Consider the following 288,358-nt stretch of genomic DNA (forward strand, 5'->3'; position numbering starts at 1 on the left):
CACGAGCATACTTGTTGCATCTAATTGAATGCATTATTTTCACAAATAAGGACACCACCTTGATCTATGTATCCTACTTGGTGCTCTTCAGAGACTTGTACATGTGTCACGACTATGTCTAGGGAGTTGCTACACTGGCCTACTTGTATGAGCAACTTGGAGATGCAAGCTTTGCTGAGACAAAACAAATGGTCGGAAATCTGACTCTTTTATCGGTACACACATATCTTGCACTTTGATTTTCTTTAGTTTTTTCATATTGACCAACCTTTAATTAATTTTTTTGTATACTTGGATTTATGATCACTTTCCTTGAATGGGAATGAGGCATGTGTTGTTGACTTATGACAAAGATAGACCTCGTGTCGCCCGTTGGGTGATAGGGAAGTAGGTTTCCAAACCTACTAGAGGCCAGAGCATATTTGGATGGAATGACGTATGATAGGGGTGATATGTGCCCATATCAGTCACATCAGGCTAGTTGTCCACTTCTGACCATCACCATGTTTTTTGGATCAACGTTGGTAGATTGTTCACTAACACCTGCTTGCACACGTGTTAAAGAAATTTGGGTTTGAATAGTCGATCTCATGGTCGCAAAACGTTGTTCCAAAGGCCAACATAACTAGTGTTGATGATTCTTGGTTGTGCTTTATGGATCACGTGTTGGTGAATTTGACACTGACCTTATCTCCATCTGCTTTGTGTTTAAGGATATTTGTAATGGTTTACAAGTGTATCTCATCCCTATGTAATTCTTTTTGTCGATGACGACTGACCTAGTGTTGCACCTCAACTTTGACGGCATCTCCCAGATGACATTCTAGTTATCGTAGATCGTCGTCAAAATTTGGTTTGTTGGTATGTAATTGTATATTGTTTATATGTTAAAGGATAACTAAGAATGTTGATTAATTTCTTTTGTCGTCGTGAATGCAAGGATCTATCAGGCGTGCCATGAAAATCTTATAGACGATGATTGCTTGTCATGATGATAGTAAGGGCACTGTAGCCTTAGATCGTGCTAATGAGGCCTTAGAGATAGCTTGTACAGTGGTTGAAGAACATTTATCCAGTAGTAGAGGAGGTCGACATGTACGTGGCAAACATTCATCATCATTTGCGTAACAACCTCTTGTACTATGTATTTAGTTGTTTTAGACTTTTTATGAAATATTTGGAATGTCCTAATTTTTTTATATAATTAAACATATTTGTTCAGTTTTACATAGTTACTATATTAATGAAGAGGATGTGAGTTTTTATATGGATGAGAGTGGAATGCTTTGCAATGAATTAATAAGAATCATAAATGTTCATTTATACATTTTTTCACATTACACAAATATCAAGGCTCAAGAAAGTCTCCATAAAAAGATGATCATGGTCGTACCTCGGGGTAATAATAGGTTGACAATATGATATTTACCATTGGTAAAGGACAACCTTCTTGTAGATGAATTTGTAAAGTTAAAATTAGTAAATGGAACTTATTTTACAATGAAACTAACGAATAATAACTTTATCTACAAAAGATGAGATCCATGAACGTGTCCGATACATATTAACCAATGTTGTTTTATATCAAAAGAAAGTGTACTACATAGTGGGAAGATCGTACATTTTTTACTATATGACACACAAACTAAGATGACATTATATCGATTAGCAATAGGATAACCAATGTCTAATATGGTCATCCACTTGTCTATATTATCCTGGAACTAATGAGAAAAATTGGTATGAAAGAAAAAAGTAAGACATAATAAGTAAAGTGTCAACACGTACGGTTGATTATGACTCGACTAGCAAAAACTTCTTTAGTTCTTCTAGTCGCTCATAGCTTTCCACTAGTCTCGCGTATTCATCACACCACTGACTAAGTTATTTAAATATGTCAAGTCAGATAAGGGGCCATGACTCTTCATCCAGCCTCAATGAAGCAATAATGCATCTATAACCATAATGACCATCAACAACGATATGAACAACATCAAGAATGTGAGGGTGAAAAATAGGATAGAACTGATCTAACATGGGTACTCTCATTCGTTGCATAAATTTAGCCTTATATTACATTTGTTTTTATCGTGATGAAGTTTCATTGATGGAATGCAAGGCGCCTACGTGCTCAAAATATGAGGATTCACGCTTGATAGACCTTTTAGTTTGATGAACTTTACTCTTTTGTGCACCCTTCATTTTAACTTTTTTTCAATGGATGGACCATAAATATCATAACAGGACAAACAATTTCGAGTAACTTATGTTTTCACTTTTCTCCAACGTCAACCTCTTTGAAACATTTTTGCACCATATCAAGTTCACATTGAATGCATAACTCTATCTATGATTTATTTATACAATATTTGGAAAGCTTAATCTAGTCCACATGATATGAATTTCAGCTAGAGGAATTATCCCAGGGTCATATCGTGGTAATTCCCAAGCATAGGGTAGACCATTCATTCATCTCAAAACACATCCATAACTTTCACTATCCAATTCTATATGCTTCACTCGATTGAACTCCTTAGTAATGAATCCCAAAGCATATTTCGATACATATCCAACCAGTCTTTTAGATCTGCTTCCTGTAAAAGCTTCACTCCTAATATTAATATTTTTTTCAATGGAAATCATTTTTTGATTATGTTACATGATGATGACTTTATAAATAGCATCCCAATAATGAACAAAGGTCTCTCTTACTGCTCCCTAATACTTTCTTCACACTCCATTGAGTAGACTCAATCCTGATACAAATGAACAATATCATAAAACATATAATAAAACCAACTAAATAAAAAATAATATTAAAACATACTTATTTGATGTTGTGTTTCTTAAATGCATAACTCGGTTTCTACTTGCTTCATGCAGAATATCTCATACTCTTTGATTAGAGTATTCTTTCTAGCCCTTATAACATCATTTGTTCCTTCAAGGGCGACCCTTAGCATCTCCCACATCTCTTGAGCATTCTTATAGGTAGAGACCTTATAAAACTCATCAATAGTTAGTGCAGATGATATTAGAATTCTGGCTCTTACATTCTGTTGAGTTTTCCTCCTATTAGCCGACATTTCATTGATCACGTGGTTTCAGTTCATGCAAATTGTTAATAAACACAGTAGGAACAAAATGATCATTTGTGACAATTTCCCAAAACACACTATCAACATATTTCATAAAAATTTGCATTCTAACTTTCTAGAACGCATAATTTTCACCAGTAAATAAAGGAGGTTTGTTGATAGAGGCACCCTCAGCAAAGGTTTGATGTTGCCTCGTCATTGAATTACTATCAAAGCAAGCTCTGATACCAATTGTCAGAACAGTGCAATGGAATGGTTAGTGTGAATAATAAACCTAGAGGGAGTGAATTGGTTTCTAATAGCAAATCATGCCTTTACATATTTTCCCTTTTAATTCAAATTCTCTAACGATAAATTAAAACAAATAAGAGAGTAAGCAAGAGAGAAAATTACACAGGTGATTTAATACTGGTTCAGATCACAAAGATCATACATCCAATTGTTAATCTCAAATGAGAGTTGTTGATAGGGGGAGCTATATCTAGCAAAACCATCTCACACATATGTGTTTTTGATGACGAACAAAAGAAATGTTTTATGGCTTCTTGCACAACAAATGACATAACAATTGCTTGATCATTAATATGTTTGTGCTTGAAATGCTTGGTATATGTTTTCATTGATTGTAAATGAATCATAAGTTGAAACATATTTCACATTGTATATTTGGAAGAAATAATCGATTAAACTGTGTATATAATCTTTTAAATTTATTCAGATTTCAGTACATGCTTAGGGGCAAAATAGCTGTGTAATAATCGATTACATTAGTTGTATAATCGATTAAAATACGTTGTTATGTCAACATGTGTTTGTTGAGTGCATTGATATGTTTGGAATGAAAAATGATTTGATAATTTGCTTAAGTATGGAACTTAACTGATTACATAAGTTTCATAATCGGTTAAATTGTTTATCTTGTGAAAATAATTTTCATTTAAAGCCATAATTGCTTATAATGGTCATATTTGTTGTTTTTGGCTTGTATGATTTGTTTAATCGATTGCATGCGCTGTTTATTTGTTAAATCCGAATCAAATGTAAAACCGTTAAAGGAGAAGGAAAAGCTTAACATATTACATTAATTGCATAATCGATTAAATGACATTAGGATTTGAAAATCCTATAAATAGATGACTTGCACGCTGTCTCAATACAATTACATGAACATTTTGTCGCAACCGGAATCGCGACGGGACGACGATCCAAAATAGGAACGAGTTTTGAAAAAGAGATTTGGAGTCGCCATCATAGTTTATTCTGGAAAACTACGGAAAAACCATAAAATGATAAGGCATGGTCTGCGAAAATCAGATTCTGGGTTCGGGAGTCGGTTACGTGTAGGGAAGGTATTAACACCCTACAACGTCTGCCCGAAGGCAATACCCTTAATTAAATACGCGAATGTGATGTGGTTTTCAAAATGTTTAACTATCCCCAAAAATAAAACTCTAAATAAACAAAATATATTTTTTAGTTTTTTGGGCTCGACAAAGATTGACCTTGCTCCTACGTATTCTCATTCAGAATGAGAAATCAGGGTTACGTAGTTCTTTATAAAGGGTTGTTTATTGATTGAAAGTATTTATATTTTTGTATTTTTTATATAAGAAAAGGAGAAGGTGTTTAGCACAAGGACGATGTGAGTGATCACACATGTGCTTAACCTTTAAAATATCTTTTTTGGTATTTTTTTTAAAAGAAAGAGAAAAGGTTTTTAGCACAAGGACGATGCGAACGATCACACATGTGCTTAACCTTTCAAATATATTTTTTTTTGGTATTTTTTTATGAAAGAAAGAAAAAAGGTTTTTAGCACAAGGACGATCCGAGCGATCACACATGTGCTTAACCTTTAAAATATCTTTTTTGGTTATAGTCTCCCTGACTCTCTTAGACCGAATCTTCTTTGGATTACCAAAATGTTTTTGCAGGCACAAAAAAGTTAGGTTGAATGGGCATTACTGTTCACAATGAAGGTGAAGGCAATTGTTTTCTCTTTTTCTCTCTGATCCGAGGTCTCTCGCTCTCTAAGTGGTGATGATAGGTGATGGTGGTGAGTCTCCAATGTGATTGTGTGGTCTTGGATGTCCCCCCTCCCTCTTTTAATGACCGTGATGAAAACATTTTCAAAAGCCGACCCAAACTCCTCTCTGCCCTGCTTCCTGGGAGCTTTGGGATATCCTCTGACCTAGGATCTTCCTTTGTCTTTTTTTCTTCTTCATGTTTTCACTCCATTAGTTGGCAGAAGCTCGTTCGAAAAAACTTTCCCCTTTGATGTATGCTTGTAGTCCTACGTAAGAATTTTCAGCAAGAGGAGCAAAGACTTTTTCACGCTGCCACTGCATATGTACATTTTAAGCATAACTGTGTAACGTAGGATGGTAAGCATTGCCTAATGCTTTGTGTTGCAGGAGGGGCAGCTTAGTTGACCTTGTTTTTTTTGTTGTTTTTTTTTCTTCTTTCTTTTTGTAAAGAACGTCAGTGCATATATTAAGAGATATCCCTTTCTTGAATTTGAAATATAAGAAACAAAAAATAAAAAGGAAACAAAATATAAAAATAAACAGAAAAAGAGATAAAATAAAACAAGATAAAATAAAATAAAATAAAAATAAAATAAAAATAAAATAAAAATAAAATAAAAATAAAATAAAATAAAAATAAAATAAAATAAAATAAAATAAAATAAAAGTAAAAATAAAAATAAAAATAAACATGAGAGAAAATAAATAAATAGGTAAATAAACGAAAAAAAGGTAAAGACAGAGGATAAAAATAATTGAGAAAGTAAAGAAAACGAAAACAAAAATCTTATTATTATTTTTTTTAAAAGAAAAATAAATTTATCTTTGCTTTTTATTTTTTTATTTTTTTATTTTATTTTGTTACTTCTTCTTAACTCAAATATTTTATTTAATTACCGGAACGAAATTGGGTATTGACACATTCACTTTCATAACTAACTTATTTGTTGAGTATTGATAAGTGTGTAAGAACTTCTTGGAGAGTCAAGATCATTCATTTGGAAAAATCATCAAGATTCTTGGAAGAAAGCTGTGCTGAAACATTGTTGATCATATTTACACTTTTGGTGTATTCTTTGAATATCAGTGTCTACATTGCAATTAAGAGGATTGTGTTCATGTTGTTGTTGGCCAGGAGGAGAACTGTAGTGTTCTGCATTGAGGGTTGGAATTACTCTGAAGGTGTACAAAAAGTTGGGATTATTTTCTGGGTTTGTGAGATTGTGAGGTGTTCACATCTTGTACTGTAAATGATATTGAGTGGAAAAGGAGAGTGGATTAAGATGAGATATCTTTGTATTCTTGCTTGTATAATCTATCATTATAGTGGTTCCCTTCAACTAAGGTTGTTGAAGGAAGACTTGATGTAGGCTTGGCCGAACCAGTATAAATCTTTGTGTTGATCTTTCTCTCATTCTCTTTTATTGTTAATTCATATACTTGTGATATTGATTTCAAGAAAACTCAAAGATTTTGCAAAGCTTTTTGAAAGAACAATTTTTAAAGCAAAATCTAATTCACTCCCTTCTTGGCTTAAGATATTGGCATCACATTTTTTACAAGAATTAACTATCCACTATCATAAGGATCCTACGTCTAGTTGTTAATCTCAGAACAAAAAAATCACTTCAAATAAAAGCAAGTAATTAAAAGAATATAAGGAAGAGAAGCTTGCACAAGTGATTTTTATACTAGTTCAAATCAATATATCCTAGGTTTAGTTGTTCATCTATCTGAAAGAGGGATTAGCTAATAACTAAAATAAACCAACAACTTAGAATAATGAAATAAAGTATAGGTTTAGAATACACCTCTCTTGAGAGGTAAGAGATGAACAACACTTCCTTTCGACCCACAAAAGAATGAACCAGCTTGAGTTTGCTCAATACATATGTTTCACCCCTTAGACACACTAAGATAAATATTTCCTTCTACAAGCACCAAGTTCACAAGCTCACTTAAACATACAAACATTTCAAACAAAGCTCTTTGTTATCAAAACTATATTAGGCAACTTTGAAGAGCTCAGAAACGAAGTATTTATAGGCAAGGTTCTAGGTTAGAAGGTCAAAGGTCTTCTCCCAACTACCACAGATAATTGGTTATCCCAAGTGATAATCGATTATTTGCGAACCATTTTGAAAAGTATTTTTCCTAAGATAACCGATTATCCCTAGTAATAATCGATTATCTATGAACCTTCGAAAATCATGTTTTTCGAGTATAATCGATTATTCCTAGAGATAATTGATTATTTGCGAATCAAAACGTTTCTAATTTTTCTTGGGATAATCGATTATTCCAAGTGATAATAAATTATTCCAATGAGTTTTCTGAAATAATATATTTCTAGATCTTTATGTGTATCTAGTTATTCTAATAACTTAACTATTACAAATTGAGTATTACATTAATCTAAAGAGTATTAGTTGCTTCCAGTCTTTGAGTACTTCAGCATCAAAGTCCTTTAAGCTTTACATCAAGCTATTGCTAACATAACCTTGGTAAGCCTCGCTGGAGGTTTGAAGACGCGGTGGTGGTTGTGGGATGAAAGCTCTATGGTACAGCAACAAGGGTGAGAACATTAGAAGTTGAGCTATCTGTAACGAGCTCGACAAGGGGCAGATCAATGCAGAGGAGGCATGAGCGGTGGAGGCGATACATGATACACGATTTTGACATTGTGTGGTTGAAGGATACAAATGCGAGGAGAATGAAGAATGAGCACTGAGGAGTGTGACGGTTTTTTCTCTATCAGAAGAGTGAAGAACGAAGAATAAAAGGTTTGTTCTCCATGTGTGAGTGAGTTGTAAGGATTTCTTCTTTTGGAGTGAGAGAGTGTGAACAACAAAAATTTCGAGTTAGTGAGCGTGAGAGACCTTGGTTTTTGTTTTTAATAATTAATTATTTTTAAATTCATATGTAAAATTAGTAGGTAAATCCTTTTTACTTACATATAGATCTTGTACCATTACCTACGGATATTATCCTTTACAAATATTCTTGTTCTAACACGCTAAATATACATACAAAATTTACATATGAAAAATCAATAAAAAATATTTATTATGTTATTTACAAAAAAATCTATATGTAACTCAATTTTACATTGTAAGTAAAATGTGTATGTAATACCTGTTTATTCAAATCCGTATGTAAATATTTGTAGATAAGTCACATATTTTTTTTACTGGAGTGTTGAAAATTGAAATATATGTTTTATGAACCTGATATGTAACAACATCAATAATAAAATTGAAACCAATAATCTCATTGGAATCACCTCTTTTTTCTGTGTCTGGTCCTGTGTATATGTTAGTGCTTATGATATAGACACAAATGAGAGAGAAAGAAAAAAGGACACAGGTTTCATTCCAAGCAGCATGCTTGTGTTCTAACTCAAGTAAGCAGCAAAAACAGTAGGGAGCACTACCTCTGCAACTTTTTCACTCAATGTGTAACTTCTTGTTGCTTTTTCAGCGTGTAAAAATCATCTTCATCTGTTGAAACAACTCCTTCATTTTCATGGCAACTATAATAATAGTGCTATATCAGTTTCCTTTTGGATCAGTGGGTTTCACATGCTTTCAGAGTCCAACTCCACTCAAGCTATGTTGTAGGCTTTTCAATTTTCGCTGCTTCTTCAATGCTAAGTTATGTTCTCGACTGAATGTAAACATGTGTCAAGAGACTGATAGAAGTTATCTTGTTACAACATTTGATTTTGTTTTGTCCATAGATTTTCAAACTTAATAATTCACTATGATCTTCTGTCATGTGGTTCTTTTCTTTTATTCCCCCACTTATTTGGTAAACCAATCATTTTTCAGAAATGACAGATATTAATGGAACTATTGGACATCATAGTATTTTTAATCATTAGAGCATAAACATATGAATGTAGTCCACTGAGTTTTGATCATACCCACCACTTTATAAAACAATTGGATTTTTTAAATTATGCCTAGTTGTGTATACTACGAAAAATAAAATATTGCAAATGATCATTCATATCCAATTAGTTGCTCGATTTTCCTTTTGTTGTCATGCTTTTTTACCCCAAAATGTTACAGGGTTTAAGGAATTATATTAATATGTTTGTGTTAGATGACTATGGCAAGATACAATTCAACCCACCCAATGCAAAAAAAGGTTCATGATTATGAAGAGTTAAAAGTTATAAGCATAGGATGCTCCAATTTATGGGATATGAGAATATTGCAAGATTTTATTTTATTTTCGCAAGGGAATACTTTGTTTCACTAGCAATATGAAATGATGGAAGACCATAAAAATGAGATCAAATTTGATTTTGAATATCTTGTAAGATTCTTGGTCATTGTCATACACATACTTCATGTATCAACAGATGAAATTAGATAGAGGGAGATTTAGCCCAAATGTCCAATATGGAAATTTGTAGAATAAAATCAAATTGGCAAAAAAAAAAAAAAGAGAGTAAAAGTTGTCTGCATGAAATTATTGTTGTTGACAAAGATGAAGAAATACACGATTAAGACGAAGAAGTGAAGAGATTATCCTAAATAATTTCTGGTTATAAGGGTATAAAGACAATAACAAAGGCGACACATCTAAAATGACGGCACGCCCAAAGTAAAGAAACACCGTCAAAGCTTAAACATCAAGTTCCGCAAACACTTTCTGTGCTGGCATGCAATGATCATGTCTCATGATGTTTTTTTTTTTTTTTCTAATTTCCGCTTTTCTTAGATTGAATCTTCCAAATGAAGAACGGATTTGTGTTTCCCCAAAATTAAAGGTAAAAATGTTGATAGGATACATTTTTTAATTAAATATTAAAAGTCTATTAAATAGATAATCTTTATAAATAAAATATAAATGAATCATAATATTATTAAAGTCAAGCATCTGAGATATTATTCAGAACCTGAAACTCTTACTATAATTTTATTCTAAAACAAATTGCTTCAGATGGTGACAAAAGAAAAGTTTTTAAATTACTTTTAATTCTACTCTTAAACTATGTAATATTATCGAAAGCCAAATGATTTTACTAAATTTAGATGTAATTTTTTTGTCAATAAGGCAACAACTCAGATTTTGAAAGCTTTATACTCTATCTCGGATTAAAACACTCCGTCCAAATTCGATTAAAACAAATAAAATGGTTGAAAACCGATAGGTTTTACTTACAAAAGATGCCACAAAGTTGTTTAACACACTTCTAGAATAAGCAAATCACACCCATTATATGAAAAGCACGTTTTAAGAAATTTCTTTCTTCGTTTTATTGATACAAATAAGATCTATACGATTAACAAAATGCAACTTGAAAAAAGCATTATCCCAAAAGAGGTTAAGATTGAGTAGCCTTAGTGATCTATGAGACATTGGTTGGTAGCACCAGAGTGGATGGAGTAGCGTAGAAGGAGTGATCTTAGGATACAAAATGATAAATTAGTCAGTGTTAAGTGAAATTCTAAAACAGTAATCAGTAGCTTCTAGCTGGCTCTTGCATTACATTTTAATTTTGTCCATTAGCCACTTTTGAACAGAGTCAATCCAGCATAAAGGCACTGAATTGAGAAATCTTGGGAGACCTAAACTGAATTGATTGATGGGTACCTTTTTCTTGTTTTCAAAAAGAAAAATGTCCATGATGTGTTATTATTCAACAAAACAGGCTGTCCAAGGGAAAAATAATGGCATGAGTCGGTGGATGCATAAATGAAATGTAAAATAGAAGCACCAAAGATTGGAGTGAGATGGCAAAGTCATGGCAACGACCAGTGGCCATGTTCAAGTTGACAAAATCAACATTCAAGTGCTGGTTGGTTGAATAAATATCATATACTTAGCCACTTCACAGAGAGAAAAACTATTAGAAAATTCATGGATTGCACCCCCTAAGTGCTTACTGTCTTGCACTACAAAAACCACAAGAGATTCACACGTATTTTGTCAACCTCCAGGGAGGCCTTAAAATTTGGCCACACTAACTTTTCAGAGGTATAAAAAATGTAAAAGAACCTAAACTATCTATTACAAGGAATGTTTATCATAGCTAAACCTTTTTATGGCATGTGAAAGTGGTTATGTCCAAAACTGAGATTTCTTATTGAACAAAATGGACACTTGTTATCTGCTTGCACCAAGCTCACACTGGTGTCATGTCATATAATGGCAACACCGCTTGAAGAGTGGTGCAGAAAAATCCAACTGCATTCAGCAGGGTGAGTTCAGAGCTGCTCATACTCGTGTGTACATATAGTGAGGTCACAAACACAAGTTGGCATGAGTTGTGCACCTTCTGGTGTCTTTTAGTGATTTTTATATTGGGAACTCAACATCCACTTGCATTCAATGCCAAAAAGATGAGCTCACTGAAACTACCAGGCTACATGGTTACAAAAGCTATATTCAGATTTTGGCACTTTGCCAGTAGTTTCATGAGCTTCACTATTCTTAAAAACCAAATTGCTTTTGGAGCAAAGCTATCACCTTCCCCAAGATAATTCATCCATTATGTATGAATCAGATCAACAATCATATCATATCATTAACTACATAGTCATAATTGCTAAGATACAATGTTTCAACTTCAACAGGGTTACACATGGTTGAAAAATATACCTTCTTATTACAGTTTTACCTTGGGGAACACTACATTATTTTGGGCTTCAATCAGTTAGTGGAGAGGTCAAAACTTACACAAGAGAATAGACTGAGACGCTAAAGTTGATGGAAGTCAAAAGGTGCAGAGTTTGGCAAACATAGTATAAGGGTCTTTCTTTCTCCATGCTTCAAGGCGAGAAATGAGAAGAGATACTATTCTATGATCAATTATCTTAGACTCTTAACCGCAAACTTCATAGCTTAATTGGCATTCGTCTGTCTTTAGATTTAAGTTTGATGTTGATTTGATTTGAGACATTTAATCATTCTAATTGCTTCACCTCCTAATATGTGGATAAAAAATTAGACTCTAAACCTCCACAGAGAGAAAATAATGGCAAAAGAATTTAGCTGATGCTGGAAGGAGGCTTAAAGTTGAATTTGGTTATATTAAAGACAATTAATGCGACTTTTTCCAGCTAAGTGAGTTCTCTAAGTTTAAATACAGCTAAATAAAGGAAATTTTAGTGCTTTTCAGAATGAAGCAGAGCTGCAGATGTTAATACTTAAAACGAACAAATTTAACTTTCTTTACAATTGCGTACCATTTTCAGAGTTGAAAAAGAATATTTTTTAATTGGAAAGATCCTCCTCACAAGTGGTGAATTTTGAAGGAAGACAACACAGTTGCACGCTAAGAGAAAGAAAATCACTCGAATGGTAACATGAAAGCAAACTTAAGAAACAGAAAAGGCGTTGCTAGTTGACGGATTCACAGATGTAATTTGCAAGTGCTGTTCCTCACAAAGATTAAAATTTCCCAGATGACAAAGTACTTATACCAGATCCAATATAAAATTTGACAAATATGATTATGAAACTATATAATCAAATTCACAAACAAACCGATCAGCACTCCATCCTGACATAGAGAAGAACAAAATAATCAACACACCTCTGAATTAAACAATAGTTTAAGACCAGATCAAAGAAGCCAATCCATCTGGTCATGCAATTCCATTCCACCTGCAAGTTAACACCATCAACAACACACAACAACTATAACCCAAGAAAAAGAAAAGGAAACTGCATATCAAAAGTAACAAAAACAGTAAAAAAATTACTTATCGAAGCACCTGTATCTGGAGACTCGAGTACTGGGGAGAAGGAACAATAACGGGGGTAAACCAAATCCAGTTTCTATTGAATTCTCTGAGACACCTAATTTTTCCTCACAGTCTCCCAACTATACAATACAAAGCCATTGTAGAAACCCCAGCTTGTGGACGATGCTATTTTCTTTTTGTTTCTTTCATCAAAATCCATAAAACTCTACTGTCCTGAGCCTTGAGAATCATCCTTTGCAGGAGTTTGCTGATGTTGTTGTTGATGCTGCTGCTGCTGCACTCTAGCCTGACCCATCTGCTGATAAATCTGGCTCAAGGCCTGTGGATTCAAGACTCCAATATGGCCATCCTGGGACAGGCCCAGCTCCAAACCAGGCATCTGCGGGGTACCCGCAGCACCCAATATTGAGGTGAAACTCATGTGACCCATGTTGGTGGCGGCAGCAGGCAAGTCAAAGCCAGGGAAGGCAATCTTTTGCAGGTAATTTGAACTCTCAGTGCCTAGGGCGGCATTAGATGGACCAGAGGATGTCTGAAATCCAAATCCACTGACATGGGGGGGCCATAGTCCCGTGGCCACATGGGGTCTCCCCAAATTCCCCCCAACCATTTGCCAACTGGTCCTACTGCTACCTGACCCCATATTGGACCCTCCCAATTCATCAATCTTATGGTGCAACCCTGATGAAAGAGATGCCCCTTGTGGTGAAACTGAGTTCCCAGCAGCAGCCAAAGCAGATGCTGGGATTGTACCTGTCCCAGTAGCAGCTATTATCGATGGCTCAGCCTGCTGAAGAAGCCACTGGATCGTTTCCCCATCAGATTTGTGACCCAATTCTCTGGTCAACTGAAAGATTCTAGCTGCACACAGAGCAGGCATCCTTATCCTCCGTCCCCTTCCTTCAACCTTCGTGTGTCTGTCCTTGTTCGAACTCCTCTTCGGAGCCAACTGCTTCTTGCTCTCATCCTTCTCACTGACCACTATCTGAAAATCCTTCATCTCCCCTGGCTTGTTCTCTCCCATGTTGCTATTGCTACCTTGTTGTTGTTGCTGTTGTGGTGGTGGCGATTGTTGTTGGGGAAGGCTAAGAAAGTTTGGTACCACCTCCTGTGCCAGTGGCTGCTTTGAGCTCTTGGGATCCATCAACAGCACACAAAAGAGAAAGGATAAAAATAATAATAATAATAATAATAATAAAGGAAAAGAAATGATGGGTCCTCTTTGATTGAAGAAGGTGGCCTGAAAAGTCCTAAACTTTCGTGAGTTTTCACTGTTTCTGGCAAGAATTGAGGGACAAAACCATAAAATATTATAATCCCTATGTGCCCATGTCAATTTTTTTCACTCCATGGTTTGGTTTTGTTCTCTCTCTCTCCTTCCTCTCTTGTCCTTTCCCACCTCTTTCTCGGTGTGTAGTAGAAGTGGGTTTTGACCAGCCAGATATGAATTTTGAAAGCAACTTTAACTGCCAGTTTCACCACCTTGGGGACAATAACTATAACCCTATCTCTCTCTCTGTAAACACAAACCCTTCCTACATTCCCTTTCATCCCCTTCATATTATATCTTTCCTGCATTCCATAATTGCAACATTGTTACATACCTATTCAGCTTCCATAAAAAAAAAAACACACTTAATTTCAAAATTCCTTTTTTCAATCCCTAATCTGAACTCTGTTCATGCTATTATGGGTGTATAATTTTGGTTCATTCAGTGTATTCAATATTTAATGAAAAATAGTAACATCCATTCTCGTGCACTGTTGTGTCAATACTTTCATCCTAACGAGTCCTTAAATTTATACTTATCTGACACTCTCATCCAGTATTTCTGTGAAATATTCAAGGACGAGTTAATAAATAATTAAAATTTATTCAATTAGGTGAGAGTTTGTTTGATCCTTCCAAAAGGGTCAAACATCAAAGTAGAATTCGTAGGATTCGGAACTTAAAAGCACTCGACACGTGTCAATAAACTTCTCGAATAACTCATTAATATAAAACTCCATTCAATTTCAAAATTTATTTTATAATTTTAATATATAATTTGATATTATAAAGTTATTAGATAATATATATATATATATATATATATATATATATATATATAATTAAGTTATAAAAAATTAATATATTGCTATAATCAAATAAGAATTTAAATCTGCTGTGAAATGTGAATATAAAAGTTAAGTATTATATAAAAATATTCATAAATTCATTATTTTATGATTTTAATTTTAAAATAATGATATATATATATATATATATATATATATATATATATATATATATATATTATGTCATAAAATTACTTAAATACTATTTATATTAAGATAATTACAATTTTTTTCATAAAACAATTGAATTAATAAAACATATAAACTTATTTGTTTTACATTTATGATGAAATTTAATTTCTGCTTATTTTTATAGCCATGCTTTACTTTAGAAACAGATTTACTTTTATCTAAATTTATGTTATTAGAATTAGATTAAATAAAGTAATTTATATTTACACGTATATTGTTGACTCATGCTCTATTATATAGAGAGAGATAAGGGAATAGATAACAAGTAAAAAAACAGTATATCTTCATTTTAGCTTATTTAAACTATTTTCGTAATAACTCTTTCATATAAACAGTTTTATTTATTTTTCCATTTTAGAATAATTTAAAAAACTGTGTAACAATTTCATAGAAAAATTAATAGAGATTAGTTAGTAATTAAGTAAGAACCAAATTGGATTAAGATACATGATGTGTCTATATAATAATATTAAATACTAACAATATATAATAGTAATTAATTATAAACAAAACATAAAAATATAATACCACTCTCAACTTAATATTAAAAGATTTGGTAGTTGAAAGTCTTTTATTTATTAATTTTTTATTTTCTCATTTTTATCAAACATATTAAAAGTCTTTTATTTATATTTTTTTAGTTTTACTTTTATTCAATTTGAAAGCTTCAATTCAAACATTCTTTTATCTAACTAAATAAGTCTGTAATTAAAAAATTATTTTAATGTATGATATGTAAGAAAAGGGAAAAGAAGGAAGAACAGATGAGAAACAGTGAGTAATGGACTCATTAAAGAGAGGAATGTGATGTTGTTAGGAAAATATATACACAAAGGTGAGAGTGGCATAACTTCTATTGTGTTCAGTGACATAGATCCGATCGGACGGTGGGTCCTCCCTTCTTTAAATACCACTCCTTCTTCCTTAGAGGAGTTATAGGATGGGTTCATATAAAAACACTCTGAAAGTTAAATCAATAATTTTTCTCAATTTTTCAAATACAGTGAATTAATAATAAATATGTAAAGATTAATTTGTTAATTATGGTAAATGTAACCATAAAGGTGTGATCATTCCTTATTTCTTAAGCAGTATATCTTTTATAGCTGTAGGTCTTTTCCTGAATGGGTGTACGCCAGGTAGACCAGGTCTAATGGTGTGTTTGGAAGTAATAAAGCAGCATATTTTTAGGTTCAATAGCTTTGTGGCACTGTTTTTACTGTTTTGAAGACAAGTGAGGTGGTATTTGTAACCTGGAATTTGCACTTTTGGCCAAAGCTGTATTTACTTAGTTGAGAATACGGTTATGTGGCCAAATCCAAGAGTTCTGACTCCCAAACGAAAAATAAATATATTGAAATATCATATTTAGTCCATACTTACAACTGTTTTACGTTAGAAAAATTTTATAATTCTCATCTTAATGCAAGAGTCCGAAACAACCTAGGAATCCTTGGTCAACCAGTTGAGCTCGGCTCTCTTGATAAGTCTCTCTTCAATTTAAATTCGCATTTGTCTTCTTAGTTTCATAAAATTTGTGTTTTCTTGTGTGTTTTTTTTTTTAATTTTGGAAGGAAAAAATAAAATAGAAAGTAAGAGCTTTTAAATTTATTAGGGAAAAGTTAAAATTAATTTTTATGTGTAAAATTATATCTATATTTGTGAGAAGAAGAAAAAACAAATATATTAAATAAGACTGATTTAACCTTTTTAATATAAATAAATATTTTTTTCACCTTTTTTTTTTAATTTTTGAAGATTAAAGTAACTATACTTACATATTAGAACAAGTTTATAATTGTTTATACGATTAACTTTAAATAATATAATGACAAAATTATCCTTCATTTCTATTTACTTTTCTTAATAAAGGATGAATTGTTGGTGCACAGTGTCAAAATCTATTTTCTGGAAACAAAATATTTGTATAAGTCTATTATGATTATTTTTCTTGAAGAAAGACTTCGATTTTCATATTTTTTTATTATTGTTGGAAGTTTCACATTGACTAGAGATAAAGGCCAATTTATAGTATATAAATGGGTGCAAATCTTACTTTACAAGCCAATTTTTGTGGGGTTGAGTTAAACTTAAAGTTCACTTCTTAACATGGTATTAGACCTATCTTAGCGATATTTGTTGTTTGTTGGACATATTGTTCTACCCGTTATCGGGTCGCTATCAGATGTATATACCAGGACGTGAGGGATGTGTTAGAAGTCCCACATCGACTAGAAATAAGACCAATTTAGAGTATATAAGTGGGTGCAAACCTCACCATATAAGTTGGTTTTGTGGGGCTAAGTTAGGTTTAAAGTTCACTTCTTAACAATCATTCCATTGTAACTCCTACATCTTCAAAGTTTTGAACTTAAAACTCTATTTTCTCATATACTAATTACAATCGCAACATATTCTAAATAACAAGATAAAGTATTAAAGACAAGCAAATCTAGATGAACTCCAAACGTGTAAGTATTATGTGCACCTAACCCAGAAGAATCGACCTTGGGGACTAGGTAAATCTAGATGAACTCCAAACACATGGTCATGATATTTTGTCTAATGTTGAAAATAATCACAATTTTTTTCTTATGGGATGAGCCAATACCTGCGTGAACTAATAAGGCAGTTTTGCAAGTATGTGCAAAAAAAGAATGATAACTTGGCATCAAATGTGATTGGAAAAGAAGTAATCATCAACATTGAGACCATAGCTGCAGTTGCAACAATTAATTGTCACAAGCTTGATAATGTTAATGCATATATATTACATATGCTTGATGTTTGTGATATTACACCTTTTGCATAGAAAAGAGACAATGAGGCAAAACCTAAAAATTTGAGGGAAAATCTTTCTCAAAAGAGAAGGGATGAAGAAGTCTGAACCACAGACCCATCACTAAGCCATAGCTAGAATAATTCATGATGATTATGCCTATACTAAAGATAAAAGGATTAAGATACGCCACCACTTAGTGAAATTAAACATTAGGTCACTCCATTGTTTATAATAGGAATAAGTTGTGCTTGTAGTTGAGTTAAGTAATATAGGTGGACTTGTGTTTGATAATGTGTGTAAATTAGGCCTAAATCCACATGTAACTTGAATGTGTCTTAAAATTCCTAATTAGTATACTCTTTTATCCATGTGTTGCACACATAGAAAAGCTTCTCTCTAATTAGCCATTTAAAACACATTTTGCAAATGCTAAATATGCTAGATCCAATAGCACATTAGCTAGAACATTATCTAGAGAAGTTGATGCACGTTTAGTACATGCGAGAGAAGAATTGGTTCTTGAATTTGAATTTCAAGTTTGAATTTTGATACCTTCATTAGGTTAATCTCTTCATGTAAATAACCATGTAATGTTCATATTTTTGTACTTTTAAATCCTATATGAGATTGATGTTATATGTTTTCACACTCTCATGTTCATCTTAGTATTCTTCTTTAAACTCTTTCATAAGAACCTTTCTTTTGAGGTCGGGTGCTCTCACTTCTCCTTGAAGTTAGACTAGTCATTTTCTTCCACTCCTAACTTTAAATACTTCTTATTATGCTAGTCTCTATTTCAATTCAATTCAAATCACTTATGTGCAAGCAGAAATACATAAAAATATATACAAGTATATAATGCTATTAATAATTTAGTAAAAGAAATAATATTTAATTGTTAAAATTGGTGATATAATATATTGAATCTTGATCATAAATGCTTATTCCAATAACGGATAGGTAAGTTGAATGTACTATTGAATTATAAGAGAAATAAGACCTAATCAAAATGCAGTGGATTTTGTGAGTTTAATTATACTATCCTTATAAGACTAGTTTGATATTACATCCGATATGATTTCTAATTACATTTCAAGATTGTATTAAGGTATGGTTTTGTTTTAAATCATCCATATGTTTCTAGTGAATTAGGTTGGATGGGACAAGTCAAATTTTCTGCTTCTTCATAGCATATCACAATAATGAGATTAGATTGAAGCATTGCTAAATGGAATTGCGAAATTGCTTTAATTGATTGGAGGAAATGGTGAGACTGATCAAGAATGACCCTTTTGGCCATGCATAGTGAAGTTTTAAAAATGGATATTTTGGTCATATGCAATTCTTGGAGAGCACAATAATTACTCACGAAATAGAGGATTGCGTTACTAGCAAGTAAGGACAAAGATGGATTGCTCAGGTTTGGTTTCACAAATTAATTTTTTAAGCATATGATTGGTATGAAATATTTTTAATAGCTACTTTGATTGCACATATAGTGAATATTCCATTTCATATATAATTTCTTCAATATATATATATATATATATATATATATATATATATATATATATATATATATAATGGTATTAATATTATATGATTTTGATTAAGGACTTACTTTAGAAAGTATAAGATCAATATTACGTTTGTAATAATCTATTTATGTATTAACAGGAGAAGACATAGAAAGGTAAAACGAATTAAATATTTTGTACAAACTAGAGTTATCTTCTGTAATTTTACGTAAGTTCTCTTCGTTTAAATTGTATAAAATTAAATAGTACAATAATTTTAATTTTTTAGAAAGAATTAATGTGTTTTATTTTTTATTATATATCTAATTTATATAATTAGTATAAGATTTTATTATTTTATCTATTTATTTTAAATAGATTTATTTTAATATTTAGTTAAAATATTTACTCTTTTAGTAATTAACGTTTTCGAATTTACAAATTTATTTTCGAATGAGTTCAAAAGTTCAATTCCGTTTTTATGCTATCGTATTTATTTTTTATTACAAGGTAAAATTTTAGGTTAATTTGAGTAGTCGGTACTCGGTCATCAACTTCTGACTTGTCAACCATGATATTGGTACTCGGTAGTTGTCATGCAGAGTGTTGCAAAGAAAATGTGTATCTTTAGTCATAATTTACAAGTGTGGTGGCACATAACCTCGAGAAACGTAGCGATAAAGAGGTTGTAATGATTAGGTGCCAAATATGATGTGGTGAGGGAGGTGCAATTGATATGTTGCACACGAAACAATGCATTACTTAGATTACTTAGATTACTTAGAAGGGACAAAGTCACGACCCTTAGCCCTTAGATTTGAAGGGATCCAACAATTAAGGGGGAGAGGTGGGGAGGTAAACCATTAAGAAATTTCTTATAAACAGCGGATTTCTTTGACCTATATTGAGCACCAAAGTTTTGGAGAGATCACTCTAGTACTGACACCTGTTAGAAAAAATCATCCTTTCAAAAGCTAATTACTTGAAAAGCCAATTACTTCAAAGTTCAAAGCTATGTCATATATTGAACTAAACATGAGTTTTAGAGAGAAATCAGATAGCAACAATAATGTTGGTAGTCGAGTTTCAATGTCATCAGATGCTTCAACATCCCTTGACATAGGGGTGGAGATGGATGTAATTATAGAGAATAAGGAGGAACCCACTAAGGAGTATGTTGAGTTCCAATTACTTAAGAAGGAAGGGTACGAGTGGGTAAACCCCTACTTATATCGAATTCTTCTTGTTTCATGATCGAGAAGTCTTGACATAATTTTCCATTAGTAGCACCAAAGATAATGTCATCAACATATATCTGAATGATGATAAAGTTTTGATTGACATTTTTTTTTGAAGAGTGTGATGTCTACTGGACCTCTCGTGAAATCATTCTTTATAAGGAAGAGACTTAACCAATCATACCAAGCTCTAGAAGCTTGCTTTAAACCATATAATGCTTTGTTAATTCTGAAGATATATGTGGGATTCGTTTGACATTCAAATCTTGGAGGTTGTTCCAAATATACTTCTTCCTTAATGTCACCATTTAGGAATGCACTCTTAACGTCCAATTGATATAACTTGATTTTTTTGAATGACGCAAATGATAGGAGAATGCGAATGACTTCTAACCTTGCTACATGAGCATAGGTTTCTGTGTAGGCGATTCCTTCTTCTTGAGAATAGCTCTTCGCAACAAGTCTTGCTTTGTTTCTGATCACATTTCCTTTCTCATAGCTTGTTGTGACAAACCCATTTAGCTCCGACTACATGCTTTTCATGGGGTAACTCAACAAGTTCCTATACTTCATTTTTCTTGAATTGATCAAGTTCTTCTTTCATAACTTCAACCCAAGAGTTGTCTTCAAGAGTCTGATTGACATTTAGTGACTCAATTTAAAAGATGAGAGAATTGGTAAGGGGTTTGTGATACGATCTTCTTCTCAGATGCTCATTCAGATTTCCAATGATTTTCTCTTAAGGATGGTCCTTGGTGATCAAACGATGTAGGCTGCTTGGTTCTCTTCTTTCTTCACTAGTATCGTTGAGTGGCTCTTCATGTTGACTCTCGATTTCTTCGTTGGGGTTTTCTGATGCATTTACCTCGGACAAATTATCGTTTACCTTCATTTTAGTTCAGGAGTTGTCTAGCTCTGAGTTATTTTGGTTAGGCTCATGGTTAAATTTCACATGAATGGCTTATTCAACTCTCAAGGTTCTAAAGTTGTAGACTCTAAATGCCCTTGATGTTTCTGAGTAGTCCGGCATGATCCCTTCATCACTACTAAAATCAAACTTTCCTGGGTTATCCTTGGTGTTTAGAATAGAACATTAACAACCAAAAGGATGAAAATACGAAACATTTAGCCTTTTGTCCTTCCATAATTCATAAGGTGTTTTGTTGAGGATTAATCTGATATAAACTCTGTTTTGAACATAGCAGACAATGTTCACTGCTTTTTCCCAAAAGTGTTTAGGAGAGTTGAAACCATTCAACATAGTTATTGCCATTTCTTGTAAAGATCTGTTTTTCCTCTCAACCACTCCATTATGTTGTGGAGTTCATAGAGTTGAAAAATTGTGTTTAATGCAAGAGTTTTCGCAAAAGTTTTTAAAAGCTCATTTTCAAATTCTCCTCCATGATCACTTTAGATAAACATGATTTTTAAATTCTTTTCTGTCTTTATCCTCTTACAGGGTTCGCAAAAAGCATTAAAAGTCTCATCCTTATTAGTTATGAGTCAGATCACGCCAGAGTCGAAGTTTTGCTAAATTACGCCACGACCGAAATTTGGTCAAATTCGAGAAGTTAAGCCACAACAAAAATTTGGTCGAATTTCACTAGGTCGGCCCCAACCCAAATTCATTTGAGTTAGTTTGGGGAGAGATTTGGCTGAAGTTAGTCGAGTCAACCCGTCCAAAATTTGGACGAATTTGGCCAAGTCAGCCATAATCGAAATTTGGACAAATTGATCGAGTAGGCAATATCTAAAATTTGTTCGAATTTGATCAAGTTGGCCCCAATTGGAATTCAATTGAGACGACCCCAGTTGAAATTTGGTTGAGTTTGACCGAATAAGCCACGACTGAAATTTGGTCGAATTCAACTGAGTCGACCCCAACAAAAATTTGTTTGAATTCAACCGAGTCGACTTTGTCCAAAATTTGGCTGAATACTAACTAAGTTAGCCTTATCCAAATTTGACACAACTGTCCTTGACTACAATTCTGCAAAGCTACCCTAGCCAAAATTCTTCCAAATTCGTCCAAATTGTCCAAAATCAAAATTCAATTGAATATTACTAGGTCAACCCTGGCTGAAATTTGGTCGAATTTAACCGAGTCGGCCACAACAAAAATTTGGTCAAATTCAACTGAATTGACCTCGAATGAAATTTGGTCAAGTTGACCTTGACTAAAATTTGGCAAATTTTGATCGAGTCGGCCACGACCAAAATTTTGTCGAATTTGGATGAGTCACCCTAACCAAAACTCGATCGAATTTGACTGAGGGCCACAACTGAAATTCTGGCAAGTCGATCCCAACTAAAATGTTTCAAAATTTAGTTGAGCAGACCCAACTAAAATTTGATCAAGTCAACCTTGATTGAAATTTGACCAAATTCAACTAAGTCAGACCGACCAAAATATGATCAAATTTCACTCGACTTAGATCAGAGATTGAGGTGGTCATCTTAAGTTGATGATCAACTTCAACCGATTTAACTAAAGATTGGAACAAGTCTATTCAAACCCAAAGGTAAGACAAATCAACCTAAACTAAAAATCAATAATATATTTTTAAAAATAATATTTTTGTTTTTCATGTTTATAGAAAAAACCTATAGGTTGACCCATAGGGCTTTTAGACATTTTTGGAAAACTTGAATTTAAGAAATTACACTGAAAATAAACAAACTCCTTTAATATTAAAGGGGGATTTATCGCATAACCTGTTTACTAGTGTTTAAGGCAATAAGAAATAGTAGAGAAGGTTGCAGTGGTAAAATAGTTAACTGTGATAAAATTACCTACATATCAAACAGTCCCAACCAAAAACATCTTGATTTAAGTGTTATTCCATATTTTCATTGATAATAATTAATTATATAAATATTAATTATATTTTTTAAAAATACTTATAACAGTATTTTTTTAAAATACTTATAACAGTTTAATAGTGATATGATACATTAATGTGGATTTTTCAAATTTTGTAGTTTAGTAAAAAATAAAAATTAAAAAAATACTTGACATGTGACAATTTTTTTATGTTTTTTAAAAATTAAAAAATTAAAAAATATAATTAAAAATATTTAAAATTTTTGAAAAAAATCAATATATATATATATATATATATAATTATTTCAATTTCTCAAAAATAAAAATTCAGACAAAAGAAAGGTGAATGATCTATCTGAAAAAAAAAAGTTAAAAAAAATAATGACCAATTGTATCATTATACCTTTATTTTATTGATTTTTTCAAATAATTGCTAAAATATTTCTGTTATATTTAAATATTTTCTTTCATAATACCAATATGTTTTTTTCTTATCTTACAGTGACATATGTCTATACAATACGAAATTATAAAAGAAAATATAGATAAACTAAATGTGAGAAAATATGTATTAAAGTCAAATACAAAATTTGGAAATTTTGTTAGAATGAAAATATATTCAAGTCTCGAAAGAGTTCTACATTATAAATTCTTTTAAACAAGTTTATAAAATGAAAATATTCCTTTGGTAAAGCACAAATAAATGGGTTCGTATCCAAATTCTACAAAAAAACGTTTCTGACATTGTATCAACATTAACCAAGGATCAAAACCATCATCAAAGATTTCTATTAGAAAAGAAAACACCATGATGCGTAGAAAAAAGAATAAACTACATAGATATATAGTCACATAGTGGAAAAGTTATGCTTCTGGAACGTTGTGTCATTTTTGAAAAAGAAACAGGACAGAAGAGGGAAACTATGACAGAAAAAAATAAAATAGGATATGTTGGATAAAGTGATAGATTGATAGAGAAGGTAATGCAAGGAAGCTACGAGGGATGCACATTTGTCTGTTGTTTCACGAAATTACATCACCATTTTGAGTGGAGAGGGCATGGCAACAACAGCTTCAAACAGTGACAGGAACAGCTCAAATTTCTCCTCCATAAAAGTTGTACTGTTTTTTTTATTGAGCGTGGAAAACGATATCCATATCATAAGGTGTTATTATATAGTAGTGATAAGTATAATTGATTAATAATGATGATGACAAATGAAACTTGAGAAACTTAACAAGGAAGGTGTACGTACGTACGTGTGACAGGTTCGTGTCGTGCATGATTTGTACATTTATAATTAAATAATTGATCTGTCTAATTTATGTGTTTGTCGTCATGGACTTGAGGCTCAGCCAGTTTTAGTTTTTAGAGTAACATGTTTCGTTTGATCCTATAAAGAGGTCAGGGTTACCTTGCATGGAATTCTTTGAGATAAGAAAAAGCTTTATTTGATTAATATAGCTTCATTTGTAGTTGTTCTTCTCCTATTTGGTCCATATGTCTTCAAGGTAAACTATGAGATTCTCAAAGTTGAGTTAATGTTTTTATCATATTTGATTTAGATATCTCTTGAGGTGAATTATGAGACTCTAAAATGTTAGGTCATTGATTTTGATGAAAAAGTTCTCAGTTTCAAGAAGATTTACATAAAGAAAATGAAAAATTATAAAAAATATATATTAACTTTTAGTCATTGTCCTGTCACAAAAATATTTTAATATTTTTTTTAATTTTTTTAATTTTTTTCTTTTAAGTTTTTTAATGTGTTTTTTAGTTTTAAACTCTCACTTTTATAATATAATATAATAGTATACAATAGAAAAAAAGATTTAATTATATAAAGATAAAATATATGTATAATTTATAGGACTCTAATTGTTACAATTAATTGTTGTAAATATAAAACTTTTTAACCACACAACATGAAAGGTAACATCAAAATAAGAGACGAACTCAACCTTCATAGTGGAAGTAGTGGTCAAAGTTTATTTTTCCAAGTATAGTTTCACTGAGATATAACCAGATATTGATTTTTTAATATCAATGCAACCAACAAAGTTTGAATCGAAGTACTTCATCACTTTCAAAGTATCAATTTTTCTGGATATGAGCATGAAATCATTTATTCCTTGAAGATATCTCATTAGCTTTCTAGTGGTCAACACTTGGATTACTCTTATATCTTCCCAAAACTCAAACTATAAATGCAATGTCAGGTCTAGTGCAAACATGAGCATACACTAGACTTCCAATAGTTGAAGTATATGAATCACTCTACATCTATTCCCATTCAATATCATTTTGAAACTTTAATCCAACTCAAGCTTATCATCCTTCATACTAGGAGCTACATTTGGTGAACAATTTTTCATATTAAACCACTCTAAAACTTTGTTGATATATGGCTCTTGTGATAAACCAAAAATACTTCAAGATTTTTCTCTATGGATCTTAATGTCTACGACGTAAAGATGTCTCACCCATATCTTTCATATCAAAGTTCTTTGAGAGAATCTATTTCACCTCATATAACATTCCTTTGTTATTAGTTTCAAGCAAAATGTCATCCACGTATAAAACAAGAAAACAAATCTTACTCTCACTAGCCTTCTAATATATACATCGATGCATCATGTTTCATTCAAAATCAAATGAATAAATAACTTCATGAAATTTTAAATATCATTTATGTGAAGTTTGTTTCAAACCATAGATGGATTTGTTAAGCTTAAAAAATAAGTGTTCACCATCATTAGAGAGGAATCTTTCATGTTTCATTGTGATTATTTTGAATTAAATAACTCCCACTAATCAAGTCATTTACAAGAAACTTTACACTCCTTGATTCTGGAATTCTAGTGTTATGAGATGGATAGTAAAAATTACAACATTTGTATTTTTTTTAGCATATCCAATATATAAACTGATAGTCTTAGGGTCTAGTTTCTTCTCTTATCGGTTATAAAATGTCACTTTAAATGGGCATCCCCAAATGTTATGTTTCATAAGCTGGGTTTCCAACCTTTGAATAACTCAAAAGTTGTTCTTAAAACAACCTTGGTTGGAATTCGGTTCACTATATACAAAATCGTCTTAAGTGCTTCAATTCACAAGAATTTAGGAAGCTTTGCATTACTCCTCATGCTTCTTACCATTTTCATTAAAGTTTGATTTCTTCTTTTTTGTCATACAATTATTATCTAGAAAACTAGGCATAATGTATCCCACGTTCTTGAAGAAATTTTGTAAGCAGACCAAGTGTTTGTCCACTCATAATGTATCTACCATAATACTCTCTAGCAAGAACTTAAGAAGCTTTGCATTATTCCTTATGCTTCTTACTATATCCATTAAAGTTTGATTTCTTCTGCCACATAATTATGATCCAGAGAACCAGGCATAGTGTATTTGGTAACAATCCCATGTTCATCAAGAAATTTTGTAAATGTACCAAGTGTTTGTCCACTCATAGTGTATCTACCATAATACTCTCTACCTCTATCCTGTCTCACAATCTTAAGTTGTTCTCCTCACTATAACTCTACTTCAACCTTAAAAAATTTTAAAGGCATTTGAAGCTTCATACTTAGAACAAAGTAAGTAATGATTCGTATATTGTGAGTAATCATCTATAAAGGTGATGAAGTATCTCAGATTACTTACATTCACAAATATCTGTATGAATTATTTCTAGTAGTTTTGAAGTCCTTTTAACATTCTTTTTCAACTTGTTACTTTTCTTACGCTTAATGCAATCCTTACAAGTCTCAAAATTAGCAAATCTAAAGTATTAAGTACTCCATCATTTATTAATTGCTTGATTTTCTTAATGGATATATGTCTTAATCTTCAATGTTATAATATAGAGGAATTCTCATTCACAACACATTGTTTTAGCCTAGTAGAAACATGCATTGAACTATAAGCAATGTGATTTTGTAATTTATTGGAGTAAAGACCATCATAAAATTCACCAAAAAACTATAATCCATAAAATTAAAGAAAAACCCAAAGGTGCAAGTTGCGAAATGGAAATTAAGTTCTAAATAAAACTAGAACATAAAAGACCTTTTCCAAACACAAAAATAAAACCACAACTTAAAACTAGACTACATGTCCCAATAACCTGCACATGTAAACTTATTTTGCTTCTTGAGTTGATGCAATGTTCACTTTCCATTGGTCTCATTAGGTTTTGCACACCTTGTATGGTATTACAAACATGGATTGCATATTCAAAATCAATCCACCATGTGTTATGATTAATACTAGTCATATTAGATTCATAACAAACAGGGAAAAAATAATTACCTTTATTCTCTAGTCAATTCTTAAACTTTGGACAATCCTTCTTCACATGTCCCTTCTCTTATAGAAGAAACACTTGGGCTCATTCCTTATAACTATCTTAGCAAACATTTTTCCCTTTTGATTAAGCTAATTCTTATTATCCTTAAGAGAAGTAGTCAAGTTCTCCATTTCACCTTCCTCAATTATCAATCTTTCTTCTTCTTGAACATACATAGTCAACAATGCATTAATAGACCACTTACCCTCATGTGTACTCTAAGAAATTTTAAAAGGAGCATATTTATAAGGCATAGTAAGAAAATATGATGTAATCAAGTAACAAGTTCAAAACTTTAATTTTTTTACCAAAAAAAATGTGTCCAACCATATGCTTTTGTACTGAATTGTTGGTTTGGTACAAAATCAAATAGTTATATTTACTTCAATTATATTGGAAGGAGTTCTTTTATGAAATAAATCCAAAATAGAAACATCATATGTCAATCCTTATTAAACCCATATTGTATTTCAAACAACTATACTACTTGATCACCACAACAAAAAATATTTCACATTAAAATATTTATATTTCACAAATATAAAACAAAATTATACATTTCTTATTATTTTTAACAAAAATAAAAGGTGTAATTTGATTCATTTTCAAGCTTAAAACAACATCACACCCATTATCTAAAAAATTATGTCATTTCCAATAAGAAAAGACAATGTTCAGAAGTACACAAGTATACAAAACATATCTCGGACTCTTTAAAGCAATTTTGGCGAAGTCTCAAAGGGTCGTAGTGTCGATGTTGTGAGACCTTTATACCTATACGAGCAACATACAACCGTGGGTTAATGCCACCTCGGCAATGACGAAATATCTCCCAATGTTGATAGTGTGAGGCTTGACATCAAACGCAAAAGAAAACACACAAACAAAAATCCAAAAATGATATTCGTGATAGATTCAAAATAAGACAAAGGTATTTAACCTAGCTTTGATACCAAGATAAAATATAAAGAAAAAAGGAAATAAGGACTAACCTTTAGTCATTGTCATTGTTTTGGAAATCCTTTAATGTGTTTTTGAGTTTCAAACCCCACTCTCCTAAACTCTGATGATATAACATATTGTAGAATAAAGTATTTTGATGATAGAAAACACAAAACACTTGTGGAATTTATAGAAAACACAAAACACTTGATGATAGAAAACACAAAACACTTGTGAAACACTTGTAGATCTACTCATCACAAAGTAATTACTATAATAAATTGTTGCAAATTTGGTGGGATTATAATATCAAAATTCATATGCAAAAATTCTAAAATTTTATTGAAAAATGGACTATTTTTGTGGAAATAATTGATTTAACATGAATATCTTGTATTATCTCACATATTTGAACAATTTAAGGGATGTGTATAAATAATAGAGTAAGAGAGTTAAGTATGATAGTTGATTTTGTAATTTATGTGGTGTGATGTTGCATTTATAGACTTTCTAGGCCATTAGTAAACAAATGTATTAAAAAGATTATTTTGCTTAAAGATAATTAAGTATATCTTTGGAGATATTAGATAATAAATTATTATATAAGATATTATACTATAATATCTTTAAAATATAATAGAGTTTGATAAGTATTATTTATTATCTAATCTTATGGATATATACATAATTATATATCCTTATCAGATTTGGACAGAGTCATTTTGAAGTGAATCTCCTAGTACAAAAGCTTTGAGTTTCAAGAAGAAACATATTGGAAATCCACTTCTCCTTACAACAATAATCCCACATGATTTACAAGTCGGGATTAAAGATAACTTAAATATGCATTTCTTCTTTGATATTTTAAAATCTCTTTTAAGAGCAAAACTGTATCAAATGTTTCAGCCTTCAAACCAAATAACCAAAAATATTGCTAGTTTAATGGCTTGAATATTGTGTTAATATAAACCATAAAGTTAGAATAGGGTGTTAATGTTATCTTTTAAATTATTCAATCCTATGTTAGAATGAGGTAGCCAAGGAAATAAGGTATTTTGAAGACTCAAGCTTGTTTCAATTATAAGAATAAAAATGATATCAAACAGATGTTAGACTCGTTTGATCCAATACTCAAAATCTAAGTTTAATACCAAAACTTTTATGAATATATTTCGATGTTAATAAATATAACTAAATTTGAAGAATTATAGTTAGCAATTCAAATTTATCAATTTAAAATCTCAAATATAACGAGGTAAAAGATATTTCAAGAATGGATCATACATTGTAATACAATCATTCACTCTGTATCTGTTACTGAAACTAGGTTACTATGAATAAATAAAACACATTTATAAATGTTTGACAATCCAAGTGTATAGAAAGGGATCATAATGAATTGGGACTAGGTGGAACTTATTCGTTATCTATTCCATCTAAAACATATGTTTCAATTCTTATACTGAATGTTTATAAGAAAGGTACTCACATATGTTTTATCTTTGATGTTTACAAATATCTTATTTTTTTAAAATTTAAATAAAATTGCTTAAAAATATAAATATAAGCTACTTGTAAGATCTTTAATATATTTTGTGATATTTTATATATGCTTTTGATTGAATAATCTCCTTCATGTTTTCTTGAAGATGATTATGTACACCATATAATCCTTAAATTGAAAATTTGGGATTAGAAAGGACATAATACCTTTCCGCAAAGTATCCACAAATAAAATCGCGATGGATAATTGTTATTTATAAATATTTATTATTCGCGTAAATAGCAAATATTTTAATACTCATTTGTAAACGGATCGGATACAGATATTATATTATCTGTATATGTAAGTATCTACTATCCATAAAAAATAAAAATAAAAATTTAATTTATATTTTATTAAGTTAAATTTAATTAAAATTAATTTATATTTTTCAAACTAAATTTTTTTTAATTAAAATTAAATTTATATTTATATTTAATTTAATTTATATTATATTTTATTTTATTTTTTGTAATTTTATTTAAATTTTATTTATAAAATATAATTTTGTAAATATTCACCGTGAGTATCACAGAGTTTTAAAATACATGTGAATATTTTTATATAGGTATTTGTGCGGGTAATAAATAGATAGTGGTATATATTTTCTTTTGCAAATAGAGGAATAAATTATCTGTGTTTGATCTAATTGATTGTCATTCCTATTTGAGATATAACAATTTAACAATTTATGTTAAACAACAAATATCATAAAAGTCCAAAAACTAACTTTGTAAAAGAGTTTACTACATATTTATAAAATGACACATTCCATCTCATGCAATGCAAAGACTATTGATCCAATAAGAAAATATGGACTTTACACGCAAAAGGGAATGTGCATAAAATCTTGAGATAAAATATTGAATACTATATGGTCTACCTAAATCTTCTAGTTTAAGAGAGAACTTTTTTTGGTAATAATCCTTCCTAACTAAGTTTTTTAAGAAGTGATTTTTGTTTTCTTATTGAGTTGACAAATTCTTTTTTAAACTCCTATTTGTAAATTATTAGAAGTTACTTGAAAAAAATCATCAATAACTTTGTGATTAAAAAATACATATTTTAATATAAGAAAAACAAATAAAGAGAATTTGCTGGGATGGCATTGTGTATTTATATAAATAGAATTAAAAGTAAAACAGTATTTGTTGGAATATATACTATAATGGAACCTTTTTGCGCTTTTTGAGTGTTGCTTGAAATAAAATTAGATATGGATATTTGAGGATAAAACTTAATTATTTATGCTTATCTACAAAGGAAAATATGTAAGTAACATATGTAATAATTATCTACAAATTTGAAAAGCCGTAGTAAAACAATTTACAAATTAAAAATTTAGAGGTATTTAAGTTACTCGCCAATTTATCTATACATAAAAAACTTGAAATTTAAAATAGCTTATTCATGTCCATACAGTCAACGGGAATATATTTCCTGTTTTTTATTGATAACAATAAAAAATATTATTATATTTTAATAAAACCAATAATGAAAATATATATAAATTAAAGTACAAATGAAAAAAATTCATCCATTAATATAAAGTAATCAAAATGAACCAAAACTTTATATAGAAAATAAAATATAATCGTTTTCAAATATAAATAATTCTTGTATGAAAAAAAGAAACTGAAAACCCTAAATATTAACACTTGTAGGTTACTGTCCCACCACACCGAATGAGTGAGAAAGTCTTTCAAACATCATACACCAATGTGTTAAACATGAAACATATATCTCTTTGACCAAACAGTTTTAAAGTGACAACTTTAGAGGTTCACATGAAAAGTTATAATTTGTTCTGTAACTAAAGGATGCATAATGCGTATGAAATTTACATAAGAACACATTGCACATGTATGCATTAGATAATGAGTTTAAGGAATACAATTATCATCTAGAAACACATGGCAATATTTTCTCTCCATCCTATTTCATTTTTCTCAAGTTTATGGGACTGCAACAAAATAAAATAGTTGAAAATAACATTATTGCAAGTAAAAATGCAAAAAATATATATGACATGGGTTAAGAAGACTATGATAGTTCTAAATATTGAAAAAAAAAAATTCTTTTATAAGGAGGATTGAAACAAACACCAATTCACTTGAGAACACATGTGATCCTTCTAAATTACCGATCACAAGATTCCTAATAATACACTTTTGACTTTTCCACACAAGCCAAGATTCCTAGTAATAAGCTTTTAACTTTTTCCATAAGCCAAGAAAAGAGATAGGGTAAAACGAGTAACATTGCCTCCTTACTACGTAAATGTGGAATCCGAAATCTTTTGGAGCCATCAGGTAGACGTTTAGAAGGTGAATCCATAGTAGAGTGGAAACCTGGGAAAAACTAAACAAATAAAGAGGCAAAATAGGTAAACAAATTTAAAATGAATTTTAATTTTAAAAATTTGATGAAAACCTTTAAAATTTTTTTAGCATGTATTAATGAAGTTTTATTTTATTAAAAACTTGATTTATTTATTTTCTTAAAGTATATATTATGAAAAAGTGTTTTCATATGTTTAAATATTTATGTTTTATAAGTGTTTATATTAGTTGGAAGTCTATCAGATATGCAATAGACAAAATCTTTTCATCTAAGCTAAGTAGTAGACGATTCAATGCATATTAGACGAGTACAATTAGAAGAGACCTAATTTATTAGATCACCTTAGATGTTAAACAACCTTAAATATTAGACAACTCAATTCATTATACAAGTCTCTAAATAAACTAAAGCCTTTAAATAACTAAGAAATTTAACAATTGAAACAATGACATAGGTCCAACTAGAGGACCTATTACTAGGAGCATGACCAAGAAGATACAAGAAAGTTGGGAAGAAACTGAGATAAGTGAGCTTAATCGGATACAACTACTAATGACATGGGTCAAGGAAGATGTTAAGATTTGATGGATTGTATTAAGTCCAATAGTTTTGGTTTCTCTTAACTATGTAAAGTATACGTCCAAACCAAGCTCTTCTATTTCTGGTTGAGTTCCCTTGTTTTTGGTTGAGTTCCCTTGTTTCCAATTGGGCTCTTTTGTTGTCAGTCAAGCTCACAAGCCAACTTGTTGGGCTTTCCTGTTTCCAACCAAGCTCCTAAGCCCACCTGTTGAGTTCTCCTGCTTTCAGGCGAACTCCTAGGTCAACCTGTTGGGTTCTCCTGTTTCTAATTGGGCTCCTAAGCTGACTTATCGGATTCCTCTAATTCCAACCAACCTCTTTTACCTCCATCCAAGCTCCATCCTGATGGCCGAGTTGCCATACTGAAGGTTGGGCTACCGAGCTCCTTATTGAAGGTTACGCTGTTGGGAATCCAAGTGTGAGTCCAAGTCCCACATTGGATAAAAATGAGAAAGTAGAGCAGTATATAAAGATGAAAGACCCATTAGCTCATTGCCTTAAGGTTTTGGGTAAAGAGTGGTGTCGATCCCTTATATAGTTGGCTTACCAGAGCCCAAGTTTTGGGTAAAGAGTGGTGTTGATCCCTTATATAGTTGGTTCAAATGTTATTGGTGTGATAACTTTTCATTCTTTGAGGTTCATTAGCTAGAGGTTCTTGGTAGCTTTCTCTAACCCTCTTAGAAATCTACCTCACTCGGGCTATATCATGGCGAGCAGGTTGTTATAAAATAATTTTCAGAACTAACTCAAATCACGATCATTATGAGCTAATTCTTTATTCCTTCACTCTTCATGTTGTCTCTACACTCTTTTTAATTGTCTTGAAATTGTTTTTCGATTAAATCTGTTGTGTTAGTTTCAAAGAAAAATGGAGGTTCAAATTATTGTTCTCCATAAACCTCTTGGGTTCATTGTTTAGGAATCTATACTTGTATCCGTGCTTGCTTCTGTTTTGAATTTTTGATCATTTTTATTCAGTTATTTCTTCTGCACTTGAGTCTTTTGAATTTGAAAATCATAACCATGTTTTCTAGTCATGTTATTTGATTAAATTGTCATTAATTTCAAGTTTTAACCGAATAATTTTATTTTCAATCGATTCAAAATCAGTTTTTACATTGTGTAAATTTTGTCAATAATTGGAGCTATGAATTAACTTGAAATGAACTCGATGACAGATTTTAATTTGTAATGTATACCATTTTCATTTTGAGTATCATTTTTATGTTTTCATTTTGACTTACTTAATAAAATATCAATTTCAAGTTCATCGAGTTAAAATTTTCTTTGTATTTTTAAGCTTTTAAAACTCATATGTTTGATTTCAATTTTATAGTATATCAGTTTCAAATTTTATTTTATTATAATATCCTGAAAGATGTAAATTTCTGATTTGGGTGGAACATTTTGAAAATTCAGTTTTAAAAAAATAATAAAAGAAAAAAAATCAAAAGAAAATGTGCATAAATGATAACTAGCTCTTAGAGACTATTTACTGTGATTTTTTTATACTAAGGATATTACTAGTATAATTATTTTTAGTTTAAGAATAATTTATAAAATAGGATAATACTAAAAGAATAAATCTTTCAAAAGAAAAACTATAGAATTATCTTGTTTTTCCCTTGTTGAATTTTCCAACGACTACATATGAACTCCACATCTTTTTCCAGTTTGGTTTCCTTATGATTACAAATTAAGATTTTTTGTTTCAATGCTTGAAGTCATGAATTTAATAAAATTGCACAACCTTCATGAATTAGTTTGTCATATATATAATTCCAAAACAAGTGTAGTTCTTAAAAGATGATAAGCATCAATCACAGGACTAAAGTGATTAAGACAAACTTGTACAAGGTTATCCCATATGCAAGTGAGCCTCTAATAAAACTAAAATAAAAAATTAAAAAGTGAGATATCAAAGAAACAGAAGGAAATAATAGTTAATTTTAACGACTCTCTTTGATTCAGTCTGTTCTGAAAATAAGATTTACTCACCAAATTGATTCATATTAAAAAATGCATGCCTGACAGAAATTAGGGTTCGGGAACACACATATTAATCTTATTTTATTATCTTTTGAAATTATGTGTGAGCTATGTTCATTAGAAAACAAAAGAAAGATGACCCATATGAAAATGGATGATCTTTTCCCAATCAAGCTTTAAACCAGTTTGATATTTTGCATGAAATTTCAACAGCTAGCTTTGAAAGAGGGACCTCCCTTGTCTGCAGGGTGGGAAACAAATGTGACCTGCAATACAATCACCAACACACATGTACCTACACCTACCTCCATTATCATCACACAAAACACTGTATAATTCATCATATATTTATATCTGCAACAAACTACACATTGCTAAATTTTAAGATTCAACAGGAAGAATACTATTGACACTAAGAATTTAGATAAGAAGTTAAAAACAAATAGTGCGACCTCTATTATCATTAATGTATATTTTATATTAATTTTTAATAAAAAAGACTTGTGTTCCAATCTCAAATTTGTCTACAAAACATGTTAATCACAATTTTGTTTTTAAAATATGTTTTTAAAGAGTTGACACAGAAAAATATATTTAAATTGTTTTTTATCTTATTTCTAAATAAATTTATTTGTTTTTAGAAACTACTTTTTCATTCTTTCCGATAAGGACCAAGCTGACCAAAGTACATATTTTGAACCGTTTTAACATTGTATTAGAAAACAAATGTTTGGTTTTAGAATATCGTTTTCGTTATCACATAAAGTACCAATTTTTACTTTGAAATAACTTTATTAGAGTTAAACAATGTATTGTCTGTTTTTGAAATGTGAACGTTTTACCATTTTGTTCTTAAAAAAAAAATATATTAGACAGTGGAAAGAGAAAAATATATTTAACTTATATTTGATTTCGATTCCAAAGCAATATAAGATTATTAAATACAGCATATATAATACTTCTATTTATTAAATTTTAAACCAAGTTTTAGGTTTAGTAAAATTTTAAAGAGAAAAAGGAGTATGTGTCATTATATCTTTTGAAACACGCTGAAAAAGTACTGGAAAAAGAAACTTCTCTAGATTTGTATCATTGAATTTTAAAAGTAAATCAAAGCTAGGTCATCTAGTTTATGGAATAATAGCAAGAGATGTATAAGGAAAGGAAATGGAAATGTATAAGCAACGTTAGCACCACCACTATGATATAGCATAGCATATATGTTTGATTAATTTTTCAATCACATTGAATTATCATTTTCCTACATTGATTATTTTCTTCTTCAAGAATCTTGTGACCTTTTGAAAGAGCTTAGAAATTATTATATTCTAATACATTTAATAGTCTCATTATTTAAAAGTTAAAATTACTAATAATTTAAATCCATTTTAATTTTTTAATGTTTCAAAATATTTTTGAAAGATAAAACTCTTATAGAAATTCAAATCGTATTATTTCAACACATTTATTTATTTATTTGGATAAAGAGGTTTTCCAATCAGCTCATTTCTTCTCCTTGATTAATAGTGAAAAGGTCATACATCATATCCGTCTGTTTTCGCCTTTGAAATTTGATGATTAAAGTAACTTTTGACCAATTATTGGACTAACCAATCCTTGTGAACAAATTCTTGTATAACTAAAAAATTAAATGCTTGATAGGCTTCAAAACTTGCACGTTAAGGTTTGGCATTTAATATAACTTGTCCAAACAAAAAGGAATACAAAAAAATGCGGCTACTGTAATTTGTAAAACTCCTTGTACATGTTATTATGCCAACAGGTTTAACAAGAAAAAAAAAAACGAATTCGTCAATTTCTCCATAATGTGTTGTTAGCATTCGCTAATTGAATGAATTCTTGAAATGCACTAAAATTTATTGCACTCGACGTAGCCTAAATGGGAGGACCATACACTGGTTTTGAGTTTAATTTGATTTTGTTAGTAAAATTTTGGGTTCAAAATTTGGCAATAAAAGGTAGAGATTTTATTAGAGGTAATCAATCAAATCTTTTAAATAGAAATTAATTTTTAATAAAGTTAACAATAATTGTACCGATCCTAATAAAAAATACCACTAATATTATAAGAATTTTTATAATAATAAAAAATATATTTAATGGAGATATTTTGGAAAAGATTAAAACTTTCCAAAAATTAACATAATTTAAGATATTCATGAGTTGTCTAAAAGTTAATAATAGTAGAGGTTTTTATTTAACACATCACTCACACAAAGCCAACATAAACACACAAATTACACATAATTACACAAACATTCCACTCACGCAAAGCAAACGCCAACATGTCTTTACACAAATTCTAATATATTAATCCTTGACACTCAACCATAATATTAACTTTTGGCATCACTCTTGACTCAACTCATTCCTCTATTCCTCATTTATTTTGTCCTATCATTATAACTTTTACCTATAAGAAACAAATATCCCATTCCCAGTATTCGTCCAATGAAGATATCATCTGATGAATGCATATCTAGTTGTGTCACTCCTCACTTAACAATTCAACCATTCTTTAAATATGTCAAATATCAAATCATAGTAAAACACTAGAAATTGGTTTGAATAGGGTTTTGAAATTCTTTTCACAAATAAATGTGAATGAGAAGTTACAAACATTGTTTAGATACTAGATTTCATAAGAGAAGTTTAGAAAGATTTCACAAGAAACATTATGTATAACTTTAAACTATAATGACCGAAGGAAATGTGAGTTAAAAAGAAAATACTTTAAATACCTCACATTATAATAAATGTGTGTTGACACACATGTTTTAGTTCATATAATCAACATATAGTAAATATAGAAAAATAAAGAGTTTAAACAACTTGTTCTGACAATGTCTTTTTATAATGAAAGAAAAAAGACATTTGATAAAATAAAGCAATAGACACAAGATTTTTATACTTGTTCACTCCAACTTTAGTTATGTCTAATCTCTCCCAAGAACTTTTGAGAGGTTCCATTTATCTTTTTCAAAGATTACATATGAGTTTAACTCACTCCTAGTTGTGCAGTATTATTCTCCACTCTTGGTATCCCTAGACTCTCGTACAGTTGAGTTTAACCCACTTCTAGTTGTGTAGTATTATTCATCACTCTTGGGATACCTAGATTTTTGTTTAGTTGAGTTTAACACATTCCTAGTTATGCAGTATTATTCCCCACTCCTAGTAACTGCTCGACCATCTATGTCCTCACAAGTACTCGACCAAACTTGGTCTCAAGTGTTCGTCCTCAACTATTCATCCATACCTTGGCTGCAACTACTCGATCACATGGCTTCATAGGTATCCGACCACACTTGGTCTCATGTTTTCGGCCTAAACTGTTCGGTCATACATCGGCCTCAACTGCTCGGCCACCTATGGCCTCATAGGTACTAGACCATACTTGGTCTTAAGTGTTCGGCCTCAACTGCTAGGCCACACATGACCTCACAGGTACTCAGCCACACTTGGTCTCAAGTGTTCTGCCTAAATTGTTTGGCCTCAACTATTCAGTCATACATTGGCCTCAATTGCTCGACCACCTATGGCCTCACAAGTACCCGACCGACCTCATCGAAGGTCGGTGACCGTGGATCTTCAGCAAAGGAGTCCTGACTGACCTCACCGATGACTGGTGACTGTGGATCTTCACCAATGGAATCCCGACTGGTCTCACCAAAGGTCGGTGACCGTGGATCTTCACTAAAGGAATCCCAACCGACCTCACCGAAGGTCGGTGACTGTGGATCTGCACCAAAAAAATCTTGGTCGGCCTCACCAAAGGTTGTTTAGCGTATGGTCTCCCTTGGGATCGAACACCACCCAAGTCGACCATCTAGGCTGACCACCTAGGCCGACCACCCAGGCTGTCCACTTAGGTCGACCACTTAAGTCGACCACCTAGGTCCCCTAATGCAGATTAAAGTGTGATTGAGCCGTTACTAAGCGAACTAAAGGTAAAGACCCATAACAACTATTATAAATAAAGGTTTTAAGTATGACTTAAAGGATAGAATGCAATAATATATATCACTTGTTCTGCTAACTGATTTTTCATATTACTAACTTGGACGTTGGAGTGTCTTTGACAGGTATTCACGCGCACGGCTTGGACAAAAAGGAAGGAAAATGAATAGCGTAACTTGGATGATAGAGAACCATTAGGAAGTATATTCAGTCTTTTTGAACAACTTAGAGTGCTTTGAGTAAGGAACCTCAAACTCCTACACAAAACAGATATCATAACTTCATCCAACCAATAAAACGATTGATACTGGTTTTGACTTGTTAAAAGAGGTATGTCATATCACAAATGTGATATAAAAATTTAAAATATTTTAAATGAACTTTTTATTTAAATCTTAATTTATAATATATATATATATATATATATATATATATATATATATATATATATATAATATCATAAGATTTTGTTAATAATATTTTTCACATTATTTAATATTAACATTATTAGTGGTATTTCTTTAGTTTATTTCTTTTACAAGAAATAGAATTAATTAAATTGAGGGATAAAAAATAAAATGTATATTTTTAAAGTCAATAAAGTAAGAAATCACAAATAATATTGTATTAATAATAATAAACTTTAAGTTTTTGAAGGGATAATGACATCTGATGATCTGTATTTCTCTATTTTTAAAAATAATTAATTATCTCTTTTCTTTAAGTAATAAATTATAATTTTTATTAGTATTAGTAGAATTCAATTTTCTTTGAAAAAATAATGTATTTTTTTTTCATTTCATTTATAACTCAAAAAACAAATATTTTTCTTTCTTAATCCAAAAAATATTCAAACTCACTTTCAATAAATGAAGTCCAAAAGATGTCAATTACTTAATAATTCTCATAATTAACAAAATATGTGGTTAAGTTTTCGGTATTTTATTACTTTAAATATTTTTTATTCAAAAAAATTATTTTATTAAGTATTCAAAATATTTTTTAGAGCTATGTCAAAATGGGTCACAATCCGCGGACCAATCCGACCCATCACGGGTTTGAGCCAGATTGGATTTGAAAAAATTGTATTATTTTTATGCGGGTCAGATTTCAACCCGGCTCATGCAGTTTGAACTAGTGGTGAGCCGGGTTGACCCACCAATCCACCTACCTAATTTTATTTTATTAAAATTTAATTTTCATTTTATAAAAAAATATTTATTATTTTGTTTTTGCTTGAAAAATTTATTTAAGTTCCTTATTTTCAAAATTAATTAAACACGAACAAGGAGTGAAATTTGTTTAGATTTAAATTATAGAAAGTTTTTAATTCTTTTTTATTTAACAAAAATTGTAATTAAGTGAGCTAGTGAGCCAACTCGTTTACCCACCAAACCGTGGTGGGTCGGACCGAGTTCGAATTTTTTTGACTCGCTAATAAATGAGCCGGGTTGGGTTGGCACACTAAGTGACCAATCCGTGGTTGGCCGGGTTGGACCGGGTGACCCGTTTTGACAGCTATAATATTTTTTACTTTTTGTTAATTATTTTGTTAATTAATTTAGTCATTAAGAAAATTATATGGTTGTTGCTTCCATTTTCTTATCTCTAAACTCATTAATCAATTTGACATAATGTTAATAAGGGGATTTTAAGTCTAATTCAATATCATGAAATCGGGTTATAAAATAAGATTTATATCCATTTATATATTATAAACTCGTTTTATTTCTAGTTGATGTGAGATTTTCAATACACACTCTCACACCGATGTATATACATTTTGAGCGTGTAAGTCCAACAAATAATAAATGTCATTACAATATACTTTAACACATGTCTCTTCCTCTAATACCATGTTAAGAAATATATTTTTAAGTATAACTAAATTCCAAAATCAACTTATAAAGTGAAATTTGCACTCATTTATATATTATAAACTTGTATTATATCTAGTTGATGTGAGATTTCAAACAAATAAATTATATTAAATTAGAAAAAAGAAAAATAAATTATTTAATAAATTAGAGATAAAAGTAATAGTTATACGATTTAAAATAATCTGAATACTCATAATAATAATAATAAAAAATTAATAAATCTCAGTTAAAAATATTCAAATTGTGTAGTCTATTTATTGGATATTTTTTGGTAGTTTTCTGAGTTTAAGAATTAATGAAAAGGACAAATTTTGTTTCAGTCCATTATTCTAAATTACGAGCTATAGAGCTTAAGTTTTTGACACACACACGCGCACACACACACACACACACACACACATATATATATATATATATATATATATATATATATATATATATATATATATATATATATATATATATATATATATATATATATATACACACACACACACCAATAGTTGAGCTATTGAATCACCCTAATAGAATTATAGTACGTAATATTGCATGTGTATACTATGATATCTACGTCGAGCGGTTAGCATCCAAGACCGGTCGTTCTATCTACTGTAGAAACGTTCATCAACTCTACCAAACGCTCGTTAACTCTACCAAAGTTAAAAGCACTCTTCAAACCATGTCAATTAGGTCAGCGCACGTCAAAAGTCAAAACACACTCAATCAATCGGACCAAAAACCAGGTTCGGCGGATGCTCAATTAAGTTAAACGATGTCAGGCCAATTAGCCCAACATTTAAGTAATTCGACCAATAATCCAGCAGAAGAGGAAATAGTCAAAAACATATATGACTTTAATAACGCAGATTACGGGGCAACTAACCGGATTTTAAGGTAATCAGTTTCTTTTACATTTTTAGGTTAAATACAACATCATCAACAAGGTTTGTATCTCGATCCCAAATAATCATATTGAAACAACATGCATTATAAATATTAAATCATATCTGACCTAGATTATACTTAAGAATCTCCTAATATCATCAATTGCTCTTTTTTGAAAAGAAAGTCCTCATCATTATTCTCATTTCGTCCCATCTCTATCTTAATTTTTATCTCTTGCTTGTAATAATTGAATAATATGAATAAGATACATTGGTTTTCATCACAATTGGACAATCTAAAGGGCTTCTCTCTCGTACATTCTTTGTACGTTCTCGTCAGCAGTCACAATTATTTAGTATAAATTCAGTATAAATGGTTGAAGACTGAGAACTATAAGCTTAACAATTTTTATCATTATGATAAAAAATTATTATTTTTACTTAATGTAATTATTTCAATTTTTAAAAAGATTTATTTTTATTCCTTCTCTTAGCATTAGCGCTAACATCATTTTTCTTATTTCAGTCTGAAATTGGATAAGAAATGTGTAAAAAAAGTGAGTAATTATATCAATAAATGATAACTCGCCATTTTTAATTGACATTAATCTAATGAAAGAAATTATATTAAGTCTGTTTAAAAAAATATATAAAAACTATCTTAAATAAAAAATATATGAAACTGTTACTACATATATAACAATAAACAGTATAAATTATTCAATAACCCTAAAACTTATAAAATATAGGAAAGAAGCATGATGTTGTAAATCCATGAGCGTAATATAATTTTTGATAATACACCATAAAATGGTTGGCTTGTGTTGATCAATGTGTCAAAAATATGTAGAAAAGAGGTTAGTGGGTTTACTATCCAAGATGTCACAATCTGTGCCATGTGACTGATTGACATATTTTCTAGATTGTGACTTTGGTTTGGCTTAATGGTATTGGATTTTCATTCGTAAAGAGAATCCAACATTATAATGGCAAAGATAATACTCAAGAACTAGATTCTCAAATTTAATTAAAAAAACAAACTTGTCATTGTTTGAGATAGCAATCTTCTACCACTTTCTATTTTTCCTTTTCCCATTCATTCCTTCAATTCATAAACTTCAAAACCCTTTCACCCACATCATAAAACTACCAAAATTTCTTTTGTGAGGAATATTCAAACAAAATATAAATAGCAAATTATCGTTGGAGTATTATTCAAAGTAACAAACAGCGGTTGCTTTACACCAAAAATAGCTAAGAATTTTTCATAAATAGCTCATGAGGCATTCCATTAATGCCTCACCTTTTGTTTCTTTCGAACAACTTTATGAATTTGGTTAATAAATATTTTGCATTCTATGGTCATAGGTAAGATCTTTGCAATTTTTATAGTATGCTCGACAGGTTTGGCTTAGATTTACATTTCTTTTTTCACTTTTTCGAATTGATATACCGGAAAAGATCATCAAACAATATAATTTAAATTATAGAGTTACAAATTAATAAAATATTAAATGAAGTTTTTCCTCTAACCTTTATTTATTACAATATTTTAAGGGTTAAATTATAAATGCGTTTTCAAAGGTACACAATCTAACTTTTTAACTTTTTTGCATGTCGTCTAGCATAAAGACTATGTGTAAATATGATTGATGGAGGTTATATATGTAGTGCACATAGGTTACACTTTGCATATGTTCTCACATTTAGCATGTTCTAAAGGTGATGCAAACCTTAATCTGGCGTGGGATTTTAATTTGAGTTTAAGTGAGTTCAATTAAAACCCTAACACCCAAGTACAAGTCCATCCAAGACAACTCAAGACTACAAGATCCAAATAACCTAGTCTAGTTGGCTTAAATACCCTATAGTCTACTTTACCCTAATACAAATCCTATAACATAGTAGACTATTTTTCCCAATTATTCCTAAATTATAGAATTTATATTACATTACATATTACTAGTATTAAGAGTAGCTTGAGCCCACTGAAATCAGGAAAATCTAGTCTTCCACTAGTGCAGAAAAGGCTTTTAACGTCACCCTTTAGACGTTCAACCCTCGAATATCCAACGTAAAAAATGACCGGAAGCATTTTCCGTAAATAAAACAACCATATAAACATCTATTCTGGAGGGAAAAACTTCTAAAGCCATATAGAAGTCTGGTGTGGGAGGAACAAACGTCTATACACTCATTTTTGAAATCTAAAAAGTCACTTTTTGACTTCATTTAGACGTCAGATCCCATCAATCCGACTTCTAAAGCCCTATAGACATCTGATGTGGGGGGAACAAACTTCTATATACTCATTTTTTAAATCTAAAAAGTCACTTTTTAACTCCATTTAGACGTCAGATCCTACCAATCTGACTTCTAAAGCCCTATAGAAGTCTGATGTGGGGGGAACAAACTTCTATATACTCATTTTTTAAATCTAAAAAGTCACTTTTTGACTCAATTTAGACGTTAGATCTCGCCAACCCGACTTCTAAAGCCATATAGACGTCTGATGTGGGGGTAACAGACTTCTATATACTCATTTTTGAAATTTAAAAAGTCACTTTTTGACTCCATTTAGACGTCAGATCCCGCCAATCCGACTTCTAAAGCCCTATAGACGTCTGATGTTGGGCGAAAAAACTTTTATATACTCATTTTTGAAATCTAAAAGGTCATCTTTTGACTCCACTTAGACGTTAGATCCCGCCAATCCGACTTCTAAAGCCCTATAGGCATCTGATGTGGGGGGAACAAACTTCTATATACTCATTTTTGAAATCTAAAAAGTTATTTTTGACTCCATTTAGACGTCAGATCCCACCAATCCGACTTCTAAAGCCATATAGACGTTTGATGTGGCGGGAACAGACATCTATATGGCTGCATTAAAACACCGCGAACGCGAGGCAGCAATTATGTGCACTTAATGTTCCTCGCGTTTTCTCTCCACGGGCTACGTTTTTCAGGTTCGTTTTCTCATATTTGCATCGTTTCAAATTAGTTTTACTCCGATTACATTACTCTTTGATGAATTATCCACTACAAGAAAATAGCCAGTTATATACGGATAATTATATACGGATTAAATCGGTATGTAATAAACGTATTATATACATATATTTTATACGGATATTGGGAAACCCGTTATATACGGATAAATCCGTATATAATTGAAGAAATCATTATATACGGAAAATCCGTATATAAGTGTTGTATGTAATTTTGGCTCTTTTGCGCGAGATGCTTTTCCCCTCTCACTCTCGAAAAAAATTCATTCTTTGAAAAAGAATTAAAAATTTCTGCACTGAACTTTCATTCCCGAACCTCTCCCTTTTCCTCTTCGTGAACCTTCATTCTCGCACCTCTTCTGCACTGAACTTCTTCACTGTCAGTCCCGCACCTCTTCTGTTCTCCCTCTCTGTCTTCGACTTCTTTTTTCCGCATCAGTGTTTGGTCGTGTGTTTTGCCATCGCGAGTTGTGTGGATTCAGATTTCATCTGTCGAACGCGGTGAGTAAGCCAAGGTTTGAGGTTAATTTCTATTTTCATTTTCTCTTTTTGTTGTTACATTGACCTATTTTTGGTCATTACTGTTTGGAGGTTTGATATGGCGACTTTGGAAACCCTAGGTTGGTTTCTTCGAACTGGAAGCTCGAGTTGTGGTTGCTTCTTGCTCGTTGTAAGTTTGAATCGCTTAGATTTGAGGTTTATTTCAGTTTTCTTTTCTCTGGGTGTTGTTACATTGACCTATTTTTTGTCGTTGTTGTTTGGAGGTTTGAAATTGCAATTTTGGAAAGCCTAGGTTGGTTTCTTGGAAGTGGAAGAGATAAGCTCGTGCTGCAATTGCCTTCTGCACTTGGTAAGTCTGAATTTCTTAGATTGGGATTTGTTTTTATTGGCTGTTATTGAAATCTGATAAAAGGTCATATATACTATTTTAGTATTTCTTGAATCAACACTTCCTGTGCTAATTAGTTGTTTTAGACCATTATTAGTGTAGTGTCTTAAATTGATAGATTTCACTCACTTAGTTTAGTAGTAGTTTAAATTGTTTGGCTTTTCATTCTAAATTTGATTTGAATTTCACCAAAAGAAATACTTCTTAGTTGTGTTAGATGAACATTAAAAACTGTTTTAGACAACTTAGTGGATTTTTAGATTACCCTTAGATAGATTTTGTTGTAGTTAGTGTGCATGTTAGTTGAACTGACTTTGTGGATGCCCACACTGGCCACCTGCTAGCAGGGTTTAGGTCTGCAACTCCTTTCTCTGCCTCATCAAAAAACATCCTTGTCCTCTTTATCTGTCCATTCATGAATTTACTAGGTTTATCTATAACTTTACCCAGGAAAATGTCATCATCTAAAAGCTTAGCTTTTGCCAATTCATCTTGTCCCTCCTCCTAGTTTACTTCCCCTTTGTTGACAATGACATAGTACCTTATCTGCTACTCTTCTTTCTCTTAATTACGAATAATCTTCTACAGATCAAGCTTTGTTTGTCAAATCTGCTTCTACTTCTTTTACTGCATTATTTGTTTAGGTGGATGATATTGTTTTAATTAGCAATGATATGGCAGAAATTAATCATCTTAAGTATTTGTTTGAAATGATTGATCTTTTTATTTATGATTACATCTAGAAGTATTTGTTTTCTACTAGTTTGGATACAAACATAAACTTCTTTCTTACTATTAGGATGTGTGCACCTGTGGAAGAGATTTATTGACATATTTTCTGAAATTCATGTTTATCCAGCCTCTTCAAACCAAGTTTTAAATACTAAACTTAGCTGAAGATCTTGGCAGGAGATTGTTAGCTGTATTCGATACTCCTAGAGGTATTACTCAATCTTGTATGTCAATGATGGTTGTGTTTTATTAACTTATCTCTCATAATCATCTTTCTGAATACAGAAAAGGACTGTATTGCATGTTTTTATAATTTAAGATATATTATCTTGTAAGATCTTGTAATATTATGTTTATTTTTCAGTAATAAATTTATGTGTTGTTCTGGTGTTTATAAAATATGGCAGCTCTTGTTTCTTGATTGCCCCAGACCTTACATTATAACCTTGATTCTTTTCCCAATTATATTTACAACCCTTTAGAAGTTACACATTTAAAGAGGACCTATCAAATATCCTATACATACACTGTATAAGAAATCAAAGAATGATCTTGTGTTGTATTTTATTGTGTATTGAATAAGGCTATTATAAGTCCTTAGACCAGGGAAAGCCTATAAGAGGGTGGTATAAACCTTAAAGCATTTCAAAATATGAGCTTAATCAGATAAAGGGAGCTATATGTGGATGCATATAAAATTGAATACATATATTGACTGATTAGTTCCAATCATAGGAGAAGAATTTGTCACCATTAGATAATTACCAATTATAGAAAGATTAAACCAGCACTATAGATGTCGAATTTGTCTGGTGAATTCAAGTGTTTAAAACATGAAACCATATTAGGAACCAAAAATCCAACATCATTACATGATAAAGGGAGCTATATGTGGTAATAGTTGACAAGAAATATTTAACTTGCCATAAGACTGGGAAAGTGCAGTTGCAACTGGAATTGAGGGTAGTGAAAGAGTTTGTGTGGTCATGATGTATTGGTCTGGTGCAGCATATCTGTATTGGAAGAATTGAACACATCCTATGGTGTTAGATTTTTAATTTTTACTTGATGGGATGTGTACCTCCTTGTATTGTCTCTTAATTTTCTGGAGATAGATGTGGTCTCCCACATATCAGATTCTTTTAGTGGTTCCAGCCACTTCTTCTTCAAGTTCATTGACTTGTGCCTTCTTAGCACACTTATCTCTAGCTTCCTTCCCTCTTGGAAGGCCGTCTGAGCTAGAACCTCTGCCTACACACTCCAAAACCACACCAAACAATTCATCAAACACCTTCCGTTAGCCTCCAACTACATCTGCGTTTTCCAATTCCGCTGCCACCTCTGGTCTGAGAAGCTGCTCATTCTTGAAGAGTAAATGCCACCTCTGGTCTGAGAAGCTGCCACCTCTGTTTAGCTGTATTTTTTTTTCTTTTTCGGTTTTGTTGTGCCTTAAGCAGTTGCTAGCTCTCTGATTGATCATATAAAGCAACGACATCATGTCCAGCTTTGATCAGTTGAGCCAATTAGCATTGCACATTTTGGTTCCAGTAGCAAACTGTCCATAAACTGTACTTTCTGGATTGAGTTGTATAATCTGCTTTGGTCCAGTTTTCTGGTGTTTCAAGCTTTGACCAAATCTGCTTTATGAGTCTAAATGTGTTTAAACTGATTGCAAACTCATATTAATCTCAGAAAAGCAAAATGAATGGTTTAATTCCTCACACTCTGATTTCAAAAATCTGCATCAATATTCTTCACTGGTTTCAAGTTGGCTCACTGTTGTTGGTCAGATTTTGTGGTTTTGAATCTTGGTACAAGTGTGTTTACTATTGTTAAACATGTTTCAAGTAGTAGCAACTCTTGTTAATCACTAAAATGCAAAATGCATACCTGAGTTGCCTACTTTCAGTAGGTTGTGCTGTCTTTGTTTCACAATTCTCCAATTCAATTTCTGGTCTGCTTTGGTGAATATTGTTTCTACTCAGTTTTGTTGTGTATAAAGCTTGAGACAAGTTTCTTTTATGATTTTAAGCATGTCTCAAGTGATAGCAACTCCAATCAATCACAGAATTGAAAAATGAATGGTTGAGTTGATTAAATTCTGGATTTCAAAACTGTCACAGTTTTAAGTCAAGTGTTTGCACCGTGCTTGCTGTCTTTGTGTGGTTTTAGGTCACTTTAAATCTTGTAGCTGATATCCTACAGTTAGATCTAGTGTTTAGGCATTCTTTGAGTCTTTATTTGAACCAACCAGCTTTGAATCTACTATTTTATTAAATCTGCAAAAGTTTTCAATGCACTTTTCGGCATTTTAAGCAACCGCTGCTGTCATATGAAGCCACTGGCTGTGTCTATGTATTCTAACCAATTGAGCAAGTGTATGTTGTCATTTGAAAGTTGTGTGCAATGTTCAAATGGTCCTTGAGAAGCCTATATGCACAATCAGTTTCCAACCATTGATTTGCTTATTTTTTTTGTAAGTGGACCAGTGAGTTTCGGGTGTGGTCTTTTTCCTTGCTGTTTGATAGTTTGAACACCTTCAATTTAAGCATATAAAGTTGTTTGAACCATTAGTTCTGCCATAAAACCATTGCAACTCATTTTTGCATCTCAAAGCACCATTTTCACATCACTTTTCTGGTGCAGTATGCAAATTATGTGGTGTTTGATTTTGTCCAACATTTAAATCTTCATTTCTGGATTGGTTTCATTGTATGTTTGATTAATTAGGTTTCCAAATCCTGTTGAATTTGTGTTGGGTATATAGGGAAGTGTTGTATGGTTTCATTACATCAAATAGGGTTACATGTTAGCAGTAAGAAACCTGTCATAACAATTTGATGTCAAATAACCACATATAAGAAGAAAAATAATGTACTATCAATATGCCGAATCCAATGTCTCAAATAACTTCCCAATAATCAGCAAATTTACTAATAATAAAACAGTCCAACAATGACAAAGGTAAAAGATTTCAGTGATTAAGAATATATAGAGGATGATGGAGAAACTAATACAAAATTTAAGCAAAATAATATTAAGCCAGAGATGAAGTTCAAGTTGTTGAACGTGACGAGGTTGGAACACAAACAGAGACAACACTGACACAATAACCACACAAAAATATTAGCATTAGAATGACCTTGGTTGAATTTTGTTTTGTGCTCAATATATGACATGTTTCAAAAATTCTTGCACATTAGAATGAGTGTTGCAAGCAGCACCCACTGGTTGGTTTGGAATCCTTACTTATTACTTTGACTCTTTAGTAAACAATACCCCAAACATTCCTTGTCCAGTTTATAAATTTATAGTAGAAGCTTACTTTTTCAATCATGTGATGTAGGAAATCTCATCTAACTCAATCATATTTCTCATAATCAACCTTTACAACACTTTATTTGTTATTAGTTCATCCTATTTTGTCAAAAAATTGGTAACATGGTTTCAGTTTGTCATCCTCTGTTTGAAGTTGTATCCTGGTTAGGTCATGTCATCATTAGTCATAGTGTTCTATTATAGTTGTGCAGGTCACACTATGGCCCTTATATTAGTTTCTCTCAATCTTTTCCTTAGGCACAATCCATCTTGCAAAGGCTCCTCTGTTTGCTTTTGTCTTACATTCTTTTTCAATTGTGATTTGAAGGTGGTAGTGTACGAAGGTGTGATTAGGGAAAAGGCAACAAGCAAAGAAGATTGTCCACAATTCCTGAAAGGTATGCTTAATGTTATAGTCCTACCATTATTGGCGTCATAATGCAGTACCTTCCGCCTCCTGCAGTCGCAATTGCACAACAATTTTTTCAATCCCAAAATCAGCCACAAACTAATGTTCAACCACAACAACCACAACAACCACAACAACCACAGCAACCACAGCAACCAACAGATCAACCACAAGATGATAATGTTTATGGAGATTACTAGTTATGTTTTTAGAAGTAGGGCATCTATGACTCAAACTTATTTCCTCAATAACTTATTTCATCTTATTTGAACTTATTATAATTAACAATTATGTAAACTTTCTTATTATGATTAATGTCAAATGCTTGTTTGTAGGTTTTAAGACTTATTTTATTTGTCAAATTTGTGAATGGATATAATGTGCAGCTCTTGTGAATTGTCTGTGTGGTATGGGCAGGTCTTGTAAATTGTCTGTTTGAATGAGTAGTATGCTATTCAAGTGAATTAATATGTTTAACCGTATATAGGTTATGTACGGATCATCCGTATATAGGTTACATACGGATTATCCGTATGTAACTTATATACTGATTATCCGTATGTAACTTATATACGATTATCCGTATGTAACTTATATACGGATTATCCGTATGTAAATTATATACGGATTATCCGTATGTAAATTATATACGGATTATCCGTATGTAACTTATATACGGATTATCCGTATGTAACTTATATACGGATTATCCGTATGTAATGTTATCTACAGCCTTTTTATATACGGATTTTTGGCCGTATATAATCCGTATATAATACGATTTTTTATACGAATTTTGGACGTTATATACGGATTTTGGCCGTATATAATCGCGATTTTTCTTGTAGTGATCTTTCATTTGAACCGATTAAAAAGCGTTTTCGTTGGGTTTTGGTGCAGTTTTGCTCGTGTCCTTGGGCGGTGTTCTTGGGCGGCGATTTCTTGCGTTTTGCACTCCTCATATTCCCTCCACTACGTTTTTAAAACCATCCAATACAAAAAATCGTACAATCCATTCTCTTCAACTAAAATATAAAGTTGTAAACTCGAATCACCATGAGCCAGGAGCAACCCGAGAGGCCTCAAGCAGAGAAAGATCCAATCAAATACGGCGACGCTTTAGACCTTTGATTTGTAGTGGCAGACATCTATATAGACGTATGATCTGTAGTGTCAGACGTCTATATAGACATATGATGTGTAGTGTCAGACGTCTATATAGATGTCTGACAGTGCAAACCGATGTTCCATCAACGTCACCCGTGAAGACGTCGGGTCGGGATCAGATGTAAAAAGCCCAAAATAATAGACGTCTAAAGCTTTTTCTGCACTAGTGTTCTCTGGTATCCTTTTTCTCATGACTCTATAGTTGTTGGTCCTTTAATTTTTAGTTTTTCATGAAGCTTTAAGTTCACTAAAGCATCTACTAAGACTAAGTGTTTTTTATGTTCGGACGAAGAGAGTGAAAAGAACTGTATGTGTTATTGTTAGAGTTAACTGTGTTAGTTTTGCCTATAAGTAGACATCATGTAAATGTGACTAGAAAAGAGAGTTTAATAAGTTAAAAATATAAGTTGAATGAAAGGTCACTCATACAACAACAATATATTTGTAATCTTTATAAGTTCTCGATACCTTGTGAGACGAAGAAACCTTGTTCATTCTGCAACATATTTTGAGTCTTATAAATGAAGAAACTATTAAAATATATATTTTACAACATAATAGAACAAATACTAATGCAATTGGAATAAATTATAGCTGTCAAAATGGGCTACCCGGTCCGACCCGGTCTGGCCCACCACGGGTTGGTCAATTAGTGAGTCAACCCAATCTGGCTCATTTATTAGCGAGTCAGAAAAATTTGAACACGGCCCGACCCACCATGGGTTGGTGGGTAAACATGTTGGCTCACTGGCTCACTTAATTACAATTTTCTTAAAATAAAAAAAATTACAAACTTTCTATAATTCAAATCTAAACAAATTTCACTCCCAACATGGGTGTTTAATTAATTTTGAAAATAAGGAACTTAAATAATTTTTTCAAGCAAAAAAAAATAATAAATATTTTTATAAAATTAAAATTAAATTTTAGTAAAATAAAATTAGGTAGGTGGGTTGGTGGGCCAACCCAGCCCACCACGAGTTCAACCTACATGAGTCGGGTTTAAATGAGTCGGGTTGAAATCTGACCCGCATAAAAAAATACAATTTTTTCAAACCCAACCCGGCCCGAACTCGTGGTGGGCCGGGTTGACCCGCGGGTTGTAACCCATTTTGACAACTCTAGAAAAAATAAAAGTGAATTAAGGAAAAAACAATGAAAAACATTCTAGGTAGGTACCCCACGAACAAGGGCAATGAAGATTCAATGAAGAAATTCTTCAAGATGATGGCAATGAAGATTCAATGAAGAAATTCTTCAAGATAAGAACAAAGAGAAAAAAACTTTCATATAATTCACACAAATTTATAATTTATTCAATTCTAAGGGTGAATAATACATTAAAGGAACCCTTTGTTTATAAAGAAGAAACAACGAATAAAAACAAAACTTGTTATAATTATAGGATTAGGTACATGAAAATTGTACGGTAGGGGTCAGACGGCTCTGGAGGATAATGTGTACTACATAGGCCGGATGACCCTAGAGGGTAAGGAACAGCTAAACAGTAGATAGACACTTGGACTTCGACAAACAAGACCGGACGGCTCCAGCAATATCGGACGGTCTTACTCGACAAATAAGTTTTCTCTACAAGGATTAAGGTAAATAGTGATTAAGGGTAATGGGCTAAGATTGTACCAAGATTAAGGTGTCACTAACCTCAAGCTCATCTTGAAAACTATAAATAAAGGTCAAAGGTAAGAGGTAGGTGATCGCATTTATTGTGCATTTAATACTATTGCTTTGATTACCATACGACTCGTTTGCTAACTTAAGCATCGGAGAATCTTTGACAGGTGCCCCTCCGGACTGTTGGAGTGAAGACGAAGATAAGAACGTGATTTCCCGAACGACTTTAAAAAAAAATTGTGAAGGTGTTAAAAGTTGGTTGACCCTATACCCAAAACAAAAATGAATTGAATTATCACCAATTTTAAAAAATAGGATGATAAATTATTATTGAGTTGATTAATTAGGATCACGAGTTTGTTTAAATATATTTCAAGATACAAGATATATAAAAGGTAAAATATGTAGTATAACAAGAAAAGACGAGAGATAAACAGAGAGACATAATATTTATACTAATTTACTTTATCACTAGAGTTAGAATTAGTTGCCTAATCATTATAATTATACCAATCAAATGCACTTTCAAGACTTCCAAGAACCCCTCAGGAAAACAGTAAAATTCAATGCAAACAAAATGATCTTGAACCCTACAAGATCTTTTACTCCACTTGTAAAACCTTATTACAAGAAACACTCTTGACAAAGTTAAGATAAATACACTGTAGAAATTATAAAAAATAAATCAGATCACCAAGTAAGATACAACACAACATATAAGAAGAGATATAAAGATTATCACAATGTGAACTTCTTAAACCAAGATTTAAATCAAAGATTAAAGTAGAAAAACTACAAGAAGTGTTCTTAGTCTCATGTTAGAGTACCTACCGTTTCGATTTTATGCAACGAAGTTTTGAAATGAGAGTGATATAGTAATTGTTGCAGCCAAATAAAATCATTTAGGTTTTTTTATAAAGTTTTTTAATATAGAATACAACTCTCTCTCTCTCTCTCTCTCTCTCTCTCTCTCTCTCCCTCTCTCTCTCTCTAATCTCTCTCGAATCTCTCTCTCGAATCTCTCTCGAATCTCTTGAATCTCTTGAATCTCTCTCTCTCTTGAATCTCTCTCTCTTGAATCTCTCTCTCTCTTGAATCTCTCTCTCTCTCTCTCTTGAATCTCTCTCTCTTGAATCTCTCTCTCTCTCTCTTGAATCTCTCTCTCTTGAATCTCTCTCTCTTGAATCTCTAATATCTTTCCTTATAAATATGGGAGTTTTAGAATGAAACAAAATTAAAATGTAGTGAAACTAAAAACACAATATTAAAGAACTAAAAAATAGATTATTGAAAACAAAATTAAAAAGAATCTAATTCATATCCCTTTATCAAATCAAATTCCTAATACAAATTACAAAGTGTAAATCCAAAATTAGAGAGAGAGAAAAAAAACTCGAATGTTAAACGATTGCTGCAAAACTCATTCAAATAGTATGCTCTTGATTTTGTTAATTAAACTTCAAGAATTAGTTTGTCTGGGTAAGAATGAAGAACAAAAAAAAAGAAAAATAAAATGAAGAGGAAATTCAAAATTTTGGAGAAAAAGAGATGAAAAGAATTTATAAAACTAAAAAATTAAACAAATGAATTTAGTAATCAATTAGAGACTATTTTATTTATATATAAGTTCTCTAATCATATGTTAGCATGAACCTAATTCATGTTTTGAAGGTGTACTTCATGTACTCTAAAAAATCCATAAAACTTATGCTAAGTTAGTTTCTTCAAGTGTTGAGCCTTTGTTATGGTCGTTGTTTTCGACTTTCAAAGCTTAGGCATACAATCCAAAAAATTTAGGTTGATTTGTGTTTTGGAGAGATTCTACTTGAAAGCTTCAAGCATATTCAGAATAATATGCATGCTCTCAAATATGTCATCAATACTTTCACCATTCTTCATGGTGAAAGACTTGTACTAACATGTGAGGGCAATAAATTTTCTTAGATAAACATTTTTGTTTCCCTCTTCATTCATTCTCAAGTATTCTTGTATCTCTTTTTGATATTCTTCAACATGCAAACCTTTTTCTATTCATTTTAGACAAAACATAAGTAAAGTGTACCTTTCGCTAGACATTCTGAGTAACCTTTTAGAGGCTGAACTTTGATACCAACTATAAAAATCAACGCACGCACACAAACGCACGCACACACACACGCACGTACGCACGCACACACACACACACACACATACACACACACACGTACACACACATACACGCACACAAACACACGCACACACACACACATGCACACATGCACACACGTACTCATGCACGCACACACGCACACACTCACGCACACACACACGCAAGCTCACGTCACGCACACACACACGCACGCACAGACACACACCCACGCCCACACACACGCGCACAAACACACACACGCACACACACACACACGCACACACACACTCACCCACCCGCACACGTACACATATACACAAACACACACGCACACATACGTACTCATGCACGCACACACACACACTCACGCGCACACACACACAAGCAGACACATAGTCACACGCACATGCACACACAAACACCCACGCACACGCACACACACGCACACACACACACACTAACATGCACACACACACGTACTCACACATTCACACACGTACTCACACATTCACACACGCACAAACATACACGCTCACGCACACACACTACACACACATAAACATCCATGCATACACGCCAATACACAAACAAGCAAACACACACGCGCGCGCGCGAACGCTTGTACGCACGCATGTACGCTCGCACGCACGCACAAACGCATGTAGTCACTTACGCACGAAGACACACACATGCACACACACACACACGCATACGGACGCACACATGCACTCATAGACGCACACACACACTCACGCACGCGGGCACACGTACACACACACGCGCACACACACATGCACACATACGCACACACTCACGCACACACACACACACATACACAACACACACAAATGCACAAATGCACACATGCACACACACAAACACCCACACACGCATGCACGAACGCACACACTTACTCACGCACGTATGCACGTACATACGCACTCACACACGCACACCCACACATGCAGACACACATACACACACACACAAACACACACACACGTACACACACACAAACTCACGCACACACACACAAACAAACACATACACGCACGTTATCGCACACAGACACGTACACACACAAACACATACATACACACGCACACACACACGCATGCACACACGCACTCACGATGCACACACTCATGCATACATACAGACACACATACATACGCGCACATACACACGCACGCAAACGTCACACACACATACACACACGCACGCATGGTCGCACGCACAAACGCTCGCACACACACACACACATACGCACACACAGACATGCACAAACACACACGCACAAACACACACGCACACAGACATACGCACACACACACACACATACTCACACTCACGCATAAGCACAAGTAGACACACACGCTCACACACACGCACACACATACGCGCACACACACACACACGCACACACGCACGAACACACATACACGCACACACACACAGACACAGACACACGCACGCACACGCTCGGGCGCACGCTCACACACTCTCTCCCTCGCATGGAGGCACGAATGCACGCACTCACGCACACACATACGCACTCACACACGCAGACACACACACACAACATGAAATGTAAAAGATCAAAGGGAAAGAACAAATAATCTATATTCTTATATTGGTTCATATAATCTCAAAGACTATCCAATTTTTATCAATCAATCAAGTTCCAGTTGATAGATTCATAATGTGAACTACACATAAGTATTCTTTCCAAAGTCACTTTTTGGATCAAATAAGTTTTATTTTTCAAGTCTCTCCTACCTCAACACGAATATTCTTTTGACTCTCAACCATTCCTGGTTGACCCCGCTCAATTTTTCTTTTTCCAATCCACTTATGGGTCAACTAAGTATTACTTTGGAAAATCACTCCTAGCTTATACAAACAAAAGGTTTGAGTGATCAAAAAATCATAGTTTTAGTTCATTAGAGAGGTTAACGTCTTTAAATGTATACAATAGTTAAACTCTTTCAACTAGTTTGATAAAATAAACACAAACATTGATTTTACAAAGCTTTTAGGTTAGAAAAAAATTCAATATAGTTTTGACACTTGAAAGATGATCGCTCTAGTTCCTATCTTCTTCTTCTAAAATAGCCTTTATATTGGCTTCAGAAGAGATTATTGTAAATTCTTTCTTTTTACCTTTGATGTTGAATAACATTTAATGTTCTCCATGGAGCATTAATTGCTCCTTTCATCTTTACTTAAATTTTTTTTTATACCTAATAGTACTTATCTTCTTAGGTTCGATAGCTTTATATTTCTCTGAAAGAGCACATTGTGTACTAGGCTAATAGCTTGGTCAAATTTAACAAGCTTGTGTAAAATAACGTTGGTGAACATTTCAACTTTAACTCAAATCTCAAAGAGATATTTCAATGTAGCTTTGAACTTGGGCATGAATCTCTTGATGACAAATCATGAAAACATTCTCCACATCCTTAAACCTAAGCTTTAAAATATTTTTCATGAGTTGTCAACTTAAAGTTTTACTTTGTACTTATCATCTAATTGGTCTTCAATTAACTTATCAGATGAAGTGGAACTTCATACAAGTGTTTTATCATATGTTAGACAACGTGCACTCATGGCCTAATCCAACATTTGTCAAATGTAATGGTTGCATATTTTTCAAGCTCGCAACATGTTGTATTCAAGCATGCAATCAAAACAATCCAAGTATTTGTTAGATACAATATTAAGATTAAAACTCTATACCTATCTTGTGATGAAGACTTCACTTATCAAATGAAGCAAAGATTACAAGGTGTTGTATAGTTTGTTAGACGAAACACTAGTATCTTATATGATTTGTTGTTTATAAAGCACAATGTCTTATGCATTTCCATGTCTTATGCTTTATTGCAAAAAACACTTAATCAAAACTAGGGTTGTTAGACTTTACTCTATCACATATTTACTCTAAAGTGTGTCAATTTGTATTAAACAACTTTATTGTTGTATAGACATATTGAGTATGGAAAGGTATTGCTTATTCAATGTTAAACTCAAGAAGAGTTTAGCAAGCAATTTGGGGAACTTTTGTATACTTTTCTCGAAAAGACCTTATGTAATTGTTAGACTTTGTATACTCATAAATTAAAAGTGAGTGATAATCCTTATATTAATTTTAATCGATGGAACCTATTTTAATTTAGTTAGAGATTTTGTATACTCATAAATTAAAAGTGAGTGATAATCCTTATATTAATTTTAATCAATGAAACTCATTTTAATTTAGTTTTGGAAAACTGGTAACCCGGTTTGGATTCCATATACCATTTAATTAATTCCCTTGAATGATGTAATTGTTCATAATTTCTTATCTTACCTTTAATATATATCTATTTATTTATCTTCCCTTTCCCTATCCCACCTAATATATATATATATATATATATTGGTTTGTTAACGCGTGTACGCCTGTTTTTCAGTTGGTACATTTTAGCAATGTATATCGGGTTTTAGTAGACAAAAATACCCTTATATATCATGGATTCTAAGTTTTAAGGTTAAGGGCATTTTAATAATTTTCATTCTCAAAACTAAAAAAAAAAAAAAAAACCTCAAACCCTTACTCACCTCTCTCATTCCTCTCAACCCTTTTTCTTTCATCTCTCTCAAAAACACTTGTCGTTAAACAATTTGCCTTTGTAAAGAGTTGAGTCATTGACATATTCACCTTCAGGCAAAGGTTCATTCAAGATCTCTTCAATTTCACCATCTTCACTAACCTCTCTAATTTCATCATCTCTAAAAAAAACCCTCCAAGCCAATTGTCAATTCTTTCGGATGTCATTATGTTTGTGAAAATTAGATAAAATTATATACGACAAAAATTATAAAATGAAAACTCATTATAAAATCATTTTTTGTAAGAAATTGTTTAACAACGAGTGTTTCTGATTTTTTCCAAGCCAATTACCAATTCCTTTGATGTCATTATTCTTGAGAAAATTAGATAAGACAAAATTTATAAAATGAAAACTCATTATAAAATCATTTTTTGTAAGAAATTGTTTAACAGCGAGTATTTCTGATTTTTTCCAGGTCAATTACCAATTCCTTTATGCTTGTGAAAATTGGATAAAAATAGATAAGACAAAAATTATAAAATGAAAACTCATTATAAAATCATTTTTTTTAAGATTGTTTAACTGCAAGTGTTTCTGATTTTTTCAAGTGGGGCTACAGTAGGATGACAGAGAAAAGGTTGGAGTGAGAGAGATGAAAGATAAAGGGTTGAGAGGAATGAGAGAGGTGAGTAAGGGTTTGGGGTTTTTTTTTTTTAGTTTTGAGAATAAAAATTATTAAAACATCCTTAACCTTAAAACTTAGAATCCATGATATATAAGGTATTTTTGTCGTCCGGTACACATTGCTAAATTATACCAACTAAAAAACAGGCGTACGCGCGTTAGCAAACCCCATATATATATATATATATATATATATTTGGAATCATTGGATTCAAAATATATTGCTTAAGAAAAAAAAATGAGATCATACTTTTGATTTAGTCTTTTTACTATTATATTTTAAAATATATGATTAACTATATCTTTTAGTAGTTGAACTTGAACGTGATATTAAAATTCATCCTCCTTCCAAACTTTGTTGATAGATTTTTATTTATAAACTTTAAAAATAAATAAATATATTATTTTTAATTCAACTATATTAAATATTTTTTATATGTCCATACACGTTTTAGGATAATATTTGCATTGCTTAAAGCATTTCTATCTTAAAAAAATAGTGTTACTAGGTTAAAAGAATTATATTTATTATTTTTAAAGTTTGAAAACTAAAATATATCAAAATTTAAAATATAAATAAATTTTAATTTTGTATAAAATTTGAAACTAAAAATATATTTAATCTTAAAATATAATATGCTTTCTTGCTGAAGTAGAATGGAGACTGCAGAAGAAGCTCTAGAATGACGAGAAGGTATGCTCACTGTGGTACGAGTAGCGTGAGGTAGGTATCAAGAGCATTTTGGCCTTTCACTTGGAATTGGAGACATGAGATGCAAAATTAATAGAAAACACAAGGGTAAAGAAACAATTGTCTGTTCAGTTTAAGTTAAATAATTAGTACTGGATAATGGTATTCGTACCCTCCTTTTTCTATTTTAAATCATAGATCTCTTTCTTTCCCTCTTACACAATCCAATATACTATTAGTTTAAACCTTCAGCAGTGCACAATAACTTTCTAAATAATTAAAACATTACCAATCTTACCGTGCTTAGCAACTCTTTATTGGGTAAATACGAATAGTTATTACACTATCAATGCATTTTAAATAACTTACACACATCACTTTTGATTTAAGCTTTAAGGAAAAGAATGTGCAGTAATACATAAATGCATGAAAAGTTCCTTTCCGATTTTTTTTCCTGAGACAGTTCAGGGACTGAATGACATCCCTAAATATTTACGAATACACAGACATGGACAAACATAGAGGAAATGAAACTTGGAGATTCCCTATGATGTCACAGACAAATATTTACATACAGAAACAATATATAAACATTGTCTTAAAGACAACCCAGACTTTGCTGATCTCAGCTACTTGCAGAAGGGCCGAAGTACATACAGATGGGGGGATCGATCCTCATTATAGAAAGGATTGCAGATGGAATTGTCCATATTCCATCACCACATATCAATCCAGAAGCAACTGCCCCAGCATAATCCTCTGCATCCTTTCTATTCAACTTTTCCCATACAAACAGTATCACAGTTCCAACAAACATATCAACTGCAAAGTAAGCACCGATGTAGAAAGGAACTGCCATTGCCATTGGGATGGGTATGTACTGTGAGAATTTCTTGGGAGTCACATCCCTTACAAGATTGATAGCCAGGGCTGCCGCAAAGAAACCGCCACACATTTCCATGCAGTACTTTGGAAGCTCTGAGAATCCCTGAACACCAAGAATGGCCATTTCCCTGAATATAACGGCGTATGGTGCTTTGTAAGGGCCATCAGGTGAGCCAATTTCAAAGGCAGTCCAGAACATCCAGAAAGTGAGAGGAGCGATCACACAACCCATCGCTGTTCCTATCAATTGGCTCACAAACATGGACTTTGCTGATGAGAAGGTAAGGTAACCGGTCTTGAAATCTTGCATGAGATCAGCAGCAGTTGAGACTATAGACATCATAACAGCACATGAAGCTACACCTGCTATTACACCACCATTTTGACCCACTGCTGCCGCAATTATGAAAAGACCAATCTTTCCGTAAGTGGACGCCAGGCTCCAGTCTGTGAGGCCAGTGCCGTAAGAGTTGCAGAAGGCAAGGGCAGGGGCAAGGATGTAAGAACACAGAACCAAGTACCATTTGAGAGGAGGAAAAATCATTGGTATTGTTGCTATGGATATTGCAGCCAAGCCCACATATCCAGAAGCCGCGAACCAGGTGGGTATCCCGTCCTTCAAAAATACTTCATCTCTCATCTTTTCTACTGATTGCAGTTTAGAACTCTCATCATCTGAGAACATGGATATGAAAATAATTAACTTTCATAGATTATATACACTTGCAGACAGATACTGACCAAATAATCAAATCAGTGATATGACCTATGGAGAGTTATGCTTAAGGAGGTTATCCTACTAATAATCAAATAAAATATCAATCTATTAAACATGGCTTCGTTTCCAAATAATCAGAAAACAGATGAAGTCATTTTCAAATAAATTATTGTGATGGCTAATCTTTTGACTATGGATTGGAAAAAATTATTTGTAGAACTCAAGGTTAACTTCAAATGCATACTCTTAATAGCACTAGTTTCAACTGATGACACTGGGAGTAGATAATCAGATAATTTTCAATAGTTAACTAACTACATTCAGTTCCGTTGTTTTCCACAATGTAACCAGTTCAATATTATCCATAGCGAAGTCGTCATACAGGTCAAGACTAAATGTCTGTAACGGAAGTAACTTATTGTAAAACTATAAGATACTCACAAGTTGACAAAACCTACATGTGTGGCAAGAGAAATGACTAGGCAGATACCAACATAACTTTATCAAAAGGAAAAAGAAATCATACTTGTAAACATATATGGAAAATATTTTATGTACTCACCATTAACCTCAGTCACAACAGGAAGGGTGATCTGTTTGGAGCTTGCCCTCCACATCTCCCTAATAGTTATAATTATAATCTTTACCAGATTATAAATACCATCCCCTAAAATAAGGGCAATAGATATGAAGACCTACAGAAAACATGATAAGTAAGAAAAAAGCTGTACAAAAGAACTATAACACAATATGGCACATTGTGAGACATTAAATCTTGGGAAAACCCAAATAAAATTCAGGCCAGCTCAGTGTGTTGTAGAGGGAATAAGGCAAAACTATTTCAATATCAAGTCAAAACAAGTACTATAGTTTACTGTACAGAGCAAGATGAAAGTAGAATTTAAAATTTCAGAGTTGATAATGATCAAATATAGTTTACGGCGTCATGTTATACTATCGACTATTTTCTTTTAAACCTAAAAGTTGAGATATAAAGAAGGAAAATATGATGTATTACATTTGTATTTTAATTAATAAATAGTAGGTTGCTGATGCTTAGAACTCAAGTTATGAGTAATCAAGACTTTCGAATGTCAATTTCAAATTTATACTAGCAATTTAGATGAAATTTTAAGGGACCGTTTCCATCCTAAATCACAAGTACTGTTTGCTGTAAAGTTTCCTTAGAGATGTCCTGCAAGTATATTTTCTTAGCCATACCTTGTATCCATAAAGACCTTTGAAATCATTGCTACCAAGGTCAGCTGGATACCAGTCCCCAGCATGCTCAGAGATAAAAGGCCACAGAAAGCCCCATGATATAATAGCTCCAAGGAGAACTGAACAATTTACTAGATGGGGACAGATAAGGCCACATCCAACATAGGTTGGACTGAAGTCAAAGTAGAATCTGCATGAAAAGGATGCCATGTTAGTATCTGAACAATTAGCTGTATCCTCAGAACCCTATACATTCACATTGCAGCACAGCAGTTAACAGTTAAGAATAAAGCATAAATCAACTTATTTCATAATTATTACAAACTTTTGACACGCTGTTATTAATGAAAGAGTAGTTGCTTCAAGCACCATGGCGTCACAAGGGGCAGTTCAAAAGTACAAACAACCACAAAGTAAAATCTGAAACCAACTGCTTAATTAGGCTATTCTGGGGAGTTGTTGCCTCTTATGCTACCATGATCTGTTTAATAACAGAATCGGTAAAGGTGCAGTTTTGTTTAATTGTATTCTTTCAATAACAGACAATAGAGATCCTAGGCCACCATTAACATTATGCACGTCAGTCATTTAATATCTGTGTTTTCTGTTACATTGAAGCAGAGGAAGAATAATAAAACTCTAACCGGTTCTGGAAACGAAAAACAAAATCAAAGAGGGCCACAGCCAACCATTTGCAACAATAACACAACTAGAACTCTACAAGCTAAAGGCTGAATTGCAAACCTAGAACACAATTTCATTCTTCATTTCTTTTTATCATTCCATTAATTAAATAGTCTACAGACTAAGAATTCATTAATCCTTCCTCGTTAATATTAAAATTATTTTCTACTTCTTAACCTGCTACCACTTTCTCTTTCTCACTCTCGTTCAGCTACTTAATTATCATGTTCCTACGCAAACCAGGGAATTAACCGGTCTGAGACAGGCTGGGACGTTATCCAAAGTGCATGCATTAGTGGAACTTTGGATCAGCCACTTTTCCTTAGTCTATCAGTACCACTTGTAATTATTCTCAGGAATTCATGTAGTTCCAGATTTTCAACTAACGTGCTAGTAGTAGGATAGCTATGGGTTGAGTTTATCAGAAATAACTAGTTAAAGTTTGTGACATTACCCCATTAGTTTCTTAAGAATGTATTGGAATTTGTTAAGAAGTGAACTTTAAGCCTAATTCAACCCCAAAAACCAGCTTGTAAGGTGAGATTTGCACCCACTTATATACTCTAAATTGGCTTTATCTCTAGTCGATGTGAAACTTTTCAACACACTCCCCTGAGGTATATACATCTCAAGCATGAGACTAGACATTAATGGGTGGTCCGATAACGATGCGATAGCGGGTGGAACAATATGTCCACACAAACTTCACTAAGACAGACTCTAACTTGGCTCTGATACCATGTTAAGAGGTAGACTTTAAGCCTAACTCAACCCCACAAAAACGACTTGTAAGATGAGGTTTGCGCCCACTTATATACTCTAAATTGATCTTATCTCTAGTCGATGTAAGACTTTTCAACAGAATTCATAATCATAATTCATTATTGTTATATTTCCAGTACTGGGAAATATACATCATGAGGTACCGTGTCTTTTGTTATTTATCAGGTTCATTAAGTTCTGATTATTAGTAACAAATAAAAATCCTAGCACACCTCATGGATTTTTATTGGATCCAAAAGGTTCCTTATACAGCTGTTAGGTTTCTTGAGAGCAAGAAACCCTGAACACAATCCTGGTATGACACCAGAAAACGAAACTCACACCCTAGCTCACAAAAGAATAATTGTTTCTTTATTTCTGACAACACAACAATGTACAAACACATTCGAGGAAGCCTATCTTCCTCCCCACAGAAGGCAAAGATCCTGTCTCAACTACAAACAATACAACGTGTCCCTTAAAAGACACTTATTCCCCCTTTTATAGGTAATTCCTAAAAACAACCTCCAAAAGTAACCGCATAACCAACTCCCCCCTCCATTCTATCTTATGTCCTGTTTTTGTCCCCTTTTTTTCCTGACATAAACCCTTAAGACCCTATCAGTCACCAAATAAACACAAAAGTAGATTAATAGTTTAATACAAGCCTTTCAAAAAGAATTTACTCATTTCAATATCATCTCTTAATAGCAACATACAACCTTAGACCCACATACAAGTTACTATTGGACTGTTATTGCCTAGTCATTATCGCTCATTAAACAGATTATACTATTTTGATAGCCAAAAGCAGATGTTCATAATTATATGATTAGGAAATTAATTCTGTAAAGTGAAGAGAAAACTAAAATCTAAAGAACCTTACGTGTTCCTAAATAGTGTCAAACCAAAGCTAGGGAAGTTGTCAAATCCACATGAATCGCCAATACCACTGAAGAACCACTTAAAGCAACTCCAGACAAAACTTATGCTTAAATACTTCCCAAGCTGCCGAACTTGATTCCTGTGCAATTCTCATAGACAATAAATTAATATTATAGAAAGCAAAGAAAATAGAGACAAAATAATAATAGGTTAAAAGATGGGTTAAAAGGTTTCAGCTATGCTTAGATTAATAAGTGAAAATATATAGCAATAATGTGTGTGACCTGTACAGAGTGTAAGATACAAAAATCTTCTGAATGGTCAAATTAACATAATTTGTAAAATATACCCTGCAAGTTCTGCTCCAGTTTTTGTATGGAAACTGTTAATTAGCATTGCTGTCGCTGTCCCACTGGGATATGTAAGCTTATAATCCAAGACCATAACCTAAAATTCCATTCACAGAAATCAGTACACACTGGCAAAGGAAATGATGTATCAAATACGCAACAGATGGAAGTACAGAGGTAAGAGCTATACAAAGAACAGAAAAGCCAAAACCAAAATTTGCACTCCTTGCAGTTCCCCTCTTACTTTATTCACTTTCTCATTATAGATGTACAACTAAATACACGTCATTTGATTTTGTACGAAAAGAACAATTTCAAAAGTCAAAGGCTTTAAAAAAAACAATTTCTCTTTAAATAAACATTTCCATTAAGGTTTTTTAACAACAGTCTTCTTTATATATCTATAAAAACATTATTACCCTCTCAAAAGAGAAATTATTCACATTTTTGACCCCCCAAAAAGAAAATAACTCAAAATTTGCACCACACATATGACTCCTTAAAACTTTGTATAGGATGGAAGCATTATTTTTAATATATGGGAAAATAATGCATTCTCTAAAATGCTTTTGTATAGTCTTCACAACAAATAAGTAAGATTTTGTATTGCAGAATGCCAAATATTCAGAAATAAAATTATAAACATGGAAGTTCACGAAGAAAGGTACATTCATCATATCATTAGCTCAAAAAAACCTATGGAACAATTGGTATAATGAATACCAGCTCAAAGTTTGACCACATTTAATAACTTGACTTTCCGGATTAAGAGAGACAAAAAGCACCCTCCTGCTTTTCTCTCTTATTAAAAGTTAATTTGCATAAGATAAAGAACAAAAGGAATAATGAAAGAAATACAGTTCAAGTAAATCTAATACAAAAACAACAAACCAAATAGATTTACCTTCCGAAGTGGCACAAGGCTAAAAAGTCCAAGGAAACTGACAACAAACATGAAACCCATCATCCAACCCAATCCTGGATTTTTAATATCTTCAGCTCTATTACCAGGGTAATCAGGGCCTATGAGTTCATATGTTCTCTGATCCATGGCAATCAAGGATGAACCAAAGCCACCTGTCAACAACATCACAGTTTGCACGTAAGAGAAACTATAGGGAAAAAATCTCACCAATGTAAGAAGCAACTCTCATGGCCACCAGATTGCTTCACAAGAGTTGACAAGCAATCGCGTTTAACAAATTATGCTTTACCATGTACAATTAAGAAAATAAACACATTTAACATTCACTCCTTAATTTTATTTTATGTTTCCCTTTTGCTGAGAGATTTTACTAATGTTATAAAGCTTTTTAACAGATTTCCTTCATAAGGCGGTTAAATTTGATGGATTTTAACACAAATGAAATCTCGCTAGTCTATTATCATCCTTTTATGTATGGACTACATGTATATTCTATGACTTAATATGCTCGAGCTTGAAATTACCAGAATGGGTGGTAAAACTCTTCTTGTCGACTTATCGCAACTAGTGGGTACCCAAATCTCAAACTCAAGACTACTACTTTAAACTCAAAAGATCTCCTGCTAATTTACTATTATTCCAAGAAAAATACGATAAAATTTGGAAACATACATAATATAGTTATAAATATAGGAATCCTACTCCATTATCAATTAACCTTATCCCTTTCACAAAACTCCCATAACCTCAAAGAACCTTCACAATACCAACGCCAATCTGAACCTTATGTTCCAACAAAGCACCAAACATTTTTCAAAGAGCTACGCAATTCTAAAGCGAATTCAACAGCAACAAACCACAGGAACATTCTTATCAATGATTTAAATTGTAGTTGGGTCGTAGTTTTGTGGCAAACTTTGACCTTGTCGCAGACCAATTTTTAAGCAAAGACAAGACAACTGAGTGAATGTTCAGATTAAGATTTGGAGAACTCAAAAGAACTTGTATTCTAAAACTAATAACTTTTTCCTTCTTCATCATGTGCATTGCAATTACTTAGTGTACTAGAAATCACAAAACTTCAACCAAAACAAACAAGTACTGAAGAGAGAGAGAGATACCACTAAAGGCAAGGCCATAGCAAGCAACCACACACGTCTGAATAACAGTGTTCTCTTGTTTGGTGAAGGGTTTGGTGAAAAATCCTATCTTGGTCAAGAAACCAGTCCAGGTCTTGACAAAGAAAAACCCCAACAAACCAGCAGCCACGTTGAGGGAAGGGATGATTCCAACTGTGAGGTTGAGCTTGTGGGTGATGATGCAGAACAAGCTCCCCAACACAGCACTCACCACCAACCCTCTTATCGTGATTTGCTCCTTCCATTCTGGAACCTCCTCACGCAAATACTCCTCCTTCTCCTCGTTACCGTTAGGATTCACAAGCAGGGGCTCCGAAATATCCACTGACGAGGTCTCTGTGCCCATCGTGCCCGAGAGTAACAAAGAGAGATTCGGGGTTTTCGGGTGGAATCAGATTAACCAGAAGACCAAATATGTTATCAGCTGTTGTGAATTCAGATGAAATCAATGATTGAGTTGGGTTATGGGACTCAAAATGTATCTGGACATTGATTTTGACAGGATTAGATTTTTTATGAGCATTTATAGAATCAGAACTGCTATGTTTCTGTCATTGTTTATGGGTAAGTTACAGCGGGACACGCAACTGGATCGGGTTAATCTGGGATTCCAACCTAACCTAACAACCTGTCATCACGTTCTTGGATTCTTTTGGTTTAGCCAAGTTGCCTAATATAAAAGAGTATTTCATCTACACCTGCATCATCAAAAATTCCACTTTTAACTTTTTTATATCTTATCATTATTTTACATCTTTAATTTTATAAAACTTTTATTTTAATTTTAATAAATATATTTTTGTTTTCTTCTTTTTCTTATTAAAAAAGATTTTACGTCACCTTAATAATAACTAAATTTAAAATTCAAATATTATTTAATAGAATTTTATATTTTAATAATTATTAAAATATGATTTATGTTATAACAATATTTATATTAAAAATATAAAAATAAAATAATTAAAATAAAAATAATAAGTAAAATTATATTAAATAAAATATTTAATATATTCAAATATATTAAATTATATTAAAATATTAAATTAAATTAAATAATTATTAAAATTTAAATAATAAACAAAATTTTAAAACAATTATTTATCAAATAATAAATAAAATTATATTAAATAAAATATTTAAATATACTAAATTATATTAAAATATTAAATTAAATTAAATAATTATTAAAATTTATATATAAAATAAAATTTTAAAAACCATTCTTTATCGGATATGATATCCTATTCATAACTTATCGATCCAATTAACAAATTTTTCAAAATTTTGTTTCTTTAAAATTTTAATAATTATTAAATTTAATTTAATATTTTAATATAATTTAATATATTTAAATATATTAAATATGATTTTGAGTATTATTTTGTTTTTATTTTTATTCTTATTTTAGTTATTATTTTTCAATTTTCTTAATAGAACTATTTTAAAAATATAAATTATATTTTATTAATTATTAAAATATAAAAATATAATAAGTAATATTATAATTTTTATTTAAGTTTAATATTTATTAAATTTTAAATAAAAAGCAAAAGTATTAACATATTTTATAGATTTTAATATATAAATAAGTTTTTTAAAATTTTCATTTTTATTTAAAATTTAATAATTATTTGATTTATTTTAATATTTTATTATAATTTAATATATTTGAATATATTAAATCAAATTTATTATTATTTATTATTATTATTATTTTATTTTTATGTTTTTTAATATAACTATTATTATAATATAAATTATATTTTAATAATTATTAAAATACAAATTATTTTAAATAATATTTAAATTTTAAATTAAATTAAATTATTATTAAGATAGTGAAGATTGTTTTTAATAAAAAAGAAAAGAAAATGGAAAAATATTTATTAAAGTTAAAAATAAAGTTTGAAAAAGTTGGAGATGGAGGATGAGATGCCAGAAGGTTAAAAGTGGAATTTTTGGAGGTGCAGGATGAGATCTTGGAGGTTTAGGATGAAACACTCAATATAAAATTAAGTCGTTTTATTTATTTTTTTAATTCCTAAAATCATTTTGGCTTTGCTTAAATTCGACCTTTTATTTTAGGTTTAATATTGTACCTAGTTTTATTCGATTGTGTCAATTTGATCCCTGGTTTTAAAAAAGTGTCAACTTGGTCCTCATTTGATAAATTTTGCGTCAACTTTGTCCCTTCCGTTAAATAGAAACAAACGAAGTTAAAGATTAATGATCTAGCAGAAGACGTGTTATTTTGTAGATATATTTATGTTGGCGTGTTAGTGAATGGGTGCAGAGATGAAATTTAGGAGTGCACTTTGTATTTTCTAGGCCAAGCCCAAGCCCTCTTTTCTCTAGGGTTTCTTTTTCTCCTTTTCAGAAATGGTCTCTTCTCCAACTTCGCTAGCGGCAGTTGGTCGGCCAAAATCGTCATTCCTCGTGCAACCATCCAAGGCCACCATCAACTCCTCATTCATCCTCAACCACGCTCAAGAACACAACCAGCGCCGTCCAACAATCACAGTGAATCGCATCACCTCCATTGACGCACCACCGCGAGCAACCTCGGACCACCGTGAGAATTCCTTCATTCTTCCATCAACCATCCAAATCGCGAAAACAGAGAGAACCCGATAAAGTTCATCTTCTCCTCCATTCTCCACCGTGAAAACTCCAATCTCCTCCACGCCATCTTCATCATCTTTTATGTCTTGACATGCATCAACCTCAATCCAGTAAACAACGACCCATATACGAAACCCAGATCGCGCCTCCACCTCTCGAGTTTCGTCCATTCCAAAACCACCAGATTCATCACGAATTCAGTACTTCTCCTTCGAAACCTGCAAGGAAACGCAACCAGCCCCAAAACCCAATCAAAAAGAGTCCCCAAATTGCAGAACCCTAATCACGTAGAAACCATCCCCACCGCGAGCATCCTCATCTCGCATCAACATCATGTCTCCTCAGACCTGCAAAGCAAGAGAACCAAACCAAAACAGTCATGGATAAATCGCAACGCAGCCTTGCGCAACCCACTGAATTGGGCATTGTAAGGGTGGTGGGACAGAATGGTAGGGTGGATTCGGGGTTTCTTGAAATTCTGGAAATTAGGGTTGGAGGGGGCGTAAGAAAGAGGGGTTTGGTGGGGGTGGGGGTGGTGGGGAGGCGGAGCGGGGCAGAAGGGAAAGTGGGAGAGGGAGCAAGTGGGGCAGATATTCGGTGGAGGAGTGGGACGCCATTGCCGATTATCCATTGCTAACTACAACACTCTTCTTGGAAGAAGAAGAAGATTTGATCTGAGGAGTGGGACGCCATTGCTAACTGTCACATTAATTATAATTAAAAGTAATTAAAAGAAAAAAATTAATCTAAATTAATTATAATTAAAGGAAATACTAAACATGTCACCACACATACAATTTAAAAATGTCACGTCTTCATCATCCATCCTTAACGTCGTTTGTTTCTATTTAACGGAAGGGACAATTTTGATGCAAAATTTAATAAGTGAGGACCAAGTTGACACTTTTTTAAAACCAGTGACCAAATTGACACAATCGAGCAAAACTGGGGACAAAAGAGACTATTAAGCCTTTATTTTATTTCTTAAAATTAAAGAAATAAAGATATTAAAAGCAATAAATTAAAATGAGTTTCATTCGTCCTTCTTATCTTCAATGACAATTGTCGAATATATAAATCAATCAAAATGTCTTAACATGGTTTTTCAAATCTTAACAAAAGAAGTATTAAAATAAATAGTAAATAAAAGCGTCACAAAACCATTACCACAAACTAAAAAAAAATCACTTACCATAAACAACTAAAAAACAAAATTAAGAATGAAAAAAAAAATATAGCATGCACCGAATACATTTCGGCCATTTGGATTAGAATCTACTTGGTTTATATATTCATCCAGTCATTTTAGTAAAATGTGATTAAGTGAAAATAAGGACTAAAATGTATTAAACAAGGTTAATTGATGGAATTAGTTATGTGAATCAAGCCAATTAAGGTAAAGGCTCAAAATCATGATATAAATAATATAAGGCTTAATAGCTTACTTTGTTCTCAAGTTAAGAGCTGAATTTCCGTTTAGTACCCGGTTTTAAAAATGAAGACATTAGGTCCCCATTTTACGAAAATTGTGTAACTTAAGTCATGTTCGTTACGGTGGTAGGAACGGCGTTAAAGGTTAAAAGATGTGGCAAATTATTTATCCAACGTGGCAAATGCACATTTTTTAGCTTTCTCTAGGTATGAAAATGTTCTTTTTATTTGGAAAAACCAAATGCATAGAGATTTGCCCTAACATTTTAATCTCCAACGAGCTTAGGGGAAGGAGGTGATCTGAAGGTGGTGAGCTGAGGTGGGGTGCCCTAAGTTGTTCTTCCTAACTCAATTTGTGAAGTTCGTTGTTTCTGAGGTGGGTGCCCTAAGTTGGGTGGTTGGGATTGGGGTGGTTTTGTAGGTGTCAAGGAAGCAGTATTGTGTGGTTGGTGGAGGCAATGTCAATGAATCAATGCTCGTCTTGCTCATGGGGGACCTCGCATGGTGGTTTATCACGACGAATGGTTGGCAGCCAAATATGCTATTGTGGAGAGCTTGCCGTATTAAGAGTCGCAAAAACTGTTAAGAACGAGGGGAAGCATTTTTGGGGGTGCCCTAATTACAAGGTATGTTTTCTACGTTGTGTTTTTATTTTGGGGTACATTAGTTCGCTTTATCCTGAGATGTTTTCGGTTGGATGTTTTGAACAGCGAAGTCGAAATGAGGAAGTGCGAGGATGTAATTTCTTCAAATGGCGCACTGAAGATTATATAGATGAAAGGGATACTACAATTGGATGGCAAAGGAGAAAGATAATTTGTTTGGAAAAATCACTTGTGGTTTGTCAGAGAAGGGAGAAGGTGTTGTTGGGGTTTTTATGTTTGATGGGGTTGATTAACATCATCATTGTATGTCTTATGTTTTAATTTTGTTGAAGTGGTGTTTGATGGGGTTATAATGTAATGTTTGTTTGTTAGTTAACGAAGATTCTAGTTGTAATGACATTGTTCGTGTAATGAGATTGTGTTTGTGTTATTCTTCAAGTGTAGTGATAATGTGTTATGTAATTTACATTGCCCTCTCTTTCTGTCTTCAGTTAATTTTGACAGCCACTAAAACTGTTCCATAACTTTACATAATTTTGAGTAGTGTAAAATTTCATCAGCATAAAGCTATACAAACCATCAATATTAACAAGGTCTATTTGAAGATCGGAGACCGCTTGTGTGATCCTTGTGGTGAGATCTTTAACTCTACTCGATCAGTTTCTAAAATAAAGTAAGTTCCTACTCTTTTCTCTTGTTTCACATTTTCTAATGCACGTAATTTTTGGCTCTGTCGCATGTGTGGTTTAAGTATCCTTTTAGGTTCTTTACTGATCAATGGTAATAACAACGTATCCTGATCATGTTTTGTTGTTTGTAGGTATAGATAGAGCTTTTCGAGTTGTGAAAGCGATATAGGGTCTTCTAGAAAAGTTTGATCTTTTAAAAAGATAAGAAAATATAGTTTTAATTGATTTTGTTTGATAGACAAGTTATAATTAATGTTTGATAGACAAATTATGATTAATGTTTGGTCTTGTAGGGTTTTTAAATACCAAACCACCCCTTAATTAATTTTTACACCAATTAAATAAAGATAAAAGACCATTTTACCCTTAGACAAAAATAGAAAAAAAATAACATAACAATTATGTTATAACAAAAGATACATTCAAGAATTTCTTATTTCCAAACAAAAATCCAAAATCTCAAAACTATTTCATTTTTAAAATCTTTATTCTTTTCAAATGTTACCACAAGTATCTGTATACATAAAATGTATTTATCCTAACTCTCTAGACATACAATAATTTATAAATTATTCCTAATTTTAGAAATATAATAAATTGTAAATTATTTTTAATTTTCTCGAATCTCACGTTAACCATTAACCATGAGTTTTAGTCAAAAGATACTATTTGATAGTACATGTGAATTAAAATTTTCAATTAATATACATGGTGTCTTTTTTATTGCTGATGTCAATAATGATTACTTTTTCTTATCATGAACACTAATGCTATTTGTTTTCAATGGTTTATTAAAATTGTTTTTCTAATATTATTTGTGAAAAAAACTAAACAAATATTTGTTAATATTTTTTAATGACATTTGGGAGATTTTTTTCAACTGACATCAATTGAAATTTTATAAAAGAAAAACCTAATTGTCGTATAAATATTATAGTCAATATTAACTAAAAATAATATGAATTAACGTCAATTATTGAGAAACAAACTATATGAGTGTCAATTAAAAAAATTCTTGATGAATTTTGATTAAAAAGTAACATGAAATAAGATTGACTAAAAAACAGTAATACTGATATTTTTTTAACAATTATTTAATATTTATATGTTTTTTGTATTTAATGATAATTAAAATAATGAACTAAAAAATTTGAAATATAACAAATTGAAATTATCTTATCAAAATAATTTTAAAAGAATAAAATAATGTAAAATTCCCTGATTTAATTTTAATGAATTTGAATGAAACTTTCCACCTCAAACCTAAGGTAAGACATGTCTCCGAAATCTCTTTACAGAAAACTTTTTTACTAATCGCTCGTTATGTTAAATAAGTTTAAGTTTGTTACACTCTCCTTGGATAACTAAACTCTTAAAAAAATACATTGATTTGTATTTTTTTTTAAAAAAAACCTAAATTGGTTCTTTTAATAATAATTGAACAAAAAATATATAAATTATTAAGTCATAATTTTTTTGGATGTTTTTTCTAATACTTTTTTTTTATACTTTTATTATTAAGTAAAATTTAATGAAAATCGTTATTTTTGTGAAACGTAGTTCTCATATAATCCGCCTCGCTTCTTATTTTTAGAGATGATAATAAGATTAAGTTAGATTTACAATAATTTCTAATCAATAATGGACAAAATACTAGCAACATCTGATAGTGTATTGCGTATATTTCTGTTTTCTATTTTAATTTGGGATATAATATAAAGTGAAAGGATGCACTAATATTCAGATGATAAAGTGCATTAATACTAGTTATTAACATCAAACACTTTTAGTAATTATTATTTAAATTATTATAAGATTAATAATTAATTGAAAGAATCATGTGTGTTGTTCATGCAAACGGGGACATCGATTTTCCGGTTAATCACCTTACTTTCCGTTACAGTTGTCAGTTAAGACCACAGCGCTTAGTCCAATGTAATCTGCTGTGTTTCCCTTCAATCTTTTTCGTTCTCAGCATTTCCTCCAACACATAAATGGGTGACTACTCCAACACCCACTTCCTTTTCTCTTTTTCTCTGCAACCACACACTCCCATTCTCACTTCTCTTTCTCTTCTCTGTTTCCATTTTATCTCCTGCTTTCATTTTGCAGCAAAAACAATCCTTTTGAGCAACAAATGTTTCGGACACGAACAACTCTGGGTCACACGTTCATCCCCCACGATGCAACAATTTATCAACGGGTTAGTTAGCCTAATTAACTTGGTTTCTGGTTCCATAATGAATTTAAAACTCATTTTTCATTCGTATATACAATTTAGGGAAAAAATACTAAGAAATTAGTAAAATTTAATATAATTTATCATGTGAATTTGTTTTTTTTTTCCTATAATGAGAACGGAGGTAGTAATAATATGAGTGAAAGCAGGTATCTATATGGCTATGGTATTCCATGTCCATGTTTTCTTTTCCTTTCTTAGTTCTATCAATGACCATAGAAAACAATAAGCTTCAAATGATTCGAGTGAAGTTGGGTGAACTTGCTTGAAGCATAGTCTTCCCTTTCTATGAGTGTTTCGTTTATTGGTGAGATCTAGTTGTAGCACTTCTTGTTTGTGCTTTATGGAAGAAGTTAAAGAAGCATTTCTTTGTTTAATTTTAAGAGCAAATTACACTCACATTTCATGTGATTTCTTCAAATTGCCCACCATATCTCTACCTTTTTAATGTTTACAATAACTTCTTTTAGAGAAGTGTGTAATGTGTTTCTGGATACTAGTCAATTTATTGCAAACATCAGGGTTTTAAAGGACGAATATGTGTAATGTCAAGAAACCACAAGAGGTATTAGGGTCATTTGCTTTTCTTTTATCTTTTTTTTGTTGGGATTGTTTTGAACCTTCAAATCTTGTGAATGTGATCTTTGCTAAGAATAGTTAGTTTTTCGGACATGAATTTGAATTTTTAGGAAGAAAATAGACCTCAAGGGGAAGGCAGTAGCTTCCTTGAATTCAAATTCTAAGAGGGCAAGTTTGTTTGCTGCGAAAAAGGAGAGGATCGGGCTGCCAACATATAGTGATGATTTTGGAGGGAAGAAATATCACATCAGTGAATTTCTGAGCCACCCGAGTGGAATTGCAGCCGTTTTGAACACAAAGGCTTTGGAATCATTTCAATCTCTTGATGCCAACACATACAGGTTTGCCACCTCCTTAATTCTGTTTTGGTGGCTTGAGTTATTCTTCCAATGGTTTGGCTAATGCAAATATTGTTACTCATCTAGATTGTGACATAGAATTAGAGTCAAGTCAAGGGCCAGAGTGCAGGTTATGATGCTTACCAAATTCTATTGCCATATTGGGCACTGACAATACAAATGAACAGAATAGGTCATGAGTTGAATTTTTCTCTACGGGAAAGTACTCAAAATTAATATATTTTTCATAAATTCGAAGTATTTCGTATTACTGAAGAACATGAGCAGATAATTAGCTGATTTTCATGAGTTCATAAGAAAGTAGAGCGGTTTCTTAAATTTAGGTGCTTATACTGAACTACACTTAAATGAAATGGTTCAGCTGATAGAATCAGTTGCAATAATTTAAAATCGGTTTAAAAATGTTATTCCTTGTAATATGCAGGTTATGATTATTTAACGAACAGTCAGAAACTGTTGATTTTAGAAAGCAAGTACTTCTTTTTGTCAACGTTTTATGAACTATGGCAAATATCTTACTGAACATGAGTTGTACAGAAGTATACATCTGTAATCAAATTATTATTCTTGTATGTGTAGATGTGAACTGCCTAAACTTCAATTTTTAAACTTTGAAGCTGCCCCATTGCTAGATCTGCGAGTTACCTCAACGGATGAAGATTGCTTGGTTGAGATGCTTTCTTGTAAGGTGTGACCCCTCGTCCTCCCCAACCCAAAAATAACAAAAATGTTTTTGTTCATGATGTAAGTATAAGCTTTAATTTTTAGACTTCTTTTCAGTAAACTGAAACACAATTGACAATAGAAACAAAGCAATAAGTGATAGCAATAAGGACTAATACATAGATTCTGCCCTCCTTTTCTAAGCCACCAATTCCCTCCTAAAATTCTGTTATGTCTCTCCATGTTCATATTTCCTTCTCTCTCTCTCCCTCTCCCTATCATTTCACAATTCCTCTCTCCATTACATTGCTGTAACCTGATACATTTGTAATTCTTCTCTCATAAACCTCAGCCAACACTGCTGCTTATGCACCCTTGCCCCTCTTATCTTATTATACACGTGTCAAAGACCCAGCAACGGTTTGGACTATCTACTCCCAAATTACGGAGTATTATAAAATAGCATGAGTGAATATATTAAACAAGTGTAGTTCAGCAACTGGATTTCTTAATTGTAAAGCAGTGTGTCTACTTCCAAAAGTTCTCAGGAGGAGCCTTTGTTCCATCGCTACTGTACATGGATGACATGTTGATACTTGGTAAGTATTCAACAAAGATAAAAACATATGAAGGAAAACTTTTCAAGTCATTCGATATGAAAGACCTAGGACCAACTCAATAAATTCTTGGCTTTATAAGGATAGAAAAGTATGCAAGTTGTGGTGATCACAAGAGAAGTATGTTAAACGAGTGATTCAGAGGTTATACATAAAGAATATTAGGCTAATAAGCTAAGCTAATCAATTCAATCTAAGATAGAGTTTCTGTCTCTATTCTAAAAAGAAGATGGATGAAATGTTAACAATTCCTTACTACTTAGCAGTTGATTTGATGGATGCAATGGTGTGACCGAGGCTCGATAAAGCTCATGTTGTTGGAGTAGTGAGCAAATACCTTTCAAATCCTAGAAAGGATCATTGTGAAGTAGTTAAATAGATTTTTAAGTATCTTAAAGACACGTCTAAGACATGTTTTAGTTACAGGGAAGTTGATCCAATCGTAGAGGTTATATAGATGCTGATATGGCTGGGGTTCTTGATGGTAGAAAATCGAAGGATACATACACTTTTGGAAGTGGATCGTGTCTTAGCAATCAAGGATGTAGAACTGTGTTGCTTACCCACAGTAGAGGCAGTTGGAAAAAAAATATTATTGTTGAAGTGTTGTCTACAAGACCTTGGAATCAAGCAAATTGATATGAGTTTAAACTCTTCAATTGGTTTCATTTTAGATGTAATGGAACAATACAACAATTCTCCCCCTCCAGCTATATCTAGGAAGTCATTATCTAACATTCATTCCAACAAAGTCTTTGCTCTAGCTTTTCTATACTCGACACTTTCGTAAGCATATCCACTGCATTCTTATCCATGTAACGTTTTAAAGGTTCCTACGTTGTTTTTAATAACAGAAAGACATGTGTATATACTAATTGATAAACGTTACAAACAAAACAAAAGAGAGTTTTGAGAGATGAGTTCTCTAGAAGGGTAGTTCATGACAATCTTCTAGCTAGGTTGGGCCAAAACTAGAAGGAAAACCATGGAGGTGGTCATGGTTGATGATGTGTGGAAATGATGATGGGTTAAAGGCTAAGTGTCTTGGCCTTAGGGTGTTTTGTGGTGATGGAGGTGATGTTTGATGATTCTCTAAGAGAGGTTGGGCCAACTTTTGGAGGAAGATGGCTAGAGGAGGGCACTTGGGTTGCTCTAGCCTAGGGTGACCTAATAAGAGTAGTATGACACAAAAATGACAGCATAACTTTACTCTAAATCAAAGGTAATTACATGAAGGAGAGACACCTCTATTTATAGGCTAAGGTGTTTCAAAATGGACAAGAACTTTAACCTAAAAGAGCCACCTTGGTTAGCTTGGAAAGCAAGGATAAATCCTCTCCAATAGGAAAAAGACAAGTGGCAAAAATCCTCTCAAATGAGAAGGTGACATGTGACCACTACCTATGGAAAATCCTTTCCATTCCTAGAGTGACTTGCGGCCACTAACTAGAAGGAAAAACTCTTCAATAGGAGAGGCAGACACATGTCATGATTGTCCACTCTTCTCTTTTCCACCAAGCTAGCTAAAAATGTTGACCCCTTGGTCAACTCATGGTGTGGACGTCCCACCTTGGTCAACATTGGGCCTTGACCCTTTGTCGACTTGGGTGGTCAAAAACCTAATCCAATTGACCCAAAATATAAGGCCCAAGTTAAAATCCTACACTATTAGGCCCATAATACAAAGCCCAAAATTATTCCATGATGGCCTTGACTTCACCTTCTTTGGTTGACTCTTCTTGGATTTGCTTGGCCATGCTTCTTGTGATAGGACTTTTGACTTGGGAGTTGCCATCAGTAGTGAGGTTATTTGAAAGTTTATGTAAAAATCTTTTATCAATAAAATTGATTATTTTCTCTCTATTCTATTTAGCTGCCATCCCATTTTTTCTAGGATTAATCAATGCCCTGAGACTTAATACATGTATATAAACCTTAGTTTGATTAAACACGAGTCTTTGTAATATTCCTTTTGTTACTCATCCCATTTTAATTGTTTCATACTTTATTATTCACAGTTTGAGGGTTCAGAAGTTGTGAAAGAGCAAAACCGCCACTTTTCAGGTATTTACAATGTACTCTGTGTGCGCAGTGTTGTACCTAGTTTTAAAAATGCCCCTTTGTTAAATTGACGTATAAAAAATGTTTATTTTCGGTTGACATTTATCAGTCTTCTGTATATTAGAGAGAAAAATGTTTCGTCTCCTTGTTGCATAGCCCATTTGTTGAGGGTAATATTCTCCGCCACCTGGTGCTGAAAATACTGGAAACGACTTTGGGTACACAGGGAGGGAGAAAATAGTGCAATTTCTCCAGATATATGGAGAAATATACTTGAGAACCTTTAAAATTATTATCTTTTAATTGCTAGTCTTTCATCACAATTTTCTGCTGAATTCAAGTTTGTATGTGATACTTGTTTCGTGAGATTTTTTGGTTTTTTCAGTGCTTTTAACAACTTCATGGTAATTTGTTAATAACTTCTCCGTTTTCCAGCATTCATGGTAAACCACATGAAATGGGGTGGTGCTGGTGCCGAATCATATTTAGAAGTTGATGTTAAGTTAAATCTCACACTTGAGGTTTGTCTTATCCTCATAAAGTATATAATATTACATATACTGTTGCATTCATATTTGTTTCGCTTTTCCTGGATATAAGAGTGGTAATCATGTATGTTATTATTTGTCAAGGACTACGAAGTCATGAATTGCCTTACTTCATGTAAATTATATTGTAGCCTTAGTAGTAAGAAAGTTCAGGTATTCAGTTGAAACTTTTGGTTTTTTTATTCTCTAAAAACTTATGAATTGAGTTGATAGATTCCTTCTTTCTCAATTATATATCGTTCAACTAACTCCAGCATAATCCTTGTTAATTCTTTTTGTTTTTGTAGCTTTGTATTTATATACTAAAAGGTCACTGATTTTGATCAAAATTAGTAGCCATTACTATATTAGCATCAATTCAGTTTAATATAACTGATTTTTGTGTTTGCTTCTCATCATTAAAATAAAGAGCTTGTCTGCAGATATACACACAACCATTTACCATGATGCCTACTTCTGCCATTGAGGGTCCGGGAAATATGTGAGTTACTTTTAATTTTGTACTTTTAGATTGTGTACTCTGCATTTTCAAGTTGTCCTACGATAGATTTGTACATAAAGTGTCTTGTATATAGATTGGCAATTTAAATTAACAACTATTGTTGGCTATAAATGTCATGCAAAACTCTTTTTATTATAGGTCTTTCACTAAGGTCTATGTACTTCATGTGAATGAGGAATATATTCAAAAGCAACTTAATGGAAATTGAAAGGTTTTAGAACATTAGAATATATAGTTAAGATGAGGTGTAGGTCACTATATTGTAGTTATCTGTTGAGTTTTTTGTTGACTACACTTAAGGAAAAATCATCAAACACTATTTTTCTGGTTGATGGCTTAGTTTCTCCACCTTCTTACTTGTTTTCTATTTATCCTTTGACATTTGTGAAACCATAGTGATCTTTCTAATCATTTCACCTCAATAATCTTTCTAATCTGCGAAGTTGAACAATTCCTATTTTCAATTTCGACTTTACCAATTTATGTTATTAGATAATGTAAATGTTAAGATTGAATTCCCAATAATTCCTCTGTTAATGTATTTTATTATATCTTTATTAGATTATTTTCTACCTTTAATAGATTGTTGTTAGGAATTATTAACAATTACTCCATGTAAATAGGAAATCTCGTGTAATCCCTCCCTTTATTGCATATCTCTTGCAATCTCCTATATTAATGTAAAAATATTCTATCCTGCCTATTTAAGAAAAGAGGGCTGCAATACAAGAAAGCTTTTCTAAGCAAAGAAATCATGTCATGTTAGGGGTTGGAAGGTGTATGAGAGAAAAAGGTTTAGGAGAGAAGGAGAAGACCGAACAATGGAGGAAGGAAGACCAAGCCGAACGGTGGAAGGCGGGGAAAGGTCAGGCCGAACGATGGAAGACGGGGAGGAGTCGAGCCGAACTGCCGAAGGCGGTGAGAGCTCGAGCGGAGTGATGGGGAGCAGTCGATTGGTTGAAGAGAGACTATCCTAACTGGAACAACAGTTAGGATAAGCGGGAAGTAATTATAGTAATTATAGTAAATAGGGCTATATCCTAGGAAAATATTGTTAATTACGGTAATTAGAGCAGTATTCCAGGGAAATATTGTTAATTGCAGTAATTAGAGCAGTATCCTGGGGAAATATTCAGTATAAATTAATTACAGTATTTAGAAATATATCCTAGGAAAATAATAATTATAAATAAAGCCATGACGCTATGGTTTAGGGCATGCTTTTGATTATTGAGTTTGTAGACAGGCAACTATAGTCCTGTGAGGGAGATTATGCTCCCAACTATCTTTGTTACTTTTGTTTATTCTATTACCATCAATAAAAGAATTTCATTCAGTTACGGTTCTTTCTATTGACTGTGGGAGTTGAGTGTTATCTTTCTACCTACTGTGATCGTGGTTAGTTACGTCTCCTACTCGGATACGGAACAATTGGTCCGACCTGCCGGATCCGATAGAGAGGAGTGAGAGGCCAGCCGGATTGAAAGAAGGGAATGAAAGACAACATGGAGGGGAGAATGAATGCAGTCGAAGGAAAACTAGAGCACATGGTGCAGAAAAAGAAGACGCGAGGGTGCTATGAGGAGGTAGTAATCTGCCTGGGAGAAGCAGAGGTAACCGAACGGTTCCATCTATTTGAGTTGGGCGGAGTGGATGTTATTCTGGGGGTAGAATGGCTCACCAAGCTGGGAGAAGTCACCCTGAATTGGAGGGAATTGACCATGGTGTTCGGTCAAGGAGGGAGGAAGGTGACCATAAAAGGGAACCCTACTTTAGCTCGGAGATTGGAGGAACTAGGGGCCTTATTCAAAATGACCGAAGTAGAAGCCTGGATGTTGGTGTGGGAGCTAGGGAGTACTGAGAAGACCGAGGAAGGAGGGTCGTTCGGTCAGGAATTGACCGAGAAACAGAAGCAGGCAATGGATCGAATTTTGGATCAGTACTCAGGGATATTCGACGAGATCATAGGATTACCTCCCGAAAGAGGCATGGTGCACCGTTTACCTCTCAAGGAGGGAGCAACCCCCGTAAATTTGAGACCATATAGATACTCCCATGTGATGAAAGGTGAAATAGAGAAACAGGTAACGGAGATGCTCAAGACAGGGATTATGGGAAGATCGCCAAACCATTGACCGAACAACTTAAGAAGGGGCAGTTCACATGGACCGAGAAAGCTGATGTGGCCATGACTAGATTGAAGGAGGCCGTGACTACTGCACTAGTTCTACTTGACTTTGACCAACCTTTCCATATCGAGTGTGATGCTTCGGGAAGGAGAGTAAGAGCGGTTCTCACTCAAGGAAAAAGGCCCATTGCTTTCTTCAGCAAAACATTGTTGGAGGGATCGTTGAATAAATCAGTATACGAGAAGGAACTCATGGCTTTGGTTATGGCCATACAACGCTGGAGACCCTATCTCTTGGGCAAAAGATTTGTAGTTCACACAGACCAAAGGAGCCTCCGATACCTATTAGAGCAATGCATCACCACTCAAAACTAGCAGAATTGGATTGCAAAGTTCCTAGGGTATGATTTTGAAATTATGTATAAGACACGGGCTACCAACAAGGTTGCAGATGCTCTATCTTGAAAAAGGGAGGAAGGTACGGAGGATGAGAAAGAATTGAAGGTGGTGGCCAGGTCTTATTGGCAAGACTTTGAGAGATTCTAAAGGAGGTTGAGGCGGATGAAGCATTGAAGAAGGTAATGGAAGATCTCGAGAAGGACCCCAACTCACACCCATCTTTTACCATGGAGCATGGCAGACTGCACTACAAGGGGAGACTGGTGATCTCGGCTCAATCCGCCTGGGTTCCTAAGCTAATAGCTGAGTTTCACATGACTCAGACAGGGGGGCATTCAGGGGTATACCGAACGTTTCGCAAGATCCCTCAATCACTTTATTGGATAGGGATGAAGAAAGCAGTAACTGATTTCGTTGCAAGCTGCCTGGTGTGCCAACAACATAAGTACCTGTCATCTTCTCCACAAGGAACCCTTGCCCATACCCAACGCTATTTGGGAGGAAGTAAGCATGGATTTTATAGTAAAGTTGCCCAAATCTCAAGGGTATGATGCTTACTGGTGGTGGTGGACCGTCTCAACAAATATGGGCACTTCATTCCCCTGAAACATCCCTATTTAGCCCGTACAATAGCTGAGGTATTTGTTAAGGAGGTTGTCAGGTTGCATGGGGTACCAATATCTATTGTTAGCGACAGAGATCCATTATTTTTAAGTATTTTCTGGAAGGAGCTGTTTAAAATGCAGGGTACCCAACTACAAATGAGCACTGCCTATCATCCTGAATTGGACGGGCAGACTGAGGTGCTGAATAGGGTGTTGGAGGGTTATCTGAGATGTTTTTTCTCAGAACAACCAAAGGGGTGGGGTTTAGTGCTACCATGGGCCGAGTATTGGTACAATACTAGCTACCAAGAAGCAGCAGGGTGTACTCCGTTCGAAACAGTATATGGGAGATCTCCTCCTTCTCTACACCGTTTCGTACTAGGGGAAACCTTAGTGGAAGCAGTCAGTCAGGAGCTACAGACAAGGGACGAAGCGTTGGAGCAGCTAAAAGTTTCATTTATCACGTGCTCAAGAACTGATGGTGCAACAGGCCAACAAAAAAAGGAGACTAGTAGATGTAGAGGTGGGAGATTGGGTGTACTTTAAGATCAGACCGCACAGGCAGACTTCTATGCCGACCGGGCTACACCCTAAGCTAGCCGCTCGGTATTTTGGGCCTTTCCAAGTCACACAGAAGGTCGAAGAGGTGGCTTTTAAGCTCCAATTGTCGGACACCGCACGGTGGAGGAAGGAAGACCAAATTGAACGGTGGAAGGCGGGGAAAGGTCAGGCCAAACGATGGAAGACGAGGAGGAGTCGAGCCGAACGACCGAAGGCGGTGAGAGCTCGAGCGGAGCGATGGGGAGCAGTCGGTTGAAGAGTGACTATCCTAATTGGGACAACAGTTAGAATAAGTGGGAAGTAATTATAGTAATTATAGTAAATAGAGCTATATCCTAGGGAAATATTGTTAATTACGGTAATTAGAGCAGTATCCTAGGGAAATATTATTAATTATGGTAATTAGAGCAGTATTCCAGAGAAATATTGTTAATTGCAGTAATTAGAGCAATATCCTAGGGAAATAATCAATATAAGTTAATTACAGTAATTAGAAATATATCCTAGGAAAATAATAATTATAAATAAAGCCCTGACACTATGGTTTAGGGCATGCTTTTGATTATTGAGTTTGTAGACAGGCAACTATAGTCGTGTGAGGGAGGTTATGCTCCCAACTATCTTTGTTACTTTTGTTTATTCCATTACCATCAATAAAAGAAATTCATTCAGGTACCGTTCTTTCTATTGACTGTGGGAGTTGAGTGTTATGTTTCTACCTACTGTGATCGTGGTTAGTTACGTCTCCTACTCGGATACGTAACATGTCATATACTATGCTCTCTCTTGCCTTGAAATTTGACATGGTATCAAAGCTTGGTCTCTAAACTGTGGTCTTTTCTTGGGTTCTAGTGTTTTTTCTTGTAGGTATCTTGGGGTTGGAGTAAACACCTCTTATGGATGATCAAGATCTTCTGCTGTCATATTATCTCTCAGAGTGTAGGAGAGATAATGTATGAATCCTCATGTGTTTACACACTCTAACAAAATGGAATTACTAAATGGAAAAATCAACACTTACTAAAACAAACTAGAACACTCCTAAAAGAATGTTCTGACATATTTTTGGGATAAGCCATACTTATTTGCACTTATATAATTAACAATTTATCTTCTACTATTTTTTCATTAAAAGTTTCAATGGAAGTTCCACATATAACTCATCCACTTAACCTTCCACCTAGAATGTTCGGGTGTGTCTCATTTGTACATCTTCACAAAACAACAAGGGGAAAACTAGACTCAAGGTTGGTTAAATGTTTTTTCATAGAGTACTCTATCACACAAAAAAGGTATAAGTTCTTTCGAAATGTTCTTTGTGTCAAGGGATATCACCTTCAATACCCTTCAACAAATTGTTCATCCTTTGAAAAATTCTCATCTATCCATATACCCTTTCTCACAAGCCAAAATACAATTACTATACCTTCTTGTGTATATGAGGCATTAATTGACAAAAAGTGGAAACAAGCCATGGATTTGGAAATGAAGGCATTGGAAAAGAATAATACTTGTAAACTAGTCACCTTACCACCTAGAAAGAAAACCTATTAGGTGCAAGTGTGTTTACACAATGTTAAGAAATGTACTTTAAGACTAACTCAACCCCACAAAACCGGCTTATAAGGTGAGGTTTGCACCCACTTATATATTATAAATTGACCTTATCTCTAGTCGATGTGGGACTTCCAACACACCCCCTCACGCCGAGGTATATACACATCGAGCGTGAGACTACATATTAGTGGGTGGTCCAATAACGACCCGATAGCGGGTGGAACAACATGCCCGCAAATAACAAATATCGCTAGGATAAGCTCTAACCTGACTCTGATACAATGTTAAGAAGTGGACTTTAAGCCTAACTCAACTCAAAACCGACTTGTAAGGTGATACAGCCCAAATACCTGTTGGGCCACACAATATATTGGACAAAGAAACAAAAGAGCAAAAGAAGTGGGGACAAGTTTATAGCAGGAGAAAACAAAATAAAAGGGGCTGAGGTGGACAAAATTAGTTAGAGAGAGAGAATGGGAGGATCCTAGGAAGATTTACCTTTTCGTTATTACCTTTATATTGTCAGGACAGTGTGTGTAGGGAGGGGTGGTGAATGAAATATAGAGTGGAGAGTACCGTTTTGGTCTCTTAAGGAGCCTAGCTCTGGACAGTAGGTTATTCCTTCTGTTTTGGCCTTTATTTCAATGAAACAGGATCTATGATCCTTTCTTATACTATTTTTTCCTCTTAATTCATTTCTTGTTCTGTGGTTTCCTAACAATTCTGGTCCGACCTGCCGGATAACTTCATTAGAGGGTGAATGGTTAACACACGAGCAGACAGCAGAAAACAAGGAGAACCAGTGGTTTCAGGAAAAATGGAGGAGAGGGTAGGGTATGTAGAAGAAGAAGTTATTCGAATGAAAGCAATCATGGAAGAGTTGCGTCTGCAAGCAACTCAAAATTACTCAGCACTAGAAGAGATGAGAAAAGAAGCTGCAGAAAATCAAACAAAAATGATTGAGTTGATGACGAGGAGTTTTGAAAAGAGAATATATGAAGAGGGTGAAGGTTCTGTGGGAAACAAAAATACAGAGACTAAGGAAAATACCAAGGGTGGAGCGAGTTCTACAGCCCTAGAAGGGGATGCTTTGGTAGAGTTTCAACAATCAGTAAAAAGGATTGAATTACCAGCATTCACGGGTGAGGATCCGGCTGGGTGGATTTCGAGAGCGGAGATTTACTTTAAGGTCCAGGAGACCAGCGAGACGGTGAAAGTACATCTGGCTCATTTGTGCATGGAAGGAGGGACAATCCATTTTTTCAATTCGTTGTTAAACGATTATGAGGTGTTGTCATGGGAAAATTTGAAGAGGGAGTTGCTTGAACGTTACGGAGGAATGGGGGAAGGAAGTGTATATGATCAACTGACGACGCTGAACCAAACAGGGAACATGGATGAATATATTGGACGATTTGAATGCCTGATCGCCCAAATTCCTAAGCTCCACGATGAACAATATTTTTCATATTTTACCCATGGGCTCAGGGAGGAGGTCCGAGCGAAGGTGCGAAGCTTACATATCGCAAACCCTCTAACCAGGGGACGTTTGATGAACGTTGCGCGTGCTGTTGACCTGGAGGTGTCGGGACGAAGCAGAGGGTGGCACAGGCGGAACGAAGCACAGGTAGGAGGGGACAATTCGGGTCACAAAACGGGATCCAACATAATAGGACGAGTGGGTCAAAAAGGGTATGGGTCTAAGGGTTGGAGTAATGGGTCAGGCCCAAACTGGAAGAGCGGTGCAAATGATAAGGGATCAGGGGGAGCACATGAAAGGGGCGTGCGTCACTTATCTTATCAGGATTTGGTGGATAGGAAAAAGAGAGGGCTATGTTTCAAGTGTGGTGGGCCGTATGGGCCAAATCACCAATGCCCAATTAAACAACTAAGGGCCATAGTCGCCGAGAATGAGATTCAGATTGAATGTGAAGATGAAGAAGGAACCAAAAAAAGTGACGACGAGAGCGAAACGGAGGAAGCCGATGGAGTTTGTAGTGCAATCAGTCTCTTCGTGCTGGAGAAAGAGACTCGAGATGCGCCCAGAACGATGAAACTAAAAGGGATGATCAAAGGAGTACCTCTTCTCATTTTGATAGATTCCGGAGCGTCTCACAACTTCATTTCGAGAAGGTTAGTGAAAGCAATGGAATGGGAGTGGCAAAATACGCGGAGAATGCGTATTTTGATGGGAGATGGGCATCAAACAGAAACAGCTGGGGTTTGTCGGGGGTTGAAGATTGTTCTTGAGACAGGGGAGTTCGTAGTGGATGCGTTTTTATTCGAACTTGAGGATATTGATCTTATCCTTGGCATGGCATGGTTGGAGTCGTTGGGAGAAATGCGGGTAGATTGGAAGAAACAAATCATGAAGCTTAATTTGACCCAAGGAATTAAAGTACTGCGAAGGACAGAGCAAAGTGAATCTTTGAGTGCTAACCTTTGCAAGTTCGAAATCGAAGGGGAGGCGAAGAAGGAAGAGGAAACGAATCAAACTCTGTTGGAAAAATTAAAACAGACGATGGGTCAATATGAAGATGTGTTCAAGGACCCAGAAGGTCTACCTCCAAAACGCCAAAAGGAGCACTGCATCAACTTGCTTCCCGGAAGTGCACCAGTTAACGTGAGACCTTACCGGTATCCGTTTCACCAGAAAAATGAGATAGAGAATCAGGTTCGTTCCTTGCTGGAAATGGGGCATGTTCGGCATAGTCAAAGTGCGTTCTCAAGCCCGGTAATCCTGGTGAAAAAGAAAAACAAGTGTTGGCGAATGTGTGTAGATTATAGAGCGTTGAACAAAGTGACGGTACCCGACAAATTCCCAATCCCCGTAATTGAAGAGCTCTTGGACGAATTGCATGGAGCTAAGTATTTTTCAAAACTAGATCTCACTTTCGGGTATCATCAAGTCAGGATGAGGGAACAAGACATAGAGAAGACGACCTTCCGAACCCATGAGGGACATTACGAGTACTTGGTAATGCCCTTCGGACTCATGAACGCACCTTCCACATTTCAAGCTTTAATGAATGAAGTTTTTAAGAAGATGTTGAGAAAGGGAGTCCTGGTATTTTTCGATGACATATTGATATATGGAAAGGATTGGGAAGAGCATCTAACAAACTTCACTAAGGTATTACAGCTGTTAAGGGAGAATATTTTATTTGCAAATAAAGAGAAATGTAGTTTCGGGAGAAGCAGTGTTAACTACCTGGGACATGTGATATCAGAGAAAGGAGTCTTTGTAGATCCTGAGAAGGTAACAAGTGTGGTTGACTGGCCCGTGCCAAAGAATGTAAAAGGCGTGAGGGGCTTCTTGGGCCTCACAGGTTATTATAGGAAATTTGTGAAAAACTATGGAAACGTGGCGCGCCCCTTAACTGAATTGACGAAGAAAGATAACTTCAGTTGGAATGAAAATGCCCACAAAGCTTTTGATGAGTTGAAGAGATTGATAACAACTGCTCCATGTCTTTGTTTGCCCAACTTTGAGAAGGAATTTGAACTTGAGTGTGATGCATCAGGTACTGGGATTGGGGCCATTCTGATGCAGGACAGGCAACCAATCGCCTACTATAGCAAGGCTCTAAGCCCAAAGAATCTGTCCAAATCAGCGTATGAGAAAGAATTGATGGCTGTAGTTCTATCCATCCAACATTGGAGACCCTATTTACTGGGGCGAAAATTTAAAGTTTTTTCTGATCAGAGAAGCCTCAAACAACTATTGCAGCAGCGCATCACAACAGGGAGCCAACAGAATTGGGTAGCAAAGCTATTGGGGTATAACTTTGAAATAGTGTACAAGCCGGGTTGTGAGAACAAAGGTGCGGATGCACTGTCGCGGAGTAAGGACGCTGCAGCTTTAAGAAAATTGGTGACAGAGCCAATTTGGATGGATTATCCTGCAATAGTTGATGAGGCGCATAAGGATGGGGAGCTGGTGGAGATTATTACAGCACTGAAAGAGGGAAGAGTTGAGGGTAAGTATACAGGATTCAGCTATCAACAAGGTGTACTACAGTATAAAGGCAGGTTAGTCATTTCATCTCTATCACCTTGGATTCCTGAATTGTTGAAAGAGTTGCATGCATCTCCCCAAGCCGGACATTCTGGTTTCTATCGAACATATAGACGGGCTACGGCGAACTTATATTGGAAAGGGATGAAGGGGGATATCATGAAGTTTGTTCAAGAATGTGACACCTGTCAACGTCAAAAATATATAACTGCTGCCCCAGGAGGATTGTTACAACCCATGCCAATTCCGGAAGAAGTGTGGGAGGACATAAGCTTAGATTTTATTACAAATTTACCAAAATCCAAGGGATTTGATACGGTGTTGGTGGTTGTTGATAGACTTACAAAATATAGCCATTTCATTCCAGTAAAACATCCTTTTACTGCGAAGAGCATCGCTGAGATTTTTATCAGAGAGGTAGTTCGCTTACATGGGGTACCTAAATCAGTGGTAAGTGACAGAGATCCTACATTCATAAGTGCTTTTTGGAGGGAATTTTTCAGGCTACAGGGGACTAAGTTAAGGATGAGTTCAGCGTATCATCCACAAACCGATGGTCAAACGGAAGTGACCAATCGATGCCTGGAGACATACCTACGTTGCTTCATCACTGATCAACCGAAGGTGTGGATTAATTGGCTGCCGTGGGCAGAATTGTGGTTGAACACCACTTACCATGAATCTATAGGAACTACACCCTTTGAGGCAGTTTATGGGAGGCCTCCTCCAAGGATTATTCCAGTTGTAAGAGGAGAGGTGAAAGTAGAGGCAGTTCAGTGGGAATTAGTTGATAGAGATGAAGCTATTCGTCAGCTGAAGGGACACTTGGTGCGTTCCCAGGATCGTATGAAGGCATAAGCAAACAAACATAGAAAAGAGAGAAGTTTTGAGATAGGGGACATGGTGTTTCTCAAACTAAAACCTCACAGGCAACACTTGGTTATTTCGCGCATCAGTCCTAAGCTTAGTGCAAGGTACTACGGACCTTTTGAAGTCATTGAAAGGATCGGAGAGGTAGCTTATCGGTTGCAGTTACCACCCAATTCAAAAATCCACCCTGTGTTTCATGTTTCGCTGCTCAAGAAGGCCATTGGGGAGTATAAATCAGCAGAAGGACTGCCCACAGGGCTAGAAGAGGACCAATCAGAGGTATGGTTACCCCAGAAAGTGTTGGCTACTAGATGCATACTCAAGAGGGGAGAAAGGGTTGACCAATGGTTGGTGCAGTGGCTAGGAAAAACAACAGAAGAAGCAACGTGGGAGGATGAAATGTCAATGAAGGTCCAATTTCCAACTTTTAGTCTTGAGGACAAGACTATCTTTCAAGAGGGCGGTATTGATACAGCCCAAATACCTGTTGGGCCACACAATATATTGGACAAAGAAACAAAAGAGCAAAAGAAGTGGGGACAAGTTTATAGCAGGAGAAAACAAAATAAAAGGGGCTGAGGTGGACAAAATTAGTTAGAGAGAGAGAATGGGAGGATCCTAGGAAGATTTACCTTTTCGTTATTACCTTTATATTGTCAGGACAGTGTGTGTAGGGAGGGGTGGTGAATGAAATATAGAGTGGAGAGTACCGTTTTGGTCTCTTAAGGAGCCTAGCTCTGGACAGTAGGTTATTCCTTCTGTTTTGGCCTTTATTTCAATGAAACAGGATCTATGATCCTTTCTTATACTATTTTTTCCTCTTAATTCATTTCTTGTTCTGTGGTTTCCTAACATAAGGTGAGGTTTGCATCCACTTATATATATTATAAATTGACCTTATCTCTAGTCGATGTGAGACTTCCAACATTTAAGGTTGATGGGACTATTGAGAGTATAAGACTAGGCTGGTCGCCAAAGAGTTCACTCAAATTTATGGAGTGGATTACTTGGAGACCTTTGCACTAGTTTCACAAATGAACGTGGTCAAAGTATTTTTGTCTTTGGTCGCAAACCATGGCCTAAACTTGCAGCAATTTGATGTGAAAATGCATTTTTATATGGGGATCTTGAAGAAGAAATATACATGGAGGTACCATCCAGGTGTACAGGGCAAATTAAGGCCAACACGGTTTGTAAGTTGAAAAAATCATTCTACGGGTTGAAACAATCACCTAGAGCATGGTTGGGGAGATTCACCAAAGTCATGCTCAGCCTTAAATACAAAGGTAAGGGGACTACGCTTTATTTATCAAGCATTATGATTCAAAGGGAGAAACATTTGTATTGATATCTTGGATGATATCACTATTACCGAAAATGATGAAAAAGAACAACAAAAGGTTGAGCCAATGCCTTGCCAAAGAGTTTAAAATCAAAACTTTAGGAAAGTTAAAATATTGTATTTGAATTGAAGTAATCCATTCCAAGAAAAGGATCTTCATATCTAAACAAAAATACATTACTGACATGCTACAAGATACAAGTAAAACAACTTGCAAACCATCATGTACACCTGTTAACCCAAATACAAAGTTGGGAAGTGCGAAGGATAATGTTGTTGTGGATAAAGAAATTTACTAGAGACTTGTGGGAAGACTTATTTATCTATCTCAAACTAGACCAACTATTGCTTTTGTTATGAATTTAGGTAGTAAATGTATGCATCAATCAAATGAAGCACATTTACATGTTACTCTTAGAATTGTCTAGTATTTAGGGACACTAGGAAGAAGAATTTTTCTCAAAAGAAACAAGAATGTCAGTCTTGATGCATATACAGATGTCTGATCATGCAAGATCAGTTATGGATAGGAATTTAACTACTAGATATTGCATCTTCCTTTGTGTAAACCTAGTAACTTGGAAGAGTAGCAAGAAAAGTGTGATAGATAGATCTCGTGTCGAACCAGAATTTTGAGCAATGGCTCAAGGAATATGTGTAATATTATGGCTGAACATTATATTGGAATACTTAGATAAAGTGGGATGAACCAATGAAATTATATTGTGACAATAAATCTGCAATCTGCATAGCTCACACTCGGGTAGAACATGATAGAACGAGACACATTGAAGTGGACAAACAATTGATCGAAAAAAAGCTTGACAATGGCTTGATTTGTACTCCATATGTTTCTACTCAAGGATAAGAGGAAGACATACTCACTAAGGGGCTAAACAATATTAACTTTGAGTGAATTATATCCAAGTTGAGAATAGAGAACAATTATTCACCATCTTAAGGGAGAGTGTCAAAATATTTTAGGAAGTTTTGATTTTATTCCTATTTGTTTTAATATCTTGGTTTTATCACTAGCATGTCAATCCCACAAGCTTAGGAATTTGTTTCCTAGAACAGGCTGTGCGTGTTTTCAAAATTATCCAATTAATTATGTATATATATCAAATGAATGTAATGAGACTGAATAAGAGAGAAATTATTTTTTTCTAATTTTTAGATTTTTATTTTTGCTATGGATTCTGTTTTAACATGAATGATAAATAAGAACTCAGTTTAGGCAAGGTGATTGCAGTCATATTCTGCAGTTAACTTACAGTAGATATTGGTTGTCTCTCTGGGTTAAAAAAACTGTAGCCTTATGGCAGAAATCTATTTTTTTGTAATTTGAATTTGAATGAAAAATTACAGATTGAGGTTTAAAGTGACAAGAATTTAAATCTCATAGGAATTTTGGTGAATATCTCTTCTTTTCAACGTTGTATGTATGTGACATTTAATTTTTTTATGCTTTGGGTTAAATCATTTTCTTTTAAAGGATGGATATTTTTAGGCTTACTTAAGTGGTTTTTAACCTAGTTTAGCTTATTTCAATATGCTTTAGTATTCAAACTTATGAATCAGTTTCATTTTGTAAGAATCTTTTGAATAAGTACTCAAATAAGAAAGTGAGGAAGAAGATCAAAGGATGTGGGTTTTTTTCTTCTTTTCTCCATGTGATCACCTTGTACTCAAAGTATGTTCGTACCCTTGTCTATAACTTCGAAGAATAAACTAGTCACTCGCCATTTTGTTTAGGATGATTAATCTCTTTTGGTATGCGACAGAATGATTCAGGCTTTGGTGGACAAGCTGGTGCCACTGCTACTACAGCAGATGCTACAAGATTATGATGCATGGGTTAAAAAGCAATCATACTCTCTTAAATCAGGATTCTAGGTATGGAGAAGTTGCTGTACACAATTTTTAGATAGAGAAGACAAATAGAGGAAGAACAGTTGGTGTTTCTTCGAAAAGGAGAAAGAATAGATTTCTGCGAGACCTTTGATTGAAATCTGTGTCCATGTAAACAATACACTTCTACTTAGTAACAGTTTCTCTTTCTGTTTCTTTTGTTTAACATTGTCACAATACATTCTATCCACCTAAGTATAATTCCTAGCATAACACCACTGAGATGCAAAGATACAACCATAATGAATAACAGTATATAAATGACAAATGATACAAGTTTACAAAATTTAGTGAGACAGTTGTATTTCTTAACTCAAGTATCACGATTGAGATTTTCGATTTTTAGATTTTAGTCGTATTATTTAAGTCTCTTAACTTTTCTTTTAATTTTCATTCAAATTTTAGTCCAGTAATTTTTTAAAATATTATACACTATTATTAAAATTTTAATTTGGCCTTTATTTAAAAACATGACTTTTTTCTTCTATTAAATGGATAAAAGTGGCATTTATACCGCATGAAAGATGCAATATTAACAAACACTTGATTTTTCAATTCAAACTTAGGTGTTGCTCACATTTCGGTATAAATACACAACATTAATTTGAGAAGCAAATTTAATTTTGATGTAGTAAGTTTAGGGCTGGTAAAAATATTTGTGTGCGGACCTATCCATATATAAAATTCGTGGTAGGTAATTCATACTTATAAATATTTACTATGCGTAATGGGTACTTTTAGTGCTAACTTATAAATGAGTTACGTACTCGTACTCCCACGTACCCATTATCCTAAAAAATAAAATTTTATTTATATTTTATTAAATTTAATTTAATTAAAATTAAAATTTGTTTACATTTTATCAAATTAAATTTAATTAAAATTAAAATTAATTTATATTTTATTAGGTTCAATTAAATTAAATTTAAAATTAACTTATATTTAATTTAATTTATATTATATTTTTTTAATTTTATTTTAAAGTTTTGTAAAATATATTTTTTTTAAATATCCGCGAGTATTCACTGCGGCTATTTTAAAACCCGTTTTTTAAATGAGTATCTAGCGGGAAACAGGTAGATTTTTTATTGCGGGTCAGATGGTGAATAGACACTATCCATAAGTCTGACCCGACCTATTGTCATCCCTAACTAAGTTCATCAACAAAAATTTGATTGTTTACTCACGTAAACTTCCATAAAGATCTCGAACATAATAATCAGTCTTTTTGTTTATTTTTTAGATTTTTGGCCACAATGAATGAAGTGTAATAACCAATGGATGAAGTGAAAAGTAAATGTGGTTGAAATCAAACAAGGACACAATAGTAGATGAAAATGAGACAAAAATATTAAATCAATGTAACTTGTGCAAGAAAGTAAATTACCAAGGAAAGTAAAAAAACTTGTAATAGAAATCAATGAAAACGGTGATCCAAATTGCAACAATCAACATTAGTCTAGCCATTTTTCTTGTTCACAACATTTTAAAATATATGACTTGGTTCACAATTCATCACCCTTGTAAAATATAAAATAAACCTATTTATAATTTCTAACCCTTCCTTAAATGGTTAGAATATTTTAATTCAAATTTTAACTTGATCCTAAATCAGTACATCAGAACTACCCTTGACAATTTTAAGGTCCACATGGCCTAGGCAGATTCCCTCCACCAACCTCTAGGTCGATTGCTACTTTGCTTGATTTGACTTGCTTTCTTTTGTTCATTGATAAATTTCTTCAATCTTTATGTCTCCTCCATCATCTTAACGAAAAACAATTGTTGGAGACTTCCTAAGATTTGCATGTTCGTCTTATGGTATCCATCTCATATAAAGAAGCACTTAGTTGAATGCCTTTGTAAAATGTAATTCTATTTGGTTTATTACCAATGAGACTTAGGTAATGTTGGGCCATATTCGATATAACTTCGAAAGCAATACTGTCCTTCATTAACACCATCCACGTGCTTTTATATGCTATGAGCTCTCAATCCTTGATCCTTGTAATGTTTAACTTTCAATTGATCAATCATCTTAGGTTGACATAATTTACCTTATTAACCTTTGGTCTCATAATAACTCTCGATCTCTTAAATAATTTCTTCCTATTTTTTAATACCCGTAATAGATGTCACCGAAGAGAATACTTGTTCAAATCTTGAGTGAATAATTAATGTCTTGCTAAGTTACTCACCACTCCTCTCTCTATGACCCTTTACATATTTTAATGCTTTTAAGAATTTCCTTCTTTCTTTTGCTTTCCTTATCTCTTTTGCTATTTTTCTAAGGCATTTGCCATTTCGATGAGTGATTTTGGTGAGTAACCAAGAGTTTAATAAGTATTTATAGCCCCAAAAATCTCCCCTACAGTAAATGCTCAATTACACAGGTGTTGAACACTTCGAATTATGCTCAGGACGTATCACACATTTATGTATTATTCTTATCTTTTTAGAAATCCCTTAATTTAATTCTTCCACGATTTGTACAACTTGTCTGAGTTCTAAAATCCCATTTTTTTATGAGTACATCTTTATCATTATTAAGTGGCAATTACAATTTGTCTTTCATTCAATCATGGGCCTTCTTCCATGACCTAGCCTAATAACCATTTTCAAGTTGATCAATTCGCCAAGATCCATTCTATTCTTTTCGTCTAACCACTTCATTTTCTTCCTCTTAAAGCTTCTTGCATTCTCTCATTTCGACCTCTTGCTTTTTCATTCGGCTTCAATGGCTTCCTCGTATGCTTAACAACCTCAAATAGTCCTTTTTGGCTTTTTTTGAGAAAAAAGATGGCCAATTAGTTTGCTCCTATTCCAGGTTTAAAAGAGGAATCCCGAAAAATTTGTTAGACACAATACTCATCCCCTACTTCGTCTATGGTCATACTCATGCTTTCAATAGTCTCATTCGACCGAACCCATCACTTGATAATGTTAACTTTTACCATTATCTTAATCATATTTTATTAACAAAATAAACTCTTGTCTAGCTTTTAAACCTTATTATCTTCAATTTTAGCATGCTTTTATAAATAATTACATTTTGGGTTATACTAATCTAATTATACTATTAATCCCCATTTTTGTGTTTAATTTAATGATATAAAGCATTTGTTTCAAACTAATGAAGTTAGCAGTCCAAAGATGCAAGTGAAGTACCTGGAAAACACAAGAAAGGGAGGGGAAGGGTGGTTGACTAGTGTTATTGGAAAACTTTTATCGCAACCGATATAATATAACACATTCGTTAAGGATGAAAAATTTATTTGGAATGTTTAAAATCTCGACTATGAAATCGATTTAAGCAATGATTTATTTTCAAGTGTTATTTAATGGTTAAGAGATATTCGTTGTAGTGTTTCAGTAAAACTTCCTTTATTTAATAAAACTAGTTTAATATAGAATGTTTTATATTAAAGATAAAATTCCAATTGCATCTTTTGTAAATGAAGCGTTGAGAAAGAATAAAACAATAAGTGCACAAATATTTTTATATTGGTTCACTCCAATTGAGCTATGTCCAGTCTCCTCTAACCTTAGAGGGTTCCACTATAATTTTCTACAAGATTACAACTGAGTATTCTCACCACTCCTGATATTCCTAGAAAATCCTGGTATCAACTTGATACGCTGCTTGGTTGAGTTTCACCTACTCTTGGTTGTGCAGTATTCTTCACCACTCCTAGTATCCCTAGACGCTCCTAGTATCAACTTGATACACCATCTAGTTGAGTTTCACCCACTCCTAGTTTACACTAGATAATCTTGGTATCAACCTGATACTCTGCTTAGTAATCCTTAACTTACCTGAGTTATTCAACAAGTGTTTGAATTCTTTCAAAATGTGTAATCAATTTGATTGCTTACAAGTCGTTAAACGATTAATCTCATGGAGACGATATATGCTCAATACAATTCAGTTTACAGACTCGCTAGGTGTTTTTCTCTCTTTCACTCTACTTATAAATAGTAAGCTTATGTTACAATGAAGCTTTAGAGTATTTCTAGACTTGAACTTTTTCTCTTCTCAAATATTCTCTTTTGAGTTCTTGAGCTTTTGTGTGCTTTTCTCTCGATGATATGCTATTTTGCTCTTCTTCTCTTTGTAAGTTTTTCTCTTTGTAGGTTATTCTCTTGATTTTTTCTTCGAATCATCTTCTATTTAAGGGTTTCTCAAAATATATTAGTTAGATTGAGCTTTTTCCTTGATTCTTGTGTCTTCTTAGTCTTGTCGTGTGAAGTAGCCGTTGGTGAAAGTTAGCTTGTCAGAGTAGGCTTGGTTTTTGAGTACTTTGATAGAAGTAAGTTGTATTATTTATCTGACACGACTTCTGATGGTGAGAACATTTTATGAATGTCTTATTTTTTTCTACCGTTCATTTCTGATATGTATCAAATGGAGAAGGTGGATGCGTGTAGTAGGTTATCTACACAAAGTAGAATAGATATGCATGCATCATATATGTTTTATTTCTTATGACTTTTATTGTTTTTGAAGGGTGAAGGTAAGGTCCGGCCTTGAAGGGTAAAAGTTAGGTTGAAGAACTACTTGCGTAAGGCATGTAAGTTCTGAATAAGCAAATAGGAAGGATGATTGGATTATCATATGCATCTTGGTCCGGTTGTCGGAGAAGATGATGATGATGATTTGGGGATTTTGATGGGTGTCACGCCTTAAATTTAGGATGTCGCAAGTTGTTAAAAAATCGATAAATTTCAAACTTTTATTATAGCGTGGAAACGTATTTTTCATAAACGTCAATAATTACATGTACATAGTTTATTCAAAACATAATAGTTCCAAAAACGATATCAATTTACATTACTCAACAATAATGAAACTAACAAAGGAAATAAAGAACTACAATTACATTCTCTAAAATATTCAACACAATACCTTTAAAAGAAAATTTGAAGTCTGTCACTTGTGTAGTCTCAAATCTATCATGCTTCATCAATATTTGAAAAATCATTTGCTCACGTATAACACATCATTTGATCATTGCTGATAAGATCATTCACAAACAAACACAAACATAAACATGTACGGGGTAAGCTACTGATAAAACAATCATAAAAACAAGATACATACTTACAGATTATATCAACCATAATAAACACCATATATACAGAAATAATAACAATATAATCATTAATCCTCTAAACACAACACATCAATTATATCTGGTCATCGCTCCTTAAGCCTCGACCCTTGATCCTTAATGTCATCACGTACATCGCAAACATAGACTAACAGTCTATCCATTCATCAGTACTTATGCTAACTACACCATATAAACCAATCACTAACAAATTAGTACCCGCTGGAGTATCATCGTCATTACGGTATCAACACATGTTCTTCCATCATGAATATCCTCATCACTAACATCACCATGAGCATCCACAGTACCGTAAGCACCATAGTGGAAAGAATCACTCACACTCATGTACCCTACCTCACCCACCTATAGCCTCCTCTACAGGCCATCTATAGCCACCCCTACAGATATGTACGTGTAGTCCTGCAATCTAGCTAAGGAACATGTCTTTCTACCACACAAGGACAAGAAAAACATCATCACCCTCACACAACGAAGGTTCAATACCCGAACAACCCTTCCTTTTCGCACACAAAGCTAAAGGTAGCACTTATCTACAGATAATCTCAAGATTTACTAAGTACAACAAGTAGACATATCCTCTACTCTTATGCTCATCAACCATACACTCAGGTACATCCCAAAACTCATTCATGATCTAATATCAAACACAAGTCAAACTTAACCCTAAACATAGCCACTAATCTCATTCTCTACTCATCATCACCTTCTGTAATTCATGCGCTTATTGCTCGTCCATTCTTTCCAAAAAAACTCACTTTTCTAGCAAAAATACACTAGGATAATCGATTATAAGTTAATATAATCGATTATTATAAACAACTACAGTACCAATTTTCCAGCATTTCAAAATATGAAAGGATTATCGATTATCATCCCAAATAATCGATTATCACTTAAGATAATTGATTATTGTCGAACCCAAACTCATTCTTGACAAACATCAAGTATTCAAAGAACACAAACGTCATCCCCAAGACACGAGGAAACATACCTAACACTTCATACATGCATTCAAGCCTCACGTACCCTTATAAACAAACCCAAATATATACATTACATTATTTGAATCATCCAAAACCCATCATTATGTAGATTATATCCTAACAAACCCAATATACTATATATGATTATCATACTATCATTATAACATATATTTGCATGGTATAACCGTCAAACATCATAACTTTAGCATCAATACCAATTTTTATGGGATATCTCAACAAAACCATACATACTTTCATAAGGAGAACCCAACACAAATATTACATAAAAACCCTATCCCCATGTATACACAAACCCTTACCCAATGATAACCACAAATAATCATAACCAAAATCATGTACACATGCATCAAAGCAAGGATTATCAATCAAGATAATCAAGAACATATAAAATGTAACAACAAGTAAACAAAGGTAAGGTTCCCCAATACTAGAGCTTTACAGTACAAAAACACCACAAATCTACCCTTGCACTAATGTTTTCTACAACTATTTGCCTCTTTCCTATAAAACGTCTCTCTCTCCCTTTCTCTATGTTTCTCTCTTTGATGTAGGGTTTCTATGGTTTCTAAAACAAATGTGCCCCCTCTCCCTATATCTTAGTTTTTACAAATTACCTCAATCCTATCTCTAATATTCCCTCACTTATAATAATATATTTCTAAATCCAAATCTATCTAAATCTTTATCTTTCTTCTTTTCCATGTTCAACCCTCTGTCTCTTTATTTTATTTAATTTATTTTGCATGATTTTACTTCATACACCCCCTTATTTATTTTCTACACCAATTAACAAAGGTAAATTTCTATGCTTTTACTTTATACGACTTGGATTTGGAAAGAGATATTGTATCTCTTGAAGATTGAGATATTTTGAAATGAAATGCTTGTGTAGTGGATAAGTATTGAAAGAGTGACAGAGTTAGAGAATTTGTCTTCTCAAGGAAAAGAGAGAAGAGATAATTGATATTAGGAGTAATGACTTGATTTACACGCAAGAGATATTGGAAAGGGATGATGAGAGGATTGAGGAAAGGATTTAGATTTGGAAATCCTAGACAACTTCTAGAGATAGGCTCAGTATTAGACACAACCTAATGCATGTATGCAATTGTCTTGTAGACGATTTGTCTTAGACAATGTTATATATGAAGTCACTTAGATGATGAGTTTTTAACGTTTGACTCTAGACACTATATAAGTACACTAAACACGTTGAGTCAAATTCAATCAACGATTCTCATACCAAGAAGGGTGATTAGACGATAAAGTCTATCTTATCCTAATGGTTTAGTAAAGATGTCAACTAGTTGATCCTTTGTGTTTACATATTGTAAATCCATAGTACCCTTGTTAACATGATCACGTATGAAATGATGTTTGACCTCAATATGCTTTGCGCATGAATGCAATGTAGGGTTCTAAGGTAAACTACTTGCAACATTATTATCATAATAAATAGGGATCTTATCTTCGTAGTAGTTGTAGTCTTTGATAACGGTTTAAAATACCGTTATCTGGGATGTAATTTTGATACTAAATACACCCTTCTTGGCTTAGAAACTTGCTTGGACTCATGCTTTTTCATTAAGTTGTGTGAATAAGAGAGTTGAGGTTGAATTTGATGATTTTATGACTAATTCCCTTTGTTTTGATAGAAAATGAGTTAATACAAGAAGCAGAGATGAAGTGCTAAGGATATAGAGCTTAGAAAGGCCTAGAAAAGCACAAGAAGAGGGAACCGCACGAAGCTTGGGCAACCTGTAGGAGGCTTGAGCGTGTAAAAATCGACGCTCGCCGCCCCAGCGGCCTAGCCCGGCCAAGCGTCGGACCCCTGAAGCTTGGGCGAAATTGGAGGCTTAAGCCTTTCGGAAATTGATGTCCATCGCCCGGCGGCCAAATTCGCGGCCCAGTGTCGCGCGTTGCTGATCTGACCCAATTTTTGCTCTGTTTCGACTCTTTTGGACCGGGCCCTGTTTTTAACTCTTTTCCAACTCTATTTAAAGGATCCCGATGCTCTAGGTTTTGTATCTCTGGCTGGAGCAACACAACAACACACACTTTTACACGCTAAAGGCGGATCTGGAGGCGGGAGCTTCCTCTTCTACTCTTAGGGTTTCACTATCTCATGCTTTTCCATTATTCATATAGTTTCTCCAAGTCTATGGGGAACTAAACTCTATTTGTTGTTGGGGAATGATGTAACCTTGTGAACTCTCATGTATTTGAATTGATTCTTAATCATATTTGCTTTATTCATTAATTGTTAGGGAATTCATCTGTTTCAATGCTTGCTCAATTTAACTCATTTAGTTGCATGATTTATGAATTGCATGAGTGCCGGGAGGTTCCTTACAATTCAGGTTCTTCTTGAATTCTCCCAAGGGTAATATTTCTCAGGGATGAGGGTATGAGTACTTGGTCGTCTTAAGCTCTTGATCTTTAGACTTAAATTTCTAGGAACGCTAGGAATTGCACGAACTAGGAATTAAGGTAGGCTTATTGCGCCACGGGATTGGGTTCTAAGTACTTTAGTGAGTGACGTTAACATTAATGCATAAAGAGGAATTCTTATATACATGAGAGGGAACTTGGTGAAATCTAACCCCAACAACATATTCATCTCATATTAAACAACATTCGTTCATCCTTGTGTTACTCTACTATTGATCAATTTGCATTCATATTTAATTTTCTGTCTTTTGCATTTTAAACAAATGATCTCTTTTATTTTAAGTCTTAATTAATTAATTTATCACACAACTGTTTAGTACCGAGAGTCCTTTGGGATACGATACTTGGTCTTACCATTTTATATTACTTGTGCGATTTGGTACACTTGCCAATCCATCAACAAGTTTTTGGCGCCATTGCCGGGGATCAAAAATTTGTCAACAGTTTTCTAGTTGGTTCTTGATCCGTAGTATTTGTGAACAATAGTGAGCAATAGATATATATTCACTACAAGAAAAATGCCATCTACATACGAATTATTATATACGGATCCTAATCTGTAGATAAGGATCTTGTTACATCTGTCGGAACAATCAGTACCGTGTTAGAGTCGCGCAGCGGAATGAAATATAGATAGCGGAAAGCGTGTTTGGTCAAACTCGTATTAAGATGGTCCGTTTTTGAAAATTAATTTTCTTAGAGAAAATTTATTGAACAGTTGATATGCGCAAAATGTAAAGAGTGTAGGGAGTAAAAAAATTCAACATAGAATTTTTATCCTGGTTCGAATCAAAAGATTCTATGTCCAGTTGTTAATCACTATAAAAAGTGATTAACGTTTTCACTAAAAATCAGTTTCACAGATTACAATGGAGTGAAAGAATAGATTGATAAAACCTTCCTTCGACAAACGAACCGGAATAATCGATTGTCAACTGGTCCTGATGAGAGCTGCCAAAGTCTCTGGAATAATCGATTGTTCCTCAGGATAATCGATTATCACTTATTGAAAAACCCTGTAACGAACTTAAATAATCAATTATCACTAACAATAATCGATTATCAGTGGCAGTTGTAATTTGCCTTTTCTAACTCAGACCAGTTGCCTATATATAGTTGTTCCAAAACCCTTAGAAGAAAAGGAAGTACATTGAAGAAGAAACCATTGAAGTTCAAGAAAACTGCAGTGCTATCATAAAAAAACTCTTACCCCCCAAGTTTAAAGATCCAGGAAGCTTCACTATTCCTTGCACTATAGGGAATATCTCTGTTGGGAAAGCACTTATTGATCTAGGAGCCAATATTAATCTCATGCCGCTTTCCATGTTTGAAAAGATTGAAGGGTTGGAACTCAAGCCTACTCGGATGACTCTTCAACTTGTAGACAAATCTCTGAAATATCCTTATGGGGTAGCTGAAGATGTGCTTGTGAAGGTAGACAAATTTCTTTTTCTTGTGGACTTTGTCATCATGGAGATGGAGGAGGATGTGAATGTACCTCTTATTCTTGGGAGACCTTTTATGAAGATAGCAAGAGTTTTGATTGATGTGGAAAATGGAAAACTGAAGGTGAGAGTACAAGATGAAGAAGTAAATTTTGATGTCTTTAAAGCCATGTCTCACCCAAAAGATGATAAAGAATGCTTTCATCTTGATTTTCTTGATGAGATTTGCATGATACAAGAAAACAATGCAAGTGATACGCTTTCTTTAGAGGAGATACTAGTTGACACTTGTGAAGAGTTAAATGAAAAAGAAGAGGAACTAATGGATGAGTGCTTGACTGATTTGGAAGAATTACGAAAGGTTCCTTTGCAAAACACAGAAGAAAAAGTCAAAGGAAGCAAAGTAGAGCTGAAGATGCTACCGCCACACTTGAAGTATGTGTTTCTAGAAGAAGGTGGAAACAAACCAGTTATCATCAATAACTCTATCTCTTTCCCATAGAAGAAGAAAAGTTGGAAGAAGTACTTAAAGCCAACAAATGAGCTATTGGATGGTCAATCTCAGATCTCAAAGGCATAAGTCCAACATATTGCATGCACAATATTCATGGAAGATGACTACAAACCAGTTGCTCAACCACAAAGAAGGTTAAATCCAGTAATGAAGGAGGAGGTGAGAAAGGAAGTGCTAAAGTTACTTGAGGCTGGCATTATTTACCCTATTTCTAACAGTGCATGGGTAAGCCCAGTACAGGTGGTACCAAAGAAAGGTGGAATGACATTTATTTATAATGAAAAAAATGAGCTCATACCCACAAGGATTGTTACTGGATGGAGGATGTGTATCGACTATAGAAAGTTGAACAGTGCTACTAGGAAGGATCACTTTCCCCTTCCTTTCATGGATTTTTCTCTAAGAAAATTAATTTTCTAAAACGGACCATCTTAATACGAGTTTGACCGAACACGCTTTCCATTATCTATATTTCTTTTCGCTGCGCGACTCTATAACGGTACTGATTGCTCCGACAATTGGTATTAGAGCTTGCTTTGATATTCTTTCAAACTTTTGCGAAAATGGCCGGTCATGAAACTCAAGTGTACGCCAAAGGTGCTTCCATCAACAGACCACCACTTTTTACTGGTGATAACTATGCATTCTGGAAAGTCATAATGGAAATATTTATGGGGTCCGTTGACAGAGGCATTTGGGAAGCTGTACTAAATGGCCCTTCTATTCCTAAAAGAACGGTTAATGGTGTAGAAGAAGAAAAACCATACTTTAACGAACTGCTGAGGAAAATAGAAGAGCCCAATTTGATTTTAAGGCTCGTAATAATATTTCATCTGTTATTGTACTTGATGAATTTTATAGAATTTCAGTGTGTAAGACAACACAGGAGATGTGGGAAGTCCTCAGAGTCATACATGAGAGTACAGAGGACATGAAACATTCAAGGAAGAACGCACTCATCCAGGAGTGTGAGATGTTCAGAATGCAACCTGGAGAAACAATTTCTGATGTCCAGAAGCGTTTCACTCACATAGTGAACCACTTGTCAGGGTTGGGTAAGATTTTTGACACTAATGAATTGAATGTAAAAATATTGAAATCATTGGACAGGTCTTGGCAACCAAAGGTGACTGCCATATCGGAGTCTCAAAATCTTACTCAAATGTCAATGACAATTCTCTTTGGGAAGCTTTGTGAGCACGAGCTTGAGTTGAGAAGATTAACTGCAGAAGAGGATCAAGGCAAAAGAAAGACGCTTGCCTTCAAGTTTGAAATCTCAAAAGGAAAAAGTTCTAAAAGGATTGAGGATGATGATTCCGATGACGATGAGGAAAACATGAGCCTTATGATTAAGAAGTTTGCTAAATTTATGAGAGCGAAAGGAAAAGACAAATACCGTGGGGAAAGGAAAGATAATCAAGGTTCTCCATCAAGTGTGAAGTGCTATGGATGTGGAGAAAGAGGACATGTAAAGACTGATTGTCCTAATAATAAGAAGAGTGAAGAAAAGAAGGAAAGAAAGTTCCCAAAGAAGAAGAAAGCTTACATAACTTGGGAAGAAAATGCTTCTAGCTCTTCAAGCTCAAGTGATTCAGATGAAGAAGCAAACCTATGTTTGACGGTTATTCCTGATGACACTGCAAGCCAAGTAAGTTCCTCTAGCTTTGAAACTAGTGAGTTTGATTTGCAAAAAGCTTTTCTTGAATTGCTAAATGAATCTGAAAAATTGGATGTTGCTCATAAAAATTTGAAAAATGAGTTTAAGGAATTAAAATTGAAATATGAAAATGCATTAGATGAAGAAGTCATATTAAGAAATAAAGTTAACAATCTTGAAACTGAGTTGATTGAATCTAATGCAAATGAAAACCTTGTTGAGTGTTTATCTTGTAAAAGTCACATGTTTAACATTGACATACTTGAAAATTTACTTTCTAAAGCAACCAAGTCTGTCTCACATGTTCAAAATGGTTTTAGAAAGAGCAATGTTAGAAATAAAGACATGCATCATCATAAAAAGTCTAAAGTTAAGAGAACTCGTAGAGTTTGGGTTGAAAAAGGAACAACTGTAAAAACCAAACTGCATGGTGTTTGTTGCTTCTATTGTATGAAAAAGGGACATACTTCAAAAAAATGTAGAATCAAACATTTTGATGTTCCTGATGGAAAATGTTCTTGGATTCCTATTATAAAGTAATTTGTCTCTAACCCTGGGGATCCAAATGAGATTGTGGGCACCAAACCCCTCTTGGATGGTTTTGCAGGTTAAGTTCTCAAAAGGAGAGGAGAGCTTCATGGTATTATGCTTTCGGAAATAATGATCTAAGACCGGGAAGTGAATCCATCAAATGGCATTCAAAGCCTTGGTTCGAACTCCATGTGATTGAGCTAAGTGTTGTTTGAACTGTGTTATTGCACTTTGTTCTGCTTATCTTTCTGATTTTCCATTATTTGATTACTGTTATATTAATTTAAATGAGTTGGTTGATAGATTTTCATTGGCATTTTTAGATGATTAAGTTATTCGATGATTGAATTGGCATTTCTGTTTCAAAGATGTTTTCTGTGGAGATCTATTTATATGCATGCCATATGAGCTATGATTTGCTCCACATAAAGCTTGATTGCCAATTGTGAAAATCACTGTAGAATAGTCTTTAAAAGCAGTTGCCGAAACTGCATTTCCTTGTTTGAGTCAATTTTCCAGTTTTAAATTCTGGTTTACCAATATTTCATGGATAAAATCCATTGAACCAAGATAAACAATGTTATTGAATTAAATCTGATTACTGCATATTGTTGTTTTAATTTTTATATATGTTGTTTTATATGCAGAGCTGAATTCATTGGGTTGAACAGATTGGGGTATGAGAGTGCATGAATCATAGTTGTTGTTTTGGAAGTTGTAAATTGTGTTGTCAAAGTTAGTTTTTGAACTGATTGTACTAGCTGAAATGCTTTCATGTCAAACCTGTAGCAGCTGTGATCATTTCCATTTAAGCTACTGTTGCATTCATTTTAGTTTATAATTTGGTTGCTGGATCATTGATATCTTAATTGTTTGAAAAGTGATTGTTGATTTCTTGGGTTAATTGAGTATGCTAAAAACTGAATTTGAATTGCATATTTAAGGGGGTATCTTTACTTTATGAACTTAGAAGAGAGTTAGGAGTGTTAGATATGTCTTAGACTCAAGATTTCTGAAATTTTCACAATTCTCGTAAGCTTAACGTTTTTAATCGATTATCACACGAGAATGATCGATTATTTTTGGCTTTGGCAAAACCCTCATCGCAGATAATCGATTATCCCATAGAACAATCAATTATTCTCACTCAAACCTAAATTTGGACACTTATGAGCAGATAATCGATTATCTTCATCTATAATCGATTACCATACAATTTCTGGAAAGTGACTCTTTGAACAGATAATCGATTATTACTTACAATAATCGAATATCACGCGACCAGTTTCCAAAATAGAACCGTTATAGCGAATCCTAACGACCATAAACGGCTCAAAACGGCTAGTTTCTTGATTTTTCTTATAAATAGCCCCCTATAATCCATTAATGGTCACTCCTTTGCACCCAGAACTCTGCTCAATTCTAACCTGAACCAGTTTTTTCATTTCTCTCCATTCTTTCCAAGTTTCCCTCTGTCCATTTCTTTCATGGCTGAATCAAGAAGAACCGTAGGAGAACCACTAGTGCATCTTCTTCTTCCAGACCTTGTCCTGCAACCATTGATGGGTAGATTTCGGATCAATAAAAACATGCGGATTATGTCCATTTCTGGCAAGAACGACAAATCATGGCGGTAAAGTTCATACGCCTTGATTTTTATCGATTTTATGGTTTTCAATTTCCAGATCTGTTTAGTGCTCAAGGACTTACTCATCTCGTGGAGCAAAAATGGTGCATCTACCTAGATCTCATACGTGTCTTCTACTTCAATATGCGTTATAGTGACAGAATCATCACAATAAAAGTAAAAGGAGTTCCAATAATTTTGGATGATGACGTTTGGACGAATGTCGCACAACTAACAATTTGGGATGATGCTGTCAAAGTTCATCTTGGCGTCCCGAACTTCAATTGTCTCCTCGCCTTTCAATCCTTCTTGTGCCATCCTGAACAACAAACCAACCGTCGACAACTGCTAGTTGGTGGATTCAAGGTTGAAGAACGAATGATCCACTACTTAATTGTGTGGCTTCTATGTCCTCATGCCACTAACCATGTGATGAGTCGTTATTTCTTGAATTATATTTAGTTTATTGCACTTAAATAGACCAGGGAATTGTGTTTAATTGTTTGTTATTTCCCCATTTTCCGAATTGTGCTTAATTTGGTCGGAAATTTGTAATTGCGCTAATTTGGGTTTTCTGAGCTGATTAAGTGCATTTTTGAAGTGCAGGAAAATTTTGGAAATACATTTTGGGACATCAGGAAGAATGCCAAATAAATCCAAGACTCTCCACACAGACATTTTAGAATTAAATAAATTGTAATTCAGTAGTTTAGAATTTCTGTATCAACTTTTACATTTTGGGACAATTTTTGGTAAAGTAGACTAGACCCAAAATGTGAAGGAAAAAAATGACTTGGCACCTTAGGGTTTTTGTGTGGACCCCACCCTTATTAAAGGTGACCCACGGCCCTTGGAAAAGCCAGCCGCCACACTCTGTTAGGTTTTTTTGGTTTTTCTTTTCTCGGGCGGTGGAAAACACTTTCTTTTTTTTAAGGGGGAACGAATGAAGAATGGGCACGCTATTACTGTGGATTTTGGGATGCAATTGATGAACACATTTTCTTCTTCTCTTTTAGTACGTTACGGTAGATGGAGAATATTAGAAGCCTTCTTTCTTTTCCTTTGAAATGAAGCGGTAATGTGTTGGAGCAGCACCGAGTAGTAGGTGAAGTGGTGTGCACGGAAAGCGAGTGGAAGTAACTCTCGGTTTTTCCAGCAAAGCTAGAGGTGTCACGGCTGTAAGGGGGCACATTTTATTTTGGAGAAAAGGAACTCACGTCCAGTGTTGGTGTGCACACGGAGAGGAGGTGCTGATTGTTGAAGGGTCACATCCAGGGAATTAGTCTTGCTTTTAAAATTTGGAAGCATTGAAGGAGCAGGTGTGTGTCACGGCATGGAGAGAGCACATGATGGATTGAGCTGGTGAGTCACGGGAGTGATGCACGTCTAACGCGGATGGAATTTGGAAGCACACAACTGAACATTAAAATTGGAATGATGAGTACGGTGATTGATGATGAGAAAAGGAGGTCACAGCTGGAAGGATGGGTGCAGCACGTGATGATCAAGAGATAAGATGTTGGAAGTGCACCATTCACGTGGAGCAGGAAGAAGAAGATTAATTAATTGCTTGGAGTGAGTGCAGGGATGTTACGGGTTAGGGAAAAAAATAGCTTGCTTTTAATTATTTTTTTTTTCGGAATGAAGAAGAAGTGCACATGGCTGCAACGTCCTAAGGGGTTTTTGGTCTTTTATATTATATATATTAGAATGTTGCTTTGCCATGATGATGTGCATTGAAATTGCTGCAATGTGAAATTCAAGTTTTATTAGCCCTTTGTTTTTTTTTTCTCTTTCCAATTACCGTGCATTTCAAGTTTTATCTCAGTTAGAATGTGTATTTAATGGGTTAGCTTAAGTGTTGCATTTGAATAGCACATCATGTGTTTCTTTATTATTTCCTACATTCTAATTAGTTCGCACATCTTGTTTTAGGACAATTTAATGTTTTCATTCACTTTAATGCTTTCAATTATGTTCAATTGTGTTTAATTTCAATTTTAATTTAGTTAATTTCTAATCACAAAAACACTTTCAAACCCCCCACTAAGTGTTGATCTGAGACTGAACCCAAATTGGTCCTTGAGAGACGACCTAGGAGTCACTTCCTAGTACTGTACTGCATTCTTTTATGCACAATTTTTGTGGGAGGTGCGACCCTCTCATCAAAATGGCGCCACCTGTTAAGAGTTCTATAGTGTTTGGCGATCTTTTTGTCTTAAGCCTTGGGCATGTTTGAGATACCAAATAATAGTGTATATCTTGATGGCGTTTAACATGTTCTGTCAAACGCTTGATGGCGTTTAACACGTTGAACTTTTAAGCATTAATGTTTAGATCATTATTCTTATAGATTATATTTCTATTGTATCAAACACTACTTTCAATTAGACACAAATTTACCACAATTGTTTATCTTATTGGATATATTGTTATATCTGATAGACACATATCTCATTCAATGTTTGTCATCGTTAACTATTTTATTTTATGATTAATATTTCGTTCAATGTTGATTGATAAGATTAAAAACATGAGTTGTTAGACAATCTAGTTCCTCTAGATGATTTTGTCTCAACATCCCATTTTAGAGAAGTGCTCACAAATCCAACTCTACAAAAAACTTAATTAGAGGTTGGTCAATAATGAAACAATAAAGGAAATGAAAGTGCAAGATATATATGTACCTATAAAAGAGTATGATATCCAATTAATTATTGTCTCAATAGTGCAACAACTCCCAGGCATATCCGCCACATGAATTTAAGTCTCTGAATAGCATCAAGAAGGATACACAGATCAAAGTTCTTATTTGTAAAAATAGTGCACCCAACTAGGTGCAACAAGTATGTCTGTGTAGTGCACTCCCACTGCTAGTTCTCACAACAATCGTTGTATATGTCTCTAAACCAGCCTAACCTAACTTAGGGACCAAGAAATTGTCTCAGCTCAGATATAGCCCTCATGCAGTTCACGCCCAAAGATCAACGATAGCACACTGAACCTCTTCAAAGTCCAAGGCTTCGTTCAAACATAAAATGTCCCACTATAGAATGATGTAGTGACGCAGACACGTCATCTAGTGTGATGATCATCATCTCACCAATTAGGATATGTAAATTGTTTGTCTCTTAGAGTCATCTCTCAACAAACATCAATATCAAACCTTTATCGGCATAATCGTAAGAAATATCTCATAGATACATCAAACCATAATTTAACACAAAATCTTGAATAGCCAAATGACATGTTCCAATTTAACATTTTACCATAGGATACCAACTTGATTTACCTTTAGTCCTACACAAAACAATTAGATACAAAGTTCAAACAACTCGTCAACCATCTAAATTAAAAAAAACAACTACTATACTAACCAAGCTTTGTCATAACACATATGCAACATGAACGACATAGCTTGTCAACAATGATTTATCTTATGGACCTCTAGAAAATCAACCTACTTTATGTTTTTCTTAAATAACATTCCTGTGTTGCTCAACAACATCATCATGGTTCGTAATAACATCTTCGTGCTTTTATGAACATCAAGATGATGTAATGCCCCAACTTCTTCAGGGTGACCCCTTTTACAATTTGATGTTGCAAGTCTCTTTCTACGTTCACCTTATGAAGAACTCTTAGCCTGATATGTAGATGCATCTTATGTTCTTACCATATATATATATATATATATATATATATATATATATAACAAACAAATTTATAAATTATTAAAACATGAAAAAAAAATTAAAAAAAGATATAGATACACACTCACTAAATTTCAAAATCTGATAAAGTCTTTTATCAAATTTTGAAATTTGGTTAAGCCTTCACCAAATTTCAAAAATCAATTAGACCTTCACTCGATTTCAAATCCAGTTAAGGACTTTTCCAAATTTTAAATACAATTTTAAATCTGGTTCACAATCTAAATCTAATGGAACCGTAACTAGATTTCAAAATTTAGTGAAATCTGGTTAACCCTATTTTTCCAAATTCATACAGATGTATCATTTCTGAGTGCATATAAAATGAAATCTGGAAAGAAAAATGAAATGTAAACCAACAAATCTAAACGAAAATGAAAAGAACTATGTACCTATGATATTCGGTGTGCAGGGATGAAGAACAAAAGTTAGTTGGTACAATGACAAAATCCGAGAGCAAACATGTGCTGGATTGGAGAGACGAAATCCAAGAGCAATTTCTACAAGAGGTCGAGAGAAAGGGGAAAGAGAGAAGGTGAGACACTAGGCTTTCAAGGTAAAAGTGGATGGTTGTGAGTGGGTGAAATCAATTATAGAAGAGAAAATTTGACCCTAGTTAGAACAGTACTCTTGTGATCAACGAAAAATTTGAAAGTGCAGAACAGTACTTTTGTGATTAACGAAAAATTTGAAAGTACAGGGAGAAGACTTTGATGTGCGGGAATAAGCACCGCAAATCATTTTATCTTGAAAACTACAATGTTTTAAGCTCAATATCAGAGTTCTATTGATTAAATGGTTGTATTAAGTATATTGTGCAGCTACCTTATAAACAAAAAGATTGTCATCTCTTGTTAAAGAACTTAACGAAGAGCAACTAAATAATAAAATAGTATTTAAATGCTATTTAAGTATGAGCCTAAATATTAAAGTAAAATAGGTTTGTTTATCTCCGTATATAATAGATATAATCGTTATTCCGCATTGATTGAAAAAAATCGGCACATGCACCATTTCACTTTTATGGTATTCAACAATTATACTAGCGAAGCCTGACAATTAGTCCAAGCTTCTGAAATATAATTTTAACAAAAGTAACTTTTGTATTTTACTTTTAAAAAAACTACCAGTCACAGCAGAATACAGGATTTGAAATAAGCACATAAGAAAAGTATTTCAAACACAAGTTATATCGTTCAAAAAGCAAAACCAACACACGGGCAATTAAAGCAGAAAATAAGTATTCCCAATGCTTGGATCACAGTTCAGAAGTCTTCCATTGCTCCACTAGAAAGAAAAACTTAGTATTTGGCTCTTCTGGAATAATCTCCTCGGCTTTCCCTCTCATCCCTTATGCGGTCCTCCTCCTCTCTCCTGTGCTTTCTTTCTCCTCTGCCATCATCATCCCTCTCTCCTGTGCTTTCTTTCTCCTCTGCCATCATCATCCCTTCGCCGCTTTCTTTCTTCATGACCATCATCATCATCCCTTCTGTGCTTTCTTTCACTACGACCATCGTCATCATCATCCCTTCTGTGCTTTCTTTCACTACGACCATCTTCATCCTTTGAGTGCCTTCTCTCTATATCATCATCCTCCCTTGAGTTCCTACGTTCTCCACGACCATCCTCAACCCTATTGTGTTTTGCTTCCATATGAACATCACTCTCATCCCTTAAGTGCTTCCTTTCTCCATAATCATTATCATCCTCCCTTCTGAACTTTCTTGCTGCATGATAATCCTCATCCCTTCTGAACTTTCTTTCTCTATGTTCATCCTCATCCCTTGTGTAATTTCTTCCTGTTTGATAATCTTCATCCCTACCACGCTTCCTCTCAACACGGTCAACTACATCCCTCAAGTTCTTCCTCTCTCCTTGGTCATCCTCATCTCTTCTACGGTTCCCTTCTTTAGAATCATCATCATCCCTTGCCTGTTTTCTTTCTCCAAGATCATCCTCATATCTTGAGTGCTTTCTTCCTGTTCGGTTAACTCCCCGACCATCCTCATGCCTTCCGTGCTTCTCTTCTTTGGAATCATCTTCATCCCTAGCATGCTTTCTTTCTCCAACACCCTCATCCTTCAAGTGATTTCTTTCTCTGCGATCTTCATCCCTTCCACGTTTTCTTTCCCCACCGTCATCATTACCCATGTGATTATCATCATCTCTTCTATGCCTCCTTGCTAAATGATCCTCACCATAGCGGGCAGCCTGACCAACAAAATGTGATTCAACATCCTTGTTATAATAATCTCTGCCTCTCTGCTCAGAGGTATCATCATCACGCCCTGCCAGCCTAACTGATTTAGATTCAGTCTCAGTTTTTCTATCATCTCCATCATGCTTGGCAAATGGGAAGGGCTCCCTATCTCGTTCTGTACGAGTTTTCCTGTTACTGTGTATCATTTCTTGAGTTCTACTATTCGGTCCCTGGGTAAAATCTTTCCCATATGACCTTTTCAGGGAGTCCAATGCATCAGTGTTAGCACCGTTCTTCCCTTTTTCTGCACCACTATCTCTGGATTTACTTTCTTTCATGTCATACCCTTTACCTTTCTTTGCTACAGCAGAACTACCCTTTTTTCCATATCTATGATCACTATAATTTCTTTCTGAATCACTGTCACTGCTATTCTCAGAGGAAGTGTATGTTCCCCTTTTAACATTTTTGTCATGACCCGAAGGATGCTTAACACGGTCTCTATCAGAATCCTCATCCTCAGAATTATGCCTTCTTGTCCTCTGCTTCCCAGGTCTACCATATTTCTTTTCCTCACTATCAATATCAGATTCCTCCTCAGAATCATGACGTCTGCTCATTTTTGAATGTTTAATCCCATCCTTAGTCTTATGCTTGGGGACGTCATCATGATGATCAGAATCGTACTCTGAAGTGTGCTTCTTATGAGACTCTAGTCTCTTGTAACTTTTTCTTGCAATATTGCTGTCATCAGAATTGCTATCCTCCACCCTACCCTTCTTGCTGTGCTTAGGAATTTTCATCTTCTTTTTGGCCTTGACCTTCCTCTTAGGATCACTATCAGAATCAGATTCATCACTGCTGCTTGCATAATTTTTACCACGCTTCTTTGTACTTCTCTTCTCATTTGGAGAAGAGGTTTCTGAATCAGAAGATTCAGAAGAGTCAGAAGAATCAGAAGAATCATCCTCGGACTTTTTCTCACGAGTTCCAATCTTCTTATGGTGCCTTGTATCTCTAAGGCTCTTCTTAACATTTTCATCGTTTTGACCTTCAACCATTTGTTTCTTCCTACTGAAATCTCTGTCCAAAAAGGCATGTTCTGGCTTTGAATTATGTTTCCCATCCATGTTAGAACCATTTTTCCCATCATTCCCATGGCCATCAGTCCCATCTGCATTTTCATTGAATTCAGATGATACAATGCCAAGAGCAGCTTTTAAAGATTCCATCTGTTTTTCCTTTCTAGCAGCAATTTGATGAGTCTGTGTATCTGAAACCCTGAAAAACTCCAAAGAATTTTTATTAATTATATCTAGTCATAACTTTACACATACCAGTCAAAAAGTGGCATATACTCCATTCACATTAATCCAAATCTAAATACATTTATGCCTTCAAAACATCTACCAACACCACTAAAATAATTAAAACAACCTTATATTATGTAGAAATGGACTTTAAGCCTAATTCAACTCCACAAAACTAAACTAGCTTGTAAAGTGAGGTTTGCACTCACTTATACACTATGAATTCGCCTTATCTCTAATCCGGACTTCCAACATATATTCCAATAATGCAATTATGGTAGTCGAATTAGGATACGAAAGTATGAATCGGACAGCTCATTTTCCAAATGACATTCAAAATTATTTTCATTCCAGTTTCCAAAATATCTTAGTTTAAATATGAAAATATAACTTAATTATAATGCGTTGAATAATGATTATCTTTAGATGTATAGTCTTTATCTGCTTTTGTTATACCTATTATGTTATAGCCAGTAACCCTTATTTATGATTTCTCAAAGTTGTATTGTCAATTACTCAATATATATATATATATATATATATATATATATATATATATATATATATATATATATATATATATATAGATAGATAGATAGATACACACATCAGCCGGAGTCTGAACACACATTGTTTTCCAATCTAAAACCTTCAACTTAATGAGTCTAGATTTTCTTATTTATATTTTGATAAAAGAAATATTAGAAAGCCTACGAATAAAACGGTCCAATAGATAACGTTTGGCCCAAAGTGATAAGATGAGACCGGGTGGTGTTTGTCTTGGTACTAAAATATAAAAGACCCTAACATAAGAAAAAGAAGCTAATACGTTGTAGTATATTTTAGGGTTGTGGGATACCTCCCTTCTTAATCCACAACAGTAAACACAACTGAAATGGAACGGAGGAAGTGTAGACTGCAGTGCAGTGATTTGACAGCTCCAGCAGCCATTCTTTGTTCTTTGGCTGCAAAAATAGCTGCTTTGGCTGCTTGAATAGATGTGGAGCAACAGCCTTCGGATAAAGCATATCGTAAGAATTGGATAATCGGTGTACCAGATTTGATTCACAGATGTTGTGGAGGTATAGACAATGATATGTTCCTACCATCTAAACGTAGGATGTTACCATTTGAATTTTCTGTTACACTTAATTCTATTCAATTTAGTAAAGCCCAAACGTAAAAGATCAAGAGACTAAGTTTCCTTTTGTTCTTACATTGAGCTTTCTTGTCAAAAAGAGTTGAGGATTAACTTAGATGACAGACAAAAACTAGGAAACAGAATAATTCGCCAAAAAGATAAAAGAGCTCATCAACAAAAAGCATGATTGAAACAATTATATCACAAGAATCACAACCCCAAGACATGCCATAAAAGATCAATAACTTCTTCTGACACAGATACCGGCATCACATCACAAATAGTAACAATCACAATGCTAACATAATTACTTCACAAAAACCACAATTCTAACACAAATATCAGAATTCAAGATCAATTACTTCTTATCTGATGCAGATACAGATGCAAGCTCATCAGTGGCAGCAGCAGCTTCCAAATTTTGGCGAGTTTCTTCGAGTTTCTCAGCAATCTCAGCATCGGTGTAGCCCTGATCGATGAGCTTGTCTTCAAGGATGACAAGCTTAAGCTCGATCTGACGCTTGCGATCATGCTCAAGGATCTCTTTGTTGGGCTTCCTGGAAAGCCCAGCAGTGCCCTGATCTGACTCAAATCCCTTTGTGTTTTCCGAAACCTTTGAAATCTTGGGCTTTACAAAGAACTTGTTACTCTGAATGTACCCATTTGTACCAGACCCTCTTGGGGTCTGTAATCCTATTCCATTGTACATATCAACTCACTAAAATTAAAACTGAAAAAAAAAATGAACAAATGATTAGAAACCAATTTCAAAGGTAATTTAGAGATCTAATCATAAAAAGAAGATGTATATAATGCACTTAACAAATTGTACACCCCAGAAAATTGATTTTATTGCAAAAACAAAATTAATGATCTTCCTATAATACCACATATCAATATGCTAGCAAAAAGAGCATGGTAACACACAAGATTCTGTTTATAACACAGAAATCCAATTTGATAGTGCAAATAACATCCCACCAAAGTTTCTCTAATTCAACAGAAGTGACTAAAAAGTTTAATTTGATACCAAGGAAAGCCAAGCAATTGAAACATGAAAACTAAGTAAGCCTCTCAAAATTTTATTAAAAATGTTTCCCTTTAATAGCTCTTTGATAAGAATCCTAATTCTTTCAGAAGCTTAACTACTTAAAAAGGGAAAGATAAAAATTATAAGAATAAATTGATAAATTGATACACAAGTACATGATAAATAGGGTAACCCTAGACACAATATAATAGGGTAATCCTAAACACAATATAAAATATAATCATGATAAATAGGGTAACCCTTGACACACTATAATGATGATAAAATAGGATAAATATCCTAACAAAAACATTAAAAAAAAAAAACACAATAGATAAACCTAGGCCAATTTGCACGACATTATTTTGAATACCCTTATTTTGAATACCCTTATTTTGAATACCCTTATTTTGAATACCCTTATTTTGAATACCCTTATTTTGAATACCCTTATTTTGAATACCCTTATTTTGAATACCCTTATTTTGAATACCCTTATTTTGAATACCCTTCGTAGCGATAAAAATCAAAATTTGCAGTTTAGTAGCAGAGTTGTCCTGCAGGAGAACGAAGTCAATCTCGCTTAGCCTAAAAGCTAGAAAAAGAAACAGTGTTTGAAACACAAATTCCTCGATTGAAAATTAGAGATCACTGCCAAAAGCTATACGAAAACGGGATATAATAAGAAAAAAATAACAAGTATAACTAATAATCATTTAACCCTAAATTCCAATAACAGAGAAACTTCCAACTTTACCCAGTTTTGGAATAAACAACATTTGTGTTTGACCCATTAAAATCCTCTGTTTATCAACAATGGAAAATAAATACGATTCCGAAGGTTAGCACATGGATCAAAAAGAGAGAAAGCAAATTAAAGACTATACCTCCGAAGCCAAGAGACAGAAAGCCCTGCGAGTGAACTCGGAGAGATGGAGGATGAGGACGCGAATTAGGTTGGAAAACAGCTATTTGGGTTAGTAGATTTCAAATTGAGTGAGTCTGAATAATTGCTAAAAACAAAACTATGAATAAATAGTATAAAAAATCAGGCTATGGAAATAATTTAAACCATTTTTTTATCTTTAATATTTAATAAAAGATATATTGATGTATTTAGTTCCTCCTTATTAAATACATGTATTATTTATATTTAAATCTATATTATCTATAGCTACTATTATGTAAAAAGGACAAATACATTTCTTTTTCATTTTATCTTTTAATAATTATCTTTTTAAATTTAAATGATTAAGAAAATATTTTTTGATATTATTCTTTTACTAACTACTTTTTTTAATTTAAAAATTATTATTTATAATAAAAAATTACTTATATAATAAAAAATATACAAATTATTCTTTTTATAATTTTTTAATAAAAAGTATTTTATAATTGGGTTAAATATGTTTTTAATCTCTCAATTATCAAGGGATTTTGGGTTTCGTCCTTCCTTCAAAGTTTTCTTCACTTTGATCATTTTTCTTAGGAAACTATAATTTTTAGTCTTCCAAAAGCAACAACGTTAAATTTTGGCCGATGGCTCACGACGTGCTACATCACTCTTCCTTTTTCTGAAACGTGTTGATCCTTCCTTCCTGCATCTTCACGTTGAGGCTTCTCTCCCTCCCTTATTCATCTTCATCATCCTCCGAACTATCTTCATCGTCGGGCCGCCCCCTCTTTCTTTGTCTCCGACTAGTGGCAAATCCCTCTATACCCACCAGACCGAGGCCAACATCTCCCGCTTCATCTCCATCGCCGATGAGTACACCGTTGGAGTAAAGGAGGTCAGTGTACTCGTCGACGATGGAGACGAAGCAAGAGATGTTGGTGCTGGTTTGGTCGATGTAGAGGGATTTGCTATCGACCGGAGAAAGAGGGAGAGGGGGCGGCCCGACGATGAAAGGAGTTCGGAGGATGATAGAGATGAATAAGGGAGGGAGAGAAGACTCAGCAAGAAGATGCAGGAAGGAAGGATAGACACGTCTCAGAAAAAGGAAAAGTGATGTGGCACACCATTAGCTAGCTCAGCCAAAATTTAACATCGTTACTGTTGGAGGACTAAAAATTATATTTTTCTAAGGAAAATGATCAAAGTGAAGCAAACTTTGGAAGAGAGACCAAACCCAAAAACGTTTGATACTTGAGGGCCTAAAAACATATTTAACCCTTTATAATTTAGTAAATTTTGACTCTAATAAAAAAAAAGACACATATATATGTAACTAACACATATTTTTCCTAGTTAATAAGGGATTCAATATTTTAAAATTCTAATTTTACCGTTTTAATAACTATTTTTTGAATTCTAAGTAATTACGTATAAAAATATCATTTTGCGGTTTTTCTAGTAATTACTTTTTCATATATAAATAATTACTTGTAATAAAAAGTATTTACATAATAAAAATATTTATAATATGTAAAGATATAGAAAATTACATTTTAGAGGTGACAGTAGTTTAAAAATAATGAGGCTAAATTATTTTAAAATTAAAAGATTTTAATATAAATAAATTTAATATGAACGAGTTTCATAATTTTAAAACACTTTATCTCTAAGCCACTTCTCTAACTTGTCTTCAAGAGTTCTCACTCATTGTTCATTTGTTTGAAGATTAGAGATTTCTTGAGTGATCTTGAGACGATATCTTCAAGTACATCTGATTAATTTCTCAGATAAAGAAAGTTGGTTTTTGCTTCTTTCTTTGGTTAGTTTTGTTTTCTCTCTTGCATGTAAGCTTTTCGTGGTTGCATGTGATGTTGGAGTTTTCTATAAGACTTTCTGCTAATTAGTGGTCCTAACATATACCTTAATCATGTTTCTATTGTTCGTAAGAGCAAATAGAGCGTTTTGGTCATTTGTTAGGTAAGGGAAGCTAAATACCATTATTCTCAATTTCTAATATAATTTCATTAATGTGTGTACATTTGATGGTATGTGACTGATTGGAATTGTTGTTTTAATTTATTGAGTCACTATAAAAATTTTGTTTTAAAATTTATGGTAGTGTGTTGTGTAACATGTTTGAATTGGTCTATAATTGATAAGTATATTATAAGGATTTTCTGTTGAGAGTTTTGCTTGATAGTGTACCTATGTTTGTTTTTTTGAACATGATAAATTGATATGTGGAGTTGTTGTTGTGAATTCTGTTGAATGTGTGCTTGTTTAGACTAAAAATTGTGTTGAGTTGAGGAAATGAGAATCTGGCCATTGAAGTGATTTGGTATTCTTTGTGACACCTAAACTTGTTTTTTAACCATTCACTTAGTTAGGAAATCCAATTTAGTCAACTGAATAGGTCTCTGGTTTCCCAATTTGCAGTTTAGATGTTGTGGATTTCTCGTATGGCATTAAGGGATACTAATGTGGCATTTATTGCAAGCTTGGTAGTAAGGGTGATAAGTTCCCTTCATGGCTGGATTCGAGCTCTTCACGGTTATAGATGCAAAATAGAGTCAAAGAATGGATGAGGCAGTGGAACTAATAAATGAATGGAAGGTGTTTGAGTGAATTATGAAGAAAATCTTTGTAACACCCTAATTTTGGGATGTCACTATAACGAATAAAAATTTAGAACTTTAAAATCATAATACCATTGCAGAAATTCAAATTCAATAAGTCTTTACAATAGAATGGAGCATCATAGTTAGGTTCAACTTTTCAACCAATCTAGTGCTACAACAATTGCAACAAGATCTATTGCCCATAATGAGAGAACAAGTTTTCTTTTGAATTTGCCATCTTGTATGAAAGATGTTCTCTCTTTAGGACATGTGTTCAACACATGGTTTGTTGTTAAGAACCCTTCTCACCATGAGAAGTTTGCTAGAACAAGGATAAACTTCCTCTCCATTTAACTCTTCTTCATGTTCACTCTCACTCTCATTAGTTTTGGACTCTTCCTCACTACTATAGATGTCAATGCCCTTCATGATGATGGTTCTCTTGGTGGGACACTAAGCAGCTATATGTCCTCTTCCTAGGCATTTAATGTAAGACCCGAGAAAATAGGAGTCTTAGAAATAAAGTAGTTGACAGAAGATAAGAGATAAAATTTTGGTGGATTTAGATATTTAAAAGTGATATTATTATTATTAGATATTGTAGATACATTAAATGATATATTGAGATATTATTATATATAATTAGATATTATGGCTAGATAATAATAATATATATTATTGATAGACTCATTATAATAAATTAAAATAAAAAGTATTATTATAAGTGAGAAATATTACAGATAAAGTTAGGTGGATTCATAAATATTAAAATATAGAGAAAAAGGTGGTTTTGTGTTTAGAAACCCTAGAAACTCTAAATTAATGAGAGAAAATAGAGAAAGAAAGGAGATTGGCGTTTTGGGAGAAGAAGAGAGAGAGCGACGAGAAACTCTTGGTGTAAAGGAAGATTGATGGTGTTTTAGGGTTGTAGATAAATCCTTATGATTGGCCAAGGTATGGGAAGCTTACCTTTGTTTTTTTATGATGTGTGTTATATGTGTTCTTGGTTATTTTGGATTGATAATCCTTGTTGATACATATTTATATGATTATGATTATATGTTACTATTGTTGGGCAAGGGTTTGTGTATGAATGGGCATAGGGTTCATGTAATATTTGTGTTGGGTTTTCCCTATGAATTTATATATGGGTTGTTGGGTTATCCCAATAGAGGGTTTGATGCTAAGGGAGAACAAAGTTATGATGCTTGGGGGTTTCCATGCAAATATATGTTGTAAGTGTTGGGTTATTGGGATCCCTTCCTATGTGGAGAATGGGCCAAATAATGTGGACCATTATGTCTCACTTTGTTTTAATGGAGGTGAGTCAAATTAGTAGTGAACATTAGAGTCATTTGAAGAGAGGAAAAAGCTAAGTGAGAGAGAAAGGAAGAGAAGAAATTATCTCGCATAACACAAAATCTACACTGGTGTTTTCATCGTTGTGAAGTCGTTCACCGTTGGATCTTGCTAATATTTGGACAGTGGGTTCCAGACGTATGTTTCTTCATTCTGACCGTTTGGATCGTCCATAGGAGGTCTAATTTGGGAGAGAACAACCTAAACGAAAAGAGGAAATTATTCTTGTATAACATTAAACCTGCACTGATGATTTCGTCGTTGTGTGTTCCAAACATATGGTTCTTCATTATGACTGTTCTGATCGTCAATCGAAGGTCTAGTTTGGGAGAAAACAGCCTCACATCAGCAGCTTTGTTTTGGAGAATTTTCATCTTCTTTGTTCTCATTTGTAAGCATATGCTTAGTTAGTTTGGTTGATTGAAAAACCCATTTGGTGTTTTTATCGGAGACTCTTTTGTACCTTATTATTGAGGGTATAGTATGTCAATTATTGTATCTAGATGATTCAAATGATGTATTATGTGTGTTTGAGTATGTTTACATAGATATGTGATGCTTGAATGCATGTATGATGTGTTAACTATGTTTCCACGTGATTTAGGATTGATATATGTATGTTTGAATGCTTGAATCATATCTAGGATGTGTTCGATTCGGAAATAATTGATTATCATTAATTATAATCGATTATCTACGCGTTGGTTTTGAGTGTGATTTTGAGAATAATCAATTATCTAGGATGATAATGGATTATCCCTTCCTACGTGATGTTTCTAGGTAAATTTCACTGAGATAATCGATTATCTTATGTGATAATCGATTATCACAATGCATTTTGGTGAAAAATGGTGAATTTGGTGAAGAATGGATTTGAACCAAGAATGAGGAGCCGTGGAACATGATGGTAATCAAAGATTGAGGCTAGTGGTTATGTTTAGGTTCAATTTGAGTTGTGGTTGAGAGTGGACAATGAGTAAGTGATGCGATGTACCTGAGTATGTGATTGATGAGCATGAAAGTGGGGGATAAGTCTACTTGTTGTACCTCGTAAATCCTGGTTCTATCTACGAATAGGTGCTTCCTTTTGCCTTGTGTGCATTAGAAGGAGATGACCTGTAAGGGAGGTTACATATGTGCTGAAGGAGAGGCTACAGGTGGACTATAGGAGAGAGTACAATCGGTGAGATAAGGTACAAGAGTGAGATGTACACTTTCCAATATATTATATTGGTACGGTGATGCTCATGGTGTTGTTCATGACTAGGACAGTCATGATGATGGTGTATTTATGATGATGATCATGGTACTTGAGATGCTCCAAGTTATGTTATGTTGATAGTGGTGTTACTATAATGATTATAGTAAGTAGTTAGCATGAGTGTTAATGAATGGATAGACCAATGGTTTATGTGTGAGATGTTAGTGATGACATCAAGGGTTAGAGATCAAGGATCAATGATCGAAGTTCAAGGATTAGGGATTGAGTAATTCAGTATGATTGAATTGTTTATGTTAGGGGATTAAGAATCCTATTGTTATTACTACTATGTATAAGGTATTTGATTATAGTTGATATAATCACAAGGTATGTATCTTGTTATGTGTTTGATTATGGTTTATATGATCATAAGGTATGTATCTTGTTGTGTGTTTGATTATGGTTTATATAATCAGTATGTATGTACCTTGTTGTTATGATTGTTTTACCGATAGCTTATCCTATACATGTTTCTGTTTGTGTGTTTGTGAATGAAATTATCGGCGATGATCGTATAATGTGTTATACGTGAGTAGATAATGTTACAGATGTTCCAAAGGCGTGATTGTTTCGAGAGAAGATGGGGAATAACCTTGGGATTCATTTAAAGTTATTTTGTTTTACAAGTTAAGACAATATAATTGGAGTATTTCCTTCGTTATTTTATTACTTGAAATAATGTAATGGATAAGGTTTTCTTTTAATACATTTCTATGCCATGATAAATTTTGAATTTTACTGATTTTTAATAACCCGTGATATCTCAGAAATTGTGATGTTACATTTAACACAATTTATGTCACTATAATGTGAGTGCATGTGGAGGTTTTTTCTTTATCCTTTTTAGGAATCTTGGCTAGAGGTTTAAATGACTCTTCTGTTTTAAAACTTTTTGTTTTATAAGAAGCCAAGGGAACTTGAGTCTCTCTTGATGATTTTCTCATATTTTGTTGTTCTATCTTAATGTACATTTGAACCAAATCATTTAAATCTGTATAAGGTAGAAGTGCCACTATATCTCTTATATCAAAATTGAGTCTGCTCATAAACCTAGTGAAGGTTATATCTTGATTCTCAACTATGTCTGCCCTCATCATGTATAACTTTATCTTTTTTGTTCATAACATTGTCGTTGACGTGATCAAATTAATATTACTAAACTATAACAACTTCAGTATTGCTAAGAGAGTAACCAACAAAATAAAAAAGGTAAAGTCAACTCTAAGTTGTCTCCCAACAAACACAGAATTAATTCTTACCAAATTACTTCTTATAAAAGCTATACAAAAGGGTTAGTAAAATAAAAATGATAAAGAAGATAAAGATCAATAAAAGATTAAAGAACAAAATAGCGAAAGATAGAAAGAAATAAATTTATAAAAAGATAAAAATAATTGTAAAGAAAATATGATTTCACTGCTTTTTCAAAATAGGATTCATCATTGGTTATCTAAAGATTAAGATTATTGTTCAATTAGTTATTGTGTTAGATTTTCAAATTAATCAATGTAAATTCTGAATTAATTTGTTGGCATTCTCACTCTTAACCTAGGTACATTCTCAATTAAAAGCAAGAACTTTATAAATTAATCATAGTAAATTTAACCAAAGTACATTCTCAATTAAATATTACTATGTCTAATGATGTTTATTTTTTTACCTCTTATGTCAAGTAAAAAGCTAATTAACCAAAGTATATTCTTGATTAATTCTTGTTAAAGTTTTTACCACTAATCAAAGTACATCTCAATTTTTGGAAAAATTCATTCAATCATATGAAAGTTTCGAAGTTTAATCAAAGTAAATTCTCAATTAAAATTAAAAACCCTTGGACTCATATGATTGATATGTTAGGTAGATTTAACACCATGCTTACTTGGTATAATGTAAAAATCATTACTTTTACTTAATTAAGAAGCAAAAGACATAGATAAAAATAAATCACAACTAGAATTAAAAGAACAAAAAAAATTATTCATCTAACCTTAGAATCTAGTTAAGAAATTATAGCAAAATGAACCCAGAGGCTTAACATAGGTACTAGGAGTGGTGATAATACTTAAGGAAATCTAGGCACGATATTCTAGTTCCAAGAGTAGTGCGAATACTCAAGGAAAATCTAGGTGGGATAGTCTAATACCCTGAGTGGTGCGAATACTCATGGACTAAGATGGATGATGCACTTCAATAGTTCATGCAGATGTCTGATTCTCATCATAAAACAATCAGGCGACATTCAGAAGGATAGGGAGCCAACTTGATCACATACTTTAGAAGCTGGACGATCTTGGGAGTAACATGAAAGCTAACTCCATAGAGGAATGCAAAAAGGTTATTACTAGAAGTGGCAAGATTTTAGATGAGAGAAAAATAGAGAGAAAAGAAAAAGAGAGATTGAGTAAAAAGGATGAAAAAGAGAGAAAAAGAAGAGATTGAGAGAAAAGCAAAAGAGAGAGAAGAAGAAGAGAGAGAGAGGAAGAAGAGAGGAAAAAGAAAGACTCTTATGAAAAATTTGAGGCTTTGCAACAAATACCTTCATATGCTAAATTTTTGAAGGAGATCCTCACAAAGAAAAGGAAGTACATTGAAGAAGAAACCATTGAAGTTCAAGAAAACTGCAGTGCTGCCATACAAAAACTCTTACCCCCCAAGTTTAAAGATCCAGGAAGCTTCACTATTCCTTGCACTATAGGGAATATCTCTGTTTGGAAAGCACTTATTGATCTGGGAGCTAGTATTAATCTCATGCCGCTTTCCATGTTTGAAAAGATTGAAGGGTTGGAACTCAAGCCTACTCGGATGACTCTTCAACTTGCAGACAAATCTCTGAAATATCCTTATGGGGTAGTTGAAGATGTGCTTGTGAAGGTAGACAAATTTCTTTTTCCTATGGACTTTGTCATCATGGAGATGGAGGAGGATGTGAATGTACCTCTTATTCTTGGGAGACCTTTAATGAAGATAGCAAGAGTTTTGATTGATGTGGAAAATGGCAAACTGAAGGTGAGAGTACAAGATGAAAAAGTAAATTTTGATGTCTTTAAAGCCATGTCTCACCCAAAAGATGATAAAGAATGCTTTCATCTTGATTTTCTTGATGAGATTTGCATGATACAAGAAAACAATGCAAGTGATACGCTTTCTTTGGAGGAGATACTAGTTGACACTTGTGAAGAGTTAAATGAAAAAGAAGAGGAACTAATGGATGAGTGCTTGACTGATTTGGAAGAATTACGAAAGGTTCCTTTGCAAAACACAGAAGAAAAAGTCAAAGGAAGCAAAGTAGAGCTGAAGATGCTACCGCCACACTTGAAGTATGTGTTTCTAGAAGAAGGTGGAAACAAACCAGTTATCATCAACAACTCTCTCTCTTTCCCATAGAAGAAGAAAAATTGGTAGAAGTACTTAAAGCCAACAAATGAGCTATTGGATGGTCAATCTCAGATCTCAAAGGCATAAGTCCAACATATTGCATGCACAAAATATTCATGGAAGATGACTACAAACCAGTTGCCCAACCACAAAGAAGGTTAAATCCAGTAATGAAGGAGGAGGTGAGAAAGGAAGTGCTAAAGTTACTTGAGGCTGGCATTATTTACCCTATTTCTAATAGTGCATGGGTAAGCCCAGTACAGGTGGTACCAAAGAAAGGTGGAATGACATTTATTTATAATGAAAAAAATGAGCTCATACCCACAAGGACTATTACTGGATGGAGGATGTGTATCGACTATAGAAAGTTGAACAGTGCTACTAGGAAGGATCACTTTCCCCTTCCTTTCATGGATCAGATGCTGGAGAGATTAGCAGGTCAGGCTTTCTATTGTTTTCTGGATGGATACTCTGGATATAATCAAATTGTGGTGGATCCAAAAGACCAAGAAAAGACGGCTTTCACTTGCCCATTTGGAGTTTTTGCTTACAGAAAAATGTCATTTGCGTTATGTAATGCTCTAACTACTTTTCAAAGATGCATGCAGGAAATATTCGCAGACTTGATAGAAAAATGCATTGAAGTCTTTATGGATGATTTTTTAGTGTTTGGTAGTTCCTTCCATGAGTGTTTGTCTAACCTGTATGTTGTACTTAAAAGATGCACCCAATCCAATCTTGTTCTTAATTGGGAAAAATGTCACTTTATGGTAAAGGAAGGCATTGTCTTGGGTCATAAAATTTCTTCCAAGGGAGTTGAGGTTGACAGAGCCAAAGTGGACGTTATTGAAAAACTTCCACCACCAACCAATGTGAAGGGAATCAGAAGCTTTTTACTTCATGCTGGTTTCTATAGAAGATTCATCAAAGACTTCTCAAAGATTGCCAAACCACTGAGCAACCTCATTGTTAAAGACGCACCATTTGGGATGGATGATGAGTGCCTTAAGGCATTTTATTTCTTGAAGAAAAAGTTGATTTCTGCCCCAGTAATTGTAGCTCCTGATTGGAACCAAGCTTTTGAGCTGATGTGTGATGCCAACAATTATGCTATAGGAGTTGTTCTTGGCCAGAGAAGAGAGAAGGTATTCCACACTATTTATTATGCAAGCAAAGTTTTGAATGAAGTCTAGTTGAATTATAGCACCATAGAAAAATAATTTCTTGCTATTGTGTATGCCTTGGAGAAATTTAGACCTTATCTCATTGGGTCTAAAGTGAATATCTACACAGACCATGCAGCTATAAAGTATTTGCTGACCAAGCCGGATTTTAAGCCGCAGTTGATTAGATGGGTACTTCTGCTACAAGAGTTTGATGTGGAAATCCGTGACAAGAAGGAAAGTGAAAATATAATTGCGGATCACTTGTCTCGGTTGGTTAACAATGAAGTTACAAGCAAGGAAGCAGAAATCTAGGAATCCTTCTCGGATGAAACACTCATGTATATTCAACAAAGGTCATGGTTTGCTGATATGGCCAATTTCAAAGCTGCAGGAGTAATCCCAGAAAATCTAAATTGGCAACAAAGAAAAAAGTTTTTACATGATGCCAAACAGTTTATTTGGGATGATCCTTACTTGTTAAAAATTGGGGCAGATAATCTTCTAAGGCGCTCTGTTACTAAGGAAGAAGTGGAAGGAATTTTATGGCACTGTCATGACTCGCCTTATGGGGGGCATTTTAGTGGAGAGAGAACAACTGCAAAGGTACTTCAGTCAGGATTTTATTGGCCAACTCTGTTTAAGGATGCTCATAATCATGCCAGAAACTGTGATAAGTGTCAAAGAATGGGAAGTATCTTCAGACGTCATGAAATGCCACTGCAAGGAATACTAGAAGTTGAAGTCTTTGATTGGTGGGGCATAGACTTTGTTGGACCTTTTCCACCCTCTTTCAATAATGAATATATATTGGTGGCAGTGGATTATGTGAGCAAATGTGTGGAAGCCCTCGCTTGTCCCAGGAATGATTCGAAAACTGTTATTAATTTTCTGAAAAAGCAAATTTTTTCCCGGTTTTGAACGCCCCGAGTACTCATTAGTGATGATGGATCTCATTTTTGAAATTTTCAGCTGACAAGGGTACTCAAGCACTATGGTGTGAGACACAAGGTAGCTACACCTTATCATCCACAAACAAACGGGCAAGCAGAAGTTTCAAATAGGGAGATAAAAAGAATTCTAGAAAAGACAGTTGCCTCATCAAGAAAGGATTGGTCTCAGAAGTTAGATGATGCCCTTTGGGCCTATAAAACTGCAATGAAGACAACTATTGAATTATCTCCTTTCCCAATGGTCTATGGAAAGACATGTCACCTTCCGTGGAGATGGAACATCGAGCTCTGTGGGCCTTAAAATTCTTGAATTATGATCCTTGTGACTCTGCTGAAAGGAGAAGAAGACAACTTATTGAGCTTGAGGAGATGCGACTGCATGCCTACGATTCCTTAAAAATTACAAAGAAAAGGTTAAGTTTTATCATGACAAGAAGCTGGTGAAGAAAGTCTTTAATCCAGGACAGAGGGTGCTGCTGTTCAATTCAAGACTGAAACGTTTCCCTGGAAAGTTGAAGTCCAAGTGGTCTGGTCCATTTATGGTCAAGAATGTTCTTCCACATGGAGTAGTTGAGTTAATAGATCCTTCCTCTGAAGATCCACATGGAGCAGTTGAGTTAATAGATCCTTCCTCTGAAGATCCACAAAGAAGTTGGATTGTCAATGGACAACGTCTCAAGCATTATCTTGGTGGTGAGGTAGAACACATGTCCACAGTCATGGAGCTGGTCGATCTAGATTGAGCTTATTGGGTCAAGCTAGTGACGTTAAAGAAGCGCTTATTGGGAGGCAACCCAGCTTTCTAAACCTTTCTTTTTAATCTTTTGTTTTGTTTTGTTATTTGTTTTGTTTTTAATCAATTGTTTTGTTATTGTACTTTGTTTGAATGAACCACACTGCTTTGATTCAACTGTGATGTGTTTTGTGATGAGTATTACTTTGTGATATTTTAGTGTATTGATTGATGTTGAGATGATGCATTATGTGTTAGCTCAAAAAGTATGAAACAGGTGCTTGAGATAAAATTTGATTGAGATACTGAGCAGGATGATTTTCTGAATTCTAGGACTTGAGAGTTTACCTGTGTGAGTTTTGGGCTTCAGAGTGTTGTGAATAATTGCTATTACTTTGAAAGCATGAATGATTTTGCCCAACTTTCTGTGATTGAACTACTTGCTTGCAGGTTTCATATGATCAAGGCCATCTTTTGTTATCCCTTATTTTTTAGCCTACTCATGAATTTTTCCAAATAAAAAGAGAACAGTTTGCTCCATCCTTTGAACCTTTAGCCTTAAGCATGTTTTGAAAACCCTATTTTAAATTCTTTACCTTGAGTGGAGTTGAGAATATTTGTGAGGTAGTGATAAAGGTTCAAGTTTGGGATTGCTAGAAAAATAAGCAGTAAGCACAAAGAAAAAGAAAAAGAGAAATCAAAAGAAAAGAAAAAAATAAAAAGAAAAAAAAAGAAAGCTCAATGCAAGGGAAAAATGTTGGGAAAGATCTTCTTAAAAAGAGAACCTGTGTGTAATTGTTAATTTCATAAATATCTCTCTTAACTCAAGGATTTTGCATTCTTGAAAAACCATGCTTCTTCTTAGCCCAGCCAAGTTACAAGCCAAGAAAAGCCCTTGTGATGAAAACCTGCTTGTGAGTTTGTTTGATTATGGTTAAATGAAAGGCAAAATTAATTTGTGTGACATTGTGATAACAGAGTGAAAGAAACACCAACACCTCACTATACACCTGTGAGTTGAGTGATACACTTTTGGATGCTTGAGTGATACACTTTTGAGTGCTTGAGTGAAACACTTTATTTGGTGAGGAGTAGTTCTCTGAATTTCTGATTGCCTCTCTGCTTAGTTGATTGATCATTCTTAAGGATATCATTTGTTGAAAGTATATGAACATCACATTGCTTTTGATTGAATTAAGACATCTGCACATCTTGACTGAGATCTTTATGCTGAATTGATAAAAGTGATTTCTTGTCTTGGAAGGAAAAGTTTTTGAAAAATGTTGAGTCATTGTAGTGATTGTTCTGAAAAGCTGAGTTACATTTTGTTTTGCTTGAGGACAAGCAAAGTTCTAAGTTTGGGGTTGTGTTAACAGTTGAAAATACCGTTATTGGTGATGTAGTTTTGATACTAAATACACCCTTTTTCACTTAGAAACTTGCTTGGACTCATGCTTTTTCATTAAGTTGTGTGAATAAGAGAGTTGAGGTTGAATTTGATGATTTTATGACTAATTTGAAGAATTAAAATTAGAAACGAAATTAAAAATAAATGTTGATGTGGAAAATAATAAATGACGTGGCAACACTCTTGTTGTCCCAAAATATGAATTACTGGTCAAATTATACCCAAATACCAAAATTGAAAGAATAATGAATAGTTAAGCGCAATTCACTAATTAAATTAAGTACAAAGAGATAAGTGAATAGCACAAAATAATGATTCATCATGGAGTATAAGAAATAGCCTATATTTTGTTCAAATTCTAAAATGATGGGTCATGATCGATCTATCTAATTTTAAATTGTTATAATAGGATGCTAATATTAGTTTTAGTGGGGAGAAAATAGTAGGCACAAAAATACAACATTATCGTCTAAAGGTGGTTGATGCACAAGATGGGACTAAAGGCTCTTTAGCTCAAGTAGAGCTTGTGTTGGAACCTGTGGTGAAGTTTGTGATTAGATCTTTTATGGTACAAGTTATTGCTTAATTACAACATGAGCCAGTAGTGTTTAATCATGATAATATTTGTGTTGTAAATGGATCTTCACTTACTAAGACTGTAAGAGTTAAGAGAAGATGAAAAGTCTTATATTTTACTAAAAAACCTTATACAACTTACCACTGTATTTATAGGAGACAGTAGTTCTAAAAGGTAAAATGGCTAGAAGCCCCTAACACAACCCTAACATAAATATTAGGTTTAATTGCTTCCTTTGTCCCCAGTTTGGTTGAATTGTGTCAAATTCATCCTCATTTTTAAAAAAGTTTCATTGTCGTCCTCACGTGGTGTAAAAGTGTCAATTGAATCCAAACATAGAAAAAATTTGTGTCAATGTAGTCATTTCCGTTAAATACACACTAACGGTGTTAAGTGGCTGATTATTTGGCACTAACGTGGCAAATGAGTCACAGTGGTAATGACGTGTGCAAAAACTCTGGCCATGAAGTGTTCCCCCCTTCTTCTGATACTTCCTCTTCTTCTTCTTCTCTTTTTTCTCCAGGGTAGTGACAACCACCGGCGTAACCAGAGCGTCTTTAATCAAATCAACAATCAATTTATCCCTAACATCCCTCATGACAGCATTGATCACCAACCCCACTTTCATCCCATCTAACAAAACACTAAAATCAGCCTTTATATACCACAAATAAGCAGCAACGGTTTTGTCTCGCGGGGATTTCACGAAGAACTTGAGTCTGGCGCCCCACTTGAATTTTCCGTCGAGGACGGCGTTGCGAAGGGCGAGAAGGTCCTGGAGGGTGGAGGTGGAGATGGAGGAGCGGGGGACGTAGGAGCCCGTGTCGTCGGTGGCGACTTTCTGGTAGGCGAGGAGCCAGAGGTCGAAGCGGCGGAGGAGGGGGGAGATGGAGGTGACGACGCGGTCGGGGTGGCGGAAGTTGTCGATCCACATCTGACAGCAGAGGGAGACGCCATCGTCTCTGGAGAGGGTGGAAGAGGAGAAACCACGAGGGGAGGAGAGAGGTGGGTTTTGTATTATCTGAGGTGTAACCTGAATCTGCTCCTGGAAGATGAAATCCCTCAAATTGCAATCCTAATTCAAGTCAAGATCAAGACCATCTTTAACCCTTCAAATTTCTAACCAGGACAAGAAAAATTCAAAACCCTAAATGTACCTTGAATGGGTCTGCTGTCAAATGGCTGTGGGCAATCACCAAAATGACTACAGAAAGCAAAAATTATGTTTTTTTAATTATTACTGGGGCTTTGCGTTTTTTTTTTTCAGATAAAAGAGAATAATACTCAACTTCAATAAGATTCACTTATTCAAAGATAAACTAAAGGTGAAAAATATGCATTGTATTATATGTCTCTTATCTTTTGTATTTGTAATTCTTAGAAAGAAAATCTGGTCTCTGTTTTTGTCTCTCGGTGTCTTCCATGGTGGCACTGTTGCGCATAAGAAGAATCATCATCACCTGCATCAACGCGCATAAGTTTCCGTACTCTCCTCCCTTTTCTCCAAAATCCAAACTTTTCTCAACATTGCCGCTCCAACTCCAATCAATTTGAAGGGTTAAAGTTGTCGATTTCATCTTGACGCCACAAATACAGAACAGAATATACATTCATGCTCTTCCCTCTTCTTCTTCTCCAAAACCCTTCTAATTAATTAAATCAAAACACACTATAAAATTATATTCTTTTCTTCTTCTACCCCCTCGCACTAATTTATCAAAACCCTAACACAAGATGGTGAAGGTGCGAATGAACACCGCCGATGTAGCCGCCGAGGTTAAATGCCTCCGGCGCTTCATTGGAATGCGGTGCTCCAACGTCTACGATCTTTCTCCGAAGGTAGCTCCTCCCTTTTCATTTTTCGTTCTTTCACTTTCCTCAATTCGATTTGATTCCATTTTCCTTCTCTGCAGACCTACGTGTTTAAGCTGATGAACAGCAGTGGAGTTTTGGAATCTGGGGAGAGCGAGAAGGTTCTACTGCTCATGGAGAGTGGCGTGAGATTGCATTCTACTATCTACATGCGTGACAAGAGCAACACGCCTTCTGGTTTCACTCTCAAATTGAGGAAGCATATTCGTACCCTGGAGAAAAAAGAGAAGAAGAAGAAGAGGAAGTATCAGAAGAAGAGGGGAACACATGGCCAGAGTTTGTGCACACGTGATTACCACTACTGTGACTCATTTGCCACGTTAGTGCCAAATAATCAGCCACTTAACACCGTTAGTGTGTATTTAACGGAGATGACTACATTGACACAAATTTTTTGTATGTTTGGATTCAATTGACACTTTTACACCACGTGAGGACGACAATGAAACTTTTTTAAAAATGAGGATGAATTTGACACAATTCAACCAAACTGGGGACAAAGGAAGCAATTAAACCTAAATATTAATAATAATAAAGACATTATACTTCAACACTACCCCTCAAGCTGGAGCATATAGATCATATGCACTAAGCTTGGAACATATAAATTGAATTTTAGGCCCCCTTAGAGATTTGGTCAGAATGTCTGCGAGTTGTTCATTAGAGTTGACAAACTCAGTAACAAGATCCTTTGACAATAACTTCTCTCTAATAAAATGACAATCAATCTCTATGTATTTTGTTCTTTCATGAAACACTGGATTGGAGGAAATGTGAAGGGCGACTTGATTGTCACAGTACAACTTCATCTGCTCATTTTCACAAAATTTCAACTCTTGAAGGAGTTGTCTAATCCACACATGTAGTTAGAGTCATAGATCGATACTCAGATTTAGCACTAGATCGAGCAACAACACTTTGTTTCTTACTTTTCCAAGATACAAGGTTCCCTCCAAGTAAAACACAATATCATGTGGTAGATCTTCTGTCAATTGGACAACCAGCCTAATCTGCATCATGATATCCCTCAACTCGAGTATTTCCCTTGTCCTCATACAACAATCTCTGTCCTGGGTTCCCTTTTACATATATGAGAATGCGAATCACTGCATTCCACTTATCAACATGTAGATTTTGCATAAATTGACTCAAACCTCCTACCAGATAAGAAAGATCAGGTCTTGTTATGGTAAGATAGATGAGTTTTCCAACAAGCCTTCTATATCTCTTTAGGTCTGAGAAAAGTTCACCTTGGTGTTTCATTAACTTTTGATTTGAGTCCATAGGACTATCAATGTGCTTGCAATTTTTCAGGTTTGTTTCCTCCAAAATATCAAGAGCATATTTTCTTTGTGAAATGATGACACCTTCCTTTGATTGTGCCACTTCAATACCAATGAAATATTTTAGCCAACCCAGATCTTTGGTCTGAAATTGGTTGAATAAATGATTCTTTAATTGAGCAATTCTAGTGACGTCATTTCCTATAATGACAATATCATCAACATAGACCATAAGATAAACACATTTAGCAGGAGAAGAGTGACTATAAAATACTGAATGATCTGCCTCACATTGTTTTAATCCAAAATTCTACACAACCCGACTAAATTTACCAAACCAAGCTCGAGGTGATTGCTTCAAGCCATAGAAGGAACGATGTAATTCACAAACTAACCCAGAATTCCCCTAAGCAACAAACCCAGGAGGTTGCTCCATGTATATCTCTTCTTCTAGATCACCATGAAGAAAGACATTTTTAATGTCCAACTGATAAAGGGGCCATTGATGAATGGCATCCATTGCAAGCAAAATATGAACAATACTAGTTTTAGCCACAGGAGAAAAGGTATCACAATAGTCGAGGCCATAGACTTGAGTATATCCCTTAGCTACCAAACGAGCTTTGAGACAATCTATTACACCAGTAGGACCAACCTTAATAGCATAGACCCATCTACAACCAACAGGCTTCTTACGAGGAGGAAGAAGAACAAGGTCCCAAGTGCCATTGTGTTCAAGTGTCTGCATTTCATCAATCATGGCTTATCGCCATCCAGGATGACCAAGTGCCTCATGAACATTATTAGGAACCTTAATGGAAGATAAGGAAGAAACAAAAGAAAAATATGTAGGAGACAAACGATGATAACTCAAAAAATTATAAACAAGATAAGGATTACGAGTAGAGCGAATACCTTTCCAAAGGGCAATAGGCAAATTATTATCTAAGTCAAGAGAGGGTGAGGAGGATGAAGGATCCGTGGTTTGGGAATCTGATGAAGGAGGATCTCAGTCTCAAGGATCTTCAATATCATTTGCATTTTGAGTTTAAGGTAAAGAAGCAAGAGTAACCAAGGGATCACATGATGGTAGAGGAAACATTTGTTGAACAGATAAATGGTCCTCCATGGGTGACAAGGAAAAAAGGTGTATCTTCAAAGAATGTGACATCAGCAGACATATAATATCTCTTGATTGAGGGAGAATAACATTTATACCCTTTCTAAAGGCGAGAGTATCCCACAAAGACACACTTAATAACTTTTGCAGAGAGTTTATCAAGACTTGGAGAAACATTATGAACAAAACAAGTACACCCAAATATACAAGGAGAGACATGGTAAAGAGGGTCATTTGGAAAAATGATAGAGTGAAGGACTCTATTCTCAAGAGAGGAAGAAGGCATCCTATTGATCAAAAAAAAGGAAGTAAGGAGTGCATCACCCCAATGATGAACAAGAACATTAGTATTCAACATTAGGGAGCTTGTAGTTTCAATGAGATGTCTATTCTTTCTCTCTGCAATGTCATTTTATCTATTCAACATCAGGGAGCGTGCAGTTTAGGATAGGAAGATCTAACATGTTTTCCTAACTGGCAAGACAATCTAAGACTTGAATGTGTTTGAGACTTGGAACCATGATCTTCAACTTGGATAAGCTTGGGTGGCCCAACCGATCATGCAAAAGTTTTGGGGATGAAGTTGCGAAACAGGAAACTGAGGAGTTAGATTTTAAGAAATAAAGTCCTCGTGACTCATGTCCTTCTCCAATCAAATGACCCGTACCATGTTCCTGTATAACAAAGGAATTAGCATAAAAGGTTACAAAATAATTTAAGGAACGAGTCAATTGACTCAAAGAGATTAAATTGTAAGGACAATGAGGAATATACAAAACAAAATTCAATTTTAGTGAAGGAGATAGGGAAACTTTGCCAATCCCTTGAGATGCAACTTTGGATTCATTGACGATAGTAATGAAATGAGGAGTTTTCGGAGAAGACATAGAAGAAAATGAAAGGATGTTACCAGAGATATGATTTGAGGCACCCGAGTCAAGAATTCATAGACTATGACCTTCCACAGGTTTAGAGATGCAGGCAGTTGACACATTTGACATTTAGGAGGATTGACCAAGATTAGAAGATTTTTCAGACTTGCACCTCAAAAACTCTTGGTAATCTTCATAAAAAATTCTAGATTCTGAATTATCAGATTTAGACACATGAGCAGCTTTGTCTGGAAAGCCATGCAAGGAATAACATTTATCTTGGGTATGACCCATTCTCTTACAATATGAGCATTGAGGACGTCCACTTCGACCACCACTTCCTCCTCGGTTGCTCCTACCTCCTCCACTTCCTCGTGGTGTCACCATTGCTGATGTTTCAATAGCATCACTTAAATTCTCGTCTTTAACCAATGTAGGTACCCGAAGGAGTCGAGTAACTAAGTCATCCATTGATGGAATTTGATCACCAGCTAAAACTTGATCACGTACATGATCAAAATCAGAGTGTAAACTTTTCAAAATTAGGACCATGTAAAACTTGTCAAGCTTTTTGTTGATATTTTGTAATGAATCAGCTACAAAGAAGTTCTTTAACTTTTCTACTGCAACCCGAGCTTTTGCTATATGGAAAACCATATCATGATTGACTTGTTTGAGAGAAGTTGCTCTTTGGGTTGCATCGAAAAGACATTGTACATCATTAAAAAAATATCTTGAGCCCTTTTCCAAAAAGAGGAACATGTCTTATAGGGTCTTAAGATATCTAGAACCTCTTGCTTAACCGTTTGCCACAAAACAACACATAACTGAAAGTCTAATTTTTGCCATTGAGATTTTTCTTCATCTGGGACCACAAAAATTTCTTGTTCAAGGTGATTATGGTGTCCTTGACCAAGAAACCACAATTCCACAGTAGAGGACCATGACAAATAATTTTTCCAATTCAGTTTTGCAGATGTAATGATAGGGGTAGCAGATAAAGAGGAATTAATTCTAGTAGAAGAGCCCATTTTAAAACTGTGAGAAGAAATAGGACTTAGGGTTTCAAAAAACGTGAGGGAGGAAACTCTAGGTATGAGCTTAAGCCAACAAAACGAAGAAACAAGAACCAAAACACACTCAAGAAGCCCCGGCGAGACGATCTGTAGTGACGCGGTGTAACTCTAACATCAGGAAGGCGGCGCGTGTGGAACACGCGGTCGAGACTGGCCAGAAAGAAGCGGCTCGTGGCGGCGCGTGGTGGCTCGTGCCGAGGCTTCGGAGGATGGGACCACCAGGGTTGGGTTACGCTTCTCAAGGCACACCAAACCCTTGACTTCGTCGGAGAAAGCAACGTTTGGCAGTGGCGGACAGCGGAGCGAACGACGGAAATGATAGAGAGACAATGCTGCCGACGATAGACGAGGAAGACACAAAGGTTTGACTCTTGATACCAACTTGAAAAGAATGATAAATCTGTTCAAACTATAAGGAAACTTGGTAGAGGTAAACCAAAAAAAATTAATACTAAATCTTCCAAAGCAAAAACTTATAAAAATTAAAAGCTTTTTTTGGAACCGGAGAGGATTGATTAATGATCAAATTTTTAATATGCGGAGCAATTTTCCTTTTTCCTGGTATATGGATTTCAAAATTTTCATGAAGACAATAATGGGTTTTCTTCATAGTAAGTGACTTTATAATTATGTGTGCAATATAATTTTATCATGGATTTAGTGTGGTTCTCTCCTATTTTTCTTTCCTTTTTTTTTGGTTTCTTTTTTAATAAAATTTTCATTGAATGACAATGATGACTAGCGTTAGCTAATTTGAAATAATAGCTTCATATATTTCCATCACTTCTTTATCTCTTGATAAGAAAGAAAATGTAGAGAAATACCATAAAATTACAAGTTAAAACTTTTACAAGAATCAATAAGACCAGAAAATAATTTTTCAAATCTTATAAAATTAAAACTTATATTAAAAATGGATTTTTAATCCGTGAAACACACTCAGTGATAAAAAAAAAAAAGACCTGTAATGGAAAGAAGATAAGTCAGTGGTTGTAAGAAGAGACTGGGTTTTGATTATTTGCTTAAATTATAAGTATAAACCAGATTCAATTTCATAGTCACGTGGAATTCACATGGTCACCATCTATCCTTTATATGGGTCACACATGTACCCTGCTACACTGACTAAGGTGACCCCATAACTCTAAAGACTTAGTGTTTGTTTTGGATATCACTTTTTGAATGGCTGACTTGGCTCTGTCCTTACTAGCAAATGGCAAGTTTCAAGTTAGTCTGCCCAGCTTGCTGCTAAATTTGAAGATGCCATAACACAAAAGTTGAGCTCATTAGTGGGATTTGTTAGAATCAGTAATAAACCTATCTGACTAAGCAATTATTGGGCTAGGACTTGGGACATATTCCCCTGTTGAAACATAGTGAACTGGTGTCGTGATGCGAAGAAATTGTTTCTAAAATGGGAACGTCCTCATTGTTAGTCAAGTATTTTGGCCTTGTTCCACATGCACAGTTAATAGAAAATATTGGTCATGAAAACAACTTGAAGGAAAAGATTAAGCAGTAAAGTTAAACAAGATTTGAGACAACATTCCTGAGAAAGCAGGTAAGCATGTGACAAACAAATGCAGTTGATGCTGCAAGTGTGATGTTGACGCTGCACACTTTATATCAACCAATCCAAAGGAGAATATATTAGGAACGACACATCAACAGTAAGCCAGTCGTACTTAACTCAATAATTCAGCTCTTTTTTGGATTGTGCAGGAGCAATCCAGTCTTCTGTAGTGTACTATTTTCAAGAAAATTATTGCTTAGTGCCAAATAAATTGACTAGAAAGAAAGGCCCATCTTGAACCAAGGGTGTTCTAAATTTTGGATAAAAAAGCAGATATAATATAAGTATGTTCATGAGCTAATTCAATTACAAATTACCATCGTTGGAGAAACCAGTGTTCTAAAGTATATTGACACTGACTTCATGCACCCCACAAGTTTTTTCTGCTACCTCCTGTTCATTCAGGAATGTGCACTATGAAAAATCCATTCCACAATGAACAGAGGTGATAAAGAAACTTGTAAAGGTGCAGGAAGCAGGAAGAAACAGCCAAACATGTATAACTTAGAATGGGCCATAACAATTATTTGTCCTTATTAAAGAAAGTGCTAACCCTGCAGAACATTCATGTATATCTTAAAAGTAAACATTGCTACATAGTGTTTACGCCGAAACTTCACTACAGTTTGTGTTCACGCCTGAGCTGTTACTACAGTTTTCCCCTGGGAAAGTATGACTGTTCACTTTCTAGGCGTGATACTGAACTTTCAGGAACAGGAATTATCTCTTCAACATGCTGTACGACAATAAAGGCAGTTCATAAGGCATAACTACAAACAAAAATGGCTCGGATAAAAGCCTAAAAGATTGAACCGCGGATAGCATGCAACGGGAAGTGCTTCTTGATTGAGAAAGATAAAAGAAGTCAAGTCACATCAAACAATGTGCAGGCCTAGGGGTTAACATCCCTTTTATGATCTCGTTCCCAGGTTTAAAACTGCAATATTGTTTCTTAAAATCACATGGCAAACCATACAAATTTTCTAGAAGAGTTTAACTTACTTTTAATCAATCTGCAATGTGCTTGTGTGGAAATCTGATAAATTTGAAAGACGCAAAAGGTTTTATCAAGAATTACCACAATGCATCATAAAGAACGTTAATAACAATCCAAAATCAACACAATAATAGTAAAAGAGCTATTTGCACAGTTGACTTTAGGCTCGATGTGATAAGGATTGAAGGTTGATCCACTTGACTATCTACCCCTGCCCCTCTCTTTACGCTGATACTTGCACCTCCTATCTACATGTTCATGATAACAATAATATTGACGATGATATAAGCACACAAATATATTATCAGGCACATCATGAAAAGATATTTTCTTAATGCTTTTAGCTCATTCAGAAACTTCTCACACTAGCCCTGCAAAGAATGAAGTCTAGCGTTTTAATTCTAACTAACATTACAAGTGTGTAAGCAAATTCTACTGATTCCATAACAGCGTCCGAAAATTCAAAACACTGGGACCGTGGACTTTTCAAGCTAGATAGAGAAAAAGTTTCTCAGTTTATAGCTGATACTACAAAAAAGATGGTTTACATCTTTCAGAGTACAGGAAGAATTAATCACTTAATAGAAGAAAGACTTTCGAATTAAACAGCAATGTTTCCAGCAATAGCATGTCACTGAAAGAACCCAACAACTACAAATTTATATTTTCCTAATTGGTAATAGTATATTATTAGACACATCTGTAACCATAATAGAGTAAATTTTTCTGATAGTGTTTTAGCCTCATCATTCAAAATGACAGTATTTGCCATCAAACATTACGTATTTACATCTGAAAGTGATCAAACTCCATTAAGTTCGTAGAGACAAATATAGACAAACAGAAATTTGTTGGTGTACCTATTCCACACACAATTTACAATACACCCTCATGATTAGAATTTTTGAAAAGAATAGCCAACCACACTGTTGTACCTATCTAATTGTTTTTCTCTATGGGCACATCCAACGTAGACTCTTCTAGCATAAATCTACTTCCAACTCATAATGAATCACAAAGAAAAGGTCTTTTGCCTTTTCACTTTAGCAATCGTAACCTGCCAATCCTAGAGATCTTTTTCTTTGCACATATATATCTACCAGCATAATCAGTGAACTAGAAAAATTTGGTTCTCAAACAGGAAAAGAGATCAAAATGAAGGTGAGTCTAAACTCTGCCCATTGAAAATTAAAAATTTCTTCATTCCTTCAGCTTCATCCCTGACTTTCCTTATTGCAGTTCTTTCAATGGGTGCATCGAAAACATCGGCAGAATAGTATAGAACCTTTCAAGGATTTCACATTTGGTATTAAGCTGTCCTTATTATCTTATCTCATAGATTCCAATTTTCCTCTATTTTTCTTAATGGAAATGAATGAAAAGGAATGATAATCTTTAAGGAATTCAGTGAAGGCTAAAGACTGTCACCAGTCACAGCTAAACACTTCTATATTCGGTGACTGAGTGGTTACTGTCAGTCAATGAAATAGCACAATATGAATACTACGTTGATTTTTCTGATCTCTAGCCTATGAATATTAATCTTACCAAAATTTTTAAGAGATTCAGCTTAAGTAAACGTAAGGTATTTTGTACAGTAGGCCTTTTAAAGATATCAAGACGACTACTGTACTTGAAACATCTGCATCCCACTTTATCACGTGGTTGCAAACACTAACGTACTGCAATTAAAATTTTGTACCTGTATCACTCTCCACTTCCCGGGTCCAAATTTAACTCATCTAACTATTATCCCTTTTCTCTCAAGTTCCTTAGTCCTCTTTCCAGTGTACGAGGAGAACAATACAGAGAATCAATGTTTCACCAAGATATGTAGCACGTGTATCTATCATTAATTGTTAATTTCACAAGTTTAGTAATTTGTTTGGACTCAAATTTCAGGAAACCCTTCTACTTGCCTTACAGTGAAGCCAACACTTGACAATCAATACTCCCATACGAAGCCATGCTTCAGCTCCATAAATCAGCCCAATTTCTCGAAGTCACACAATCAGGAAAATCAAATATCTTATTCTGGATTGGTTGACAGCAGAGAAGACAGGTCTCAAGAAGAAACAACAGCAATATGCTCTCAGCTCTTTGAAGGTTTCCTAACAATTGGAACACTTGGTACAGAAACAGAAACCAATGAACCAGGAACACCAACATTTGCGGAGCCTTCAGGAAACATACCAATGGGAAGTGAAAAGGTGACAGAAAATGAACTCAAGCTCATAACCTATGAGCTCGAGAAATTTCTAGAGGCTGAAAGAGAAGAAAGTTTCCATGATTCATCAGGAAGAAACAGCTATGTTAGCACTATTACACTTTGTGGAAAGGAAATAGATGGACCCAAAGCTGAAGATTACAGAAACAAAGCTGTATGTCCACTGCAAGGATATTTACTGGGGTCCTCATTTGAACTACCAGAAACAAAACAAGTAAGTAAAAAGAGAGCATCGTTAGCTGAGCTACTTTATAGGACAAAGGCAACAAGTCAAGATTGTACAGAGACAGGAATAAGAGGTGAAACACATGTCAAGGAAACACATAAGTCTGCTGTCAGGCATATTATGAGAAAGGTATTGAAAAAGGTCTGCAGTTCTTCAAAAAGCTGCAACACTTCCAGGAAAGATGCTGATTCTGCTTCAACCAATAAAAAACTCCACAAGGTTGGTCTCTAATACTAGATCTTCTGAACCACATTTAAAAAGTCTCTTACCAGATTATGAGAATCATTAATTTCTCAGATTTATTAGCAAAAAATTATCAGTACGATAACATATTTATTTCTTGGGTGTTTGTCAAAGAGTAATGTGCTAAATATCAGTCCTGATGAGTAAAGTGCCAGAATAAAATTAGCTATGAAAGCAAACTCACAATTTCAATATGAATGTCTTAAAAATACATTGAATACTATGACGTTATCATAAATGATTTGATTCATTCATCTTGGTATGCAGGCTCTACGTTTGTTTCACAGAAAAGTCTATCCTGAAAGCCCCATAAACGGAAAAGACTGCATTAAATCCCACAAAGATGAGATACAATATGTTTCTCATAAATTCTTCCATGAATATGATAATCGGAAGTCCACAAATCCAGACAACGGCAAAAAATTTCATCCAGATACCAAATCAAGAGAGTGGTCCCAACAACGTATGATCAATTGGAACCAACCACAGCTTGGGCAAATATGCAGCAGCTCAACTGGAAATAATGAGCACTGGATTAGAACAGACGCAGAGTGTAAGTACTACATACATCTAGAATGCAATTCCTCACACACCAATTTGATAAATATCTTCCATTAGCACCATTTTACGTATTCATATAAAGTGTTAGGTTTCTAATCAAGAAACCTAAAGAAAACCTCACTAACACACGCCCAGGGCTCACACTGAACACTGAATAACCTCCACACGTATTATTAACAGCAAGAAAGTCAGATACAGGGCAGCTATGGGAGCCTAACCTCCCCCACAGAAATAACGAATCCTGTAGAAAGAATACAAGTAGTCCAAAAGTGTCTTTTAGCAGATAACTACTACCTATATATACAAGTCTAACCCGCGCCCTTTCTAACTGTTAAGACAGTTAGAGTAACTAACTCTACTAACTCTTCCTTCTCCTCTCATAGACTCTTAGTCTCCTATCATAAAGTCTCATCTCAACAACACAATACAGTACAAATTGCCAAAATAAACAAAGAGAGGGGACAAGAATTTTGGATCAAGGGAGTGTTGAGTATTGTTGTGCAACAGAGAGAAAAGGAAAATATCAAATAAGGGGATGTGAAATTGTGGGGAGGCATAACATAATTTTGTAGAGCCGTATTGTTGTTTAAGCCAGGGAGGGCAGGTCTGTGTATCAGTTCTGATTGTATAATCTTCCAAAGCATTTTTTCTGCATTTCCTCTAATACTTTCAGCATTACTGCCAATTACTTTGATCATATAATTATTTACTTAACTGAAATACAAACTACTTTGAAAATTCTTGTCCTCGGACACTTATCAAGATAAAAAGGATTCTAGCATTGATCCTCTTTCCCACCACCTAAACACATATACCCAAACACCCTATCAATAAGTATTTTGATTAAAATGTTTTATAATATGTAAACATAACATCAATCTCAAACTAATCCTGAGCATATTTCTAGATTTGAAAGCAAATTAATATATCATGAAGTATCATAATACATGCATGACTGAAGTATAATTAAATTATGATTACTATTATTACTTATTCATAATTTTTTATATTGTAGATTTGGTGCTGGAGCTGTAGCAAGTTAAATTAAACTGCGCTGAAGTGGTGATGAATTGCACTATAAGTGAGACTTGTAAAACTAGTATTGGTAATTTGATAAAATGATTGTGTTATGCCTGTACTTGAAGTAATCATGCAACAAATAAATCTGTGTTTCCTGACAGTTTCTCAATAAATAGACATGTTTGGTTTAATTTTACTAGTTTGTTATAAACTTTACTTGATTTTACCGTGTCAAAGAAGACTAGAGCACAAATAAAATGAACAAATCAATTGCAACCAATGATATGCATCATCAACCACAAGAACAGATTTCTAGGACTTGGTATGAGGTCAATACAAACTCTCTTGACTAGGATTTTATGAGCATTCAACTGACCCTCAAATAGACCTAATGATATGAATGTGCAGGCCACTGGTTAAAACACAAGAATCATAATTTACCTATTAAATGTTAATATTGCTAGTTATCTAATAAGTACTTGACGAGCCCACCCTTAAAAGCTAGCTATTAAGGAAAAAGAAATAAAGCACTTATTATTCAGTTAAGAAGTAGACTTTAAGTCTAACTTAACCCTACAAATTGTCTTGTAAGGTAAGGTTTGCACCCGCTTATATACTATAAATTGATCTTATCTCTAGTCGATGTGAGACCTCCAACACACTCCTGTCACGCCGAGGAAAGTACATCTTGAGCGTGAGACTAGATATTAATGGATGCTTCGATAGTGACCCAATAAAGGGTGGAACAACAGACCTAATAAACAACAATTCTCGCTAGGATAGGCTCAAACTCATGCTCTGATACCATGTTAAAAAGTGAACTTTAAACTTAATTCAACCTTACAAAATCAGCGTATAAGGTGAGGTTTGCACTCACTTATATACTCTAAATTAATGTTATCTCTAGTCGATGTGAGACTCATAATATATTCCACTGAGTATCTTAATACAATTCAATGTGTGACTTAAGCACCCATAATGACCCAAGTTCTTATGATAGCATTGCCCCAAAGAGTTGATGCCTTGGTGGTTTTTACTCTACAACATGTTGCTTGGTAACACTTTACTCTACCTCCTACAAGTTAGACCCTCCACAAATCAGAATTCCTTCGTAGGCAACTCTATCCAAGAAAGAGATTATGAGCTATGATAACCAAGTTCCTACATTATCTTTCATAGAAAATGTTATATGCTTTTTATACAATTATATCTCTAAATTACCTCACTTGTTGGCCTTTAGCTTGAAACATGGGCAAAACAAGAGTGCCATAGGCATATATGCAGAAATTTTAAATAGTCTTTAAAATAGGAATCGCAAGAATTGAACACATGACTACTTGTCAAAGAGGCCTCCAGACCATATTAATGTCCATATCCCAAGAAAGCTTTTTATAGAATTATATTTTTATTTTTCAATTTTTAAAATGGGAATAACAAGAACTGAACCCATGACTAATTTTCATAGAGGCCGCGAGACCATTTCAATGATCAAATCTCAAGAAAGCTATTTATAGAATTATATTTTTATTTTTTTCGTTTCAGAATTTCCAGTCTAAGCATCCAAGGTACAATAGAAAATAAATCACTCACTTGACGATACAGCTACAAACCTCATAGAATGTCATGGAGATTAAAAAGGCAATGAGCATAGATTACAATGGTAGAAATTCTTCTTTAAGGTTTCCACCCATTTCCATTCTCCATGATCGATCAACTAGATTCGCAAATTCTCTGAAATGCACATAAATCTCCATAAGAAAAATTATTAAGTCACAATATCGGGATAAAAAAGAGAAACGTAAACTTCTCTCTCTTTCTTGATAAGCAGAATTTACGGTGATAGAAAGGCATGACCAAGCATGGAACATGTCCTCAATTTTTTGGACTTCTAAATTTTGTGAACTGCTCAAGGCCACTAGGTTAGATTTGCATTTCATTTTAGAAACATTTTAATTTCTTCTTGAGTGGAACCTTTGGCTATAAATATTCACTCATTTTCTTTGTAAACAACTTTTAATGATATTGAATGCATATTTGAATAACAGAGCTTTTCTAGAGTGCGTCTGAGAAAGGGAATTCTTTTTGGCTTATGTCTTATTTTGGTTCATAGGATCAAGTGGCATGACCTCCTCCATTGAATCATAATTCTTCCCCTCCACATTTTCTTTTTTCCTCTTTGAATTGAATTGTTGTTTCTTTGTTCAAGTTTCATCATCTTCTCTTACCTTGTATATGTTCACGTTATTCCATTCTTAAAAAAAAGTTTTCACACTTCTATTTATCTATGGAATAACTCATATCCAATGGCAATCTTCTACGAGTTTCTATTCTATCTTCTTCCATTTTGTTCTTGAGTTCATATTTTTGTATTCTCGTTCTTGTTCCAGTCTAGATGCAACCATTCACACTTAATCCTATGGATTAAATTCGTCTTTAGTGGTGAACATCTTTGAAATTTATGTTGTTTGTTCCAGAATTCTAAAAGCATATAAATCAAATCAATTTTTTTCAACTAATAAAGAGAAAACATAGTCAAACACTCATAAGTAGAGGTCTATCTGTACAAAGAGTTGACATACCCTGAGGATTTAATGGCAAACTATCATAAAAGATTGTATAGTATCCTCTATCTTATTTGCTTCTAAATTTTTTATAATGTATGTGGCTATTGAGCTGTGTTTGGATTTTCAAAAGCAATTACTTTTTAGTGAAACTAAGTTTTGATTATTGAAGCACACTTTACTCCATATTTTTCGAATTGGAAAGTTTCAAATCAAACTTGTCAGATATAACGGGCATAGGTCCATCCCTTTGTATTTTCTTATTTATAAATGCATAATCCTATGTGCTCTACACACATTAGAGATTCAAACATATGTCTCTCTCTCTCTCTCTCTCTCTCTTTTATTCTCATATCATATCAAAGTCATGTTTCAAGTTTGCTATGATATCAATATACCACCTTCTATTGGTAGTGAAGGCATGGATGGGAACATAAGTATGAACAAGAAGGCTTGAGGCCACATTGTTGATTATAAGTTGTGTACTCTTTATTGGACCTTATTGTGCTTTTTTCGTATTTGTTTCTAATTTTTGTAATTAAAAACTCTTCTTGGATATTATTATATACCATGTTGGATGAACCTAAATAGTTAGATCAGCATAGTAATCATAGGTCCATAGCATAAGTAGGCATCTGTTAACTTTTCTAATTAGTTTGGACTCATTTGCGTCTTAAGCTTTATGCTACTGAAGAGGAATCCTCTTCAGGTTCTTGTGAAGGACTTTCAATTTTTATCTTTGAATTGATAATTTGAAGAGAATAATCTTCGGTGGCTTATCAATCTATCTTGATTGTGGCATCTTCTTCATTACATGTCTTCTTCCGCATATTTTATGTATTTGATCTTTGGGTTGAGTTTGTCAACAATGATGTGTTCATCCTAGTTTGTGACTAAGTGTTCATTAGATAACCATCAAAAGAAAAACTTCCACAAACAATTTTGGGAAACAAACTTTGGAATAGAATGTTTGTTTATTTTCTTAATTTGAGCCAACAACATCAAAAGAAGTTTTTATTGTGCAAGTCAGAAACAAGGGTCAGAATTCCAAGTCCTCCTAAAACACTTTTGATTGACATTAATTTATTGCATAAAAACCAAGCAATTATGTTGATACACATAAGTCATGTAAATATGAACATGATGTGTTTACCCATCAATGAATGATATCATTTTGGAATACACGATACATCAATATCTTTGCAACAACCAAAGAATTCATAAATCACATTCACAAATCATTAATTAAACAACTCCATAACAGAAGAATGTAATAAGAAAATGAAAATCAATATAGTAGAGTAAATTGAAACAACCTCAAATCATGACTAACAACTAGCACAGTTAACTCCTTTTTTAAATGCTTCAACAGCTTCACAACATCAGCACGTGCTTTCCAATCTGACCAGTGGGAAATTATTAGATGTAACATCTTGATTTGCACCCATTATAGGCGCATGGGTGCTATTAGGACTACAGGGAAAATAAAAATAGGGAAAAAGTAGAACAAAAGGGAAATAAAAGTTTGTATTAAAAATGAAAAAAGGAAAAATAAGAAAACACAAACTGAGAGAACAAATAGTATGTAAAGGAAGAGAAAGCTCAAGTGGGTTCGCTAGAGTGGCGTTGCTAGAAATGAAGGTTGTTGAAGAAGATGAGAGGATCTTCGTCAACATGTCATTAGAAAAGGCTATGCCAAAATTAGTTTCATGGATTCAAGTTATAGAGACACCGTTAGGTCAATTCCTTGATCTAAGGAAATATTTGTTTTAACACTTTGCCCCAATTCTACCTTATCCTCTCCTCCCCTTGTCCCACTATCTCCTAAATTTCTTTCATTAAAATCATAATAAAAGTAAATGGTCTTGCTAATAAGTTTCGAAAGGTACCTACTAAAAAATAAAATACATCCTTTTAAATTCTTTTAATTACCTAAAAAACCAAGTGTTGGATGACATTTTGCATTTCTTATGCATTCTTATTCTATTTTCTTTCTTCTATTTGTTACTTTAACTAATGACTATAACATTGGCATAAATAAGATGTTGAATATAGTGAAAATTAGACATGGGAGTAATTCCTCTTGTGTAGAAGATACACATAAGATAATATAGGCATTAGTTAGGGTTCGGACTAATGCCTATATTAGAAGTAATTCTAGGAGACATCAGACAAATGATATGAGACACAAACCAGAGCGGGATAGACCCGCTCTGATACCAAGTTGAATATAGTGAAAACTCCCTTGTGTCCAATATACACATAGGGTCCTTTATTTATAATAGAACAAATATGGGCTAAACTTAAAATACAAATAAGAAATAATAACAGACTAACTAATGAAGATAAAAGATAAAGATAATATATCTAACAACTACCATAGCAACTAGCTAAACAAAATAAGAAATCATATGTTGCATTGTCATACCGAGTCCAGCAAGAGGTTCATCCAATATCAATAGATCAGGGGTTTGCACCTGAAAAATAAATTTGGAAAAACCATTAACCATATGCCAATTCATGCTTGCTTGATTGACATCTAAAATGTAATAAATGAGGTAGCATCTATATACTACTGAGGAGCAAGTCGGGTGCCAGCACGAAGCAATAGCATGCAGGAATTTAGAAAAGAACATCTTACTAATTGTATTGCCAAGGCAAGACGGCGTTTGTAACCACCACTAAGGGAGTGAGGATTTTTATCCAATGATATCCCACTTAATCCAACCTATAGTAACAAACAAGAAAAACATTGCATATGAAACATATAAATAAGTTAGTGGAGAAGAAAGTCGTCAATCACATATTAAATTAAATAAATCCTGAAAAGAGAATGAATTTTATTATTATCATTCATGTCTATTACATTCTCCTTACACCTATTTATAACAATCTAATCTTTCAAAAAAGGAAAATAAGGAAACAATATACGAAAAAATAAACTAGAAAATTCTATAGATATTTTCTCTAATTAAGAAGATTCTACAAATATTTTCCCTAATTAGAAAGATTTTCTTCTAATTTCAACAATAAACATAGAAAAGAGAATGAAAATAAGTGTGTATATGTGCAAGGTTATCAAATTCGAAAGTTTACGTAAACTCGTGAGAATCGAGTAAACTCGACTCGTAAACTTAACTCGTAAACTCATACGAGTTTACTTCAGATGAAAAAAATTATATAAATAATATCTTAATTCAAATAAGTCTACAAAATTATATAACTTTAAATAAATAAAATTTATAGTTATATTGTTCATAAAAATAAATATTGTAAAACATAAATACTTGAATTATTGTCATTAATTTTGATGCATTTAATTAAATATATAACTTTCAAATTCGCAGAATCGCTCTAAACTCACGATTTTACATGATCCTACCAATTTCACAGTCGATTCTATCGAGTTTACGCAGAAAACGAGTTTACTTCCGAGTTAACTCGAAAGCCATGTCTGGAAATGTAAACTCGTAAGAGTTTACGAGTTAACTTGAGAGTTTGATAACCATGTGTGTGTGTATACATGTATTATAAAAATACACTTGGTGGTATACAAAAGCATAACTACCCAGTTAATTGCCCTTTGTAGCCCTAGAGTAAGATTCTCCCTGAGGTGATGGTTACCCTTTTGCCTTGGCCAACCAAAAGTGACTTCATCAAGCACATTATCTGCGACAAAATACCTAGGTTGCAACACCAAAATATGTAGCACTTTAGAAATGACAATCCAACAAAAATGAAATGATCAAAGTGTACAATGCAGACAATTAAACAACACACCATTCTGAATAAAAGATCAGAGAAGGTACTGCCATAAATTTTTTGATATTCAAATAAATATAATTATTCTTCAAAGTTCAAAATATTTCAATTAGAGGAAAGAGCATAAGAAAGTTATATCTAATGCTACAAAAGGTATTATGCTGCTGCTGCCTGTTTTTTGACAAGAGCCCAGAAAACATATCAGCTAAAATATCGTAGTTATTTACATCTTAATGTTAGACAGTTATATAATACATTTTTTTTCCATCAAGAAGATGGTGAGCCAGTAAGTTAACAATACTGCTGCCTTGAGATCTGGAGTCATGAATTCATGGTTCTTCTAGTCACACACACAAAAAAAAAAAACAAAAAAAAAAAGCCTCATTGTCCATAGGGGTAAAGGTTACATAAATTTGATCCTCTCCAAGTCTCTCAATGGTTGGAGCCTCGTGTATTAGACAACTCATTTATCATTGTTGAAGATCTCTCATTGTCTACTATTGTGGGGGCAAACCTCACATTACTAAGTTGGTATTATAAGGTTGAATTAGACTTAAAATTTATTTTTGGCTTAATACCTCTTTTGGTCCCTCTTTAGTGGGGCAATGTTCAAGTCCGTCCTACCTTTTTTAAAAAGTTCAATGTGGTCCCAATTTGTGAAAAATCAGATTAAGTTAATCCTTTTTGGTTACGGCGTCAAAATTTTAACGGTAGAGCTGCCTAGTTGGCCAACACTTAATAAGTTGTCCTATTTTTCTCATACGTGGAATATAATATGTTAATTTTGAATTTTAAAAGAACAATTTACTTGCCACACATCAGCTTTATGATAACTCTGCCATGGATCAAAGCTTTATGATAACTCCGCCATGGAAAATCTCTCACTCTCCATAACGGCCTCCGAATCAAGCCTGTCGGTGGCCATGCGGCTCTCCGCTGCGATGAAAACGGTACCATTGTGGGAAAAAGCACAATCACTGTCCATCTTCTTGCATGCCTCCTTTTTCAGATCCCCAAGCAACAACACCAGCTCCTTGTTGAACACCACCGCTAAGTAGAACCCCTCCAGCGGCTCAGGCCTGAAACCAAACTTGGCACAACTCAAATCCCAAAAGATATCAATTTTACCAGATTGGACCTCCAAATTCTTGGACCCTTTTCTCTTTAAGAATAGCGATGGCTTTATCTCAACCTTGCAGAGACAATGATTTCCCAAATCATCAATTCCCACGCTCAAGCCTTGACCCATCAGAGTTTTGGACCAGGAGACCATGATCAGACATGAACAGCGTCTTAATTTGCACTGGTACACACATGTGACAACATTTTGAGCCGCTCTTGTGGTGCTTGATGAGGATGAGTCAGCACCTGAACCCCATTTTCTCCAAAACAAGAAGGAAACTCCTTCATGGCAACAATAGCAACAACAAACAATTGGATGCAAAAGTGTTGAGTTTGGACATGTGCTTCTAATCGTGTTTCTTCAGAATGGGATACATTGCTCACCCATGCTCCGCCGCCACCCAAAGAGGCCCATTTCAGAGGCGTCTTTGGGGCTGCTTCACCGTAGAGGAAGCCGCCAGGGCCTACGACACTGTAGCCACCTGCCCCAACGATCGCAGCTCTACAGCCGGGATTCTAGCTCTCAAAGGAACCCAAACTCAGATCAAACAAAAACCCAAATTCGAAAACCCTAATCCCAAATTGCAAGATTTGGACCGCTATCCATTCCACTGCCATCGTCGGAGATGACACACAGCGCATCACCACTCGGGACGAGCTCCGTCGTCTCTCCGCAACAGCTGCCGAACGCGTTCTTCACTTCGCCGAAGAGCTCGTTAGCCTCTCAGTCTCCCTCTTCTCGCACAGATTCCTCTCTCTCGCTGAACATGTCATTTAACTTTCCAATGCCACGCAATCACAAAAAGTGGACACCTTATTATGTTTTTTCCAGGAGGGCACTTGGACCGTTAAAAAATTAACACCGTAACCAAAAAGGATTTAATTGCACACTTTTTTCACAAGTTGGGATCACATTGAACTTTTTAAAAAAGGTAGGACGGACTTGAACATTGCCCCCCTAAAGAGGGACCAAAAGAGGTATTAAGCCTTTATTTTTTAAGAAAATACAAAAGTCTATCCTAGTATGTTTGTTGGCCTATCGTACCATCCACTATTCAACACACCTCTATTCACATGTTTGATGTCCTTGATGTAAAGGTATGTGTTTGAGATCTCACATCTTCAAAAGATGGCCACACTATATACATACATATACATGCATACATATATAAATATATATATATATATATATATATACATACATACATACATACACACACACACAAACTCCATCTTACTAAGCCAGTTTTATGTGGTTCAAACAAGTTTAAAGTCCACTTTAGTCCTCCTATAAAACTAGTTTTGTAAGATTGAGTTAACCTTAAAGTCCATTTTTCTATAAGATGGTATCTAACATATCCTATCACATCACCTGTTATTCAACCCCTATTTTCATGTTTGAGCCGATGTGAGGAAACTTGTTGTAGATCCTAAATCAAATACAAGTGAATGCAAACCTTAACATACAAAACAGGTTTTATAAATTAGAGTTAAGAACTAAAGTTCATTTTCTAAGAGAATACCACGGTTTGATTTTACCCATTTAACAATATTCTAAGCCTCAATTATAATTTTGAAGCAAATCACACAAATTGAACCAACATAAAAGCAACCACCATAATAACATAATCAAAAACCAAAATCCACCAAAGGACTCAAGAAGCAAAACCACATAGGCTTGCCTAAAGCCACAACAAGCACAAATTTCTAGCATATATCAGTGACGGACAACATAGTCCTACTCACGACACCTTGCTTTTCTTAGCCTTCACACTTTCCACAACCTTCACCTTAATATCGCCTTTCTTCCTCTTCTTCACACTCAATTACTCACCTTAACAGCCAATTCACTTACACTCAAACAACATATTTGACATGTAGTCAAGATTTATGGCACAAAATTAAAACAAATGCAAGATAGAGATTAACAAAACCTCTTACTATATTCAATTAGTTTATATTCATACCTCTCAGGAAACTGGAAGACAATACCAACCCTTTCTGGCACCAAGGGCTCCGGAGTTTGACTAGGATTTCCATCATTCCCATACTTTTGGATGTAAATAGATCCCGAGGTTGGTTTGCATATTCCTGCAAGAAGCTAAATGAAGAAATGCAAGGCCATTTCGTGAGCTATGACCACCATCAACCTAAACGCAACATGAACTAAAGGGACAAAACGTATAACCTGCAATAGGGTTGTTTTTCCACTTCCACTCTGTCCGAAAATTAGGCCGAAACTGTTGCAATTGACAGAAATAAGCTGCCACATAATACAAAAGAAAAAAAGAAAAAAAAAATCTTGGAAGATGCATCATTGAAACTTTCATAGTAAGGACAATCATCTTAGTATTTTGAAGTTAGTAATACAACGAAACAAAGACACATACAATTACGAACCTTTTCTCTGGAAGTGAAAAGCTAACTGAATTTAGAAGTTTAAGCTGAGTCCCCGGGGGTTGATAGCTAACCTCTCGAACCTTAAGCAAAAATATAGCCTTTCAATACATACATTTCCGCAGTTTCCACGTAATGTTCCAATCCATCCAATGCAGAATAATAAATTCCAATACATCAAATGAAAAACGACAAAAAAAAATTGCTTATTCCAGAGTAAAAGGTATTTTAGGTTATCCCAAATTCAATCCAAACATGCACTGTATATTTACCAGAATTATAATTCGCAAGAGACAAAAACAATTCTAGTTCATGTGAGTGCAATAATGGAAATGGTTAGTGGTAAAGCAAAGGCCTTAGAGTAACTGGAGTAGAACATACTTCGAAAGAGGAGTGGCTACAGTTGATTCTGGGAAGCTGAGTGGTTGGGAACTTTAGCCTGCAATTAGGAATATGGTTAAGGATTCGTCCCAACAAAATGCAATTGAGAAAGAGGAGAGGTCGAAACACACGATTTGGAACCAAGAAAAAACGACGGTTGTTGGAGGAAGCGCAACCCAATGGGTGGCTTTAAAGTGGTGGTCATAGCCTATGGCTGCCTGTACAACTTCAGTTTTGTGCAGATACTTGTTCAAAATATGGTTATCAAACTATTGTTTTTTTTCTTATTTAATCTGTAGAGAATCTAAAAATACTAAAGTCTCTGTATCTAGAGTTTTTTTCACTTATTTTTGGTAGTATAATGAGTCTACATTAAAGATACAATATTAAGCGTTTAAAAGGTAATTAGACATATTTATACTATTATTAACATGTGTTTTTTTATGATATTATAATAAAATAGTAAAATTATTATTATTATTATTATTATTATTATTATTATTATTATTATTATTATTATTATAAAATTATATATTTTAATTTTTATGATATTATTATAAGTAGTTTTCTTATAAGTAATTTTCTAATTAAAAAGATAATTAAATTTTAAAAAATGGCCAAATTGAAAAAATAATTAAATTTAATAAAAATGACTTAAAAAATAAAATTATAAAACAATCATTTTATTAAAAATATTTTATTTATAGAATAAAATTAGAAAATATTGACACAAAAAATAATCCTCCTCTAGATTATTATATTATATATGATAAGGAGAAATCCTCCTCTTTATATATAGATTATTTATTAAATAACTATTTATCAATTTTGTTCTTCCGTTTTTTTTTTTAATTTAACCGTTTCTTAATTCAATGTTTTTATTAAATTTATCATTTTCAAATTAAAATAACTATTCATAATAAAATATTAAATATAAAATAAATTAAAGTTGTTTAGAATAAAATTATAAAAAATATTTATATTTATTTTAATAATTATAATTTTATTTTTTTTATCATAAAAATAATAGACTTACGCATAGCAAAAATATGTTTTCATTATTCTTTATAATTGTTTTACATTTGTCATTACTACAATATGATAATAAAAACAAAAATATTATTATAAATTAATTAGTAATTAAATTTTATGATGAAATAGTTAAAAATTAATTGATACGATGAAATAATTAAAAATTAATTGCTATAATGAAATTAATTAAAAATATTACTAAAACTTATATCAAAATTTTAAAAAATTATAAAATGTTTTTATGAATTTTATAATATCATAATTATATAACAGAAATACTAGTCAATTTTAATTTTAATTAAAATAAAAATAAAATCTATAATTAAATGCATAAAAATACGTAAGATCTATTTAAAAGTATAGACTATCAAAGAGAACATTATAGATATGATAACAACTAAATTATAGTTATCCATATATGTATTGAATATAGATAATCATAACTACATTAAGAAAAATTAAAAATTTTCAAAAGTTAAAAATTACAACTATTTATCAACCGGGTGTTGCTCCCTCCACCCCCACACATCTCTTCCTCCACCTCCCCTTTACTATTTTGCCCCTTCCTCCACCTTTCCTTTACTATTTTGCCCCTCAGTAAAATTTTATTTTTAAAATTGTTGTTTTTTAATTTTATTCATTTATAACATATTTCACTGATAACCTACGTAGTTTCTTGTATGAGTAAAATATTTTTCTACAAAGCTTGGTGATCGTGAAAAGAATTATCAAACAATCTTCTTCTTGTTCTCGGTGCAGTACGTGGTGCAGTGCGTTTATGGTGTAGTGTCCTTGTCGTGGTTCCTCTCCAGGTACGTAGTCATAATCCTTCCAATAATCCTAAACCCTAAATCCTTCCCATACTTCCAATAATCCTTTTAATATCCAAGCCTATAATCCTTGCATGAGCCGCAAAACGTAGTAAAATAAAAACGAAACGTAAAAGGAACACTGCCTCTGGACGGATGACATCCTTCAACGGATGTCAACATCCGTTGAAGGCAAAACGGATGTCGACATCCGTAGCGGATGTCGACATCCGTTTTGCCTTCAACGGATGTTGACATCCGTTGAAGGATGTCATCCGTCCAGAGGCAGTGTTCCTTTTACGTTTCGTTTTTATTTTATTTGTTTATTTTATTTACAGTAATTTATATTTAAATTTATAATTTTAAATGTTATATATGGTTAGTTTTTAAACGTAATAATTTTGTTAAAATATGAATTTGTTAAAATATGAATTTGTTATAGGTGGAGAAGAAGCTTAACGGAAGAGAGAAAGGTAAACGAAAATGGAAGAGAGGAAGAGGTGCAGAGGGAAGTAAATCAGAAGTTTTAAATAAATTAAAATATTAAAATAATAAAAATAAAAAATTTTAACTTTTGAGGATATAATTGTCATTTTAAAAGGATATAATTGGCATTTTAGAAAATTGGGGAGGTGGAGGAAGAGACGTGTGGGGGTGGAGGGAGTAACACCCTTATCAACCTAGTCTAAGTAAGTGTTAGGGATGACAAAAAAATCTATGTCCATGGATAAAATCTGCGACAGATAGTTACTATTCGCGGATATTTATTACCCGTGGGTAGCGAGTAGCGGGTATTTTAATATTTGCTTCTAAATGGGTCAGATGCGGGTATTATACTATTCAACCCACGGATATCCGTTACCTCACGAAAATAATAATAATAATAATTTAATTAATATTTTTAAAATTAATTTTTTTTATTACTCTTAAAAAAGGAAAATTTTAATAATAATGACTTAGGATTCCTTTCAATTACCCTTTTTTTAAAAGAAAAAAAGAAGGTTACATTACTTTTGACCCAATCCTAAGAGAGATATCAAACATATACATAGAATCTCATTAGAAAATTCTCTCTTAACGGAGGACTCTTTTCTTCTTCCTTCTGGTTCAGCTCGCGTAGGGAGTAGGCTCCATTCCCTCTTCCTGTCTATCTATTTTGGTTGTGATTGGGGTTTTGTTCCAATTTGGGATTTGAAATTAGGGCTTTATTTGTTCTCTGATTTTTGGGGTTTCTTTCGTATGTTTTGATTTGCGTTTTGGGAGTCTGTTTCTTGATTTCTTCCTTGTTAATTGGTGATGCGATTTTGGGGTTATGATTTGAATGAGTGTTTTGAGTTTTTTTTGGATTTTAGTTCATTGATGCAGATTGGATTTTAGAAGACCCTGGTGGTTATCGCGGTTTGGAGATTTTTGTGATTGCGTTCGTTTTCGGAATTTGGGTTTAGGGTTCCTGTTTGCGTTCTCTTGGAAATTCCTTATCTCTTTGTTTCATACATTGATAGGTATTTGTGGGTTAACCCTATGACTAAATTGAAACTTCAGTTACTGGGTGTTTCTTCCTCATATCTTTTTTTTTCCAACGGGTAGCGGGTCGAGTTGTGGGTAGGAATTATTTATGCCCGACCTGACCCGTTGCCATCTATATTCACTGCTCATCAACCTAATCTAAGTTACCGCATGATCCTAAACTGGATCAACAATTTTATCTTCATATGCTCACACCATTAAGATTATTATTGGAAACTAAAAGTACAACACAAGCATAACAACACAGTAGAAAGGGTCATATATATAAAAAAATATTCATAAAATAGATAAAGATTTTTCATCACCATCATTCATTCATAAAACAAACATATCACATTTAAAGACTCTTACTAGACTTCATTTATCTAGGTACGTGCCATTAAGCTAGACTAGTGAAGTCATACACTTGTGGTGACAAAAATACTGCTCTACTTAGTTGTTCTACCGAGTTGACACACACAAGGTTAGTTCATGTCATGGTCCTAAGAACTTGGGAGTCGTCCTTATAATAGGACCTTTTGTCACTCTTACCACCTAATCATTCTCCTCTACATGAGTATGAATGATTAGAAGAGTTCAGTGTGATGCCCCAAATTTCAGGGTGTCACAGGTTATTAAAAAATCGTAAAATTCAAAACTTTCTTATAGCGCGAAAACGTATTTTTCAAAAAGATAACATTTAAACATGCATAATTTATTCAAAGTATATGAGTTTCAAAAGACTTGTCCAATTACATTATTCAAATAATGGGAGTTACAAATGAATTAAAATAACTCCAACTACATTGTCTTAAATTTAAGAAAAATAGCTTTCATTAAAAATTTCAAGTTTGTTTCCCGTCATCTCTCAAATCTATCATGCCTCAACATCATCTGCAACATCATCTCACGTATAACATATTATATGATCATCGCCGATAATTTCATTCACAACACACAAATACAAACACATATGGGGTAAGTTACTAATAAAACAATAATAATAATAATAACAACATATAAACACACTGAATATATATATCAACCATAAAGCACCATATACCCAATGGTAATAACAATAATATTCATAATCCTCTAGCATCCCTAGTCCTTGATCACAATGAATTACTCAATTCTCGATCCATGATCCTTGATCTTCGATCCTCGATCTTTGATTTCCTTAACCCTTGATGTCATTACTAATATCTCACACATAGACCTTTGGTTATCTACTCATTAGCACCTATGTTAACTACTTACTATAACCATTATAGTAACATGACTACCAACATAACATCACTTGGAGCATCTATAATATTATGATCATTATCATAGATACACCATCACAATGACTATCTCAGTCATGAACAACACCATGAGCATCATTGTTCCATGAACACCCTACCCTACCTCATCCATTGTAGCCACTCTTACAGACCAATTTATAGCCTCCCTTACAGATCTGCTCGAATAGTTCTGTAATCCAATTAAAGAACATGTAATCATGCCACATAAGGACAAGGAAAACACCATCACTCCCACACAAGGAAGGTTCAATACCTGAACAACGCTTCCTTTGCAGATAAGGAAAAAGGAAGCACTTATATGTAGATAAACTCAGGATTTACTTGGTACAAAAAGTAGACCTATCCTCCACTCTTATGCCCATCAACCATACCATGAGGTACACTCCAACATTCACTCATGTTCTAATCTCAACCACAAGTCAAATCTAACCCTAAACATAACCACTAATCTCATTCTTTGGTTATCCTCATGTTCTACAACACCTCCAGCTTGGTCCACATTCATTCTTCATCAAAATGCAATTTTTCAGCAAAAATACACTAGGATAATTGATTATCAAAAGTGATAATCAATTATTCTCGAGAGGATCACATTTACACAAAATTCACTGTGATAATCGATTATCACTTAAGATAATTGATTATTTTAGTGGTTTTGACACAACAAATTTTCGGATTCATCACATATGTTAGGATAATCGATTATCATCCTAGATAATAGATTATTCCTGAAACACAACTCAAAACTAATGTGCAAATAATCAATTATAAGAAATGATAATCGATTATTACCGAATCGAAACACATCCTGGACATATTTATAGAGTTTAAAATACACATACATCGATCCTAAATCACGAGTGAACACACCCAGAACATCATGCATGCATTCAAGTCTCATATACCCTTATGAACATACCCTAATACATACATTACATCACTTGAATCATCCTAAACCCATCATTATGCATATTATAATCCGAACAAACCTAACATACTGCATATGATCATCATACCACTCTTTATAACATATATTTGTATGGTAAAACCTCTAAATAGCATACATTTGCCCTCCCTTAGCATCAATGCATATTATCATGGGATAACCCAACAAAAACATACATACCTTCATAGAGAAAACCCCAACACAAACATGATATAAACCCTATCATCATGCAGAACATATTCTCATTCATACACATGCATCAAAACAACTTTACCTTTCAAAATAATCAAGAGCAAACCCTATTCATCAATCAAACCAACAAGAAAACAAACAAAGGTAAGTTTCCCCAATCCTTGGCCAATCTTAAGGCGTTATCTACAACTCCAAAACACCATCGGTCTTCCCTTGCACTAAAGTTTTTTGCAGCTTGGAGAACGGATGAAATGACAATGACGATCAGGAGGTTTGGAATAGGGTTTCATTGGCTTGGAATATTGAGGATTGGGAGACTCTAGATTTGGAGAGGACATGATAGTAAGATAGGATTTAGGGTTTGAGAGGATGAGTTGAGAGGTTGAGAAGAGAAGCGCGGTTAAATAGAAGAAAAAGTTAGTCATAGGCGATTGATCAATCTCGTCCATTTAATGAAGTTAGTACGAAAATATTCGAAAGAGATTTACATCTCTTTGAATACCGAAAAGATGTTGTGAAGAGTGTTAGTCAGCAATGGTAAGAGTGAGAAATAAGAGATTTTAGTGTTTTTAGGAAGAGAGAGATTGGCTTGAGTAGAGAGGAGGGTGGCTTGATTGATACGAAGAAGATTTGGTAGATAGGAGAGATGGTTTGGGCCTAGGAAATCTTAGACAACTTTTGGAGATGGGCTCAGTACTAGACACACTTAATGCATGAATGCAGTTGTCTTATAGACAATGCAACAAAATGATGTCTTTTGGACTACGTGTCCTAGACGATTGACTCTCTAGACTCCTATATGAATCCTATATGAACACACTTAACATATTTGAATCAAAAATTCATTCAACGTCTCTCATACTGATGAATCATTATTTTGTATTATTCACCTAGCTTTTCGCACCAAATTATATTAGTGAATTATGTTTAATTCTTCATTATTGTCTCATTTTTACTAATTAGGCTTAATTTGATCAGTAATTCATATTTTAATTAATTTGGATTATCTAAATCTAATTATTCTCATTATTAATTGCAGGACAATTTTATAATTATGATTAGGACTTCAAGAGGGTTGTCACATCTTTTAATTTCGTTTTGTAATTTTAATTATTTTAGTTTTGGACAGATTTCCACTTTTAGGCCCAATTTTAAGTCATATTTTGTAGAAGCTCGTATGAAAGACAAAACGATAAATGGAGCTTTTAAAAACTCCAAATTAGATTTGCAAGCTCTTTCTCCCTCAATTTTCACGTTTTCCATTTAGGTTTCCTAGCATTGGGCATTTTCCACCCCCTTGTGGGGGTTTAGGTTTGATTTCGTTTTCCTCTTTCTTGTATTGAATCAATTCCATTTTTCAATTGCAAGTCCAATTTCGTTTCAAGCTTTGCATTTACGTTTCAGATTTGGTTTTGTTTTCTTTTGTAATTTGGCTTTGCGTTTTCATTTCCATTTGGTGCTACTGTTACGTTTTATGTGCTCTAATTCCATTTTGTTTGCTATTTGAATTTTGTTTTAATGGTAGTCTAAGTGTGCTTGGTTGGTCTTAGTCAGATTGCAACGTTTTCCTTGAGATTGTTGGTTTATCGTGGTGATTTTTTTGTTCTAACCTTGCTCCATATTTAATTATGTTCTATGCTTGCAATTGGGTACACGCTTAGTTGCCTAATTGTATTTAATCTTCGCTTAGTCGATTAAACTACATTTGTTTAATTTGTGGCAGCGTGGACATGATTAAATGGGAACATTGTGTTTGCTTAATTCGCTTTTATGAAAACATGGTTAGCCTTCGCTTAGTTGGTTAGCTTGTGTTGGATTAGGGGTTAAAGTAGTGTGTAATTATTGTTAATCTGTGATTGGAAGCATTACAATCGAGCTAGTATCAACCGTTTTTAATCTGTGTTTGAATTAGTGCTTTAATTAGTTTGATTTCATTACACAAAATTGTCCAAAAACACCCTCCACCAAGTATTCGATCTAATGACTGAACCAATATTTAGTCCTTGAGAAACGACCTAAGAGTCACTTCCTAGTCTATACTACACTTAATTGCATATTAATTTGATTCGGGTACGACCTCAATCACATACCAATAAGGGTTATTAGACGGTTAAGTCTATCTTCAACAAATGACTTAGTGACGATGTCAGCTTGCTGATCTTTTGTGTTTACATATTGTAAATCCACAGTACCCTTGTTAACATGACCACGTATGAAGTGATGCTTGACCTCAATATTTTTAGTGCGTGAATGCAATGTTGGATTTTTAGACAAACTAATTGCAGCATATTATCGTAGAAGATAAGAATTGTACCTTGAATGTGACTATAGTCTTCGAGTTGATTCTTGATCCATAATAGTTGAGAGCAACAATGTGTAGCTGAAACATATTCAGCTTCAGCAGTTGATGGTGCGATTGTGTTCTGCTTCTTGATCAGCCATGATACTAGGTTTCTTCCAATGAAGTGGCAACCTTCACTTGTGTTTTTGCGCTCAACTTTGTCTCCAGCAAAATCAGCATCACAGTATCCTTCAAGATCAAATCTCTCACTTCTTTTGTAGCATAAACCAAGATTTTTTATTCCTTTTAGATGGTGAAATTTGCGTTTAACAACACTGAGATGAGTTTCTCTAGGATCTGACAGGAATCTTGCACAAAGGTAGATGCTAAACATAATGTCAAGTCTAAACGCTGTAAGATACAAAAGTAAACCTATCATTTGATGATAAAGAGTGTTGTCCACTTTTGTTGAGCTTTCATATAGTTCTAGGCTAGTTGTTGGATGCATTGGATTCTTCATCTCCTTGGCATCATCCATTTTGAACTTTCTGATTAGCTCCTTTATATACTTCGTTTGATGTATATAAATTGTGTCGTCTTCTTGCTTGATTTATAGTCCAAGAAAGAATTTTAGCTTGCTCATCATACTAATCTCAAATTCTTCTTGCATCATTTTCGAGAAGTCTTGGCATAACTTTTCATCAGTAGCACCGAAGATAATGTCATCAACATATATCTGAATGACTATGAAACTTTGATTGACATTCTTCCTGAAGAGCGTGATGTCTACTTGACCTCTTGTGAAACCATTCCTTATAAGGAAGAGACTTAACCTTTCATACCAAGCTTTGGGAGATTATTTTAATCCATATAACGCTTTGTTAAGTCTGAAGACGTGTGTAGGATTAGCTTTGCACTCAAACCCTGAAGGTTGTTCCATGTACACTTTTTCCTTAATATCACCGTTTAAGAATGCACTCTTGATATCCATTTGATAAAGCTTGATTTTGTTGAACACCACGAATGATAAGAGAATGTGAATGACTTCTAACCTTGCTATACGAGCATATGCTTCTGTGTAGTTGATTGAGGTCGTACCCGATCAAATTAAACTACAATTAAGTGTAGTACTAGGTAGTGACTCCTAGGTCGTCTCTCAAGGACCAATTTTCTCTTTGTCAAAGGATCGAACACGTAGTGGGGGTTAGAGCAGACTATACGAATTAAAACACAAATTAAGAACATGTTAGCTACTAGTTAGATTGCAATGCTTCCAATCCTGGAGTAATAATAAATCATTCGTTCTTCTCACCCCAATCCAACACGATTCAATCAACTAAGTGGAGATCAATATTGTTTTCATAATAGTAAAAGAAAATTCCAACATACATTTTTGCGTTCAACACAAAACCTTTCATAAAAAGGTAGCGTCCAACGACAATACTAGCGCTCAATGTCATTCTTCTTGTAAAAAGATACACTCATTGATACTTTCTAGTGTTTAGTGTCCTGGAGCTAAAATATGTTGTACTTACAATATAAGGATGATGCTCAATAGTATCCTGCTAACTCCAAAGCATTTGCAATTTTCTAAGCTCCGAGGTATAAAACTAAGGCTTAGTAGCCTAAAGCTAAAATTCTCTTAGACCTGCACATCAACAAATAAAATTTTGTGATTTGGGAAAAATGAAACTTGTTCAAATGGTGAAATTGGTAGTTCCTTCTTAGTACTTTGGTAAAAAAAAAAGTTTTTAATCTCAAGGCACATACTAATTGGCTAAATTGATAATATCCTAAGTTCCCCAGTCAACGCAGGCTTAACCTAGGCAATTCAACATAACAACATCCAATGGACCAAATTCAGCATATCAAATTTCATCATATCACTCAATGATGCAATTACAAATTTCAAGATTTTTTATAGGGGAGCTATACCTACCCTATATATCTATATTTTATATGATGAACAAGAAAATGATTTTATGGTTTCTTGCACAACAAATGGCATAAAAATTCCTTTATCCTTATTGTGTTTGTGCTTGATGAGCTTGATATATGTATTCATTATTTGTTGATGAATAATGCTTTAAAACATATTTAAAATTTCACTTCTGGAAGAAATAATCGGTTAAGCAAAGTATATAATCTGTTAGATTTTTCTAGATCACTTGTATGTTTAACAAGGGCAAATAATTGTGTAATAACCGATTACATAAGTTATAATCGATTAAAACACGTTGCTATGCCAATATGTTTCATTAGTATATTGATATGTTTGGAATGAAAGTTGATTTGAAAATTTGCTCAAGTATTGACATAACCGATTACATAAGTTTCATAATCGGTTACATAAGTTACATAGTATTGTTATGTCATTTGTTGTGCAAGAAACCATAAAATAATTCTTTTGTTCATCATCAAAAACCAAGATATAAGGAGGTTAAAGCTCCCCCTATCAACATTTTAGCTTAGGAGAGTTAAACGTTGTAGATGGTTGGCTAAGGTTGATACTAAGAGTGGTTAAACTCGGACTAGTTAGGTTGATTAAGGGAACCAAGAGTGATTGATAATACTCGGTGTATACCAAGAGTGGTTTATACTCAGTTGTAATCTTTTATAAGATTAGTTGAACCCTTTAAGACTTCTTAAGGGAGACTAGATGTAGCTTAGGTTGAGTGAACCAATATAAAAATACTTATGTTATTGCTTTTATTGTTTAAAACATTTTCCTAAATGCTTTCTTAAAAACAAAAAACGTTTAATAACTATTGTAGTTTAACTAACACTCACAATAGTTATTAAACTTTGTTTTTGAAAAAAGCTTTGAAACACTATTCAAATCTCCCTTTCTGGTGTTTTCCTGTATTTCACTATTGTAGCATTGCCTTATCACCAATATCGCTGCCTCTGACTTCTCCTCCTCCTTCCCTTCTTTTCTTTTCATTAATTTAAAAAAGAAGTTGAATTACAAATGGATTTTACCACAAAATGGTCAAGTCCAAAATCAGAAATTTGGGTCTTTTTTAATGACGAAAAGTTTTATGAGTAAAAAGAATTATAAATGAGTATTTCTCCTTGCGCCTCTCCACATTTTTTCATGTACCCCCATATTCCAAAAATAACCTTCCTTCAATGGATTTCGAAATCCGTTGAAGTTTTCGAAAAATCCTTCAACGAATTTTGAAATCTATTAAAGAAAAAAAAGTGGGTTGCAAGATTCTTTAAAATGTAGGGAATAGTTTTGAAATTTAAAAAAAAATGTAAGAGTGCAGGGATAAATGTGAGAAAGTGTGACGAGAGACATTCATTATAAATTATTAACGAATTTTACTAATTAACAGATTAAAATTCTAATTTACTGACCGATTCATTATTCATAAATATTTTTGTCGGTAATTAAAATTCTATGATTCATTAGTAAAATTTGTCAATAATTTTGATTTTAGCGACACAATTTTTTTTGTTAATAAAATTTTGTTGGAAATTTCTTATTGTTGTGTTTCCTAGTATCTTTTTTACATTATGTATGTTATTAATTTGTATCTAATATTGTAAGGAGAAATTTACATAATCAATATATGAAAAAAAATTAAATAGTATCTAATATTGTATCTAAAAAATTACTCATTAAACACCATCTTTTACAGAACCTATTTGGTGGTGCATATGTTTAGTGTTAAACTTCATCTATTTGTATCTAACAAACGAAGTTTTCCGAAACATTTTCAAAAATTCTTAAATTATTGTGTAAGCTTCCTTTTTTATGCAGTTGGCTTCTTTTTACAAAAATGACTTCAAACAACATTAGCGAGTGAAAGTCATGGATGATGAGACGAACGACAATATAAGTGAAATAAAAGGGAGATGATGGTTACAAGGAGGAGGAAAGGGAAATCAGTGATGTGGGTGTCATTTGCCATTTGTTGTAGGGGGAAAAAAGTGAAAGAGATGATGATTACAAGGAGTAGAAAAGGGAAACGGAGTGATTTGGGTGCCATTTGCCATTTGGTGTAGGGTAGAAGAAAAAAAATCAAAGTCATAGCAACACATACTAGTTTATCTAATAAGATATTAGATATTTAGTAACATAAGGAAAAGTTAAAGTTATAAAATAATTGACTAACTTGCTTCAAAATACAAAAAACATGTCAATGGAAGTTTGTTAAATATTCATAGAAAAAATAATTAAATGTATTAGATAACATTTATTTAAGTCATATGTAAAGTTTATTTGATAGTAATTACGATAGGTTGAAGTTATTTTCTGTTATATACATAGCTTGTATAAATGAATGATTAAGAAAGAAAACGTTTGTGAATTGTAAGTATGGGTTGCAAATATTCCGAGCGACCTAAAAGAGAAGACCAACGAAAACATGGTCAAAAGTGGTTTTCCAAGATTAGCACAACCTCCGTACTGTATGCCTTATTATAAAGCAAAAGGGATATAAAAACGATAGTTTGGTGGAACATATGGAAAAATATTGTTCATATCTTGCATGTTCAACCCCTCACAAATTCCACCCTGAATGGTGCCACACAGAACGCGGAGGCGAAGGTGGACCATGCAAGGGTCCAAATCATAATTCTTCTTAACTTCATGCTTCCTATTTTCTCCTCTCTTACGTAAGATTGGTGACATTTTCGTAGAAATTAGATGAATCATGATGTTTGAAACAAGATAGAAGGAAAAGTTAGGAATCATGGAGGTTAATTTCATTTCCTTTTCATATATTAATTTATTTATTATAGTCATCCCAGCTCCAATAGTATCAATTAATAAAACATTCAAAATATTATAAATACTTTAACATTTCAAATAAAAATATCCAACTAAATCATCCGTTGAAATAACATTATTAAATTATCAGAATATTATCTATAAAGAAAATAACGTAAAAAAGTAAATGAAATTGATGAAAATTAAAACTATAACATTATTGAATTTTTCTAGAAGTGTTGAAGCATTGGGTCCTAGAAAAGGAGAGGAAGAATAATGTGGCAAAATGTGACCGTGCTTTTGACGTTTCAAAATGAGTTTGAATAATCCGCAATACAAGTTGAATTGGTTTCCAAAAATATAATGAGAGGAGGAAAAGAGGCTGCGCAGACCTAACTCCTAAATTTCTACTTTAATCGCATCTCTCTATTTTTTCAAACTTCAAATCCACATGCTTCTCCTGTCCTTATCATCCCCACGTACACATGGACATGTCTCTCATTCAAATTGCTGCCTTAATTTCTATATCAGAAACTATGTTTCTAATTTCTTCAAGATAAATAAAAAATATATACCCATGTAACATTGCTTTACGATGTTATATATATGCATCATATTTTCACAAAAGTTTCTTCATAATTGATTGTTTATCATTTCATCTTCAAAAGTAAATTTTAAATTTAATTTGTCTTCGGAATCTAATTTATAAAATGATATTTGAACTCAGTTATGATAGTAATACCTCTTATCAATCTGGGATTCTTTTTTAAAAAAAGATATCAACTTTACAAATTGAAATAATTTAAGTACAAATTGAAAAATATATAAATTTAGAAAAATTGTGAGAATATTTACTTTGTATGTACAACCTAACTTTGGTTCATAATAAAATTTATTTTATTTTACTTTTCTTTCTTATAAATTCTAATGAAAAGTTTGGTACATTAATTAAGTGATGACTAAATAGGAAAAAAGTTACCTAAGAATTCAAAATGATAATATTTCAATTATACTTTTAACTAAAATTCTAATACATATCGTTATATTATTAAAGTGTGGTGTAAGTTGATATACTTTTACGTGTGTCAAACTATATTTTTCAATTAATCATGGGTATAATGTATAATTGTTAACTTTACCATAACTAGATTAAAAATCATATAAATATAAACCAAACCAAGGCATAGATAGTGTAAAATAATTTTATATTATCGTCTTATTACAAACTATTATTGCAATATATTTGTATTGAAACTTCAAACACTAGTACATTTAAGGGATATGGCCTCGGTTATTTTCGGTTATAGACACCGGTTCTATAACCGAGGCATATACAAACGAGGTAAAAAGAGCACACATTTTGCCTCGGTTTTAGACAGAGTCAAAAGGTTTTAAATTCTGCTTCGGTTTCACAGAGAACCGAGTTAGTAAAGTTTTTTAATTTTTTTAATCTGAACCGAGATCAATTGTTTGTTTCTCATTTTTATGGTTTCTCGTTGTTGCAACACAGGTCAAGATCTCTGCCAACACAGGTCAAGATCTCTGCCAGAGTCCAAGAAATTTCTAACAATCCTTTCATAAATATTTGCATCTCCAATGTCACCATCCAATTCAATGAAAAACCAAAAAAGCATCAATGGAATGGCACTGGAAATGGCACTGATGTTTCTGGAGTCACAAACAAGGTCACTCCTCCTCCTTGCGAATCGTTGCCAGAGAAAGAGCAACTCCAATGTCCTCTTCTAACCAAAAACAAAAAATCAGAGAAACGGAGAAAGCAGATGGAGGAGACGAGAAACACTATCTAAACGAAAAAAAAAAATCAGAGACCAATAATGCAGATCCATTTCGCCACACCTGCAGAGAAACTGAACTAAAAACCAAAAACGCAGATCCAACTCCTAAACGCCACCACGCCGCTGCCGCCGCATCCTCGCCGCTCTGTCATCGTAGCCGCCATCGCAGTACCGTCGCTGCTCTCTCGCCGCCTCGTCGCGGGCTCTCTCGCCGCACCGTCGCGGGCTCTCCCGCCGCACCGTCGCGGGCTCTCTCGCCGCACCGTCACGGGCTCTCTCGCCGCACCGTCGTAGGCTCTCGCCGCACCGTCGCGAGCTCTCTCTTCTTCATGGCCGTGGGCACCGTCTTGGGGTACGTCGCAGGGTCTACAGCGGCCTCCACCTCTGAGTGCCAAAACCCTAAGAGCCAATGTCGTTTTGGCGGATGCGGAGGGAGAAGAGGGTGGTGAGGGAATGGTGGAGTTGAGGGAGATGAGAGTGGAGAAAGGAAGGGTTGTAGGAGAGGAAGGGAGGGAGACGGGAGTGGAGAAAGGAAGGGTTGCAGGAGAGGAAGGGAGGGAGACGGGAGTGGAGAAACGAAGGGTTGCAGGAGAGGAAGAGAAGAGGGAAAGTTTACTTCTGAAATTGGGGAAATGAATTGGGGAAAAATACGAAAGGCTATATGCCTCGGTCCCCGCCTCAACCGAGGCATAAATGTGGTTTCGCCCCAGCTCTGACTGAACCGAGGTCATTGGCTCTGATTGGACTTCAAATTTCTGCCTTGTCAGACGAAAAAGTAGACTTTTAGGCATCGGTTTTATAATCAACCGAGTTAAAATTCTTTATACGTTTCGGGTCCCCTTGAACCGAGGCATATAAATTCGTCTAAACTACAAAAATGCCACCGTGTTTTAATAGGCTTCGGTTCCTTCTAAACCGAGACCTATAAGACGAGTTAAAAAGCAGTTTTTTTACTAGTGAAATAATTATCTAAAAATGGTACTATCAAATTAATTAACAGTGCAAAAAAAAACAATTCACAACCATTGAACTTTTTTGTCTCAGAAATTTTCAAATAGGAACTATAGATACAGATAAATAAACAGTTGAAATAAAAAATCAATTAGGAATCACATAATGTTATATACTTTTCAAAGTTTATGTGTTTTTTATTTTAATTGGGTCTATAAAGATAGTGTTATATATTATACGTGACATGGAAGTATTGTAGTTTGATAGAGTTTCTCTATTTTTATATTGTAGTTGTCTTCTATAAATAGTATTGGTTTGTGGTTGTGAAAGAAAAAGCATTGGAAGGGAATTAGTATTTGGTGACAGAGATTGAAATATTAGCTTGGGCCATTTTCGCTAATTATTGACCAGTCGTACTGTGTTTGGCTTTTGTGGGTTAGTGACGGATTCTAGTCACACTCAATAATGAGTCAGCCTGTGCAAAAAGTATTCTCCAAACAATGCCTCCATGGGAAGAAACCTCAAACCACCATTTATGTTTTCACAGTACACTTTACAAACCGGGATTTAAACTGTTCTTTAAACTTTAGGTATTAAAAAAATATAATTTTTGCAGGCCACTGAGACCAATATGCTTTACATAAAACTTTTGAAATTTTCACACTTTTGCACCATTGCCTAAGGCAATCTCAAACCATCTTATATAATGAACATCAACAAATATTTTAAAAACAATATGTTTTTTTCTTTTTCCGAAACATGAGAGTTCATTTAGTTTAAGGCATTTTACATTATCAGTCAATTCATATTAATGTTAAATACATCTTTTAAATTTTCTTACGAAAATAAATAATTTTATCGTTCGCGATAATGTATATTAATTAATAATGTCAAATATTTGCATGAAATGTATTTAATTTTAATTCATAAAATAATATATGCGTTTTTTGCGATAATATTTTGATACCAGATAATAACACTTAGATACACTTATACGGTAAGGATTTTTATAAAATCAATTAGTTTTAAACCCTTCTAAATATATTTTTTAAAGTAATTATAATTCTCAACATTTAAATTTAAAGTAAATATACAGTGATGTATAGAAACTTATAAGATCTTTGTTGATTATTATCTATTTTATTATTTAGGTTTAATACCTCTTTTGATCCCTCGAAAGGGGGCAAATGTTCAATTGGGTCCTACCTTTTTTTAGAAGTTCAATGTGGTCCCAAATTTTGTAAAAAGTGTGCAATCAAGTCCTTTTTGGAAACGGCGTTGATTTTTTAACGGAGCAGCTGACAGGGTGGACTGAAGTTAGCTACGTGGTTGTGAGAGGGTAATACGTGACTGTGTGAGGGTGATACGTGGCTGTGTGAGGGTGATACGTGGCATTCATCTTGTTCTTGTCACCCAAAATGATCACGGCATTCAGGAATCATGTTATTTAGAAGGAATAGAATCTGCTAGCCGAATTCCATACGCAAACATACAGAGATGAATCTATTGTTAGCAAACATAGTATACTTGAATTTTTTTTTGCTTGAGTTCCCCTCATTCCAAGACCAAAGACCGCCGCTGAAGGAATAAACCAGAAGCTCCGTCCTTCGCCGCCGACGAACTAGGTCGAAGAAGTCGAACCATACCGCGAGGCCAGCCCTCTACCTGCAGAAAATCAGAACCAAAAACAAAAACCAAAACCCAGAGATCCAGCGGCCAACCTCGGCGAAGTTTCGTTGATCTCCGCAAACCTGTCGCTCGAGACCCACCGCGCGAACCACCATCGAAACCCCAAGGGTCGCGCCTCTGCCGCTGTGTCGCTCACAAGCTCCGCCGCCGCGGACCACCCCAAAGCTGTCGCGAGTTGTCCCAACGTGAGAGAAAGGAAGCTGCCATATGGTTGCAGAGCAGCGCCGAAGGAGAAGAAGAGAAGGGGAAACTATATCTTTCCCTCACATGAGCGTGACGAAGCAGACATAAGAAGAAGAGGGTAGAAAGAAATTGGGATTTCCAATTTAGGGTTCATAATCCTTTCAGATTGGGAGTTTTCCCTCTTAATTCTAATTTTAATTAGGTTCCTAATTTTCAAATTTAGGATTTTTCGAATTAGGAAAACCACGTATTACCCTCTCACAGCCACGTAGCTAACTTCAGTCCACTTTGTCAGCTGCTCCGTTAAAAAATCAACGCCGTTTCCAAAAAGGACTTGATTGCACACTTTTTACAAAATTTGGGACCACATTGAACTTCTAAAAAAAGGTAGGACCCAATTGAACATTTGCCCCCTTTCGAGGGACCAAAAGAGGTATTAAACCTATTATTTAAAAGGAAAAAGTGTGCATATTTCATTTCTAATCTTTAATAAGTAACTTTTATTTAAATTAAAATAATTATCTTACTAATTTTACTTTTTAAGTGACTATTTCTTTTAAATTTAATCATTTTTTATTTAATATTTTCTTAAATTAAAATAACTATTTGTAATAAAAAGTCATCTGTAAAATAAATAAAAATGATTCATAATAAAATTGTAAAAATTATTTATATTTATTTTGATAGTTATAATTTTATTAATTTTTATCATAAAAGAAAAGGTGAAGACATAGTATTATGTAAAAGGGTTTGCCAAAAAATATGATGGATACTCTGGAAGGGTTTGTTAAAATGATTATGCATTCGTTAAACTCAATATTTAATCATGTAAAGATCTATTTAAAAAGTTGCATGAATTATTAACATTAATTAATGAAAAAAATAAATCAATAAATAAATCAATTAATAACTTATTCTATAATGAATAGAAAGGAATTTAACAATTATAATAGACTTGTCAAGTAAAACTTGCAGTGTTATAAATGTAATTTTAATGAAAAGTATATATAAGATTTGAAAAATACTTGACATATACTGAATAAGTGAATGGAGTAAATTTATTATAACAGATACATTAAATATGTCATATTAAGTGAAATACAATAACATAAATAAAATTATAATAAAAAATTATTATGTTGAGTTTTGAAAGACATGTTATAGTAAATTTTAGTATGTTGATTAATTTCACACCTAACATAATACGTTGAAATTTCTTTTCTTTGCAATCTCGTAATGAGATTTATTATAAGTTTTTGTGACATCAGAATATATTTTTTATGTCAATCTATATTTAACTTTAAAAACGGTTATTCAACATGAAGTTTACATGGACCGAGTGGTGTGTGCCACCAGTGGATCAACAAATTTGTAACTTCAAGTTGCTCTTATATGCACAGCACCATGACATGTCAAATTGAAAAGTTCTATCAATTATTTATAATTGTCAATTATTTTGTATTTGTGATGAATATTATGAATATTAATTACACAAATGATTAGGTGAGGTAAGTCCATTTTAGTTAGCCCTAAATGTTGTTTGAGTACGACAAATTCCAAGTAGCAATTTGCATAATGGCTTTAGTGTGGGTGAAGGGTGCCGTTGGGAAAGAAAAACAGAGACTCTTCTTCTAGGTCATATTACCAAGGAGAGCGACCTACTAAAAAATTATTAAAGTGAATCACATTATTTTTATTAATATTGTGTTATATATAATTAAGCATTATTATATTTTATAAATTATAAAATTTAGATCTATATCATGTAAATATTATTTAGTTGGAATGTAAAACAAATAATTTCTCCTCCTATTCTAGGGCTTTCAACAAAGCTTGTGAAATTAAGACAAACACGTGGAGTGAAGGATGTGTGGTTATCAATTTAGGCTTTGATGTGGTTTTCTCACTTGACAAATTAAGTAGATGGAACCATAATTGCAAGACAAACTTGACCAAATGAAACAAAGTGAAGAGACACTTGCGAATGTTACGTTAGAAGTACTATGGTAGGAGCTGCTGTCACTTGCCTCCAAATAGGCAACATAATTAACCACTGAATTTGTTTCAGCTATAAACAAAATTTATTTTATGAATTAATTTTTTGAGATTAAATTTAATTTTTAATTTAATATTAGAGTCTATCATACTAAAAAGTTTGTTGTATCTATCACTTTACCTATTATTAAATTGCTGTCAAAACATTAAGTGAGGTTGAATTAAGTTTCAATACTTCCTAATACTTGAAAAACAGAATAATTATAAACAATACAATTAGGTTTATGTTTATTCGTACACATATATTTTACATTAATTTAAATAAAAAACTTTATGTATAATAAACCAAAAAAAAAAGTTTAAGGTTTAGAAAATACTTCTCTTAAAAAAACGATATAAATGTGGAGAGATGTTAGGATATTAATAATAATAAATTATTTTTTATCTTTTTTTTTCCTTAAGTTATTTTCAAAGTATTGCACGCATGTATAGTAAGTTGTTGTATATGAGTGGCTTCAAGACAAATTCTTTTTTTTTCATTATTGTTAAATATGTTTAGATTATTTTATTGAGTTTTCTATGTGCAAGTAGAATATATTGTGAAAAGTGGAAATTCTAAAAATTATTTTTAGAATCAAGAAACTTAATCAGGTAAGGAAAGCTAGTTGGATTTTAAATCGTATTCTAAGTTATATTATTTGGTATGAGAGTAACATAAATCAAATTTGATAATTGTTATGAGTATTAATTATATGTGAATTTAATAGTTAATATTGATGAGCATTTAATGAAATTATATTGAGAATAATTTGATGTTGATTTGGCTATTTATGTGTAAGTAGTACTTGTCATGATGATTCTATTTTGAATGAACAAGGGATAGTGATTTTAAATATCGAATGAATAAAGATTGATATAAAAGTTTTTGTGTTTAGTGACTTGTTGAATTTTTTATATATCAATTTAGTCAAATTTATTTATCTCAAATCATTCTTTAGCTAAGTGTATGTGAATGAAGTAAAAACATTTAGTTAGAACAAGATTGATGATCTAACATCTTTATCGAGGTTGTTGAGTCATCCACTCATCTAGCGAAATTCATAATCTTAAAAATCTGAAATTGTTTTACTTACTCGATAAGCACAACTCTAAGTTTAGATTGATAGACTTGATCAAAGTTTATTTATTAAAAATTTAAAAGGTCAAGGTGGTTTGATCAAATGAGAGAAAGAGAAATTATTTGGGAAATCACAATGATAATAAACAATGAAATAAAAAAAAAGTGTTAAGACAAGATCATTTATAGCAATCCTTGCTTTGAAGTTTAACAATAATGTCTAACGAAATAGTGTCTAATGAAAAGGAACTGTCTAGGATAACACGCTAAACGCTATACATGTGTTAACATCCTAAACGCATAATGTTACTCTAAAATAGACTTCGCTAAATGCTATAGTACACGCATTAAGCTAAACACTAATGAACGTCTAACATTTAAATAAATGTATGAATATTACTTTCTTATTTGTTATGTTGTTTTCTCTTTATCTGTGCAGATTATAAAGGATAAAACTTTATTCAAAAGTTTTGCATTGATTCAGAAGAACGTTAAGAGATAGGAAGACATTACAAGAATGTTTCCTCAATGCCTTCTGTTTGACATATTCATAAAAGTAGCACAATTGCCTTTGAAAAAGCAACATAACATCTAACCTTATACCAAAAGACTACACCCTATGTGAAAATCAATGCTTTGAGTAACAAATCTTTTTCGAAGAAGTCTATATAAAGAGGATCGCATGAAGAAAAGACAATAAGAATTATTATTGCTCTTACGTTGTCAACATTATCTTTTGTTTGTATCGTTTAATGCTTTATTTGAAAGGAAAATATTTGTAATGAGTTTTCAGATATTCTTTGTATTGAAGAAATATCCTCTCTACGAGAGTTATCATTTATACTTGTTTTTCATGAAGACCATCTAGAGGAAGCATAAAACCTCTAGAAGAGCCATGACAATAAGAATACAAGGGGAAGATGGATTACATAGGACTTTGCTCCTATGAAAGATTGACTATTAGTTTTTCCTTATTTTTCTCTTAAAAACTTTGTATATTTTTTTTCTTATAGGATCCGATAAGCTCCAGGACACATTCACTAAGTCCATGGACCATCCAACCAAGCCTATTGGTCCAATAATCAAGTTGGCCAAGAGCTATTGGCCAACGACCACCAAGGAGCGCTCAACACCATTGAGTTATGTTGCCACACGAGTTACATTACTCATTTCCCTTATGACTTGGTGTGATAAACATGACTTCTACAATTGACCTTTCAAGTTGCCTTTTATTTTGAATTTCGGAGGGAAGAATGAACATAATAAAGAGCTTCCCTTCTCTATAAATAAGAGTGCTTATCTCTTTGCAATGAAACACTAAAGAAATGCCTTCAGCCTTTGCTTGCTTGAGAGTCTATTCATTTAGGAGTCCTTTTTCTTCTCATCTAGCTTCCTTCCTTAGAGGATAGGCTGTCTGAGCTTGAGGCATCATGTACACACCATAGATTCATCAAATTGCACCTTCATCCGCATCACGTTTCATCCAATCAGTTGCACCTTCACTAGTGCAGTAAAGAGATACGACATCGGTTGTTTTTGCCTATAAGCAGCGGTTCTGGAACCGAAGCATATACGAGCGAGGTAAAAAGTCTACCCCTTTTGCCTCGATTCTCTTTTGAACCGAGGTAATATCTTGGGAAATTCAATAAAAAAAAGATGCTATTGTGACACTTACATTCATCCTATAAAGCAAAGTCCTTCTTTCAGTGCTCTACTTTAGATCTTAAATAAATTAATATAACATATAAAAGAGAACTGTAACAATGAAACAATAAAACACGTAAAGAATAGGTGTCTCCTTTGTAATTGTGGAATATGGAAATGAAATCACCCATCTAAAATTTGTCAGTTTCCACTGAAATAAGATTAGTTTAGTTTGAAAATATGTTTGAGCAGTGCAATAATCATCAATATCAAATGTTGCCAACCTCTTCAAACAAAAGAAACAAGGGATAATCTTTTCAATCAAGACATCAGACAAATCACCAAGATGCAAAAGATATCCTCCTAGACTATCACGACTCATCACGAAATGGCATTGCCCTATTTCTGTGAAGTACAAATGGCAAGAACAATGTCACAAAGATGTCCATCAGCTTCCTTACCCACAAGTTTCATCTTCAAAGCTTCATCTCCCTCAACTGTTTCTCTGCCTCAATTCCATGACCAACACAAATGTACATAGCAAGGAGCCTTTCATGAACCACTCCATATAGTGATGGACTACCATCTTGTATTAGCCAATTGGACAACCGCACTCCATGGACCAGTAGCTAAACTCTGAAAAAAATTGAACAATATTTTCAATGGTGTTGGTGATGCCTACAACCACAAAACGACAACGATCAAACCCAAAACAATTGATAAAGAAAGAATGAACCCGGCCTAGGTGGGTCTCATCTTGGGGCACGAACCCAAGCCAGAGGTGCGGCGGAACGAACTTGTCGAGCTTGGGGGGCGGAGAGGGCATGTCCTTGTTGTCGTGATTGATGACAGCGAGAGACGAGAGCAAGGAAGCGGTGCCAGTTCGACGAGGGGGCAGAGCGAGATCGCGTCCGGTGGCGGAGTCAGATCGCGTCCGGTGGTAGAGTGAGATCGCGTTTGGTGGCGGAGCCAGATCGTGTCCAGATTGCGTCCGATGGCGTTGCGAGATCGCGTCCAGATCTCGTCCGGTGGCGGAGCGAGATCGCGTCCGGTGGCGGAGAAAGATCGCGTCCAAATCGCGTCCGATGGCGAATCGATATCGTGTCCAGATCGCGTCCGGTGCCGGAGCGAAATCGTGTCCAGATCGCTTCCCGTGGCGGAGCCAGATCGATTGGTGGTGGGGTTAGGGTTGCGGGGTGGGAGGCGTGACAGGTTTGGGGTGGGACAACGAGGATGCAGCCATGGGCTTTGGGGGCAGAGAGGAGGAATAGGCTTCCGCGGGAGCAGGTTGGATGCGCGGCGATAACGGAGCGGCGGAAGAAGAACTGCGCGGGAGCAGAGGAAGAAGAACTACGCGGAGCAGAGGAAGAAGAACTGGAGATTAGGGTACTTCACTTCATGGTTGAAGATAAAAAACTAATAGTGACTCGGTTCTTTACTAAACCCGATGCCTATACTCGTTTTACTGTCTCTGTCTAATTGAACTGATGCTGTAAGTCAATTTGAAAAAGGATTACGCCTCGTTTTGATCATTAACCGAGGTAATTTGGCATTTATGCCTCGGTTCAAGGGAAACCGAGGCCTATAAATTCATTTAAATTGAAAAAATACCACCGCCTTTACATATATTTCGGTTTTCTGAAAACCGCGACGTATTACCCGCCTTCTTTTCCGCATTTTGTACTAGTGCTTGGCTTTCGGCTTATGGAATTGAAGTTCCAGACCAAAAAATTCCAGATAAAAAGTGTTTCCATCAACAAGTCTTTATTCTTGTTATTATTTTAAAAGCTTTCTAAACACTTATTAAAATTTTTAAGTGTTCAACACTATCTGCATATCGTCTGCAAATAGCCTCTAACACTCTTTTGAAAAAAAAAAAATCTTAAATTCTATTCAACCTCTTTTTACAGTTTATCTATGTTTCAAAGAAACGCAAATTGGATTATAATTTTATTTTTTAATTAATTCTAAACTCATAATCTTTTATTTATAGATAAATTAATCTAATCATACCTATATTTCTTTCAGTTGTATTATAATTTTCGTATTGTGTACTTCTTATTAATCGTATGGCAAATCTTACTATATTTCTCATTAAGTTTAAAATAAAGTAAAAATAACATAATTCTAAATGGACATAAGATTTTTAAAATGAAGTAATGATATATAATTAAAGTACCCTATGTAATATGGAAAACATTTTAAAATAAATCTGTCATCTATCAATGGTTTGGAAAATAATGATGAAACAGCACAGCAGACTTTCAAATGATATAATAGTTAAAAAAGGTACTTTATTTTCTATCATATTAATAACAATAATAATAACTTTTATTTTCTCTCACTGAGAGTACTTTATTCAGTGTCAAAGATTAAAAATAAGAAACTTTACCTAAAAAGATAAAGTTGGGTTTTATGATAGGATGAGTAAAATAAAATAATAAAGCTTTATCTACTATACAAGAGTAAAAGGGAAACTAGTTAATATTTTAAAGATAAAATAAAAAAAAATATTAAAAAACGCAGAAGGTAATATTTTGAAATAAGCTACTTCTAAAAAAGTTTCAAAATGGAAAAAGAGGTCTTTTCCAAAACCATGGACCCAGAATAAAAAAAAAAACTGGTACTTAGCCATTGGTGAAACTCGTGTTTCATTCATGATGAGTGAAAACCGTGGAAGCCATTAAATTGGCAGAAGTCAATTTCCGTGGTTGTAAGAGTGACTTTATGGTTTTTAATTTGATGAGTATGAACGTGTATATCCTTACACTCACTTGTGTCAAACAAACTAGTCCCACCATAGTTTAATAAGTATGATTCTATATTGCAAGAATATTACTCACTCACGTTATAAGCTCTATCCGTACCTTCATATTCTAAATATAATTAGGCAAGCCTATAAAAAAAGCAAATGGAAAGCTACTTGACGGCTAAAACTAGTTAGTGCTTTTGTCCTACGTTAACCTATTCAAAGTTTTAAATATTTATACCAAACATTTCAAACAAAATAAATAAAGAAACTGGTCCTTTATTCTATTTATATATTAACTTAATTAGTGTACCAAAAAATATAACTAGGAATTTTGGTTGCCATACCTATTGTAGATTGAAAATAACTTGTTTTGTGTTGTATTTATATTATAAAATCTTTTTTAATTGATATTAAAAATCATTGTTAAAATACTTTTTCCTATTGAAGTGGATTATTGTTTACTTCTTACAAATTTTATAGAGAAATGGAAGCTTAATTAAGGATATGAAAGGTAAAAGTCATTTATTAAATTTTTATTTAATGATCAAAAGTTTAAACTAACAAATTAGCTAGATTAGTAATGGTTTCAGTAAGCGAAATATGAAATCTTGTAATTGTTTGAAATTTTTATAGAAGAAGTGTGTTGAATAACTTTCTGATCGCAAAAAAACCAACAAAACTCAATTTTCCACTAATGTTGGTTAATGGTAACTGGTCTAATTCTAAGACTCATTGCATGTTAAATTCAGAAAGTGTATAGTTAATTCTAGGAAAAAGAAATTACATCAAGGGAAGGTGAAAAAAAAGAATGAAATAGAAATTAAATAAAAAGAAAAAGAAAATCTAATTCAAATGCATGAGAAATGAAACCCCATTTGGGTAACCAAAACTCAGCAAGAACTACATAAAGAAGCCAATGTAAAGTTGCAAAGAAAATAAGATTCAAAAGCAGATTATGAAACAAATTGTACCAAGAAATTAATAAGCTAATGGAGAATATCCAATCAACTGACTATGACTCAAAATCTACTCCTACATGAATCAAAATCCACTTTGTGAAACATAAGAAATCATAAAGAATGCATTGCTGGAAATTAAAGACATTCTAAAACACCAACTGATTGACACAAAATGAATCAAAATTACTCCTAATGATGCATTGAACAAAGTTATACTTCAAGACGACTTCCTGGTGAATAAATCCCACTTTGGAATATTTGGGTTTCATAACAAAACCACTAAAGTGCACAACCTCATCATTCAATTGGTAGAAAAAAAAACAACATTAAACTATTGACTCAGTAACCCATCAACTTGTGGTAAATTGAGTCAAGTTACAAAAATTTTGACTCACTAAAATGTTAATCAAGTTGACTCATTTTTAGCTTAACCCATGATTGTCCAATCCCTATAACCAAAATTGACTCACTTTGTAACTCTTATTTATTTATATAATTTTAATGTAAATATGATCCTAAGTGTCCCCCAAATATCTTTTGTTGTTATATATACGGGTTGATAATGCTTATACCAAGTATAAAACATCCCATTTTAATAGTATACATCTATAAAAATAAATGTCACACACAAAGGAATGAGAGGACAAAAACAAATTTCATAAGAAAGAATATGCACATAAAGTTACAACAATTATCTTATACATAACTATAAAATCAAATATATACATATACAAGGATCTTACCTTTAAGGATTTTATTACACTAAATACTAAAGCGAAATACTAATTTCTAACACTAATTAAACATAACACGGAACTGTCCACTTCTAAGCTTCAACACTACTTCCGCCTGCACTAAATAAATTGAAACACTTGTATTTGCTCCCACCATTAAGGTGATCATCGTAAACAAGAAGAAACAAACAAACAGACAATAAGCAAAGAAAGGGTAAGCTAATGTACCAAAAGAGATTTCATATAATTTATATAGGTTTTAATACACATAAACATTCATATCAATGAATCCTATCATATGCATTTATATATATTAGACTTGACCATCTGAATATGTGTATTGATGTCAGACTGTGGCAAGTTTTGAACTTGTAGTGGTGGAACAACTTGCCCACCCAAGCTACCACACAAAACTAGTTCGTCTACCACCTATGACCAAAGAATCAAACCATATACTAGGACCTCATGCTACTTCTCACCACATAAGTCCCTTCTTTACTTGAGATGCAATGATTATTGGAGCGTCATGATAACTTTCAAGATTAAGTCCATACATCAATACATCACACTACTAAACGCCACTATACAATCTACTCAGGAGATCCATGGAATTAAGCCAAACACATAACTATTGAATGCCACTATAAAGTCTCACCACAAGGTCCATGGAATTACACAAAGCATCTATATGATACCAACAACCAAAATTCATTACCACTCTCTTATCATACTTGAAGTAACATCATATGCACCACCATATTCATCAACCATTTACTTATACATGTTTACAATTATACTTTAACCCTACTTATATTCATATTTAAAATTAACAAAGCATTAACAATTCCCTTCAATTATACTTATAGAATTAATATTACTAAAATCAACTTAGTTCAGTATATGGAAACACAAAAACCAAAAACACAACTCGCAATAGGGTGTGTTAAATGGTACAATACATCCAAAGAATAAACCAAGGCCACTAGAAGGCCAACGCTCAACGCTATATCAATGGCCCTCATGACCATAACAGAAACCAGAAACTGTGATCCTTGATTTGTGTGTATCAAGTCATATCTAAGTGACCAAATTGATATCCTTATACTTGTAATTGTTTGAAAAACATGTTTAAACCTTGATTTTAATATCAATTTAATGAAATGTTCCATGACTCAGTCCATTAAATCAAAACAACACTCACCACAACCCAAATACAAACTTAGCATACTGAAATATCAAATTTCAACAAAACAAGAAGATAACTAATTCTTAAATGACACAAACTTAAATTCCTAACTCGAAATTGACTTAAGAACCAACTCCTTTAGAATTTTGCCTGTCGAAACCCCATTACTAAACCCTTTTTTAATAAATATCTTAACCTTTTACTTACTCATGTTCCCAATTGCAGACCACCATTTATTCCTCAATCTCAACCAATCAAACCAACAATACCATTTAAATTTAACAAGCAACTCCCTCTTATCTTTCTCATTCTAAATCAGGAGACTTTAAACCTAAAGCTCGAGTAATTTACCATATCACGACAATATTTCACCATAATTTCAAATCAATCAATAATATACAGGTTCCACAAAAAATTTACCATAACAAATTATCGATTTCAACATATCACACCATACACTATCATAAAATTCGAAACAAATTTCAATAGTAACTAAATCAATTAAAACAGTAATTTCAATCCATCACAGACCATCAAACATGCACACACAAATCAAATTTATCTAAGAAATTGAGTATAATGATATTTAGACTCGCTTACCTTATAGATGATCAAACCATTATAAAGGCTTAAAACAGTACCAAATACACAGTAACCCCTATTTACTTCTACGAACAATGAAAACATGATCAAAGCATACCGTTCGGACCACTGATCAGTATAGAGGACTCAAACATCGCATGCAACCACAAAAATCTTACATGCAAAAAGAAAACAAAACTGACCAAAGAAAGGAGGAGAAACCAACTTACTCTGTTTAAGAAACTAATCGGTTAGACTTGAAAATCTCACTTACGAAAATTACTCAAGCAATCTTTGATCTTCAAACAGATGAACAGAGGGCAAAAACTCTTAGAGAGAAATCAAAGAACTCTAGAAAAATAGCTTCTATCAAGATTGTATGATTAAAAATAATAGAACGCCTTCACATAAGAAACTATTTATATTAAAACCATTTAGTATTAAAACAATTAAGTTTTATTATTTTTAAACTACTACTTCTAAAGTTTCTAAAATGCTCTTTTCAAAATGAAAACAAAGTATATAAAATTTGATGTTTATTAAAAAATGTGAGATTGAATTCTTCATATTTTATTGGATTATAAACTGCATCATTTATTTATAAATGATGATATACACACTTATTAAAATATACAATTCGAGTTTATTAATTATGCATATTGTCAGTATAAACACATGGTTGAATAAAACTTATCGTTGGTATAATTTATTTTAGTTGTAGTAAAGATTATTAATTTTAGGTTTAATACCACTTTTGGTCTATGTAGTCCTTTATATCGTAATTTATGTTCAATTTGGTCATTTTGGCCGACGACGTTTAAATCGTTAATGACGTAGATTCCACGTAAAAAAAAATGGAATGACCTGTCACACATCTCGTCACATCATCACCATCTTCCCCAAACCGCACGCCCAAATAGCTATGCACCATGAGAACCACCATCAACAACTCACCATCTTGATCTTCTCCCCAACTTCACAAGAACCTGCAAAGTGAAACCCCAAAAATCACAACCATTAAACCTGCATAAAACCCAAAAATCACAAAAACCCAAATCGCAAAAACCCAATTCATGATAAACCCCCAAAAGTTGTAAAATCCCAAATTGCACCACCATTGTTTAACCATCTGCAAGGAACAAAACTCCATATCGCTTTCCATTAAATCACAAAAACCTACAAAAATTAGGGTTTTTGATTTGGGGAAGATGATGATGATGTAGCGAGATGATGATGTGAGTCAACCACTGTAAATATTATTGTGTGACAACTCATTCATGATGACTGATCTGTGACGTTAACAATTTAAATGTCGTAGCAAAAAAGACCAAATTGAACATAAATTATGATATAACAGACTACATTGAACATTCGAAAAAAATGAGTCTCACATCAAATAAAGTTGACAAAAATAGGGATCAAAAGTGATATTAAACCTTAAATTTATTATATATTGTAATTTATGATAAGAGGATAGCTGAAATCACTTCATATTATCATCAGTGTGGAATTCTTTTGAATTGTTTTTTTTATTATATATATATATATATATAGATATAAAAGTACCTTTTCTAATCTATTTCTTTTTAATAATAAATACATATTTTAAAATTAATTATAGATTTGTTAAAAAGCAATGGAACAAGTGACAAGTTACATAAGTACTGCTATTTAAATTCTGAAAATAATATAAATATATCAAAATAGAATATTTCAAAAATAGAAACAATTTTAAAGGAATAAAGTTTACACTTAATTTGTCAGACATGTCGACCAATATAAAAGATGATAAAGATTCTCATTCATTCAATATAAATGTCAACTAAAAAAATATTTGACCAATGGGATAGATACAATTAATTGATTTAAATGTAATGTCTTTAGCTAAATGCATTAAATAAATACACAGTTGATATGTTGTACGTGAAATTAATGTACATAAATCTAAATGTCAAAAAGATGTGAAGATGATAAGATATATAACCTGCCAAAAGTTTGGTATTGGGTACATGTTTTAATTTTTTAAATTCTTATGACATGACCGTAATGTCATGTTAATTGTTTTTATATTTTTTCTTAATATTGTAAGCAGTATTTTGTGGTCAGTGATAAAATAAAATAAGATAAATATGAGATTCATTTTATTTTTTAATTTTTTTTTTGGGTTTCATCGTCTTAGGAATTATATTCAAATTGCCATTCTAAATTCAAAGGTTATTATTAAATATCTTACAATAAATAGACGAATTTGTTCACATTCTATGAATTAGAAATTTAAAAAGCCTATTTAAGTTAGTGACTCAGTTACCTGGATAATTAACACTCAACTTTAATTGATTCAAACATTCATTTTCTTTAAATCAAACCGACTTATAAGTTATAGCTACGTGGGGAATATAATATAATATATATATATATATATATATATATATATATATATATATATATATATATATATATATATATATATAACTTTATACAAATTCAAAATTTACATTTCTTAAATATCTACATAAATTCCAATATAATATATTTATATTTATATTATATATAAAGAATATATTTTTTATGTACACTTTTTTTTAGTTTTATGCTTTAAATAATTGTTATTTTAAATTAAAATAATTAATTTTTCATTTTAACTTTTAAATAACTATTATTTTACTATTTTGTTCACTATTTATTTTATGATAAAAAGATACACTAGTCTAAAATAAAAATAAAAATATTAATTTTTTTTTTTTACATCTTCTCTTCTATTATTTTCTTTAAAAATAAATACAATTATAATTATTCAAAAATAACACATACAACTTAAAAAATAAGCTAGTTGAAATAAAATAGAATATAATATTCACAATATTCAATAATATTGTTTATTTAATTCATTTATTAGTCAAATATTATATACACGTATATGTATATATAGAGAATTTTTGAAAAGCAATATGGAATATTAACATTTACTACCGACTCTTGTTAAATGTAAAGGTTTGTCTACCTACGACTATTATATAACTTTGATTCCTACTAAAAACCTAAATTTAAAGTTAGCAAACAAAATTTTACATATTTGATAATATTTAATTCATCATTTTTCATATTTCATTTCATGTCATTATTCATTATATATCAAATAAAGCATACATAGACATTGTTTAATTTAAGTAAAACAAGTGCATGGGAAATGTTTCAAAATAATGGGTGATTAATTGACTGAGATTTTCTCGCTTGAACAAAGAAAGAGAATTTTTTTAGTCACTTCCTCCCTTAAATCTCTAATTGACATTTAAATATTTACATTTTGTCACTTAAATGTCATTACATGAGTGACCAAACTCTTAGAAGAGAGATAATTGTTAGTCACTAATGTTACAACCTCCCTCACTAATAACCATACATCATCAAAACACCAAGAGAGAAATGTTACAACCTCCCTCACTAATAAGCTTCCATCCATAACTTAGAAACAATCATTGCTTGAGCAAGATTTGGGCACTTAAGTGCAATAAATAAACTAAGCCTTTTATTCTAATTTAATTAAGACAAGTATACTTTTACATTCTAAAACAAGTTTTTCTCTTTATACGACTCAAATCATACTTGTTTTAATTCAATTAGATTCACAACTTATTAAAAAAAAAAAAGCCAAAAAAAACCAAATTCATATATCTCATATATCTCATATATCAAAATAATATCCAATGACTCGTTTCACAATAATTAATACAATCTAAATTAAGACTCGAGAATAATATAATGTAAAGGATGATTTGAACATGTTTAGTGTTTTAATAAGAAATATGTATGCACTAGTGCAGAAAGGGCTTTAGACGTCCGTTCTTTTGGCCTTTTGACGTCCGACGTTCCCCCGACGTCTTTGTGGGTGACGTTACTCAGACGTCGGGGGGTTCACATCAGACGTCTATATAGACGTCCGTTGTGTCAGGCCGGACGTCTATATAGACGTCCGTTGTGCCAGGCCGGACGTCTATATAGATGTCCGCTGTGTTAGGCCGGACGTCTATATAGACGTCCGCTGTGTTAGGCCGGACGTCTATATAGACGTCCGGCTCCTCCCTCCCCCGACGTCTACCTGGCTGAATTGTTTGTGGTAGGGGCTGGGGTTGGACGTCCGTTTGTGCACTGCCAGACGTCTATAGACGTCCGACTGTGCACTAACGGACGTCTACTAGGCGTTTTTTTTTTAAAAAAATTAATTTATTTTTTCAATAAAACCACACCTGAAAAGCAGGAAAATGTCCCAGAACAATTTTGCAATAATATAAATATGCATTTCATATAAACAAAGTTCTACTTAATGTGGAGTTCAATCCACTACCAAAACTATCAACATAAAACTTAAACTAAAACTAAACAATGTTCAACAAGAAATAAAACTATTCCTAACTCCATCTTTGCAGAAGATAAGCGGTCCACTCCTGCCTTTTCTGTTTAATTGTGTCCTCTGAAATAGGCGATGTACTCTTGAAGCGTTGCAAAATTCAAGAAACATTCATTATGGTTTCATATATGTTGAAGATGAATTTGATTTGTAATGTATTGAAGGTATACATCATTACCTCATTCCAGTCATCTGTAATGACAGCTCAAATGATGGTCTTAATCCAACACATCACATAGAAGCCACATTCCCATGAATCTAGCTGCTGGTTACACTAAAATCACAAACTAAATAGTTAAGAATTTAGATCATTCAATAACATAGAAAATGAATTAGAAACTATAAATGACTTACAACCTTTGGATACAAAATTTGAACCAGTTGACCACGAGATTTACCAATAACTCTGTACAGATTGAAAACATAAAGTATAATTAATATGACTATTTTATCATAAAAGTTGAAGGTGAACATCAAATTCAAAGTCATTTTTGGAGAAACAGTTACCCTTGAAGCATGGTTCTCAAATCATTTTTCATCCTCTTGTGCAACGAACAAAACCATATAATTTTACATTGTTTGGGAATGATGACCATCAACTGCCAGTGCGACCTATCACGAAGGACAAATAGTTATTCAACTAATTAAGGAAACTATAATAATGAACTGACCACATATAACAACACCTACCCCTCAATGTATGCTACTTAAGTTTGTAAATCATCAACATAACTGGCCACGAACTGTGTTTGCTACTTAAGTTTCCATAAGGATTCATACCATCAGTTGCAAGTGCAAGCCTTAAGTTTCTTGGATCTGCACCAAATTCAGGGAATTTGTCATCAATCTTTCTCCATTGTGGAGAATCAGCAGGGTGTCGAAGAAGATTATCGCACTTTCTTTCGTCAGAGTGCCATTTAAGGTTCTTTGCATCTTCTTTAACAGAGAACATACGTTTGAACCTAGGTATTATAGGCAAATACCACATCACCTTAGCAGGTGCACCATCATTACCTTCATTACCAGTGACTCTATCAGATTTCTTTTTAAAACGGGATAAACCACATGTTGGGCAATACTTTAACGAAGCAAACTCCTTTGTGTACAAAACACAATCATTAGGACAAACATGTATCTTTTGATATTCAAGACCCATTGGACATAAAAATTTTTTGGCCTCGTAATTACGAATAGGTAGAGTATTATTTTCTGGAAGCATCTCCTTCAACAACTCCAACAACTCGGTGAAACTTTTATCGGTCAATCCATTCCTTGCTTTTAAACTAAACAACTTTAAAGTTGAAGACAGACGTGTAAAGTTCGAGCATCCTGGGAACAATGGTTGCTCTGAATCATTAATAAGAGAATCATACAAATTAGCCCTTCCAAAATTATCTTCACCGACATCACGTATCATGTCCTCTAAATGGTCACTCATCCATTCTTCCACATAATCCGTTCCTCGTGACGTGGTAGGCTGCTCCAGTACTTCTCCATGCCAAGTCCAAACGGTATAAGTCCTCATTATGCCGTACATGAATAGATGGTCACGCACATTGCCTAAGTCTTGCCGTATTTGATTAAGACAACGGACACAAGGACAAAAATATGTCCCGTTGACAAACTTAGCATTTTGTTCAACGTATTGCAAGAACTTCGAAACACCCTTATCATATTCTTCACTGATGCGACGTTCGTTCATCCAGCTTCGATCCATAATATTTTCGTAAAATCATCAGTTCAAGTTTTTTAACTCTCACAAGGTTAGGCCCTACCCATTCAAAAAAATTAATTTTCATAATTTGCTCAGACACGTGCATTGAAGTCTACATCATAAAATTGATAAGATTTCGGTAGCATTTCGCATTGGTCTCCGAAATACACGAAATGAGAGTAGTCAACGATGACCACAATCAAATATGCATCCGGAGAACAACACAAGTACTGAATCGAAATTTTATCAATCTTATCCATAAACTCCAATTGACATGTTATTACAAATTATGAAAATTAATTTTCTCAAACTGTCCAATCGGACAATTCAAAATTTAACACAAACGATTAAAAGATTAATCGTTTGTGTTAAATTTCAAACGGGAACTAAGTGTCACTCAATGATTTGATACTTATAATAACACAACTAATACATGCATATTCAAAAGCCAATAACACATGCACACTTTAGAGTAAAAAACCTGCATACACAAAACCTAATTACATGCATACAAAAATTTATCAATAACAACAAGCTAACCTGAAAAGTAGATTCGAAATGAAAGGGAGGGAAATCGAGGAGGGAACGGCCTAAATCGTAGCCCAAAAATAGTCAAAGAAGCCGTCCAAGAACACGCAAGAGACTGCACAAAAACGGACCTAAAACAATTTTTAATCGGTTCAAATCAAAGATATTTCATCATAGAGCAATGTAATCGGATTGAAAGTCAATTTAAACGGTCCAAAAGAGAGAAAGCGCACCTGGAAAATTAATGGCGCTGACAGCGTTAGCGGGGAAGACGATGAACAGTGAGCGTAACTGCTCGTGGGTTCGCGTTTCCCATATTAATACTGTTAGACATCCGGTACTCTGGGGCCCCAACGACTATAATAGTATAGACGTCCGGCCCGTCACTAATATGACGTCTTTGAGGATTTAAAATTAATATTCGTGGGGGGTTTTAGACGTCTGTGGTGGGGGGGACAGACGTTTATAATATTATAGACGTCCGTGGGAGGGGGACGAACGTCTACTAGGCTGAACAACTGAACGTTTCAACTCCCCATGTCAGCCCCTTAAATGTCCGTCATGGGAGGGGCTTGACGTCTATAATATTATAGACGTCCGTGGGAGGGGGACAGACGTCTACTAGGCTGAACAACTGAACATTTCAACTCCCCATGTCAGCCCCTTAAACGTCCGCACTGGGAGGGGCCGGACGTCTATAATATTATAGACGTCCGTGCCCTCCCAAACGGACGTTTAGGGTGCTGACAGGGTGGTTGGAGAACAATTAATTCTCCAACCACCCTGTCAACACCCTAAACGTCCGTTTGGGAGGGGGCAGACGTCTATAATATTATAGACGTCCGGGCCCTCCCAGGACGAACGTTTAAGGGCTGACATGGGGAGTTGAAGCGTTGATTTGTTCAGCCTCGTAGACGTTCGTCCCCCTCCCACGGACGTCTATAATATTATAGACGTCCGTCCCCCCACAACGGACGTCTAGAGTTTCACTTATTTACGAATATGCCACCGGTCAATTATTTACGTTGGGGCTTTTGTGGACGGACGTCTATGGGGGGATGTTAAAAGCCAATTCTGCACTAGTGATGTTTTCCACAAGACTTGTGTAGCCTAGTTGGTGAGAGTACCTTGTTATAGAATTTTTGATCTTGTGTTCAATTCTTATGTGTGCAATAAGTTGTCTTAAGTATGTTGCTTTTATTTGGAGCATTATTCTTGAATTTATTTATGTGAATTATTGTGCATAGTTGTAACAATAGATAAATATGATTGATTGGTTGTTTGAGCAAAAATGTATGGCATGATAATTAGAGTGCAAGGTGCAAGGTTCAAACCTTGGTCAATGTTTTATGTATTTTCTTGCATTGCTTTTATTTTGAGGTTGCTGATGAGTTCATATTTTCTTGACTTCACTTAGCTTATTGTACTATATTTAATTAGGAAATTGTGCTTGAATGTCCATTACTTCCCCATTTTTGCTAATTGAGCTTAATTTGACCATAAATTCTTATTTTAATTAATTTGAATTATCTGATTTTGATGAGTCAATATTTTCCTGACTTCACTTGGCTTATTGTACTAGATTTAATTAGGGAATTGTGCTTGAATGTCCATTATTTCCCTATTTTTGCTAATTGAGCTTAATTTGACCAGAAATTCTTATTTTAATTAATTTGAATTATCTGAGGCTAATTATTTTCATTATTAATTGTATTTTGGAATATTAATTTGGGAAATCGTGGGAGCTGCCACGTTATCCTTCACTTGCCACATCAGCATTTTAATTTAATTTAAGTTGTAATTTCGTTTTTAGGCATTTTTGGACATATTTAAGTTTTGGGCCGTTTTTGGAGAGGCCCATTAGTGAAATCTGACCTAGGGTTTTGTGTAAAAAGGGGGGCAGCCCCCAAAACATTCTTTATGATCTCATTTCTGTATTCTTAGGATTAGACAGTAAAAAGGAACTCTCTCCCATAGGTTTCATTTTACATTTTTCAGTACTTTGAATTGGAGCAATTTAATATCAATTTCTGCACTTTTGTTTTGTCCATTGCTTTCGTTTTTCTCTACCTTCTTGCTGTGTGCACTTTCATGTTGGATTCCCAATCTGCATTTGCAATTTCGTTTTCTTGGGTTTGCGTTTTTGTCCTTTGAAGTTGCGTTTTTCTTCATTTGGTTTTCGTTGTTATGCATTGAAATTTCATTTTCTGCATTGGGTCTTAGTTTTCGTTTTCTATTTTAGGGTTTTCATTTTCTATTTTTGGGTTTTCGTTTTTGTAGAATTTATTGGTTGGTTTTGTATTGAAATTGGTTGAAATGAAAGGGTAGTTCTGTTGGGTTAGACACTAGAAAGATTGCGCTGTTTCATGAGATTATTGTGCTTAAGTGTATGTTATTCTTGAGTGCCCTGCATCAAAATTGAATCTATTTTGGTCATTCCAATTAGGACACGCTCAGTGCAGTAATTGGGTTTAATTATCGCTTAGTTAATTAAGTTGTATGGTCCAAAATCGATTAATTATTGATGCATTGCGTTTGCTTAATTCACATTTTATGAAAATGAGATTTGTCTTCGCTTAATTTATTGATTCTATTGGTTTAAGGGTGAGAGGAGAAATTAATTATTATTAATCTAGGATTGAAACATCTACAACTAAACTAGTGGCCAACTTGTTTTGGACTGTTGTTTGAATTTGGGCTTGAATTTGGTAGCATTTTAGTTCACAAAACTGTCCATAAACACCCCCACCAAGTGTTCGACTTAATTCCTAAACCACTATTTGGTCTTTGAGAGACGACCTAGGAGTCACTTCCTAGTCTATACTACACTCTATTAATTTGATTCGGGTATGGCCTCGATCAGTTGCCACATGTTTGGCTTTAAGGTAGTTGAACCTCAGTCAGTTAAGTAGAAAAATAGGAAAAATATTGATTTCTGTAAGAAAATAAATGCCCCATGTCTCATACCAAGAGGTGAATTGGATGAAGCCTTAAAAATTGTTCTTTTCAAAATCTTTGTGAAATCTTTGGCTTTCTTGAAATCAATAAACAAGAAATGCCTTATATCTCAAGCCAAGAGGAAGGGAGAATTGGATTAAGCCTTAAAAACTGTTCTTTTGAAAATCTCTGGGCAATCTCTAGCTTTCTTGAAATCAATAAACAAGAAGTGATGAATAAACAATAAAAGAGAAAGAGTAGAGAGAAAGATCAACACAAACAATCTATATTGGTTTGGCTAATCACTAGCCTACATATAGTCCTCCTTCAACAACCTTAGTTTGAGGAATTCCACTGAAAATTGATTCAGTTTACAGAAATACAGAGATACTTCTCTCAATGCACTTCTCTCCTCACTCAAAATCAATATAGCAATACAAGAGATGAATAACCTTACTCTCTTACAACACTTGAGAACACTCACAAATCTCAACACTTGGCGAACCCGCACAGGTATACAAATACAAATTGTCTATGATGACATTGATCTCCAAGTCACACTCCTTTAGTGCATATCAAATCATAACAACTTTAGTCCACTTTTCTTGAAACAATCTTGATGTATAAGCAACCAATTTAGCCTTAATTCTCCAAGATCTCTTCTTGAACGCATGCATTCAAAACTCAATGTAAACCTTAGTATTTGAAAATGATAACAATTGATTGTTTTGAAATAGAGCTCAAGTCGCATATATATAAGATTTTCAAATTCTGATGCATTATAATCGATTAAGGTTTTTATGTAATCTATTAAGGTTTTGCTTGTGTTTTAACAAATTATTCTGAGCATGTAATCGATTATTTAATCATATAAGCCAGTTATAAATTCAATTGACAGTTACAACAAATCAGACTATTAAATGAAATGGATTTAAACAAAGTAAACTGATTTAATCGATTAGACAACTTACGTAATCGATTAATCATATACTTAAGCAAATTTTGAATCCAATTTCCATTCTAGACAAATTTACTCACTTATGAAACAAATAATGGCATTGCTTTCTGTTTTAATTGATTAGACAACTTATGTAATCGATTATTACAGAGCAGTTTGCCCTTGTTAAGCATACAAAATGAACTCGTGAAATCTAATAGATTATATACTATGTTAAATCGATTATTTCATCCAAAAATGAGATTATGAATCCGTGTAATACATGATTCATTTAATACAAATGAATTCTCATATCAATCACAAACCACATATGGATAAAACAATTGTTATGCCATTTGTTGTGCAAGTGACTTATAAAATCATTCTTTTGTTCATCATAAAAACAAAGATATAAAGGGTAGGTTTAGCAACCCCTATCGATAATTTTGAGTGGAAATCAGTTCCTAAAGCTTATTAGTTGGTATTTTTTCAGGTGAGGGATAACTATTTTAGGAAAAAGGGCTTGATGGGTGATTTGGGTATATGAATAGGCTGAGCATAATTTATTAAAAAAGTCTTAAGGTGAAGTTTAGGCACAAAAACCCTACTACTACTATGAGTGAAAAAGAGATGTATTTGCACTACTTTGTTCTATAAAAGAGGGGGGTTTCTCTTGTAATTATAACTTACACATTTTACGTGTCTAAATTAAGTGTTTCTTGAGCGAAAAAGAATTTTAAAAGTGATCTTTCACCTCGTTTTTGAAACACTCAACTTGAAGTTCTGTAGCTTAAGATATCAATGTTTCTAAAATTTTGTGAACCTTTTCACTAATTTTCCCAAATTTTTCTTAAGGTTCTAATCCTAAAAAAATTCCTAATTTAGTCTTTGTGAAAATGAGGTTCTCATCATTTGGTATCAAAGATTTGATTTAAGGGTTTAAACATCAAATTGAAGTTATCGATGTTTGGAATCTTAATGGAAATTTTCTATACAAGGTTTTTAATCTAAGGTCACTCATGTTTACTTGCATACGATTATGGAAGTGCCAACTATGTTGTGAGCCAAAGATTTGTTGAGAAACTACACTTACCAATAAGCTCTCATCCGAATCAAGCGTGGATCAGATTCACTACGGGGAAGTGTGTGTAAGAAGTATTATGTGATATTGCTCTTGTTGACTCTTGTCATCTTCTTTTAGGATGGTCATGACTTCGTTTTAAAACATTCAATCTTAAAGAATGCTCGCTTTATTTGAGGCATGAGGGACATAAAATTAAGTTGAAATTTATGACACCAGAACAAGTTAGTAAATATCAACATAGGATGAAGGAGAAAAAAGAAAAAGAAAGAATAGAAAAAGAAGAAAAAGAGAGTGAAGAAAGAATGAGAGAAAAAGAAAGAAGAGAAAATGAAGAAAAAGAACTAGAGAAACAGAGTATGTGAATTTTATTTGTTAATGATATTTCTTCTATTGTTTGTGATGTCATTTTTCAATAACAAAAGGATGGGCATGTCAATGAAATATATCAATTGTTGTGTTTGAAAAGGAAGCTTGTTTGTAGTGCTTTATCATGCATCCAATTCGCTGATGAAACACAACACTTGGAGTTATTTGTTGTTACATATGAAGGTCGGAGAGTAATGGAATTAGAGGTGTTGAATGAACTGCAACCATTGAAGAGGAAAAAATATAAATTTATTCAAGTTGTATTTGTCCTCTAGGATGAGAATTAGTTTCAAGTTGTTGAAAAATAAAGTCCTTTATAAAAGGGACAAATATAAATTTATTCAAGTTGTATTTATCCTGTAGGATGAGAATTAGTTTCGAGTTGTTGAAAAATAAAGTCCTTTATATGGACATAATAAACTTTTATTAAAAATTGTAGGAAAACAAATCTTTAAGATTCAGGACTAATCTTCTCAAAGAAAAAGCATATGATGAGAATCCAACCAATGATGGTGACGTGCCACTTTGTTTCAATTTTTTTAAGTAATTAGTTTGTTTAAATAATGGCCCAATCCTTTGTAAAATTAGTTGACCAAATTATGTTTTGGTTTAATAAATTAAATTGGCCTTATTTTTGGTTTTATTTCAAGTTGTAAGAAGGGCCCAATTTGCCACTTAGTCATAAGCCTTTTGGAGACCAAAAGGATGCAAAGTTGAATGCTTTTTGGTGAATTTTGGTTACCACAGTTGCAGTCACAATCAGCCATTAGTTTAGTTGGATCATTATTAGCTTAAGTGTAATGCAATTGCAATTAATGATCTTTTATAGTTTTGATGGTTTAAGCTTCTATATAAACTGAACCATTTTGATAAAATAGAATAAAAGTGAAGTTTTTCTACAAAATATTAGAGTTTCTTAATCTTTTATCTTAGTGAGAGTGATTATCCTATGTTATTAAGTGATTCAAGAACACTTAGCAAATGACTTCCCATCCTTTGTGTGTTGCCTCCCTTGGAAAGAGTGATTCTTTCCTTTCAATTTTCTTTGTCATTTCATTTTTCATTCTTCTTCCAAATTATAGAAACTCAATTCTACCTAGTTTATATCGTAGTCATAACTTGCATTTTTACATGTCCAAATTAAGTGTTTCTTGAGCCAAAATTAAACTTGAAAGCATGGGTTTTCTCCTCGTTTTGGAAATACCCCAATCAAAGTTTTATAGCTCGAGATATTGATGTTTTGAAAATTATGTTCCCCATTTTTACTAAGTTTCAAAATTTCCTTCAACGCTCTAACCCTAAAGGTCCTTAATCAACCCTTTTGTAAATGGGTTCACATCACTTGGAGAGCAAAAAGGTGTTTAGGTTGACATAATTTCCAAAACATAGTATTTTGTATTTACTAAGAGGTTCGCACCCATGCTTATTTAAGGGAACTTTTAGTGCACATATAAAAAATTGATTAATATTGAATTTGAAAGACACCTTTATGTGCATTTGTGAGCTTTCCTCTTATGAGAATGTTTACTCTTAGTCTTATCTTGAACCTTGGTTTAAGTGGCGACAACCACCACTAATCTTGAGTGACCTATTTCCCCAAGTGGCATGCCTCATCCCATTCTATATCCTTTTTATTCTCTTCATCTTTTCCTATTATATTCCATGTTCTTTTATGTCGCTCTTTATGCTTCCACACCTTTTATATTCATTGTCATTGTCTTGTTCCTTTGTTTCTATTGACTTTTTCTTCTTTCTTTTGAGCTTTTGAAGTGCACCTTCACTTATAGATAACCTTTTGGTTAGCTTAATGTCAAATAATAATCTTCTTGGAATTTTCTTAAGAAAATTTAACAAAAACATCTTGCACTCATTCTAGTTATAAAACAGATTCACATCAAAAAGTTAGAGTATTTGTTATCGTAAAAGTTATTAGATGGTTTATATGGATTAGAATGTCTAATGGAGTTTATAGAATTATATCTTCTAATCTAAACATCAATTCTAAATGATCATAACCATTAGTGATTCAAGGTCAAAGTTGTTAGCATTAAAAGCTAGAAACCCCATTAGATGAGTCTAAGGTTAAATATGTTTTGATGATAAGAAAATATATGATGAAACAAATAGAGACAACTAAATATAAATACTCCAAATAAGCTTAGATTAATTAAAACTATATCTTAGACAAAGCATTAGACATAAAAAAGGGTTGACAAACATTAAACTTCATTAGACTTCATTAGACATATGAACATAACCATTAGATGAGCCAAGAATGTGTGTACGTATTGCTTGTGAATATGAATATCTATATGCATATGGAAGTCTATATCAGATGACTAAGCCATTAGACAACTCAGGTTCTACACAAGTGTTAGACGACTTGGGTGAAGTTGAATACGTTAGACGATTGAGGACAATAAATTAGAGCATAAGGACCAAATGACTCAAATAGTGAAAGAGAAAAACATAGTATTAGAGAAGTAAACCTAGAGTAGAAAAACGTTGGACTTTTACAAAAGAGTAAATGAGTCAAAAGAAGGATTAGATGAGTCAAGTCAAGCAAGTAGACAAGTAGGGGAAAATCATTAGATGGTCAGACAAGTCAATGCAAAAGGCATATAAAGGATACTAGATGAGTATTTATTAGATGAGTCAAACGCTAGCACACAAAGGCATTAAACGTATATCTATGTTAGATGAGTCAAAGTCAAATAAATGAGCTAAATGATGAAAACACCTATTAGACGATTACTTCAATTAGAAGATCTAACTAGAAGTTTGACTAGATGAATACTCGTTGTAACCTGGAGAGGTTTGTAGTTGTGATACCTGAAAAGGTTAAAGTCATACTTGGAGAGGAGTTCCTTGTGATACTTGGAGAGGTTAAACTCGATGTAACCTCGAGAGGTTAAACCCGTTGTAACCTGGAGAGGTTAAACTTGTTGTAACCTGGAGAGGTTGATATTCATGCTCGTCAAAGGTGTTGATTAGTGAAATTCTTAAGTAATGGCTTAAGAGACGGGACATAACCATAATAAATCCTTGTATGCATTCTTCTTTTCTAATCCTTGAGCTTTTCTCAATACATCCAACCACTTTTTATAACTCCAACTTTTACTTTTGAAAAATTTTCAATTTTTTTTCACCTCCCACTATTTTTAACTCCTCAAATTTTTCCAAATCAAACTTTAAGTTAATGTTACCTTCTAGGATACAATTAATTCAAAGTAAACACAAACAATTTTGTGGAGTAGACCTTCAAAGTTTTCAAGTAAATTCTTTTGAAAATAATATAAGGTCTTCTTCAAATGTTTCATTTAGATACATGTTGTTTATGACTCATAAAATTATTGGATTTTTGTTTGATGACACTTGCATATGGATCTTTGATCCCGGTGGAATGATACACAAATTAACCAATAATAAGAAAGGGTTTTTGTCATAAAAGAACATGAATATTTCAGGACAAATTCTTTTCAAAAAGGAGGGTATGATGGATATCCCTAAAAGTTGACTCTTGTGTTGGAATGGATAGTCTTTCAAACATATACATCCAACACAAGACAAATAAAAGCTTTAAAGATGCTCCTACTCTCCAAGACCTTTATCATTCATTTGATTTATTGTGTATCATTCTTTGGAGCTATATAATTCATTTACTCACTATCATAACACTTGTTATAAGATACGTATTTGAGCCCGGTGTAAAAGAGACATAATGACTCCAAAGAAGATGAGGAAGTTTGCCTTAGCCTAAGTTGAAGATTTGAGGGCAAATCCTTTTCAAGAGGGAGAGAATGATGACATACTCCATAGGGATGATCAAACATCTACAAAAAATGTTGAAGTCATCTATGAAGATGGTCTAAACTCTACCTTTTGGACCACATTTGGAGCCATCATGGAGCATAGCTTGAAGTAGTATAGGTTTAATATAGGCCATGCATTTTGGCCAAGTATTGTAGGTTTGTTTAAGTCTTGTAGTAAGGCCTAATTAATGTAGGTTTTTCCTTAGTTGAAAATCCAAACCATGTGGAAATTATGTCCCATGTGTCATACTTCCATTAGAGAAGATTTGTTTTTGGTAGTGGCCACTTGACACTCTAGGAATCGAGACATTTTTTTTTTGTGAGTGGCCACATGTCCTCCCATCATTGGAGAGGATTTGTGGACACTTGTCCACTTCTTAGAAGACTTCATTTTTGGCCAATGAGTGAAAAGGTGGGAGGTCATGCTTTTGGGTTTTTAGGAGACATCGCTAGCCTATAAATAAATGAGTAAAGTTATGCTGCCCATTTTATTGGCTATACTATTCATTTTAAGATCAAGACTAGAGCAACCCATGAGCCCCTTTAGTCACCTTCCTCTTAGAGTTGGCCTAACATCTCTTTAAGTCTTCCAACACCACACCACCACCATTTAACCACCATATGGTCGTGAGCTTCTAGCCTCACAAACACCATAACTTCCGTATTTTCAACCAATATTGTTGATGATGCACCATATTTTTATACCATATATCTTCAAGGGAACATCTCCATTGCATCCTTCTACCTTTGACCCAACCTGGCTAGGAGATTGTTTTGAGGGAGAGTGCATTAAAGGTAATTTAACAAACATGTTGACTTCTCCAATATTTCTTCATTTATAAAAAAGATGTGGACTAACTTTTTTATTATTTGGAGACTCGATTTTTTTTTCAAGGTAAATGAAGACTTGGAAAAAAAAAGGTTTTTTGTTTAGAATTGGAAAATTGTGGAGGGAGAATACATGCAAACTTTGGAATGAGTTTTATAACCCATTTGTAAGAAGAAATGACCTTATCAAGAATGTGTCAGATGGTCTTAATAACATGGATCAATGGGTCTTTTTTTGTTGATTATCGCCTCAAGACTTCCACAATGACACAAACTTTTTAATTAGTATAATTACAATAAGCTTTACTTGTTAATTTGAAAAAAGTTGATATTTTTTTTCGTTTTGTATGATACATGTAATATAAATAGAGATATAAGGAAAAAACAAACTATTCCTCACATTGGTGGTGTTAAGTCTTTACAAGAAGAAGGAATAATTTGGTATTTTTTTCATTGATATTTTGTTCTTAATTATAATATCTTCTAATCTTTTTACTAACAATTTTTTCTTAAAACATATAGAAAAATGAGATTGATAAGAATATTGGGTGTGCTGTAATGTGGAAAACAACTCAAAAGAAAAAATGACATCTATGTGAATGATAAGGTTATGGAGATTGAGGTAATTTCATTCCTTCCATTTTTTATTGAATATATATTGAACATCACATATAATTTGTACCAGAGTTGTTTTGATAGTTTCTAGCCTTTCATATTTTATTAGTAAAAGTTGATCATCACATATAATTTGTACCATAATTCTTTAGGCAGTTTTGAAGTCCCGAAAACTCTAGAAGGGGGAAGGGGTTAAATAGTGTTAACGACAAACTTTTCACAATCTTTTTAATATATCACTTTCGTCGAGTATAAAGATTTTTACGTAAGTTGTTTAAATGCTCGACCTTGCGATTAATTTTAAAAGATAAGTTATTTTCAAGTGCTATTTAGAATATTCGCCGTAGTATTTGATGAAACTTCCTCTTTAATGAATAGTCGTTTAATATAGGAAGCTCTTATATTTAAAACGAAAAAGCAACTACAAGTTTTTATAACAGAAACGTTGACAAAGAATAAAACAGTAGATGCACAAGTATTTTTATATTGGTAAATCCAACTAAGTTACGTCTAGTCTTCTATAACGTTAGAGTGTTCCACTATAATCTTCAACAAGATTATAACTGAGTATTTTCACCACTCTAGGTTTCCCAAGGAAATCTTGGTATACCTTGATACGCTGCCTAGTTTACTTTCTCTTCTTTATTCGAACAATGTACTCATGGGCCACACAAGGACTTTTTCATAGAAAATCACTTTCTTTTAAAAAACAAATGCCTTTGTGTACCCAAGAGTTCACTGTGGTTTCTCTTAATTAAATAAGGACATGAGGGGGGATTGATGGGACACTTTGGGATTGCAAAAATTTTAGCTATTCTTCATAAGCATTTCTATTGGCCACACATGCATAAACATGTACCTAAGTTTTGTAGTCAATGCATTCCATGTAAGCATGCTAAGTCCATCACCCATCCTCATGGCTTATACACTCCTCCTCTTGTGCCTAGTAGTCGTTAGGTAGATATTTCTATGGATTTTGTTTTGGGCTTACCTAGAAAACAGCGAGGGATGAACTCTATCTTTGTGGTACTGGACCGTTTTTCAAAGATGGATCATTTTATTTCATACCACAAAGTAGATGATGTTGTCCATATTGCTAATTTATTCTTTAGAGAGGTTGTGCGTCTGCATGGTTTGCCTAAGACAATAGTCTTTGATAGAGATTTAAAGTTCCTTAGTCATTTCTGGCGATCTTTGTGGAACAAGTTGGGTATTAAACTCCTTTTCTCTACCACTTGTCATCCACAAATTGATGGTCAGACTGAGGTGACTAGTAGAACTTTGGGTCAACTATTGAGATGTTGTCTTGAGAGCAATCCACGCCAGTGGGAAGATTTTCTACCCCATATTGAGTTTTCTTATAATAGGGTTGTCAACTCTACCTCCTCTCACTCTCCTTTTCACATTGTCTATGGTTTCAACCCCCTCATTCCATTGGACCTTCTTCCCCTTCCTGATTTTGAGTCCATGTGCTTAGATAGTGTGTCCAAAGCTTAGTTTGTTAAAGATTTGCATACTAGAGTTAAGACTCACATTGAGCACACCAATCAAAAGCATGCATCTAGTGTCAATAAGCATAGGGAAGAAAGTCACTTTCTCTCCTAGTGATTGGGTCTGGATTCATTTGTGCAAGGATAGATTTCCTTCACAAAGGAAGTCCAAACTCAATCCTTGAGGAGATGGTCTCTTTCAAGTCTTACGCAAAATAAATGATAATCATAGGAGATTGATTTGCCTAGCGCTTATAATTTTCATTCTACTTTCAATGTGTCTAATCTTTCTCCTTTAGCAGATTTGCCAGATTCGTGGTCGAATGCTCTCCAACATGGGAGGATGCTCTCCAACGTGGTCAGATGCTTTTTGTACAGACTTAGAAGCATTTCAAGTCCCACATTCCTTAAAACTCTCCACTTACTTCATCCTTAAGGCTATATAAGCAATCTCATGGTCTCCTTTGTAACACACCTTTGATTGAAGGAATATAAGAGTGATTTGCATTCATTTGCTTATCTTCTTTGACACTACAGGAAAAGTGTTATTTTCCGAAGGAATAATACCGACGGCCTCTAGGGCCTTCGGTAAAGTTGACTTACCGAAGGATGTACCGACGGTCATGGAAGTGGTTGATTACAGAAGGATTTTTAAGTTTACCGAAGGCTCCATAGGCCGTCGGTATATTGATCGACCTAATGAAATGAAAATTTGGGATTTCCCTCTTTATTCTCCCAATTTTTGTTTCCGTAGAACCTCTCCGCCAAATTTTTCTCTCTCACTTCAGAACTGCAGTTTAACCCCTTTGTTGCTGCAATTGGTGTGTCGACGTTAGGATAGTGACGGTAAGGAGGGTGGTGGTTGACGAAATTAATTGTTCCGAGGGGGCTGGTCGAGGGTGGTGGTTGGTGTTGCGACTTGACGACGGTGTTCTGGCGACCCCACCACGGTGTGCTCTGAAGTTAAAGGAACTTGGTCGACGGACTTCGTTGGAGGGGCCACTGTGGGCTTCTCTCGCTGTCGTGCTCTACAAAGGTTGCCATCGTCTAGGGCTATCTTGGTTGAGGTAAGTTGTGCGTTTAAAAATTATTTCTGAGTTTAATTGTTCTTCAATCTGTTTGATGTTCTTGTGGCAACACTGTGTGATGTTGTTTGTTCGAGAAAGTTTTTTATTTTGTAATTGAAATGAGGGTCAAGGCATTGGCCTGCCAGTGACAAGGTTCAAATAACCTTAGCCATAGTTTAGGGAAAATAAAACCAACCGGTGAAGATTGAGTAGGTGAAGATTATAACTTAGTGGTTTGTACTAATTTTTCTTGTGAACAAGTGGGTTACACTTCACCAGCACACCAATTGTCCAAGACAAAGCTGGAATTCTAACACAAACACCCCATTGCTCCCAAGTCAATCTCTCAGTATTGGCTATCTTTTTCAGAAACTCAACCTTCACTACCTCAAGAACAACAGTTAGGCTCACAATTACAATGAACAACCTATGCTTACCAACTCCCTTAAATATGTTCTTGTTCTCCAGCTCCCTTGCATTTAACTCAGTGAACACTTGGTAGAGGACAAAAGAATTTAAGATAATCGTGTTCTTCACCTTGTCAGTAACATGAAAGATTGATCTTCCCCTCAATTCTAAAACCAGTTGTACTATAACTTGGTACAATGCCTGTGAAATCAGGTTCCTCCACATAAGTGTAGTTACTAGTGGCTCAACTCTACCTACAGGTGGCATCTTCATGACATCATCAGTAGGTTCCTCGGTGGCTAAAGCCAAAGCTCTCCTTTTCCACTTCAGTGCCTTCTATTTCGTTGGAAAGTCCAATATCTACATGTTTTAGAGCAGGTGCGTCATTTGTGGCATCACCTGTGATTGGCACCACATTACCCTTCTGCTTTAAACATTGAACCATCAGAAGCTTGTTAAATGGAGATGATCTGGCCATGACCCTGATTCTGTTAAATTTATCCATTCTTTCCTCATGTACTGAGATTGTAAAGTATTTTAGAATCAAGAGTGTTATAAAATGAATAAAATTCTTTCCTTTTAAAAGAATTTAAAAAACCAAAGTGGTTACTAACTAAGATAATTGATTATGTACTTTTTATTTGTCAATAATTATTTCAATTGTATGGCTGCAAAGCTTATGTTATTTTTTATTATTTAAAAGTGTTTATTACAAATGAAGTTTGATATTGATTGAATGGTTTAAAAGTGTTGTTGAAGGAGGGTGGTTTGGGTGGTGGAGGAAGCAGAGTCTGGATTGTGGAAGGAGTAGCAGTGTGAAAAGGGTGAGTTTAGTGTGTGGAAGTGAGGGACAAAGGGAACAAAGGGTGTTAATTTATAGAGGAAAAAACACAGAACAGAGAGGAAGAGCAGAGAGTCACACAGACACACAAAGGATGAAAATAGAAACATAATTAAATAAGAAAAAGAGAGAGAGAGAGTAGGGGGGACGTTCCCCTCTACCTTTCATTTTTCTTTTCTATTTTTTTAAGGTACGTTATTTCTTCTTTGAACACTGAAATGTTGGTCAGGATTCACATTTGCCACCAACTATGGTTTGACATGATTGGTACATATATATTTATTCTAGATTACATACAAGTATGTTTAGATATCACTCTTGAACTTTATGTCCAATTGAACAGAAACAAATACATGGCAATTTGGTAAGAAAGTAATCAGGTTTAAGACACAAGAAAACAAGGAAAAACGTGTATGGGGAGGGTAGAGTGGGAATAAAAGTGGTTGTAATGGGAGAGAAGAGGAGAGGAACAATAATGGGGGCTTTGAGTTTAGGGTTTGGTAAATGATTATGGAGTAGGCCGTCCCAAGATAATTAATGATGGTTTGGATTGGGTCCAAAACCAGCATCAGCACCCTTCCTTACCCATTCACCCCTATCATGAATTACTCTTGTTTTATTTATGCTTTGGTTGTTCTATTTTGAGGTCTCCATAATTTAGAGTTTTGTTTGTGTAATTTTCATGTTTTGGGAAGTGTTGGCAGTAATCATTATTCACGCAGGCACTACAGCAACGTGACCAGGAAATCACTGATTTGAGAGCAGAGTTTACAAACTTTAAGGCCCTGGTCATGAGAGTGTTGCCTGGTACTTCACAGGATGAATTCAATATCCCTCTGACCCAGCCACAACGCTCCTCGTCACCCGCTGTCCCTCAGCAGCCCACATCAGTCCAACCCTCATCAGTCCAACCCCCATCAGTCCAACCCACACCAGTCCAACCATCTACAGAGCAGCAGGATGATGAAGATGGCTCTGATGATAACTATGTACAGTATTAGTTTCATTTTGTTATTAGTTGTTATAGAAACAATTGGATATTACAACATTTGGAGTTTACATCATTTCGATGTTAGATCAGTTGGATGATTTGGATGTTAGAACATCATTATGTTACATTGTTATATGTTATTAATATAAATACATGTTCTATGGATTAATGGATGTTCTATGGATATTATTGATCAATGATTGCATCTTTGAGATGCACATTATGCAGGTCTGTATGTGCTTAAAAATTATTATGCAGGTCTGTTTGTGTATGAAAATTGCTATGCAGGTCTGTTGTTGGTTTCATAATAAATACAAATGTCTCTGACATCTCCCTCGAACTTACCGAAGGCTTTTGCCCTTCGGTAAATACCCACGTTCGCTGATTACCGAAGGCATTTGCCCTTCGGTAAATACCCACGTTCGCTGATTACCGAAGGCTTTTGCCCTTCGGTAATTACCGAAGGCTTCTGCCCTTCGGAAATTACCGAAGGCTTCTGCCCTTCGGTAATTACCGAAGGACGAAAGCCCTCGGTAAATGTTAGCGACAAGGGAATTACCGAGGGCTTTTTGGCCGTTGATAAGCCGTCTGTATATGTCTTCTACCGACGGTTTTGGGCTGTTTCCGAGGGCTTGTGGCCTTCGGTAATGCCCTTCTTTTTGGTAGTGTGAGATAGAATTTTGTCTCTTAGGCATCTTTTGGGTCTTATCTTTTGAGGAGCAAGTGGCGATCCAACCTTGGCACTTATCTTGGATCATTTCTAGTGACGTGTCTTCAATTTCCTAAGTTTTCCTATCCTTTCTCTCTTCCATTTTAATCTTTTTAATTCCATTGCTTCTTTGTCTTGCTTAGTCTTAGGCTTAACTCTTTCTAACATGTTATTCCCTATCACTTAACTCTCCATGAAATGTAGAAATAACATAAAAAATAGAAGAAGAGGGGGTGAAGAAAATTAGAGAAGAGAGAGACATCGAAATTTGAACTCTCAAAGGGTTCCTAAACTCTCCTAATGTGTTTCTCTAAGTCTCTTTAGATAGAAATTTGATTGAACTTTTTTTCAGGCTTTTATATTGTTGTAATCTTGTTTATGATAATGTAATTTCCTGCAATCATCTTCTAAATAATCAAATATCTTCAAGATATATTTGATTGTTGTGGAGATCTAAAAATATTTGAGAAGATATTTGCTAGATTAAAAAAGATTTGACAAATATTATGTTTTGATATTTATTGATATAGTTAAATAATTAAGTAAACTATCTTAAGATATATTTTTTTCCAAATTATCTTTAATCATAAACATTTATGAATTATCAAAGCCCTTTTAGTAGGAAAATATAGAGAAAACCACAAGATCCAAGTTTTGTTGTCTGTTACCTTTTCATGCTATGCTTGGATTGACTTCTTTTGGCCTTGATTATTTGCTATTCTTGGATTTACCTTTAAGGTGTCATGACACTTTAACCAAATTATATTCACACCTTCATGATGTCAAGTGCAGCTACACTAGCACACCTTAAAATATTCAAAGAGCATTTATGCAATTAAAAATATATTTTTTATCATGTTTTTGTATCTCATGCTCAAAAACCCAATTATAACAAATCCTAATTATCATATTATATTAAAATACAAAAACCAATTAAGAATCCAATATTAAATGCTAAATGAGAGCATCAACATGCACTCACCAGTTACAAATTCACAATGGCCTCAAAGACTATTTTGTGTCACATAAATTGATTACATGATTTAATTATGCTATTTTAAGTACTTTATAAATTTGAGTATTCTTAATTGAATATTTATTAAAAAAATTATTTTATTAAATATTTAAAATATTTTTACTTTTAAGTATTTTTTATTTTTATTTTCTTGTTAATTACATTAGTGTAAAATTGAGATATAACAACATGATATGACACTCTTTCTTGAAGAAACGGTGTAATTTTTTGCATGGTGACATTTTTGTAAATATTGGATATCACATAACATCGTGTATTATATTTTTTTTAAAAAAAATTGATATTACATCGGTTATAATGAGAAACCAATGTAGTATCCCCTTTTATTCAAACCAAGGTGTCTGGTCTCTCAGTCTTCTCCTTCATTTACATGCTTTGAGAGCCTCTCTTTCGTCCAATCTCTTCCCATTTGAAACTACATTCACATCGCTCATCGCTGCTGATGAGTTCATATTTATGCCCACATTTATGTTTTAAAATTCAAATTTTTGATAAAATTCTTGTGCTTAAATGATTGATTTAAAGTAAATTTGTGACGATTGGATTTATTGGGTTTGGGAATTAAAGATACTTAAAATGTGATTCTTAGTTGTATAAAGTATTTTGGATATTCTAATGTTTATTTGTGCAGCTGAAGTTAGAATTTTATTCATTTAAAAGCATGAAATTGAATGATCAAAGCTTGTCCAATATGGTCAACTCAGGGCTCCTATGCAATTTTGAAAAAGAAGAGATGGTTAAAGCGCAGATAGAAGAAATTTCAGGGTTTATGTGCAATTTTGAATAAATAAAAATGGTTGAAATGTAATCTTGGGTAAGTTTAAATATGTTAGATATTTTAAAAGATAATTTAGAGAAAATATATCTTAAGATATTTTATTTGATATGGTTAAATAACTACCTTATTTAACTATATATATATATATATCAAAAGATAATATTTGCCAAATCTTTTTGAATCTAGGAAAGATATTATCAAATATTCTCAAAAACTGATTAAATCTATTGAATATTTGGAAGATATTAGATATAAGATAAAAGATCTTCTCAACAGAATTTCAAAGTTCAAGCCCAATCAAGCCCAGACAAGCATCCATCACTCCTCTCACTTTTATTTCATCATGTGTTTCATTCCATTCATGGAGGGCTAAGCTTCTAAGGGCTATTTCACTGTAATTTCATTATGGATTCTAAGGTTAAGTTAAATTAATGCAATTGTTTCTTTTGATTATTGATTTGAGTTGCTATCTTTCTATGTCTTTCATCTCTCAATCATATTAAAATTAATTATTTTTGCATCATATGGTGTTTGAATCTACATGGATATTGATAATATGGGTTCAAGGGTTTCTAGGTTTGGTTGAGAATCCACTTTGATTAAATTTAGGAACTTTCATATGATTAAATGAGTTTTTTCTAATAATTGAGAATGTACTTTGATTGGTGGTAATAATTTCAACTATAATTAATTGAGAATTTACTTTGATTAATTAGCTTTTAATTTGGTTAAGAGATTTAAGAATAGACATGATTAAACACAATAGAATTTGATTGAGAATGTACTTTGGTTGAATTCATTGTGAATAATCTAGGAAGGTCTTGTATTTGATTGAGAATCTACTTTTGTTAACTGTATGATTGTCCTCAATTTAATTAAGAATGTACTTTAATTATTTGAAACTTGAAAAATAATCAATTGAATAATGATCTGTGGATAACCGATAATGAATTTATCTTGAAAAAGCAGTGGAATTAGCCTATTTCATTATAATTGTTTCTAAGTTTCCTCTTTGTTCTTCAAACATTCTTCAAACCCTAATTCTATTAGCATAGTTTCTCACTTTTATTCTTGAGCATTGTATTGCATTCATAAGATTCAAATGTTGAAAAACAATTCCGTATTCGTTGGGAGACGACTCAGGGTTACTTTAGACCTATCTACTTTCTTGAATACTACTTGACAATACTGAAGTTCCCTTAAAAAGTAGTATTAATTTGATAGCTTCAACGAGAGCGTATCAGCTGCCCTTACAAACCTTGCTCTCATTGACGTTTCTGTGTTTCACTACTATTGTTTCGAAGTTTTACTCTTGCCTTTATTTTCTAAATTGCACTTGTGCATAATGTCTCCTCATTTTAGGTTTTTCCGAAACAAAAAAATCATTGTCTCATCGCCACAAATCTGCTCATTATCATCACTTTGGTTGTCTCTGCTTTGTTTGTCATTGTCATTGTACTTTTTACCCCTATTATGCTTTCTACCATCACAGAAAACTATGGTGACTTTTTCGATCTGTTGTGAGCCTAACATGAAAGACTTGATGTTGCAAGAGTGAGGCTACCCACAAGATTCTACCTCCACCTTGAATAGAGGTTTAACAAACACACCAACCTCCGCGAAACTCTGCTCTCTCCCATGACCAGAAAAAGTGAAGTGTTATGGTGATTTTTCCAATTTGCTACAAGACTTGGTGCTGCAAAAGCTAGACTACCCATGGGATTCCATGTCCACCTTGAATGAAGTTTTGACGAACGCATCAACCTCCACACTGCTCTGCTCTTTTCCATTGTTGAATAAAGTGAAGTGCATTAGTGATTTTTGTGTTGTTTCGGTCGAGTTTCAACAATCACTTTTTTTTGTTACCATTTGAATACTACATCAGTTTAAATAGAAACTATGTTAAATATGTTCATCATATTACATCGGCAAGATCAACATCAAGTTTAGAATCGATGCAATATGTTCAAAATGACCAATGGAAAAGTTTTTGTAGTAGTGTTATGTGATATAATCTTTAAAATACATTATATAATCCCTAACTGGATCATATGACCCTTATTTTTTTATTTGATTTTTTTGTTAACTACATGATAAATTTTACCTCTAATTTATTGATCAATTCATATATTTTTTTATGTTCAATATCCCTTAAATAATTAGTTAAACTTCTGTTTTTAAATCAAAACAACAAATTCACTAGTACAAAAACACCATATAATGTCGTTGTTTTTCAGTTTTTTACTTCGAATTTGAGATCGACGTCATATCGGGAGACATTAAATTGACGTCGAACATAGAACAATTCGATGTTAATCAAATTAACATCAAATTTTGTCAATATTCGACGTTAATAATTTTTTTTTTGTTTTTTTAATTAATTGTGATCCTTTTTTACAACTTTGAGAGACTTGAAAAATAGGAAAAAAATAAATTTCAGTTTTTGATATTTTATAAAGCATGAACTATGAACGTGTAGTGTAGTATCAACAACAAACAATAATAACAAACAACAAACAAGTTCAATCAAACAACAACAACAACAAATAGGTTCAACAAAACAAACAAGTTCAAAAAAAGAACAAACAAGTTCAACAAATAAGTTCTTCAAAACAAAAACGAAAACTAACCTTCAAAAGTGGGTTCGTCGAAATAAAGTATTGCCACCAGTGAGAGAGAAAGCAGAATGCGCCTATGAAGGACAAGAACACGAAAATAATTGGTCAAAACAAATGAAAATCATACCTAAAGTAGTTAATTAACATGCATTTGTAACAAATGAAAGAAAGATTACATGTGATGTTCGTCAAACTTCGTTCCAGAAAAGTTTGAGTAGAGAAGAGGGTATCGCGTGCTAAGATAAAGTGAATGCATTTTCAATCTCTTGCTCAATTTTTTATTGAATTCACTAACCTTTTAACGTCTAATGCTGGGGCATTCGACATTTTATATCCTTTTGACATTTAATTATAAGGAATTCGACGTCATACGTAAATACATTTTCACCTTCGCGCCAAACATTTTCTCAAAATTTACCCAATATAACAAATTGACGTCGAATGACAACTCTAAACGACATCTAATAGTTGCATTTATTTACAAAAATGTCACCGATCATGTTATTCAGTGGTTGGACTTTGAATGTGTAACGTTATACGTTGTTTTTACACTAGTGATTAATCAACAAGTTACAATGTGATCAATAAAGAAAGGAGTAAAATTACAAGTACATTAAAGAAAGAAAGAAATAAACTAACAAGTAAATTGAAGTAAGAAGTAATTTGAAGAAAGAAAGAAGTAAACCTATGAGTGAATTAAAGAAAATAAAATGATAATTTTCATTCAGTAGTGGAAAATAGGTATATTAGATCAATTATGAAGCATATGTTAGATCGATTCCACAAGCGATCTAATATACGGTGAGAATGTAATATGTTGAAGACATATTAGATCATTTTTGCAACCAATCTAATATATATTAAAATTAGATTGGTTCTAGACCAATCGATTTAATACCTGAAAAGCAAAAAAAAAGAACGTATTTGAAAGTCACAATGTGAAGGAGAGACATTCTTTCTAGAGGGTGACTATACAAAGGTGCAAAGGAGAGAACAGCGAACCACCAAAGACCATCAATGAACCACCATGGACCAACACCAACAAACAACCATGGAGAACATCGCACCCCAATCACAAAGCATCGTGAACAATACACTTAACTGATTAGCAGAACTCACAAAACATCATGGGGACCAACGATGCACATTCAGTAAAATAGTAGTGTCATGATTGTGCTTCATTTGTAGAGAAAATGGAGAAATAACCAAGCATCAAGAAGAGACAACTACGAAGAGAGCTTTATGAACAAACAAAAGCCTTAGGTATGAGCAAATGAGGGAAAAACATTAACTTGTTGCATCGGTTGCTGAAGAGTAGCCTAGAAGAGAAGAAAAAGCTTGTTGAAGCACGACGCGACAATGGTAAGGCACGACAACAACAATGGTGAATGGCTTGGAAATCTTCATTGTTTTTTCGCAAGGAAAAGAAGAAACAATGGAGGCGTTAGAGAAAAGACAAAGTTCGAAAAGTGAAAAGAGTTTTCACGCTTTATAGTGAAGAAGACATATTAGATTTTTTATTTCTTTAACCGACCTAATGTGTACATATTAGATCAATTCTTTCTATAACTGATCTAATATGTACATATGGTATTGATTATCTGTATAACTGATTTAAAATATTTTTCATTATTTATAAAATTTTCATCGTGTTTTAAATTAAATCGATTTTGCTACAATCAATCTGATATCCTATTCTAATATCACCATTTTCCACTAGTGATTGACAATAAAAATTGTCTATATACATTTAAGATATCTTTTTTGATGACCACAATTGTTTTTCCAATTTATAGTTTTAAATAATTTATTTTTTAAAATTAAAATAATTATTTTACCAATTTTATCATTTAAGTAACAATGACTTGAAATTTAATAGTTTTCTTTTACAATTTAAACATTTTTTTTAAGGTTAACCATTTTTTAATTATAAAACTACATACAAAATAAACAAAAATTATTTACAATAAAATTATAAAAATTATTTATGTTTAATTTTATTTATAATAATTGTAATAATTTTATTATTTTTTATTATAGAATAAAGTAAACACATTGTACATGTTTTCACTAACATATTCGAATGAAAATAAAAACAAAAAAATAGTTTAAACAGTTAATAATTTTTAATAAAAAAATGAATTGGCATTTAAAACATAATTATACTCTTTATCAGTCTTAAATGTTGATGTACCTAATTCACTTGAGTTAAATATAGTGGAGCCAACTTGGTGGAACCTAGATAGAGTTGGCGGAATTATCATTTTGGTGGAGGAGCTAGTGATTTCATGGAAGCTCCTCAAAACTCTGCACCCACCCATTCTCTCTCGCTGACCAAAACCTCCTTTACGTATTGCATTTAATTACTTGTCTTCAACACGTGTGAACTGTGACCATAACCCAGATATTAATTTTTTACTTCCAATAGAACTACTTCTTCTAGTTTTCCCCATGACTATCACCCACAAAACAAAAACCACTACTTTCACAAACAATGACCATTTGCCGTCAGACCTTTCAAATCTTTATTCATTAATTCTAACACCCCACTAGGCGACACTAATCTCACCACTTCTTTATCACTCTTACTATTTCACAATTCAATTATTCATTTGCTTTATATTTTATACACAACTTTCTATAATCTCCTCATCAAAATCATAAGGGACAAGAAAAACTAATAATAAAGTAATACTTTTGAGAAAATACGTAGTTTTACGCTCTTCTTCAATTTTGAAGTCAAGTATGGCAATCTTATTAAATTTTACCCGCAAGTATATTAAAACTGACGCTGATAGTATCACTTCTTTATATTATCATTCTACACGAATTAAGTTAATACTTTCCTATTACTAGTGTGGTTTTCTCTCTCTATTAACTTAGTCTCAACAATTTAAATTTTTTTTATATTTTTTTATCTTGGTTCAATCGTATTCATTTAAGAAAATTCAAAAATAGTTTAATCAATTAAAATACAAAAAAATAAAAAAATAGCTTTGTGCAAGATTGGTAATTGAATATATTGTTTGGGGTGTTATTAAGTCTAAAATCACAGCTGAAAAAAAAATCAGGGTTTGAAAATGACGGAGTGATCAAAGTTACTGTTTATCCTTAATTTTTGAATTTCAAAGGTAGATTTGCAATTGCTATGTTTCTGAAATCCGAAATACATAAGAAACAAAGAAACAATAATACTGTAGTGTCTTTATCCTACCGATGGAGCCGCCTCACAATTCCACCTTAGACTTCTCCCTCTTCCTATTACAATAAATAAAACTCAATTTTCACGACACACACTTGAAGAATTTTCGTGCCGTTTACGACACCATGCTCACTACTATACTGTATGTATGCATGTCTGTATATGCAGTATGTCATCATGCATATACAGACACGCATAATATATATATATATATATATATATATATATATATATATATATATATATATAATATAAATATATATGTTTTTCATTGGACTTTCTATTCTCTTTCCTTGATGACGATATTCGGGTGGGTGCATGTATGTATCGATGATATTAGCCACGTTAACATTAAGCGCCGCCTCAACCATTTATATTTGTTGAAATCTTTTTACCACACACACTTTTCTTTTTCCAAACCCTCTTCCCTCACTACCAACAACTTCTTTTCTCTCTCTACCGATATATATAGTAAGAAGGAAAATTGGGGTTGGGTTGGTTTCGATGGAGAATTATAGCATGTTGTTTCCTTGTCCCAATTCTTCCAGCTACCCCATTTCAAAGAGTGGCGTGGGAACCTCTCAGCATGGTTTTGGTGGTCAAAGCTCCAATGCATTCCTAGGTCTAAGGCCTAGTAATGAGAGTAGTGGTAGTGATCATGAAAACAAAGGAGAAGGTGGTAGAGATGCTGCCGTGTTAATGTCTCAGATCACTGGTGGCATTAATGTGAGTGATGAGTTAGGTGGTTTGGGAAATGGTAACAGTAATGGCAAAAAGAAAGGGGAGAAAAAGGTTCGAAAGCCTAGATATGCTTTCCAAACCAGGAGCCAGGTTGATATTCTTGATGATGGGTATCGGTGGAGGAAGTATGGCCAAAAAGCTGTCAAAAACAACAAGTTTCCGAGGTTAGTTTCTGCTTTCTTCGTTTCATGTTGTTGTTGTTGCTGTTATTGTTTTTCTCTGGTTTAGTTTTGTTTGATTTCTCTTCCTTTTTCTTCTCGTTCTTCATCGTGTTATGTTCTCCTTTGTGGCAGTGACGCCTGCTAAGTTTGACTGAGGAAATACGTGTGTAATTGTACAAACATGACAAGACCCCACCATGTTTCTTATTGGTTTGAACATTGAATTAAGAATGAAAAAAAAAAAAACGAGGTTCTTGCTGAGTTCACACTAGGCAATAATAAATCGAAAACACTGTTCTAGCTAGCAGTCTTGGTACAGCTTTTGTTATTGGGATCGTCTGTTTAGGATCTGTGTTTGTAAAGGAGAAGTTAAAAAGTATTTATGGCTTCATCCTTTCTTCATCTTTGCTGAGTTTTTCTTCTTCTTCTTCATTCCTGTACCATTTTCTGAGTTTTTCTTCTTCTTCATTCGTGTACCATTTTCTCTAGCTTGTCTTATCTTGTGTCAAATCAAAAGAGAATAGAAGAACGAAACCTGTTTGTGCACCTGCGTGCACGCAATATGTATATATACTGCATATATAATTTAATCTTTATATCTAGAAAATTGGAAGATAGATTATGCTTGTAAATTATATTGTATGACAAATAGAGATAAAAATAAACTAAAAATGGCAACAATATTAGAGAAAATCATGCCGTAATAACTCATAAATCTAATTAAAAGGGTTCATACAAGATAGCTGGGTTTATGAATATGATAGCTTTTGCTGGAAATCATTGTCCTTTTGTAAAAGTAAGTCAGTCCAAACTGTAGGAAACGATGAAGAAACCCATAAACTTTCTGCATATGCAGAATATCGAGACATGATCTCGTGTCATATCTGATTTTTCTTGAACATTAGAATAGCTTGTTTAAAGCGCAGACATTTTTTCATTATTGCTTACTTTTCTCACATTAGAAACTGTAACTGAATGATGCCATTATATATATACATATATATTTCGGGGTACAATATGTAACTCACACGACCCTGTTGGTTATTTAATGTCAAAAAACAAGTGTTGAACATGAAACTATGCAAATGATTTGTTACATGATCCAATAAAAAGAATCTCTTTGTTCTACATATGTTACGTATTTGAATATATAGTGCAATACATGAAGCAGTTAAACAAATGTGCAGGAGTTACTACAGGTGCACGCATCAAGGGTGCAATGTGAAGAAGCAAGTCCAACGCCTAACCAAAGACGAAGGGGTAGTGGTGACTACTTATGAAGGAGTCCACACTCATCCAATTGAGAAGACAACAGATAACTTTGAACACATTTTGAGTCAGATGCAAATATACACTCCCTTTTGAAGCTTCTTTTCCACCACCACTGGCAGATTTATGTCTTCTTCTGCCAATTACGTCGTCAATGGGAACTGTTATAGTACTTTAGTTCCCCTTTTGATACAAAAATAAGATTATTGTCCATACAACTATCATCTAGTTTGCTTAAACTCTTCTTAGACAATCTTCTTTCTTTCTTTCTTTACATTTTTTTTTTCTCAAATTGGGTGTTCTGGTTCAAAGTTTTATCATGACAGTACAACTAGGTTATGTAAATTCAGCTCTCAGTCCAGCAGCTGAAAATATATACAGGCGAATATCCTTTATTCCTTTAATTGGTGGTTATTTGGAATACAAACTAGTAGAAATATTAACTCTGATTTTTGTGCATTGAGGAGGATAATTGATGTCAAACTGTAAGGAACTAACTATTTTTTCTAATAAAACTTGTTCTGAAGGAGCTGCATCTTCAGTAACAGTGAAAGAAGTTTTGTAACATCAATGTATATTCTTGGACACGCTTAAGCCTTTATGCTTAATTTTCAACATTATCGACAGCACTACATGTGTAGCAGCCTACAAAGCCTTTTACAAAAGTTTCTGGCAAAACTTTTCGTGATTCTCCAACAGTTATATATATATATATATATGCATATATATATATATATATATATATATATATATATATATATATACATATATATATATGTATGCATATATATGTATATATATACATATATATATATACATATATATATATATATATATATATATATGTATATATATATATATAAATGGTAAAATAAATGTGAAGTAGAATAGTTATATAATGATATAATTTTTTTGTATAAATAAACGGGCTAATAAGAACTGTTAATTTAACCGTGAGTTTTGAAAATAAACTATTTAATTAAAAGTTATAAAGTATGTCGTCATAGGTACATGTTATTTGATTTTATATATAGTTTTACAATTATTGAGAATGATGATAATCTTTTTTAGTCATGCTTGCAAAAACTGAAACTGATGGTCTCATTTCTTCATCGTCTACTTTTGTATGTGAATTCTGATTCAAAATTATGTAAATGATTTTCCTTTCAGAAAATTATGTTACGACTTCGCCATGTCATTTTGTTGTTCTAGTTATATATATTTTTATATTGAAGTGATCATTAAAAAAATATAACTGTATACATTTATCAAGTGAAAATTTTTACTTTTCTTTTATTATGTATTTAGAAAAGGATCGCGATATTTCAACAACGCACATTTGACAACATTTTTTACAACGCTACTGTCAAAAGGCTATTGGGTCATTTAAAATATTTTTTTTCGTTAAATTTGGCAGTGAATTTGGTTTCCGAAAATGTCCTTCTCATTTTTGTTTTTATTCTCCCTTTACTGTGCATTTTCGTTTTCATTTTGTGTGTGTTTTCTCTCCTTTCTCTCTTTCTCTCTCACGAAGCAAGCTTCATCTTCTCCAGCGAGACTCCGGTGAAGCAATGGAAAGCTCCAGTAACAAGGTATTTTCTTTTCCTTTTCCATTTTCCATTTTCCATTTTCCATTTTCCCTTTCCCCTTTTTCCCTTTTCCCTTACTCCATTTTCGTCCTTTCTCTAACCTCTTTCATCGTTCTCTCTCTTTTCTCTCTTCAAGCTTTCTCCTTTCTCTCTTAAAGTTCTCTCCTTTCTCTCTTCAAGCCCTCTCCTTTCTCTCTTCAAACTCTCTCCTTTCTTTCTTCAAGCTTTCTCTTTTCTCTCTCGTTTCTCTTTATTTTAGCTTCATCTTCTTCGACGAAGCAACCTGACGAGAAACATGTTCTCCTTTCCATTGATTTTGTTGTGGGAAATGGAAAACTCCAGTAATGAGAATAGGTATTTCCACTATTCCCTTTCCTTTTTCGCGTTTTCCCTTTCCCCTTTTCCACTTCCTCTTTCCCATTTTCCATTTAGCCTTTCCCCTTTCCTCTTTGCCAATTTGTGTTTCTTGTTTTGTTAATTATTTTTTGGATTGTTCTAACATGAATTTTTTTTATGCAGTTGTGTGTGCAACATTCTTTCAAAACCAAGTTTGTTGATGTTTTCAATGGAAGATTGACTCATGAGGAGAGCAATGTCTACTTGAAAAAATTATGGAATGTCCACTTTCCAATCATGCTGACGTTAATATTTTAAAAAATTATTGTAATGGATATCGAACATTTCCAATTCACAACATCTTCTTTCAATGTTAATATTCATGGATTGAACCAAAATATGTTCTCATCATTGTTGTAATCGATTACAGGGAGCTGGTAATCGCTTACCAGTAGAAAAATCTCACTACAAAAAAGAAGGGCATTACCGAAGGCCAGAAGCCCTCGGAAACAGCCCAAAACCGTCGGTAAAAGGTAATTACCGAAGGCTTATCGACGGCCAAAGAGCCTTCGGTAAATCCCTTGTCGCTAACATTTACCGAGGGCTTTCGCCCTTCGGTAATTACCGAGGGCCAAAAGCCTTCGGTAATTACCGAGGGCCAAAAGCCTTCGGTAATTACCGAGGGCCAAAAGCCTTCGGTAATTACCGAAGGGCAAAAGCCTTCGGTAATTTCCGAAGGACGAAAAAAAAAACAGTAATATCAACTTTCTTACACCAATTTAAACTTGTTCAAGCTTTCCAAAATATTGCCAATTATGCAGTAAAGTAAACCAACCCTTACTATTGCCAATTATGCAGTAATGATAAACCATCATACCACCAAAATAAACATTCAAAGTAAGTGAGGGACATCAACAAAACCAATTCAGACTTTAGACAATGTACTTTTTAGCTTCTAATCTTATCAAAATCATTTTAGACTTTAGACAATTCAAACAAAACCACTTGTTTCATATCAAAATCATTGTTTCTGTGTTTTGTAGAGCTTTGCACCGTGCTTTAGTCTTTCAGTGCTTTTAGGTCACTTCATATCTCCTAGTTGATAGTTTGCACCTAGGTCTAGTTGATTACTCTCTTACCAACATCGAAGGTCAAACCCTTGTGTAAGTCTTTATGAGCTTGTTGCACCATTAATTTTCCTTTTCGCCTAATCATATTTCAGTTTTAGCTTACAGAAGCAGGGGCACATTCAAACCTTTGATTTCTATGTAAAAAACTGTTATTTTAACTCTTATGACTTGAATATGTACAGGGACCTCTCCTACAACAACCTAAGTGGTTCCTTGCCTAGAATCTTGGGAAGAACTAACTACATCTTTAAATGGGAAGTCACACTATCACTTGTTGAGTTTCAAATTTCAAACAAAAATGAGAAGTCAAACTATGATTTTGCAGATTTAATGAAAATGGACCAAGGCAACAGTTGAAACAAGTTTCAAATGGTGAAATACACTTGCACAAATGTTTAAAATGCTCTGAAATAGGCAGAGTCACCAAAACAAGGTTGCAGTTGCTAAAAGTGCAGAAAAATGAACTAAAACTGTTGGAGAATTGAGAAAGCAGTGCATTCAAAGCTGGATAGCTCAATTAAAAACTCAAAGAAGGCCTAAAAACACTACATCTAACTACAGATAAACAGCTAGCAGAATTGAAGCACCTAATACCAAACAAAGACTATAAGCACGGTACAAAAAGATACTAGATAAGCTGTGACAGCACTGGTTTACAGAATTTTGAATCAACTCAATTATGCTTTTGACAAATCAGTGGTTAATCTGAGTTTGTACAACTTGAAACATGTTTAGAAACTTCAAACAAACTTGCACCAAGATTTAGAGACTCAAAATCTGGTCAGAAACAATTTACACAATATGAACCGAGAATTATATTTTAATGCAGAATTTGAAAGCAGATTATGATGAACTCAACCACTAATTCTAATATTCTCTGATGAATATGAGTTGGAATTACTTTAGACACAGTTGATATCACTAGGAAAACTTGTAATGCCTTCATCCTAGCATAGGCCAATCTTATTTTTTCCTCTGCTGCCACGTTTTGGATCTCAAAAACTTTCTCTGCTCTGGATATCCATCCCTCTGGATCAATCCCCTCAAAACTAGGCATTAATCCCTGTTTAATCCACCATTAATCCCTGTTCAATCCACATCCTCTCCCCCACCACCCCCAATGTCCAATACTTTAGGTCTTCCCAAGTTCAATTGGGAACTCTTTAACTAACTACCATACCATGTGCTCTCACTTGTGTGGATGTGATTTGGGTTTGTCTTTCACTGTGAGTGTCATCTGTTTTACGTTCTTTTTCTGTTTTTAGATTTGTTTGCAACCCTTTATAATCTGTCACTTATACTTCAAAAATAAAGGGGTTGCTATCACAGTGATCATCATAGAAAAAGTTACATTTCTGTAATTTTGGTGTCCACTGAACTCACTTACCAAATAGATGACCCTATTTTTGATGTATAGCTACAATATTATTATAAGCACTTGTAAACTATGTTGTTGGAAGCAAGCATTATGATTTAACCTTAAGGGCAGGTATGTTTGAGTGTCTAAAATCCCATTTAAACAATGGTTTTGTTTTGTTTTCATTACCATTTATTGGCATAGGTTTGGTTGTATTTCTCGGTGAAGCAGCATTGGACCATTGGTTGATGAAACTTTAACAGTTTCTCAGTATCTTAGGTTCTTGTGGGTGCTACAAGTGACAAAAAGACTCATACAAAAGGGTTTTACTAGTTCAGCCAATGATAGTAAGCCAAGTGCAAAAAGTGTTTTGGAAATAGAGAAGATGAAATCATAACTATGGATTATATATCAACAATGACCCGTGTAATGCTGTGACAGATGAAATTTGCTAAGTTTTTTACTTCACTTTCAGACCTACGTCTACAAGAGTCACTGAAGTTTCTAAGAACATCATATGAGCAATATATACACCAATGCCTAAGGCAATCACAACACAAACCACAATGCAGTTACACCAATGCCTAATTCATTACTTTTGTTAATCTTTGTTTCAGTGAATTTCAAGTTTAGAGCACACCTCTTTCATTTGGAATGGAAGTGAATTAGGGGTTTTCATTATACATTTGCACACAGTTCATTCACACAGTTCATTCACACAGTTCATTCACAAGTTCAGAGCACACCTCTTACGTCGTCACAGACCCCCTACATTGGCCTCGCCTTGCGACGGTGGAAGCCCTACTCATGCCGCCACAGCACCGTCGTCACGCCACCACAGCACCGTCGCCACACCGCCACAGCACCGTCGCCACACCTCCACAGCACCGCTACGGAACCCTAAAATCGCCACAAACGACCGACCACCACAACCCACAAGGCAGCGTCACCGAACCTAGCACCGAACCAAGCAACGGAGACGAGAGCACCACAAGATTGTGGAGACGACGACAACAACACCGTTAATTCACGGCACGAGCACAATGAGGAAGGAAAGGGAAGGGGAGCTGGAGACGAGGGCAAAGGGAAGGGAAATTGGGGAAATTCTGAGTATATGGGAACGAATACCCAATTCGACAACTTAAACTATTGTGGAAATTACCGAAGGCCAAAGACCCTCGGTATGTTATGTCACCAGCTCATGACCGTCGGGAAAGCCTTCGGTAAATGACCCTTTCCGAAGGACTGAAGACCGTCGATAATATGCCTTCGGTAATCAACACAATTCTTGTAGTGTCTCCTTTTGTACCGAAAGTTGAACAGTGCTACCCAGACGTGGCTTAAGCACTCCCTAGGAATATTTTGGATTCGTTATGACTGTCTTTTGAAGGTTTTATGGATGGATCATTAATGGAACACTTCAAGTTGGAATACTTCAATATTAAACAAATATAAACGAAATAATGAAGGGTATTGAGTAATGAAAAATTATAACAATATTAAAAAGCACATACATCAATAGAAAAATGCAATGACATTTCATGAAACAACAAGTTTTGAAATGAAAAGATACATAACAGTATACAATGAAATGTAATCTAAGAAGATGGTTGTCGATCAAATTGATTACGGAAGTTAATAAGTTCTTCCTCTATGAGTTGTGCAAAAATTGTCATGAACTTGAACTACCTTGGTTTAAACACCTATAGGAGTTTTTTCCTCTACAATTGAATGGGTGGAAACTGTGTTTTGATACACTTGACACCATCAATGATGAACAACATGTGTTTCATCCACAATTGAGTGGGCCAAACTGTGTTTTGATGCACTTGATACCATCAATGATGAGCAAGGTGAGTCATCCATGCAAAAAAAAAATAGAAAAGATCACTTATAGGGACACAAAAACGACTTTGGGGAGCAGTGTTCTAGCTGAGGAGTACAGTTGAAGTTTGTGTACAAATGACCCTTTTTCCTCTAGTAATCGATTACAAGACCTCTGTAATCGATTACCAGAGGAAAAAGGGTAATTTGTACAGAAACTTCAACTGTACTCCCCAACTAGATGAACCCTGCTCCCCATTCTCTATTTTTGTTGAATTTTTCCTTTTTTGAGATGGGTGAGTGAGTTCAATGTTATTCGGTGAGCTCCCTGCACCAATAATGAGGTTAGGTCATTGATTTCTTCAAAATAAAAATGTCCATTTAGGTGGTTTTCTCCAATTGAGGTGAGGTGCATAACCCATGCTGTCAACTTTAACCTTTGCTGACTATTTTAATCATAACTTTTTCCACAGACCTCCATATGATGTGATTCTTTTTTTATTAGAAAGTAGACTCAAACATCTTTCCAATGAATACTAATTTATAATTTTTGGACACCTGAGTAGGTGCAGTTAATTTCTTAAAGTTAACGTTTTATATATTTCTACCACCTCTTACCTTTGCTGGTTGTTTTGCTCATAACTTTCTCCACCGAACTCCAAATGAGTTGATTCTTGTTTTGTTGGAATATAGACTCAAAGATCTTTCAAATGATTACTAACTCATAATTTTTAGACCACTTTAGTAGATGCAGTTAATTTCCCAAAAACAACGTTTTTCTAAGCTTCCCATCAATGATTAGCAACATGAGACATTCATGCAAAAACTGGAAGAAATCACCCATAAGGACATAAAAATAACCCTGGGGAGTATTGTTCATCTAGTTAGGGAGTACAGTTGAAGTGTTTGTACAAATGACCCTTTTTCCTCTCGTAATCGATTACAGGGGTCTTGTAATCGATTACCAGAGGAAAAAGGTTCATTTGTACAAAAACTTCAACTGTACTCCCCAGTTAGATAAACACTACTTCCCATAGTGGTTATTGCTCTTGTTTGTGACTTTTTGCATTTCTTGTGAATGGGTGACTGAGTTCCATGTGAATGGATGTGTTCCCTACACCAATGAATACATTAGGTCATTGAATATATGGCAAAAATGTGATGGATCTCATCTAGCTTATATGAAAGTGTGCGAATACAAAATACCTTTGTATTAAAAAAGAAAAACACGTTGCAGAGAAAGTCACCAGCGCACCCAACACCCAAAAGCACAACGGCGACAGCGAAAAAACCTCTCCTTTCGAGAAAAGATGCCAACGGTGGCCCCAAGCGAGACTTCCTCCCACGACTTCAATGACGCACAGAGACAAAGGGCTTCCTGCAGAGAATAGGTGGATCCAAGCACCAACGAACAACAGTGAACAAAGATGACTTCGGTGGCGGAGCGAGAGTTTCGAATGGTGGACTGAGACTTTCGAATGGAGAACCCAAGCACCAACGAACAACGGCGAAGAAAGGGGACTTCGATGGCGCCAGAGTTTCAAATGGATATCCTTGAGAGAGAGAGACAAAGTTTCGTAAGAGATTGAGAGAGAGAATCGATAGAGATGAAGGCCACAGTTTCGTAATAGACGAAGGCACGAACATGTTTCAGCAATCTTCTTCTTCCAAAAGTGCCCTCGAAAACAAATATCAACTTTTTTAAAAATTCATTTAAAACAACAAATGACAGAACGACATGTGTCGTTGTCAAATTGTTGTCAAAATAGCGTTGTTGAAGAAACGTTTTCCTTTAAAAAATTCAGTTGTGAGATGACTTCTGATTAAGTTACTTTTTATATAGAAGATATCATTTATAGCGTAGCATGCAGAAGTTGTCTAGTGGCAACTTTAGTATTCTTAAATATTTAATTAGACTTGTTATTTCTTTTTTAATTATATTACTGTTATTTTATAAAGATAGTGTTTAAGGTTTTTTTAAGTTGAAATATCTAATTACTTCATTTTTTTTAATGATGGTATTTATATAAGTTATAATCCATCTATAATAAGTTACTCGATGGTAAAATTATAAATATGATTAGAATTTCTATATCAATTAAATCCATAGTTGATATAAAAAAAGTGGTGTGATAATAATTTTGTAATAAATTACAAATATACTTTTTATATTGGTTAGATTCATAGACATTATAGAAGGTACCACAATAACAATTTTTTAATAAATTACATACTTTTTATACAAGTTGGACTCATAATCGGTACAATTTGTAATAAACTATAAAGACTTTCTATATGGTCTCGTCTGCTCATTTTATTCATTTCCAAAAAATCCAATCCACTTTATTCATTTCCCAAAAGCCCCAATTCCACAAACTTTTCACCGAAGCCGTATCTACATTATAAAATAACATTATAGACGTCGTCGCCTACTTGCTCCATGCAGGTGCACCCATAACCTCATTCCCCTTTGTCAACGAGAAGCCTCCACTGCACCCCAAATTCATCCTAAGTGGTATTTTCAATAGTAGTGTTAGCTTTCGTAGCATCGAAATATGGAGGTTAAGGAGTGAAAACACAAGTAGGAGAAGGAACATGTAGGCTATACTATATGAAACACTCAAATCCTAATGTATCTCTCTGTATTTGTTTCACTGATTTTATTTTCCATGTTATTGATTTTATTAATGATTAATTTTGTGTGTGATTTTGAAGGTAGCAAGTTTGGAAGTGACTCTGTTTGTTACTTTCCATTTGGTGTATGAGGAGGAAGATCAAGATGGGAGGGTAACAACTTTTATTGTGAACTTTTGTGAGCATAATTCGAATTTTTTCTTAAATTGTTGTTGAGTGAAATTTTTGTTAGTTCTATGTTGTTTTTGAACTTTTTTCAGTGTTATTTTAGGCTTAGTGATCTCATGTATATTTTTATTTTCTGTGTTCAATGATGTTTGTGTGGTATCTTTTCTTTATCAATTCTGGTTTTAACTAGTATAAAAGTGACACTTTCTATACCGTCTATATCTATACCAATTTTGAAACCACCTAGTATAAAAAGCCTTTTTAACTAGTATAAAATATCTTTCCTACATATTATTTTGTAATGGGTTTATTAATGTAGACCAAGGTTGAATATTGTTATTAATGTTCATTTTTATCATTTGAACTCAATTACACCGAAACAAAGTTGAAACAAAAATATACTAAAATTAAATTTAAGTACAAAGTATTACTAAATACATATGATAAGACAAGATTGTCTAGAGAATAGATCATCTAAGCAACTTAGGTTTTGAAGTTTAGCAAAAAAACATTAAAAAAATATTGTTGTGTATCTCTACAATAAAAACGTTAATGATTGGCGAATAATTACCAAGAACCTTGGATCTGCTGGTAAACACGATTTACGACTGAATTACCAACGGACTACACTAATTATTTTATCGTCGAATATATCTGTTGGTAATGTAATGATGATATAATTTATCGACGGACCTAAGACCATCGATAATGTCCTCGATGAAATAAGATTGAAATTTGGGGAATTCCCTCCCCAAATTGAGTTTCAAAGCAAACCCTTGCCTTCCCTCCATTCCTTATTCTCAGAAATTTTTGGTTCCTCTTCATTGTCAGCCAACGTCATTCTCTTCCCTTCTAGCAACCTTGTTTGCGTTTGTGTTCTCCTATCCCAATGTTGTTTTGAAGAGCAGGTCCATTTGTGTGGTAGAGAGTGGTTCCTCATTCGCAAAGGTTGTCTCCCTCTTTCGGTCAGAGGCATTCATAGAGGTAGAGGGTTGTTCCTTCAATAAGTGTCATGAGGTAATATTTAGGGCTGGAGAAAAGTGGTTGTGCATGAATGTTTAGTCACTAGTGCAGAAAGGGCTTTACACGTCTGTTATTTTGGCCTTTTAACGTCAGATATGTATCCGACGTCTTTGTGGGTGACGTTAATCAAACGTCGGGCAGTGTATACCCGACGTCTATATAGACGTCGGACTTGATATATCCAACGTCTATATAGACGTCGGAGGTGGCATATCCGACGTCTATATAGACGTCGAACTGGATATATCCAACGTTTATAGAGATGCCGAATGTAGGCACATCCAACTTCTATAGGCCCTGAAACGTTTTGTTCACTGTAACTCATTGGACGTCGGTTTGTGCATTGACAGACGTCTATAGACATCGGTCAGTGCATTAACCGACGTCTACTGGGTGTTTTTTTTTCTAAAAATAATTTATTTTTGCAATAAAATGACACCTGAAAAACAGAAAATTGTCTCACTACAATATAATATATATATATATATATATATATATATATATATATATATATATATATATATATATATATATATATATATATATATGCGTTTCATATAAAGAAAGTTCTACTTAATGTAAAAAACAATCCAATACCAAAACTATCAAAATATAAACTTAAACTAAACTAATGTTCAACAAGAAATATAAGTGATCCTAGCTCCATCTTTGTAGAAGATAAGTTGTCCACTCCTACCTTATCTACCTAATTGTGTCCTCTAATATAGAAGATGTACTCTTGAAGCGCTGCAAAATGAAGAAAGATTCATTATGGTTTCATATATGTTTAAAGATGAATTTGATTTGTAATGTATTCAAGGTATGTATCATTACCTCATTCCAGTCATCTGTAATGACAGCTCGAATGGTGGTCTTAATCCAACACATGACATAGAAGCCACATTCCCATGAATCTAGCTGCTGGTTACACTAAAATGACAAACTAAATAGTCAATAATTTAGATCATTTAATAACATAGAAAATGAATTAGAAGTATAAATGACTTACAACCTTTGGATACAAAATTTGAACTAGTTGACCTCGAGATTTACCAATAACTCTATTTAGATTGAAAACACAGTAAAATTAATATACCTATATTTATCATAAAATTTTAAGGTGAACATCAAATTCAAAGTCATTAAGGGTGTAGAAACACTTACCCTTGAAGCATGGTTCTCAAGTCAGTTTTCATCTTCCTGTGCAGCGAACAAAACCATATAATTTTACATTGTTTGAAAATGATGACCATCAGCTGCCAGTTCGACCTATCACGAATCACAAATAGTTAGTTAACTAATTAAGTAAACTTTCATGAACTTTTACATATAACAACACCTACCCATCAATGTATGGCACAAGGTATACGTATCTTTTTGACTCATCCATCCATGTTTGCAAATAATCACTACAAGAAATATTACATTTACATACAAATATTTATATACGGATTGTAATCCGTATGTAATTCAAATATTACATACGGATTTTATATACGGATTTTGGAAAATCATTATTAAAAAAAAAAATCAAAGTTTCATACTCTTTCCTCGAACCCTCTTTCCTTAACCTTCTTCACTTTTCTCTTTTCTCTAAGCTTCTTCCCCATCTTTACTCATCTTCATGCTTCTCCTTCGATAAGACGTGAACTTCTTGGGCCCTCCTTCGAGCTTTTTCTTCGTTTTCATTAGTGCGTGCGTGTGGCTTTTCTCCTTCGTCTTGAACACTATCTTCCTTTCAGGTTTGCTCTCATCTTTCACATTTCGTCTTCCTCGAGTTTCCTCTTTCCACTCGAGAGCTCCTCATTCACAAACCATTTTTCTTCACACAATCTTCTTCTTCTTTCATATTTAGCTTTTCCATAGCCTTTGCAACCATCGAACGTTTGTTCTACCGATTCATTAGTCGATCTACATCTCTAGTTAGGGCTCCAACCTCTTTTCACCATTTTCTTCATTTTCAACCGATTAAATCCTCTTTTCTATCTATTAAAAGCCTTTCCACCGATTGATTCTTCGATTAGCATCATTTACACCGATCAATCTTGCATTTGCACCGATTAATCGATCCATTTTAGGTTTCCTTTGTCAACCTAGGGTTTTAGGGTTCTTCGCGTCGAATCCTCTCCGTTTTTGGAGTATTCCTGGATTCTAAGGGTTTGGAAGAAATTGCACACAAATGCTATTCAGGAGAACAACTGAAAGATGCGTTGTCCAGCTGGAGCCATGCTTTCACCACAACTGCAGGTATCACTGGTTGGGATGACAAAGATTTCAGGTAAACAAATGGGTCCTTCGTACTTTCTTTGGTTTGAGAGTGAATGAAGCATAAGTTAAGGTTGTGAAAGAGAATACTGTAAGAACATTATTTATATAATTTTGAAACTTCTTTTGAAAGTGTTTTCTTTCTGAGTGTAATGCATGTGTTGTTAACTTGTTAAACTAAACTGACAAATATTAGAGAAATCATAACAGAATGACACGTATTGCAGGCATGCAACACACTGCTCTGTACTGTGTTGTTTATTGAATGAGTAACGTGTGTATTTATACAATAGAAAAAGGGAGAGAAAAGTAAAATATCAGAGAAGCACTAGAAGCTTCCGTAACAGCAGTGAGGTAAAAACTAATCCAAAAACTAATTATGATTAAGACCCCCCCTCAAGCTGGGAATACAGATTGAACATTCCCAGCTTGGTACGAAGAGTGGAAAACAGAGAAGGAGACAGAGACTTGGTGAAGATATCTGCAAGCTGCTGAGAAGAAGACACAGGTAGAAGTTTCACCAATCCAGATTGAACTTTTTCACGGACTAAGTGGCAGTCAATGTCTATGTGTTTGGTGCGCTCATGGAACACTTGATTGGCTGCAATTTGGAGGGCAGACTGATTATCACAGTAGAGAAGAGCTGGTTGCTTGAAAGAAATGTTTAAATCTGTTAGCAGATAAGTCAACCATTGAATTTCACATGTGGTGGCAGCAAGAGCACGATATTCAGCCTCTGAGGAGCTGCGAGAAACTGTAGGTTGCTTTTTAGAACGCCATGAAATAAGTGAATCTCCAAGATACACAGAAAAACCTGTAACAGAACGGCGAGTGTCGAGACAACCGGCCCAGTCAGAGTCACTAAACGCCTTCAATTGGAGAGAACTCTTAGTTGCAAAAAATAGACCGAAACCAGGGGCTTGCTTTAGATATCGTAAAATACGAAAAGCTGCTTGAGAATGTGCTGATGTAGGAGCTGACATGAATTGGCTGAGGTGATGGACAGCATAGGAGATGTCAGGGCGAGTGGTAGTTAAATAAATTAATCTCCCAAGAAGGCGACGATAGGATGAAGAATCAGGAAGCGGTGTGCCAGATAAGGTGGAAAGTTTAGCAGTGTAATCCATTGGCGTGGCAACAGGACGAGAAGCCAACATACCACAGTCTGTCAAAATGTCAAGAGTGTACTTCCGTTGAGAGAGATGAATTCCAGTGTTGTTGCGAGCAACTTCTAGACCCAAAAAATAACGAAGATTGCCAAGGTTTTTTATTTTAAAAGCATGATCAAGGAGTGCTGTAACAGATTCAATCTCAGCAATATTGTTGCCGGCAAGGACGATATCATCAACATATACAAGAATAGCTGTAGTGGAAGATTCAGAAATCTTCAAAAATAAAGAATGATCCGAAGCTGATTGTTTATATCCATGCTGAAGAAGAAAAGAAGAAAGTTTCGCAAACCACTGACGGCTGGCTTGCTTCAATCCATAAATTGATCGTTGAAGTTTACATACTTGGTTTGGGAAAGAAGAATTGATTCCCGGAGGTAGAGTCATGTAAACTTCTTCATCTAATTCACCATGAAGAAAAGCGTTATTTACATCCAGCTGTTTTAAGTGCCAATTTAAAATTGCAGCTAAAGCCAAAAGTAGTCGGACTGTAGTGAGTTTTGCCACAGGGGAGAAAGTGGCAATATAATCCAAACCTTCCATTTGAGTGTATCCCTTAGCAACAAGACGAGCTTTGTAACGTTCAATACTGCCGTCTGCATGATACTTGATTTTATAAATCCATCGGCAACCAATAACATGTTTATGAGGGGGCAAAGACGTGACAATCCAAGTATTATTCAAGGTTAAAGCCTCCAATTCAGCTTGCATGGCCTTTTTCCAGCAATCATATTTAACAGCTTCAGCATAGGAATGTGGTTCGGTGATTGTGGAAATGGAAGAAATAAATGATTGAAAATTGTTAGAAAGGTGAGAATAAGAAAGATGATCTTGAATGGGATAACGCATACCTGGATGAAGATTGGTAGTAGTTGATGTGAATGAATGATGGTAATCTTGAAGATAGGAGGGAGGATGATGAGCACGACTGGATCGCCTTAGTGGGTGTGTTGGGGAAGTTGTCTCAGCAGAAAGAGGGGAAGGAGCTGGGTTAGATGTAGTAGATGGAGAAGGAATAAAGTCAAGAGAGAGAGAAGTATTATGAAATGGAGTTGGTGAGACAGTAGGAATAGTAGAATCAGAAGGTGAAGGTTGTAGGAATGGAAAGTGATCTTCATAAAAGTATACATTGCGTGAGATGACAATGCTACGATTATGAAGATTATAGGCAAGGTATCCTTTTGTGGAGTGTGGGATGCCAAGGAATATACAAGGATGGGCACGTGGGTCCAATTTCTTACGATGGGCAGTAGATGTGGAAATGTAACACAAACATCCAAACACTCTCAGGTTAGAAATATCACATGTATGACCATAAAGTTTTTGAAAAGGAGTGTTATTATTGAGAAACGGTGTTGGGATAAGATTTATCAAATAAGTGGCATGCAAAAGTGCATAATTCCAAAAACATGCAGGTAAATTTGAGTGAAAAAGAAGAGCCCGAGTAACATTAAGTAAATGTTGATGTTTGCGCTCGACAATTCCATTTTGTTGAGGAGTTTCTACACATGATGTTTGATGTATGATACCTTTAGATTTGAAAAATTCATGCATAGAGAACTCAACACCATTATCTGTGCGAATGATTTGAACATGAGAATTAAATTGGTTTTCAGCAAAAGTAATGAAATTAACAAGCAGTTGGCGAGTCTCTGCTTTATTGGTCATGAGAAAAATCCATGTGAAACGTGTATGATCATCTACGATTGTGAGAAAAAATTTGTGACCATGCATGGAAGGGGTAGAGTAAGGGCCCCATATGTCCATATGCAAAAGAGAAAAAGGTTTTTGAGCATGCGAATGACTCTTTGGAAAAGGAAGTTTGCGTTGTTTTGCATAATGACAAGAATTGCAAATGAAATTTTCATTTATGGTCAAACAAGGATATATCTTCATCATAGTATGTAAACGAGTGTTTGATAAATGCCCAAGGCGAAAATGCCAAAGATCAATAGGTAAAACATTACAATCAGGATGTACTATAGTAGAATGAATTTGGGGAAAATTAAAAGTCTGAGGAACAAGCTGGTATAGACCATTCTTCACATCAACTGAACCAATCTTCATCTTGGTTTTTGTATCCTGTATGAGACAAGAGTTAGCTGTGAAAAGAATCTGATAAGATGTATTCAAGACCAATTTTGACAGAGAGATCAAATTGAATGTGAATGACGGAACATATAAAACATCAACAAGAGCAAAAGTGGAAGTGAGGTGAACTGTGCCAGCATGAGTTGCTATAACACGATGACTATTAGGAAGGTTAATAGTAATAGGAGTAATGGCATGATATGAAGTGAAAAATTGTAAGGAATTAGAAACATGGTCTGTGGCTCCTGAATCAAGGATCCAGGGAGCTGTGTGTGTTGTGCAAATTATGGATGAGATACTACCTGAAGGATGTGATGTGTGTGTAGAAGAAGAAATTGAACCAATGTGATTAACATGCGCAGAGGTGGATGCTGAAGCAGTGTGAGATGGTTGCTGAATCAAGGCCAATAAAGCTTGATATTGTTGAGGAGTAAACCGAATTTCTGAATTCTCTGAAACAGTATGTTGTTCCTTTTCAGCAACTGGTGCTTCAGTAAGTGAAACATTGTTAGCAGAAGAGAATTTGGCAGTGAAGAAGCGGTGACCAGGAGGATATCCATGCTTCTTATAGCAAACTTCAATGGTGTGACCGGTCTTTCCACAATATGAGCAAATTTTTCCACGAGTGGGGGCACTCTTACAAGCAGAATGATTTGGGAAGCCGTGTTTGCGGTAACAGGTACTTTCAGTGTGACCAGAACGTCCACAAAATGCACAAGCAGAAGCGGTGGTGGTAGGAACATTAACAACATTTATAGAATTTTGTTTTGTCTCTGTATGAAAAATGTCAGGAATAGAATATTGTCTTTCTTGCTGGGCTACATACGAGAAGATTTTGTTGATTGGAGGTAGAGGATCCATCAACAAAACATGAGAACGAACATTAGCATACTGATCATTTAGACCACGAAGAAATTGCATAGCTTGATCTTCTAATTTTCGTTGAGCAAGGGTTGAAGACAATTTACAAGTACATTGTGCACCACAAATGCAAACCGGATCTGGCCGAAAATTTTCTAGTTCATCCCAAATAACCCTAAGCTGAGTAAAATAATCGGTGACACTGAGATCACCTTGTTTTAGAGAAGATGCTTCTAGCTGTAGAGCTGAAATGCGAAGAAGATCACCCTGTGAGTACCGAGATTTGAGATCGCGCCAAATTTCCTCTGCACAGTCCATCCAGAGGATGCTTTGTCTGATAGATGAAGAAACAGAATGAACAAGCCAGGAGACCACCATGTTATTGCAACGCTTCCAAGCTCCAGAAAGATGATCAGAAACTAATGGTTGTGGAGTGCTTCCATCAATGAGCTCCACTTTATTCTTGGCACTAAGAGCGGTGAGCATAGATCTGCTCCAAGAATGGTAATTGGTTGAATCAAGTAAAGGAGAGACTAAGGGCATGGCGGGATTTTCATTGGGATGAAGATATAAAAAATGGTGAACGTTAAAAGAGGGATCAGTTGCATCACCCATGGCAGCAGAAGCAAAGAATGGGGATGGAGAAGAAGACCGTTAGGCTCTGGATACCATGACAAATATTAGAGAAATCATAACAGAATGACACGTATTGCAGGCATGCAACGCACTGCTCTGTACTGTGTTGTTTATTGAATGAGTAACGTGTGTATTTATACAATAGAAAAAGGGAGAGAAAAGTAAAATATCAGAGAAGCACTAGAAGCTTCCGTAACAGCAGTGAGGTAAAAACTAATCCAAAAACTAATTATGATTAAGATAAACGTTAAGCATCAATAATCAACAATTATTTATCTTTCCTATATTCATCACAGGGGATAAGAGCTATCGAAGGATTGTCCCTGAAACTGCTTTCCAGCATTAGAGATTGCTTGGAAGCTCATTCTTTCAAGAAAATGAAGAGACTAAGACTCCTACAACTTGATCATGTACAACTTAGTGGAGATTATGGGTACCTACTTCCAGTAAGATGGCAGAGTTTTTGTTATTTCTCTTTTGTACATTCTATTTATCTTGCCTTTCATGCACAGATGACTGAGTATGATGAGTATGGCACACCTCTGGACCGTGAAACATTTATGAAAGAGCTTGAGAATTTCTACAGATAGCGGTCCTTGGAATTTAAGCCTCCTATGTTTTACGGAGAGCCTCTAAATTACCTTAAGTATGTATAATATCCCCTGTGACGCAAGGGTGTAACCCCTTTCTCATAAGCATTCTAAAGGCTAGTTTAAGTTGGCCTGACCTCCTTGATATTTGAATGTGTTATTACATTGTTCTGATAGTGGATCCCTTACTTTTCAACTGGCTGCAGGTTGTGGAGAGCTGCTATCAGACTGGGTTGCTATGATGTGGTATGGACTTGTCTTACATGTTATTTTTGACCGATCATCTCTTTGAATAGTTCTAGGCCATGGCTGTAATTCTTGCATTACTTTTCTTACTTCAAACTCAAGGTTGTTGTTAATGCTATTTCTAATAGCTTCATCCCGTTCATATCTTGCGTAGGATAAAAGGGCCGTTTAAATGAACCAAATGTTTGCATCACATGGACTAACCCTAATTGATCTAGTTGCTCTATCAGGTATTTCAAGCAATTGGTGCTGTCAGAGGATTTCTAAGACCATATTCTCTTGTAAGTAGTGAAAAATTTCAAGAATAAAGCTTTTGAAGATTACTTTAAATTTAATTTATGCTTTTTCTGGTTGCTTTTGAATATTGTAAGTGCATGAATCATCTGATAATTGGGTTGCTCTGTTTGCATCAATGCTTAATGGTCCTGTTAAGTTTTTTATTATAACCACTTATTAGTTATGATTGCATTAATGTTTGCATCTGATATTCTTTCATGACTAATTTTAGTTCATATCTTGTAATATACCTGTAATGAAATGAAATAAAAACCAGAGAATAAGATTTTTCATTGCTCCTGCATCTCTATCCAAGTTACGCATGGTTGGATTAAATTTCTATTAATTATTAATACTTATTAAATTACTGCTTTTATTTTCACAACTTTTCTTTTGTTTTCGAAGTATTATATGTCGATTTTATATCACGATACTTTTATGTATTACTTGAAATGATGATTTGACTTTTATTTTAATGCATAATTTATTAAATAGCATCATACAATGTTAGAAATTAAAAAATAGTATTTTTTAATTTTATAAAAAAGGGAAAAATAAAGAATCAAATTTTAATCATTTAAATTATAAACATATTTAATAAAGTTTTGTTGAATGTAACTTAATTAAAAAGTAGAGTAGTATTCTAGTATAAACCCGCATCAGCTTTTCAATAAAAAATAGCAATGAATTTACGTAGTCGCCTGACTTTTTAATATGATTGATGCCTACTTTTCTGATATACTATTATAATTGTTTTTTTTTGTGCAGATCGCAATTATATTTATTTACATATCCCTGTATAGAAGGGTCTCCAACAACATTTAAATCACATTCTGGTAGATTGGGTCACCTGTGCATCAATCTTGTTTTCATTCTTCTTATCCTAACGTAATGTAAAAACCTATAATGTTATGAATTTTATTAAATTCATCTTAATGTTCTTGGTTTTGATCTTCTTAATTGTTTAATAGAGTCTGTCAACTTTATGTATGACCATCCAATTGCATTTGTTTTTGTCAGTATATGGCATCTAGTGGTCCTAATCCACCTCCTCCACTCTAGGCACAATCTAATAAGGAGAAGGGAAAAAGCAACGTGGTGAAGTTGTTATCACGGTGATGGAGTGCAACGACAATGTCAATCCAAGATGAACAAAATCCTTAGTGATTATTAGGAAATTATAGACTTGCCATTCTGTGTTGTTTGACATTTTATGAATTGTAGAATTTATATTGTTTGACATCTTAGGAACTGCACAATCTATTTATGAATATTAGACATTTTGTAAACTTATTTGATAATGATTTTTAAGTAATATATATCTATTTTTAGTGGTGAAATGTTTGATATGGTGTTAAATAAAAGTTATTGTGGTGGTTGGTTGTATGTATATTACAAGTTTGTAATTAATGTATGTGCAGGTGTTGAATAGAACAATTTTTTCTATAAACAATGTTATATACGGATTTTTCCGTATATAATGATATATGGATTTTTATTATGATTATATACAAATTTTACATACGGATTTGTCCGTATATAATTATATACGAATTTTATATACGGATTTTTCGTATATAATTACATACGAATTTTTTCGTATATAATTATATACGGATTTTTTCGTATGTAATTATATACGGAAAAATTCGTATATAATAGTAGCTACGATCATTTTATATACGGAAACTGTATGTAATACTATTTTATATACGGATTTTTGAGGTTTTATACGGATTTTGGCGGTAGATAATAACGATTTTTCTTGTAGTGAATGTTGTTTGCTTTCAAGTGTGTTACCAGAAGGTTGAATGGTTTGAGGTTCAACAAATCCGTACATGGAAGACCGACCTTGGTCTACAACGATTGTGTCCATGTACCTAAAACAACAAAGTTAAGTTGTTAGAAACTAGGAATCTAAATAAAACTAATATGGAAGACAAATTAACTATCTTACATGCACCACAGTTGAATGATGGAAATATTCAACATCCTGTCTCCCCCAATTACCTCTAATGCATCAGTCAATGTGATATATACTGGCACATTAGGGGGGAGACCAAATACTCTCAAATCCCAGTATAGTTATAATGGTGCTCTCTTCAACCTGGGTAATCTTGTCATTAGCTTTGATAGAGGATCATCCTCCGCTTCAGCCATGTCACCATCTTCATGTATGACTGTATCATGAACCGGCTGCTTCTGAGGACGTGTGAACTGAAGATAAGAATTTCAAAGTTATCAACAAATATTTTTAAATTTAACATAGAAATACTAATAACAAAGACATTATATCTGAAGGCGTTTGAACCTAGGTATTATAGGCAAATACCACATCACCTTAGCAGGTGCACCATCATTACCTTCATCAACAATGTTTTTGCCATATTTCTTTTTAAAACGGGATAAACCACATGTTTGAAAATACTTTAGCGAAGCAAACTCCTTTATGTACAAAACACAATCATTAGGACAAGCATGTATTTTTTGATATTCAAGACCCATTGGACATAAAAAAAAATTGCCTCGTAATTACGAATAGGTAGAGTATTATTTTCTGGACGCATCTCCTTCAACAACTCCAACAACTCTGTGAAATTTTTATCGGTCCATCCATTCCTTGCTTTTAAACTAAACAACTTCAAAGCTGCAGAAAAATTTGATAGGCTGTCGTTGAAGCTATCAAATTAATACTACTTTTTAAGGCAACTTCAGTATTGCCAAGTAGTATTCAAGAAGGTAGATATGGCTAAAGTAACCCTGAGTCGTCTCCCAACGAACACGGAATTGCTTTTGAATATCTGACTCTTACGAATGTTATGCAATGCTTATGGATAAAAGTAATGTTTGGAGAATGTTTAAAGAACAAATAAGAAACTTAAAAATAGTTACGATGAAATAGGCTAATTCCACTGCTTTTCCAAGATAGATTCATCATTGGTTATTCATGGATAATTGTTCAATTGATTATTGTTTAAGTTTCAAATTAATTAAAGTACATTCTTAATTAATTCGAGGGCGATGATGCATTTAACCAAAGTAAATTCTCAATCAAATGCAAAACCTTTCTAGATTATTCACAATAAATTCAACCAAAGTACATTCTCATTCAAATTCTATTGTGTTTAATCATGTCTATTCTTAAATCTCCTAACCAAATTAAAAGCTAATCAATCAAAGTAAATTCTCAATTGATTATAGTTGAAATTATTACTAATCAATCAAAGTACATTCTCAATTGATAGTAAAAACCATTTAATCATATGAAAGTTCCAAAATTAAATCAAAGTAGATTCTCAATTTAAACCTAGAAACCCTAAAACTCATATAATCAATATGCATGTAGATTCAAACAAATTATGATGCAAAAATCTTTACTTTTAACAAGATAGAGAGATGAAAGACATAGAGAGAACAACTTAAATCAATAATCAAAGTAAACAATTGCATTAACTGAACGTAACCTCAGAATCCGTCATGGAATTACAGCAGACTAGCCCTAGATGCTTAGCTCTCCATGAATGGAGTTGAATACAAGATGAAAGAAAAGTGAGAGGAGTATGAGAGAATGAATGAATGAATGAAGTGAAGTCCCCTTTTTCTGCCTCCCTTAGGTCTCTTTATATAGGCTTGATTGGGCTTGGACTCTGAATAGTTTGTTGATAAGATATTTTCTGTTGATATATTATATCTTTCAAATATTCATTAGATTAAATCAGTTTTAAAGAATATTTGATAGATATTAACTCAATTATCTTATATCCTATATCTTCCAAATAACTAAAAGATTTAGATATTGATAAAATTATTTGGAAGATATTTTCTGTTGATATTCCCAAATTAAATTCAACAACTGAATTTTATCTTTTAGATTTTCTGACTTTCCAAAATTGCACAAATACCCTGAAATTTCCTCCATCTGAACTTTAACCCCTTCTGAATTTTCCAAATAAAATCTGATTTTGGGCCTTGAATTGCCATTTGGACCAATAAAACTTATATTCTCAGCTGCACAAATAAACATTAGAACATCCAAGAATAATTTATGCACTAAAACTGACTTTTTACGTCTCTTTATTTCCCAAACCCAACAATTCCAATCATCACAAATTCACTTAAAATAAACCATTTAAGCACAATTATCCCATCAAAAATTTGAACTTTAAAGCATAAATGTGGGCATAAATATGCACTCATCACGTGTAAAGTTCGAGCATCCTGGGAACAACGGTTGCTTTGAGTCATTTATAAGAGAATCATACAAATTAGCTCTTCCAAAATTATCTTCACCGACATCACGTATCATGTCCTCTAAACGATCACTCATCCATTCTTTCACATAATCTGTTCCTCGTGACATGGTAGGCTGGTCCAGTACTTCTCCATGCCAAGTCCAAATGGTATAAGTTCTCATTATGCCGAACATGAATAAATGGTCACGCACAATGCCTAAGTCTTGTCGTATTTGATTAAGACAACAAACACAAGGACAAAAATATGTCCCGTTCACAGACTTAGCATTTTGTTCAACATATTGCAAGAACTCTGAAACATCCTTCTCATATTCTTCACTGATGCGACGTTCATTCATCCAGCTTCGATCCATACTATGTTCGTAAAATCATTCATTAGTTTTAGTTTTTTAACTCTCACAAGGTTAGGACCTACCCATTCAGAAAAATTATTTTTCAAAAATTGCTAAGACACATGCAAAGAAGTCTACATCATAAATTTGATAAGATTTTGGCAATATTTCGCATTGGTCTCCGAAATACACGAAATGAGAGTAGTCAAGGATGACCACAATCAAATATGCATCCGGAGAACAACACAAATACTAAACCAAAATTTTATCAATCTTATCCATAAACTCCAACGTACATGTTATAACAAATTATGAAAAATAATTTTCCCAAAATTTAATACAAACGATTAAAAGATTAATCGTTTGTGTTAAATTTCAAACGGGAAACTAAGTTTCACTCAATGATTTGATACTTATAATCTAACATGCCAATTATAATAACACAACTATCACATGCATATTCAAACCAATAACACATGCATACCTAAAAGTAAAAAACATGCATACGCAAAAGCCAATAACATGAATACACAAAAGCCAATAACATGCATACAAAAAAGTTATCAACAAAGAAGCTAACCTTTTTAGCAGATTAAAAATGCAATGCAGGGAAATGGAGTAATGCAGGCCCAAAAACATAGGCCGAAAAGAGTCAAAAGCGTCACCCAACCACAAGCCAGAAACTGCACCAAAACGTAACGAAAATGAATTTTAATCCGTTCAAATGGAAGATATTTCATCAAAGAGTAATTTAATCGGAGTAAAAGTAAATTTAAACGGTCCAAAAGAGAGGAAACGCACCTGGAAATGCAATGTCTCAGAGAGAAAACGCGGGGAAGACGATGAACAGTGAGCATTTCCTCGCGGGTTCGCGTTTTGCAGTATAAATAGCTCTAGATGTCGGGTGTTGGGGGGTCCGCCGTCTATAATAGTATATACTTTGTGGCCCTAACTAATATGATGTCTTTTTTATTTAAAAATTCATATTCGCGGGGATTACAGGCGTCGGTTTAGAGGGGCCCTGACGTCTAGGTGAACGTTTCACCTACTCTGTCAGCCATATAAACGTTCGTTAGGAGGGGCCCCGATGTCTATAATATTATAGACGTCGGGGCCCCTCCTAACGGACGTCTAGATGGCTGAAAAAATAACTTCTCACCTACCATGTCAGCCATATAGACGTCCGTTAGGAGGGGTCCCGACGTCTGTAATATTATAGACGTCGGGGCCCCTCCTAACAGACGTCTATATGCACACTTATTTACAAAAATGTCACCGGTCAATAACTTACGTTAGTTGTTTGGTGGACCGACGTCTACGGGGTGACGTTAAAGGCTAATTATGCACTAGTGAGTGTAGGGTGTTAAGACAAAATCGTCTATAAGATTTATATATCTAAATGCTCTCATATGTTTTGAAGTTTAACGAAATAACATTAAATGAAATGAGAATTTGAAGATGCTATAACTATAATAATAGGATAAGTAGAAACATAAGTGTTAGGCTCAAAATCCCCAATCATCTAGTAACATAGGAGAAACCTTAGGAAAACATTTAGGCATAAAAGAAACATAAAACAACTCAAATTAAGGCATCCAAACGCAACACCCAACAACTTCCAAGTCAAAGCGTTTATGAGAGTTGTGCTAAACGAGAAAGTTATATTGTACCAAACGATAATCAATTAAACTCTCAAATGGATAAGGATGTTAAAGTGTCGAGATAATGCTTTTGGTAAAATCCTTAAGTGTCTCAACATATATTCCAGAAACATGTAGAAGACAAAACTTGTTAAACACTCTAGCTAAAGAAACAAAAATCTTAAAAGCGCTTACAATAGACTAGACGATACCATGAGCTAAACCCTTCACTTCGTCCAAAGTTGAAGTTCTTATTCAATGTTTGTTGTCTTAGAGAAAAGCTTAAATGATATAACGCTACCTCAATGATAAATGTAAAAAACACTTTATTATTCTGAACAAGAATTAAATGTCATTAAATGCCCAAAGTTGAAAGACAAAAAAAGGGATAAGAGAAAAAACATATCTACTCCATGCATATCTACTATATTTTATGGAGATAACCTACTACACGCATCCACCTACTCTCTTTGAAATATATCAAAAGTGGACGTTAGAGACAAAGAAGATATTCATAGAATGTTCTGTCCATCAAAAGTCATGCTAGAAAAATAGTACAACCTACTTCCATCAAATTACTAAAAAAGCATGTATGCTTTGACAAGTTGACTTTAACTAACGACTGCTTCAAATGACATTATATAGAAGACACAAGATTCAAGGCTAGAGCTTAGTCTAATAGATATATTTTGAAGAGCCTTTAAATAAAAGATGATTCATAGAAAGTATTTGGAGGATAGCTTTCAATGAAAATATCATCCTACAGAGAGAAGAAAAGTATCGTTTAGAGAAAAGCACAAAGAAGCTCAAGCTCGAAGAAAATATCTGAGAAGATAAAAAGCAAAGAAACACTCTCAAGCATTATTGTAATATTAGCTTATGATTTGTAAGTAGAAAGAAAATAGGAAAGAGAAAACATTCTGAAGAGAATTAAAACACTTGTTAATACTAGGATTACTAGGCAGTGTACCGGTGGATATCAAGATTGTCTAGTGGAAACCAATAACGAGTGAAAATTAACTAGTCTAGGGTAACAATATGTGATTAAATATGAACATGTACCTTGAATGAACGTCCGTGAAAATAATAGGAATTTCTTTGAGATGATGATACATAGTTTAAAAAGAAAATAAGATTATATGGAAGGTTAAAGTGAAAATTTCAAAGAAGAATAAATGACTTTAATTTATGAATGTGTAGTGGTTTTATTTTCGAAAAGATGTTGGTTGAGTCTAGACGTGAGAAGTGATTTATAGATAATATGGAATAGAAATAATGTTGTACAATTGTCATGAACTTACTTATGTATGACCTTATGGTCTACGTGAACAATATTGTAACAGTCAAATCATTGAAGTTAAGAAAAATTGGTGTTTACATGTAATTAGTACAATTTTTATAGGTTATGTTATGATGATGTACATGCTTATAAGTACTGATAGGATATATATGTTATAATTGTATATATTATCTTATAAAACAATGTTATGTCATGACACGTACTAGACGACTTAACGATTATATTTTGAAATATTATTGTATTTCATATTAATGAACATTCTTTTTGAAACTTTTGTCATATTTTTCTCAATATTATAATATATATATATATATATATATATTTTATATATAATAGAACCAATAGATAGCATAGGTTTGTGCATAATAAAACTAATATTTTATATTTTATTTTCAAAAAATATTTTATATTTTTTGAAATATTTTATTCTAAAATTAATTATTCTTTTTAAAAAAAATTTAGACCAATAGATTGCGCTTTTTATAAAAGGTGTTATCTATTGATGACTGTCAATAGATAACGCTTTTTTTAGAAGCACTAGCTATTAATAGATAGCGTAGATATAGATAGCACTTAAAAAGCGCTATATATGATGAAAAAATGTTATCTATGCACTTTTTTGTAGTAGTGCGACGATGATAGTATAATGTGTTATATGTGAGTAAATGATATTTGAGATGTTCTAGAGGCATGATAGACTCGAGAGAGGATGGGGGAAAACCTTGGGATTCAATTAAAACTATTTTGTTTTACAAGTTAAGACAATATAATTGGAGTATTTCATTCGTTATTTTATTACTCGAAATAATGTAATTGGATAAAGTTTTTTTTAAGTACGTTTTCGTGCAATGATAAATTTTGAATTTTTCCGGTTTTTAATAACCCGTGACATATCAGAAATCGAGGTGTTATGCAAACAAAAGAAAGAAAATCAATCAATGAGAGTTAATGGCATGTGTTCCCCAACAACAACACCATTTTGATAAAGATCTTTGGTGTCGCATAAGCATAATCAAACTAAACTAAGCTTTCCCCCTTACTAATGTAGTATAAAGGTTAACCTAGGTGTAAATCCGATAAACACATTTCAATTAAGTTCATTGAGTAAGTTCGTTCTAAAGAAAACAATAATTAAGGGTTCTAATGTAAAAAAGACAAAAGAAAACGTATAAAAGCGTTAAATTGCAAAGATATAAGATTGAAAACTAGTTATTGAATTAAAGTTGTGATATCTAAAAAAGATGGTAAAAACAATAAAAGAGTGTATAAACTTCTATACTCTGATATTAAAGTTTATTACACTCCCACAGCATCTATGTTTATTTTATCTTTCAATTTTAGCTTAGACTTGTAAATTTTAGAATGTTGTACGAGTTGTAGCACGACCATTGCGATTCATTTGCGTTCAACGCATTTTTGAACCGTGTTCTCTATCTTGGTATCGCCCAATGTCATTTATTAGTGTCCAACATAACTTAAAATGGTAATTCCTGTTACGTCACTTAATTGTCACTGAGTGCAACCTTAAAACACAAAATTTTCAACTCTAAAGGTTTCCAATTGAGTTGATTCTTTTTATGTTGATTTCTAGACTATTGTTGTTTAATTTTGGAGGGCTGAAGAGGGAAGGGCCCAAATAGAGTAAAAATTAGGTCAGTTTGTGCGTTAGAGTGGCAGAAAGCAGCGCACGTAAGGCGAGGAGGCAAAACACGGCTGATTTTCTGGATTTCACATTTTCCTTTACTTTTTGGGTTCTGTTACCATTGGAGCATCATGGATACTCAGTTTTAAATGGACATTGGTTGATTCTTCTCATATTCCTTTAATCTCTATGCATTTCCACTCATGTTACTTTGCAGTTTAGTTTAGTTTTTCACTTTTTAGATTTGAAGTGAAGAATAAAACTTGTTAGAATGTTTTATTGAGGTAAATCTCTTGACAATACACTTACAAAATCTCTATCATATTCCATATATAATGGTAAAAGTGAAAATTTATAATTTCAAAAAATAACTTTCGAAACATCTTGAATTGTGTTCAAGTTATTCAACCTATACCAATTGCATGTATGTGTTCTTTAACTGATAATTAAATTCTAACTGTTTCTAAATCTCCTTTCTTTAAAAATCTTTCCAACGATTTTTCTTCGTTGATTATTTTTTATCAATACGTTTTCTAGAGAGGTTGATCTCTCTCGAATTCAATTCGAAATTAACCTTTTGTACTTTTTTTGCCTTCGTTTTCATTTTCCAAGATACATGTCCTTTCAAGATTTCTTCTATTCAAGTTTTTCTAGGTCTATATGTTTTTATATTTCATATTTTATCTGAATCTTCAAAAAATATTTATTTTTTTATTACACGTATTGATATTTTTACTTGTATTTGATCAATGATAATATTTTCTATCAAATATGAGACAAGATCGAATCAACTAATAATAGTATTATAAAAAGTCATTAGATAACAACTAATTTAAAAATAAAAAATAATAAATCATTATTAACTAAATTATATAACATTATATAAACTAAAATTATTAATATTTAAAATAATCTCTATCATTAATAAAAAAATTTATAATTTATTTTTGAATAAAAAAATAATATACTTTCTAATATTAATCATCAAAATTTTAGTTACTCACCGATATTAGATTCTAGATTAATTTTTAAATTTAAATTAGTATTTATTTAATAAGGTCTAATTTAGAATAACAGTAAGTAAATAAAATTTTAAAAACTAATATTAGATACAAATTTTCGATTCAAATTCAAAAAATTTATATTAATAATAGAAATTATATTAGATATTACTAACTTTTAATTATTAAAATAGTATCTAACTTAATATAGTGATTAATATTTTTTATCTTTATTTTAGTGACTATTTAATAATCTTTTTAATGTAAAATTGATTTGTTTGTCTCAATCCAACTATACTTTTTACTTTCTTTTTAAAATTATTTGATTAGCTACTACTTATGATTACGAAATTCAGAATCTTGATGAAGACCATAGAGTAGTGTATAGAAAAGTCAACTTGCCTGCTGCCTTGTAACTTGATTTAAAAAATAGTAAAGGTGTGTAGTATTTTGTTTAATATGACATTGAATTTAAGTTAAAAACAAATACAACTTATTAATCATATTGCTTGCTATTTAATATTATTATTCTGCATGATTTTGCTTTTAAAAAGAAAGTGGATGCTTGTCAGATAAGAACTGTCGGTTCCCCCTTTGCTGCAGACATTTGAGTCAAGGAATAAGAAGGCGATATTTTATTTTATGTTTTATCAACATCGTCTTTATCACACTTGACAAATACGAGTTTAATTTTTAAATTAAATGTCTATTATTAACTACAATAATAGTGTTTTCATGGTCAAATTATTTTAATCAGATTTCTTAAATACACAACATATTTTTTTATCAGCAAAGAAATTCACAACATATCGCACTAAAAGAAACGTATATTTTGATATTTGAGTACTCTACGGGTGCGCGTAACATCTTGTGCTTGGTGAATCGATTACGATAACGGCGTGACATAGATATAATATATTTAATTTAGAACAATGTGCGGAAACGATAAACTATGAACTATATGTAAGTTGATTGACTGACATTTCAATGTGTTAAACAAATATGGTAAATGAATCCTCAAATAAGTTGTTGCTTTATGATAGATAAGGTGTTGGATCACATCATATGAATTAGGTTTTCCCTTCTAATATACAATATTTTATTTGGATAATGTTTGAAGAAATATTATTAAAACAGAAAAGTTCAAAAAAAATAGAATATTTTTTAACTTAAAATTACTTCTGTTCAATGAGTTTAATATTCTCTTTAAAAACTGACGTTTTATGAATTAATTTTAAAAAATATTATATTTTGTTTTATTTTTTTAAATGCGTACTGAAAAACTTCTTAAAAAAGGTTATATTATTTAAGACTCTAAGGAATTAATTTGTATTTTGACAATTTGAAAAAGACTTTACGGAAACCTAACTCTAAGACTTGTTTAAGACACTACAAACAAGCATGAACATACAAGAACACAATACCCAAAACGCATGCCACATACAAGACGTAGAAAATACTCAAAAAATTGGTGCAACATATAAAATGATTTTTCAACTTTTGATATTTGTAAAATGAACATGAAAGTAATGACAATTTGGATTCAACAAAACTTTAGACAAAACAATAGATCATAAAATCAAAGAAAAAGACTCAAAACATAACCCATACCTATGAAACATAGAGAAAATTCTACACATATTCACATGGAAAATGGAAATCCTACAACACAAACTAGATGCTTCAAGAAGAACAAGTAGTTTGAATCAAAATTTAAAAACACATGAAACACATACATGGATAAAAAAAACAACACAAAACATGGCAGGATTAAATGAGACAACACGAAATGGGTAGACACTTATCTCTTTTAGACCTCCAAGGAAATGACCTTTGCTCATGATATCAAATAATGGAAGCTCCTTCAACCAAGTTGATGAAGGTCCCTTGATGAAGATGATGAAGGCGCCTAAGCATGAAGAAAATGAGATGAAGTGGAACCTTGAAAGAAATGATAGAAGAAGTCTAAAAAAGAGCAACTCCAAAAGAGTTTAGAAAAGTGAGAATTACAATTTTGAAAAAAGTTCTTTGATCTGGGATAGTTTAAATATTCTTTCCTCCTTCCATCGTTCAAGACGTCTTTCAAAAATAATATTGTGCCAAAATTCCATACTCTAAAATAAACAATAACTTGAATATAGTGATTGACCTTAACGATGTTATTTCATCATACTTGGAATTGAAACAAAATTAATTCTAAAATTATAAAATATAATTTATTAGTTTTTAATTATAAAGAAAACTGTTTTTTAACTAGGAAAAAATTTATATTACAACCTAATAAAAATTATAATAAACAAGAAATAAAAATTATATATATATATATATATATATATATATATATATATATATAATTATCTTATTAATAGTATATGACCAATATATTACTTATTTAAATTATATATCTAAAAAATATAATTATCTTAATTTAAATTATATTTTTTTATCAAATTACTTTTTCCATTTTTAATGTAAACCATAATTTATGATAAAGACTACAAATTGTGTAAGATTTAAATTAGTAAATACGTTTACAGAAACCATAATGACACAATAATATTTATAAAGATTAAAAACGTATTTAAACTTTGTAAATACTAAAATTAAAATAATAATATAAAACCGGAGATTAAAACTTAAAGAATGTTTTACAAAAGAAATATTTAAAAGAAGGATACCAATTCTGGTTTAACCAAATTTATGTTTACTTAGAAACTAAGTAGAGTGCAAACATTTTGGCTTAACTTAAAACTCAAATCTTTGAACCAAAAGAACTTGAAACATTAAATTAAATAATTGAGAAAAAAATCTTGAAGAATCCACAATTACAATTTCCACCCTGAATTTTGAAAAAAGTTAATTGGAATATCTAATTTTTGGATCACCAAATTCCTGGCGTGAAACCGATTTTGTTAATAATTTTCGGAAAGAAGAGTAGTAACCTATTTATATTGATTCTTTTTCATTGATGTTTTTATTTAAAATATTCCAATTTGAAATTTTAGTAAAATATTATAACTATTTCTTACTAAAATCACCAATTGGTATTTGTTTAAATTTTTTTTTAGATTTTTTAATAAAGTTGCTATAAAAGGTACATAAAAAAGGTAACTTTACTTTTTCCAAAAGCCACTATGTTAACAATAAGATGAAAAAGAAAAAAAGAATGAATACCTTTGAATTAAAAAAATCATTTAAAAATGAATATTTTATTTACCATCACACTTTTAACCCCAATAAATATACAAAATATCGTATTAATAGTTTATATCTAATTATATTTAACTATTTTAAAGATTCAAATATATTTATTTGGATTGGTACCCTCTTATGGATAGGATGTTGAACATTTATCAAAACTAGCAAATTCATTTTTCTAAAGGACCGAACTTTAAATAATTTTAAAATGTCACAATAACCACTATATTAGACAGTGGCCCACGATGCTGTATTTTTGCACTAGCTCGTGCTAAAATCCACCAAGATAATGCATATTTATTCATATAGTTTAAAGTTTAATAATAATCATTGATACTGTAAAATTAATTAGAGAAAATAAAAAGTCAACAACTTAATTTATTGTGCAGCCTCTGATGAAATAAAAAATTTAGGAACAAGCCAAAGTGTAGGTAGATAAAATATAGTTAGAAGGTCTGTGAAAGAGAAATAATATATTTGGATAATAGTGTACTTAGACATTCTCCTAAATGATTAACCTGTGCTTTTTATTTTATATAGTTTGAATGAGTATATTTATGTGCATGATATCGTGGTAGATTTCGATCATATACTTATTTTATTAGTAAATTAAAATATATAAAAAAAATATTGGATTCTGAGTGCGGATATTTGTAGAAGAGATAGCCAGTAAGTTTATTTTAATTAGTTCTTGACCAAAATTTCGGTAATGTTATTTATCTTTATTCAAGATTGATCATGTATGAGAAAATATCAAATTTATCTTATGGGCTAAAATAATCATTTCTAAAATTAAATATTCAAATATTGAGTTTCTGAATTTTACTATATATGTTATTTTTAATCTTTCAAGAAAACAAAAAGTAAATAGTTGAGTCAGTAATGGAGCGGAGAATACTATTGCTCGATTTGTCACAATACTAACGAAGAAGAAACAAACGGGCTAACATAAATTTTTAGGACTAATTTCTATAAATTATTTTTTAATAGAAAGAAAGAAACAATTTTAATTTTTAGAGGACTAATTTGTAGATCTTTTGAAGGACGAAGAAAACAATTATGTTAAATTGAGGGACTAATATTTAATAAAATCAAAATGATTTATATAATATTTAATAAAATCAAAATGATTTATATAACTTTTTTTTCTCTTGAAATTTGTCATTACAAAACTTTTGTTTTAATCTGGTATGAGCCAGTAGCCTACATCATTAGGGTTTACCAAGAAAGCAACATTGGTGTCATCAAAGTGATAGAAGCGGTTGGGTTGTAAAAGACACACTCCTCCAAGATGTTTTCCATTCTCATTCTTGAAGGAGAGGGGACTTGTTGAAACATGGTTGGGTCTAGACGTCTCTGTTGCATTTGAATATGCTGTCTCTAGTATTGATTCAGTTACAGCATTGTTAGTGCCATGTTGGTGTAGAACGCTGCTAGAAGATCTTCCTTTACATCTAAGGGATGAATGACGACAAATTGGTATTGAGGAGTATAAGATTTCACGTTACTGATGTAGACACTTGTAGTTGATGATGGTTGTTGTCCTTCTTCAATGGATAACTCCATTGTCGTTCTTATCTCTTATTTCTCTACAAAATAATGATGGATTGAAGAGGGGCATGCTTGACGAACATATGCCATTGCTCCTGTGGGTATATGGTATGGGGTGAACGAATGAGATTAGGATGGATTTTTCTAGTGATAACTGGTCATGGAAGAGCAACAATGAAATTTGGTGGTAGGTTAAGATAGGCTAATGAAGGTTTGTTATGGTACGATGATTGGTATGGAAGAATGCCATAGGGTATTTATTCGATGTGTCTTGGAACTGGCTCAAAAATGGGTAGGTTTTGATGGTCATTAGATGAAGGTTGAGGTTCATAGTCTTTATTTTGTGAGAGGTGAAGGAGAAGGTAATCAAAGTGTTGATATGGTTGGGGTTGATGGTTTGGTGAAGACTTTTGAGGATTGCATGCCTTTGGGGAGCGTTGAGTAGTGGTAGATAGTTTCTTAACTGGAATGTTTTGCACGGTACAAGATTTATGTGTTAAAGACAAAATTGTTTATGTGTCCAAAAATTCTCATGTTTTGAAGTTTAATCAAATAACATTAAAATGGATAATAATTAGAAAACTTGGGGTGAAAACATAAGACTTAGAGCCTGAACCCCAAACATAGAAAATATAGGTAAACACTCATGTCTTAGAAAATAGAAAAACATCTAGGCTAAAACACCCAGACACATGCCTAAACGATGTTCTGTCTAGAAGCGTCCAAGAGAGATTGAGTTAAACGCTCAATGTTTATAATACCTTGAATAGGTATTCAACCTCTCTCAAAAACAAAATAGGTTCAGACAATGTGTTTGACAAAACATATTAAAAGACTTTATGATTAAAATGTTAAGAAAGCTTAAGCAAGCTAAACTTTAGAAATACCTCAAACTCATGATGCCATGAGCTTAACAAATACCTCACCTTATGAGGAAGTACATATATATGCTTGGTATCCTTAGAGAGAAGCGCTTAATCAAAAAGTGCTACCCAACATTAGAAAATCGAAATGCACTTTGTTGTTATGAGCAAGCATTAAATGACATTAAATGCTCAACGTTCAAAAACAACAAAAATGATAAAAAAAACATATTTTCTACATGCACAATTTACTCTAATTTTGCAAATAAGCTATATTACATGCATCAACAGTACTACAGATCAAATACCAAAAAGTCTTACGTTAGAGACAAAGAAGATATTCACATAATGTTCCTCACTTGAAGCTATAAGAAAAGAAGTGTCTTGTTTCTCTTACCAAGAGGGGGTGAATTGGTGATCAATAAAAACAATTACTTTTTCAATCTTTTCGTAAATTAAGAATGATCTTTAATCTATCTTGAAATCCAAGCAATAAAGCGCATGCAATGAAAGTAAAAGAGATAAGGAAAGAAATACAAACACATGGTTTATACTGGTTCGGCCTCAATGCTTACATCTAGTGTCCTTTCAATCAACCTGAGAATGAAAGCCAATTGCACTATAAAGATCTGAGTTTTTACAACAAGGCTTTACAAAGACCACCTCTCAAGTGTAACCACCTCTCTAACTCACTAATCTAATATAACCAACAACAAAACCCTACAGCAAGAATAATCCTCTTCTGCACTCACCCTTTGAGACACCTTTCAAAGTACAAAGAACTCCACGCTCTTCTTCCTGGCTGCACGCACAGGGAACAACACAATCCAAGATTGCTAAAAACGAAATCTGATCAATCAAGAGTACACCTCAGTAGTGCAGTAGTTGATCAATAATGAAAACCCAAATTTGTTCTTCAAGAAACCTTCAAGATTATCAACTTCTATGTATCTTGTTTCCTGGAGCGTCTTAGGACACCTATAACTCTTTTCTCAATTCACAAATATCAGATATGAAAATTTAGAATGATCAAAAGTCTATAGAGTAGTGTGCTATGCGTCAATTTATAGTTTTCTCATAACAGAATCTAATCGGTTACATTAGTAACAGAGTTACACCTGAAAAACATTCAAACAGATTTAACAGATTAAGCACATAATGTAATCGATTGACTTTATCACGTAAGTTAAAACATATAAAAATATGACTATTTAGACAGTTAAGACTTACCAACAAACAGTTTTCAAAGTATAACAAACTTAATTGATTACATAAAATGTGTAATCGATTAAGTACAACACTTAGGCATTTTGAAAACATTTTCAACACAAAACTCATCATAGCACAATCCAGAAAGATGTTTGCAAAGACACGAGTTTTAATCGATTCTACACTTAATGTAATCGATTAAAACTTGTTGTTTTGCCACAATTTAAAACATAAGCTATCTGATGAACTTAATTGATTACAACATCACTATAATCAATTATTTCATACAGAGTTGCTTTGTGCTTGTGGTCTTATCACACAAAAACCTTTAGTATGCATATAGTAGATATAAACCCAATTATGATCATAGAAGTATGCAAACCAAACAACATATCATCATATGTATCAATCATAAATAAACGTTTACATGCCAACACATGTATCAATCACAAATACACATTTCTGTGGTTGTCGTGAAAACATATAAGTGTTGTTACAATCAATGTAGGGATTGGGTTTAACACTTATATTGCTCCCCCTATCAACACTCATATCTTAAATCAGATCAATGCTAGTTCCTGTAGACACTTTTTATATAGTCACAGACCTATAAATCACATTCTTCTCAATCTTTGTTGAGTGTTAGTACAGTTTAAGTATAAATGTGAAATAACAGAATCATCAAATTTAGTATGATTATGCAAAAAGGATAAGTATAACAGAGAATAGCTCAGTTTGCATACATAAAACAAATATAATCAATCACAATCAATTCATCAACCAATTTGATATAATTCAAACTTAATTCATTTCATTCATTGATATAAGCAAAACGAGTACAAGTAGAACACCAAAATATGAATGGCTTAAAAACCAATATTACATTTTTCAGACCAACAAAATAATAAAACAGAATTGACATTGATTTTAAACCCCTATTCTGATTCAGACATATCCATAGAATCGTCATCAGTTGACTCATCTTCATCATCAAATTCATCTGTTGAGGAGTCATTGATAATATGGTTCTTGACAAGCACATCCACTTTCTTTTCAATTTTGAACATAAATGTTCTTTTAAACTGATCCACAACATATTTCTCAAATTTAGTCTGTGGAATGAAAGTAGAGTGGTCTTCATCAGAAATAGAAGGACCAGCCAAGTTTGTAACGAAAGTTTGCTCATCCCTGAAAAACCAGCCATCCACAGTTTTCTTCAACCCAATGCATCAATATTGCTTTCCCAATTTCATTTGATCTGTTGTATATAATTATGGTTTCCCTAGAGACATCCACTTGTTGAAGCACTAGGATTTTACTAATGAGCACCCCATAAGGTAGATTGTGTTCATGGTTAACTCCAGCTTCAATCATATGGTCTTTCAAGACAACAACCGAGTTGGTTGGTATCCTTGTCTTTATGGCATTGAGAAGAAACACATCTTCCATTGTCATTCTCTCATGTAAAAATCTCTCAGGCAGTAACGACCAAGCAAGGACATAAGCACACATTTTTTCTTCCTTGTTTAATCCATTATGAAGATACAACTTGTTCATCTTATACCTCCCTAGATATATCAAACAATCTCTATATATTGCCTTCTTGGTCAACCAAATGTTGGTATCAGAATCACGGATATGAGACATATATCCCTCAGCCGTAAGACCAGCGACAAGTAGCCAGACATCATCATCGATTATAATATTTACACATTTTACTTGAGAATGAATAACCTCACTCATGACTTTCATATTAGTATAGAACACTTCAACTAAATCAAGATAACAGTCACCTTTCATTTGAACGAAGTCAGCAAGTCCCTGATTAACAATCTATTCCTAGAAGTTAAACCCTTCGTTTCTGAATAGTTGAAGGTCCAATGATTTATGAGGAACCACAGTTCTGATTTTTCTCCAGCATAAGAAAATTTCTCGAGCCGCGTCATCCCTTATCCACCCAGTTGGACTAGCATTCCACTCAGTCCGAGCAACCTTCTTCCAAAATTTGGATGATGAAGATGAAGCCATTTTTGAGTAGGATTTTACAGAGGATCTTTTCTAGTTTAGGGTTTTAAAGTATCAGCTTTAGATAAAATGATTACATTTCAGATTTGCAAATCTTATTTATATAGGTGTGAATCTATCCAGTTTAGGAACAAGCCCATTTAAAAAGTTTAGAATTTCAAAAGTCCGGTGCAACAATTTAATCGATTTGATTAGTTTTGAAATCGGTTAAGTTTTAACACAATCTTAGATTTTTGACAAAGCAAAGAAACAGAGAAAAATAGTATAATCGATTTCACTATTAACATAATCGATTAAAGTTTGTGAAATCATTTTTCATACAATCATTTAAGGAGCCATGATTGCATTCAAAGATAAAATCAATTTCAAATTGACTAAACCCATTGCTTAATTCAGAAGCATAAATTCTATATTGTTTTCCACCCTTGCATACACCATTTCCTAAAGCATATAATCTTTAAAGTGATAAAAATAGTGGCTGATTTCATTGCAACTTTGTCGAGCATAAATACGTTTTTGCATTTGCTTAGGCATTCCTTCCATCATTATCCTTTTCATGCATCCAATAGGTCCAATTGGTTAGAAGTATGCATTGTCAATTAGATTTTCTTTCTTTAATTTCATTTTTATTGCCTCATTATTTTTAATAGTTTAGCAAGGTTAACAAATTCTAGCTTAATAAGGACTAAGTCCTTAGATTGGTATCTGAGTTAGTACCCTATGCAACATTCAGGGGATTGCTTGCATTTTATTAGCTTTTTGGGCGAAGAAAAAATTTCTTTTCAATAGTTAGCATGACACATGGCCACTTTCACAAAGAGTGGATGACCCACTTCTCTTACTCACCAAGCTATAGAAAAACGTTGACTCCCTTGGTCAACAAAACTATTTAGATGTCCCACATTGGTCAACATTGGGCCTTCGCCCTTTTTTGAAGTTGAGTGGTCAAAACGCTATTCCACATGACCCAAAATACAAGGTGTTGATAGGGGGAGCTGTGTGAAAGCTAAACCCAAACCTTTGTGTGTTTTTTATGATGACAACAACAAAAATGTTTCAATAAGTTATTTGCACAACAACATAAATGTTTCAATAAGTTATTTGCACAACAACATAAATGTTTTAATATGCAAAATTGTGTTTATATGTTTGTTTGTGCTTGAACTATTTGTTTTGCATACTTACTATGGTTATACATGAGTTTATATTTGTGGTATGCATATTCATGGTTTTGAATGACAAAACTCTTTGTACCAAGTATATCTGTATGAATTAATCGATTACAATGTTTATGTAATCAGTTAGATTCATCAGACATCAGCAAATGCTTAATTGTGACAAATTGCAAATTTTAATAGATTACATTATATGTATAATCGATTAAAACTCGTGCCTTTTCTTATATTTGACTGTTGAGTGTAGTGATGTGTTTTCAAATGAAAAAGTTTTTAAAATTGCTTAAGTGTTATACTTAACCGATTACACGATTTTCTTAATCGGTTAAATCTCGTGCACATTGAAAACTGTTTTCATGATAAGTCTTAACAACCATAATGGTCATATTTTGAATTGTTTTCACTTATATTAATTGTGCAATCGATTACATTAAATGCTTAATCTGTTAAATGTGTTTTAATGTAGTTCTGGTATAGTAGTGTTAATTGCTTAACCGATTACATTAATATTGTAATTGATTAAGATGCGTCACACTTGAGAAAACTATATATTGACACATATCTCTCTGCATAAAGAACTTTTTAATATTCATTTTTAATATCTGACAAAGTTAGTTGAGATAAGAAATTGCAGGGGTGCTCATTCTCCAAGAATCAAGAAGCGCTTAGTTTGGAAGATTAAAAGGATTCTTAAAGGAATTGTTGTGTGCTTACGTTTGCTGATCATCATTTGTACTCTTAAGTGTTATGAATTAAATCAGTGTTGATTTTGCAATTTGTAGATTGAGGTTTCCCTGTTGCCGGTGGCCAGGAAGAGAATGTGAGGTTATGGTTTCTTTGAGGGGTGTCTCTAAGGGTTTATGTAGAAAGAGGATTGTTCTTTCTGTGTTGTGTTTTTCTTCTATATTAGATTTGGGGTTGGAGAGGAGATTGCATTGAGAGAGGGTCTCTGTAATTCTTGTTGTATAACTCAATTTATATAGTGAAGTGACTTTCAATCTTAGGTTGATTGAAAGAGACTGGATGTAGGCATTGAGGTCGAACTAGTATAAAAATCTTGGTGTTTGTCTTTCTATCCCTTATCTCTTTTATTGTATTACAATCTATATTTGTTTGTGTTTCAAGAAAAGGTTAAAGATTTTACAAGTTTTTGAAAAGAACAATTTTTTATACAAAACCACTTCACCACCTCTTGTTTGGGAAATAAGGCCTATCCATTTCTACACAAGGCCCAAAATAAAATCAATACTAGAGTGTTGCTCCCTCCACCACCACCAAATGCTCCCTCCACCACCCCATACCTAATTTTCCCTTGCTATCACTAGTGCAGAATTGGCCTTTAACGTCACCCAATAGACGTCCGTCCACGAAAAATCCAACGTAAATTATTGATCGGTGGCATTTTCGTAAATAAGTGGGAATATAGACGTCCGGTATTGAGGGGCCCCGACATCTATAATATTATAGACGTCAAGGCCCTTCCAACAGACGCCGAAGTGCTGACAAGGTAGGTGAGGAGTTATTTTTTTCAGCCCTTTAGACGTCCGTTAGGGGGGGGCGACGTCTATAATATTATAGACGTCGGGGCCCCCCTAACGGACGCCTATCAGGCTGACAGTGTAGTTGAAGAGTTTTTTTTTTCAGCCATTTTTAGACGTCCGTTAGAGGGGCCCCGACGTCTATAATATTATAGACGTTGGGGCCCTCCCTAACGAACGTCTAATTGGCTGACAGGGTAGGTGAGGAGTTATTTTTTTCAGCCATTTAGACGTCCGTTATAGGGGGTCCCGATGTCTATAAGCCCCGCGAATATGAATATTTAAATCACAAAGACGTCATATTAGTTAGGGCTCCGACATCTATAATATTATAGACGTCGGGGTCCCCTAGCCCCCGACGTCTACAACCATTTATACTGAAAACACGAACCTGCGAGGAGTTACGCTCACTATTCATCGTCTTCCCCGCGTTTTCTCTCTTACACATTGCATTTCCAGGTGCGTTTCCTCTCTTTTGGACCGTTTAAATTTACTTTTACTACGTTTAAATTACTCTTTCATGAAATATCTTCGATTTGAACCGACTAAAATTCGTTTCCGTTACGTTTTGGTGCAGTTTCTGGCTTGTTAACTTGGGCGGCGCTTTTGACTGTTTTTGGTATACGCTTTTGGGCCTACACTACTCCATTTCCCTACATTGGTTTTTTAATTTGCTAAAAAGGTTAGCTTCTTTGTTGATAATTTTTTTGTATGCATGTTATTGGCTTTTGTGTATACATTTTATTGGCTTTTACGTTTGCATGTTTTTGACTTGAAGGTCTGAATGTGTTATTGGCTTTTGAATATGCATGTGATAGTTGTGTTATTATATTTGGCATGTTAGATTATAAGTATCAAATCATTGAGTGAAACTTAGTTCCCGTTTGAAATTTAACACAAACGATTAATCTTTTAATCGTTTGTATTAAATTTTGAATTGTCCGATTGGACAGTTTGAGAAAATTATTTTTCATAATTTGCTATAACATGTACGCTGGAGTTTATGGATAAGATTGATAAAATTTTGGTTCAGTATTTGTGTTGTTCTCCGGATGCATATTTGATTGTGGTAATCCTTGACTACACTCATTTCGTGTATTTCGGAGACCAATGCGAAATGTTGCTGAAATCTTATCAAATTTATGATGTAGACTTCTTTGCACGTGTCTTTGCAAATTATGAAAAATAATTTTTTTGAATGGGTAGGGCCTAACCTTGTGAGAGTTAAAAAACTTAAACTGATGAATGATTTTACGAGCATAGTATGGATCGAAGCTGGATGAATGAACGTCGCATCAGTGAAGAATATGATAAGGGTGTTTCGGAGTTCTTGCAATATGTTGAAGAAAATGCTAAGTCTGTGAACGGGACATATTTTTGTCCTTGTGTTCGTTGTCTTAATCAAATACGGCAAGACTTAGGCAATGTGCGTGACCATCTATTCATGTTCGGCTTAATGAGAACTTATACCGTTTGGACTTGGCATGGAGAAGTACTGGACCAACCTACCACGTCACGAGGAACGGATTATGTGGAAGAATGGATGAATGATTATTTAGAGGACATGATACGTGATGTCGGTGAAGATAATTTTAGAAGAGCTAATTTGTATGATTCTCTTATAAATGATTCAGAGCAACTGTTGTTCCCAGGATGCTCGAACTTTACACGTCTGTCTACAACTTTAAATTTGTTTAGTTTAAAAGCAAGGAGTGGATGGACCGATAAAAGTTTCACAGAGTTGTTGGAGTTGTTGAAGGACATGCTTCCAGAAAATAATACTCTACCTATTCGTAATTACGAGGCAAAATGTTTTTTATGTTCAATGGGTCTTGAATATCAAAAGATACATGCTTGTCCTAATGATTGTGTTTTGTACATAAAGGAGTTTGCTTCGCTAAAGTATTGTCCAACATGTGGTTTATCCCGTTTTAAAAAGAAATCTGACAGAAACACTACTGATGAAAGTAATGATGGTGCACTTGCTAAGGTGATGTGGTATTTGCCTATAATACCTAGGTTCAAACGTATGTTCTCTGTTAAAGAAGATGCAAAGAACCTTAAATGACACTTTGACGAAAGAAAGTGCGATAATCTTCTTCGACACACAGCTGATTCACCACAATGGAAGAAGATTGATGAAAAATTTCCAGAATTTGGTGCAGATCCAAGAAACTTAACACTTGCACTTGCAACTGATGGTAGGAATCCTTATGGAAACTTAAGTAGCAAGCACAGTTCATGGCCAGTTATGTTGATGATACATAATCTTTCTCCTTTGTTGTGCATGAAGAGAAAATATGTGATGTTGTCCATGATGATATCGGGTCCTAGACAACCTGTAAATGACATTGATGTTTACTTAAAACCTTTAATTAATGATTTTAAATTATTGTGGGACGAAGGGGTGGAAGTGTTTGATTCACATGTTGAGGAACAGTTCCGTTTGCGTGCAATGTTGTTTTGCACTATAAATGATTTCTCAGCGTATGGAAACTTGAGCGGTTATAGTGTTAAAGGTCATTTTGCATGTCCCATATGTGAAGAAAACACTAGTTACCTTCAATTAAAGCATGGTTAGAAGACGGTATATACAAGACATCGAAAATTCCTTCCTCGTAATCACCCTTATCGTAGATTAAAAAAAACATTTAATGGAAGTGCTGAGGATGAGGTTGTGTCCAGACCCCGTAATGGTGAACAGGTGTACAACGAAGTCAAAAACATTGACATTGTGTTTGGAAAACATCATAAAAGTACCTTTGCAAAATACATTTAGAAGAAACGATCAATATTTTTTAAGCTTCCATATTGGTGTAGACTTGATGTTAGACATTGTATTAATGTGATGCACGTTGAAAAAAATGTTTGTGACAGTGTCATTGGAACTTTATTAAACGTGAAAGGGAAGAGCAAAGACGGAATAAAAGCATGACAAGATTTGGCTGACATGGGAATCCGATCTGAGTTACATCCACAGATAATAGGAAGACGCACCTATCTGCCCCCAGCCTGTCACACTCTTTCTAAAAATGAAAAACAAAGTTTTTGTAAGTTTTTAAGAAGTGTGAAGGTTCCACAAGGTTATTGTTCAAATATTAGTAACCTTGTTTTTATGTAAGAGTTAAAGTTAGTTGGTTTAAAGTCTCACGATTGTCTTGTATTGATGCAACAATTGTTACCTGTTGTTATTCGAGGCATATTACCTCCTTCTATGATACAAGAAGGTCTAACACCATAGGACCCATCACAAGAGGAATGGCCAAAAAGCTCCAAGATGAATATTCTCCTCAAGGTCAAGTACTATTTGCTATCTTTGGATGGAAAATTGGAGAACAAGAAGATATGCCAAATCTGCCAAAACATGGAGAAGGGTAAAAAGGACATTTCTATACAAAAGGGGTGTACTTATCCTTCTATGGGGCTGCATGAGTAATTGTTTTTCTTCACATAAAACTTGATTTTCACGTGTTTTAGACGCTATACATGTAGCACATGGGTTCAGATCTGCCACGTGAAAGTTGAGTGCTTAGAGCCTTGAGATTAATCTATAAAATCTCATAGGAAAAGCTTGTAAATCACTTTTGGATTGTAGTAAAGAATTTCTGCTGAAATGCATAGCAAATTCCTTCTCCAAGAGTCACTTCTTAGCTTGATTTCCATTGCAACTTCCTTCCACTCTAGGAAGCCTTCTGAGTTGTGAATCACCTCTCCAAGCTAACCTCCATATCCATTCATCTTAAATTCCAAACATCCGCTGCGTCACATCCAAAACTCTTCATCAATCTGCTCACAAAACTCCAAGTCTGCAGCTGCCCATGCTACTGTGCCATTGGTTTCAGCAAGCTGTTCAAGCCTCACTGCACCTCCAATCTCACGGATCTGCTTCTCCACATCTCCTAGGATGTATCAAGTGGTATTCAGAGCAAGGTTCTAACTAGAACCGTGAGATAAGTCCAGATTTTCTTCCATTTATCTGCTGTCAAAAAATTTCCTGGTTGTCTTGCTGTTTTCTGAAAAACTTCTGCAATGTTTCATCAATCATTGCTTTGTTTAGGATCTACTCTTAATTTCATTGGCTACTAGCTGTCATTGTTTGAGTTTTCCTTCATTTTATTCGGCTGTTATTAATTGTTTGAGTCTATTTTACCATTTAAACATCATTTCTGTTTTTGTCTTAAGTCTTGTTAGTTACTTTGCTGTTTTGTTATCAAATCTGGTTTTTCAACCAAGTTTTACCAAAAATCTTAGTTGTTTGAATGTGGCTGCACCAAGTAAGAGCAATGAATACTTCAGAAATGAGCTCAGGTGTTTAGATTTACCATTCAAACTCAAAATCTGTGCAGGTTTGTATTTAAAAATCTGACAGCATTTCAGTTCTGTTTTTGTGCTGTATTGCCATGGTTTTAGGGTCATTTACTGTTCTATTGAACAGCAGCTGGTTGATCCATTGTCTGAACCATTTGGAAGATGAAATGAGTTGATTCCAAATAGTTTGTCATGTGGCAAGAGTGTCCAAGCATTTGGCCGAGATGCATGTGTTTCATTGAAGTCAATTCTGCTTAATTGTGTGTGGTTAGTATTAGACCATTGCTAACCATCATCAACACTGAATTTCTGCATTTGTGCAACTTTCAAATACCATTTCTAACTCCTCTTTGCTGTTTTCAAATCAGAATTACTTTTGAATCAAAATTTGACCATGCTAGTTGTTGAATTTAGGAGAAATCTGGTACTGCAGTAGTGATTTTCTGTTTTATATAGTTTTGATGCATCCAATTAGTTCCAACAAGTCATCATTCATCATCAAAACATGTTTGAATCACTGGAAAATAATTAGGTGCAGTACTGTTCATTTGGTCTATTTTTCTGCATTGAAAAATTGACTCTGCTGCCAAAACTGTGCTGGTTTTTTTTGTCAAATTCTGCACTACATTACTTTGCTTGATTTATCATTTTTAGATGCAGTAAAAGCCATGGTCCATTAAAAATATTAAGATAACAATTCAAAAGAGATATTACATATGTTAAAAGGCACTTAGGACCATTGCATCATCAGTTTCGAAAGTTTGAAGTGTATAAAAATCTGGTGCAGAAATCTGGTTCAGGAATTTCATCAAACAGTTTTGTCAATTTTCAATGCATAGCCAATTCGTGTGTGATTCTGATTTAAAGTCTTTTATTGCGTTTTAATTCTGTTCTAGAGCCATTCCTAAGATCATTTTGATGTGCCACCGTGATTGATAGCCACTTAATTGCTTGCTTTCTGAATTTTGAACACTCTGCACACCATCTGTTTGACAAAAGTCCTGGTGTTGCTGTCACTTGGATGTGATTTTGCTGGCAATTGTGGTGGTAGTTTCTGTGACTAATTGGTTTATTGGATAGGTGAACTATAACTCAAATGGCTCACTGCAAGTGGAAGCATCAAAGGAAGTTCAATTGGTGAAGAAAAGTGAATGAAGTTGAACCTTGAAGAAGGAAAAACCGTGACTGCAACAGCATTCTATACTGCAGAAAATTAATTTCTTGGTTTAGGCACCTTGCAGCTGAGAGAATTGTTTGGAATCCAGTAGATTCAAGTTCTTTGAGAGCAACCAAAGCTGCATACATTGTCCCTTAGCCTATTTTTAACTTTTCCTTTCCAATTTACCAAATTTCTTTGTAACTTCCATTGTTTTTCTTTGGTTGTAAGTTCCAAATCCAAGCAAGTGAGGTGCTAGAGTTCACAAGTGCTCTTCCCTCATTTGTAACTAGACTCAAAGAAGTCTCACAACCTAAAATTGAGTAGTCGGTGAGTGTGTCTTAGATCCAAAGTCTAAGCCTCACCTAGGAGACCTCACTTTAATGGTTTTTCCAATTTTCGACTAGATAACATATATCTTGTGCGAATAGGAAGCTCTCTTAGGGGTCCGAATTTAGAGTTTAGGTTGTGTCCTTCCTTTGCTTTGTGTTTTTCTTTGTTGTCTTTAAGACTTAAGTGGATTTAAGAGTGATTTTGATCTAAGGACTCTAGTAAGTAGCAAGAAGCATATTTGGCAAGGAAAAGGCTTGGTACTTAAGCATTCCTAGTGAATCACCTCCCTTACCTGGAATATTGCTTCAAGTGAAAATCTCTAGTCTTTACTTCAAGAATAACATTTAAGTCCATCATAATGTCTAGAAGGCATTCTCCTAGGATTAGTGATAGTGAAAAAGAACATTTTTCTCTTCAAACTTTAGTTAATGAATTCAAGGAAATGAGAAGAGAAATGAATGAAGAGAAAGCCAATAGAGAGCTTCAAAATGCTGTTATTCAAGATGAGTTGAGAATGATAAGGAAAAGCAAGTCTAGGGGAAGTCAGAGTGAAAACTCTCAAGAGGGAGGGATGTCTTTGAGTCTGGGTGATTATTACCCTCATCAGCCTTCTACTTCTAGGAGGCATAGGAGAAATTCTCATGCACCCCCACCCCCTAAAGAAGTCAATGTTGTGTTGCCTCACTTCCATGGGAAGGACAATGTAGAGGCTTATCTTGATTGGGAGATGAAGGTGGAACAATTGTTTGAATGCCACCAAGTGAGTGAAGAGAGGAAGGTCTCTCTAGCTACCCTAAGCTTTCAAGGGTATGCAATGTATTGGTGGACTGCCTTGGTCCAAGAGAGGCTTAGACATCAAGCCCCTCCCATCCACTATTGGAATGATCTCAAGTCTGCCCTTAGGAGGAGACACATTCCCTCCTACTACAATAGAGAGCTCATGGATAAACTCCAAAGGTTACAACAAAGGTCTATGACAGTTGAGGAATATAGACAAAAGATGGAGTTGTATATGATGAGGGCAGGCATAGTAGAAGGTCCAGAAACTACTTTAGCTAGATTTTTAAGTGGGCTCAATTTTGACATAAGAGATAGGGTTGAACTTCTACCTTATAGAGATTTGAATGATCTTGTTCAAATGTGTATAAAGGTAGAACAACAAAACTTGAGAAAATCTTCTTCTAAAAGAATTCAAGTTCAACCTACTTTTGAAAAGAAAATTTTTAAAGAAAAAGAGCCATTTAAACCTCTAGCCAAAAGAGAAGAGAGACCCAAGAAAGAGACACCCTCACACACAAGAACAAGTGAAATCAAATGCTTCAAATGTCTAGGAAGGGGTCATGTAGCTACTCAATGTCCTACAAAAAGAAACATTATTTTGAAAGGTAAGGACATTTATAGTAGTGAAAGTGACACCCCAACTAGTACAAGTGAGAGTGAGGAAGAAGAGAGGGAAGAGGAAATATATGCTGATGATGGACAACTTCTCATGGTGAGAAGGATACTTAGCAACCAACCAAGTCTTGAACACATATCACAAAGAGAGAACATCTTTCACACAAGATGTAAAATTCAAGAAAATCATTGTTCTCTCATTGTTGATAGTGGGTCTTGTTGCAATTGTTGTAGCACAAGGTTGGTTGAGAAGTTGAAACTTGATATTATACCCCATCCAAAACCTTATAAACTTCATTGGCTAAATGAAGATGGGGATATAATAGTCAAGAATCAAGTGAAGTTGGCATTTTCCATTGGGAACTTCAAAGATGAAGTTTTATGTGATATAGTTCCCATGGAAGCATGTCATGTGTTATTGGGGAGACCATGGCAATTTGATCATCAAACTATCCATCATGGTCTAACCAATACCATCACTATCCATCAAAAGGACAAGAAGTTTGTGCTTCATCCTTTGACTCCTACCCAAGTGGCTAAGGATCAAGCACAAATGAAGATTTTAAGAAAGCAAGAACATGATCAAAAGAAAAAGTCAAAAAGAAAGGGAGGTATAGAAACAAGTGTGCCAACTAAGGTCACTCAACATGAAGTCCTTTTAAACAAAAAGACTTTAATCAATACACTTCAAGTTGAGCAACCTTCATATCTTCTTCTTTGTCAAGGAACACTTACATGCACATCTAGTGATTCAAAGACTTCAACTCTTTCTCCATCCATTCAAAAACTTTTGAAAGAATTTGATGATCTATTCCCACAAGAAATTCCAAAAGGGCTTCCACCCATAAGAGGAATTGAACATCAAATTGATTTCATTCCAGGGGCAGTTCTTCCTAACAGGCCAGCCTATAGGACAAACCCCCAAGAAACTAAGGAGATTGAGACACAAGTCCAAGAGTTGTTAGATAAAGGCTTAGTTCAAAAGAGTCTAAGTCCATGTGCTGTACCAGTGTTGCTTGTTCCAAAAAAAGATGGGAAGTGGCGCATGTGTTGTGATTGTAGAGCTATCAACAACATCACAATCAAGTATAGACATCCCATTCCTAGGCTTGATGATATGTTGGATGAATTGCATGGAGCACAAATATTTTCAAAGGTAGATTTAAAAAGTGGCTATCACCAAATAAGAATTAAGGAAGGTGATGAATGGAAAACTGCCTTTAAGACCAAGTTTGGATTATATGAATGGCTAGTTATGCCTTTTGGTCTTACAAATGCTCCAAGCACATTCATGAGACTTATGAATCATGTCCTTAGGGATTGCATTGGGAAGTTTGTAGTTGTTTACTTTGATGACATCTTGGTATATAGTCAAAATTTGCAAACTCATGAAAAACATTTGAGAGTTGTTTTAACAATTCTTAGAACACACAAATTGTTTGCAAACTTTGACAAGTGTACCTTTTGTGTTGATAGTGTCATATTTCTTGGATTTGTGGTCACCAAAAATGGGGTTCATGTGGACCCAGAAAAAAATAAAGGCCATCCAAGATTGGCCTCCTCCAAAGAATGTAGGAGAAGTAAGGAGCTTCCATGGGTTGGCAAGCTTTTATAGAAGATTTGTTCCTAACTTCTCTAGTCTTGCTTCACCCCTCAATGAGTTGGTGAAAAAAGATGTTACATTCCATTGGGGGGATAAACAACAAAAGGCTTTTGAGCTACTCAAAGAGAAGCTCACACAAGCACCCATTCTAGCTTTGCCAAATTTTTCCAAAACTTTTGAGCTAGAATGTGATGCTTCAGGATTTGGCATAGGTGCAGTATTATTACAAGAAGGACACCCAATTGCATACTTTAGTGAAAAACTTCATGGTGCCTCTTGTAATTACCCCACCTATGACAAAGAACTCTATGCACTTGTGAGGGCTCTTCAAACTTGGGAACATTACCTTGTTGCCAAGGAGTTTATCATTCATAGTGATCATGAATCACTTAAGTATTTGAAGAGTCAACACAAGTTACAAAAGAGGCATGCTAAGTGGTTGGAATTCATTGAACAATTCACTTATGTTATTAAATACAAGAAAGGAAAATCCAATGTGGTGGCTGATGCTTTGTCAAGAAAAATTAATCTATTAGCTACATTGGGAGCTCAAATTCTTGGATTTAATAACATTCTTGAATTATATTCACAAGATCTTGATTTTGCTCATATCTATGAGGAATGTCTCAATAAGCCTCAAGGAGGATTCTATGTGAAAGAGGGGTATCTTTTTAAAGAAGGAAAAATTTGCATTCCCCAAGGTTCACATAGAAAACTCCTTGTTAAAGAGACACATGAGGGAGGATTAATGGGACATTTTGGGGTAGAAAAGACCCTTGGCATGTTGAAAGAAAAATTCTTTTGGCCTCACATGAGAAGGGATGTTCAAAGGCATTGCTTTAAGTGTATAACTTGTTTAGAAGCTAAATCTAAATCAATGCCTCATGGACTTTATACTCCTTTGAATGTTGCTTCCACCCCTTGGGAAGAGATAAGTATGGATTTTGTGTTAGGTCTTCCCAAAACTTCTAGGGTTTTGATTCTATCTTTGTGGTGGTAGATAGGTTTAGCAAAATGGCTCATTTTATACCTTGCCACAAAGTAGATGATGCAAGCAACATTGCAAAGTTATTCTTTAGAGATGTGGTTAAACTTCATGGTCTACCTAAGGTAATAGTTTCGGATAGAGATACAAAATTTCTTAGTCACTTTTGGAGGACCTTATGGTCTAGATTAGGGACTAAGTTATCTTTTTCTACTACTTGCCATCCTCAAACAGATGGTCAAACTGAGGTAGTAAATAGATCTCTTTCCACTTTACTAAGGGTAGTTCTAAAAGGTAATCACAAATCTTGGGATGAGTATCTTCCTCATGTTGAGTTTGCCTACAATAGAGTAGTTCATGGAACTACTAAATTGTCTCCTTTTGAAGTTGTTTATGGTTTTAATCCTTTGACACCCATGGATTTAATACCCCTTCCAAATTCTATTGATTTTGTTCATCAAGATGGGGTATCTAAATCTAAATTTATTAAAGATTTACATCAAAGGGTTAAAATTCAAATTCAACAACAAAATGAGAAATATGCCAAGAAACATAATAAGGGCAAGAAAGAGTTAATCTTCAATGAAGGAGATTTAGTTTGGATTCATCTTAGAAAGGAAAGATTTCCTCAACTAAGAAAGTCCAAACTCAATCCTAGAGGAGATGGACCCTTTAGAGTGATCAGGAGGATTAATAACAATGCATATCAACTTGATCTTCCTCCTGAATATGGTGTTCATGCTACCTTCAATGTATCTGATCTTAAACCTTTTGCAGGCTTTGATAGTGAAGATGAAGATCTTTTGGATTTGAGGGCAAATCCTTCTCAAGAGGGAGGGGATGATACAAGAAGGTCTAACACCATAGGACCCATCACAAGAGGAATGGCCAAAAAGCTCCAAGATGAATATTCTCCTCAAGGTCAAGTACTATTTGCTATCTTTGGATGGAAAATTGGAGAACAAGAAGATATGCCAAATCTGCCAAAACATGGAGAAGGGTAAAAAGGACATTTCTATACAAAAGGGGTGTACTTATCCTTCTATGGGGCTGCATGAGTAATTGTTTTTCTTCACATAAAACTTGATTTTCACGTGTTTTAGACGCTATACATGTAGCACATGGGTTCAGATCTGCCACGTGAAAGTTGAGTGCTTAGAGCCTTGAGATTAATCTATAAAATCTCATAGGAAAAGCTTGTAAATCACTTTTGGATTGTAGTAAAGAATTTCTGCTGAAATGCATAGCAAATTCCTTTTGCAAGAGTCACTTCTTAGCTTGATTTCCATTGCAACTTCCTTCCACTCTAGGAAGCCTTCTGAGTTGTGAATCACCTCTCCAAGCTAACCTCCATATCCATTCATCTTAAATTCCAAACATCCGCTGCTTCACATCCAAAACTCTTCATCAATCTGCTCACAAAACTCCAAGTCTGCAGCTGCCCATGCTACTGTGCCATTGGTTTCAGCAAGTTGTTCAAGCCTCACTGCACCTCCAATCTCACGGATCTGCTTCTCCACATCTCCTAGGATGTATCATTCTATTAGGGGTATTATGACACGTCTGAGTTTGTTCTTTAATGCCATTTGCAAGAAAGTTGTTGACCCTCGAGGTTTGGATCAATTGGAAAATGAAGGAATAAGACTACTATGTGAATTGGAGATGTATTTTCCACCTTCATTTTTTGATATCATGGTTCATTTGATTGTTCATCTAGTCAGAGAAATTTGAATATGTGGGCCGGTCTTCTTAAGGTGGATGTACCCAGTTGAAAGATACATGAAGATCTTAAAGGGATATGTCAAGAATCAGTATAGACCAGAAGCTTCAATCATAGAGCAATACGTTGCAGAAGAAGCCATTGAATTTTGTTCAAGTTATATGCCATCTTGTGAAACAGTGGGTCTTCCCAAGAACAAACATGAAGGAAAATGTGATGGTAAGGGTGTTCGAGGTGTGAGAATTCAAAGTGTTAGTAGAAAAGAAGTTGACCAAGCTCATTTGTAATCTTAAACAACACTGTTGATGTGATTCCTTACATTTCTAAACACGTTAATGAAATAAAGGCATCAAACCCCCAAGAATGAGTGAAAAATGGCATCTTAATGAACATGTCAAAACCTTCTTACAATGGTTTAAGAAAAATATTTATGCGACTCCACATGTTTCTGAAAGTTTATTGTGGTTATCTCGTGGGCCGAACACAGATGTCATTACATATGGTGGGTACTATATAAACAATATTTCTTTTCAGACAAAGGTAGAAGATGAAAAAAGTAGAGTTCAAAATAGTGGCGTCACACTACAAGCTGAGGCTGTGCACTTTGATAGTTTTAAAGACAAAAATCCAATCACAGCATCCATGAGTTATTTTGGAATAATACAAGAAATATGGGAAGTTGATTATGTCATTTTTAGAGTCCCAGTTTTCAAGTGTAAATGGGTTGATATAAATTCTGGTGTCATGACAGATGACTTTGGTTTCACATTGGTAGACTTGAACAAGATGAATTACACTGATGAACCATTTATCATGGCTAGTCAAGCAAGACAAATATTCTACGTAAATGATCCAGTGAATAAAAAATGGTCAGTGGTTTTAGAAGGAAAAAACATGCAAGAATATGATGATGACGATTCCCTTGATATACTTGAGACAAGATCTGTTGTATCAAGACCCATTGAAGACTCAGTTGATGACGTTGCCGATGACATCCAGGCAATTCGTAGTGATCACAATGAAGGGATCTGGGAGAAAACAATATCTTAATAGGTTGTGATATTTTTTGTATTGACTTTATATGTATGTTCATCATAATTGAATTATTACTCACCTTGTATATATTTTCAGGTATGTCAGCCTCAGACTCAGGATCAGGACAGACCAGACGTGGTCGAGGCATCAGACGATTGACAGATGTGAGATCCAGATGCGTTGATGGGCAGAGGAGCCATGTTGACATTGACCTCAGATCAGGTCAGGCATTAGGGCCAAATGCTGATATGTTTAAGAGTTATCTAGGTAAGTTAGCAAAAAGCCATGTCTTTATCCTTCATGCATCTTGGGATGACGTCCCAGAGGTCAACAAGAACCTCTTATGGCAAGATATTCAAGTATGTTTATGTTTTTTGTTTTAAACAGCAACATTATGATATTCCATACACAATACAAATTAGAAAGAAAGTGTTATCGCATATAACAATAAGATGGAGGGATTTCAAGACAAGGCTGACACGACTATATGTCTTTGGAAACAAACAACATGAAAATCCATGTCAGCATTATACCTTCACAGAGGAGGAGTGGATACAGTTTCGTGCATCGAGAGAGTCAGAGGAATGGAAGGTATGTTTCTTAACATCTACAAAGTCTTTAATTGAGTTCTTATGATTTTACACTTATGAATATACATGGTTTCATAGGGTAAAAGGTTAGCTGTCCAAGAAAGGCAAAGGCTAAACGATGCACCACACTTGTTATCACAAGGTGGTTATGCAAAACTGGAAAAGAAAATTAGAAAGTCTAGAGCGGATGCCTTGGGCTTGAGTCCCCGGACCTAGCACCTGCAACTGCTAGGTACGAGCTGTGGAAGGCTGCTCAGACTAAATTTGATGGGAACATGACATCTTCCTGAGCTGCCTTGATCTCACAAAGAATTGTAAGTTCAAATTCTAAACATTGTTTGATTGTGTATCTATCATAGCATGTCTTCTAAGTAACTTGGACTTTTTATGTGCAGGATGAGTTGCTTGAGCAGCAGACCCAGGGAACATTTGCTGGCCAAGGTAGGGGCGACATTCTAACAATGGCCATTGGAAAGCCCGAGCACCCAGGAGTTTACATGGAGTTCCTGGGGCGATTGGTCTTCGTGACTACTTTGGCCCTACACAGAAAAACACTCAATTAATGAGTCAGGAGGCATTGAGGCAGATGGATCTTCAGTGGGAGGAAAGACTCAACCAAAGCATGAGATCAATGGAGCAACGATTCATGGAGCAACTACAAGAACAAAAAGAAATACAAAGAGCGCTTGAAGAGAAGTTGCATTCCATGATGCAGGGTAGCATGGGACCCGTTGAAACTCCCACACCACCTCGTGTCAGCACTAGAGGATCATGCTCTACTGTAGACCCTACTCAGTATAACGGTCAATATGAGCTGTTGATTGATGGGGATCCCCCACACATTGTGGCTGTCGAACGAGTGCTTAAGGGAGGGCATACTATTCTTGGTGTTCCCATATTACCCCACCACGTGCGTGTGACGATTGACGAGGTTCGGGATCCCAAGGCTCAGGTGCCTATACCCACTCCAGATATTAATTTTGTGGGGGAGGTCATAGGATCATTTATAGCCTAGCCTAGAGCATTGATCATGTCACACATTGCTACTCCACAGGTATAATGTCTTTGTTATTAATATTTCTATGTTAAGTTTAAAAATATTTGTTGATAACTTTGAAATTTTTATCTTCAGTTCACACGTCCTCAAAAGCAGCCGATTCATGATACAGTCATACATGAAGATGATGACATGGCTGAAGCGGAGGATGATCCTCTATCAAAGCTAATAACAAGATTACCCAAGTTGAAGAGAGCACCATTAGAACTATACTAGGATTTGAGAGTATTTGGTCTTCCCTTCCATGTGCCAGTATATATCACATTGACTGATGCATTGAAGGTGATTGGGGGAGACAGGATGTTGAATATTTCCATCATTCAACTGTGGTGCATGTAAGATAGTTAATTTTGTCTTCCATATTACTTTTATTTAGATTCCTAGTTTCTAACATCTTAACTTTATTGTTTTAGGTACATGGACACAATCGGGTTCGACCAAGGTCGGTCTTCCATGTACGGATTTGTTGAACCTCAGACCATTCACTTGAAAACAAACAACATTATTTGCAAACATGGATGGATGAGTCAAAAAGAGACGTATACCTTGTGCCATACATTGATGGGTATGTGTTGTTATATGTAAAGGTTCATTATTAAAGTTTCCTTAATTAGTTAAATAACTATTTGTCCTTTGTGATAGGTCGCACTGGCAGTTGATGGTCATCATTCCCAAACAATGTAAAATTATATGGTTTTGTTCGTTGCACAAGAAGATGAAAACTGACTTGAGAACCATGCTTCAAGGGTAAGTGTTTCTCCAAAAATGACTTTGAATTTGATGTTCACCTTAAACTTTTATGATAAATATAGTTATATTAATTTTACTTTGTGTTTTCAATCTATATAGAGTTATTGGTAAATCTCGAGGTCAACTAGCTCAAATTTTGTATCCAAAGGTTGTAAGTCATTTATAGTTCTAATTCATTTTCTATGTTATTGAATGATCTAAATTCTTGATTATTTAGTTTTTCATTTTAGTATAACCAGCAGCTAAATTCATGGGAATGTGGCTTCTATGTCATGTGTTGGATTAAGACCATCATTCGAGCTGTCATTACAGATGACTGAAATGACGTAATGATGCATACCTTGAATACATTACAAATCAAATTCATCTTTAAACATATATGAAACCATAATGAATCTTTCTTCATTTTGCAGCGCTTCAAGAGTACATCTCCTATACCAGAGGACACAATTAGGCAGATAAGGCAGGAGTGGACAACTTATCTTCTGCAAAGATGGAGTTAGGAACACTTATATTTGTTGTTGAACATTGCTTAGGTTTAGTTTAAGTTTATATCTTGATAGTTTTGGTATTGGATTGTTTTTTACATTAAGTAGAACTTTCTTTATATGAAACGCATATATATATATTATATTATATTGTTCTGGGACAATTTTCTGCTTTTCAGGTGTGGTTTTATTGCAAGAATAAATTAATTTTTTTAAAAAAAAACACCCAGTAGACGTCGGTTAGTGCACTAACGGACGTCTATAGACGTCTCGCAATGCACAAACCGACGTCCAATGAGTTACAGCAAACAAAACTTTTCAGGGCCTATAGACGTCGGATGTGGCCACATCTGACGTTTATATAGACGTCAGGTATACCCCCCCCTTAGACGTCTATATAGACGTCGAGGTATATCTCTGACGTCTATATAGACGTCAGAGATGGCCACAAACGACATCAATATAGACGTCGGGGGAGCTTACCCGACGTCTGAGTAACGTCACCCACAAAGACGTCAGATACATATCGGACGTTAAAAGGCCAAAAGAACAGATGTCTAAAGCCCTTTTTGCACTAGTGTATAAAACGGATGTCAACATCCGTTTCACCTTCAACGAATGTTGACATCCGTGAACGGATGTTGACATCCGTTTACATATTTTATATTTTAATTTATTGTTTTTATTTTAAAAAGAAAAGAAAACTTCAACTGATGTGACACATCCGTTTAATAGATTTTTAAAAATTATTTTAATTATTATTTAAATAACAATACATAAATTAAATTAATAATAATTATTTTATTAAATAAAATAAAATAAATTTATAAATAATTAAGAAATAATTTTAAAAAAATTAAATAATATTTATATATTAATTTAAAAAATAAAAAATTAAAAAACTAAAAACTAAAAAAAAACTTCAACGGATGTCCCACATCTGTTTTAATACATTTATAAAAATATTTTAATTATTATTTAAATAATAATACATAAATTAAATTAATAATAATTATTTATTAAATAAAATAAAATTAATTTATAAATAATTAAGTAATAATTTTTAAAAAATTAAATAATATTTATATATTAATTTAAAATACAATAAATTGAAAAAAATCTTCAACATGTCGGATGTGCCACGTCCGTTTTAATACATTTATAAAAAATATTTTAATTATTATTTAAATAATAATACATAAATTAAATTAATAATAATTGTTTTATTAAATAAAATTAATTTATAAATAATTAAGTAATAATTTTAAAAAAATTAAATAATATTTATATATTAATTTAAATATAATAAATTAAAAAACTAAAAACTAAAAAAAAAAACTCAACGGATGTGCCACATCCGTTGAAGAATTTTTTCTTCAATGGATGTTGACATCCGTTGAAGAAAAGAGGTGGGGGTGTAGGATATTTTAAAATATAAAGGATAATTTTGGAATTTAAAAAAAATGTGGTGGTACAGGGAGCAATATGGGGTGATGTAGGGAGTAACCCTCTCAATGCTATTAGGCCTAAAATAAAAAGCCCAAAATAAACCTACATTACTAGGATCAAAACTATTATACTCTATGATGGCCCAAATATACAAGAGCTTGACTTCACCTTCTTTGGTTGACTCTTCTTGGATTTGCTTAGTCATGCTTCTTGTGATTGGACCTTTGGCTAAGGTTTGTAATAAGCACAAGTGAAAGGAAAAAGTAAACTATAAAAATGAGTTTGTGATTTTTCACAAAAATTTATCCCTAGAAAGAAAATTGCTTTGGTTATTTTAATAATTGAAGCAATATCATCTTTATGACATCAGTTTTAGTAATAATTGATGCCTAAAGCTTGAAAAGAAATAAAAACATAAAATATTCAATAACAATTTTGAGATTTGGATCACACTTTTGGCTTCGGTTCTGCATAAAATCAAAGCATAAATTCTCTATGATATCGGTTCTAAAAAAAACCAAGGACATAGAGATTGTTTATACAAGTAATAAATTAGAATTTTCAGTTTTAAAGGATCGTTGTAGCAGTTTTGTAAATAACCGAAGGCATGAGCCTTTTTTTAGAGAGGTGTTAGTTTTGGAAGATCCTATGGCAATAGTCCTCTAAATAATCGAAGTTATATGTCGTATTTAGTGAGAGAATAATTTAAACTATAAGTTTTTGAAAAAATTTTATGACTCGGCATCCCATTAGGCTTCAGTTATTTTTGAACCGATGCAAAAAGGTATATATGTTTTGATTATTTAGTGAACTGAGGCTTATATGTTCACAAAATTTACAAAAGTGTCACTGTTGCATTTTATGTTGCAGTTTCATCAAAATCGAAGTTTATTAAGCGTGTTAGGAGCCTAATTCTATACTAATGTAAGGACCAAAGAAAATTTCATATATAAATGTTTTAAATTATCTAATGAAATAAAAGTATTTTAATAATTTAAAATTAAAAAGAAAAAGTGAATATAAAAACAAAAATGGAACAAAAATATAGATCTTCATACTATCTCTATTTATATATTAAATTTTAAAAATCAAATATTTGTCCATATTTATACTCATATCATACGAGGATTTGAATTAAAATGAAAAAAAATTTAAATAATGCATGCAATTCATTTGTTATCTTATAGACAATGTTCGTGTTATGTTAATTTCATTTTCATTATTTATTTAAGATAAAGAAAACCTTAAAGGAGATTGCATAAGAAGAAAGTGGGAATCAATAATAATTCGTCATCTTAAACCAGCACCAAAACCAAAAGTTATACCAATTAACCAATCCCTAAAGTGTGGAGAATATGCACTAATCATTTCTAATGAACTAAAACATTGTTGTTTTTTTCACCTACGCTTCATCCCTTGGAAAAAATAACCTGAGCCTGTTCAAGTCCAATTCTACCCACAAAAACCAAAACCAACAACTCAACTCCCAATTCTATGTGTTTCTCTCTCTCTCTCTCTCTCTCTCTCTCTCTCTCTCTCTATATATATATATATATATATATATATATATATATATATATATATATATATATATATATATATATATATATTTGTCATTCTTACTTTTTCATTTGTTACTATTGCTTATTATCTGGAAAGTTGCATGTACAGTCCAAAGTTGCAGTCACTTTCTCCACCTTACTGTATTTCCATTTGCCCACAACCATTATTCATTCTAGATACATTATTTTTAGGAGTGTTAACTCATCGTGTCATCATCAATTAAAATTTAGAAAGTTTTAAAACCAGAACAAGAACCTTATTTAATTAAAAGTGAAATCCATCATCTGTATGTTTTCTAATAAATCATAATTAATAATAAATCGAAAGCACCATACAAAAGGGTGTTATTATATTGCAAATAAAGAACAAAAAGAAATAGACATGTGATTTTGTTTTTGACATATGGTATATTTGAAGTTTTACTTGTAACTTTAGGATGAGACAAATATGAAGTATTTTATAACTTGGGGTTCATTCCTTCTTCTAGATTTTGTTAATAAGGTTTATTACTATTATTGTTACCTTGAAAGGTTTATTTAATATATTGGGAGGCCTATTTTGAAAATTTTTCATTAGGTCCTTAAACTAATGTTTTAATTATTTCTCAAATTTTTACGATGTTTTATGATTAGATCTGCTAGTGAATTCGCCTTAAATTTTTATTTTCTGACAATTTAAACCACTATAAACTAATTTCAAAAACGCAATTATAAAAATTTTACAAAATCAAATAAATGGTTGCAATTTTTTAATTTAAAGACCTCGTTAAATTATTCAAAATATTCGAGATTTAAGGATGAATTAAACCAAACTTTAACTAATATGTGAGTTAAATTCGTTTATAAGTGTCAAATTTCTATAAATAAAGAAGTAAAGTTTTTTTATCGTTACTTTAACGAAGAATGACCTAAAAAAGAAAGTCAAAAATGAAAGACCAGTGAAACTTACAGGTAAGAAAACAACAGGAAAACAAAGGGAAAGAAAAAGAACAGTGTTTTGCATAATTTTTTGTTGAGTAAAGGTAATTCCTTCCAATTGATCCAGATTGTGTCCCCTACTCCACATCTAGAGCTCATTGAATTGGAGTTGGTGAGCCACTTTTTCACTCCAAGTTTTTTCTCTTCTCAGAGACAAAAACACGACATGTGTCTTGCACCTTCTGTGCCCATTTTCTTGGAGGCCTATCTGCAGCTTTGAGAATTTAAGGGGTTTAAGATTTGCATAACTATGTGAGTTTGGTGAAGTTTCTCTCTGCGTTTATTTTTAAATGTGAAAGCTTTGTGTGTTATTTTTATATTCTCTCACAGAAAACAACAAAAGTCCTTGAATTGACATTAATTTCTTTTCAACCCCTTTGAGGGTCAAGTTGCATTTGAGGTTGAGGTGACGTTCATGTCTATAGTCTTTCAGAATATCTTCCAATATCCATCTCTTTTTATTTTTTCTTTCAATTTTTTGCAATCTTTTCAGTTAATGCATTGATTCTTTTGGCTTCCTCTGGGAACCCAATTCTGATTTCCATCTTGGTGTCGTTGATTGACCCATTTATCCTGCTTTGGTTCCTAAGTCAAAGTCTTCTTCAGCTTGTGGTGATAACACAAGGGGATTCAAGTTCTGATTCCTGTGTGAGTGAGTGCCTTACAGGTTTGGCTTTGGCATCTTAAAAGGGACATAAAGCATCATAGTTTGTGGGAGCAACTAACTGTTGGTTATGGATTGGGACGGGAAAGAGTTTGCCTGGGATCCACGTGGGCTGGAGCTGGCTAATGGTGAAGGACAGAGGAATGAAGCTGCTTCAGTGGATTTGGGGCTTGGTGAGGAAAAATCACTCCCTGATGTTGCTAAGGACCCTAGAGACTCAAAAACTGTGTCTTCACCATCTGGGTCATCAAAAAGATCCCGCCTTCAGAATGGATCACAGAATATGTGTTGTTCTGTTGATGGATGCACCTCTGACCTCAGTGATTGCAGAGAGTATCATAGGCGCCATAGGGTCTGTGAAAAGCACTCCAAGACCCCAGTTGTGTTGGTGGGGGGCAAACAACAACGGTTCTGCCAGCAATGCAGCAGGTATGGTTCGGAGTTTGGTTATGTGGGAGTTGGAGATTTAGGGATTGGAATTTGTCCCCTTCTGTCGTTTGGTTTGATGTGTTTTGTAACATGGGGTGTTGCTAATTGTTGTTGTGTAGGTTTCACTCACTTGGGGAGTTTGATGAGGTTAAGAGGAGTTGTAGGAAAAGGCTTGATGGGCATAACAGGCGCAGGAGGAAACCTCAGCCTCCCTCTCTTTTCATGGCTGCTGAGAAATTCATGTACAATTACAAAGGTTTGTGCCAATATGGCCTTATCTATATCATTGTCAAATTGATCTCAGTTGTGTGATTGAATTGGAGTAAGTGTAAAAGGATAAGCCCCCAATTGAAAAGAAACAACAAAACCCTCCTGCCACCAAACTATAACCCTTTAGTTTTAAGCTGCTTAGTGCTGTGAACCTTTGTGAAAATGGAATTAGAACATTGCTTAAGGTTATTTTACTCTGAATTAGATTATTCTAAGCCAATACTATTTGGATGTTGTCATGATAAAGCTAAGTTATTATCAATCTTTGACTTTTACTAGAAACTTAGTGTTGGAACATGACATTTAGATCATACATGGTTCCCATGGAGTTCAATTGTTCGTTAAGTTTGTTGGTGGAAAAAAAAGAAGTAGAAGAGGATTTCTATTTCTTGAAACTCTTATGAGAGCAGAGACCTTTGCTTATGCTATAGTTACCTGTAGGCTGTCGGTCTATTTCGTATATTGACATATTCAATGTTTTGAGCTATACTTTGAAAACTAAATGCAATGTGCATAACATTTCATAAAACAATAAGTCACTCCTAATTCCGTTGTCATGAATACATAACCCTTTTATTTTTAATTAAAGAAAAGAAAAGGCCTCAAAAGCATTATTTAAGGAATTACAAGTAGAAATGTATAATGAGAAATTGTAATATTTAATGTTATAAAGCAAGTAGGAGGATTAGCAGAAGAATATTGTAGGAAGATATAGAATTGAACAAAGCTAAGGTTTGAAGTTGGAACCTATGACTTCATGCAAATTACCTAAACTTGCTAGGCCAACCCAAGCGAGTTACCAAAAGTGCCTATATAAATGCATTTAAATTTTGTCCTTCAGAATTATTCGTCTTAGTTAGTGCATTGTGAGTACTTCTTAAGGAGACACTTAGTTAAGTTAAAAAAAGTGTTATTCTCCTCCTGTCTTGGAAAGAAATTATTAAATGAAAATGTAAATGGATTCATTTTGGAAGTATAAGACCAAGTCAATATTTACCATACAGTGGAAGGGAAGTAGAAGGATATAAACTTAAATCACTGGTTTTAGACTGATATTACAGATACAAAAGTGAAAATCATCTATTACATCTGAAATACAGAATTCATTTACTTCCTTTCTTTGATATTAACAAAACTTGTTAACCTATTCTTAACAGTTTCATGTCATTTTTTTCATTAACAACAGTTACTTGTCATTATTTCCCATCTTCCACTAGTGTAATTAATGTGAACTTTTGCACTGCCTTTCTGCAACTTAGGACCTAGAATCCTGCATTTTGGAAGCCCGGAGACATATGTCAACCCTATTATGAGGAGTATGTGGTCTGCCACTGCAAAAACTGGAGCTGAATCTGGTTATGATCCACCTCGACTGTTATACAGAATTGACAAGCACAAGCAAGACAAGGGACATCCTCTGTGGCAAGAAAATGACCCTATTGTAAGCAATGCTAATGGAGCAATACTTGGAGCTCCCATTTGTCAGCCTATTCATGGCACCATCACCCCATCAACCGGTGGAAAGAGCAGCCGAAAGCACTCTTCAGATGCAAAACCTGGATCCTTTGACTCAGGTTGTGCTCTCTATCTTCTGTCAACACTTCAATCACAAAGTCCAGAGTCGAGTATGGTACAATCTAGCATCACATGTCCAATGCAATCTCCATCAGGATCTGTGCATTTTGATACTGTCAATGAATATGCATACTCAGAAACGGAAAAAGATAAGCCTAGTGGTCAAGTATTGGTTCTTGATAACACAACCAACCTTCATTACAATGGAATGCTGCAAATGGGGTTAGATGGTTTGGTTGAAAATGACGACCCACTTACACTTCCCTTCTTGTGGGAGTAGGTAGCTAAATGGTTATGTCTTTTGGGAAATTTATGGATTCAAAACCTTGTCTGTGTGTACTCCGATGCTTAAAGCTTGAACTTGTTGAAGCTTTCAATAAGGGTCCTTTGATGCTGTCAATCTAGTTGTGGTTTTGCACAATTGATTGTGCTGCGAGGATGAAATGGATTGTATGCCGTTGTCTATTTTCTTTCATTTGTCATGAGATCAGTTTGAACAGTTCTTGAGTTTTTTTCATTGATGGAAGATTTCAATTTTTATTGAGATTTTGATTCATGATAGATAACTAACCCCTTTGATATACTAAAAAACAATCAAGATGGAATGCAATTGTGTATAACTTTGTATTAAGCATAGCTTGGTGATTATTGACCACATGAAGTAATGTGCACGACAAAATCAACGAAGTTGGAGTAGGATACCCCTTTTTTGATTTGGGTGGATGAAAGGTGGCAATGGTGTCCACTTTTAGAAAGAAATCAGAACCAAATGGGCATTCAGATGGCCTTTGCATCATTAAATGATGGGGTTTAAAGAAAAGTTAGTGGTAACACTGTATATCCAATAGCTCTGGTGTTTTAAATTAGGAAAACAATTCCAACACTGTCTCTCCGAAGTGCCTTTGAATCATCCTACATTATTCTTTGAAGTCACTCTAAATATTTTCCCAGTATGTGTTATTTTTCATTCATGGGTCTGGAATGCTGCAAGCTAGGAGAGGGACCAACAGCTAGAAAATTGTTGATTTGACATCTTTCACTCTCATGGCTGTCAAAACTGTAACGTTTCATTTTGCATCACATATGTGGCCAGCAATCATTGTTGCCGAGAGCAGGATCTGCATTATCTGTTGTAGTTTTCAGGAATATAGAATATAATTAATTGGTTGTTGTCTAAGATAGAAAAATATCATTATTAATTGTAACACTAGGATTATTTAATACACTGCAGTTATTGCTTCAAGATATCTAAAAGTAGTTTTAGGATAGTGAATTTATCACATTCTTATGTTTAGGATAAGTTTTGAAAGGTATTCTCATATATTATTGATTTATAGTATATGAAAATAAAATTTATTTTTCATCTCCGTTCTTTTACGCTTCTCTTTCCACTCGTCTTTCAATTTTAATTACATATTTCTTTCTTTTCAAAGTACTAAATGCTAATCAAATGTTTTTAGAGTTAGGTACAATTTGTGAATATTCTTATAAATGCAATTCTATATCTTCACAGCAACACGCCATTTATTCTGGTATTATTAAAAAAAATGAGAACAAACATTAGAATATTTGTCTTTGATTGTGTCGCTGCTTAAATGTGAAAGAGACTAGTTGTCTCTCTTAATTTGGATTTTTCTTCTTTGAAACAATATTAGGTAGCTTCTCTCTAGTAGGGGTAAGAGGACCACATAAACGGAAGTAAAGATTAAATTATATATATATATATATATATATATATATATATATATATATATATATATATATATATATATATATATATATATATATATTTAAGTCAATGTTGTCAAATTAACACAAGTGTCATTAATTTATGTCAACTTTTTTTTATATAGATTGACAAAAGTTTTGCCCTTCGTTTACCACATCACAATAGCCAAAATAAATAAATAAACAAGAAATTTATAAATTTATAGTTTTTTAAAATATTTTCTTTTTCATATCAAAACTAAGGATAATAATAGAGTTGGTAGTGAAACATAGGTAAACTCTATACAAGAAATATTTGAATAGAGTTTAATTTTTGTTTGTTTGTGCAAATAAGTGTTAGACGTTATTGTAGGAGTAACACGATCTACAATTAGTGTTGAACCCTTAAAGATTTTCTTAAGCGTTTGGAGAGCATTTTAAAATGGAAAGTAAGAAGCACAATTATTTTTATATTGGTTCATTCCAAACTAAGCTACGTCGAGTTCTCATTTAAACACTCTTAAGGGTTTTCTTTAATCTTTCAAAGATTGCAAACAAATTTGACGACTCCTGGTTTTACAAACTAACTTAATTGGTTAGACGAGTTTTACCACTCCTAAAATAATACTAGTCCAACTTACTAAATCATTTAACTCCACTGAGTTAAACTATCAAGTGTTTTGATTTACTTCTAAATCTATAAAACAACAAAGTGTTTTTGAAATACAAGTACAAACGTTTACTCTCTTCGAAAAGATATAAATTCAATACAAAGAATATCTAAAACTTCTAAAGAAACATTTCTTTTTAAAATAGAAAATATAGATGATATAAGCTTGAGAGAGAAAACAATAGTGTAAGCATAAGCAATAATATTTCTTGATTCTTTTCTTTTCTTCATGCAATACTCTTTATATAAACTTCTTCAAAAAAGATCAGTTACTTAGAGCATTGACTTTTGCATAAGGATGTAGCATTTTAGATCTTAATGTTCTTTTGATCTTATGCATAACTTTTGAATAAAGTTTTGTACTAATTTGATTTGCACATAAAAAAAGAGCACAACACAATAGACAATGGAATATTATCTCGTACATGCATTAAAGCGTTAAAAGTTTTGTTAAATGTTTAGGCCTTGTACGCGTATGAGTGTTTAGGCATTCTATGCGTATGGAACCCTCTCCTGGCATTAAGCACGCAAGAAGCAGCTCCAAATCAAGTGTGCAACGGAATGAAAAATGGTGCAGTGAAATGGATGCATAAATGGTGTTTGATGAAAGTTTGGATGAAGGTATGATGTGTGTAATGATGCCTTTAAGCTCAAAAGGCCTTCCTACTAAGGAAGGAAGCTAAGTGAGAAAATTCAGAATTCTCAAGCGACTAAAGAGTATAAGAGGCTACAACAAATTCTACAACATTTCATTACACTTCAAAGAGAGATTTATAATGGAGAGGCCCTCTTATTTATAGGTGAAGAGGGGCCTTCAATCTGACCTAATTCCCTCCAAAAATTCAATATATAATTCAAACTTAGGAGCCAACCTAGTCGGGTCACGCTTCCCACTCCAAGCACACAAGGAAAAGATGTGAATTTTGAAATTTGATACGTAGTGGCTGGGCGTGCTAGGGTTTTGGCTTAGCGTAGATTACAATCCGGAAGGTATTTCCCTTTGTGTTTCCAATCCGGAAGCCTAAAGAGAGTCCTTCTAAGACTTAGAGAAAGAAAATGAAGAAAGAACTTTTAAAAGTCCTTCTTCTACTTTTCTTTCTTAGCCTTAGCTTAAGTTGATACTCCTTTGAATGAATTCCCAAAATAGGTTTCCATCATACCCTCCCTCTTGAAAAACAATTTATCCTAAAATCGAGAAGATATAAAGAAGCAAAACTTTGGTTTATTACTTTCCTCCTGGATCAAAAATATATCTTCAATAAGCATCAAATATATCTCCAATTAGTATCAATCCAAGAAAGAATTTTTTTATGGAAGTAACTTTAGAATAAGGACTTTCGATATTTTGTTTTATAGTTTTAAGAAAATTTAAAAGTCCTAATTCATAAGTTACTTTGTTTTTGTCTTGAGTTTCTTGTATCCTTAAGGGTAAAAATAACTCAAGGTTTAAATTACAAAATTTCAAAGAGGGTAGTATAATAAAGAATGGTATGGCAATTAGTTTAAAAGATATGTTATCATTCATCTAACCTTAGAATCCAATTAAGAAATTACAGCACAATCAATTGTAAGGCTTAACACTCCATGAAAGTTAGAAATAACATGAAAATAGAATAAAAGGGGTGGAGAACATGAGAGAAGAGAGAGGACGAAATTTGAACCCCCCAAAGAGTTCCTAAGCTCCCCTAATGTGTTTCTCTAAGTCTCTTTACATAGAAATTAGATTGGGCTTTGTTTTAGCCTTTTCTGTTATTGTAATCAAAAGGGAGGTAGAGAACATGAGAGAAGAGAGAGGACAAAATTTGAACCCCCAAAGAGTTCCTAAGCTCCTCTAATGTGTTTTCTTAAGTCTCTTTATATAGAAATTAGATTGGGCTTTGTTTTAGCCTTTTTTGTTATTGTAATCTTCTTACACAGTTTAAGAAACTATTCCTAAAACATACTTCATGTATTTCAGAAAATTGATTAAAAAATTCTATTCCGAAAAGTTTGTTCAAAATGCATTTTACATTTTAGAAATTTTGTTCCAAATATCTTATTTTGAAAATTTTATTCCAAAATTTTTTCAAAACATGTAATACATAAATCACTTTTAAAAAAGTAAATTGATTATTTTGAATAGGGTTAAATATGTTTAATCTCTAAATTTAGATGTAAATATATCTTCATTTCAAATTTGATACATCTTAGTCTTAAATTTTAAAAATGAAAAATATAATTATTTTATAATAATGATATTAACTTGAATTTATCAATATTTCTAAATTTTAGATACTAAACTGTGTTAAAATTTTGTACAATGATAAATTTTAATTTTGCACCAAAATTTAAGAATTAAAAATACATTTAAATCTTTTAAAAATTTGAAGGAAAAACCATCAAATTCTCAATCCTAACACTATTGTTAGCCCATAAGGCAATAAAGAATAACCATAAGTCCCAAACCCATTTCATAAATAAATAAGTGAATAAATTGAGTAGATAATTCATGAAATTTTTTCCAAGATATTTTTATTCCAAAATTACGTAAAGTACAAAACTAATTATGAAATTTGAAAAGCCACAAATAATGCTTATGTATTTCTAGAAACTTTAGATTTTGAGATATATAAGTCAATAAGGCTTACTTTTAAATATATTTAGAAAGACATAAACTAAAAAATGTACCTAAAAATTCAAATACTTTGAGGTAAACTAACTAAAAAGATTAAATATAAAATTAAATTATTATTATTAAAAGAATGAACAACCAAGGAACTATTACAAGTACAACAAATTCCATAGCCATAATCATGTTCAGGACATTTATTAACTTGTAGGTATGAAGTGGAGGTTAGTGGAAGTTTTTATTTTTCAAAGCCATGATGAAATTTTACATTATATAAGACATAATAAACATTTTCTAAACCAATAATATATTTATAAACTATTTACTTCTCTTACGTAATCACAATAAATGAAATAAACATTTTATCCTTTCTTTCCTTTTACTTAGTTCTTCCTTTCCTTTTAATTTCGTATGACATTTTATGCTAATCTTTACCTATATTTATCATTTATACAGCGCGATTCATGTTAATTCACTTAAGTGAGCTATTTGTATGTTTGGTGTATTTAGATTACACGGAAACACCAAAGTGAATAACTCTAAGTCACAGATTTGATAAAATTAAAAGTTGAGATTTAGTGTTCGTCTTTAAACTTAGGAACATTTGGATAGATTTATTAAGCAACTCAAAAAAATATATAGAAAGAATAAAATAAATTGTCATAAACTACAATTGATTTCTTATACAAATATTTTTTTAGCATAATATTTGTCAGAACTACTAAAATACACTCACGTGCCATTTTAGTTGATTCCATGTGTCAAGCAAAGGACTCAACACTCAGCTGGTGGAGGACAGGTATTGGCAGATGAGCGGACGTCTGTTTTTGACGTGGGAAGCAAAACTTGGATTTTCAGAAAATCTACTCCACTCTCTGCATGCACCCTCTTTCCAGATTTCTGAAGAATCTCATTCTCTCCTCCTTCTCTCTACATTCCCTTCATCTTCTCTTTGAGAAAACACTCACTTTCTCTTCTCCGATCACCATTCAGGCACCACAGAAGCACTTCCGGCGTCAAGAGCTTCCAGTTAAACCGTTCGGTTTGTGAAGCTGAACTGGTAAGTTCTTCCTTTTTCAGTCGTGCGTTTTCTGGAACATGCAAACCAAGTTCTGTTTGCATGAGTTCATAATCTCATTCTAAGCCCAATTCTGGCATTTTGTTTGGTTTAGTTTTGGAGAATCGTTGAGCGTTGAGGGTAGAAGGATTGTTAGAGGAATCAGTGGTCCATTTGTGAACGTTCGGCTACATTAGATATGATTTAATTTGTATGATGTTTGAATTGCATGTACGTTCGTTGAGTTGATGAATTAATATGAAGTATGATTTTTGATATGTTTGACTATATGAAGTATGATTATTTGCTATGTTATGGGTGTTTGATCTTATGAAAATAAATGTTAAGAAATGAGTTGAGATAAATGATTTTGAAGTATGAAAATTCCCTACGATAATGTGTGTTCGTTACTGAATGGTCTTTGACCATTTGGTTTTTTTATAGAGGACTCGTTTAGAACTGGATTCTTTCATTTGGAAAGAATTTATGTTGAGGACGAGCGTCCTCGTCTAGTACAATTTGTGTACAGGCGTTCCACCAAGGATATCCTTTCCTGGGTATTTTAAAATAAAATTAAGTTTACCTGAGTAGTAGTACGTCCGTTCGTTCTTGAACATTAGTCCAATGATATCCTATATTCACCAAACGTTCATACTATTCTGTGCTAGGTCTTTCACCAAGCGCTCGTATCATTTAATGCTAAGTCTTTCACTAAGCGTTCGTACGATTTAGAGCTAGGTCTTTCACCAAGTGTTCGTACTATTTATTGCTGGGTCTTACACCAAGCGCTCATTCCCTTTTCTATAAACTACCTTGATGAAAATAGCGTTCGTCTAAATTTAACATTTTACTCTCCCTACCGTGTTCGGTATTTGATTGGCATTCGATTTTTCTTGATGTTAAACGTAAATAATCTAAGTATTTATCAGTGTTCGGTTTCTTCATATAATTCCTTGAAGTACTATAAATTGAATGTCTTGTAGTGTCTGTATTTATTGTTTTCAGCCTAGAGTCTTAGTACTCGTTCTAGGCTTTAAGGGGTTTAGTCTAAAAGCTCATGGGTCAGTTCATCAAATTGACTGAATTTGTAAATAACGTTCAATCCTTCTTAAATCTTGATAAATATTAGTGAACTTGTTCTTTTCCCAATCCCGATTGTAAACCCTCTCGGTCTTAATCTTTTCTGGAACTGGAGACCTCTCGGTCTCGCTCCAAGGGTTCGGTCTCATTCCGAGTTCAGGAGTGGACGTTCGGTATTTTGTATCTTAAGTAATATTAGTTAAAAATTGAAGTTGAGAATGAAAGATGATGGAATATGATTCATATGAAATGTATTGAAATTTATGGACGAGCGTTCCGGGGAGGAATAGCTCATGAATGAATATTGGATTTTGGTAAAGTATGAACGTGGGCATGCTAAGCTGGCGGTTCATCCTGATGTTCCGTGATTACTCGTCCTCACGTAGAGGAGGGTAAGTCATGTCTGGGAACGGCAGGAGGTCTTAGTCCTTATGGTTAATTTGGACAGATAGGAATAACCTCAGGTGACAGTTGTTGAGGGTATCCCAGTTACTACATCACCCGAGTGTACGAACGTCGTAGCTACACATAATTCATACAGTCCGGACAGTCAGTCTAGTATTAGGCTTTGTATGATAGAGTGATGATTTATCTTGTTTGGTTTGGATTGTGTGAAATATATGTCTGTACATGAATTAAATTACATAAGCTTACCCTATGTTTTCTGTCTTGTCTGTTTTGTACGTTCGGTTGTCCTTCTATTGCAATGATCATCCATGTGGATGTGAGCAGAAGGAGACGAACTACTGGAAGAGGCGCTGGAAGAAAAAAACTTAGCAGAGGTAAAAGTTAAGACCGAACAGTAGAACCGTTCGGTCAGTAGTTTAGTTGGATAGTAAGGTGATCGTTCGATCACCTCTTTTCTTTGTTTTTGTATGATCGTCCGGTGTTGGCTTTTGTAAACCGTTCGGTCAGAATTGTTTATCTTGTATAGTTTAAGTTTTAGTTCCTTCTATAAGGCCGTTTGGCCATAAACATACATTTATTTTAATGTAAGACTTATCTATAATATTATTTAATGTGATTATTCTCTTATATAGTCTTACACTGTATTTTTGAAATGTTACAATATTGATGATTCAATAACAAGACATAAATTAAAAAAATAACAAATATCATTAAAATATGTTTTAAACAGTTCTAATATCATGTTAAAAAAGTAAATTTTAAACTTAACCCACTGACTAATAAGATAAGGTCTATATTCAGATATATAATTTAAATTTGTCATATTTATCGTGAATTTAGGATGTCCAACAATTTCATAAGTGTTTCTCCATAGACCCTACATCTGGTTTAAATGGATCCTAACCCCTCGTTAAATATGCCCCTATTAGTCCTCATAACCTGAAAAGGATTAGAACTTGGATATGAATGTTCAACTGGATTGAGACATGCTGAAAACTGACCCAAGCTCAATGGTCAAGTGATTTCAGACCAGACCAAATCTAAATCACATCCAAACAAACTCAACATTTGTTCTTGGTTGGTTGAGCTGGTCCGGAGTTGAACCATATCACTATAGATGCCAACATAGGAAAGAAAAAGAGAGGGAAAAATAAGAGTAAATTTAGATATATGTTTGAGTTTTTTTCCCCTAAAACGATCTAAGTTTCGGTTAAAATACAAATCACCTTACAGCCAATATTTTAAAATTCGAAGAACTTACAGCCAGATGTAACTGGAATGAGGAATAACCAAAATTATCATGCCATATTATTTCCAACTATACGTAATTCAAGAGTAATATGTAGTACAGACTCAAAAACATGTATTCATTAAAAGACAGTTAGAAACACAAAAACACAATTACTGCAGTAACATCCGCATCACCTGAATAAACATTAATGTTTGTCCTCCTTATGAATGTGTTTAGGAGGAACCTTTGAATCAAGTTCTTTGGGAGTGGACTTCTCCATTGACCTATAAAGATGACACAAATTATGTTACAACATAAGCATTGAGACACTCTTACTAGTACAAGATTACACGTTTAAAGCATTATTTTATGACGCAAAGTGCAGGGTTTTTTTTTATGAATTCTCAAACCTCAAAAAGGTAAATAACAAAAATACCCAGAAAGCACATAAAGGAGAAAATACTTTCAAATATCCAAATCTGGCAAAACAGATTTCACGGACACATTTCGATAATCCAAGTGGCAATAAATTTCAATTAGCACAGACATCTTAGTCATTGTAGAATTCAATTTTCATTTTTAAATAATCAACACATTTCAACAGTTTCAGAGGCCAATAGATATGACGTCCTATGAGCTCACTAGCCGATTTCAACTAATCCATTGATCAGTCAACTGATCATATCCGATTCGTGAAGGATTTGTTATCTGTCTGAGGCAGAATATGATCGAAGAACATTCTCCAACCCCAGTGATATTGGTCAAGGATAGCTTTGCGCACCCAGAATCAGTCACTAGTTACAGGTAGTGACCATTATCCCAAACAATACAACTACTTGATCAAAATGCGCATAAATAATCATGTGTCAGTGCAA

The 288,358-nt window shown here is 33.6% G+C and overlaps 12 protein-coding genes, 1 long non-coding RNA gene and 2 pseudogenes across 27 annotated transcripts in view; 7 read left to right on the top strand and 8 right to left on the bottom strand.

Annotated features, from left to right (window-relative positions):
* Positions 1-12,459: 12,459 nt before the first annotated feature.
* TCP20 (TEOSINTE BRANCHED 1, cycloidea, PCF (TCP)-domain family protein 20) lies at positions 12,460-14,241 on the bottom strand. 2 transcript variants are annotated; one of them, XM_047326073.2, is made up of 2 exons: positions 12,859-14,241; positions 12,460-12,725 (listed from the first exon to the last, which is right to left on the bottom strand). In XM_047326073.2, exon 1 carries the CDS (start codon positions 13,991-13,993, stop codon positions 13,055-13,057), a length of 939 nt encoding a protein of 312 aa, XP_047182029.2. In that variant the 5' UTR covers positions 13,994-14,241; the 3' UTR covers positions 12,460-12,725; positions 12,859-13,054. The 2 variants fall into 2 exon arrangements, with proteins under 2 accessions (XP_047182029.2, XP_047182028.2); XM_047326072.2 differs by having other exon boundaries at positions 12,460-12,748.
* A 46,383-nt stretch (positions 14,242-60,624) lies between these two features.
* Positions 60,625-68,453, bottom strand: YSL6 (YELLOW STRIPE like 6). Its single transcript, XM_047307684.2, has 7 exons — positions 67,822-68,453; positions 66,680-66,852; positions 65,775-65,872; positions 65,427-65,564; positions 63,095-63,284; positions 62,436-62,568; positions 60,625-61,830 (listed from the first exon to the last, which is right to left on the bottom strand). Exons 1-7 carry the CDS (start codon positions 68,183-68,185, stop codon positions 60,896-60,898), a joined length of 2,031 nt encoding a protein of 676 aa, XP_047163640.1. The 5' UTR covers positions 68,186-68,453; the 3' UTR covers positions 60,625-60,895.
* Positions 68,454-75,047: 6,594 nt separating this feature from the next.
* Positions 75,048-94,301, top strand: LOC124833263 (transposon Tf1-107 polyprotein). Of its 4 annotated transcripts, XM_088116186.1 has the most exons (9): positions 75,048-75,184; positions 75,299-75,389; positions 76,115-76,345; positions 76,943-77,051; positions 79,662-79,707; positions 80,140-80,225; positions 80,675-80,733; positions 85,300-85,400; positions 94,019-94,148. In XM_088116186.1, exons 1-8 carry the CDS (start codon positions 75,181-75,183, stop codon positions 85,349-85,351), a joined length of 678 nt encoding a protein of 225 aa, XP_087972312.1. In that variant the 5' UTR covers positions 75,048-75,180; the 3' UTR covers positions 85,352-85,400; positions 94,019-94,148. The 4 variants fall into 4 exon arrangements, with proteins under 4 accessions (XP_087972312.1, XP_087972313.1, XP_087972311.1 ...); XM_088116187.1 differs by lacking the exon at positions 85,300-85,400 and having other exon boundaries at positions 93,990-94,120; XM_088116185.1 differs by lacking the exon at positions 85,300-85,400 and having other exon boundaries at positions 75,181-75,389; positions 94,019-94,301.
* Positions 94,302-111,667: 17,366 nt separating this feature from the next.
* LOC148197803 (uncharacterized) lies at positions 111,668-112,904 on the bottom strand. The gene is made up of 2 exons (XR_015786519.1): positions 112,615-112,904; positions 111,668-111,809 (listed from the first exon to the last, which is right to left on the bottom strand). It is a non-coding gene; the product is annotated as an uncharacterized LOC148197803 (long non-coding RNA).
* Positions 112,905-113,302: 398 nt separating this feature from the next.
* Positions 113,303-118,911, bottom strand: LOC124833271 (pre-mRNA-splicing factor). The gene is given in 4 exon segments (XM_047307725.2): positions 113,303-113,631; positions 113,633-115,703; positions 117,236-117,603; positions 118,791-118,911. Coding segments are annotated over 3 exon segments (2,526 nt in total). The 5' UTR covers positions 117,583-117,603; positions 118,791-118,911; the 3' UTR covers positions 113,303-113,523.
* A 7,423-nt stretch (positions 118,912-126,334) lies between these two features.
* On the top strand, positions 126,335-127,417 carry LOC148197804 (uncharacterized). The gene is made up of 2 exons (XM_088115634.1): positions 126,335-126,367; positions 126,593-127,417. The coding sequence occupies exons 1-2, from the start codon at positions 126,335-126,337 to the stop codon at positions 127,415-127,417; spliced, it is 858 nt and encodes a 285-aa protein (XP_087971760.1).
* Positions 127,418-128,943: 1,526 nt separating this feature from the next.
* LOC148197805 (uncharacterized) lies at positions 128,944-129,825 on the top strand. Its single transcript, XM_088115635.1, has 2 exons — positions 128,944-129,177; positions 129,544-129,825. The coding sequence occupies exons 1-2, from the start codon at positions 128,944-128,946 to the stop codon at positions 129,823-129,825; spliced, it is 516 nt and encodes a 171-aa protein (XP_087971761.1).
* Positions 129,826-133,312: 3,487 nt separating this feature from the next.
* Positions 133,313-134,778, top strand: LOC148197806 (uncharacterized). The gene is made up of 3 exons (XM_088115636.1): positions 133,313-134,081; positions 134,156-134,464; positions 134,734-134,778. Exons 1-3 carry the CDS (start codon positions 133,977-133,979, stop codon positions 134,776-134,778), a joined length of 459 nt encoding a protein of 152 aa, XP_087971762.1. The 5' UTR covers positions 133,313-133,976.
* Positions 134,779-137,123: 2,345 nt separating this feature from the next.
* LOC148197807 (uncharacterized) lies at positions 137,124-138,046 on the bottom strand (annotated as a pseudogene).
* Positions 138,047-140,272: 2,226 nt separating this feature from the next.
* Positions 140,273-155,812, bottom strand: ABCI11 (non-intrinsic ABC protein 14). 10 transcript variants are annotated; one of them, XR_015786671.1, is made up of 12 exons: positions 155,667-155,812; positions 155,536-155,593; positions 155,158-155,255; positions 154,946-154,997; positions 154,725-154,858; positions 151,442-151,556; positions 150,515-150,601; positions 150,302-150,350; positions 149,190-149,274; positions 146,923-147,043; positions 141,041-141,074; positions 140,273-140,774 (listed from the first exon to the last, which is right to left on the bottom strand). XR_015786671.1 is itself a non-coding variant. In XM_088115403.1 (11 exons), the coding sequence occupies exons 1-10, from the start codon at positions 155,738-155,740 to the stop codon at positions 146,965-146,967; spliced, it is 831 nt and encodes a 276-aa protein (XP_087971529.1). In that variant the 5' UTR covers positions 155,741-155,812; the 3' UTR covers positions 140,273-140,774; positions 146,923-146,964. The 10 variants fall into 10 exon arrangements, 6 of the variants coding, with proteins under 6 accessions (XP_087971529.1, XP_087971531.1, XP_087971532.1 ...); XR_015786668.1 differs by having other exon boundaries at positions 146,903-147,043; XR_015786669.1 differs by lacking the exon at positions 141,041-141,074 and having other exon boundaries at positions 146,903-147,043.
* On the top strand, positions 141,290-146,666 carry LOC124833227 (protein LAZY 1-like). The gene is made up of 5 exons (XM_047307652.2): positions 141,290-142,196; positions 142,275-142,341; positions 142,938-143,707; positions 143,999-144,284; positions 145,308-146,666. The coding sequence occupies exons 1-5, from the start codon at positions 142,191-142,193 to the stop codon at positions 145,325-145,327; spliced, it is 1,149 nt and encodes a 382-aa protein (XP_047163608.2). The 5' UTR covers positions 141,290-142,190; the 3' UTR covers positions 145,328-146,666.
* Positions 151,641-154,710, bottom strand: LOC148197808 (uncharacterized; annotated as a pseudogene).
* A 58,867-nt stretch (positions 155,813-214,679) lies between the features above and the next one.
* LOC124833308 (putative WRKY transcription factor 75) lies at positions 214,680-216,902 on the top strand. The gene is made up of 2 exons (XM_047307760.2): positions 214,680-215,187; positions 216,372-216,902. Exons 1-2 carry the CDS (start codon positions 214,787-214,789, stop codon positions 216,547-216,549), a joined length of 579 nt encoding a protein of 192 aa, XP_047163716.1. The 5' UTR covers positions 214,680-214,786; the 3' UTR covers positions 216,550-216,902.
* Positions 216,903-275,879: 58,977 nt separating this feature from the next.
* On the top strand, positions 275,880-279,266 carry LOC124847461 (teosinte glume architecture 1-like). 2 transcript variants are annotated; one of them, XM_088116817.1, is made up of 4 exons: positions 275,880-276,036; positions 276,452-276,877; positions 276,997-277,133; positions 278,407-279,266. In XM_088116817.1, exons 2-4 carry the CDS (start codon positions 276,519-276,521, stop codon positions 279,000-279,002), a joined length of 1,092 nt encoding a protein of 363 aa, XP_087972943.1. In that variant the 5' UTR covers positions 275,880-276,036; positions 276,452-276,518; the 3' UTR covers positions 279,003-279,266. The 2 variants fall into 2 exon arrangements, with proteins under 2 accessions (XP_087972943.1, XP_047180916.1); XM_047324960.2 differs by lacking the exon at positions 275,880-276,036 and having other exon boundaries at positions 276,174-276,877.
* An 8,272-nt stretch (positions 279,267-287,538) lies between these two features.
* Positions 287,539-288,358, bottom strand: part of LOC124847462 (uncharacterized) — a 2,369-nt gene continuing 1,549 nt past the window's right edge. Inside the window, exon 2 of the mRNA XM_047324961.2 lies at positions 287,539-287,767. Within this exon, the coding sequence (XP_047180917.2) occupies positions 287,689-287,767 (79 nt within the window). The 3' untranslated portion in view covers positions 287,539-287,688. The remainder of the gene's footprint in view (positions 287,768-288,358) is intronic.

Source organism: Vigna umbellata, chromosome 5 (assembly GCF_029865625.1).
Source record: "Vigna umbellata cultivar VRB3 chromosome 5, Vumbellata_1.0, whole genome shotgun sequence".
Classification (NCBI taxonomy): Eukaryota; Viridiplantae; Streptophyta; class Magnoliopsida; order Fabales; family Fabaceae; genus Vigna; species Vigna umbellata.

Bases quoted from the DNA above. Each gene is read 5' to 3' on its own strand.
- LOC124833227 (XM_047307652.2), top strand. The intron at 143,708-143,998 runs GTTGGTCTCTAA...CTTGGTATGCAG, and splicing joins CCAATAAAAAACTCCACAAG to GCTCTACGTTTGTTTCACAG. The intron at 144,285-145,307 runs GTAAGTACTACA...TTTATATTGTAG, and splicing joins GATTAGAACAGACGCAGAGT to ATTTGGTGCTGGAGCTGTAG.
- LOC148197805 (XM_088115635.1), top strand. From the start codon at position 128,944: ATGGCCAATTTCAAAGCTGCAGGAGTAATCCCAGAAAATCTAAATTGG. The intron at 129,178-129,543 runs GTACTTCAGTCA...TGAAATTTTCAG, and splicing joins GAGAGAGAACAACTGCAAAG to CTGACAAGGGTACTCAAGCA.
- LOC124833308 (XM_047307760.2), top strand. From the start codon at position 214,787: ATGGAGAATTATAGCATGTTGTTTCCTTGTCCCAATTCTTCCAGCTAC. The intron at 215,188-216,371 runs GTTAGTTTCTGC...ACAAATGTGCAG, and splicing joins AAAAACAACAAGTTTCCGAG to GAGTTACTACAGGTGCACGC.
- LOC148197806 (XM_088115636.1), top strand. From the start codon at position 133,977: ATGGTGAAGGTGCGAATGAACACCGCCGATGTAGCCGCCGAGGTTAAA. The intron at 134,082-134,155 runs GTAGCTCCTCCC...CCTTCTCTGCAG, and splicing joins TCTACGATCTTTCTCCGAAG to ACCTACGTGTTTAAGCTGAT. The intron at 134,465-134,733 runs GTTAGTGTGTAT...ATTGAATTTTAG, and splicing joins ATAATCAGCCACTTAACACC to GCCCCCTTAGAGATTTGGTC.
- LOC124833263 (XM_088116184.1), top strand. From the start codon at position 86,765: ATGGTTAACACACGAGCAGACAGCAGAAAACAAGGAGAACCAGTGGTT.
- ABCI11 (XM_088115403.1), bottom strand. From the start codon at position 155,740: ATGACCACCACTTTAAAGCCACCCATTGGGTTGCGCTTCCTCCAACAA. The intron at 151,557-154,724 runs GTATGAATATAA...GTTGCAACCTAG, and splicing joins GTCTTCCAGTTTCCTGAGAG to GTATTTTGTCGCAGATAATG. The intron at 149,275-150,301 runs GTATGACAATGC...CCCACTGGTCAG, and splicing joins TGAACCTCTTGCTGGACTCG to ATTGGAAAGCACGTGCTGAT.
- LOC124847461 (XM_088116817.1), top strand. From the start codon at position 276,519: ATGGATTGGGACGGGAAAGAGTTTGCCTGGGATCCACGTGGGCTGGAG. The intron at 276,878-276,996 runs GTATGGTTCGGA...GTTGTTGTGTAG, and splicing joins TTCTGCCAGCAATGCAGCAG to GTTTCACTCACTTGGGGAGT. The intron at 277,134-278,406 runs GTTTGTGCCAAT...TCTGCAACTTAG, and splicing joins ATTCATGTACAATTACAAAG to GACCTAGAATCCTGCATTTT.
- TCP20 (XM_047326073.2), bottom strand. From the start codon at position 13,993: ATGGATCCCAAGAGCTCAAAGCAGCCACTGGCACAGGAGGTGGTACCA.
- YSL6 (XM_047307684.2), bottom strand. From the start codon at position 68,185: ATGGGCACAGAGACCTCGTCAGTGGATATTTCGGAGCCCCTGCTTGTG. The intron at 66,853-67,821 runs GTATCTCTCTCT...TGTTGTTGACAG, and splicing joins CTATGGCCTTGCCTTTAGTG to GTGGCTTTGGTTCATCCTTG. The intron at 65,873-66,679 runs GTAAATCTATTT...ATGGAATTTTAG, and splicing joins GCCTTGTGCCACTTCGGAAG to GTTATGGTCTTGGATTATAA.
- LOC148197804 (XM_088115634.1), top strand. From the start codon at position 126,335: ATGAAAGCTAACTCCATAGAGGAATGCAAAAAG. The intron at 126,368-126,592 runs GTTATTACTAGA...AAATTTTTGAAG, and splicing joins CCATAGAGGAATGCAAAAAG to GAGATCCTCACAAAGAAAAG.